Source organism: Mustela nigripes, chromosome 2 (assembly GCF_022355385.1).
Source record: "Mustela nigripes isolate SB6536 chromosome 2, MUSNIG.SB6536, whole genome shotgun sequence".
NCBI lineage: Eukaryota > Metazoa > Chordata > Mammalia > Carnivora > Mustelidae > Mustela > Mustela nigripes.
This window is the reverse complement of record NC_081558.1, coordinates 63,129,531-63,399,811: the sequence shown is the minus strand read 5'-3', so window position 1 is coordinate 63,399,811 and position 270,281 is coordinate 63,129,531. Positions and strand designations below refer to the sequence as shown.

General features: G+C 41.3%; 4 protein-coding genes and 1 long non-coding RNA gene across 16 annotated transcripts in view; 2 read left to right on the top strand and 3 right to left on the bottom strand.

Annotated features, from left to right (window-relative positions):
• The window catches only part of TRANK1 (tetratricopeptide repeat and ankyrin repeat containing 1), a 98,335-nt gene extending 70,571 nt beyond the window's left edge, over nt 1-27,764 (bottom strand). Inside the window, exons 1-4 of one of the 2 annotated variants that reach the window (XM_059390592.1) lie at nt 27,456-27,693; nt 25,786-25,922; nt 7,162-7,293; nt 2,675-2,801 (exon numbers count right to left, since the gene is read on the bottom strand). In XM_059390592.1, the coding sequence (XP_059246575.1) occupies nt 2,675-2,801; nt 7,162-7,293; nt 25,786-25,847 (321 nt within the window). In that variant the 5' untranslated portion in view covers nt 25,848-25,922; nt 27,456-27,693. Of the gene's footprint in view, nt 1-2,674; nt 2,802-7,161; nt 7,294-25,785; nt 25,923-27,455 lie in introns of both variants that reach the window. The other variant, XM_059390593.1, reaches the window with a different exon arrangement.
• Nucleotides 27,765-55,846: 28,082 nt separating this feature from the next.
• On the bottom strand, nt 55,847-69,348 carry EPM2AIP1 (EPM2A interacting protein 1). 3 transcript variants are annotated; one of them, XM_059390591.1, is made up of 3 exons: nt 66,614-69,348; nt 63,265-63,293; nt 55,847-55,861 (listed from the first exon to the last, which is right to left on the bottom strand). In XM_059390591.1, exon 1 carries the CDS (start codon nt 69,195-69,197, stop codon nt 67,371-67,373), a length of 1,827 nt encoding a protein of 608 aa, XP_059246574.1. In that variant the 5' UTR covers nt 69,198-69,348; the 3' UTR covers nt 55,847-55,861; nt 63,265-63,293; nt 66,614-67,370. The 3 variants fall into 3 exon arrangements, with proteins under 3 accessions (XP_059246574.1, XP_059246572.1, XP_059246571.1); XM_059390589.1 differs by lacking the exon at nt 55,847-55,861 and having other exon boundaries at nt 61,472-63,293; XM_059390588.1 differs by lacking the exons at nt 55,847-55,861; nt 63,265-63,293 and adding an exon at nt 65,033-66,060.
• A 303-nt stretch (nt 69,349-69,651) lies between these two features.
• Nucleotides 69,652-118,954, top strand: MLH1 (mutL homolog 1). 3 transcript variants are annotated; one of them, XM_059390577.1, is made up of 19 exons: nt 69,652-69,801; nt 72,532-72,622; nt 74,853-74,951; nt 77,845-77,918; nt 78,895-78,967; nt 80,313-80,404; nt 81,634-81,676; nt 83,523-83,611; nt 85,567-85,679; nt 88,493-88,586; nt 89,490-89,643; nt 97,031-97,407; nt 98,989-99,137; nt 109,955-110,063; nt 111,804-111,867; nt 116,638-116,802; nt 117,367-117,459; nt 117,752-117,865; nt 118,632-118,954. In XM_059390577.1, exons 1-19 carry the CDS (start codon nt 69,686-69,688, stop codon nt 118,797-118,799), a joined length of 2,277 nt encoding a protein of 758 aa, XP_059246560.1. In that variant the 5' UTR covers nt 69,652-69,685; the 3' UTR covers nt 118,800-118,954. The 3 variants fall into 3 exon arrangements, with proteins under 3 accessions (XP_059246560.1, XP_059246561.1, XP_059246562.1); XM_059390578.1 differs by lacking the exon at nt 69,652-69,801 and adding an exon at nt 70,221-70,240 and having other exon boundaries at nt 72,537-72,622; XM_059390579.1 differs by lacking the exons at nt 69,652-69,801; nt 72,532-72,622; nt 74,853-74,951; ... (6 more) ...; nt 88,493-88,586; nt 89,490-89,643 and adding an exon at nt 91,172-91,268.
• Nucleotides 118,955-120,819: 1,865 nt separating this feature from the next.
• Nucleotides 120,820-228,672, bottom strand: LRRFIP2 (LRR binding FLII interacting protein 2). Of its 7 annotated transcripts, XM_059390581.1 has the most exons (29): nt 228,356-228,672; nt 211,373-211,429; nt 207,416-207,559; nt 187,195-187,281; nt 185,908-185,958; nt 180,654-180,710; nt 180,511-180,555; nt 174,776-174,817; nt 173,069-173,134; nt 171,058-171,132; nt 169,707-169,754; nt 169,581-169,625; nt 168,695-168,742; nt 168,175-168,231; nt 165,864-165,932; nt 163,275-163,364; nt 157,202-157,246; nt 155,885-156,001; nt 153,068-153,139; nt 147,011-147,181; nt 139,366-139,458; nt 136,813-136,905; nt 131,819-131,920; nt 131,407-131,539; nt 129,810-129,859; nt 124,814-124,934; nt 122,225-122,304; nt 121,540-121,644; nt 120,820-121,115 (listed from the first exon to the last, which is right to left on the bottom strand). In XM_059390581.1, the coding sequence occupies exons 3-29, from the start codon at nt 207,503-207,505 to the stop codon at nt 121,005-121,007; spliced, it is 2,163 nt and encodes a 720-aa protein (XP_059246564.1). In that variant the 5' UTR covers nt 207,506-207,559; nt 211,373-211,429; nt 228,356-228,672; the 3' UTR covers nt 120,820-121,004. The 7 variants fall into 7 exon arrangements, with proteins under 7 accessions (XP_059246564.1, XP_059246565.1, XP_059246567.1 ...); XM_059390582.1 differs by lacking the exons at nt 163,275-163,364; nt 165,864-165,932; nt 168,175-168,231; ... (7 more) ...; nt 180,654-180,710; nt 185,908-185,958; XM_059390584.1 differs by lacking the exons at nt 136,813-136,905; nt 163,275-163,364; nt 165,864-165,932; ... (8 more) ...; nt 180,654-180,710; nt 185,908-185,958.
• Nucleotides 228,673-228,709: 37 nt separating this feature from the next.
• On the top strand, nt 228,710-238,866 carry LOC132011675 (uncharacterized). Its single transcript, XR_009402431.1, has 3 exons — nt 228,710-228,990; nt 236,745-236,897; nt 238,055-238,866. It is a non-coding gene; the product is annotated as an uncharacterized LOC132011675 (long non-coding RNA).
• Nucleotides 238,867-270,281: the final 31,415 nt, after the last annotated feature.

Below are 270,281 nucleotides of genomic sequence, written 5' to 3'. Positions count from 1 at the left end.
ACATTGTAGGCAATGTACACACCAAAGGCAAACATTTTTTTCTTTCTGGAGAGGAAAATTACAATGAGTAACAGAGGAAAATGGTTTTTTTGCCTCATACAACTGAGTACCTCGAGTAGGAACAAAGTGATACTGCCTTTCCCCTCTTAGATTCTCTAAAGGAATCCACACCAGGACCTACCAAGACCAATTCTAAGATAATGAAAGGTGTTCACCAACCGGCTTCATAAAAAAAAAGCAAACACTTAAAAACCTCACGTGACACCAAATCTCTGATTATTTATCGATTTGCTTTCGCCTTCATTTGAAAGTCTAATACTTAAGATAACAACCAGAGAAAAGAGGTGGGAGTAGGTGGGGCTTTTTTCCCCCAACTGGTAAGCTGGATACAGAATTCCCCACTTCCTTTCCCTCCTCAGATTTAAGTTTCTTTCATCTTTTATTTTGGTGGGGGGATGAAGGGGATCAGAATATGCCATCCCAAAATATGACCCTTCGGCATAAGGGTTATCTTGAGCCCAGGGCATTTGAGATTCAACAGATGTAGAAAGAAGCCTTCCTGGAGCTTCCCTTATCTGACTAAAAGCGGAAGGTCTGAGAAACAAGGATTGCCATAAATCCCCTCTCCCAGGGAATTTTTATGGCTATGAAGAAGATGGAAATTGGCACTGAGAGGGACCAGCACAGCTAAGTGCTGCTAAAATAGCCCTGATCTCCCTCCCATCAGGTTCTCCCATGTATTGTGTTCCCACAGTCCACAGCCCCAGAAGTCTAAGCCCCTTTCCTTTGTCCGACCCAACTCCACAATTTTTTTTTCTCTTTAGTAAAAGAGCTCTAGGAGCACAGCTCTGTCAGTTTTAAGCCCCGACTCTTGATTTCAGCTCAGCTCATTAACTCAGGGTCATGGGATCGAGCCTCTAGTAGGGCTCCGCGGTCAGTGCCAAGTCTGCTTGTCCCTCTCTCTCTGCTCCTCCCCTCCCCCCATCCCTCTCTGTCTCTCTTTACCCCTAAAATAAATAAATAAAATCTTTTTTTTAAATGCATATAAGCTCTCAGGCCTACCTGCTTCTTTTGGGGTCTTTCTAAGACCCCTGTGTCATGTAAAAATTAACAGGAAATAAAATTTTTATGTTTTTCTCTTGTTAATTTTTCTTTTGTCAGTCATATTTGCAGGGTCCCAGCCAACGAACCAAAAGAAGATAGACAGAAAGCACTCTTCCTCCCCTACAGAGGACATCTTGGGGAAGACAGGAGGCAGGAAAGAATGGGAAAAGAAGGAGACACCCAGGAGTAAGAATGGGGGGTGTGTCCTGGTCACTGTGCTGCTGGGGACTGCTGCAGGTCTGGCCCCTCAAGGAAGTCTGTCCACCGCTTGAGGGTATGTGCCCATGCCCCAAATCTTCTCCCCAACCAGTTGGGGGATAGGGAAAATCCTAAAACGCCTCTGGGGAGATTTCCTCAGGAATGCTTTCCCATTTTCAAAGTTACTCAATAATTCCTAAAGTATCCACTCTCCAATAGAAGACACTTAAGGTAAAATAGACAAATCCCTCCCTAGAGGATGTAGAATCCAGAATCTGTAGGTCAAAGCCCCTCACCACTTCCCACTGTTCTGCTTCTAGCAACCACACACAAAATGCAGACCCCTGAGAAAATAATGCAAACTCCTATTTACCGAGTGCCAACAACTTGAACCAAGGTCTCCTAATCCTTGAAGCAACTCTAGGATTCAGGTAGCATCTCCCTCAACAGTTGGGAAAAGGAAGCCTTAAAGAGGGAAAAGGAGCTCCTCCCAGCTGCAGAAACCAGTCCCCAGCAGAGCGCTAGGGAGAAAGGGCTGTGCTCTTCCCACCTTGGGGCCTCACTATAAATGGTCTGTATCACTAATGTGATATTTAGTTGTATGGGCCTCCAGCAGCTTCTGAATGACAACTCTTTTATGGTCTCTAATTCTGCTTTCCGTCCTCTCCCCAACTGGAAAGTGAGTTACTCAAGAACTATGATGGTGTCATCCTGTCCTTTTGTTTGCCTCGAGGTGCGAAGAACGTGGAAGTGCCTTGCAGAGTGGGCAGGGACAGCATTCCTGCCAAACCTCCTAGGTCCCTCCAACGGGACTGATTTCCACGTAAGAAGTTCTTCCTGAAGAATCCAGAAAGCTGTCCCCCCAGCAACAAAGCATTGCTAAAGCGAAACTTGCAAACATCGAAGACCACTTCAGCCTCCCAGCCATGATGTAACTACATCAGAACACCACAAGCTCCCTTGACAAGGGCATTTCCACACGTGGCCACCAGCATTGCTAGTCTTCTCCAGATGGGCTTCCCATGCCCTATGGGCATCTGTCTACAGTGCAAAGAGTTGAATGCAAAGCTCTTCTCACGTTTCCATTTTATTATTTTATTGTTTTTTAAAGATCTTTTTTATTTGTTTGACAGAGACACAGCAAGAGAGGGAACACAGGCAGGAGGGGTGGGAAAGGGAGAAGCAGGCTTCCTGCTGAGCAGGGACCCTGACGCAGGGCTCCATCCGAGGACCTTGGGACCAGAACCTGAGCCAAAGGCAGACACTTAACAACAGAGCCACCCAGGTGCCCCTCACGTTCACATTTGAAAAAGAAGGGAGGAGAGAAGATGGGTGAGAGGAAGATAGGCAGGGCTCCTAGCTGTCACCATACCTTCACGTAGGTTGGATCCCACTGGAGACATTCCTTGGCTGCCACAAAGGCCTCATTCCATTTCCCAAGGCTATAAAATGCATTGGATTTGTTGCAAAGCAGCACAGCCAGCTCCCTGGGGGGAACCCTGTCAGAAAGAACAGACCAGTGGTCAGTAAAGCTACCTTTCCGCAAAGACAGAAAATCACCCTTGAAGGCCACAATGCTGGGCCTGGCTGCCACCATCACCAGTTAATGTCCCAATTTGCACTTATTATGCCTGCTCCCCCAACCCCCTCGAAATCCCAGGGCACTTGCAAAGTGTAAGTCTATCCTTCCTCCCTCCCACATGCTCTGCTCCTTTTCAGGACAAAGGTTCTCTCAGCACCTCGGTTCTACCTCTGCCTGATCTCCACAGATTTTTTTCATTGTTTTAGAGAGTGCTTTGGTGAAGATACCGTGAAAATAGGGACCATCGTAAGGATGGAGAGGATGGGAGTTCCCACAGAGCCTCAGCAGAGTCCGGACATTGACTGGGGCAGTGTGGGGTGAGCTCCTCCACATGCATGTCCACGCTGGATGGATGCAGAGCTTCTCACGGGAAAGGCCTTTCAGAACATGTGACTGCACCGTTCCGCATGGACCTACCATGACAGGTGCAGTATGATCACCATTGTAGTGAAGGGCCAGAGTGCAAAAGGGGATCTTACACCCTGGGGCTAATCTGCACTGTCCAATATGGTAGCCACTGACCATGTGAAGCTATTCATGTTTAATTTAATTTAATTTAATTTAAATGAAATTTAGAATTCAGTCCTTTAGTTGTATTAGCCACATTCCAAGTACTTGATAGTCACATTCTATATTACAGAACATCTTCATCATCAGGGAAGGTCCTATCGGATGGGGCTAGCCCAAGTATTTGAAGGTCATAAACCAAGTTCCCAAAGTGTTCCATAAAATATGTTTTATCTTCCTACTCTACAATAACTGGTTCAAATTTAGAACTGTAGGAAGTGTGTCAGGGCAGAGTGAGCCAGGACCCCTGCCCATTCCTTCTACCTCAGCATTCATCCCGTGCCACAGGAGGCATGATTCCAAGTCATGTCTGCACCCCTGAACTTGGGTCAGCCCTCAGAAGAATGGGCTGCGGGTAGGAGGTCTGTGAAGACCCTGGGAGTAGAGTCCATGGGCAGGAACTCCAGGGTCCTGGTACACATGGAGTGGACCAAAGGGGAGGAAAAGACTCTGGGTGGGTAAAGCCTGTGGTCCCACAGACTCCTGCCTGGGTGGTGGGCGCAGATGGAGGGGATCCACAGGAAAGCCCTCTAAAGCATGTCATGGCAGGTCCCTCTTGCCTGGGTCTAGGAATAATATGATCACGTTGGTGCCAAACCACATCAAAATTTGAAGACAAATGCAAAGTGTACCATGCTGTGTTAAAGCCCAAGTGTCACTGAATTCAAGCCACGTATGTGGAAAAAAAAAAAACTAGGCTTATACTTCTTTTTTATTGACTATTTTAATTGCAAAAGCACTACAAATCACTACAGAAAAGTTAGGTGATGCGGATAAGCATAAATAAAAAGCAAACTAAAAATCAGCTCTACCACTGCCTCATCTTCAGTGTTTTGCATTTTCCGCTTCTGTCAATAGCCATCTTTCCCTCTAGGTGAAGGAACGAGGGCCCATAAACACAAAAAGGAGCAGTGGGGCAGCCAGGGGTGACTGGCAAGGAAACTATCCCTGCAGGTGTCCAGCCCAGAGACCCTGAGGCCCCGACTGCTGTCCCCAGCTGCAGTGAGCACCGTCTGCCACTAGGGACTCCCAGTGCCCTGTTCTCCAGATTTGCCCTCAGCTTAATGGGAGCTGCCCTCTCCCCAGGAAGTTATGCCCCTGCTGTGGACTCAATTGTGCCCCTCCATCCATATGTTGAATCCCTGCCTGCCAGTGTGATGGTATTTAGAAATGGGGCCTTTGGGGAGGTAATTAGGTTTAGCTGAGGTCATGAAGAGGGGCCCTTGTAATAATATTAGTCCCTTATATGACGAGACCCCAGAGAACCTCCTCTCTCCCTCTTTCTCTCTCTCTCTCTCTCCACCCTGTGAGGACACAGTGAGAAGGTAGCCATCTGCAAGCCAGGTAGAGAGCTCTCACCAGACACTCAATTGGCCAGCATCTTGATTTCAGACTTACCAGCCTCCAGAACTTCAAGAAATAACTTCCTGTTGTTGACTCTGCCCAGTCAATGGCATTTTGTTATGGCAGCCTAAGATGACTAATACAACTCCACTCCTTAGGACAACTCCTAAGGGCCAGAGAGCCTACAACAGATGGCGGACTTACATGAGAATCAAAAGGTCAGCTCCCTTGCCCCCAAAGTGGGACCAGCTGTTTAGCACAGTTCATGCTCCAGAATGCTGCAGGGCATCAGGCTGAAGCTGCCCCCAGGTGACACACCATCCCTACCTGGAGCCTTCCCCTGCACCATCCTGCTTCCCTCAGTCCCCTCCTCCTGAGAGCACTTGCACCTAAATCCCTATGTCATCTGTCAGGTGCAGAAAGGCAGACAGCAGCTGTGTCAGGAAGGTCATGAAAGACAATATACAAGGGTCCAGACAGAAGTCCCATTAGTGGCCCCACAGTGTGGGGTCAGTCCACAGCCATAACCACTGCACAGCATATCCTCTTTAAGAAAGGCAGATGCTATTGGCGCCTGGGTGGCTCAATCGGTTAAGCATCTGCCTTTGGCTCAGGTCATGATCCTGGGGTCCCAGAATCGAGCCCCATGTGGGGTTCTCTGCTCAGACAGGAATCTGTTTCTCCCTCCACCCCTCCCCACTTGTGCTCTTTTGCTCATTCTCTCAAATAAATAAATTCTTTAAAAAAAAAAAAAAAAAAGAAAGAAAGAAAGAAAGTCAGATGCCTTACACTCTAGGCCCAGCCTTGACACAGTTCTGATCTGAGCCAGGAGAGGCAGAATTACAGGCCCAAACCAATGACACTCAACTCACATCAGCTAGAGTGTAGACATCAAAGTGATAGAAGGTAAGAAGTAGAAGGAGTGGTTCCATGATTTCATTCAGTGGCATTTCCTAGCACAAGTTCAGGCTGCATGCCCCCCCACAAATGACAACCTCTATTGCAGCTGTTCCCAAAGCATGGTGTGGGAACCTCTGGGGTTTCCTAAGACCATTTCAGGTGGTCCACAGGGTCAAACAAAGACTTTCACCATAGTACAGGCTGAATCATGGTTCCTAAATATTATTATCTTTTATTGGCAAAAACAAAAACAAAAACCCTTTGCAGATGTGATCAATTTCTAGATCTTGGGGGGGACTATCCTGGGTTAGGATTCAATCACAAGGGTCCCTGTAGGAGCGAGACAGGGGGAGACATGATACAGAACAGACGACCATGATACAACACAAAAGCCCACTGGAAGGATGCACTTTGAACATGAAGGAAGGTGCCACAAGCCAAGGCGTACGGACAGCCACCAAAGCAGAAAGAGGCAAGGACATGGATTTTCCTCTGCACAAGACAAGCCCCGCCAACACCTCACTTTCAGCTTTGCGAGACTCATTTCAGATTTTCAACCTCCAAAACTGTAAGATAATAGATACATACTATGTTAAGCCACTACATTGTAGTAATTGGGTACAGTGGTAACAATGAACAAGGACATTATGTGCCTTTTTCACACATTCTCTCACATGTATTCCAGGAATCTTCCAGGGGCTACACCATGTGTGATAACCCAAAGAACTGAACGTGAAGCAGATAGGAGACGTCAGATGTCTTCTATTGAGAAAGAGTTCAGCAAAAAGGAAAAATGCGCCACTCTTCTCACGAAGCTTCTGGTTTTGGAAAATCTACTTATTTTTCATCAAAATACGTGACTGAGTTTGACATCAAATGAGTTTCTTACTGAAATTTTAAGTAGGTGATTGAATAAATATTTTAAACTTATCTCAGTTTTAAGTTCAAATCCAGGCTACACGGATAGCTTCAGCTTACATAAATAAAAGTTCTTAGGGGTCCTTCATAATTGTTAAGCATGTCATGGTACTAAAATGTTTGGGTACAGGTCGACTTGAAGCTGAAGGGCAGGGGAAGAGATGAGCCTGAGCTCCCTGGAGGTATGCAAGGGGGATGGGGGGCAGAGAACCAGGAAAACAAAATAAATGACAGAAGGGGAGGTTGGGACCTTGAATCATCCCAGGAACGCTGATTCCCATCACCAGACAAAAGGCGAAGTTGTGCAACTGCCCCCTGTGTTTCACTTTCTATTTCCCCATTACTTAGTATTCTCCGTGCAGTTTCTGAGCTCCCAGTACGGAGCAGATACATAGGAAGTGGGAGGGGGGAGGGGGGAGAAGAAAACAGAAACTAGGCGGTGTGATAAGAAACGGGAAGAAAACCTAAGTGACAGAGGGAGTTTCCATTTACTGAAAAAACACAAACAAAACCCAGAACCAAAGGTGGGGGTGAATCGCAGCACTTACCCCCACTGGTATAACTGTAGGAGGATCTGGATGGCTTCATCGTACTTTCTGATGGCCAGGGAGAAGTTCCCGTTCTTCAGGACCTGGTTGCCAGACTCTTTCAGCAACTGGGCGTAAGTTGTGGGGTCCATCCTGCGAGGAGACGGAGGTAAGGCGCGTTGCCTGGCCCGGTGGGGCCGTCTCCCTTCACATCTGCATTGCTCTGAGTCGGCAGAGGCCGTCCTTGTGCTCTGGCCCCACCCACCTGCCGGGAGCACATCCTGACAACGCCCCTCACCACCAGGGGACCAGACAGGGCTTCTGATGAGACCATTTCTTCCTCAGTTCTTTTCTGACCTGGGAGGCAGCGGCCAGAGCCGTCCTGTGGACTCTGTGTTAATGATCAGCCAGGCCCTGGGGGAGAGGAGGCTGCCAAGCACCAGACAAGTCACGCCTGGCCAGCAGCGTGCTCCCCAGAAGTGGCAGCTATCCCCCAAGCGGGCACTATTGCTCCTTTCTCATTTACCCATACAGCCAGGAGGAGACTTCGTCCCCGTGGTTCAGATGAGGAAACTGAGGCTCGCGGAACGTCAGTCACTCTGCCCAAGCATCTATCTGCTAATGGCATTCCCCGGTTCTGACCTCCCGTCCAAGTGACACCTGCACCACATCACCCACCAGTACCATAACTTAGTGAGTGGTCCTTCCATTCTCTTGGGAAGGGGGAAAGAGAGGGGAAGGACAGTTCTAAAGACCTCCATATACGAGGGGCTAGGACACAAGGCTAGGACACAATCGCTGTCTCTCCTGTTCTTCCTTCCTAAAACACTATAAAATAAGCCTCAGAGTATTTGTCCCTCAGATTGCTTCTTGCAGGTCATGACTTTTTGTCTTACTCTTTCTGTAGCCCCACAGACTAGCATATAACAGGCATTTAAATATTTGTGGCGTAACAGGGGGGCCTGGGTGGCTCAGTGGATTAAGCCTCTGCCATTGGCTCAGGTCCATGGTCCTGGGATCAAGCCCCACATCAGGCTCTCTGCTCAGCAGGGAGCCTGCTTCTCCCTCTCTATCTGCCTGTCTCTCTGCCTACTTCTGCCTACTTGTGATTTCTCTCTGTGTCAAATAAATAAATAAATAAATAAAATCTTTTAAAAAAAAATTTGTGGCGGTAACAGATGTGAAGGCAGGACCCAGAAGGTTGCCTGTTCCTGATTCTCTCTGGGATGGCCTGGGGAGTTGGAGACAAGTGCCCAGGGCCCTACCTGCCTCTGGAGCCCAGGAGTGTTTGCTGGACAAAGGTAGTAGAAAGGAGGGTATCTGGGGAAGCCTTGAGAAGCAGCGCCAAGCAGAGAAAATCTGGGACTCAGAAGAGATGCCCGTTGGGATCTCCTCCTCCCAGGGTAGGCAGTGGGGAAGGGGAGTCTGAAATATGAATGAGGACAATTCAGGGATTTGCATAGGCCATATACCTGGGAGTGAGGGATCAAACAATCTATAGGGAGGGTATTATTGACTTTAGGTAATGACTCTTTTTATTTTTATCACTTTAAATCTCGGTGAGGGGTTTTGGGACAGGGAAAGCAGATCCAACCTGATGTAAGAGGTGGCCTATTTTAAACCCGTACGAGCTTATCAAGGATGGGGTTTTGGAACGGCATTGCATCCCTCAGCCAGAACTGAATCTGAATGAGGCTCATGGTTCCTAAACAAGTCAGAGTACAAAATTCCACCTATACCTGCCATTAAATAATCTCTCAATTGCATGACTCAAATTTACACAAGATGACTAAGTGTTCAAGAGTTAAAAATATGTTTCTCTTCTGAGTGTTGTCAGCTGTCTGTCCAGTTTTTTACACTGGCCATGACCAAACAACTAGGAAAAAGAAATCACCAGTAAGAACTAACAGATTAGTATGCCTCTTTGGGGCTCCCTGCTCAGCGGGGAGCCTGCTTCTCCCTCTCCCTCTTCCACTCCCCCTTCTTGTGCTCTCTTACTCTTTCCCTCCCTCTCTCTCTCAAATAAATTTATAAATAAAATCTTTTAAAAAAATAATATGCCTCGGGGCGCCCGGGTGGCTCAGTTGGTTAAGTGGCTGCATTCGGCTCGGGTCATGATTCCAGGGTCCTGGAATCGAGCCCCACATTGGGCTCCCTGCTCAGCGGAGAGCCTGCTTCTCTCTCTCTCCCTCTCTCCCCCTCTCCCTTCCGCTCTGCTTACTTGTGCTCTCTCTCTAGCTCTCTGTCAAATAAACAAATAAAATATTAAAATAATAATAATAATATGCCTCTTTTAATTTTTTTATGATGTAAGCTCTATGCTCAAGGTAGAGCTGAAACTCATGAGCCCAAGGTCAAGATTCGCATACTCTACCATCTGAAGCAGCCTAACACCCCAATATGCCTCTTTTAGAAATACCTTTCCACTGCAAGAAAAGGCTGAATTTGTCCTAAATGTGTAAGGCCCTAAACACAAAATCCACACAGAAATACAAGTAATTTCTAAGTATGTGGAGAGTGGATAAGCAGGGTCTGCCTCGCTGGTGAGCCAAGAAATGAAGAATTACAACAGCAACATATCACTGGAAAATACTTCCAAAAACGACCCCTAATTTGGGGGTCTGTTATATGCTGCTTACAGGGGAAATATACCACATTGTGGATAGACTTAGACTCCTGGATGTTTGCCACAGTGAAAAAGTGGAAATAACCCTAAATATCCTATAACTCATAATGGATTTGAATCAGTTATAGAACAGCCATATGGTAGAACACCACAGAGCTATTTCAAAAATCATGTTGTAAAAGAATATTTAATGATTGTCTAAGTTAGTAAATGAAAAGTACATAATTAGGTGTATAATCCCAAATTGAAATTTTTTAAGGATTTTATTTATTTAGTTGAGAGAGCGTGAGAGAGAGAGAGCCCTAGCAGGGGCAGAGGGAGAAGGAAAAGCAGATTCCGCACTGAGCAGGGAGCCCGATGCAGGGCTTGATCCCAGGACCCCCAGATCATGACCTGAGCCAAAGGCAGACACTTAACCAACTGAACCACCCAAGCACCCCCCCAAATTGAATTTTAAACACATATAATATATTGAAAATATGCCAAAATGTTAACTAACAGCCACACCATTGGGATTAGGCAGGTTTTTAATTTTCTTTCTTATGCTTTTCTGAATTTTCAGCTGCTCGACAATGGACAACATTAATAATCAGAACATAAATGTTATTAAAGTGAGGGCTTAATTGAAGATCTCAGTTGAAGAACTCAAATGAAGAACTCTTTAAGGGCTTAATTGAAGAACTCAAACCCAAAACATTTCTACTGTATTTACAAATACATTAAAAACTATCCAAGTCAGAATTTGGGGCTTTTTCATACTCCTCTAGACACCAAGAGTGAGTTCTTAATGTTAGGTGAGCAGACATCAAAGGCATTCCTTCACTTGTTTCTGCTTTTTCTTGGTAAAATCACGTCACAGGAAATAGGGGGATTGCCAACCACCCAGAAGGCTTTTTGTTTCTTAATAGGAATTATTGGCAGTCACATTCTCATTATAGGGAAGAATGCTTTACATCTCTTCCTTAGAACACAGAGGACTCAGTTGTCGAAACTTTTCTTTCTTTAATAACTGGTCCGTCTATTTATAAGATGAAATTGTTGAATACAAGTGGTAATGACAATGTGCTTGACAGCCAATAGGTACTGAGCGCCTACTATGCACTTTATGTCAATCATCCCACTCTATCCTTACAAGAAAGCCCATGAAGTAGTCATGATTGTCCCCTCTTAACATATAGGAAAACTGGGGCTACTTGCCACAGTAACCTAGAAGGCGGTGGAGCTAAAATTCAAACCCAGGTGGTGTGACTTTAAACTATAACCTGGGAGCACTTGGGTGGCTCCCTCTGTTATGCCTCTGCCTTCGGCTTAGGTCATGATCCCAGGGTCCTGGGATGGAGCCCCGTATTTGGCTCTCTGGCTCCCTGCTCAGTGGGAAGCCTGCTTCTCCCTCTCCCAATTCCCCCTGCTTGTGTTGCCTCTCTAGCATTCTCTGTCAAATAAATAAAATCTTTTAAAAAAACAAACAAACAAACTATACTCTGAAAGGCCAAGACAGAGGCTCACAGGTCAGCACCCAGTCAGTCCCCAAGGCACGTGATGATTTGGCTGGTACCCAGCACTCACTTCCAGTTTTGTTGGCGGTATGAAAACTAAGAGTAGACATGGTTTCACAACTGTATTGCTGGCTTTCAGTCACTTTTGCTGTGTCCCTATCAGAATTCGGGGTCTTGTTGGGGGGAGGCCTCATGCCCAAGGAAGTCAGAAACAAGAAAAACACAAATGTACTCATTAGATTTCGAAACAAGAGACACAAACTGAGCAGACTCAGATTGTTCAGTTTCAGATTGTTGTAGCTTTTATTGCTTGTGTATAAACACATGAAATTCTGTAACCGACTTACAGGAAAAGAGCGAAACCTGCAAACAGGGATGGGGTTGAGGCCACTAAAATGGACAAGGGTGGCTTCACCTTCATACATGATCTGAGTGGTACTCGAAATCTTCATAGAAAATTCACTTTCTTTGTTTTGAGGGTTTTTTTCTCCTTTTTTATTAAAATCCTTTCAAAAGACCCCAAAAGCTGTCAATGATCTAAGATGAACTCCGGAATCCTGAGGATAGAGATAGTTCCAAACTGAGACCAGGGAGAACAGTTCTGAGAACTGACTCCTTCTTACTCCCCACAGGGGAGAAGGCAGCCACAGATAGTATGGGATAAAAATCCAAAGTCAGGAGGCACCTGGTGGCTCAATTAAGCACCTGACTCTTGGTTTCAGCTCAGGTCTTGATCTCAGGGTTGTGAGTTCAAGCCCCATGTCAGGTTCTGTGCTGAGCTGAGAGCCTACTTAAAGAAAAAAGAAAAGAAGAGAAGAGAAAAGAAAAGGAAGGAGAAATCCAAAGTCAGAACTCATTCTGGGGACTCCAAATTGTTTTCTTTCCCTTTCTTTTTTCCTGAGGGAATGGGTGTAAACGTGTTAGACGCTCAGAGGTTTTCTTAAGAAACTCACATTTTTTCAAAAGACCTGTGGAAAAGTATGAAGTGTTGGGCCCAAGCTTTTCCTACCTGGGTGTTTTAAATAGAACAAGAAAGATCAGACCATTGTGTTGTCTCCCCTCCCCCAATCTCAGCTGTCTCACCAGCCTGCCCTAACCCACCAAAGCCCAGCTCAGTGACCTGCCATAAACCCTGGGTTGTCCCAAACTAGCCAGTCCCCTTAATCCACCAACTTTAATTATTCCACCTCAATTTATAGCCTCATTTACCCCCAACTACATGTACACCAAAGTCAAGATGGTGATTTGAAAACCAGTTGACTAGTCCAGCTCCAAACTGCCCTTGTAAAATTTATATCCTAAAAGCCATATTCGCAACAAAAAAACTAAACACCATAAGTAACTATCTTCCTAATATGTAGGGTCTCTTGATTGCTTTTAAATCTATGCCCCTTTTGATGAAATTTTCACTTACTCACCCAACATATTTCTGCCTCTCAAGAGGATCTAGAACTTTCAAAATACTCCAACTTTAATAGTGACAGAGAATTTACCCCGTGCTAGGCACTGTCCTGGGCATTGGGGGTTTAATGGTGAAAGGACCACCACTATCCCACCCTCAAGAAGTGTATTGTCTGTGAGGGAGATGGACATTAAATAAATAGCACAAATATTATAGCTGATGGAATTTTCCTCTGGAGCAGAAAAAGTAGAGGGTATAAGAAAGCACATAAAAGGAGCATATAACTTTAGAACATGGGGGCAAACAGGTCTCTCTTGAAAGTGACATTTAAGCCAGGATCCAAAAAATGAGTAGTTGGCATGGTGAAGAGTAGGGCAAGGGGAATGGTATATGCAAAGTCCCTGAGCTTCACAGTTCAAGAAGTGCCACGGGGTAGGGGACAGAAGTAAGGCTCGGGAGGCGGCAATGGCTGCCAAGAGATGGACAACCTGGGACCATGAAGGCCATCCGAGGGCTCTAGAATTCATCTTAAATGCAACTGAGAAAGTGGCACTGTCCATTACAACTTTCTATGATGATGGGAATCTTCTTCTCTGTACTATCCAATACAGTAGCCATTAGCCACATGCGGCTATTACACCTTTGAAATGTGGCTGGTCCAACTGAAGAACTGAATTGTTTATTTAATTTTCACCAACTTTAATGAATACAGCCACAGGTGACCCATGGCTGCCATGCTGCACAGTATAGAGGTAGAGGGTTGTGAGCGGGGGATTAATAAAAACTGCCTTATGCTGGCTGCAGGCAAGATGGAGAGAAACGGGCCACTGTAAGACACAGTCAGGAGGCAGACACACTCCACGGGAGGAAATCACTGGGAACATCAACACCAAAGTTTTAGTCAAACCTGACCTTGCATTACAGAAATAGAAGCTCCAGTTTCAAACATAAATACATGTAATGTTGAATTATCTTCTACACACACACAGTTTAGCCCCTGAGGAGAGCCATTCCGAGGACACCGAATCAGATGGTACCTGCTCTATGAAGCACACAACTTGGGGAAATGCACAAAAGCTTAAAGATGGGTCATCTGTGACAATCAGGGTTGTATCACGTAGAAATATATTCTGTAGGGGGAAAAAAAGAAGTACCTAGAGAAAATTTTCTCTACCACTTTAAAATGTTTTTATTCGGACATCTGAGTGGCTCAGTCGGTTAAGCGTCTGCTTCAGCTCCAGTTAGAATCCCAGAGTCCTGGGATCGAGCCTCGAGTCAGGTTCCCTGCTCAGTGAAGAGACTGCTTCTCCATCTCCTTCTGCCACTCCCCCTGTTTGTGCTCTTTCGCTCCCTTTAATAAATAAATAATTTTTTTTAAATAAATAAAATGTTTTTATAAAACTTACTAATTTTTAAAGGATGGTACTAATGTGAGAGCAGGAAGCCCAGCGGAACAAAACAGAATACCCAGAAATAAATATATACTATGAAAGAATTCCACGTGTGATAAAGATGACTTTTTAATGGATAGGAAAAGAATGAATCGGTTTGGTACAACGGGCTGTATATCTGGAACGTGGTAGGCCAAACAGGAAACATACACACCCCTCGCAAAAATGTCTGTGCCCCAAAGCCCAGAACCTGTGAACGCAAAAGTGGCTCTGTAGATGTAATTAAGATTACGGGCCTTTGGATAAGGATATCATTCTGGATTCCCTGGGAGAACACAGCCTGATCATATGAACACTGAAAAGCAGACAACCTTCTCTGGCTGGAGTCAAGAAGATGCTGGAAGAAGGCAAGAGAGATGCAGCAGAAAATGTGAAACTCGAGAACCTCCAGACTCATCACTGACTGCCTTGACAATGGAGAGGAGGCAATTTCAAGAGGAAGGCAGGTGGACCTGGAACCTGAGAGGCGCCCCTGGGTGACAGTCAATGAGGGCCCAGGGCCCTCAACGCTACTGCTGCAAGGAGCCGGGTGCTGCCAGCAAGGTGAATGAGCCTGGAAGGCATGTCTTCGTACATCCACCCAGTAAGAGCCCGGCCGGCCAACACCTTGACTTCAGCCTTGTGGAACTTGCCAGTTAATCCAGACTTCTGACCTCCCAACTGTGACCCAATTCATTTATGTGGCCACTAAGACTGTGGTCATTTGTTATGGCAGCAACAGAAAACCAATACAGATTGTGTAATAAATGGCACAGCAACATACAGAACCTTAAAAATAGTATGATGAGCAAAAGGAGCCAGACTCCAAAGAATGTCTACTGTGTGGTTCCGCTTGGATGAAGTTCTAGAACTGGCAAATCTCAGAAAGCAGAACAGTGGTTGCCTAGGGAGGAAAGGCTATTGACTGGAAAGGGGAATGATTGCACTTTTGGGGAGAATGAGAATGTTCTGTATTAAAGCTCACTGAACAGTACACTTAAAATCGGTGCCTTTCATTACTTGCAAATATCTCACTTTTTAAAAAAAACATTGAGAGAAGGAAACCATAAAGGCAGTGAGAGAAAATGTAGGTACAAATTTTAGATCATCTGCAACAGCTCTAGGAGGAAATTTGAGAATACTGAACCAAGTGACACATACATACAGCCTCTGACCCAGCAATTCCATTTCTGGAAACCAATCTTACAGACAGATTGCACACACCAGAAATGGAAAATGTACAAGATTATTCACTTGCCAAGTTGTAATTATAAAAACTAGGACCAACATTAATGCCCATTAGCAGGAGATTGGTTTCATAAATTGTAGCATAGCCCCCACAACAAAGTCTTACAAAAGTGAGAAAGAAAAAAAAAAGAACAAAGAATGAAGATACTTTCTACGTACTGATCTGGGATAATCTCCAAAATATATTTGAAAAAAAAAACAAAAACAAATGCAGAATAGCATGTATATCACCTTACCTTTTGTACAAGTTTAAAAAAATAGAGGGAAGAGTTGAATAAGAATTTATATTCGCATTTTCCTACATATGCATAAAGAAGTTCCAGAAGGAAAAAAAGTTCTGGAAGGATCCACCAGAAAAAAAATTATTTATCTTTATTGGGGGATGGGGCAGAGGGCTGAGTAGGGAGACCTACTCTCTCCTTTCCATGGAAACCTTTTATATTTTTGGATTCTTGAATTCGATAAATTAAAAAAAGTTTTAATGCAATGAAAAACACTGTATGTACTCTTCACACTCAAGAAGGCCATTCTAATGATAGCAAAAGCAGAAACCATAGACAAGAATTCATTAAAAATTAAAAGCTCTCAGGCTGGGTGGCTCAGGGGGTCAAAGCCTCTGCTTTCTGCTCAGGTCATGATCCCAAGATCCTAGAATCGAGCCCCGCATCCGGCTCTCTGCTCCGCAGGGAGCCTGTTTCCCTCTCTCTCTCTCTCTCTCTCTCTCTCTGTGCTTCTCTGCCTACTTGTGATCTCTATCTATCAAATAAATAAATAAAATCTTTAAAAACAAATTAAAAGCTCTTGTACATCAAAAAGCCCCCAAAACACCCTGAGTCAGTGAGAAGATGGGCAGAGAGTCACACATAGAGCCGATGGCCAGGTAAAGTGGGGTCGTCTGTCTAGGGGAAAAAATGCACATACTTCCCCACTAGCTAGTTAGCTAAATGGGTGTGTATTCTACAAACATGTTTCTTTCACGTACCTGAGGATATTAACTGCCTTTTCCTTTGTGAAAGCAGAACTGAGATACAGATCCAAAAGTCTGATAAGTGGAGACCTTTATACAAAGAAAGGTATGGCTGACTGCAGACCACTATACAGTTGTTAAAACAATGAAGCTGATCCAAGTAAGAGGAAGCCATGTCAAGATGTGCAACAAATGTGGATAAAGCAACCTGGAGACCAATTTGTAGAGGTACTTGGGGAGCTTAAAGGGTGTGTATGTGTGTGGGTGGGTGGGTGTGTGAGTGTGGGAGTGTGTGTATTTGTGTACACTCTTGACCTACTGAAAGCATTTCTGGAAGGCCTTAAGAAGCAAACGTGAGCGGTGATCTCTGGGGAGCAGGTCTGGGAATGGGGAGAACATTCCCCAACAATGACAGAATGAACTTCTGTTGAGGTAAGTCACCCAGGATGTGGTCATTTGTTCTTGTAGCCCTAGGAAATGAAGGTGACACCTCTCTGAATATGCTCAGGGAACCATATGCATAGAAAGGACTTAATAAATTGAGGCCTTTATTATCAGAAAGACCTCACTTTGTTAAGAACTAAAATTTCTGGAGCAAGGAAGCCAAGGCTCAAAGGTTCAGGGGCCTGACCACGGTCCACCCAAGCTGACTTCCCAGCCTCCACCTTGGCCCCACAGTCCACAGCACTGTTCATGGGCAGGAAAGCAGAAACCAAAAGCCAGGTCTTGCCCCTGGTCTGCAAAGGTTCTGGTTAATGGTACTGGCCGTGTTGACCTCTGTAGGTTATCTGAGTGTAATCCCTGCAACATTTACAGAACCTTTGCTTTGTTTACCCAGCAAAGAGAAAATATTTGGTAAAAAACACAGGCCTAGTATTGGCCTGTTTTGACAGGGGTTCCCTGAAATGAACAGTCAGTTAAACCGCTACAGCTGAGAAAATCTGAGCTTCCAGGCCTTCCTTGGATGAGAAGTGGGAAAGGGTCAGCACTGTAGCATCTGAAAATAACCCCAAGCTTCCCCTACTGTGATGGTTCCTTTGAAAAGGAGGGCCCGCCTCCTGCTTACAGGCCCTCATAAACCCTTATCAGCAGGGCAGTCATCAGGGTGAGCACGCTCTGGGACGGCTGCTCAGCTCTCCACAGAGGTCTGAGGGGAGGTGTGAGGTGCACAGAGGTAGGCCCCAGGGCCCCCCCACATGCTCTCTGTGCCACACCTGCGGGCCAGAGTTTCCTGACCGAATACTTCCCTGGGATTTTTGATTCAGAACTTTGGGAAGAGCCTCCTCTGGTAGTGGCAGCTCACGTGAGAGGCTCCAGAGGGGTACAGCCTTACCCCCCACCCTCAGAAGAAGCCACTCTGGACTGAGAGCATATAATACCTATACCCAGAGAGAGCAGAAGAGGGACTCCCTCCACATTCCCCTGCCTCTGAGGCCCAGCTACTTCTCTATCCCTTCCCTAGTTACTAAAGACATCAGCAACCTTCTAGAACTTTCCTCCTTTTACCTAAACAATTTGAGTTTTTATTTGCATCACTGGAAAGGAGGAAATGAGAGTGGCTTGCCCATTTCATCCTTCTCTGCAGGTTCACATTAGACAAAGGTCTATATCAGGGGTGTCCTGTGCCCACCCCACCCCAGACATCTCCACTCAGAGTATTCCTTCCTGCAGGGCCTGACAAGTCCTCAGAATCCTCCCCCCAGCATTCACTCTAGGTGGCTCACATCCATGCCCTAAATGAATCCTATGTGCCATTCCCAGTTGCACACTGAAGATCTGGGCCAAAAATCAACTTGTCCATCCAAACAAAAACCCCGGAAGTGCAGTAACTAGGAAACAACAGGCTGAAGACCAGGCAACTGGTCCCCACCTCTCCTTCAGCTTCATCATCCCTAAGAAGCACCCAGGCAACAGAACAGCCGTCTCCAAGTCTGATTTGCACACACCCTCTAGAGACAGCTTCCCCATTGGTCTGGGATACTACAGTGTTCACCTTGTGATCTTCCCCCAGCCTCCCCCAGCTCCAGTTCAGCCTCCTCACCAGCACTGGAACTCCCCCAAATCCATCCAGGAACTCCCATCCCACCTCCTCTCGGGCATCTTTCCCATGAAAGTTCCCAAAGGTTTCAGACCCTGTGTGCAGCTTTTATACGGTTTAACACTGTGAGTTATGATCTACTGCTCTCGACATACATCTCCCACACAGCCTTTATGCTTCACACCCAGTGCTAGGTTTTTCTGCTTTCCCCTGCAGACCAGACTCTTCAGGCAGAAACTAAGTCTTACCGAGTCTTATTATGCCTGCAATCAAGGGCTCAACATTGTTAAATGAATAAATGACTTTCTGAGTGTTTCTTTACTCATCAGATTAAGCTGGAGGAATGGGAAAGGAAGAAAGGTTCTGGAGTTTAATTTGAACTAGACAATTTCACTCCTGGTTTCAGATTTCTGACCATTTCCTAGAAAGCCAAGAATGTCAGCTGTTCCCTTGGAGAAGGACACACATTAAATAAAAAGCCAACCACCTAAAGGACAAACAAGAGACAACCAGATAAGTCCAACCAAAATCTGCAAAGTTGTTGGCTTCTTGGGGAAAACAAATTTATAAGCATCTGCTGCAAATTCAACAGACAAAACACAGGGTCGTATATTCCCATGTGAAATTATATTCCTGGAAATTCAGAAATACTGAAAGCAAAGAAATCCTATAGATTGGTGGTTCCTAGGCTTTTACACTGACAAACAAACATTTATGCACACAGAAAAGAAACTGAAGGGTACCAAGGGGCCTGGGTGGCTCAGTCAGTTAAGTCTCCAACTCTTGATTTTGGCTCAGGTCATGATCTTGGGGTCCCGAGATAGGGACCAGCACCAGGCTCTGTGCTCAGTTTGAGATTCAATCTCCCTTTTCCTCTGCCCTTTCTCCCAGCTCACACATACACACAATCTCTCTCTATATATATATATATTAAAAAAAAAAAGAGAGAGAGAGAGAGAGAGAGAAGGAAAGTGAAGAGAACTTAAATAGACTTGCCAACTCTTTATTTTACCAAATAAAAACATTGCTTAAAAGAGAGAGACAGCGAGAGAGAGAACACAAGCCAGGGGAGTGGGAGAGGGAGAAGCAGCTTCCTGCTAAACAGAAGGGATCCCTATGTGGGACTCCATCCCAGGACCCTGGGATCAGAACTTGAGCCCAAGGCAGAAGCTTAACAACTGAGCCACCCAGGGACCGCAAGAACATTTTTTTTTTAAGCGTACCATCAGGAGACTCCTGGCCGGCTCAGTCACTAGAGCATGTGACTCTTGATCTCAGAGTCATGATTTCAAGTCCCAGATTGGGCAGAGTTTATTTTAAATTTTCTTAAAATTTTTGTTATTTATTCATTTGAGAGAAATACAGAGGCCGAGACAGAGAGAGCACAAGCAGGAGAAGAGGCAGAGGGAGAGGAAGAAGCAGACTTCCCGCTGAGCTGGGAGCCTGACATGGGGCCAGATCCCAGGACCTGGAGATCAGGACCTGGCGATCATGACCTGAGCCAAAGGCTGATGCCCAACTACCTGAGCCACCCAGGTGCCCCAATTTAAAAAAAACTTTTAAAAGGTTTACCATCTACTGCCCCCATAATTTCACAAAAGAAGGGATTTTTTAATTGCCCCCCCCCAAAAAAGGAGAAAGAATGTAAACTCAAACTAAAGAATGCCATTCTTGCAAAAGGATGAGCCAAGAGCCTTCCAGTACATTGTAGCTTTGGATGGTGTGCAGATAGAATGAGCTTGGAGAGCAGACATTCCAAATTCCTAAAATCACGTCAGGTTCCTAGAAGGTACTCAAGAAATATTGCTAAGGGCAAAGATGGATCAATTACAACTCCTAGTTCTGAAGTGGGGTCCCAATCACTTGACCTCCCTCCCAGCTGGGAGCCCGTGATGGGCCCGTGATGGACATGACTTCTCCTCAGTGTGTGCACAGACTAGCACCCTTCCATTTTGCTATTTGCATGAGAGTAATCTGAGGCAACCATGTAATAACAGCTGAAACTTACTGAGAACTTATGATGTGCTAGGCCCTGTGCTAAGCCCTTCTTGGGCATTTTCTCATGGGACATCCCTAACAATGCTAGTGAGGGAGGTATGATTTTTACCCCAATAGTATAGGTCAGGAAACTGCTTTCATCAAGGAGAAGGGACTTCTCCAAGCAAGGTACAAATACAAGTCTGATACCAAAGTCTGTGTTCACAACTCTTCAGAGAAGATGGATGTAGAAAGGGTGAGAGTGATTGGAGGAAGGAAAACAGAAAGGATGGCCTTCAAAATTAAAATCAAGTCCAGGGACACCTGGCTGGCTCAGTCAGTACAGCAGGTGACTCCTGATCTCAGTTGCAAGTTCAAGCCCCACATTGTGTATACAGATTACTTAAAAATAAAATCTAAAAAAATAAATAGATAAAGTCTCTACAAAAGCAAATCTGAAGGAAACTGAAAAGTGAGCATTCCACATTCTGCCTCAAGACAGGTGAGGAAGGTAAGCATCAGCCAGCACAGGTCACTCATAAATCCTGACTCAGGGTCCTAAATCCAGGCTCCCCAACAACTGCCACATTTCCCCTCAGTTAGCTTTCTCACTCTCTCTTCGAGCCCCTGGGAGCTAGAGATGGTTGTGAAGTCAAGGGCAGCCCCCAATGAGGACACAGGGCCCTCCTATGACAGCCCTTGGAAAATGGTGCTTTCTCATTCAAAGGAGAACTTGGAGTTTGGTTACAAGAAGCCCTGTCATCTTCTCCTTCAGATCCACCCCCAAGCCTCTCTTTAATCATTTAAATACTAGTTTATGGCCCCCATTCTACCTCCCACCCTCAAAACCACAGTTGTCTGCTTCCCCCTCAGTCTGGAAGACAAGACAAAGCCAGCAGACATTAGAACACCATCCACTGCAGCCTGGGGAAGGGCCCAGAGGTGCCCGGGAGCTCCCCATAAACAAAACAGTCTCCCCTAGGCAGGGACCCTGAAAGGCACACCTGGTGAAGGGAGGTCCCTTAGCAGTGCTAGGAGGACCTGAGTTCTAGTCTCACCTCTAACACCCTTTGACAGATTCCTAAAACACGGGGAACTTGAACTTGGCCTTGAAAAAAGTATGAACTTTGGCCAACTTGAACAATTATTCATCCACAGTCTCAGCCTTCTAAATAAAACAGAGTTATACACACACACACACACACACACACACACTTCATCTTAGCTTTCCAGTATTCTCCAACCCAATATGCCTACCATGTTGTACCCACATAACCCTAAATTCTTCTGGCTCCCTCCCTCTCATATGCATCTGCAGTGCTGAAGCTAATGCCAGAAAGAGAATATAAAGATATGAGTGTGTCCTCCTCGTATGAGAAATGCCAAAAATGTGAGATCGAGTCAAACTTTACCTATTTGAGGCCCAGTACCACATAAGCGTAGGAAAACAGGGACAGCACCACCTCTATGACTGGACTCTCTGTTTCCTCCGTTGGTCAACACTCATGAGCTGCCTAATGCATGCTGTAACGCCGCAGAATGCCTGGGATGCATGGATGAGTGCAACGGACCAAAACACGGCTGCCCAGGGGCGCCTGGGTGGCTCAGTTGGTTGAGCGACTGCCTTCGGCTCAGGTCATGATCCCGGACTTCCAGGATCGAGTCCCGCATCGGGCTCCCGGCTCTTTGGGGAGTCTGCTTCCCCCTCTGACCTTCTCCTCTCTCATGCTCTCTCTCACTCATTCTCTCATGAATAAATAAATTAAAAAAAAAAGCTTTAAAAAAAAAAAAACAAAACACGGCTGCCCAGAAGCTTACATTCCAGTGCAGGGATGTCTGTAAAATGGGGATTGCTCATAGTCCTTCCACAACAATCACCAAAGAGAATATCTAAAACATACCCTATGTAAATCCTGGTTCCAGTTCAATTGTTATTATTATTTATTATTATTATTACTATTATTATATCAATCTTTAGAGTCTAAGCCCTTTTGCTTACTGTTCTTCATGATAAGAAGCTGTTTCTTTTACCTGGACTGTCTCTCTCTCCCTCCTGGCACCCCTCGGTCTGCCCATTGGAAGTTCTCTTCGTCTGCCCAGACATGGTTCAACACTAACCTGCCCTATTTCCTCCTGGGAAGGATTCAGGAGCTGGCAACTGTCATAGAGTGTCTGTCTACATCTCTACGGATGCCTCCTCATGGGTCTGCCTGGCATGAACTCTGTTCTAGTGTCACAAAAAGCACCTCCAGCTTATATCTTTACATCCTCCAGAGGCCAAGGGAGGGCCCTCGGTCTATGAGGAGAACTGACTTGGACAGTGAAGAGCAAAAAGAGGGGAGAATAGGTAAGACCCTGAGGGGAGAAGAAAGGGCCTATCAGAGAGAAAGTCTGAGGGCCAGACTATAAGGACTCTTGGTCCCTGGCCAATAAGTTTAGACTTGAGTGAGCCCTCAAAATTACCAATTTTTGAGCCTCCAGGGAGAGTGGACCCCAAAGGACAGAAGATGAGCTGGCCCAAAGGTGAGGAGCCCTGGAGGCCACAGCTTAATATAAAGCTCATTCCCGTTCAAGGCTGTGAGCCAAGTGTTCCTGTCACAGGGAGTGAAACTGCCCAGTATGACACTAATTCTCTGTATTTTCTGTGTTCATGCTGGCCTGGCTTCCCCCAAAATATCATCGGCATTTTCCAGGGTTAGCAATCTTGTTCCCTTTCTGAATGCTATCCATTGATAAGAGGACAGAGTGCTTCAAAATAAAAACATCTCACATCTCAGTCTAAGTGGTGTTAGAACTTTAACACAGACAAAGCCAAATTTAGACGTGGCCTGCTTCTGAAAGACAGAGAGTCCCATCAGCTTGCCAGGCTCACAAAAGCTCAGGTAAACACGTCATGGTGGGTGAAGGTAGGCACTAATAGTGACCAGACAAAAGATGGAGTCAGTTCAGATAAACTGGGTCCAAGGTACCACAGGTAAGGCTCATTCAGCTTTCCAGATATTCAACAAGAACAAGGAAACAAGGCACTGCTTACATATGAATGTTGAGACCAAGAAAAATGTCTGGTCAGGCAGAATGGACAACCACACTGACCAAAAGAACACTGCTCTTGGTTTGGGCACCTGTGACATTTTGGGGTCCCAAGATGTCTGTTTACTTGGTTCAATCCTTTTAAGTTTAAACCTGAACGTTCCCCCCACCACTGCCACTGTCCCCATCATCAATCTCTGCTTTAACTTGAAGTGTCATCTTGGCTAAGGAAACTGTCCGTTTCCCCAATTTCCTCTTTCTTGTAAAGATTTGTTATAACAAGGATTTGATGGCCATAAAAACTTCAGGCTGCCCCCCAAGGAAACGTGTTACCAAAGCCATCAGCCCAGCTGTCACTGACTGGAAAACCAGAGGCAAGCCAGTGTCAGCTCCACTTCTCCAACTGGAAAGGCAAAGGAGAGCTTAGTCCTCAAGGTCAAATGAAACAATGCCATACTCTCAACAATGGCCGGAGGCCCACACCCCAACCTCCACTCCAGTTCTTAAAAACATCCAGAGGGTCACTTTACCTTCCTCAAAAACAGGGCTTTCAGGCTCCACTTTAGCTACTAAAAAAATCTGCAGTACTGTATGATCTCTCTTATATGTGGAATCTTAAAAAAAAAAAAAAAATCTCACAGATACAGAGATAGATCCGTGGTTGCCAGAGGTGGATAAGGAGATGGAAGAAATGGTTTCTATTTATCAAATAGAAAATTCAAAAAAGAACATAACTGATCTGACTTTGCATACATCACTCTGGAGAAAAGACTTTCATTTATTTTTGTTTTCCATCATCCAATTAACTCTTAACATGCATATGTACAAAATGCTGTTACCCATTCTATGAACAGAAAAGGATTCACAGGTGTCTAAGACATGGTCTCCACCTTCAATACAATTTTAAATCTTATTTGGCAATTCATGAGGCTATACAGGTAGCATATGATAAATGCCAAAATATAAGGAAAGCCCTTAAAATAGTGACTAGGATATGGCAGATGTTCACCAAATGTTTTGACAAAAAAAGTATATGTGTAAAATGATTTTTAGAGCATTTGTCTTTGGTAGCTAGAAAGGATAAAAGGAAGGTGGTACTATAGTCCAGAAAACTCCTCTGTGACATTTTCCTAGTGACAGCTAAGTCTATGAGATGAAAGATGGGGCCATACCTTAAGTGAACCTAAAGTTTAAAAATAAATAAATAAATAAAGTCAGCAGCTATAGACCTGAAGAGAGGGGGAGGGGCAGTGATCCCAAGAAATGGGAAATAAAGGAGGGGGAAACTTGGGGCCCCTGGGTGGCTCAGTCAGTTAAGCTTCAGACTCTTGACCTCAGAGTCGTGAGATCGAGCCCTGTGATAGGCTCAAACTTGGCAGGGAATCAGCTTGAGATTCTCTCTCCCTTGGCCCCTTCCCACTGTGCTCTCTCTCCCAAATAAATAAACAAATCTTTTACAAATAAGTAAAAAAATAAATGAGGGGGGAACCTTATAATTGTCACAATTTACTGCCAGTAAATCATTTCTTGAGCCTAACATATGCAGGGGGAATCTAAGCAAAAAGAAGTGGGGGGCCATCATTCCAAGAAACAAAACTAAAATAATAAGGCAGTATGTGTCATAGAAATGGGTCTTCGGGGATGCCTAGGTGGCTCAGTCAGTTAAGCGTTCTGCCTTGGGCTCAGGTCATGATCTCAGGGTCTGGGATCAAGTCCCACATAGGGCTCTTTGCTCAGCAAGGAGCCTTTTTCTCCCTCTGCCTGGCTCTGCCCCTGCTTGTGCTCTCTCTCTCTGTGTGTCTCTCTTTCTCTGACAAATAAATAAATAAAATCTTTAAAAAAAAAAAAGAAAGAAAGAAAGAAAGAGAAGAAAAAGAAATGGGTCTTTGGCAGCAACCCAGGAAAACAGAACTCATCAGCAAAAAGAAGTTTGAGAATTTAGCAAAGGCAAAGTCTTTGTTTGGTCCCTGAGAGCCATGGGCTGGGAAAGCAAGACAGCGGGTGTCTAATCCCAGAGCTACCTTATTTAGCTGTAATTACTTATGGGTGATGGGCTTCAGTTTCTCCATCTATAGTTATGTTCACGGCCCTGCTCCTAACACTGCGGTTGTGGAACTCTGAGCAGAGACTGTAAGAAACCTCTTTTGAATTCATGAATCCAGAGTTTGTGGCAGCTGGCATTGCTCTCCTTCCTTTTTCCTCCAGCACCCTAAAAAAGGCCTAAGGCCAAGGAGCCATTATGTCCCTATCACTCCAAAACTTCTACAAGGCCCCATTGGCATCCATACCAGGTGGCCAGCTCTGTGTGGACAGACAGATGGACCTAGATTAACTAGAAGCATCCCTTGGTCTGCCTTTGTAGATGCTACTGTGGGGAATCACACAGTCGTTTCCATGGTACTCTCATTACCCAACCATGAATTTCCTTTACCTGGTAGGAATCTCAGCCTCCTTCATCTCTTTTACACCAACTCCCCCCTTCCAAAGTTGCATCCTCAGTGAAATGCTGATGCTTTCCTCAGCTTCTCTTGGGGTGTCCCAAAGAAAGCTTGCAGTTGCCACCTAAAACTGATTACATCACAACATCAAGTTTATGGATTATGACTAGTTTTTTTAAACAACAGAAAATAGAGTAGAATAGAAAATATCATTGTGCTTCATTCTGTAGAGAGAATAAATACTGTAAAGCCCTTGTTGCAATTGTATACTTATGAGAGTAGGTTTGGGTCTCTCTTGTGGGTTTGGTTTAAAAAAGAAGAAGAAGAAGAAAAAGAAGAAGAAGAAGAAAGAAAATATAAATCAAGGAAACCCACATCCTGAGGCAGTGGAATTCTATTCTGGGGGTGAATACCACACACCCCTATCCTACCTCCAGCCCTTGCCGAGGACCAAGAACAGCAAAGGTTACTTAGAACTCAAAAGCCAATCCTATAAGTCTACAAAACAGACCAGCGTGGAAAACAGTTAAAACAAACTTCTGACTCTCCTACAAGGTAGGACTTTCATTACGGCACAAAACAGGATGCTCAACCAAAGACCAAGCCATCCCGGGAAAAGCTTTGCCTCATAAAGGTGCTTGGCACGGGGGAGGCTCAGCACCAGGCAGCGGAAGGGGGGAGGGGGGCGGAGGGAGGAGGAGGGGAGAAACCTGGTCACTGGGAATCCTTCGTTCCCAGCTCTTTCTCCCCGCCTAAGGACTGCGTAAGCCAACAGCAACTGGGCCGAGGACTAGAGACCTCTGGAGCCCCCTTCTCTCCCATCTTATCAAAATTTTTCTCTTTATTTTTCACACTGCATATCTCCCTAGAAATTGTTCCTGGGAAGCACGAAAGCTCGCAGGCTCCCAGAAACGCCCCCAGCTAGGAGCGGAGCTGGCCCGCGCTGTTCAGCGGGGCTGGGGACTCCCAGGGGGCGCGCGGAGAGGTGGGCGGAGTGCGCCGCATGCCTACTCGCTCGGAGCCCACGACTGCAAACGCTTGCAAGCAGAACCCTCCACTTCTCTGCCGCGGGGCCCCGTTGCTACCCCGCCCCTACACTCCTTTAGCAGAGTGTCGAGGACTGGACAGCCCCTTTCTGGCAAGCCCAGCTCGCGGCCGCGCGGGCTGGGGACGAGGCCTGCCCAGGGCTGAAATCGCGAACCTCCTCCTGCCCGGAAGCGGCCAGCGCTGTCCAAGTTCCCGCAAATCCCGCCCCGAGCCCGGACCTGTCAGCCCGAGTGCGTGCCCCGGGGGCGCGTCCTCTGGCCCGCTCATCGCCACCTGCTCGCAGCCCTGGGGTCCCGCGCGGGAGGTGGGAGGTGGGCCCGGGAGCCGCAGCTTCGGTGCAGGGGTGGGGACCGGGCAGGCCGCGCGCCTCCGCAGTCCTGTCGCAGCGCGTGCCCTCGTCCCCCGGGGCCAGGAAGCCGCCCCCCGCGCGCGCCCCCGCGCTACAGGCCCAGATCGGACCTTGGATGACCGCGGGGCCCACGGGGCCCACGGGGACGATCGCTTGGCCTCCGCCTCGGGGGTCGTCAGCCCCCTCGCGCCGCCTCTTCCCGCCGGGAAGAGGCGCGGGGCCCGGCAGGCCAGAGGCGCCCCCCGCGTTTCCCGCGCCGCTACGCACCTAGCTGCCCGCGGGTCCCACATGGCCGGGGCCGCCGCCGCCGCCTCAGGGGCTGCTTCCCCGGGGCAGGGTGCGGCGGGAGGCGCTGAAGCCCGAAAGCTGCGGCCCTGGGCGCTGGAGGCGGGAGATGCGGCCGAGCGGGGCCCCTGCTGGCGGTGGCGCGGCTCCCCGGCAGTGCCGAGCGGGCGGGGGCGCGGGGACCCCGGAGCCCCGGCTGTGTGCAGCCGCAGCCCTATTCCAAGTTTCCACGTAGTTGCGAGAGCCCGAAAACTGTCACGTGCACGTCGCCGCTGGGTGGGAGGGTGTGTTTGTCACCGTGTTCAAAAGAGGCGTTTCGATGTCTCCCATCATGCGTGAGAGTGCTCCAATGGGGTGGCTCCGGCCGCCTTTGAAAAACGAGTGCTTCGTCGAGCCGACTGTCACGACGGACCGAGGGCACACACACGACCCTGCGACACTTTTGGGTCCCTGAGATTTCATAGGCTGGGCCCACCGCGATGGTGGGGAGAACTGAGGTCAGCTGAGGGCCCCGGGCTCACCTCTTCTCTTCCCTCCTGTCCCTCCAACAAAGAAACTAGATCACCTGCGGTGGTCAACCAGTACTGTGCCCCACTCCGTGGTCTCCTCGGGCTGTCACTTCCTGGCTGTCTAGCACTTACTGTGTGCTCCGGCCTCCGTTCTGGGGACACTGGGCATTCAGGTGGAAGAGGCCAGCGAGGCCCCGACGTCTTGACGCTCACAGTTGCGTTCAAGGTGCTCGCAGAGGAGTGAGCCTCTCCCCACGGGTGGAATTCCAGGGTAGCTCCTGGAAGGGCAGTGATGACTGAAAAAGTTGGGGACGGTTAGGAGGACCTCAGGCTGCCATTTCACCTCTGCAGGCTGTGCATCCTCTCATCTACCACTTGGGTTTGGCCCCCAGCTTGTCTGGTACCAGGATCACTTTCCCATACACTGGGGATTTGACCCAATTGGAGAGCAAAGCCCACAGGTCCTCTCATGGGACAAGGCTTTGGCCTAAACTGCCTCCTGGCAACTCTCTCACCCATTGAGAGCCACCACATGGGGCAGTTCCGTGCTGGGGAGGAGAACACCACAGAGCTTTCCGAGAGGGACAGTACAGCTTCCGATGAGGCAGGGAGGAATTGGCGACACATGGACACACAGAATGCCTACAACCCATGTCCTTCTCTGCGCTGCTTACCCTGAGTCAAAAACTAGCCTGTCAGTCTAGCTAGTGGTCTTTCTGCTTCTAGAGTCTCAGTTTTTCCCATTTCTTTTGTCCATTAATCGTCCCCAAATGTCATATTGCATCATTTCCAGCTCAAAATCCTTCAGTGGCACCCCCATTGCCTACTACGGATCAGGCTGGGGAACTGGGCATTTGAGACTCTTCACAATTTTGCCCTACTCTCCCCCTCTTAGCTTCCTTACACACAGACTACTTCAGTGGTTCCCAAACCTGGCTGCACATAGGAATCATATAGGCATCACACAGGGTCTTTTAAAAAGCCTGATGTCTGATTCCTACTCCAAGATAGTCTGATATAATTGATATGGGGTGTGACATGGGTGCTCAGATCTTTGAAAGCTCCTCAGATGATGATAAGATAAAGTAAAGTTCGGGAAATACTTCTAGTTTCCAAATACTTGAAGCCACTTCCCATTTCCCAGACATCATTGGTCCTTTCACTTTGAAACTTGACCCACCCTTTCTCTAATTTTTTTCTCAGTATCTCCCAGTTCTATATTTAGGAAAGGCCCATGCTACCTCTTCTGGCATGGCTCTTCTTTTTATTCAACTTCAAGGAGTTTCTGCTTCCAGAAGATTTCCAGGTCGTTCCATGAAGGAGAGCAAGTCAAGAAGTTGGTGAGGGTGCAGTATGTTAAGAATTTGCCTCTAAACTTTCCACTCTTTGACCAGTGTTCTCAAGCACCTTAGAATCTTTTTGTCCTACTTCTCCCTCTGTATCTTTCATCATGGTTCTCAAAACAATCACATCATCTCAAAACAGTCCTCAAAACAATCACCTTTCTTTTTAAAATCATTTCTTCTCTTTCTGATTTTTCAATATTTTTATCAAAATTATACATTCTCACAATTAAAAGAGCAGTCCCCCCCACACCTGATTTATTCTCCAGAGGCAACCAATTTTACTCCTGCTAGCTAATGATTCTATTGGCTCTGTTCCCACCCTCTAAATAACACTGCTACTTCTTGTTGAGTAGTTCTGCCCCTGCCCCCAGTCTTACGGATCATCAGGTAATTCTTTTTTAGATTGTGCTTGTCTGAAAAAAAATTCATCCTTGATGTAGTTTGGCTGGGTATAAAATTCTAGGTTGGAAATTATTTTTCCTTCAGGATTTTGAAGTTATTACTCTAGTACCACTGTTCAAAATCTGAACATATCCAATTACCCACCTTACATGACCACTTTTAAATTTCTAGCAATCTGAAAAATCTTTTTCTCCCCAGTGCTCTGAAATTACACAATGTTATACTTTGATGTGGGTCTATTCATCTATTCCACTATATACTGGGTGAGATCTTTCATTCTTGACACTCAAGCTATGTAGTTCTGAGAAACGATCTTGAATAATTTTGTTGATTGTTTCTTCTGCTCTATTTTCCCCATTCTCTTTTTTGGAAATCCTGTTATTCAAAAATTGAACTTCCAGGATTGGCTCCTGTGTGTTTCCCTGATGTTCAGATCACTTAGTTGGTTTTCTTTTTCTTTTTTGCTAAAAGATTTCCTCAACTTTGTCTTCTGATTCTTCTTAATGAGTTTTTTTTTTTAAATTTCTGATAGCATACTTTGTTATACTGATATAACATTGTATGTTAACTAACATGGAATTAAAATAAAAACATATATTCCTTGTCTTACAGTTTTGACATTGGAGCCATGTGAATATTTAACATAATTGAAAAGTTACATCTAATTTTTTAAGTAGGCTCCACACCCCATGTGGAACCCAAAGGGGGCTTGAACTCATCACCCGGAGATCAAGACATGAACTGAGATCAAGAGTTGGATGCTTAACTAACTAAGCCACTCAAGTGCCCCAACTTAAATCTGATTTTTTAAAAAAAGTAGTTCTGGGGCGCCTGGGTGGTTCAGTTGGTTAAGTGACTGCCTTCAGCTCAGGTCAGGAGGATCCTGGAGTCCCAGGATCAAGTCCCACATCGGGCTCCCAGCTCCACAGGGAGTCTGCTTCTCCCTCTGACCTTCTCCCCTCTCATGCTCTCTCTCTCTCTCAAATAAATAAATAAAATCTTTTTTTTTTAAGTAGTTCTTAAAATTGAAAACACACTGGAACAACTGAACTTTACTGTATATCAAGTGGGCAGTACAACCACATAAAAATTATTTCAAGTTCCAATATTGATATGTTTTTATAACATTTATCTAAAAATGTTACTGGGTAATATTTTTATTACTCAGGCTGTGTATAAATTAGAATAAGCAAATAATTAATTATGAAATGTTCTCCAGAACCAAGACTTCCAGTGTAAGAGCAAAGAAATACAAATATAAAATCAAAAAAGCTAAGGAAAATTTCTGTGATCTGAGAACTGAACTGGAAATATCACTATGACCTTGTGATTTATTGCCTCACTCTGTTCATTCTATCCATCCTTGATGTGATGCAATATTGCTGGATTGAATAATAGTGTGCCCTCCAGCACCCACAAGGTGATCTCTAAATATCCTTCTTCTCCATAAGGAACAAGGACTCGTTAAAAAAAAATCACTAATTCCATGTTGGGGGTAGAGAAGTACAAGTTGAGACAGGGAAATTGTGTTATTCCAGAAAGCAAAGAAGCTACCAGAGGGTAATGGGGTTATGTCAAACAATCCAGAAACTGACTTCTAGATGGTTCCATTGTTCACACATGGGAAATTTAAACATTTTTTAAATCATTTTTAAAAATCTATCCTTCTTTCTGCATTTATTAGCAAGGAGTTTTTCAGTGTAAAAGAACTTTACAGAATGTCCAAAGGAAAAAAGACAGTCTCTTCAACAAATGGTGTTGGGAAAATTGGACAGCCACATGCAGAAAAATGAAGGTGGACCATTTCCTTACACCACACATGAAAATAGGCTCAAAATGGATGAAAGACCTCAATGTGAGAAAGGAATCCATCAAAATCCTTTAGGAGAACACAGGCAGCAACCTCTTTGACCTCAGCCAGAGCAACTTCTTTCTGGGAACATCACTGAAGGCAAGGGCAAAAATGAGCTATTGGGACTTCATCAAGATCAAAAGCTTCTGCATGGCAAAGGAAACAGTCATCAAAACCAAAAGACAACTGACAGAATGGGAGAAGATATTTGCAAATGACATATCAGATAAAGGCCTAGTATCCAAAATCTATAAAGAACTTACCAAACCCAGGGTGCCTGGGTGGCTCAGTGGGTTAAAGCCTCTGCCTTCGGCTCAGGTCATGATCTGAGGGTCCTGGGATCGAACCCCACTTCAGGCTCTCTGCTCAGTGGTGAGCCTGCTTCCCCCCTCTCACTCTGCCTGCCTATCTACCTACTTGTGATCTTTGTCTGTCAAATAAATAAATAAAATCTTAAAAAAAAAAACTTACTAAACTCAACACCCAAAGAACAAATAATCCAGTCAAGAAATGGGCAGAGGACATGAACAGACATTTCTGCAAAGACGACATCCAAATGGCCAATAGACACATGAAAAAGTGCTCCACATCACTCAGCATCAGGGAAATACAAATCAAAACCACAATAAGATACCACCTCACGTCAGTCAGAATGGCTAAAATTAACAAGTCAGGGAGTAACAGATGCTGGCGAAGATGCGAAGAAAGGGGAACCCTCCTACACTGTTGGTTGCACCACTCTGGAAAACTGCATGGAGGTTCCTCAAAAAGTTGAAAATAGAGCTACTCTATGACCCAGGAATCACACTACTGGATATTTACCCTAAAGATACAAATGTGGTGATCCAAAGGGGCACGTGCACCTGAATGTTTATAGCAGCAATGTCCACAATAGCCAAACTATGGAAAGAACCCAGATGTCCATCAACAGATGAATGGATAAAGAAAATGTGATATATATATATATATATATATATATATATATATATATATATATATAATGCAGCCATCAAAAGAAACAAAATCTTGTCATTTGTGACAACGTGGGTGGAACTAGAGGGTATTATGCTTAGCGAAATAAGTCAATCAGAGAAAGACAATTATCATATGATCTCCCTGATATGAGGAAGTTGAGGGGCAACATGAAGGGGTTGGGGGGTAGGAAAAGAATAAATGAAACAAGATGGAATTGGGAGAGAGACAAACCATAAGAGACTCTTAATCTCACAAAACAAACCGAGGGTTGCCAAGGAGAGGGGGCTAGTGAGAGGGTGCTTTGGTTATGTACATTGGGTAAGGTATGTGCTATGGTGAGTGCTGTGAAGTGTGTAAACCTGGCGATTCACAGAGCTGTACCCCTGAGGCTAATAATACATTATATGTTAATTAAAAATTTTTTTAAAAAAGAACTTTCCATCTATAACCATTTGGTTGCCTTGTAAAACCTTTATATAGAAAAAGCAGAGTAAATGCTTATTCTCCCCCTTCATTGACCAGCTTTCAGAATAAAGAGTTGGTACACTAGTAACTAACACATTTTTTTTCATGAACTCTCATGAATTTCTAAAATGATTTCATGTACTTTAATCATTACAATCATCTTTCTTCTTAAGGCTCTAAGTTCCCATATTTGAACCCATCTACTAGTGATCACCAGTGGTAGTAAAACCACTGGAGAAACGATGAATCTGGCTATTTCTTCTTAACCCCACTTGTCAGTCCTAACACCACTAAAACTAGGACAGCAAGACATTGCCTCCTGCTCTGTTGCAAAAGGAAGAACACAGCAACTCAGAGAAGAATTTTTGCCTCCCAAAATTGAATCTGAGCCTAAGATGGTCTATAAATTAGAAGTGTTAAACCAAGGATCTGTGGGTAAAGTTTGGGTCTGTGAATCTGAAGAAGAACTAAATTATCATCTTGATTTTCTTTAAACTTTAACTGAAACTGAGCATTGTCTTCAATTATGAATATAGGCAAATGCAAACAAAAAATAAAAGTACAATAAAACCAGTACGTAAGGCTTTGTTGACAGTAAAGTCAAAGATTCTTTCCTATCCCATTACCATTGTTGTGTACACCTCAAAATATTGTTTTGTTTATACCTACTTCATAATTTATGCTAATTAGTATACCTGCTGCAAGGTCTTGCTATTTAATGTATTAATCAAGAAGATATTATATCACAAATTAGTTTTGTTCATATTTTGAGAATTATAGTGCAATGTAAATGGTTTTCTTTGTAATCTTATGCACTTGATTTTATATATTTAAAAATATTATCCTGAGAGGGATGCCTGGGTGGCTCAGTTGGTTAAGGATCTGCCTTCGGCTTGGGCCATGACCCTGACTTGGGCTCTCTTCTCAGTGGGGAGTCTGCTTCTCGATCTTCCTCTCCCTCTGCCCATCTCCCCCAGTTCGTGTTTTCTCTCTCTCCCTCTCTCCCCCTCCCTCTTTCTGTCTCTTCTGTCTCAAATAAATAAAATAATCTTTAAAACAATATATTATCCTAAGAGGGGATCGATGGACATTGTCAAATTTCCAAAGGGGTCGTGACCAATAAAAAATAAAGAATCCCTGCTCTGGATCTCTCAACCAGTTAATGGGATGCACAGAGGATAGAGAAACATGTTACAAGGACACATTGAGGATGCAATCAACCAAATCCACCATGTGGAAAATTCTACAGGGAAAATGACTTCTTCTCTTTAACCAAAAATGATGGTATAACAACACAGAGAGAGAATGAGGAAACAGTAATTATAAGAGAGTGTAAGGGACTTAGGGACATATCAACCAAATGCAACATGTTAGCCTGGTTTAAGTCCTGATTCTAACAATCCAATTGAAAAATAATTTTTTGAATCAATCTGGGAAATATGACACAGACTGTGTGTTATGATAACATTAAGGAATTATTTATTGTTAATTTTTCTGAGTATGATAATGATATTGTGGTTGTTTTTTAAATGCCTTTCTCTATTAGATATACACACTAAGTATCTCTCTCTTTTTTTTTTCATTCTCTCTTTTTTAATCAGTAAACTAATATGCTGTCTGGTATTTGGTTTAAAATATTCAAGTAAAACAGTGTTGCCTGGGTGGCTCAGTTGTTAAGCAACTGCTTAATGACTCAGCTCAGGTCATGATCCCAGGGTCCTGGGATTGAGTCCCACATGGAGCTCCCTGCTCAGTGGGAAGCCGGCTTCTTCTTCTCCCACTCCCCCTGTTTGTGTTCCCTCTCTCGCTGTGTCTCTCTCTGTCAAATAAATAAATTAAATCTTTTAAAAATATATTCAAGTAAAACAACAACAACAACAAAAAGAAACTGGAGGTATAGATGAAACAAGATTGGCAAAATATTGATAATTATTGAAGCTGGGTCATGGGTTTTGTGAGAGTTTGTTATGCTATTCTCTCTACTGTTGTGAAGTTGGAAGTTTTTCCATATAGAAGAGTTTAAAAAGAGAGAGAGATGGATTAAAAGCTGATTGGAAATTCAGATCATGGGAGTGTGATTATTAGGTTGCAAGCAGTCAGCGGCGGCCTCTGGGATAAAGAATCTCTGACATCAGGGTCTTTGGGTTTTCCCTCTGGGCCTGGTCATATTATGCAAGCTGGTTTTTAGAAGGTGAAGGTCTGGCTGTCGTGTTATGGGACCTAAGGGATGTATGGGAGTTAGGATCCTCAGTATCCAGTATACACGCGTTGACTGCTTGCAATGTTGTGGTATATTTATCTTCAAATTTGCCTGATGTCCCCCAGACCTGAGACCTGCCTTTCTGCCTCCTCAGGGAGCAAAGCTCCTGTGGTCAGGTGAGGAAGGGGTAATGGGCAGCTATGCTGAGTTGGGGTGGGATCTCGGGATCCTGTACTTCTTAAATAGACATTCAGCCAAACTTCCTTATCCCGTTCATTGGTCCTACTTCCAAAAATACCTGGTGCCAGTAGTTTCTGAGACTTTTGGTGATTCCATTGTGTAAAATGAGCTGCGCCTTGGTTTCCCCTCTGCCAGCTCACCATCATTTCTCTTGTGTCTGCTGTCATTTCCCATTTTTTCTGGTAGATTTCCAGCACCAAGTTTCTACTACTGTTGTATTCTCTCCTCTTCTCTCTCTCCATATGCCCTTTAAAAATCTCTTTACTGTAGTTTTAGTAGGGCTTCAGGAGGCAATAAGACCATATATTTGTGCTTTGTCCACTATTGTCCTCTAATATTCTTTCTTTTTTTTTTTTAAAGATTTTATTTATTTATTTGACAGAGAGATCACAAGTAGGCAGAGAGGCAGGCAGAGAGAGAGGAAGAAGCAGGCTCCCCGCTGAGCAGAGAGCTCGATGTGAGGCTCCATCCCAGGACCCTGAGATTATGACCTGAGCCGAAGGCAGAGGCTTAACCCACTGAGCCACCCAGGTGCCCCCTCTAATATTCTTTCTAAATGGTTGAAAGTTCTGTCTTTTGAAGAATGGGCTGCATAGCACTGTTTCTCCCATCCCACACCCCTGCTCTCAAGCACGGCTGTGCTTTTGCTCCGTGACACTGTATATCCCTTCTTTATGGTCTTAGATTGCAAAGCCAGATCAAAGGGTGAGTCATCTGCACAACTGTTCGTTTCACCTCTAAGGAGCCCCAAAACATTGGAGTCCCAAAGATGGGAAAGGTTATATCTACCCAAACTCTGCAGAGAGTTTTATATGGAATTTTAATGAGTATTTGGAAACACCATTTGGTTTGGGGTTTGGGGGCAGGAAGTGTGGAGAATGACCCCAAGGACAAGTTCATGAACAGTAGATGGTCACTGAACTGTTTTTCCAAGGACGGCAGATCCTGGTATGTGTAGGACTCAGCTTGCACTGAGCCGAGTATGTGATGGGTCAAGTCAGAGATAAATTCTCCAGCCCACAGAGGGAGGCTGACATTCCAGCAGGGTCTTCCTCCTCTGCCTTTGTACGTGCACTCTCCAGTCTGCCCTCTGTGGATAGGTTGAACATGGATTTAAGCTTCATGAACTTGAATGTTCAAATGTCTCCCTTGGTTTGGGAAGTTCTCATTGCCAAATAGATTCAGCCCAAAGAGATCTTCTCCAGACCACTTACAATGAAATGGTTCAAAGTCAGAGAGATAATTTTTAAAGAAGCAAGAGGAAAAAAATTCCTCTTACACTAGGGAACTCCCATAAGGCTATCACTGACAGATTTCTGAGCAGAAACCTGGCAGACCAGGAGAGAGTGGACAATATACTGAATGAAGGTGCTGAAAGAAAAGACTGCAAACCAAGAATACTTTTATCTGGCAAAGCTGTGCTTAGCAACAGAGGAGCGATAAAGACTTTTCCAGGAAAACAAAAACTGAGGGAGTTCACCACCAGTAGACTTGCCTTTTAACAAAGGCTGATAAGAGCTTTTCAAGGATGCTAAATACTAATATGAAAAGAGGGGCACCCAGGTGGCTCAGTTAAGTGTCTGCCATCAGCTCAGGTCATGATCCCGTGGTCCTAGGATCAAGCCCTGCATCAGGTTCCCTGCTCAGTGGGGAGTCTGCTTCTCCCCCTTCCTGCTCATGCTCTATCTCTGACTCTCTCAAATAAATAAATAAAATATTTAAAAATAGTAATATGAAAACATATAAAAATATAAAATAAAGTGGGGCATCTGGGTGGCTCAGTGGGTTGAGTCTCTGCCTTCAGCTCAGGTCGTGATCTCGGGATCCTGGGATCAAGTCCCGCATTGGGCTCTCTGCTCAGCAGGGAGCCTGCTTCCTCCTCTCTCTCACTCTGCTTGCCTCTCTACCTACTTGTGATCTCTGTTTGTCAAATAAATAAATAAAATATTTAAATACACACACACACACACACACACATATATAATAAAGTAAGTATGTAATCAAATCCAGAATACCCTAATGATGTAATATGGTGGTGTCGTAATCATTTAATTCAAGTATAAAGACAAAGGAACAAAGCTATTTAAAATAAATATAGCTTGGGATGCCTGGGTGGCTCAGCCGATCAAGCTCTGTCTTCAGCTCAGGTCATGATCTCAGGGTTCTGGGATTGAGTCCCACATCAGTCTCCTTGCTCAGCGGGGAGCCTGCTTCTCCCTCCCTCTGCCACTACTCCTGTTTGTGCTCACTCCCTCTCTTCTTGTGCTCACTCTGATTTAAAAATAAATAATACATAAATAAATTAATAATAATAAATAATATATATTAATAAATAGATAAATAAAATAGATATAGCTACAATAATTTGTGAAAGGATACATGATATAAAGAGATGTAAATTGTGACATGAAAAACATCAAATGAGATGAGGGGAGTAAAAGGGTTTTGTTTTTGTATGCAATCCAGGTTTAATTGTTATCAGCTCAGACTATCCTGTGTAAGTCTCATGGTAACCACAAAGCAAAAACCCACAGTAGATATACAAAAGATAAAGAGAAGGGAATCAAGATATACCACTATGAAAAATAATGAATTCCCCCCCCAAAAAAACTGTAAGAGAGGAAGATAAGAAAAAGGAAATTCACAGCCAGAAAACATCAAATAAGATGGCAAGTTCTTACCTATCAATAATTATTTTAAATATTAATTGATTAAATTCTCCAAGCAAAATACATAGAGTGGCTGAATGGATTAAAAAACAAGATCCTGCCTCTGAGACACTGCCTAGAGGAGATTCACTTCAGCTTTAAAGACATGCATAGCCTCAAAGTGAAGAGATGGAAAAAGATATTCCTTACAAATGGAAACCGAAAGAGAGTAGGGATAGCTAGCTGTACTTGTATCAGACAAAATAGACTTTAAGCAACTAAATAACAAAAAGCAAATCACCTGATTTAAAAATGGGCACTCCCTAAATAAATAAATCACTAAGGGCACCCCCATGCTCACTGCATTATTCTAGTAGCCAAGATAATAGAAACCTACTGTGAGTCTAATGATGGATGAATGGGTAAGAAAATGCAATATATACCAAGAGACACAGACAATGGACCATTACTCAGGCAGGCATGAGAAAGAAGGAAATTTTGCCATTTGCGACAACATGGGTGAACCAGACGACATTATGCTAAATGAAATAAGCCACACAGAAAAAGATAAAAACTGTATGATCTCACCTATGTGGAACCAAAAAAAGAAAGAAAGAAAGTAAAAGAAAATAGAAAAGAAAAGCTGAACTCATAGAAGGAGAAAATGGAAAGGTGATTACCAGTCTGAGGGTTAGGGAGATGGGGAGATGCTGGTTAAAGAGCACAAGCCTTCAGTTATAAGATGAATATGTTCTGGAGACACACTGGACATGTTACATATGTTACCATAGGTAACAATACTGTATGGCACACTTGAGATTTGCTAAGAAAATAGATCTTAAACATTCTCACACCACACACACACACACACACACACACACGGTAACCATGTAAGGAGATGGATGTATTAATTGTGGTAATCAATTCACAAAGAATATGTACATCATCAAATTATCAACTTGTACCCTTAAATGTATATAATTTTATTTGTCAAGTGTACCTCAATAAACCTGGAGAAATGAAAAGAATATTAACTTGAAAGAGCAGGAAAATGACCTGGCAAGTGTGTCCGTGGGTCTCTCTCCCCCCAGTCTATGGCTTGCCCTTACTCTAATGCCTTGAAGGTCAGACTCTTTTCCCATAGGGCTTTCTGTTTCTCATAGGTGGGCTGGTTGTTAAAAGAATGACAAACTCTTCTCCCTTGAAAGTATCCAAGAACCCCTTCAATGGCCTTAAAGAACTGAAAACTTCAATCTGGGAACTTGGGCCAACCAGAATCATCAATGTCAAAAAACATCAATGTGAACAAATGACTATTGAATCGTTAGTGGCCCCAATGACCATTATATCAAGGGAAGGTATGGACCCAAGCCTATGTGCCCAGAGAGCTAACCATCTAAGAAGGACAAATATTTAGATAAATGATCAGGGACATAGAGTGTATAAGCAAATATCAGCTGAATTTTTTTTTAAAAGGGAAAACTCACCTTATGCCAAATTTTCATTCAACATTTAGGTAGTACTATTTTTTAAAGTATGATAATGCAAGTTGTTCTCAAAAGAGTCCTCTACGAGGGGGATTAATGATCTTCATTTTACAGGAAGAAAAACTAAAGAAAAGAAAGGTCAAGCAGTTTGTTGTACGACTAGTTGGTCAGGGGCTAAGACTAGAAAACACAGATGAGCTTGGACTGGGCTTGGCTGTGCTTCTTAGATGCTGAGCTTGGTCAGCCCTGGATTCTGGTGCTGAAGCAAGACGTCATTGAGATCACTGGGGTCATTACCCATTCACTGCCCATTGTATATGACCAGAGGCAGGCCAGGACTACACAAGAAAAACCACTCAGAAGTAAATTCTGTTTTCCATCTCAATGTCAGCAGAGCTAATTCCCACTCTCTGTAACATTCTGAGAATATCAATCAAGTGTGTCACGTATGACACTAATCTATCCTGGTAACATAGGAGGAGGGCAGTGTGGACTATGGACCATCCAATCTCAAGACAAACAGATATATACACCTGCACTCAGATGCCCACACCCACATAGAGAATTGCACGATCTCACACGCACCAAGAATAAACCAGTGAACATGCTCATTTGAAACACAAACATATGATGCTTTGGTTTCCCACTTATTTTTTAAGAAGGGGAGGGGTAGAGCAAGGAGAGAGGGGCAGAGGGAGAAGGAGAGAGAGAATCTTAAGCAGGCTCCACACCCAGCACAGAGCCCAACCTGGTGCTCGATCTCACCACCCTGAGACATGACCTGAGATGAAAGCAACCAACCGACCGAGCCACCCAGGCGCCCTTTGGTTTCTGCACTTTGATCCAGCACAACTATTCATGTCTGAACCAGTTCCATCCAACCCCCTGCCCACAGCAGGAGCTGCCCTTCTCACCCTCTAAACGAGCCCTGACAAAAGCGGGTATACCAATTACCTATGAGTATCCTTCATACTCACACTGCTGACTACTGACTCTCCAGGCATCAATGAGCTAATCCTGGAGCCTCCCGTTCTCTTGGAACTGTTGTTCTCAACCAGGGGTGATTTTCCTCTCAGGGGACACTTGGCAATATCTGGAGACAGTTCTGATTACCGTAACTTAGTGTAAGTGGGGTAAGGGGGCTGCTGGCACTGACTTGGCAGAGGCCAGAAATGCTGCTGAACATCCTACAAGGCACAGGTCAGTCCCCCACAGCAAAAAATTACTCAGCCCCAAATGCCATTAGTGCCAAGACTGGGAAAGCTCGCCCTGGAGGAAGCAGGGGGCAATTGTCCTGTCCCTAACAGCTTGCTAGTAAACCAACTTGGGCCATTTCTTCTGTGATAACCAGCTATGGTTTGTCTCACAAGACCCAAACCCCAGCCACAGCGACTCAGACCAGGATGGGCAGGTGTTTACCGTCTAACGCAGACTAGCTGGTTTTCACTGAGGCAAGGTGATGAGATAGCTGTTCTAAAAGAGGCTACAGTGATTTTCTGGACCTGAATTTTCCAGACTCAGCAGTTTAAAGTGGAGGTCAGGGATGCCAAGGTGGCTCAGTAGGTTAAGCGTCTGCCTTCGGCTCAGGTCATGATCATAGGGTCCTGGGATAGAGTCCAGCATTGAGCTCCTTGCTCTCAGCAAGTAGTCTGCTTCTCCCTCTGCCTGCTGCTCCCCCTGCTTGTGCTGTCTCTCTCTCCCCCTGACAAATAAATAAACAAAATATTTTAAAAATAAATAAATAAATTGGAGGTCAGAGTCAGAGTGCCTGGTAGCAGAAGGAAAAGATGAAAAATATTGAGGGAGAAGAGCCATCTGGGTCATAAAGGCCAGAGTCCGCCAAAGGCATCAGGCAGAGAAAGAGATGGGCAGAGAGAAAGGGGCTGGATGTCAATGCAGCAGGAGTAGTGGGAACAGATGCACAGACCAGGGTATTTACTTAGATGTTCAGTAAAATCTAGCTAGAGTAAGCGAGAACAAAACTAGCCCAAAGAAACATCCACCTCGTGCCCCAGCTTCAGGAGGCCTGGCTAAAAATTGGTTTCTGCAAACCTGTCTTCCCTTCCTGGTCACCGCCTGTGACACGATGAGAGGTCCTGCTGTGGGTTGAATTATAACACACCCCCCATCCCGACAAATGTTCAAGAGTTCACCCCAGTAGCTCAGAACATGACCTTAGTTGGAAATGGGGCTGTTGCAGATGGAATTGGGTGAAAGGAAGTCACAAGGGAATTAACCTTGATCCAATAGGACTGAGGTCCTTATGAGAAGATGGCCATATGAAGGCACAGAGATGGGGAGAACGCTGTGTGGGGTGGAAGCAGAGATCAGAACGATGGGTGTCAAGCCAAGGACAGGCCAGCTGTCACCAGAAGCTAGAGAGAGACATGGGACAGATTCTCCCTCAGAACCCTCAGAAGAAAGCAATCCTGTTGACACATTGATTTGGTCGGACCTCTAGTCCACAGAACTATACGAGAATAAGTCTCTGTTGTTCTAACTCACCCATCTGGTGGCCCTTTGTTAAGCAGATGCAGCCTATGAATACAGGCTTCATTACCTGAGGTGCCCAGAGTACTTCTCTGACCCTAACACTTCACCCTGGCCAAGGGCTTTAGATGACTCCAGGATTCAGGCTCTCCTCCGACCCTCTTGGGTATGAGGAGCCCACTGGCCCAAAACGACGTGCGCTTCCTTTGAGACCATGATACGGGCCATAATTCCTGACCCAAATTGCTCCAAGCCTGCTTACAGGGTCTGCCCAGGCCTGGTTCTTGAGTCTGTCCTTCCAAGAGTGTACAAAACTTCCAGTGTCCACCCAAGGGGATGGTCAAGGAGTGGCTGTTGGGCAGGAGCATGGAGAGCTGCTGACAGAACTGAGCTTGTGGGCTGGGGTATCCACCCACGTGTGCATTTCATCCCATGGGTCAGAGATGAAAACAGGAGGAGGAAGAGAGCAGGCTCAGGGCTGTGCATCTCTGTTTGTACCATTGCCCTGCTCCCCAAAGTAGCTGGGGTGGACTTACTGCTCTCACATTCCCAGGCCAGGAATACCATCCAAGGAATGGGCACTTTCTTCACCACTCTCTGTTTCTTACATAGGTCCAGGAATGAACTGCCACCTTCTTCCTCCTCCTTTGCTCTGACTCATCTCTCTGCAGAGGGTGCGACCTCTGGGTAACACTCTATATGCAAATATTGGTGGCTGATTCACTCCCGCCCCCATCCCTTACTCCTTTGCCTCACCACCTCAAGGAAGGGGATCTGCACCAGGCTTCCTAAGAACCTTGGCCCACACCTGTAGCAGGGCAGAATGTCAAAGCAGAGGTCCTAAATTTGGCTGCCTACAGAGACCAGGCAAGAATCAAAAGTGAGTGTACCTGGCCAGGTATAAGTACCAAGGGGGGAGGTAAGGTCTGCCACAAACCAGGACAGCCAGCCTCCTTCTACTGAAGTGGCTTCAGCTAGTGGTTGCCATAGAGAAGGTGGGTCTGATGTGAAAAATCTCTTGGATTTGTTTTGTTTTGTTTTGTTTTCTGGTGGATACCAGAAATCATGATTTTATTGTATGAAGAAGTTCCCACCAAATAAAACCCAACCACAGACAAGCCAGATAGGACAACCCAGTTTATTGCCACTAATACAACTCAACACCACACCACAACTAGTTATCAGGCTGAGGCTAGTTGGGAGTTCCCCCACGTGTGGTTTGCCCTGCCCTCCCTGAACTCCGGGTGGTTTGAGGAACTAATGATGCTTTCACATGTTGTTATTTTGGCAGCCCGATCCAGCCGTGGTATCCACCCTCTTCCATCTGGTTAAACCCCCAGAGTCCCTAGATGATTCATCTCTGTCATCACCTCCCATGTGAATGCCTGGACTGACCCATTCCCCCAGCCCAGCCTCTCCATTTGCAGCACTTCCTGCCCCTGCTCCATACTCCTGTCTCAGTTTCAGCCCATACCACTTGGCTTTGTAACTATTTACTTGTCATCTACCGCTAGACCATAAGCGCCTCCAAGTCTACAGTTTTATCTTGTTTATTCTGTGTTCCCAGCACCCTGGCACTTAGCTGACTTGCCTAAAGAGTGAATGAATAAACAATACGTATCAGTAAGGACAGAGATGTTGTGAAGCTGCTGGGTACACAGTTGACCCTTGAACGGCACCATCTGAACTGTGTTGGTCCACTTTTATGTAGATCATTTTTTATAAATACAGTACAGCACTCTAAATATATTTTCTCTTCCTTATGATTTTCTTTTCTGAAAAAAATATTTTATTTATTTATTTGAGAGAGTGAGAGAGCCAAGCAGGGGGATTGGCAGCAGGTGTGGGAGAGGGGAAGGAGAAGCAGACTCCTTGCTGAGCAAGGGGCACAAGGTGTTGGGGGGGTTGGCTGGGAATGGGGTGCCATCCCAAAGTCCTGGGATCACAACCTGAGCCAAAGGCAAACGTTTAACTGACTGAGCCACCCAGGTCCCCTTCTCATGATTTTCTTAACAGTATTTTCTTTTCTCTGCCTTACTTTACCCCAGGAACAGAGGATGTAATCCATATACAAATAAGCGTTAATGGACTGTTGATGTTACCGGTAAGGCCAACAGTAAGCTATTAGTAGTTAAGTTTGGGGGAGCCAAAATTTAAAGGCAGATTTTCAACAGGGAAAAGTGGGTACCCCTAACCCCTGCATTGTTCAAGGGTCGACAGGAGTTCCAAAGTGGTATTTGCGACAATCAGTTCATCACCATCATGAGAGCTTAGGAAAGAGGCAAAATGATGCTCAGCAGAAACTGATTTTCACTGGAGAGGAGGAAGAGAAGGAGCGGGGGGGGGGGGGACCCACAATCCCTGTAATGAAACTAAAGGCTAGAAGGGCAGAAAATCCTGGTGGGCTCTCAAGGTGAGAATGTAGGGGCAGTAAGGTGACAGATGAAATAAAGCAGCTGTGACGGAGGGGTCTTAAAGGGGAGCTGTAGGGTGCGGAGCAAATGAGGCGGTGGGCTATAAGAATTAGAAAGTGCTTGCAGGGGGCGCCTGTATGGCTCAGTGGGTTAAAGCCTCTGCCTTGGGCTCGGGTCAGAATCCCAGTGTCCTGGGATCGAGCCCCACATTGGGCTGTCTGCTCCGCAGAAAGCCAGCTTCCTCCTCTCTCTCTCTGCCTGCCTCTCTACCTACTTGTGATCTCTGTCTGTCAAATAAATAAATAAAATCTTTAAAAAGAAAGAAAGAAAGAAAGATAGAAAGATAGAAAGAAAGAAAGTGCTTGCAGCACCCCTCTGACAGCCACCGTGAGAAGTGCCACACTCAGAAAGGGTTTCCTTTCCTTGGGTGTGAGGCTCCTGGCTTCCTAACTGGAGGGACTAGACAAGCCGGCAGCCCTCCTGTCATTTCGTATGCCGCCCCCGCGCGGCAGGAGCGTGCAATTACAACAACCCGGCGGCGGCTTCACCTCCAGGCGGGCGGAACCCTGCTCAAGCCCGACAGGTTTATAGATCCAGTAACTTCAATAACATTTAAATATCAAACAGATTTCTCTTTACATCCGCTGAGGCCAAGCAAAAGGAAGGCCGCACATACTCATTTTACAATCCATCATGCCCCTTCCTGATGCTTATTCCTTGTCTTGTGTTTGCCTCCCACCCAGTCTGTCCCAAAGGATTTAGGGACAGAGGTTTACCCACCTTTGCTTCCCCACAGAACCTGCAGGTGTTTTAAGGGGGAAAAAAAACTCTCCTTAGTGCATCTATATGCAGATGATATAACGTGTTTGTTTAAAGCTCCAAAAACAAGTGAAATAAGCCAGACACAAAGGGACAAATATTAAATGATTCCACTTAGAGAGGCCCCTGGAATACTCAAATTTGTAAGGACAGAAAGTACAGTACTGGCTGAAAGGAGCTGAGGGGAAAGGGGGAAGGGTAGTTGTTTAATGGGTCTAGAATCTCTGTTTGAAATGATGAAAGAGTTTGTATATTTTATTAATTATTAATACATTATATATTTTGAAATGGCCAAAATAGAAAATTCTGTATTATGTGTAATTTGCCACAATAAAGAAATGAAAGAAATCTCCTCTAGCTCTATCAACATCAAGCGAAACAGAATTTAGATCAAAAAAGCATTAGAGAGGGGCACCTGCTCAGTGGGTTAAAGCCTCTGCCTTCAGCTCAGGTCACAATCTCAGGGTCCTGGGATTGAGCCCCGCATCGGGTTCTCTGCTCAGCAGGGAGCCTGCTTGCCCCTCTCTCTCTGCCTGCCTCTGTCTACTTGTGATCTCTCTCTCTGTCAAATAAATAAATAAAATCTTTATAAAAAAAAAAAGCATTAGAGAAGGCCACTTCACTATGACAAAACGTTCAAGTCATCAGGACAAATTAGCAATATTAAATGTGTATATTAACATTATTAATATTGATATTAATAATATTAATATTGTATATCATGTTAATGTTAATATTATATATTAAATGTGTAAATAACGGCCCTCATATGTGTAAAGCAAGAGGCATCATGTTAATTAATATTAACATGATATATAATTTAACCCACTGAGCCACCCAGGTGCCCCAAACATTGTGTTTTAAAAGCAACTGTTACTTCTATAAAAATCAGAATTGTGGCTGTATCTAAGAGGGAAGGGCAGCACTATAACTGGAAGTGAACATGTGAGTTGGGGATGGAGATGCTAGTGTAGACCTTTAGGATTTTGACAAAATGTCATTGTATGGCCTGGATGGGTATTTACTTTATAGCAATTCATTAAGATATATATTTGTGTTTATGCACCTTTCTGTATATGGATTCTATTTCACAATTTTTAAATTGTTTAATGAATTAGTGAAGCACCCCTTCAAAGTACTGTGGGAAAATAATTTCACACCTAGAAATCTATACCTAGCTCCATTAGCTATCAGTATTGAGAACTAAGGGGGTGCCTGGGTGGCTCAGTGGGTTAAGCCTCTGCCTCCAACTCAAGTCATGATCTCAGGGTCCTGGGATCGAGCCCTGCATCAGGCTCTCTGCCCAGCAGGGAGCCTGCTTCCTCCTCTCTCTCTGCCTGTCTCTCTGCCTACTTGTGCTCTCTGTCAAATAAATAAAATCTTTAAAAAAAAAAAAAAAAAGATTGAGACCAAGGGGCACTTGGGTGGTGCAGTCAGTTCAGCTTCTGACTCTTGGCTTCAGTTCAGGTCATGATCTCAGTGGGGTGAGATCGAGTTCCACATCAGGCTCCACACTCAATGGGGAGTCTGCTTAAGACGCTCTCTCTCTCTGCCCTCTCACCCCACTTGTGCTCTCTCTCAAATAAATAAATAAATCTTTAAAAGAAAGATTGAGAACTAAAACCATTTTTATACCTGCAAACATTCAGAGATAAAATAGTTTGTTTACTATTTAGCCTTTGCAAAGGAGATATTCAAAGATGTTCGTCAAGAAATCAAATGTAAGATGTATGTAGAAAACAAGAAATGACAGAACTAACCTTGCTAATTTAATGAAAATAAATCTTGGGATGATAGCTTGCAGCAGATTTTGAAAGAAGTCTGTCTAAATTAAAATAGGTCAGTCAGTCATCTCCAAAGAGATGTCCTTAAGAAGAATTCTAGAATAGGCCCTGCACAATTTAGAATGAAAAATAAACTATCAGTGGCTGTGATGAAAAAGTCTTTTCCTTCTCCCAGAGAGAGGGAAGGGCAACAAAAAAGTCCAAGAAGATGGGAAAGTTATGATCCATATTTGAAGCAAACTAAAATGTGGTATGAATTTGAGCAACTGGGACTCCATTTGATGATTTTCTAGGAACATTGTCCTTTGAGGAGCCCAGGGTTGTGACATTATGAGGATAAGAGAAAATGTAACTAATATGTCATAGCAATCGATTATTTACTAATTTAAAGCTTGTATCATCACCTAGGGGCCAGGCGTGGGGAATAGTTCTGATTCCTGAACAGAATATAAAATGTCTCAACCTTGACCGTGTAAATACCAAAGTGGGGTTCCCTAATTCTAACCCCAGTCTGGATGGCCAGAGGCACTAGGAGGTAGAGGTGGAAGGAGGGATGGAAGCCCAGATGGGGCAGAGCCAAAAGAAGCTGGTGGAAATTGACAGAAGAAAAACAAATAGTTTTAGAATAGCATATGAATTTGCAAGAGTAACCACTGGAACGAAAACCAATAATACAAGGGGAAAAGTGAGGCAAGAGGAAAGAAAGGAGAAATGGGGTGATACGGATTCTCCACGCCCTTCTTTATCAAAACAGGCAATAAGGAGACAATGTCAACAGCGGAACAGTTGAGTTCATAATATACAGAGATTCATATGAAACCAAAAGATCCAATATAAGAAAAGCCTACAAGTGGTAATTACTAGAGCATCGCAGTGAAGGGGGAGAGAAGCGGCTGGGGGCACCAAAGCTTCTTTTCATGCCTTTTGGCATTTTCTGGTTTGTTCTTAACCATCGCTAGGGCTGAGTATGCAGAGCAAAAGGGAGTATTTGATGAGGAGGTGTTCTCCCTCTCCGCACGCTTGCCACGGACGTGTTCATGCCTGCTGCCCAGCACCGCTCATTAAAGAGGCCCTGTTGCCAGGGAAACCAGCTTTTTACTGATACCAGAGATAATGCGGAAGGTTGCTATTCACCAACCAGCCTTCCTCCTGAGCCACGCCGCCTTCCTGGACTGTCTCTTGCCTCTGTGTGATGCTGTCCAGCTGTCGGAAGCTCACACCTGCTCTCTCTCACTTCCCTCTTTGTGGCCACCCACATTGGCTAGGGGGCTGCACCAGTCAGCATGAACTTGACCAGCTGCCTTTGTTTTGTTACAAGCAAACCTGCTCATTTGGAATGACTAACGGTTGTTTTTTAAATGACATACATTTTACATTATTTTTAAAATGATATACATACAGAGAATAGTGTAAAACCACATTACTTTTTTTTTTCCAGCCGGCTTCACTGACCCCAGGGGCAGAGGGAGAGGGCAGAATGAGAACATTTTTCTGATACTAATTATGCTGAGGTATAAAGAACAGACAGTAATGCATTGATCTTAAGTATACTGTTTTATGAGGGTTTTTAAAAAGATTTCATTTATTTAGTTGAGAGGGAGACAGTGATAAGATGTGTGAGAGGGGAGAAGGTCAGTCAACACACTCCCCATGGAGCTGGGAGCCCACGTGGGACTCGATCCTGGGACTCCGGGATCATGACCTGAGCTCCCAACAGTTGCTTAACCAACTGAGGCACCCAGGTGCCCCTTGAGTTTTGATAAATGCATACACTTGTAGAACCACCACCCCAGTCAAGATATAGGATACTTCCATCAACCTGCTAAGTTCCTTTTTGGACCGTTTTAGTCAATAACACACACACACACACACACACACACACACACACACGCCTCACTTCTACCTCTTACCCTCTCTGCATCCCACTCACCCCCTCAAGGCTCTGATTTCTATCACCATAGTATCACCATCATTTGGATTCATTCTTAACCTTCATATAAGCAATTATGTTTCCTTTAGCATCTGGTATCTTTTGCTCAGAATAGTGTTTTGACATTCATCCATGTTGTTATGCGGATAGGTATTTGTTTCAGGTCAGTATTTCATTGTATGAATAGAACCCAATTTGCTTATCTCTTTCTTATTGATGGACATTTGGTTTATTGCCGGATTTTCATTATTATGACTCAGACTACTATAAATATTCCTTAGCAATTCACATAGTTTTCCTCTCTTGAGTAAATACCTAGGAGTAAAATTGCTGAGTCACGGGATAGGCTTATGTTTATAAAGTAGTAAAACTTGATTCTTTTTTAAAATTGTGGTAGAATCGGGGCACCTGGGTAACTCAGTGGGTTGAGCCTCTGCCTTAGGCTTGGGTCATGGTCTGGGGATCCTGGGACCAAGCCCCGCCTCAGGCTTTATGCTCAGTGGGGAACCCGCTTCCCTCTGTCTCTGCCTGCCTCTCTGCCTACTTGTGATCTCTCTCCTCTCTCTGTCAAATAAATAAATAAAATCTTAAAAAAAAAAAAAAAGAATTTAAAGATAAGGCAAAAGTTACTATCTTAACTGTTTTTTAAGGATACAATTCAGCGGTATTAAGTACGTTCACCTTTTTTTGCGGTCACCACCACTGTCCAACTCCAGAGCTCCTTTCATGTAGCAAAACTGGAACCCTGGACCCATTAAATATCCCCTCAGCCTCTGGCCACCACTTTTCCACTTCCCATCTCCATGATTTTGACACACAAAGTGTCAAAATTTGACACTCTAGTAGAATCGAACATTATCTGCCCTCCTGTGATCAGCTTATTTCACTTAGCATGATGTTCTCAGGGTTCACTGATGCTGGAGCATATGTCCGAATTTCCTTCCTTTTTAAAACTGAATAACATTCCGCTATATGTATATTGCACATTTTGCTTATGCATTCATCCATCATTTCCCCCTTTGGGCTACTGAACTTGAACATACAAATATCTCTCCAAGTCCCAGTTTCTGCTTCTCTGGATTATACACTCAGAAGCAGAATTGCTGGATTCTATCATATTTCTCTTTCTAATTTGCTGAAGGACCGCCATACTATCTTATGTAGGGATTGGACCATTTTACATTCTCACCAAAAGCGTGTAAAGATTCCAGTTTCTCCACATCCTTGCCGACACTTATCTTCTGTTTCTTTTTAGAGTATCCCTCCTAGTAGGTATAAATTGTAATTTATTTTTAAAAATCTTTTTTATTGTGGAATTTTCCAAACATACACAAAGGATGAGAGACCTCGAGGGGCCCACACATAAGTTTTAAGACTTAATGTCATTTAATGGCAGCCACAAAGGGCATACATTCTTGAAAGCCGGTGAGAAAGTAGAGGCAAGTGAAGATCTCTTTGGAACCACCAACTCAGGACAGTGTTTTGCAGGTTGTTGGCCAATAAAGACTAGACTAGTGTTTAGTCTCTCTGTCTGTGTTCAAGAGATGGGTTAAGGGCACCTGGGAGGCTCAGTCGGTTAAGGGACTGCCTTTGGCGCAGGTCATGATCCCAGGGTCCTGGGATTAAGTCCCATGTCAGGCTCCCTGCTCAGCGGGGATTCTGCTTCTCCTTCTCCCTTCCCCTGCTGGTACTCAATGTCTTTCTTTCTCCCCCTCTTTCTCTCAAATAAATAGTTGAAATCTTAAGAAAGAGAGAGAGATGGGATAATAGTCAAGCATATTTCGTAAAGGAGCTGTAGAAAGAGGCTACAATCAAGGGGCCATAATGAAACCCTCACCATCATCCTTCATATTCCAACTAACAAATGGTTTCCTTTTTACAGGAGACGGAGGCTCTGATTTGCCTCAGTGACCCATGTCAGCCACCAGGGAGAGACTAAACAAGATGCTGTAGGTACCTGGCAATCCGACAGTACTAGTCAGTTCATGCCTAGTTGCCTGGAAACTGGAGGAACCCAAGTCAAGCACAAAAGTTGAAACTCCATCAAGCCATTGGTTGGCCCTTGATTGACTGACACATCCATGCTTGAAGAAAGAGCCAGTATCCTTTTGAATAGGAAACTCCTGAAATGAGTCCCTTGAGCATTTGCAAGAAGAAGTTAGCTGTCCCTGAGCTGGGATTTGCCTTTTCCCTGCCAGAAAAGTATGGGATCGGGAATGGCAGTTACCCATCATATTAACTGTATTTTCTCATTTTCCATTTTCCTGATGTTCTGGTGTCTCTGTCATCCCTGACCCAGGAGAGTGCCCCTCTCAGGGCTAGCTAATTCCTAGACTTAGCAAACGACTTCCCTTTGAGCATGTCTGTCCCATGTAAACCAACTAATCCAGAGCCTATACTCTGGACCACCATTTGTTGCTTACACCCCAAGAGGCCATATTCTTCTATCCTAATCATCCCATGGCCAGGGATGTCTCATAACCAGCTGAAACTATTCAAACTAGCCAATCCTAAATGCGCTTACCCTGCCCTGCTTTGTCTTTCCCATGGAAATCACAATAAGGGTTCCTGTGTATGCTTTCCCTTCGTTCTTTATGAATCCTGACCTACCCTGGTGCTTCCCCTGCATGATGTGGAATGCCCCCTCTTCTTGGGAACTGTTGAGTAATAAATTATCTTTTCAGTGGCTTTCATCTCCTGATCTGTTGGTCTCATCATATCTGAACAATAACAAAACTTGCATTTTAAAACATCCCTTCTGGGGCGCCTGGGTGGCTCAGTGGGTTAAGCCGCCACCTTCGGCTCAGGTCATGATCTCAGGGTCCTGGGATCGAGTTCCGCATTGGGCTCTCTGCTCAGCAGGGAGCCTGCTTCCTCCTCTCTCTCTCTGCCTGCCTCTCTGCCTACTTGTGATCTCTCTCTGTCAAATAAATAAATAAAATCTTTAAAATAAATAAATAAAACATCCCTTCTTCACCCCTAACTTCTCACCCAGAAGGCCAACAAACTAGGCAGATACTTTATTTCAAGTTAGCTCCTCCACAGAAAAAAAAAAGTCAGTGAAAAGACCCACACCTAGATATATCACAGAACCTATTGTGAAGTATAGATTTTTAAATGCAGGGTTTAAAAACTAAACTTATAGAAAAAGTTACTTGAAGATTTATCCCAAATGAGAGAATAAACAAAGTAAAGATTTTTTCATTTTTAGTATTTCAACAATATTTTGTAGTTTCCCAAATGTAAGTTTTGCACTACTTTTGTTGTATTTATCCCTAAATATTTTATTCTTTTTTTTAAAGATTTTTATTTATTTATTTGACAGAGAGAGATCACAAGTAGGCAGAGAGGCAGACAACAGAGAGAGAGAGAGGAGGAAGCAGGCTCCCTGCTGAGCAGAGAGCCCAATGCGGAACTCGATCCCAGGACCCTGAGATCATGACTTGAGCTGAAGGCAGAGGCTTTAACCCACTGAGCCACCCAGGCGTCCTATTTTATTCTTTTTGATGCTATTGTAGATGGAATTGTTTTCTTAGTTTCATTTTGGTCTTCTCTAAACTACTGTATAGAAATACAATTAATTTTTGTATAGTGATCTTGTATCCCACCAAGATCACTTGTATCTTGTATCTGTTTATTCGTTGAAATTGTATTTACTGTATTTTCTATATATGAGATTGTGTTATCATAGATTTTTCTATATATGAGATTTTCTATATATGAGATTGTGTTATCCTAGAATTATAGTGTTTTACTTCTTCCTTTCCAGTAACATGACCTGTATTTATTTTTTCTTGCCTAATTGCCCTGGCAGAAACCACCACTATGTTTAATAGAAGTGGTGAGAGTGAGCAACTTTATCTTGTTCCTGATGTTAGGGGGAAGGCATCCAATCTTTCACCACTAAGTGTGATGTTAGCAGCGGATTCTTTCATAGACATCCTTTATCGTGTTGATGAAGTTTGCTGAGTGTTTTTATCATGAAAGCTGTTGGATTTTGTCAAAAGTTTTTTCTGCATTGTGAGGTCTTTATTTTTTATCTTATTAATATGATATATTACGTTAATCGATTTTCAGATGGTAAACAAACCATGTATTCCTGGGACAAATCTCACTGTTCATAATGGATAATTCTTTTCATTTGTTGATGGATTCAGTATAGTTGAGGATTTTTGCATCTATATTCATAATAAATATTTGTAGATTTCTTGTGATGTCTCTAGTTTTGACATCAGGGCAATACTGACCTCACAGAATGAGTTGGAAAGTATTTCCTTTTCGTCTATTTTCTGGAAGAGTTTGTGAAGAATTGGTATTAATTCTTCTTTAAATGTTTGGTAGAATTCAGTAGTGAAGCTATTTGGGCCTGGGCTTTTCTTTTGGGTAATTTTTTGGTTACTAATTCAATCTCCTTGGTTATTATTGGCCTACTCAGATTGTCTATTTCTTCTCAAGTTCTCAATTACCAAATTTTGGTAATTTCTGTCTTTCTAGGAATTTGTCCATTTCATCTAATTTATCTAGGTTATTGACATACAGTTGTAATAGTGTTTCTTTATAATGCCTTTTATTTCTGTAAGTAACGTCCCCTTTTTTCATTTCTTATTTTAGTAATTTGAGTCTTCTCTTATTTACTTCTAGTTAGAAGTTTGTCATAAAAAAAAAAATCAAACTTCCCAGAGGAAAAAAATATGTAAGGAAAAAAAGACACATGAAGTAAATATCTGTAACTCATATCACAAAGGACTAATATCCCTAATATATAAGGATCTCCTAAAAACTGTAAAAGGCCAACAGACCAATAGAAAAATAGGCAGAAGATTTGAACAGATGGTTCACAGAAAAAAAAAATACCAAAAAATACAAATAATCTTTAAATATATATATATTTCTTTATTGTTTTTTTTAAAAGATTTTATGTCTTTACTTATTTGAGAGAGAGAGAGAGAGAAAGTGAGAGAGAGCATGAAGAGGGGAGAAGGTCAAAGAGAGAAGCAGACTCCCCATGGAGCTGGGAGGACTCCAGGATCATGACCTGAGCCGAAGGCAGTCACCCAACCGAGCTACCCAGGTGCCCTATGTATGTGTATGTGTGTGTGTGTATGTATATACATACATGTATGCATACATACATGTGTATACATACATACATACATACATACATACATACATGTATATATATACACATACGTACACACACATTTTTTTAAAGATTTTATTTATTTATTTGACAGAGATCACAAGTAGGCAGGGAGGCAGGCAGAGAGAGAGGAGGAAGCAGGCTCCCTGCCAGGCAGAGAGCCTGATGCGGGGCTCGATCCCAGAACCCTGAGATCATGACCTGAGTTGAAGGCAGAGGCTTAACCCACTGAGCCACCCAGGTGCATATATATATATATATATATATATATATTTTTTTTTTTAAGTTCATTCATTCATAAGTGAAGCTACACAGAAATAGCACCGGGTTGGAAAATATCCACAAGTTTTACAAAATTTTGATTTTGGTAAGACTGGGAGGAAACATATATACATGCATTGTTGGTGAGGGCCCAAAAGGAAGCAACCACAAAGGAGAAAAATATGGTAATATCTAGGAAAATAATTAATGTATTTATGCTTTAACCTATAAGTTCTAGTTCTAGAAATCTATTTCAAAATTTCACTGACAAAACTATGAAATGACTTATGCATAAAGTAAGTCATAAGCACATTATTTGTAAAAACTGGAAGGCCGGAAACAATCTACAGGGGTAGATGAATAAATTAGACACATTCACAAAAAGGAATACTGTGTAGCTTTAAAAAGAATGAGCAAGATCTCTTTGTATCACTTTGACGTCATCTCCAAGATAATGTCTGTATTGTTCATTTTAAAAGTGCCAAAGAAAGTTTATAGAATGTGCTTCATGTGTCTGGTCCCTTTGGGGCTGCCATTCTTTGTACTGGGGGTCAAGATTAAGTCTGTGCCCTCACAGAGCCTAAGTGAGGAATGGGCTCTACTGGGGAAAACCCTTAAGACCAGACTCAGCAGAACAAAGATGTACATGATTACGCAGTCTCTCCATAATCCCATGGACAGGTGCTCCAGGCCAGGGTATTTGCTAGACCCAGTGTGTCTTTAATTCCATCAGAGGATCTCCTCCCTACTGTGAGACAAGTGGTAAAGTGACCTTATCAGAGCAGGAGCGAACAGGCTGTTGATGCCAGGCTGTCTGGGATTGGAGGTGCCAGTTACTCACATGGTTGTCAGGGAAAGCACTTATCCTGTACTTGCGGACCTTGAAACCTGTGGCACTTTGCAAATCCTTTATGCAGGAGGGACTCTACTGATACCATGAGAAGCTGAGCTTAGGTGCTATGTGGTGCTGCGTTAATTATATCTCAACTAAAAAAAACTTTACCTTCTAGACGGTATTATGCTGAGAAAAGACAATTATCAGAGCAAGACAATTATCATATGATCACTCCCATATGAGGAATTTGAGAGGCAGGGGTTTTGGGGGAAAAGGAAGTTAAAAAATGAAACAAGATGGGATCGGGAAGGAGACAAACCATAAGAGACTCTTGAGCTCACAAAACAAACTGAGGGTTGCTGGAGGGTAGGGGATAGGGAGGGGGTGGCTGGGTGATGGACATTGGGAAGGGTATGTGCTATGTGACTGCTGTGAAATGTATAAGCCTGATGATTCACAAACCTGTACTCCTGGGGCAAATAATACATTATATGTTAATAAAAATAAAAAATAAAATAAAATGAAATAAATTTACCTTATCCAAAAAGAGGTCTGGCCTTTGCCTTTCTTAGCTCTGTGTACTGGAAAGACCTAGAAGCAATGACAGCTAATGAACGAGCAATACCAGCATCCTAATGGTGATCTCCAACTACCAACCACTCTCTACTTCAAGGAACGGGGACTCCCACAAGCAAGTATGGATAGGAATATAGGAGTAAGCCTGGAACATCTGATGCAGAAAAGCATGGATGGTACCAAAGACTAATGGGATTGTGGCAAAGGATATAGAAACCAATACATAGAAGCTGCCATGGTCAAAGATGAGGCAACATGAGCATGAAGAACAGTAGTGACGGCAAACCGATTGAAACAATTAAAAAATAAGTCTTCAAGTTTATAAATAAAAGCTTTAATTGAAATGTTAAAAGTCCACAAGTTAAAAAAAAAAAACCCCAAACAAACAAAAATGGAGACACAACTCCTAACCCTGAAAATTAGTAATTAAAGGGAAAGAATTGTGCATTTATTCTCCCTTCAGCAACAGTTTGGTAGAGGCCTACTTGTGCCAGGCACTGGCCTCAGTACTGAAGTTTTGTCAGCTAAACAAAATAAACTGTGACCCCTGTGGATCTTGTCTGTGACTCCTTGGCATGCAACTATATTTCAAGGTAACTAAATAGTCCTGTTATTAAGGAAAAGTTCTACTTTCCAGAACTCAGCTCATAAGTGTAGAAGTGATAGAGTTAGAAAGACAACTATGCTGTAAGTCCTAATGAATGAATGGGGTCCAGGAGACAGTGACTAGTGGACCAAAGCCATTAGCTAACAGACTGGAAGGGAGCCTGACAGAGACAGGATGGAGCCCCAGCCCCAGCCCCACTGACCAGTCCTAGCATTACTAGAAATGGGCAGACCATGGGTTGTGATCGTGTTGTGAGGCAGCAGAAACCTCACACTACCCTATTTCCGCCATTCTAGCCACAGCATTCCAATCTGAATCAAATCAAGCCTTTGGGGCACCAGGGTGGCTCAGTCAGTTAAGCACCTGCCTTCAGCTCAGGTCATGGTCCCAGAGTCCTGTGATGAAGCCCCATGTCAGGCTCCCTTCATATCAGGGAGCCTACTTCTCCCTCTCCCTTTCCCCGCTGATCCCCCTGCTTGTGTATGTGCGCTTTTTGTTAGTAAATAAATAAATAAATAAAATCTTCAAAAAAATTTAGAAAATCAAGCCTTTAGCATGAACTTCAAGACTAAATAAAATATGGGAGATAGAAGAACACATTACAAGAAAGAAGACAGATCAATGCATCCTGTGGGACAGTCTGTACAGCAGCAGACCTGGCTTCTTCAACAAGACAAGGGCATGAGGAAATGCGGAGCAGACAGAGGGACTCCTCTGGATTAAATGAAATTTAAGAGACACAACAACCAAATACAGTGTGTGGACTTTGCTTGAATCCTGAGTTGAGGAAACTGTCTGTAAAAAGTCCATTTTGAGAAAAATTGGGGAAAACTGAATATGGACTAGGCATTAGTTTTTGTCAAAGAATTAATTTGCTATGATGATAGTATTATAATTATATATGACAATGTTCTTTGTTTTCAGAGATGAAATAAGAGCCTCAGTGCTAACTGAGATATTTAGGTGGTGTGGTACAGCAACCATATCAGTCATGATCCTGGAGTCCCGGGATCGAGTCCCGCATTGGGCTCCCTGCTCAGCAAGGGTCTGTTTCTCTCTCTGACTTCCCACTTTCATGCTCACTCTCTCTCATTCTCTCTCTCTCTCAAATAAATAAATAAAATCTCTAAAAAAAAAGAATTCAAGTCGATAAAAGGCATAATAGAGGCCTTAGAAATTGACTTTATATTGATAACAGGTTTGATGTACAATGAAGACGGTTAACTATTAAACAAAGTATAAAAATATTCAACTCAGGGATATGGAAAAAATAATCAAAGGTAGAAAAAGAATAAGAAAATAGGAAGAATGAATTAAAGAAAGTAAAAGCAAAAATCAATGAATTAGAAAATAGAATCATTTTATGGGATACTTAATAGAATAACACTGATAAAACACAAATTCATTGAAATTCATTGAAAAGGATAAGAAAATAAAAATCTGTAATGAGGCTAATTAAGAAAAAGAGAAAGCCCAAAATTTAGGAATGAGACACGGAATATAACAGAAGTACAGAGGAGATAAAGTAAAAATGTTATGAACAATGCAATAGATTTGAAACCCTTAATTTAATGGAAAATTTCCTAAGAAAATCCAAAAAAAAAAAAAACCTGGAAATTAATACAGTATGCAAGAGACATAAGAGGAAATTGAAAAATTGTAAAACAAAAACCCTACCTAAATGGCTACTTACCCAAAGAATACAAAAACCCTCCCTAAGTGGCTACTTACCCTAAGTGGCTACTTACCCAAAGGGGCACATGCACCCACCCCAACATTCATAGCAGCAATGCCCACAACAGCCATACTATGGAAAGAGCCCAGATGTCTATCGATAGATGAATGGATAAAGATGTGGGGCGTGTGTGTGTGTGTGTGTGTGTGTGTGTGTGTGTGTGTGTAAAGGAGTATTACTCAGCCATCAAGAAAACCAAAATCTTGTCATTTGAAATGACATGGATGGAATACTAGGCCCAATAAATCATCCAGAAAAAGAAAAATACTACATGATTTCACTCATAGGTGGAACTTAAGAAACAAAACAGATGAACACAGGGTAAGAGAAGGGAAAGTAAAAAAAGATGAAAATAGAGAGGGTGGCAAACCATAAGAGACACTGACTCTAGGAAATAAACTGAGGGTTGCTGGAGGGGAGGTGGGTGGGGGGATGGGGTAACTGGGTGATGGGCATTAAGGAGGGCACGTGATGTCATATGCATCTGATGAATCACTAAATTCTACCCCTGAAACTAATAATACACTATATGTTAATTGAATTTAAAGCATTTTTAAAAATTACCTAAGGGGCACCAGTACCATTCTTTTCAATTTTTTTCAAACCCTCTAGAAACAAGTATTGTACACTACTTAAACTGTTTCAGAATACTCATCAATATATAAAAATTTTAATAATTTTCATTGTATTTCCAACGTAACAATATCTTAAAGAATTCTAGATTCCCAAAGGATTTCTGTGTAAGTGCCAAGATGATACCCTGTCTCAGCCATTGCTAACCAGAGCCAAAGGCCAAGACTGTGGGGTCCCGCACCTGGCAAACAGACAGTTCCTTGAAAGGAATGGAGGCAAAGAGCCAATGGAGGCAAAGAGCCAATCTGGCAATGGCAGAATGGGAGAATGGGAAAAGCACAGGAACAGGAAATAGACTCCACCATGGACCTGCTGTGTAATTCAGAATAACCTTAGCCACCTCTCTGGGACCCAATTTCTCAACCTGTAAAGGAGCTGAAGGAAATGATCTTTCTATGGACTCTCGAATATTCAGTTCTATAAATTCTCATTCAGAAGAGTCAATGTGCTGATGACAGGAGGTAATAAACTATTGGAATGACTTTAAATATCAGTGGCTGCTAACCACGGAGAGATACAATGGGCAACTTTTGGTGCATCTTGCCAGCCCAAATCCCCTTGTAGAGGCTCCCTCTTCAATCCACCTCAAGTGCAGGACTGGGCCTAGAGCCGCATCTTATAGACCCCTTTAGAGAAAAACATCTCTACAATCACAACAAACATATTCCCCCATTATAAAAATTTATACACACACACACACAGTGGAAGCTGGTGTTGTTTAAAGATAACAAAGCAGGTGTGCAAGGAGGGCATAGACAAGACCCACGGAGGTAGGAAATTTATTTGGTTTAGGAATCTGAGTCTCTGGTGCCCAGATCAGTGCCTGGCACTAGTAGGCTTTCATTTAGTGAGTGTCAAATGACCCCAAATCTGATTCCCCTACTCGGTTTCCATGAGATACTTGTGTATTTCTCTAATCATTCTTTTGTTTCCCAGTAAGCTAATACAAGTTGTTTTCTTATAACCAGAAAGCCCCACCAAATTTATCAAGGGCCCCTCCCCTTCACAGCCACCACTCACTTCACTATGGGTGCACACACCTGGCCTCAGGGAAGACATCACCAGCCTGCACTGTCACAAGTCCTGCCCAAGAATATGGAACTGACATATTAGGAGACTGGGTCAGGGGTCAGTGGCACTGGAGTGGGGTAGTGATAGACAGCCAGGGAGATGCACAAAGGCTGGCTGGCAAAATTGTTAAGACAGCTCAGGCAGTTAAGAGTCTGCCTTCAGCTCAGGTCAGGATCCCAGCATCCTGGGATAGAACCCTGTGTCAGGCTTCCTGCTCAGCAGGGAGCCTGCTTCTCCCTCTCTGCTCCCCCTGCTTGTGCTCCACTCTCTCTCTCTCTCTGCAATGAATAAAAACTTCTAAAAAGTTCAGAGAGAGAAGTTAACGATAGTGGCTCTGAGAGAACCTCATATTCTTTAAAGTCCTTTCTCCCCTCCCCTGCTTAATTACAGTAAATTTCTCCTCCCACTAGTCAAAACCAAACCGCAACCTTTATGGGATGATGAAATGCTCATTATCTTGATTGTGGTGACTTTCATGCATGTGTCTTTAAACTGTGCAGTTTATTGTACTTTAATTACATAAAGTAAAAAACGTGGAAAGAGCTCAAGTCAAATCTTTCCGTTATTTTACAATAATCAGTAATATATCAATAACGGCACAATGTTTAAGGAGACCCTTTGTCACAAGGGTGCTATTTTGGAACGTGCTGAATATCAGCACATTTTTTAAAATATTTTTATTTATTTATTTGACAGACTGAGATCACAAGTAGGCAGAGAGGCAGGCAGAGAGAGAGAGGAGGAAGCAGGCTCCCCACTGAGCGGAGAGCCTAATGCCGGACTCGATCCCAGGACCCTGGGATCATGACCTGAGCTGAAGGCAGAGGCTTTAACCCCCTGAGCCACCTACGCACCCCATATCAGCACTTTATTTATTCCAGGGCCTTCTCACCGCACCCCCAACCAGCTCCCTCTTATCCCTCAAGGAAGTGAACATGTAACAGCAAATAGTAAGTTGTAGGGGGAGTCAGGTTGGTGAACTCTAATTCATAATCAACGGAACTAAAATGCAAGACTTTACACATTATTTTAATTTTTCAGGGAGTCTTTACATTTTAATCTTATTCTCTAAATCCCTTCCAGAGGTTCCAATTTACTTTACACTCTTAAGATTCTTTTTACACTAATCATAGGGCAAATTTGCCTCTTATTCCCTACAGTAATCAATTTAACACAAACCAGTGTTATGGTTTGTTAAAATTACCTATGTAGATAACAACCACTTTAAGGACAAGGTCAAATTATTTATGTTGATACCCCAACTCACCAGCGGGGTCCAGTACAGTGACTAGGGATAGGGAAAGGGACTGAAGGATACGACGGAAGACAAGGTAGGAAGAAAAAGGGTTATGTGGGGGTGTAGCTCGATCACGCAGGGTTTTGTAGATCACGCCGGATTTTATTCTAATTATAACACTAAGCCATTGGAGGATTTTGAGCAGAGGACTGGCATGGTCTGATTTATATTTTTACACTAGGGATCAGTCTGATTGCTGAGTACAGTGAAGGATGGAAGCTGGGTGTATGCCAGAGTTCACTGAGAGAAACGGGTGTACATGTTCACTGACAGATACAGAAATGTTTATAGCAATTTTATTCATAATAACCACAAACTGGAAACAACCAAAATCTCCATCAATGGTAGAATGGATTTATCAGTCGCAGTAGTCGTACAATGGAATACTGCGCAGACATAAAAAATGCTTCTACATGCAACATGGTTGAGTCACACAGTATTGAACAATAGACACAAGAGCACAAAGAATCATCACATTTACATGAAGCTTTAAAAAGACAAAAGTAAGCTCTGGTGTAAGGATCCGAAGAGTGTATCTGTGTGCAGTAAGGACATGAGGGTATCTGCTGGGTGCTAGAAATGCGATCTTGATCTGGGTGATGGATTCCAGGGTGTTTATAAAAATCCACTGAGGCATACATTTAATATTTACACACTTTACTGAATAGGTTACCTCAATAAAAAATATTTTTAAAGAAATCAGGTAAATGGAGAGATATAACCATGTGTTGATCTAGTGTCGTCTTCCAAGTATTCCTGGTTTTCTTCCGAGGCACATGGAAGGATTACAGTCTTCCTGGTACTTTGGTGTGACCATGAGATTTGTTTCGGGCAGTGAAAGTGCTTTACAGGCCTGTAACTGATTTGCTGCATTTTTTTTTTCATTTCCCCAAATGAGCACCCACACCGTACATGGTATCTCATTAACTTGAGTCCCAAAATGGTAACAACTTTAAGCAGGGATGGGTGAGCATTTTCTGTGGGGTCACACAGCAAATTATTTTAGACTCTGTGCGTCATACACACTCTTTCTCACAGCTATTCCATTCTGCCATTATAGAGCAAAAGCAGCCACAGACATAAATTAAGTGGGCAAGGCTATCTTCCAATAAAACTTTATTTATAGAAACAGGCAGCAGGATGGATTTTGCCTGTGGACTGTAGCTTGTTGACCCCTGACCCCTGGCAAGCCAAGTCCCTAGCCAAGTTGCAAGAGAAGAGTTCCCGAGGCATTGAGCTTTTGCTGTTGTTACTGTATGACAACCTCGCCTATCCTGATACAGAAATTGGCTCCATTATTAAAAAATTCAACATACTACACACTGGCTTAGGTGGTAGGCATTCAGGAAATTGCTATTGGAGGATGGAAGAAAGAACTTATGGGGACAACTCATGTTATGGAGCGGTGAAACGATCTCTTGGGAAAGCCTGGAAGGCACAGAATCTATCCTTTACTGAAGTGGGAGTGGGGAAAAGTAAAACAAAACGTCTTATGGTTGCTGTGGCTGCATTTGATGAAATGTGTAAGAAAGAGATGATCTCAGAATTCATCAATTTGCAAGCAGAAAAGAAAGGGGTAGAATTCACAAATTTGAGTACATATTGGACAGGATGAAACCACTTCTCAATTATGAAAAGATAAAAATGAGAACTTCTTTAATCTAGAGGATTAAAGAAACCCATTAAAACCCAGTTTTGCAGCAAGGATCACTGGATGACTATCACACCTGTTAAGATTTCTGGATAAGTTAATGTGCCTCAGACCAAAAGTACAATTTAGTGTAACACTGGTTAATCCCTCAAATTGGAGAAAATGGCTCAAGGAAAAAGACTATGGGTATAGTTCTTCCACAAATCCCAAAAGCTGGTTACCCAGATTAAGTTCAGAGGCACGTGAACAAGCCAGCAAAGAAATACAGCACATCTAGGAAGTACACCTTGACTACATGTCATTTTTGGGTCACCTTCCTTAGAAAAGTGTAAGGACATCATTAGGCAACAAAAGCAAGAGATCTGCGTATCTAGGAATCAGGAAGACAGAGCCATTCCTCTAATATTTTATTAAATTTACTTACTTTTAAATCCCAGAAGAGCCAGAAATCATCTGTAAAGGAAAGTAGCAAGTAAATAGTATGCCATTTTCTTCTAGGATTAATATTTTACAAAAGGAAAATTGAGTATTTTAGATGGCACTTTTTCTGATACTGAGTGTAACTTTTTAATTACAAAAATATTGTTTTAGTCCAATAAACAGTTGACCACTGTTTTTCATCTAGGTTCTTTTGGAAGTCTACCTTTGGAAGTTAGGAGGAAAAAAAAAAAGAAAGAGAAAAAAAACCCACAAAGAAATGAAATTAAGACTTCTAAGTAAAGGAGGTAAAGACTTACTATTCCATAGATTTATGTAAGTATACCTGGGTTTGAATCCTGGCTTTACTACTTATATTTACTAGGGAAAATTGCAATCTAAGTTCGTTTCCGCAACAACATTCACATAATAAATATTTGAGCCACATGCCAAGCACTGAGCTAAATTCTGGGAATACAAGTCCCTAGTCACAAAGAACTTAGTTTCATTTCTTAATTCATAATATGTGAATAACAATTACCCAACAAGCAGGCTAAGGCAGGAAGACCTCGGTGAAGGTCAAATGAGACTATGAATGGGCTTCAAAGATCATAAAACACTACACACATATTTATTCATCCAAACATTTATTGGAATGCCAGGCATTGTGCTAAGCACTACAGACAGAATAACTAACAAGGCACAGTCCCTGCCCTGGTAAAGCGTAATTACAGTCTAGCAGTGATTGGTAAGAAGTAGCAACGAAATGTGCCAAGTGTATGGCTGGGAAAGGAAAAGGGCATTTAGAGAGTGCACAGTGGGGGCAGCTAGTCTAGAGGACATCAGTGAAGATTTCCTAGAGGAAGTGGTATTTAAACTGAGACCTCAAAGATAAACAGAAATTGTATCTTATCCTATGTCGTCATGGTGAAAGCAGTGGAGAGAGATGACCAAGTATGTCTTTTGGAACCATCTGGCTGCAGCATTAAAAAAATGTTCAAAACCAGAGAAAAAGAGACTAACAAGGATGCTGTTGCTACAATTTAGGTTGGCTGATGGTCTGAAATAGAATGGTAGCACTGGAAAAGTGAGAAAAACTTGAGACAGTAGACCTAACACAAAGGTTTTCACAAGTGGATATGATGAAGGTCATGGATAGATTAGTTTTTGGCTTGGGCTATGGCAACTGGTAGCAGCAGTGCTATCTACTGAAAGAGGCAACAGAAGAAGAGCAGGTTTGGCGGCAAGATCAATGACATGCTATGGTGTCCACGAGACAGCAGAGTGACTTAAGTTGGCAGTTAGATAGATACATGTATTAGGAAAGGCCTAGAAAGGAGACAGAATGTGGGGGTCATTTGCATACAGATGGTAAATGAAGCCATGGACAGGGATGAGAGCAGCTAAGACGATGTAGAAAATAGCTCTACAACAGAATTTTGAAATCAAAAGAACACAAACATGTAAGGGAAAGGGGTGCACCTACGAAGCTGACTGAGAAAGCATACCTGCAGAGAGAATCTACCCCTGAAGCCAACATATGTAAGCACTTCAAGGAAGAGCAGTCAGTGGTGTCAAAGAGGGTAAGAATGCTGACAAGGATCTAGCTGGGTAGAGCAATTGGGGTGGCACTGAGAGACTGGGAATACAGACAAATCTTTTAAGAAAACTACTAGGAAAGGGAGATCTAGGGACACAGTGTTTTTAAAAAATAGTACTTATTTTAACTATATTCACTAATACGACAGGACCAGTAACAACTATTTTGTAAAAAAAAAAAAAAAAAAAAATTTAAAGACTGCCATGCAGTTACAGAATTACTTAATACAGAAAACAGTAATATACACACATTTTTCTTTTTTACAAACAAGACTAGTTTATAGCAAATTCTCTATTATTTAGGGTCAGTTTTAAATCCTTAGCTTTTATCTCCTCCCAACTCAGTGACTACATGAGGCAAACTAGTTTTATTACCTTAAGCAAAATATATAGTGGAACTTCACAAAATGTACAAGACTTCAGTATTTTAAGGAACTAGGGTAGGAAAGCAGAAGCAGGTCCTCCAAACATTCTTTCAAAAAAGCACTTGCCATGAAAGAGAAAACACCAATTGTTGGCAAATTACCGGTAGATTGGTAGGGGGGGGGGGGTTGGTTTTCCACTGTTGTTTTTCCAGATATTTAAGCTTACTCCCTGTTCACTGAAAATCTCAACTTGACCATTCTCGATTACTAGCTTGTTAATACTTGCTTTTCTGCACTAATTCCGTTTAACAGAATAGAGTCTTTTCGTCTGGTTTAATACAAGCTACTGACTTAAAATGCTACTGAGCTACCAGAATCTATCAAGGCCTTTACCTCACCTTACCAGCCAAACCTGCAACATTGGAATGAGTCTACCCTATGGAGTAGCGTCAGTCGGCCTGACTTGGCCTTTCTCATTCTGCTTCTACCGGTAATTTGCCCTGTCCCTCGGAATAAAATAATCTACAACAGGGGATCTACTGGCACTTTAGGAAGGCTAATATTCCATTGTGCCCGGCTGTCCTACACACTGCGGGGGGGCGAGGGGAGGCAGGGGAGGGGGAGATGTTCTTCATGCTTAAATGCCAGCAGAATCCCCCAGGTAAATCCAACGACCAAAAATGTCCCGTTTTCTAACAACCTCTGGAAAGAGAGCTTACTGCTTCTGGTCGAGAACCACTGACACCACTATGGTTCCTGAGCTCTCATGGCATCTCTTTTGATTGCTCGGGCATCAGTTCCTTCTAAATTGTTGGTTATATCCTTGTTCCATGAATTTGCTAGATTAGTGACCAAGAATAACGTGTTACAATGTTAAGACAGGACTTTAGCACAAGTTTGCAAACTGTATTTGAGAGGACCTCTAAGTTGGGTCCTGCTTTTAAATCATTTTATATATTTGGCTTTACTGTACGATTTCCTTTCATGGTTAACCTAAGTTTGAAAAAGACTGTTTTTGCACAAAGCTGATGTCTCACTAGAAATACAGAATTACTACAATCTGTTAATAAAGCTGCTTCTTGAGAATTAAATATTTCTACTTGTGCGCTATCTTACATATAGAATGTGTGGGACAGTTTTAAATTCTATAATAAAGCCACTTCCAGCAGCTAACACAATCTGACATCATATCACTTTAAAATAAAGGGATTCCTTTAAACAGAATTTCTTTATAAAGCAGGAACACCCATGCATAAGCTAAAATATCTCACACCTCCTGATCCTGGAGGGCAATAATCTTATTCTGTCATCCTTTTTTTTGAAAGGGTTAAACTTCTGTCTGGAGTAGAATAAAGAATTACTAATGGGAAACCATTAAGATTCTATACTTACCGCAGTCCTTTAATAGGCAATCTGATAAAACAGCACCCAACTGTGAAAAATTCAGGGGAGACCCCCAATAGCTGGATAGTCTGATCTCCAAAATGCAGGAAGCCTCCTAAACCAGCAATTTAAAAATAATTCTTACTCCTTTGACTAAAATTTTGTATGATTATTTTTTTCTACTAGTAATAATATCGCTAGGGCAGGTTGTGGGGGTGTGTGTGAAAGGAGATCTGTCAGTATTGATTTCAGACTCAGAAAAGATTAAAAAAAATAGTCTTCAACATTTTGATAGACAAAATACCTCCACTGTATGTTCTTCCTTCTCAGAAACTTCTGAATTTCCTGAGTTTCTGCAAAATGGCTCAAACATACATTTAAGGAGTTGATAACTTCAGACCATATGTATCAGAATTTAAACACTTTGTTAAAATAAAACCAAAATTTCTTTAAAATATCTGAAAAACAGACTTCTAATTCAACTCACATTATCAGTACTGAACTTCTTTAAAAACAATTATATCATAAAAGCAAAAGACAATGACTGTCATTAAATTAAATTTTAAAAAAGGTGTTTGCATGTCTCAGTCCCATGCTGCCTCTTGAGATGATAAAAACATCTGTCAGAAGAATCTGAATCGTGATCAATTTGGATGAATAAACTTGGTGCTTTGACACAATCCAAATTAGTTAACTTGGAAAATCGGACAAATGTTTGCTTTTAGAATGAGATTTTTTGACTGTCTCGATGTTGTACTACCAAGGCTTATGGATTGGATTCATTTCTTCCTCTCACAAGGTCATCCCAGTGCGGCTCTATTTCAGTTGTGGCAATCCTAAACAGGGCGTGGAGATGCTCATCTGTCAATGGCTGGCTCAAAGTGTGTTGGTTTCGAGTCAAATATGAAAAAGCCTTTTCACAGATTTCGTTACTATCAAACAAGGATGCCACCTTACAGGCAACCCCTTTGATAATTGGGTAAGATTCAGCAGACAATCCAGCATAGAACTGACCCAAGTCTTTGACTCTGTATTCGTTCCAAAGGTTAGTATTCGCCTGAAGTTTTGTTAGCTCCACTCTTACTGAAATAGGCGCATATTCAGGTTTAAAGTTAAAAGGATTTGCGAAAAGTTCTAAGTCCTTTTTAATGAACCTGAGGTCCTTGAAATGTCTCTCAAATTCTTTCTGTAGGCGACAGATCACCACTTGATACCTATCAGGGTCAAATATTTTTTGATCTTCTTTAAGATGCTGTTTAAGCTCATCAACAACTTCTCTGAAGGCAGCAAAGTGTGTTAGATTTTTTTCCTCAATATGTCTCTGCAGTAAATTCAGCTTCACTTCAAAGGTACAGATATGGTCAAAGGCAGCAGCAGCAAAGACTTTACTGACTCTCAATAGTTCACTGAGTTCTCGAAGGTGGTCCATAATATCCACCAAGAAGCCAAAGTCACACAGCCATTGCTTGTCTGTGAAATGGACCGTTGTCGCCCCTATTGAAACTAAGAACGCTTCTATCTCTTTTCGCAGGGAAAATATTAATTTTAAAGTTTTCCCTCTTCTAAGCCAATTGTTCAGACATCGTCCATTAACCCTTTCGCCATGCTCTGATTCAGATTCGGTTAGTAAGGCCTGAAATTCCGGGCGCCTAACGCCTCTGGTCTTAATTAAAACTATCCATTCTGATATAGTATTTATGATCTGATTAACGTCTACATCGTAGGAGCTCAAAAGTTCCAAGTGCAGAAATCCTGAATAATGGATAACATTCCAACAGTTGGGGCTTACAGCCTTTTCCCTCATGTAGGACACTAGCCCTGAGTTCTCACCAATCATCCTCAGAGTGTGGGTCGTGGTTAGGCCAACCATTCGCTGCAAGCTAAGCCCTGCTGTTTGCAGGGCCTCAAGGATTGCCGCCATAAGGGCACCAACACTGAAGTGACGAGTCAGGTTGATAATGGTCAGAAGCTCTTCCTGCACCTCCAAGTCCTGGCCCACGCCGCGGACAAAGACCAGGAGATAGTTCTCATAGGCCACAAAGGCCTGGTCGTCCAAGGCAAGGGAATAGGCTTTAAAGTCCTTGGCTCTGTCAAAGAGCTGACTGCGTAGATTCTTGTTAATGTTCAGGACCCTCTGCCGCGTGACCTCTGGCGATAAATCAATGCCATCCAGAAGGCTTACATGTTCGGGCAGGACATCCCTCAGCATCACCTCCATGCACTGGTACACAAAGTCCCCCTCACCCCAGCCGCGACCCTTCAAGGCCAAGAGGCGGGCGAGCCCGAGGCCTGCACGAGCAGCTCTCTCCTCGGGAGTGAGCGGGACGACCACGGGCAAGTCGCCCTGCCGCAGACGCTCCACTAGGGCCGCGCGCTCACCCTCCGCCACATACCGCTCGTAGTAGTCGTGTTCGGCCTCGTAGTGGCGCCTGACGTCGCGTTCGCGGGTTGCTACGACGAGGCGGCGACAGACCAGGCACAGGGCCCCTTCGCCCTCCGGAGGCTCCACCACCAAGTAACGCTGGGTCCACTCGGTCCGGAAAACCCGAGATTCATCGACTTCCATTTTGCTCCTCTTGGGCGTCATCCACATCCTACTTCAGGCCACAAGAACAGGGCCGACCCCGGGAGGCCGCAGGGAGAGGGGAGGGGAGGAGCAGGAGCAGGAGCAGGAGCAAGCACCTCCTCCGCTCTGCGCCAAATCACCCCAGTAGGGGGACACCAACCTCCGGCTACGCCACCTGCGTTCCTATTGGCTGGAGATTTCGTATTCCCTAGCCCAGGAAAGAGCCAATGAGAAGCGCGGGCAGTGCGCAGGCGCATACCCTACTAACCCGTGGCCTGAAGCCGTGGGCTAGGGAGGGACCAAGAGACCCAGGAACCCGAGGACTTAAGAAACTTGACTGGCATCCAGCTGCCCAATCAATAGCTCCCTGGTTCCGAAGCCGCTACCGCGAGAAGGTGGGACAAGACCGCGTAAACAGAGAGGGTGGAAAGACGTGGGCACGAAGCCCCGAGGTGATTGGCTGAAGGCACTTCCGGTGAGCATCTCGACTCGACTTAGGCTCCTGTGGCGCCAAAATGTCGCTCGTAGCGGGGGTTATTCGGCGGTTGGACGAGACAGTGGTGAACCGTATCGCGGCAGGGGAAGTTATCCAGCGGCCGGCTAACGCCATCAAGGAGATGATTGAGAACTGGTAGGGAGGGAGTGGAGCAGGGCTTCCTTATCTGCCACGATTTAACAGGCCCTTCTTCAGGATGGCGCGCGGACCCCTGCCCCTGGCGGAGGCGTGTACAGCGCATGCCCACGGCGCGGAAGGCCTCGGGGTCCTTTCTGTTCCTTGCCCGAGTACTGCCTGTTTTTGAGCGCTCTCGCGAGACTTTAGTAGGGTTTTTGGAGGGGGGGGCTCCAAGTGGAGGGCTACATTGTATTGTTGAGCAGCGCCATTAGTTAAGGGAACTGCCTTTAGAATTGATGAAGTCCCAGAACCTAAGTCAGGTTCGGTGGGGTGAGGAGGTTCGGAGCCGACGACTAAAGAAAGAATTCTTAAGACGTCATTGGTGCAAAATGGTGGTTTATTAAAGCACGGGGACAGGACCCGTGGGCAGGAAGAGCTGCTGCTCTGGGTTGTGAAGGTGGGCATGTTATATACCCCACGGTTGGGGGGAGGTGGTGAAGGAATGGGAGGTTTCAACAGAGTTCTCACATGCTAGGGAGGGCCTACAAGGTGCGGGGGGAGGGGGGGAGTCTTTGCCCTTCTGGCCTGATCAATGTCCGCTTTAGGTCAGGCATTAACATCAAGATAATTGGGAGATTCTTGGTGGGGCATTATGATCCGGCTATCATTTACATTCCCTTCTACCCCAGTCTCCTCTAATTTATGGTGGGAGGGGGACATTAGGGCTTCAGGAACCAAGAGTTATTTGCCTCTGGAAATTTGTGCTATTGATAAGGTAACCTCCCTGTTTAGGTCTCTAGGACATCTTGTAGGGCAAGGGAGATTCCTGTTCTGCAGGATTGCGATCCCTGCAAGTTAACCATTTATCGTTTTATGGCAGTCAGGGGTGCCTGAGGAATGCCACACATATGGAGGGGAGCGGGAGAAGAGGGGGTGCAAGGCGCCAGCTTTTGCTTTGTCCTCAGCCAGCCTCCTGCTCCCTCATCAGAATTATATGTACAGAATGTACAAAATTTTAAATGCGTAAATATTTTCGGGGGACCGTCTCCATTCATTCTTCAGAGGATGCCGTGTTATGCGTGTTAAGGTATCTTGCATATACCAAAAATAACCCATGCGCATTCAAGAGTACACTTTGATTTTTATTCCAGATTGTCGAGATTTTAGACAGGCCGATGGACTTCGGGTTTAACTTATGATTGCCCTATTGCCAACGTAGGGTTTTCCTCCCCTTTGCCTTTTTTTGGTGGGCGGGGATGTCAGTCACATTGAGGATACCTGATTTCATGAGGGTATCCCGTGGATGCTGAAGTTTAGAAGTGTCACACAGTGTGGAGGGAAGACTTAAAAACCTGGAAAGAAAGGTGGGAGTAAACCGTAAACTTCAGAAAGACATGCTCACTATGTACCTAAGCATTACCTTCAAGTTTAAATCAATTATTGTTCATAAAATAAATTCGCGAAAAGAACAAAATGACCCAGCGAAGAGTGGTGGGTTGGTAGGGAGGCTGATTGTGAAAACATAATAAACAACCACTCAGGGTAATGGGACTGAAGGAACGGTGCAGAAAGGATCGCTGAGGGACAGGAACAGAACTAGGAGAAAAGCAGGAGCTGGGAATCTGGGAAGGGTTTCTCCTTTCCCCCCGTTGTAAAGGCTGGCTTTTGTTTCTACAGTGTTAGAATTCACCAACAGAACAACTTGGGCCTGTTATGGTAATGAGCCAGACTACTGCTCAACCAAACGGAAACATGTTAGCTAAGTGGTTTATAGTAAGTTCTAAGAGCAGGGATTTTGTGAGGAGTCCAGTTATGCTCTTTTTAATATGTAAATCAAGATGTCTAATACAACTTCAAGGGCTTTGAGAAAGGTCTTTAGTATTGGGTAACTTACTGACTTATTTTTGAAGAAAGAATTTTCTGTGTGAGGGGCCGAATACTTTTCTTTTTCATGCAGCCATAGGCAGAATTTGTTTTCTTTAGCCCCTCCCTGCTTTCTGTGATGGTTGGCTACTCTTTGAAAGGACAAAAGGTTTCTTAGCTTCTCAAAGAACTTTCTGTGTTGCCTTTTTGCTTTCTTTCTTTGTTTTCCCCAGCAAAATGTATTTTCTTAAAAGGGAGTAAATAGTAGAAAAACACATAATTTTTTTTGAAACGGCATCTTATTAGGGTCACTTAGGAACCCAAGACTGAATAAAATTGAATAAATGGCAAAATTAGTTGAGAAGAGAGTAAGAAATAGGCATGTAGTAAAAGGATCCTACTTTTAACTTTACTTTCTTTCCCTGAGGAACAGAAATAAAGTGTTGAATGTCTTATTGGAAATGATGATTGCCCCCTCCTGCCTCTCTCTTTCCCCTCTCTCACACAGCATGTGAACTTGTTACAGTGTAGTCACAGAGCCCGTAGAACAGAGGAAAAACACACTAATCAGACAGTCTTGTATTTCTCTGGAATTTGTTCTTATACTTTGGCTCATATTAAAATATGTACATTAGAAGGGCGCCTGGGTGGCTCAGTGGTTTAAGCCTCTGCCTTCAGCTCAGGTCATGATCTCAGGGTCCTGGGATCGAGTCCCGCATCGGGCTCTCCGCTCAGCAGGGAGCCTGCTTCCCCCTCTCTCTCTGCCTGCCTCTCTGCCTACTTGTGATCTCTCTCTATCAAATAAATAAATAAAAATCTTAAAAAAATATATGTACATTAGAATAGTTGCAGAGTAATAAAATTTTTTTCTTTTTAATTTGCCAGTTTAGATGCAAAATCCACCAGTATCCAAGTGGTTGTTAAAGAGGGAGGCCTCAAGTTAATTCAGATCCAAGACAATGGCACTGGGATCAGGGTAAGTAAAACCTCAGAGGAGCAGGCTGTTTGTGTGCTTTGTGGTATATACCTACAGGGAGTGACAGAGCCTTTCCCTGTTTGGGAAACTGAGCATTTGTGGATGGGATTTTTAACTGAAATATTCAATACCAGCGATAAATATATATGGAGTATTATTCTAAGCTGGACACTGGTTCAGGAAAATAAGGTCAAGGAGAGAGTTGCTTAAAGGTGCTTAAAAGATGAAAGTTCTGGGCAGATAGAACATGCAAAGACCATGAAATGGAAGCCCACTTGACTTCTTTAAGGACCAGCAGGGAGCCAGTGTGTCTCTAACAGAGTGAGGGAATAGAAGAATAACAGAAGATGAGTTACGTAGGACCTTATGGGCCATTCTAAAATCTTTGGCTTTTACTCTGAATAGGGTAGGATACTATTAAAGGGTTTTGAGCAAAGAAGTGACATGGTTTGGAGAGGTTTATAGGAACCTATTTGTCTAGAATATGGAAAACGGACTGTAGCAGGACAGGACAGAGGCAGTGAGAGGGCTCTTGGAGCAATCCAGGAGAGGGGTGACCATGCCTTAGACTAGTTTAGTTGCAGTAGAGAAGCAAGAAACAGTGAGATTCTGCATTGATTACAAAAACAGAGCTTTCAGAATTTGCTGATGCGTGGTGTAAGAGAAAGAAGAGTCCAGAATGATTTCAAGGTTTTGGCCTGTGCAAATGGAAGAGTTGCCGCTTAGTGATGGGAAAGCCTATGGAAGAAACACATTTGGGGGCATATCAGAAAATCATTTGGGCATGGTAACCTTGAGACGGCTCTTATTTGAGTTAGCCTGTGAGTCTGGAGGGCAGCATAGAGGTTTGGGCTGGAGATAAAAATTTAGTGTATTGCATTTTGATTGTAGTAAAAACCATGAGACTCCCATGAAAAGTTGCTGAATGTCACAGGTCACTAAGGAAATATGAATAAAAGCAACGACTTACCATTTTGACACCTATTAGGATGGCTGTTACAAAAACAGTAAAATAAAATAACAAGTGTTATAAAGGATACAGAAAAATTAGAACACTTGTGCATTTGCTGTTGGGAATGTAAATTGTATAGCCAATGTGGAAAATAGTATGGTGATTCTTAAAAAAATTAAACCGAATTACCATGCAGTTCAGCAGAACTTGTGAGTATATACTCCAAACAATTGAAAGCAAGGTCTTGAAGACATTTGTCCCCTCATGTTCATAGCAGCATATTTACAGTAGTCAAAAGCTGGAAGCAATCCAGGGTTCCGTAGATGAGTAGATTTTAAAATGTGACGTATACACATAATGGAATATTATTCAGCCTAAAGAGGATTGAAATTCAGACACAGGCTGCAATATGCATGAACCTTGAAGACATTACATTAAGTAAAATACCCATTCGCAAAAAGACAAATACTCTACGAGCCTAGGAGGTTCCCAGAGTAGTCCCATTCATAGAAGGTAGAATGCTGGTTGCAAGGGGTTTGGGGAAGGGGTGGATGAAGAATTATAATTTAATGGGGACCGAGTTTCAGTTTGGAAGGATGAAAGAGTTCTGGAGATGGATAGTGGTGATGTTGCACACCGTGCAAATGTATTTATGGCCACAGAACTGTACATTAAAAGTGGTAAAGTTTGTTATGTACACTTCACTATAATTAAATGCCTCTATAGATTTTTAATAAAGAAGTTTTCTAATAATAATGATTTTTATAAATTCATGGAGAACTAACTCATCAAGAGAGTGAGTGTAGGGGCAACTGGGTGGCTCAGTGAGCTAAAGCTGCTGCCTTCGGCTCAGGTCATGAACTCAGGGTCCTGGGATCAAGCCCCATATCAGGCTCTCTGCTCAGCAGGGAGTCTGCTTCCTCCTCTCTCTCTCTGCCTGCCTCTCTGCCTACTTGTGATCTCTGTCTGTCAAATAAATAAATAAATAAATAAATAAGAGAGTGAGTGTAGACAGTAAAGAGGTCCAAGGCTGGAGTCCTGGGTTGCTCCACTGACAGAGATGAGGCGGAACCAGCAAATGCAAAGAGATGTGACTTGTGAGAGAGAAGGGACACCGGGACAGGTGGCATTTCTGATTCCACGTGAGGAAGTTATTGCTGATTTCAAAACTCCTCTCCTGAAAGGGGTTTCTTCTTGGATTCAGTCAAGAAAAGAGAAATTTTAAAATTGGAAAAAATGAGTAATATAATTATTTACTTATTTTTTGGTATCTTATAGAAGGAAGATCTGGACATTGTGTGTGAGAGGTTCACTACAAGTAAACTGCAGTCCTTTGAGGATTTAGCTAGTGTTTCTACCTATGGCTTTCGGGGTGAGGTAAGCTAAAGATCAAAAAATGTGTAAAATATCCTTCTGTGATGACATTTCTGCCATTTGTCAACTTGTGTTTCTCAACAGAGGTAAATAAGTTCTGATTCTTTTTACTTGTTAAGTATGTGCAAATCAAACAAAATTAAAATTCATTTTCCAAAACCAAGGATTATTCATAAATACTTAATATACTGAAAACTATTTTATTTACAGATACAGTCCCCCTCCCTCCTGTCCAGATGTTAGGTAGGTATTTTCTGATGGAGAATGAAACACCACCCCCAAAGTTTATTTTGTCAAATTATCAAATATGAATCTGATTAATACTTACTACGTGCAAGTGGTGGGAAAATATAGGAGGTGAGGGAGCATGGTAAATAATACAGAGATTAGGAAACTACATGATAAAAGTCTTGTTTGTTTCCTTCAACAAATAAACTGCAAGGAAGAAAAGTGGAGGAGGGAACAAAAACCTGTAGTTTATAAGAAGCGTGGGGCGCCTGAATGGCTCAGTTGGTTAAGTGTCTGACTCTTGATTGCAGTTCAGGTCATGATCTTAAGTTTGTGAGATCGAGTCCCATCTTGGGCTCTGCACTGGGCATGGAGTCTGCTTAAGATTCCTTCTCCATTCTCCTTCTGTCTCCCTCCACCCCACCCCTGTCACACTCTCTCTTGCTCTCTCTCTCTAAAGAAAAAAAAAAGAGGCTTAAAATGCATATGAACCAGCTCCAATGTATACCTCTTACTTGGATCCCGATTTGAGCAGACTGTAAAAAAAAATTTTTGAGACAGGTATTTGAACACATGGGTTACTTCATAGTATTAAGAAGAAATTGTTGGGGGACACCTCGGTAGCTCAGTTGGTTAGGCAGCTACCTTTGGCTCAGGTCATGATCCCAGAGTCCTGGGATTGAGTCCTGCATCAGGCTCCTTGCTCAGCCGGGAGCCTGCTTCTCTCCCTCTGCCTGCTACTCCCCCTGCTTGTGCGCTCTCTCTCTCTCTCTCTCTCAAATATGTCAAATAAATAAATAAAATCTTTTTAAAAAAAAAAAAGGAAATTGTTGGGATGCCTGGGTGGCTCAGTGGGTTAAGCAGCTGCCTTCAGCTCAGGTCACAATCCCCGGGTCCTAGGATCAAGCCCCACAGTGGGCTTTCTGCTGCTTCTCCCTCTACCGCTTGTGTTCTCTCTTGAGCATGCGCTTTCTCAAATAAATAAATAATTAATTAATTAGAAAAAATTTTTTATTTTTATTTTTTTTAAAGATTTTATTTATTTATTTGACAGATAGAGATCACAAGTAGGCAGACAGGCAGGCAGAGAGAGAGGAGGAAGCAAGCTCCCCGCTGAGCAGAGAGCCCGATGCGGGGCTTGATCCCAGAACCCCGAGATCATGACCTGAGCCGAAGGCAGAGGCTTAACCCACTGAACCACCCAGGTGCCCCAATAAATAAATAATTTTTTTTAAAAAATTGTGGATTTTCTTGTATAAAAAATAGTATGATGTTTTTTGGAGGAGTCCTTATCTTTTAAAATATATGTGGGAATATTTGTGAATAAAATTATGTGATGCATGGGAGGAATATACAATATAAAAAGTGGTTAAAAACATTTTAAGACTAAAACAGGATCCTATAATTTTATGACATACGCTGTGGATATCTTTTCATTGGGAAAAAAGATATATATATATATATATTCCTATGTAATTTTTAGTACTTCTATCTTACCCTATCGTATGAATATACTGTGTTTATTTAAATGATTTCCTATTGGGGCACCTGGGTGGCTCAGTGGGTTAAAGCCTCTGCCTTCGGCTCAGGTCATGATCCCAGGATCCTGGGATCGAGTCCCACATCGGGCTCTCAGCTCGGCAGGGAGCCTGGTTCCTCCTCTCTCTCTGCCTAACTCTGCCTACTTGTGATCTCTGTCAAATAAATAAATAAAATCTTTAAATAAATAAATAAATAAATAAATAAATAAATGATTTCCTGTTGAACATTTATGTGTTTTGTCATTTTCTTGGTGAATATGCATATGTTCATATATAGTGTATTTTGTTCAATTACTGTCTCAGGGTCAATTTATAGAAATAACATTCATGGGGAGCCTGGATGGCTCAGTCGGTAAAGTATCCGAGACTCTTCATTTTGGCTTAGGCCACGATCTTGGGGCTCTGGAATTGAGTATGTACTGTATATATTTTATGTCCTTCTTATACAGGTCTCAAAATCATTTTACATTTCTAATTATGAACATTAGGTCGGTCACATAAACTAGGGAAATCCAGCTAGGACCTGGTAATCTTTGAGCCTAGGCCACGTTCCTTATTAATGAACTGAACCTGCCATAGGCAGAGTTCACTATCTTCCGAGATGCATGTGTGCAACATTATGTATTTGAGAAAGTGTGCACACATGTACACATAGGAGCAGAGGAGGAGCAGAGGGAGAGAGATAATCTCGAGCATCTCTTGATCATCAATTGATAATCCCTGCTGAACTCGGAGCCCAATATGAGGTTCACAACCCTTGAGATCATGATCTGAGCCAATTATCAAGAGTGGGACACTTAACTAACTGAGCCACCCAGATACCCCAACTATACTGGATTTAAAATAAATTTTAAAAAATAACTCTGTTGTGTTTCCGTTTGGACTTTTTTTCATATTTATTTTCCCCTTGTTCTGATAATATGCTACAAATTCATTTTTTTTTTTACAAATTCAATTTGATATCCTTTTTTTTTTAAGATGTCATGAAAGTGAGTGAGCGAAATGCCTATTGTTGCCATTTGCTAATACAAAATGGAAGGGGTAATTTAGATCACCTTTCTCTTTAATGAGGTGACAGTGGGTGACAGCAATGTTTATCTTTCATTCCATTTTGTTTTCTTCCTTAGGCTTTGGCCAGCATCAGCCATGTGGCTCATGTTACTATTACGACCAAAACAGCTGATGCAAAGTGCGCGTACAGGTATGGCACAGTCTGCTTTTACTCGTATTCATTCTGAAGCATGCTTTATGCCTGGATCTCAAGTGACCCTATCTAAACACCAATGTCATCTTTTTTGACCAAGTTCTTGGTTAAGTTTTCTTCCCTCTCTACGGACTAGTTGATAATCCACAGGGATGATTATTGGGTAATAATCTTACTCATGGATTCTTAACACATCTTAAGATGTGACATGTAAGTCCTTGCAAGCTCTATTACACAGATGTATTCTAAGTAGGTGGTAGATGCAGGTAATATTCTGGCCCTGTGCCCTTTAGTAGGATGTTACTTTGTCTGATGACAGGGCTGTCTGTGGCTGGATGCTGGAGGCTCAAGTTTCCTTAGCTGGCTCTAGAGCCCCTGGCTCCCTGCCTCACATGCTTATCTAAGCTGGCTTGCCCTTCCACTGGGGGCAGGCAGGGGGCAATGCTGTGCCAGCTTTCTCTTGTGCTGCCACAGTATTCAGAGGCTCCCTAGAGCCTTGTCATCTTTTTTGTGGTGCTTTCACTCCCCTCCCCAGCCCCCAGCTGAAAGTTTGCTTCTCTAGATCACTTAGCACAACGTCCTGCACTTTAGGAAAAAGTGTGTCCCCTAGATTGAGAGCTCTCCAGGGCCTTTCTTTGTTACCAAGGCCTCTGCGGGCCTATCATTTGGTAACCCTTCCATAAATGATTACGTAATTATAAGAAAAAATTTGTTGTCATGGTAGGCAATGGCAAAACTATTGCTTTTAGCTCAAAACTCAGGAACTAAAAAGCAACATTTGCTAGAACAATAGGGATTTTTTTTTTGTATCCAATTGGAATGTTAATGGAATCATAGAAAAAGAGGAAAATGGTAATTAAATCAGTAGAGAGCATGGCTGTACCTTATTGTTTGATATAATTTCTTTTTATACTCTTTGGATTGATATTCCCTGCCTCTTGGATATTAATAGTCTCTTATATTTTCTCTTAAGAGCAAATTACTCAGATGGAAAGCTAAAAGCTCCTCCTAAACCATGTGCAGGCAATCAGGGGACCCAGATCACAGTAAGTATGGCACAAGGAGTATGAATTGTTGAAAAAGAGCTTTGTAGAGGGGCGCCTGGGTGGCTCAGTGGGTTAAGCCACTGCCTTTGGCTCAGGTCATGATCTCAGAGTCCTGGGATCGAGTCCCGCATCGGGCTCTCTGCTGAGCAGAGAGCCTGCTTCCCTCTCTCTCTCTCTGCCTGCCTCTCCATCTACTTGTGATTTCTCTCTGTCAAATAAATAAATAAAATCTTTAAAAAAAAAAAAAAGAGCTTTGTAGAAATTCTGTCATAAAGAATAAAATTGTCTCAAAAAAAATTGTCTCTGAGTTTTCAAAGTAATAATAAAATGAATCTTTGCTCTTTAGTAGAAACAAAGACATTTCTCTCTAAACAAGAGGACTGATTATGGCTTTAATGGCATGGCAGCCTGTGTGCACTCCGTCCATCTTTTTCAAAAGCTGGGAGATTCTTTCACTGGGATGGCAGAAATCAGTGCAAGGTAGTTGGCATTGAAATGACCTTTAAACTTGACTCCAGAAGACGTAAGTTAGAGTCTCAGCCTGGTCACTCAGTGGTTATGTGTCCAGAGGCAAGTTGTTTAGTTTCCCTTTATCTCACTTCTCCCATCTCTCAAATGGAATAAAGAATATCTGCCCACTTAGTGTTTGATAATATGGTTGTATCATTAATCAGAAAAAATCTACTATGCTGCCTTATTTCTATGGTGCCATGTTTGGTCTCCTCCCATTGTGTGATCTGACAAAGCATCCCACTGTCATGATATGCATCACACCTCTCATACCTCCATCTCCAGCTAGAACACTGAAGGCTGTAACCCTTGCCTTGATAAGATGGGATAAGACGGGCAGGAGGCAGAAGTGAACGTTAAGTGCATGTTAAGACAGATCCAGTACACAGGGTGACCAGGGTGTGATTTCCAAGAAGCCCAAATGATCTCAGACATTTTATAATAACTCTTAGTTTGGAAAATATTCTTAGATGCCATGTGATAATATAATTATTGGTAAATTTACATGCTTGCCCCCACTGAATCGCGTAATATCCTGGGTAAGACTGCTTTATTGGTCTTTGTATTCCCAGCACAGAGCAAAGAGCCTGACCTAGAGATAGCCCTCAGTACCTATTTGAGAAATCAGTGAATGAATATGGGAAGCAGGAAAAATATCCTTTATTTCCTTTGTTAAGGCTAACTTATCTCTTGTCCTCTCCCCTAATCAGTGCTTTGAACTGTACTGTTGGTAAGTATAGTTGTATTCTCTGCTAGCCAGCTTTAGGTAGACAGCTTGGGTCTTTATTTCCATGTATTTCTGTGAATTTACAAGAGAAAATCCATTTCATTTCAGGTGGAGGACCTTTTTTACAACATATCCACAAGGAGGAAAGCTTTAAAAAACGCAAGTGAAGAGTATGGGAAAATTTTGGAAGTTGTTGGCAGGTACAGTCCAAAAACTGAGAGTGGTTCTTTGCCATCTCTCACTGAAGGAATGTGTGCCAGTGCTTAATCTGAGAACAGTTGGTTGAGCTAGGTGGAGAACTGCACATTATAAGGCTAAGAGTGGCAAGAAATGTCAGCACCTGCTCCGTGGAGAGGATGAAGACCAGGCTGGCTTTGGGGATTAGATAGTAGCCCTGCTACAGTTGTTTTCATTCTTTACTGACTCTACTCAAGAGTCTGTTTCCTGGGAGAGCGCATTTGATTGGCATGGCTTGGGTCCCCCGTCATGTGCCTCTTTTCTATGGGGAAAAGCACTGATTGGCCGTCTCCGGTAAATCAGGTGGAATTGGGAAGAGGTAGTTTCCCAAAGAAAGACTAGGACCTGTTAAAAGAAGGAGAAAGGATTCAGGGCCAGTGAAAATAACATTATGTCCACTGTTCAGTGGATCCAGCATGGGCTCTCTAAGCCTGCACATCCTGGAGTGGTAGCAGAGATCTATTAACTATTTTTCAGTATTTCTGAAAACTCCAAAATGAATAAAACATTTGCTCCTTATAAAGTGGAACAGACTTCTACATTAAGTTTCTTTGCTTTTTCTTGGAGTTGTATAAAGCAGCATCAGAATATTAATTATCTCTTGAAATAAAGGAGTTCTAGTTGGCTTTTTGGTTCTAGGTATAGTCAAGCGAATTCATAACTGTTAGCTGAATGAATGCATTTTGCTAGACACAATTCTTCAGTTCATGGGGCCCATGAGGGAGGAGTAATAAATAAATAATAGTCAACTGAGAAAAGACGGGGAGATGCTGAAACAGGGCCTGGGGCTAAAAAAGAAGTGGGTAAGGAGGGGGTGTCTTGAGGGGCTCTGAAAGAGAATAGAAGAGTTCAGGAGTTGTAAAGCGTAGGTTCTTGAGATGCAAGCTGCCCCTAGTGGGTTTGTGAAAGTAAAACAGTAGGCAAGGAAGAGATTGTATTGAAATATCATTGAGTCTAGTCAGAACTAAAAAAGCAAACAACTCTGTTTTTGATTCTCCCACATTTAGCATTGGCTATCTCCATTAAGTTTGTGTTGGCTTATTTTCCTGTGGGTAAAATATGATATATGGAGATATTCCTGACTGTCTATCTTTGTTTAAATCATGTCATGTTATTTAACCAATAGGGAGTTCTGTGTTATATTGTGCTTTTGGCCACTCTGCTTACTGTTTTGTTGTCTTTTCTTTGACAGGTATTCAATACACAATTCAGGCATTAGTTTCTCAGTTAAAAAAGTAAGTGGTTGGTTTATAAGTGATGGTCTGTATTTTTAAAAAGGGTTTTTTGTTTGTTTGTTTACCATCTATTGATGATCTTTATTTGAAAGCCAGGGGTATTGAGTTACAGGTATATTTGTCGAGTTGAACAAATACTCATGGATTAACCACTTAAGCTAAAATTGTTCTTTGAATTGTAGGCTCAAAGATAAAAAAAGACAGAGAGACCCTGCCTTCTAAGACCTTTACATTAGTAGCAGGTAAAAAGAGTTGGAAGGAATGAAATTTTGTTGACAACTTGCTATACTGAATCTGTTACTGTAATTTCCTTCTACCTTAGTGTATCTTTGTGTGATAAGTTTTATTCTCCTATTTTATTGATAAATAGTTTAAAATTCAGTAAAGTAAAATAACCTAAGGGCCTATATGATAAATAAGAGCCATAGCTGAGACTTGAAGCTATGTCCACGCCCTGTGCGTTTTTTATAACATGATCCCATAAATACAGAATATGGTGTGAAAACAGAGTAAAAGTGAAATAGAGGAATGACCAAAATGCTAATTATGAGAGCGCATGTTCTCTCTGGCAGCCAGAAAGCTTCACTTAGAAAGTAACATTTGAAACTAGTATCATGTGGAGAAAGATGGTGGTAGAAGTGGCAACAGGGGTAACAAAGATGGATTATTTTAATAGCTAACATTTATTAAGGGTTGAAAATGTGCGGGGCATTACTTTAAGCCCTTTTCATATGTTAACTCATTTATTCTTTATTAAAATGAAATTGGTACCATCATTATCTCCCTCTTACAAATTTGGTAAAAGAGGCAGATAATTAAATTATGTAATGTCATACAGCTGGGACAAGTAGTACTTTGTCAAGTTGAAAAGTCATTTCAGGCATATGAGGAAAGATAAGAAAGACTCAGGAGCATACTTGGAGGGTTTGGAGAATACAGATAGTTAGTAACCCAACACATTTGCTGGGGAGTTAAGTTTCAGGGTTTTCAATCCTGTGTTGAACAGTTTTGGCTTTATCTTGTGATCAGTGGAGAGTCATTGAAGATTTTTAAATAGAGGAGTGATGTGCTTATATCTGTTATGGTCAGATAACTGAGAAGAGGTATGCAGGGTTTGGAATGGGGAAGGTATGAATGTAAGTAGGCTTATTTTACCATCATAATTGGTTTAAAGAAGTTGATGAAGGTCTAAGTTAGAAACAGTAATGATTAAGAGAGGAAAAGTTTGGATATTAAGAGATAAAATAAGTAGAACTTTGAGAGGAAAGGATCGAATTGAAGGAAAAGTAAAAATTACTTTGGTTTCTAATTTAGCAGTCCATATGGGTAATAATGCCATAACCATCAGAAGGAGTAAAGCAAAAGGATGAGACTGGTAGAGAAAAGGCTGATGAGTCTATTGTAAGGCAGACACACTGATTCTGATTTACTTGTAGTTCCTCCATAGCAGTATTCTTTTTTTTTATAAACATATAATATATTTTTATCCCCAGGGGTACAGGTCTGTGAATTGCCAGGTTTACACACTTCACAGCACTCACCAAAGCACATACCCTCCCCAGTGTCCATAATCCCACCCCACTTCTCCCAACCCCCCTCCTGCCAGCAACCCTCAGTTTGTTTTGTGAGATTAAGAGTCATTCATGGTTTGTCTCCCTCCCAATCCCATCTTGTTTCATTTATTCTTCTCCTACCCCCATAATCCCCCATGTTGCATCTCCACTTCCTCATATCAGGGAGATCAGGGATTTTTTTTTTTTTTAATAGTTCACCTGAGGAAATAAGATTAGGATGTTTCATTCACAACTGTAAGACAATAACTTGCATTTTCTGCTCTGTTTATCAGCAAGGTGAGACCGTGGCTGACGTTAGGACACTGCCCAATGCCACAACGGTGGACAATATTCGCTCCATCTTTGGAAATGCTGTTAGCCGGTATGTTGATAATTCATACTTTGAAAAATCTGCATTCCATGTCTCGGTTTACCATTTATCACATTATTTTGGAATCTGTCAAAGTAACACCTGCCTTAAGAGTTTGCCTTAATGAAATAAGCAGGCTTTATTTCCATGCTCCAGATTTGTTCATGGAGTCATGATTTCAGGGAACCCACACTTCTTGGGTGCATGTTATCTCCCAGATGCTCCGGCTATAAATCAGTGTGTTCTCTCTAGCCTCTGTCTTCAAAATAATCACAAGGTTGTAGAATTCTTTCATCTTCCAGTGCTTTGTCTTTTCCTAATACTTCCCATGTCATCAGTTTGAGATTTCACTCATTATGGCTCGACATTTATTAATTGCCTCTCACATTCTAGGCTTTGTGCTGGAAGTTAAGGATGTAAAGACAGAAAAAATACTCCCTATCCTTAAAGACTTACCCGTCTGGTGGCAAGCAGATTTCTAAGTTACCAAATTTTCATTGTCAGGAAAAGCCTCAGAGGGAACCTGTGGTATAGATTGCTCACAGCATTCCTTACAAGGCAAAACCCACCGCTTCCATCAGAGTCCTAGCTAAGTCCCAGGACTCTGCAAAGCCCAAAGTGCCCATGCCGTAATCTGAGGGGAAGAATACTAAGGCCACTTTACCTGCCAGGCATGGCCTGGATGCAGGGCATATGCAGCCCCTGGCTTGCTTTTTTGCAGAAATCCTAGAAGTAGCAGTAGTCCCAGAGCCCAGTTTTTGACTTCAAAGGACAAATTACTCATTTCTTTGAGCAAAACCAAGTTCGTAACTAGGTAACAGTCAATTTGTTTTTAATTACCCTCTTTACTAATTGTTAATGAATTAAGTTTTTTAAACTTAAAGAACACTATTGTACAAGGAAACTTGGAGAGCTTCTTTATTATTTAAGGACTCAGAATTAGTCATTATGAATTTCCTAGGGACTATAAGAGATTAGAAATCACACAGAGCAGCTGTTCCCAAAGGGTGTTTCCAGAAAACCAGCCTCTTGAGACGTTTTTGGGAAGAAAGGGTTTGCTGGTTTATGTGAGAAACACTGCAAGCTGTATTTTCTGCTCAGAGACTCTGTACACATTAACTGCTTAACAGTCTTCCACCACATGTTCAGCAGATGCTTACTGAATGCTTATTCTTTGCCAGGTACTGTGCTGACAAATACAGTAGGACGTAAAGCAGAAGTACTCTTGCCCTCAGAGGATGCCTATTCAGTTGGAAAGACACGTGAAATAATTATGCCACTCATTAGTGGTTGTGCTAGATGTCTCAAAGGAAAAATACAAAGCACAACAGGAGAATCTCTGAGAGTCAGGGGGAGGGATAGTCAGAGAAAGCTCTTTGAAGGAGTAAGTCCAGACCTAGGACGGATAAGGAGAATTAACTAGCTGTCAGTAGGAGCTTTCCAGGCACAGGGACCCACGCTTAGGAAGATCCTCACGCAGAGATGAATGTGGCTTATGTGAGAACCACCTTTCACCCATTAACCTCACCTCCCTGTAAGTACAGCCCTGAGGGCACCACACTGGAGCCCCATTTTGGCACTGTTCAGAGAGTAAGGGATTCAGTAGAAATGAGTCCTTTTGGAATTTCATCTTTGGGTTTGAGTTACTAAGGTACACAAAAGTTTCAGTGAAATAAGGTCTCAGAGCTTGGATTTGTCATTATGTCCCAGCAGTCCGAGCAGTGCTTGGCTTAGAACAGAAGTGCTTGAAAACAGTGATAGGGTGAGTAGGTGGGTAGGTGGAGGAACAGCCAGATGGATGGATGGGTGGGCCCAGAGGACCTCATTAAACCAAGTCTCAGGAGTCCTTATTTGGCAGGATTAGTTTATGAAGGAGCTCTGAGTTTTCCAATTCTGAATCTTTATACTGTTTGAATTTTCCATTATTTTCAAGACCCTCAAAATTTCTCTTTTTTTTTTTCAACCAGAGAACTGATAGAAGTTGGGTGTGAGGATAAAACCCTGGCCTTCAAAATGAATGGCTACATATCCAATGCAAATTACTCGGTGAAGAAGTGCATCTTCTTACTCTTCATCAACCGTAAGTGAGGAAGAACCATGCGGGGAAGTCTGTCCACAGGAAAGTTTATGGGACCCTGGAAAAATTCCGAATCCATAGGTTTGATTCCACACAGGGCACCCTCAGGCTGAAGTGTGGCTTGATTAGGAAGCCTTTATAATTTCTAGGCTAAAAGTCTACTCAGCCCTCTGAAATATGCTCATTGCTGGGGGGCCACTGGCAGAGTGTGGCTATTGTCTCTGGGAGAGGGCATCACCCTTGTGAGCCTGAACAGCTTCCTTTCCTGCTGGCCTCAGCCTTCCAAGCATGCCCCAGGCAGATGTTTCTTCTCATATTAGATCAAGAGTCAGCTGTTTGAATTGCCCAGCAGGACACAGGGAGAGGGTCCCTTGGGTATAGGCAGTGTCATTAGTAAAGAAATGGAATGTTAAGGGTAGAGTTATGGACATTGGGAAGGGTATGTGCTATGGTGAGTGCTGTGAAGTATGTAAATCTGGCGATTCACAGATACATATATAACATATGTTTATAAAAAAATAAATTAACACACATATATAACATATGTTTATTTAAAAATTAATTAAAAATATGTATATTTAAAAAAAAGAAATGGAATGTTAAACCCCTTGGGATTCTTCTTTTTAAAGAAAGTTATTTATAATATAATGAGCAGTACTAGAAATCAGAGAGGAAATTAACTAAAGGAATTTGGATTTTTGTCAGATTCCTCTTTGGTCTTTATCTCTCTGCAGGCATATTGTTTACATGATTACTGCTTGTTGAGTAAATACTATTTTGCCTTCTGTTTCTTTTTACTTAATTGCTTATGGTTTAGAAAGAGTGTGACAGGGAGCCACAATGGGTCTGATTTCATTTTAATTTTTCAGCCAGAAATGCATCATGCATCTTGCCATTTGTCCAGTACTTATATTTTCATTATATAAATTTATTGCCTTTGTTGTTCAAAGCTCTTCGTAATTATTTTACAGTTTTTTGGCTTGCTATTGAAAATGGTAGATTCCCCTGTTGCATTTATAATGATAGCCAGCCAGAAGTGTCCCAGATTATCCTTGTTTTACAGCTGTTTCCAGGCCATATAGAAACAGGGAAAGGGGAGTTAATATTTCATAGACACATCCTGTTAAACTGATGTATATTATATTAGTAAGTTTTTTTTTTAATATATTATTTATTTATTTATTTGACAGACAGAGATCACAAGTAGGCAGAGAAGCAGGCAGAGAGAGAAGGGGGGAAACAGGCTCCCTGCTGAGCAGAGAGCCCGATGCGGGGCTCAATCCCAGGACCCTGAGATCATGACCTGAGCTGAAGGCAGAGGCTTAACCACTGATCCACCCAGGCGCCCCATTAGTAAGGTTTTTTAACTACCTTATTAAGAGGGACTTAAGCCTGATCTCTAGTAACGCTGGCTTTAATCAAGGCACAGAGATGTTTTTCCCTTGTTTTTCTAACCTTGAAGAATACCACTTTGTGACACATGTGTTGGCGATAGAATAAGTGAGCAGAAATCAGTGTAAGTGCCGCATGCGGAGCACATGTGTTTGCTGCTGGCGAGCTCCTTACCCCATCGGTTCAGCATCAGCATTCTCGAGTCTGCTCACCGCACCAAGTTCCCAGCAGCACAGAGGCCAGACACGAGTGTGTCATCTGGTTCTCTCCATGGCTCGAGCTCTTGCTCAGGTGGTGGGAAAAGGAACACTCCTTCGGCGTGTCTCCAGCCCAGAAATCATTGTAAAGGGGCTCTGGCTGTCGCCTTGTCAGGTGCCTACACCTGCTCCAGGCCTGTGTGCTCTGGGCATGTGTCACCAAGCACAGCACCCTTGTTGTGGGGGGCCCACGGAGGAGCTAAAACCATGAGGCATATACCCTTGGCTATACCAGCCAACCCAGGAGAGCAGACCACCGGCAGGTCATCTGTCCAGAGAGAAGGGAAGGCTCAATTTTCTGAAAATAGATTTTCCTCTGATTTTTGTCTTACCTCCCCCAGCTTTGAGTGTTTTCCCACCCCCTTCAGCCCTGTCCCATTCCTAAATTACCTTAAATATGAAGTGCCTGGAAAACTCTTTCCTTTTTTTTTCTTTTTGAAGATTATATCTATTTATCTGACAGAGAGAGAGTGTGTACAAGTATGGGGAGCAGCAGACAGAGGGAGAGGGAGAAGCAGGCTTCCCACCAAGCAGGGAGCCCAATGCAGGACTCGATCCCAGGACCCTAGGATCATGACTTGAGCTGAAGGCAGACACCCAACTGAGCCACCCAGGAGGCTCTGAAAAACTCTTTCTTACTTTCATTGCTCAGTTGGGGTACCCCACTGTTGAACCCCCCCCCACTCTGGGCAGAGTTAGTTGCTCCATCCTCCCACCATTCAGCACACACATCTCTGGGGTGCTTACCAGAACTGGAACTGGAGTGCATGTAGTCACCAGCATATTGTCCCCCAGCCCATGGCATATGTAATAGGCAGCCAGGGTGTATGTGCTGCATGAAAAGTCTAAGCTGACAGCGCCGCTGCCCACCGTGCCCTGCAAGGGCAAAGGTAGTCCTCCCGGGCTGAGGGAAGGGAAGCGGGGAGGCAGAACGTAGTGTCCTCCCGTGTTCCTGTGACTGAGCTAAGAGGAGAGAGCCCGAACCCCAGAGCCAGATGCTCATGGATAGCAACACGTTAAAAAAGAGACCTCTCCTTCCTAGGGTCTGCTATGGATGTTGCTCCAGAAGTGTTTCTGCTAAGTGATTTCCATCATGAAATGAATGTGCGCCTGTTACCTCTCCCTTCAGGACAGTTTTGAGCTGGTTACTTTCCTTTTATTTTCTAGATCGTCTGGTAGAGTCAACTTCTTTAAGAAAAGCCATTGAAACAGTGTATGCTGCATATTTGCCCAAAAACACACACCCATTCCTGTACCTCAGGTAAGGCTGCAGGGCTCCTCAGCTGAGACTCAGAGACTCACAAGAAACGAATTCTGTCCAGTTGTCCTCTTTGAAAGAGATGGACTTGCTCATGGCTCCAGCAGAGTGAATCCCATCACTACTAGCAGGATGGTGAAGGATGCTCTGTCCTTCCTTGCAGGTGAAGGGCACAGTTTCCCTTCACTTACTCACTCATGCAGAAGTCTCCCTGAGGGCCTCCCATGTACCAGTTACCTTGCTGGTGAAACAATGGTGAATAATAGCTCTTGCCCCTGAACCAGCCAGAAGCTGCCCCCTCCCTGTCAGAGAAGCCTCTTGCCCCTCCACGGTCCCTCCAGGGCCCCCTCCTGCCACAGATTCACTGCGTGGTCATGGAGCAGGCAGTGAAGGGGGAATGTGGAGCCGAGGCAGTCAGGTGATGGCTGGTACAGCCTCTAAATTGACATTTACATTACATTTTGATGATAGAACCTTCTCTCACGTGTATTCTTATTTTGATCCTCGTAACACTGAAAGCAGGTAGGGAACAGGTTCATGGTTACAGATGAGAAAACCCATCCAGAGGGGTTAAGTAGCTTACCCCAGGTCACTCACTAAGTAGTTCCACTAGTTCTGGAACGATGGTAACAGCTGACGTGGAATAAACTTGCCAGGTACTCACAGTGTGCTTTGCATGAATTTAAGCCCCACCACATGCTTTATCCACCTTATAGAGGGGGAGACTGAAGCAAAGGAAAATGATGTCACTGACCCCAGGCTGCACAGCTTCAGAATCCAGTTCGCTCAGACTTGACCCTGAAGTTTTGACCACTGTGTCATTTGAACCCCCTCAAGCCTGCTGGTGAGAATTGTTTTCCCCGTTCCCCACCACTCAACATAGTTGTTTGCTTTTCTTCCTGCCAGTTTAGAGATCAGCCCCCAGAATGTGGACGTCAACGTGCACCCCACAAAGCATGAAGTTCACTTCCTACATGAGGACAGCATCCTGGAGCGGGTGCAGCAGCACATTGAGAGTAAGCTCCTGGGCTCCAACTCCTCCAGAATGTACTTCACCCAGGTGAGGGTGCTATCTGTCCAGCTCTGGCTCTGGTGCTTTCACCTTCACCTAAATTGTGGCCCGTCAAATTCAAGAGCCCAGAGTTCTGCTTGTTGCTTTAGGACTGGCTTTCCAAGGATTACCTGAAAGTTTTCCTTTAGTACTATCTCCTTTTTTGAAGCTAACAGTGAAATCAGCCTGTTTTCCTGGGCCTGGAGTCAGGAGGCTCACGGTCTCACTCTGCCTGCATCTAGGACCATAGACTGGCTTCTCAGGAAAACAAGCTGTCTGAAACAGAATAGGACACCTCTTCCATGCATCTGTCTTGCCTAGGGATGTTCAGGAGGAGGCTGAGCCCACATCACAGGGCAGAGGGAGGCAGCGGGACAGTGGGGGGAGCAGGGCCTTACGTGTCAGACAGGCCTGGGTTACCACCACGTGACCCACTTTCCCCGGTCTCCGTGTCTCCCTCAGTGAGGGCTAAAGTGGTCATCCTCACCTCTGAGGGTGGGGACAAGCAGGAGGCAAAAGTGTTTGATGCAGGGCCTGGCACCATCCACCTTATCAGAATTACGCAGGTTCTAAGTGCTTATGATTCTAAGCTACTCCAGCTCTCTGGGGCCTCATGTTGCCCATCTATAAAATAAATGGATGGATAATGCGATCTGCAGTGTCCCAGCCCAGTTCTGACATGACCTGATACTCAGCAGCACATGGTGCAGGTGTCTCAGAAGCACACCAAATCCCAGAACTGTGGAGACGGAAACATCCCCCCTTCCCCACCCTCTTTCCCCCTTGAAAACAAAAGCCGGTGGGGACTGGGGTGGCGTGCAGATGGGTACCTGGGTGGCTCAGTTGGTTAAGCAAGCATCTGACTCTGAATTTCAGCTTAGGTCATGGTCTCAAGGTTGTGGGGTTGAGCCCTGCATCAGGTTCTACACTGGGCCTGAAGCCTGCTTGAGATTCTCTCTCTCTGTCTCCCTCTGCCCCCCCCCCCCCCATTAAAAAAAAAGGAGAAGAAGAAGAAGAAAAGAAATGGAAGCACTGGGTCCTGTAAGCAGAGAGTGGGCTTCTGGGAGCCTACTTTAAAAAGAGAACTTTTTAAGTTCACGAGGCAGTTTATGCTTCCCACAGGAACCTTCACAGAAAGCCCCTTGCTGGGGGTGGCATGGGCATGAAGCAGTGAGAGTGGATGCCCTAGGGGCAGCCCTGCCACCTCTGGAGCCTGGGCAGAGGCTGGGCAGTGAGTGACCATGGGTTGCTGCTGAAGCCACTTGTATGTGGCAGGTGGGCAGAAGGAAGTGCTCGCTGGGAGCCAGCCCTCAGTCTTCTGCTAGGTTTGCTGGGCCCCTGGTGCCATAGGAGGCTCGAGTCAGCAGAGGTGATGGGTGCACATACCTGTGCAGTGCCAGTGGTTAAGATGAGGACACACGTGCTATAGGGCTGGTGGGCCTGGCTCTCAGAGCAGTGTGTGATACCCAGGAAGTGCTCAGTCACTGGGAGTTCAGATCCTATCTGTTGCTGCTTCTCGTCCTCTGCCTCCCCACAGATGTGCAGAGACCCCCACTGTGGGCGAGACCATGTTGAGTGCCTGCCTTCAAGGAAGCGCTCCTTGTCCCCTGGGGAATACATCCCATGAAAGAGAGGTAAAGAGGCACCTGGGGGCATCAGGGGAAGGCTCCTATCCTGGACTTTGGGAAGGGATGCAGAGGCTGGGACCCCAGGGCTGGGTACGAATGAGATGGGCAAAGGGAACAAAGCATGAAAAAAGTGTTTCTGGCAGAGGAAACAGTGAGGAGAAGGCCTGAGGGGTGAGGGGAACAGGAAGTTGTGTGCTTGAGGGTCTGAAAGTTCCATGCTGTGGGTCCAGTGTTTATCCTGGCTGCCCTTAGGATCACCGGGGAAATAGAAAGCACCCTTGCCTTCTCCAAACCAAGAAATCAGTCTCAGGCGGTGGGGGGTGGGGGGTGGCGGCATCAGTAGTTTTAGAGTTTTCCCAGGTGCTTTCATGTGCAGCCCGGGGGAGGCCTGTGTGTGGGCCCCGGGCAGGCTGGCGGTGGGGGTTGGCCCTGGAGAGAGGAGGCTGCAGGGGTCCCAGACCTGATGACACTTCTGTCAGCATGTTAAGGAGTTTACGCTTTGGTGTGACAGGAATCCACAAGATCAATGTGCCCTTTATAAAGAATCCTGTGGTCACATTGGGGCAAGGATGGCCAAGGCATGTGGTGGAGGCCCCCTGGCTATCTGGGAGAACAGGGATGGATCTGGGCAGAGGAGGTAACTCCACTCACAGATGGTTAATGATCTGGAACTGCCCGGACCTGGAAAAGGTGTGGCTGGTGGGGAGCGGGACCAGGGTGGGGTGGGGGGACAGGCTGAAAGTGTGAGGTGAAAATGAGGAGCACATTGTGTGGGCCAGAGTGGATATCCCTTGCTCTGTCCTAACTGAGATCGAAAGAGCTTTGCCGGAGGTCCTGGAGTATGTGCCATACTGGGGAAAGAACTTCTCACCTTCCTCCTTGTCTTATTTTGCATAAGTCAGATTCATTTAGTTAGCTTACATTGTCTTTCCCCATAGAATTCCACATAGTCCTGACCCGTGTGTCTTCAGAAGGAAAGTGGGTTTCTGGATCAGGCGCCCCCCACCCTACCCCCAACACTAGTCGGTGTAGTGGCACAAGCCTTGGAGCATTGCTGTGGGTGGCAGGGTCCAAACTCAGAGCTGTCACCACTCCTCTGGTTGCATCAGAATACCTTTTCTCCCACTCCCCACCTGTGTCTTGCACCACACTGCCTAGGGCCTATGGCATAAGCCCAGGTTTGTGGTGAAGCCATTCAGTATGGAAATCGGGAAGCCCAGGGCCTCCTGGGGTTTGTTGCTACTCCGTCCTGTTGGACAAGGTGTTTCACTTTTCTGGACTTTAAAATGACTATCTGCAAAGTAGTTCTGTTAATTTCTGCTCCTGTGGCTATGACATAGGCAAATGAAGCAAATACAATGTTGACCTTTACATAGTGCAGGGCTTGGGGCACTGACCCTCTGGACAATCAAAAATATGAACTCTACAAAACTTTGACTTCTATTAGCCTACTGTTGATCAGAAGCCTTACCGATAACATAAACAGTTGACTAACATGTATTTTGTGAATGTGTTATATACTGTATTTTTATAATAAAGTATTCTAGGAAAAACTGTTGACTAAGAAAATCATAAAGAAGAGAAAGTACATTTACAGCACTGTATTATTAAAATTCTGCATGTAAGTGGACCCACAGTGTTCAAATCTGCTTTATTCAAGGGTCAACTATATTCACTTCATTTGCCTGTGTACACTGGAAGGATTTCACATTTTCCACAAAAGGAGGTTTCTCCTTTTTGAACAGTTTTGCTACTCTGTTTAACTTTTTATTATTTAGCTCATTATTTTTCTAAGTACACATAAAAGTAGATATTACACCAATAATCCGTGTACCTGTCACCCAGCTTCAACAACCATTATCATTTTGCCATATTTGTTTTCTCTTTCCCTTTCTCACTTGGTGGTAGGGAAAAGAGTGGTGGTTTTTTAGTTTGTTTTTGATTTTACTTTTTTTTTAAGATTTTATTCATTTGTTTGACAGAGAGAGAGAGATCACAAGCAGGCAGAGAGGCAGACAGAGAGAAAGGAGGAAGCAGGCTCCCTGCAGAGCAGAGAGCCTGATGCGGGGCTCGATCCCAGGACCTGAGATCATGACCTGAGCTGAAGGCAGAGGCTTTAACCCACTGAGCCACCCAGGCGCCCCTGTTTTTTACTTTTTAAAAATTTAAGTTCAATTATCCAGCATATGATGCATCATTCATTTTTTGATGTAATAGTCAGTGATTCATTAGTTGCATAGAACACCCAGTGCTCATCACCTCACGTGCCCTCCTTAATGCCATCACCAGTTACCCCATCTTCCCTCCCACTTTCCTTTCTGCAACCCTCGGTTTGTTTCCTGGAGTCCAGAGTCTGTCATGGTTTATCTCCCTTTCTGATTTCTTCCCATTCAGATTTCTTTCCCTTCCCTTGTGGTCCTCTGCACTATTCCTTACAGTCCACATGTGAGTGAAACCATGTGATAATTGCCTTTCTCTGATTGATTCATTTCACTGAGCATAATCTCCAGTTCCATCCATGTTGATGTAAATGGTAGGTACTTATCCTTTCTGCTGTCTGAGTAATACTCAATTGTGCATATGAACCACATCTTCTTTATCCATTCATCTGTTGAAGGGCATCTCAGCTCCTTCCACAGTTTGGTTATTGTAGACATTGCTGCTATGAACATTGGGATGCATGTGCCCCATTTTTTTAATGCATATGTATCTTTGGCATAGATACCCAGTAGTGTAGCTGCTGGATCTTAGGGAAGTTCTCTTTTTAACTTCTTTTTTGTTTGTTTGTTTAAAGAATTGATATTAAGGTCTTTTTTTTTTTTTAAGATTTCATTTATTTATTTGACAGATAGAGATCACAAGTAGACAGAGAGGCAGGCAGAGAGAGAGAGGAGGAAGCAGGCTCCCTGCTGAGCAGAGAACCCGATGTGGGGTTCAATCCTGGAATCATGACCTGAGCCAAAGGCAGAGGCTTTAACCCACTGAGCCACCCAGGCGCCCCTTTTTTTAACTTCTTGAGGAACATCCATACTGGTTTTTAGAGTGGCTGTACCAGTTTGCATTCCCACCAACAGTGTAAGAGGGTTCCCCTTTCTCCACATCCTCGCCAACATTTGTTGTTCCCTGTCTTCATTTTAGCCATTCTGATGGTGTGAAGTGGTATCTCATTGTGGTTTTGATTTGTATTCCCCTGATGGCAAGTGATATGAAGTATGCTTGCTTTCCAAAAGATTTATTTATTTTAGAGAAAGAGTGTGCAGAAACGGGAGCGTGCAGTGAGAGGGAGAGAGAATCTCAAGCAGACTCTGCACTGAGCATGGAGCTGGATGGGGGCTCGATCCCACGACCCTGAGATCATGACCTGAGCTGAAGCCAAGAGTCAGATGCTTAACTGACTCAGCCACCCAGGCACCTGAAGGAAAGAGAATATTTTAAATTGCATTTCAGGCATTTACTATTTTCCCTAGTATTTTATGCATTTTTAAAATATTTTTTCCTTGTATAATTACAATGTCTTTTTTTATACATAACAAAATTAATATTATCATTTAATATGTAGACCATATTCAAATGTCCCAACTGCCCCAAAAAGATCCTTTTATAAAGTAGCTTCATTCAAATATGTATTAGGTTAAGTTCCACTCCCCATATTTAGATGCTGTCTTTTAAATCTCTCTTAAATCTGTATTTTTTGTTGTTCCTGTTGGCTTATTCTGAAGGCTTCCTGTGGAAAAATGCACATTTCTGTTTGGCTTATTGTTTCTTCTTAGTATCATTTAACTTGTTCTAATCCTCCACATTCCTGTAAACTGGGAATTCCTATGAACTGGCATGATTACATTCAGATTTGTGAATGAGATTTCTGTGTGAGAATTTTTTTTTTTAAGTTTTATTTATTTATTTGACAGACAGAGATCACAAGTAGGCAGAGAGGCAGGCAGAGAGAGAGGAGGAGGCAATCTGCCTGCTGAGTGGAGAGCCCAATATGGGGCTTGATCCCAGGACCCTGGGATCATGACCCTAGCCAAAGGCAGAGGCTTTAACCCACTGAGCCACCCAGGCGCCCCTGTGTGAGAATTCTTGATAGATGATGCCATATACTTTCTGTCACACCCCAGCAGGAGGCGCATACTGACTTGTTACGTCATTTTGGTGATAAGGCTCATCTGTGGGTTTAGCTGGTAACAGCCTGTTTCCTTCATTGTTAAGTTCCCCAGGAATATTTAGCTTAATGGTCTCACCATTCATTGACAACCATTACCTGAATCAGTTATTTCACTAAGATTGCAAGATTATGATTTTCTGATTCTGTCATTTTTTTCTGTTAATTCATTATAATTTTTCTGTATACAATAATTTTCTCTCATTTGTTAGAGCTTTTTGGTTATCCTGAAATATAGTTCACACTAGAAAGTAAGGGTAAATGCTGAGTTCTGTCACTTTAATTATCAGTTTGCAAAGGAATGTGTTCATGTCCTAGCGATCTCCAGTGATGTTTATGACTTTGTCCTCTCCGTCTTTCTCTTTCCCTCCCCATCGTTTTCTTTTTCTCTTAATATTTTATAATAGCTGTTAACAAAGCAATATAATTTAGTTAATTACAGTCATTTTTCTCTTGGATCCTCAAATTATCCCATCTTAGACCAATAAACCCCTTCAAACTGGTGCTCTTGTCCTTTTGACTCAATTCCATTAGTCTTTGATGGTTTCCTTGTTTCTGTCAAGAAAAGATGTAGGCTTTCCCAGCCCAGGCACTGGAATTGGCCATTTCTCCAAGGAACTCTGGTTTATTTTAGTTGGGATGGTATTTAGAGACTAAAATCTGGGATCGGAGGGGGGGTCCTTATTCCTGCCGAGTGGTCATTGGCTTTAGGTCTTTCCAATGGTCAGAGTTAGGAAATGTGTATATCTAAAAACAGGCAAAACAGTGGCTGCCACAAGCTGGTGGGGAGGGGAGAATGGTGAGTTACCGTTTCATAGGTACAAAGTTTCAGTTTGAGACATTGAAAAAGTTCTAGAGATAGATAGTAGTGATGGTTGTCTAATGATGTGATGTACTTAATGCCACAGAGCTGTATGCTTGAAAGTGGTTAAGTGATAAATTTCATGTATATTTTACTTCAATAAAAAATGAAATAAATTACTTCAGTAAAAAAATGAAATCCTCTTATGTCAGCAAAAAAAAAAAAAGCAGACAAAAATATGAGAACTTTGCGCTAATATTCCCCATTTCAAAACAATTTTAAAATTATAAGGATTTTTCTGAATTTTTGCATTTTTACTGGTGTATCTTTTAAACTTCAAGTTTTGGTCAGCATTGCTTCTATATTATTATTATTATTATTACGGTAATGATGATTAAACCTGGTTCTAGTTTCTTTCTCAAATGTTACTCCACTTTGCAATCTGGACTTCCCCCCGCCCCCCGCCAATTAAAAATTTTATTTTTTTTAACTATTCTCTACAATCAGTTTGGGGCTCGGACTTAACAACCCCAAGATCGAGAGTCACTTACTCTGCACACTGAGCCAGACAGGCGCCCTGGGACCTGGACTTATTGGTCTCATATTCTGAATTGTCCCACTGCTGCCTTCTTTTTTTCTTCTTCCCAGATAGACTCTACTTTATTGAAACATATAGGAAGGGTTCAGCAAAAACGTAAAGTGAATCATATATCACATAAATGCCATTGAGCTTGAAAAATCACAGTGGCTAGGAATCTTATTTAAAAAATTTTTTTTAACCCATTACCTTCTTTTTTGACATAGACTTTACTACCAGGTCTTGCTGGCCCCTCCGGAGAGGTGGTTAAATCCACAACAGGTGTGACCCCCTCATCTGCTTCTGGAAATGGCGACAAGGTCTATGCCCACCAGATGGTCCGCACAGATTCACGGGAACAGAAGCTTGATGCCTTTCTGCAACCCATGAGCAAGGCTCTGTCCAGTCAGCCTGAGGCCATTGTTCCACAAGACAGGACCGATGCTTCCAGTGGCAGGCCTGGACAGCAAGATGAGGAAATGCTTGAACTCCCAGAGCCTGCTCAAGCGTCTGCCACAAATCAGGGCACAGAGGAAGATGCAACAGAGGGGCCTTCAGAAACATCAGAGAGGAGAGGACCCCCTTCCAGCCTGGGCAACCCCAGGTATGGACTTGGAGGGGAGTGCAGCCTTCCTCTGCTATTCTTTCCTGAAACCACTTCTGGCTTGACTTGGCATGAACCACCTGCTGCTTCTCTCTGCCTGACCTGCCCTGCTTCCTGTGGGACATTTTCTGCCTTATGTGCTATCTGCCTTTGACCATGGCTTGAGAGTCCCCCACTTAGTGGTCTTTGAGAGGTCTTAAAAGTCCATGGTTCCAAGTGCAAGTTAAATACACACCAGAAAAAAAGTAAGATTTATCTTTTATTTTTAGTAGGGGATTTTGATAACGCCTCAATAACAGAGGTGGCTAGAGAGAACCCTAAAATATCCAGAGGATTCTCCATCATCCCACTCAAAGCTGCTTCCACTCCTCTCAGGAACAACATGTTTTCCTGGTTCAACTTATGAAGGCCCTGAGGCCCAGGGACTGGCTGTGAGAGTGGGAGAAGGTGGATGGCAGCAGTGCCTGTCCTTTCTCTGCTTTCCCGTGGACACGCTCCACAGGCTGTCAGGGGCCTGGCACCGAGCCAGGGAGCCCAGGCTGTTGCCCCTTCCCCAGGAGGCTTAGGATGAAGGCGTTCGCCCAAGACTTCGTTTCTGCATGGCAACTGGCCCCCAAAACCCCAGGGCTGAGTGGCCATCAGGGTTTGGACGAGTTACTTGACTCCAGTTTGGTCATTGCCAAGTCAGTCTAGCAAGACGACATGTAGAGTTGTCTCTAGGGAATCCTCAAGGGTGCTGCAACCTGTGGAGCCCAGTCTGTGCCAGATGCTTCACGTATATGATCTCATTTCATGCAGGTCAGGGTTATGTGTCTCTTTGTCACCAGGGGAGGTAACACCACTAGCTCTTCACCATACAGCAGTCAAAAGAAATCTCTGACACCAGAAATGAGATTGTATCACTCCTCAGCTGAAAACCAGTGCTTTCCCTGCACTTGGGTACACCTACTGTGTCCCCCTTTTAGCCCCCCACTTTCCCTCTCCTGTAGGATGCCTCGTCCACACTGCTCTGTGGCTGGCCTGAACTGCCTGAGCTCCCCCATTTTGTTCTCCCTGTGCTCGGGGCCTCGGAAGACTGCCTCACACATCCCCTCTTGCAGAGGACCTCTCACTGCCCCCATCAAGCTGATAACTTGTTTACTTTTCTTCTTAGCATTTTCTGCTGCTTCAAATGATCTGTGGCTTTCTGACTCCCCAGCTGGAAAGTAAGCATGACAGCGGCCGGCACCTTGTCTGTCTGGTGCGTGGTCACGTGCAGCTGGCACTGTAACTGATGGAGGACTGAACAAGCAGGACATGGTGGGCGTATACACGCAGGGCCCTGCAGCTGCACAGGACAGGTCACTCCGGAGTCCTGCTGTGCACAGGAACTGGCTGCTGGGGGCTCAGGGTCATCCGATCTGTGGGGTGCCAGAGAACAGACTGATCTTGCTAGTCTGCTGCATGCACAAGGACCCCACCCCAGATGTGCAGAGCCAACATGAGACGCTGCTCCCCTTTCCAAAATGCAATACACAAAATTTGACTGGATTTAAAACCAGTTTTCAAGGATAGTCATGATCTGCGGCTCCTTCATTGCAGAAAGAGGCCCCGGGAAAGCTCTGATGTGGAAATGGCGGAAGATGATTTCCGAAAGGAAATGACAGCAGCGTGTACCCCTCGGCGGAGGATCATCAACCTCACCAGTGTGCTGAGCCTCCAGGAAGAAATTAACGCACGGGGACATGAGAGTACGTAAGTGCCGACGTCTGTTGGGGCCTGTGGGCCAGAACTGCTAAGGTCAAGTTTTAGCAAATGCAGAGAGTGTTGATGGTAGGGTGGCCCCTCTGGTATGCCAAGCACATCTCGCTTCCCTCACCCATAGCAGCAGCTGCTGAAAGACGATTTTCAACTGGGAGGGAAGGGGAAAAAGGGTTGTCTGGTTTTAATTATAATTGGTCAGTATTCTCACTGAACCCTAACAGCCAGAGTAAAAGTCATCTACATAACCTTGAGTTTCTTTCTTAGTTGAAAGTGCTATGATACAAGATTCTAATCTGTGGCCTGAGTGGGGCATACTCTCTCTAAAGCATGCAGGCTTTGCAGGGCCCCGAGTGGATATCCTGGCACTACCACTTCCACTGTGTGACCTTGGATTTGTGACTTAATGCTGGCTGTGCCTTAATTCTTCCTCATCTCTAAAATGGGTTTAATTTTACCCTTGAAAATGATTGTGCTGATTAGAGGTAAAACATAAAACACTTGTTTACAGAGTAAGGAGGCAATAGATATTTTTATATGCCGAAGACAAAGCCATAAATCAATATCACTTTCCTCAGAAAGAGCTTTTCAGAATACTTGCGTATAGAGAGCTCCACGTTGGTCCCTGTCACTTCAAAACCAGCTAACATGGTTTTAGGAATTAAAGGGAGTTAGCCGTGGCCCCAGCTGAGCAGGGATTGAGGAGTAAGTAGAACAGTAGCTTGGCCCAAAGAGCCATCTGCACCAGAGGAGTCAGACAGTCGTGCTCCAAGTGTACACAGCACAGCTCCAGGATCCAGACAGCAGCTCTGCACTTGAGTCTACACGGTTTAGTCATGGCCTTACCACATTTCAGCTCTAACACATTTCCTGATTAAAATAATTATGTTCCAGCACCGTGTCTTGAAATACAACAACCTAGATCAGCCCATAAAGTCCTGAGCAGCCACGGAGCAGGTTAGCACTTTTCACACTTATCCTCATCCTCCACCTTCTTTTTTTTTTTTTTTTTTTAAGATTTTATTGAGGGAGAGAGAGAGTGTGTGCGCAAGCTGGGAGAGGGGCAATGGTGGAGGGAGAAGACTCCTCCCCACTGAGCAAGGAGCCCAGTGTGGGGCTCTATGTAGGGATCTGTCCCAGGACCCAGAGACTGTGACCTGAGCTGAAGGCAGGTGCTTAACCAACTGTGAGCCTCCCAGGTGCCCTGATCTGTTACGACTCAGTGGCTGGCCCCTTACAGTTTTCTCTCTCCCACTCACCCCTTGTTTGAACGAATTCAGGAAGGCCTCAGTTTGCCTTTCCTTGCTGCTTCTCTCTTTTCTCGGCACTCTGGGCCTTTGTCCACACGTGGGCAAAGCTGTAGGTGTCTCTACACATAGGAGGAGTAAAAGCTTTCTGTAACTGAGGTCTTGCCAGTCATGGAAGTAGCTGCCAATTGGCCTCTGATTTTGGTTTCCACAAAGATTTGGTCCAGTTGGTCTTTACTTCCGTTTATTGGCTTTCAAGCTGGGAGCTTTTTTAAACGATGTAAATGAGGTGGGCTGTTCCTTGATTTATTTAGCAGGCTTGCTCACAGTAGTTTCAGTTGACAGCCTCCCTCAGATTTGGAATTTACTGAGTCTTCCTTTAGGGTTTGTATTCCTTATGTAAAACAGGCTACTTAGAGTTTGGAGAAATTTTTCTCTAGTTGTGCACTATTTCCAGTGCAGTGTCAAGCACACCTGCGTCAAGTTGGATAAGCATGCATTGCTGAGGTCCAGGTGATGACTCTAAATGTTCCCAAACTGTGTGTTTGTACATGTTGTCCCATTTAATTCTAGAATCGCCTGGTTAGGGAGACAGGGCAGCTCTGTTAGCTGTTTTGAAGTTGAGGAGTGGAAGATGGGGAGGACGGGAGAGGACAGATGAGTTGGAACAACCCAGCAATCAGAAACAGGCCCAGGAGACACGTCGCCAAGGGCGGGGCATGACTGGCACTGCTTGCACACGAGGTGGCTGGCCCAGGACTCAGGCTAAACAGACTGGCTGCCTGCATGGGCAGGTGCCCCTTGGGATAGGATCCCCACCCCAAGGCTGGTGTTTTAGGCGTGCCGGTGTCAGGTCTCACAGAAGGCGTAGTGTCTGTGACATGGGAAGAGTGAGCCAGATGGTCTGTGCGGCGCTCCTGCCAACTACCCATTCCCTCCCTAGCGGGACTTTGTTCACTGTTTTGGGGCCTGGCCTGTGGCACAATAGACTGCTGGAGGCTTCACTGAGCCCTCGTAGTGAACATCTGAGAGCGCGTGTGCTTCGGAAGCCCAGGCCTCCATGTCCATGGGCTGGGGCTCCTGCCCACTGCCATGAACCTCATGTCCGTGGCCCCAGGTGGGGGAGGCTGCTTGTCTTCAGAGTGAAGGCTATGCAGGGAGTGCCCTGAAGCCCCGATTTGGTGAGGTAGGCCACTTGCCTTAACAGACCAACAGCCCGGCTGCTCCTCACAGGGGCTTACTGTGCCCCCAGCCCAGGAGAGAAGTAAGGGAAGCTCTTCTGGTACCAAAGTTCCTTGTCGTGCTCGTTTCTGTGACTGTTTGATCAGTGTATTGTCCGTGCAGGGAGCGTTTCTGGCACTGCATCGCCCTCACTGTCCACAGAGGGCCTGGCAGGTGGACTCAGCAGGTATTTGCTGAGGTAGTGTGTACATGACTAAGAGGAGCCACTTGGGAGGTGACTCCCTTTTTTTTTTATTTTATATTTTTGTATTTTTTAATTAACATATACGTATTATTAGCCCCAGGGGTACAGGTCTGTGTACAGGTCGCCACGTTTACACACTTCACAGCACTCACCATAGCACATACCTTCCCCAGTGTCCATAACCCCACCACCCTCTCCCTACCTCCTTCCCCCTGGCAACCCTCAGTTTTTTTGGGGGGGATTAAGAATCTCTTACGGTTTGTCTCCCTCACAATCCCATCTTGTTTCATTTATTCCTTTTTCCTACCCCCCAAACCCCTTATGTTGCCTCTCAACATCCTCATATCAGGGAGATCATATAATTGTCTTTCTCTGATTGACTTATTTCACTAAACATAATACCCTCTAGTTCCATCCACATCATGGCAAATGGCAAGATTTCATTTCTTTTGATGGCTGCGTAATATTCCATTGTGTGTGTGTGTGTGTGTGTGTGTGTGTGTGTGTGTGTACCACTTCTTTTTTATCCATTCATCTGTTGATGGACATCTGGGTTCTTTCCATAGTTTGATTATTCTGGTCATTGCTGCTATGAACATTTGGGTGCATGTGCCCCTTTGGGTCACTATATTTGTATCTCTGGGGTAAACACCCAGTACTGCAATTGCTGGGTCATAGGGTAGCTCTGTTTTCAACTTTTTGAGGAACCTCCATGCTGTTCTCCAGAGTGGTTGCACCAGCTTACATTCCCGCCAACAGAGGTGGAGGGTTTCCCTTTCTCTGCATCCTCACCAGCATCTGTCATTTCCTGAATTATTAATTTTAGCCATTCTAACTGGTGTGAGATGGTATCTCATTGTGGTTTTGATTTGTATTTCCCTGATGCCGAGTGATATGGAGCACTTTTTCATGTGTGTGTTGGCCATCTGGATTTCATTTTTGCAGAAATGTCTGTTCATGTCCTCTCCCCATTTCTTGATTGGATTATTTGTTCTTTGGGTGTTGAGTTTGGTAAGTTCTTTATAGATTTTGGATACTAGCCCTTTATCTGATACATCATTTGCAAATATCTTCTCCCATTCTGCCAGTTGTCTTTTGGTTTTATTAACTGTTTCCTGTGTTGTGCAAAAGCTTTTATTGATGAAGTCCCAATAGTTCATTTTTGCCCTTGCTTCCCTCGCCTTTGGTGATCTTCCTAGGAAGAAGTTGCTGCGGCTGAGGTCAAAGAGGCTGTTGCCTGTGTTCTCCTCAAGGATTTTGATGGATTCCTTTCTCACATTGAGGTCCTTCATCCATTTTGAGTCTATTTTTGTGTGTGGTGTGAGGAAATGGTCCAGTTTCATTTTTCTGCATGTGGCTGTCCAATTTTCCCAACACCATTTGTTGAAGAGACTGTCTTTTTTCCATTGGACATTCTTTCCTGCTTTGTCGAAGATTAGTTGACTGTAGAGTTGAGGGTCTATTTCTGGGCTCTCTTTTCTTTTCCATTGATTTATGTGTCTGTTTTTGTGCCGGTACCATACTCTCTTGATAATGACAACTTTGTAATAGAGTTTGAAGCCTGGAATTGTGATGCCACCAACTTTGGCTTTCTGGCTATTCTGGCTATTCAAGGTCTTTTCTGATTCCATATAAATTTTAGGATTATTTGTTCCATTTCTTTGAAAAAAATGGATGGGATTTTAATAGGGATTGCATTAAATGTGGAGATTGTTTTAGGTAGCATAGACATTTTCACAATATTTGTTCTTCCAATCTGAGAGCATGGAACATTTTTCCATTTCTTTGTGTCTTCCTCAATTTCTTTCATGAGTACTTTATAGTTTTCTGAGTGTGGATTCTTTGCATCTTTGGTTTGGTTTATTCCTAGGTATCTTATGGTTTGGGGTGCAATTGTAAATGGGATTGACTCCTTAATTTCTTTTTCTTATGTGTTGTTGTTGGTGTAAAGAAATGCAGCTGATTTCTGTGCATAGATTTCATATCCTGACACTTTACTGAATTCCTGTACAAGTTCTAGCAGATTTGGAGTGGAGTCTTTTGGGTTTTCCAGATATAGTATCGTATCATCTGCAAAGAGTGATAGTTTGACTTCTTCTTTGCCGATTTGGATGCCTTTAATTTTTTTTGTCATCTGATTGCTGAGGCTAGGATGTCTAGTACTATGCTGAATAGCAGTGGTGATAGTGGATAGCCCTGCCATGTTCCTGACCTTAGTGGAAAAGCTCTCAGTTTTTTACCATTGAGAATGATATTCACAGTGGGTTTTTCATAGATGATTTTGATGATATTGAGGTATGTACCCTCTATCCCTACACTTTGAAGAGTTTTGATCAGGAAAGGATGCTGTATTTTGTCAGGTGCTTTTTCAGCATCTATTGAGAGTATCACGTGGTTCTTGTTCTTTCTCTTTTTTTTTTTTTAAAGATTTTATTTATTTATTTGACAGAGAGAGATTACAAGTAGGCAGAGAGGCAGGCAGAGAGAGAGGAGGAAGCAGGCTCCCTGCTGAGCAGAGAGCCCATTGTTCTTTCTCTTATTAATGTATTGTATCAGATTGATTGATGTGTGGATGTTGAACCAACCTTGCAGCCCTGGAATAAACCCCACTTGGTCATGGAGAGAGGGAGAAGTAGGCTTCCCCTCAGAGCAGGGAGCCCAATATGGGGCTCGATCCCAGGACCCTGGGATTATGGGATTATTTCTCTAATATCTTCCATGCCTTTTTCAACTGAGCCACCCAGGTACCCTGGGTTTTGTTTTTTGATCCATTCTGATACCCTTTGTCTTTTGATTGGGACATTTAGCCCATTTACATTCAGGGTAACTATTGAGAGATATGAATTTAGTGCCATTGTACTGCCTGTAAGGTGACTATTCCTGTATATTGTCTCTGTTCCTTTCTGATCTACTACTTTTAGGCTCTCTCTTTACTTAGAGGGCCCCTTTCAATATTTCCTGTAGAGCTGGTTTGGTGTTTACAAATTCTTTTAGTTATTTTTTGTCCTGGAAGCTTTTTATCTCTCCTTCTATTTTCAATGATAGCCTAGCTGGGTATAGTATTCTTGGCTCATGTTTTTCTCATTCAGTGCTCTGAATATATCATGCCAGTTCTCTATGGCCTGCCAAGTCTCTGTGGATAAGTCTGCTGCCAATCTAATATTTTTACCATTGTACATTACAGACTTCTTGTCCCGGGCTGCTTTCAAGATTTTCTCTTTGTCGCTAAGACTTGTAAATGTTACTATTAGATGACCGGTTGTGGACCTATTCTTATTGATTTTGAGGGGGGCTCTCTGTGCCTCCTGGATTTTGATGCTTGTTCCCTTTGCCATATTAGGGAAATTCTCTACAATAAATCTCTCCAATATACCTTCTGCTCCCCTCTCTTTTCTTCTTCTGGAATCCCAATAATTCTAATGTTGTTTCATCTTATGGTATCACTTATCTCTCGGATTCTCCCTTTGTGGTCCAATAGTTGTCTGCCTCTCTTTTGCTCAGCTTCTTTATTCTCCATCATTTGGTCTTCTATATCACTAATTCTCTCTTCTGCCTCATTTATCCTAGCAGTAAGAGCCTCCATTTTTTATTGCACCTCATTAATAGCTTTTTTTTATTTCAACTTGGTTATATTTTAGTTTATTTCTCCAGAAAGGGCTTTTCTTTCTCCAGACAGGGTTTCTCTAATATCTTCCATGCCTTTTTCAAGCCCAGCTAGCACCTTGAGAATCATCATTCTGAACTCTAGATCTGACATATTACCAATGTTTGTATTGATTAGGTCCCTAGCCTTTGGTACTGCCTCTTGTTCTTTTTTTTTGTGGTGAGTTTTCCCACCTTGTCATTTTATCCAGATAAGAATATATAAAGGAGAAAAAAAAAGAATATATAAAGGAGCAAATAAAATACTAAAAGGGTGGCAAAGACCCCAGGAAAATGTGCTTTGACCAAATCAGAAGAGACCCCAAATCATGGGGGGGAAGAAAGGAGGTAAAAAGAAGTTCAGAAAAAATAAATTTTTTAAATAAAAAAAATATATAAAAATGAAAAAATATATATGAGACTGGTGAATAGAACAGGGTCACCCACTTAATTTTGGGAGTATGTTGGTCCTTAGAAGAAACTAGGGTGGTGACTCCTTCTTCTAAAGGATATCAAAGTCGAACACTCGGTCAGGCAACTCTCTTGAGTCAGCAGCTCTGGTGGATTCACGTTTGGTCAACAAATGAGGGTAATTTTTGTCTAGTATCCACTCAGTTGTTCCACAGAATTGGGCACATCCCAGATTAGTAATGACTGACTTTACTCACAAAATGGCTGAAGTCACTAGCAATGACTTGTGACTCCTATCATTTTGATCTATTAATTAATGAGGACAAGGAATGTTATAATTTTTTTTGCTATCATTTGAATGTGAATGTGTGTAACATTTTACCCACTATTTTATTTTATTTTATTTTATTTGGGGAACAGTCCTGGGTATCAGTGTTCATATTTTTATATGGCTTGTCCCCAGGTCATTGTTTGTTCTGGTGCATGAGATCAGCTTGGCAGACATTTGTCGAGTATGTTCTCTGTACAAAATGCCTGGTGCCAGACCCTGAGGCAGAGGTGGGAGGTGAATGAACCTGGACGCCTGCCGTATAGGATACTGTGGTGGTGTGGGGAGTGTTTAGTAAGTAACTGGTGATAATATCAGGTAAAATGAAAGATATTCTGTAACAGAGGTAGAAGGCCACATCAGCCAAGCATAGGGTGAGACCTGCCGGGGATGGCTTCTGGATCATCTCTGACGACAGCCAGAGGCCGTGCACATGGGGGTTTCTGTAAAGCAGTCCAGCTTGGCACTGAGCTCCTACTCCGCATGAGGCCATGAAGAACTAGAGGATCTGTCGCACTTCCTTGGGTTTAGCTTTACTTGCTCCTGAGTGAGACCCAGGGCCTCCATCGAGAACTCTGCTGCATGGTGTGGCTTTGAAGTACAGAAGGATCTTGTCCCATTCTGTTGCTGGCAAAATGGCAGGGACGTGCCCACAGACTTCTGATGCTGTGGAGATAGAGGACGGGTACAAGAGAGGTCCTGATGAGAAGTCATGAAGAGGTCCAAGTAGCCTCCCGAAGCCCAGGGAAGAAGAGGCCCACCTGCATGAAGGAACGACTGTGGCAGCCCCACTCTGAACCAGCAGCCACTTCCTCCCTCCCCTGCCCAAGCTGGCAGGGCTGCACCTCGGTAGCTAGGCTGCGGCAGAGGGTTCCATGGAAAATCTGTGGAAAAATCTCTGGTCCTTTTTTTAGTGGATTACACTGCTTTCTCTTTCCTCCAGTGCCTCATTACTCATTATTCAAGATTATTCGATGTTCTCCAGCTTTTAAAATAATCATTTTCCGCCTACGCAGTACATCCTGTAGAGACATTGAGTTTCTAGTGGGAACAGAGGGGAACATTTCATTCTATAAATGAAGAAAATAAGCCTCTTTTTATTGGGGGTTGGGGGGACAGAGAGTGTTACAAACTTACATAACAATATGAGAATTCACTTGTGGTGCTTAAGCTAAAAAAGGATAATGAAACTGTGGTATACAGGCTTATTGCTGTCCCCAGACCCTTCCCTGTGGTCTCCAGACCCTCTTCCTCCACCCTCCTTTATGGTGGTAGTATTTTTACTTACAGACACACACACACGCACACACAGAGATATATTGGTAAATTTAAAAATCATATTTATGAAATACATGCATAGGATCTACACAAAAAAACACATGAACACCTGCTTAAGAGATAGAGCATTGTGGGGTTTGTCACCTTTGAAGCTCTTAGATGCTTCTTCCCTAAACTATCCATTTCCCTTCTCCCTTAGAGGCGACCACTATCTTACATTTTATGATTATTATTTCTTTTTAATATAGCTTTATCACCCGTATTTGTAGCCCTAAAAAAATTGTTCAGTTTGCAAATTTTAAATTTTACATAAATGGAATCATACTGTAAGGTGCTTTGTGTGTGTGTGTGTGTGTGTGTATTTATGCATGTAGATATATATGTAAACATATATATTTCTTCATTCATTCTGCTGTTGAAAGACATTTGGACTAATAAGGGCCTCATCCATGCTCTCTTCATATGCCATCTGAGGATGATCTTGGCCCTGAGAGATTCAAGAGCTTGGAACACTGGTTGGGAAGCTTGGCTGTGGGTATATACTCAGCAGAGCTCCTGCTGGGTCATAAGATGATGAATTGTTTTTCAAAGGGGTGATAAATGTAGCCATTGTTGGTCCCTCCAACAGTGTATAGAAGTCGTATTTGTTCGCTTCCTCTCCAACATTTGTGGGACTTTATACCAGTTTGGTGTTTGTGAAATGGTAGCTAATAATGGTTTTATTTGCATCTCCCTGATTACCTAAATTTATTTACTCTTCTGTTAAGTGCCTCTTCTAGTTTTTTGCCCATTTTTCTCTTGGGTTCTTGGTCTTTTTGAATGGATTTGAGGAGTTCTTCATATATTCCAGATAATAATCAGCTACATGAAAACATCCTCCCCCAGTTTAGGACTTACCCATTTTCTTCTTCTTCTTTTTAAACAAATACTTGTTTCATGAACAGAAATTCTTAGATTTAACATAGGCAGATTTTATGAATTGTTCTTTACAGATTGGCTTTTAAAATAACTCTGGGTAATTGAAGACATAGTCTTATATTGTTTCCTAAAATGTTCATACATAAATCCCTAGTGCTCTTGAAATTCATCTTTGGTGCATGGTATTAGATTTGTGGTTTTCATGTGGCTATCAGAGTGTGCCACAGTTCCTTGTTATTGTCAGCATATTTGGATTTAACAAGTATTATTTGCTCATAGTTCTTTCCCTTGGATCGTTCGTGGTCTGCCTGAAGAAGAACCTTTTCTAAGATCTTGAGTGGCCAGCTGAAAAGTGGTTTTTGCTGGGTTTAAAGTTCCAGATTGACAGTTACTTTTTCTTAAGGCATCAGAGGTGTTGTTCTATCATTTTTGCCTTCAGTGTTACTGCTGAAAACCCAGCTATCAGTCTTATATTACTTGATGGGGAATCTCTCTTTTGTCTCTGCATGTTTTTAAGATCTTTCTTTAGCGTCCTGCCATATCTCTGTATGCCAAGTGTGGGTTTTGCTGGGCTTCCTAGAACTGAGGTTTGGTGTCTTCCATCACTTCTGGAATAGTCTCAGATATTTTTGTCTTTGAACTGCTGCTTATTCATTGTTTAATACCTCTTAAGCATACTGAACGTACTTATTTTCCAGTCTCTGAACCTTTGCAGAGATCGTGTGGTTTCTTTTTGATTCTAATTCTTGGTGCATTCTTTGTGTGTTTTGTAATTTTTTGACTGCTGGCTCCTGGTATTTTATCTGTGGGGGATAATTTGAAGCCTGGACTGAAACTGTACTTCTCCACAGAGAATTTGCATTTGATTCTATCAGGGACCTGGAGGAACAGTCAGCCCTGGAATCAGGGTTAAACTAAAATCTCCATAGAAGGTTTTAGGCAGCGCTTAGCCGGAATCCTGGCTGCAAAAGCATGTGAGGACCGGCTCGTGGTTGCAGGTTCTCAGGGCTGTGATTTTTTTTTTTCCCTTACCCCCAACACCCAGGCTGGAGGTGGGTGGGCAGTTCGGCTCCCTTCCCTGGGGATTTCCCCTCTTTTTGCCTGCTGGTACAGCCCCTGGCGTCTCAGCTACACATCCTGGGGAAGCGGTCTCCTATTAGACTCCCCATTTCAAACCATTCTTACATTTTTGTTTTTCATTCTCCATACCCCAGGGGCTGCAAAAACTAGCGTTGGTGATCACTGAGGCTTCTCGATCACTGAGGCTTCTCTGGGCCTTCGCGTGACTCTGACTTCAGGGCTCGCCGTACTTCTTCAGCTTCCTGCTTTGCCTCAGGGTGTGATCTTTGGGCAAAGTTTTCCTTTACCTTTGGGCAATGTTTTTGTGGCATTTTGAAAGATCAGTTGTAATTTAGTCCTCATTTGTGTGTGTTTTCAGCAGGAGGTACACTACATGCATCGTGGCTCATCTGTTGTCTCTAGCTCTGGGGTTCGGTGCTTCGGGCTGTGAAGGGGTGTTGGTGGGGTGCTGTTCCTGACCAGCTCTTTCTCTTCTAGCACTTCGAGAGATGCTGCAGAACCACTCCTTTGTGGGCTGTGTGAATCCGCAGTGGGCCTTGGCACAGCATCAGACCAAGTTATACCTTCTCAACACCACCAAACTGAGGTAAACTAGTGAGTGCCTGACACAGCAGGGTTCCCCAACAATGGTCTGGAGGCATAGCCATGAAAAGCCAGGGACAGGGACCTGAGCTCTTTGGAAAGGTCCCAGGCTTTGGAGACAGAGGTGGTTTCCAATCCAGGCTCAAGCATTTCCCATTTGTATACCGTGGGCAAGGTACTCTCCTGAACTGTGTCTCAGATTTCTCATCTGCAAATTTGGAAATCACTAGTTAACTTGCAGGGTTTTGTGAGGTTATGAAATGACACGAGAAGCTTGATGTTTGGCAAGTCTTAGTCCTCAGTATGTGTTGACCACTGTGGTGGAACCACGGGTCGAGGGCTTAGTGTCGGTAGAGAATTCTAGCACCTGCTGTGTGCAGCGGAGTACTGTGAGAAAGAAGACCTGTAGAGAATGTTGCCAAGGCTTACTCTTACCACCACACAAGCCAGCGGGATTGATAAGCCGTGCCATTTGCCCAGTATGTAGCCAGTGACATATTGGTTGTCTCCAGAGACGTTGGTAGATGAGCTCCTAAGGAGTCTAAAAGCTGTATCAGATGTGTTCTCAGTTAGGTACAGATGGGAGGGTGCTGCCGCCCTGCACCTACTAGACGTTACCTGGCCACTGCGGGGTCCTTTCCCACAAACCCGTGGGCAAGGCAGCTGCCATAGGTTGCTTGTGGGTACACACAAGATAAAAACTAATTTCCTCCCTTACAAAAAAACTGCCCAGCCCAGAGCTGACTATGACACACACACCCTTATGGATATTCAGAACTCACGCCTTTGGGGCTATTTTGGTGCAGCTCTGTTCAAGATCCTTTGTCTTCGCTTTGAGAATCCTTTGACTTGTGCATGGGGTTGTCTTTTATTAATGTGTTGGGAATTCTACTGCCCTTGCTCCTTCTTTTCCATCACGTGTAGTACATTTCCAAGGCTCCAAACACATTGTGTTCAGATTCTTTCATTTTACAAACAGAAAGCCAGGTTAGTCCAAGAATTTCAGATATTAATGAATGTGAATGGTTTCCCAGTGAGAAGGTAAAAGAAACAGATTGAAAACCAGGTTCAGAGTACAGAATCTGAATTCAACACCTTCCTTTTCCACCTTATTAACTCTGATCCGGGACAAGTCAGCTACTCATTTGGGTGCCTCACTTCCCACCCTCGTAACACAGGTGTCGCAGATGCCTTGTCTGCTTTGACTGATAATGAGAAGTCTTTAAACAGACCTATATGGTTCCAACTGCTTAAGAACTCTAAAGGACCATTGATTTGAGCTCCGTGTTGGGTAGGGAGGTCAGTGTGCTGGATACTTCCCAGCTGGCTCTGCAGTGCTGCCAGCCAGTGCATCACCCTACACCAAACACCCGGGTTGTCGGATTCGGCCTTGTCTCCACTTGGGATTATTTAGCAAGTCTCCTGCCGTCCCTATGCACTCCATACCATTTTTAATGGTGAGTTGTTTTAAAAAAAAAAAAAAAAAAAAAGTGATTTACAGGATTCTTTGTAAGTGGAGAAGTAAGCAAAATTTCTTAGCGCTCTCAGCCGCATGTGGACCCCTGACTGGAGCACACAGCGGGTCCGGCTCCTTAGAGGAGGAGGATATCTTATAGATGGTCAGGAAGACTCCACAGCGCCTCCCATCCATGTTGCAGAGGTTCTTTCTCCCATTTGTCCTGACTGCTTAGCTGTCAAGCATGGATTCAGCGTTTCCTTAAAGTCACTTCATTTTTATTTTCAGTGAAGAACTGTTCTACCAGATACTCATTTATGATTTTGCCAATTTTGGTGTTCTCAGGCTCTCGGTAAGTTTACTTCCTGCTTCTCCCTTCTGAAACTTCCAACACCTAGTCATATCTGAAAATAATAGCTCTACCCCAGTATCTAATTTGTAGTATATTGGGTTTTTCTAAATATGCCAAAGATAGTGTCTGTATTGTATGATTTGTATATGGAAGGATCTTTAGTTATAACCCAGTTTTATATGAAGCTGATCAGTTATTTGGTAGACAGCTTAAACAAAGTTTTATAATTATGTTGGTTAATACATACCTACTTAAGAAAGAAGATAAAAAGAGAAATAAACATTTCCTAAAGTCTATGATCCAAATACAACCAACCCCAGCTGACAGAATTAGGTCATTTTTTCCGAGACCTTTTCGTTGCTTAATTTTAATTTAGAATTAAAATCAGACTATTTATGTAGTTTCATATCATCGTTGTACAGCTGATGTAACTCTACAAAAAAGCCAATTGGTATTTTCATTGGGATTGTCTTGAATCTATAGAACAATTGGAGAGGAAATCTTTTGTTAGATTTATCCCTTAACATCCCACATTTTTGATGCTATTATAAATGGCATTTTAAATAATGTCCAGTTGTTTGTTGCTAGTATATAGAAACGAAGTGTTTTGTACATTGATCTTGTACCTTGCAACCTTGACAAACTCATTTAGTAGTGCCGGTAGTTTTCTTACAGATTTCCGTCAGTTTCTGCATGGATAATCACACCCTCTGTGTATAAAGGCAGATTTATTTTTCCTGTCCAATCTGGATGTTTTTTTTTTTCTTGCTTAATTGCACTGGCTAGACCCTTAGTACAATGTTGAATAGAAGTGGTGAGCATGGAAATCCTTCTTTTATTGCTGATCTTATGGGGAAACACATTTAATCTTTCCAAAGTATGTTCTTTGCTGTAGGTGAGATGAGATGTCCTTTATGACGTTGAGGAAGTTTCCTTCTGTTCCTTATTTGCTTACAGTTATTTTTATTCAGGAATGGATACTGAGTTTTTTCAAATGCCTTTTCTGCATCTGTCAAGAGATAATTGCGTGATACTCTTTTTTAAATTTCTTAATATAATGAATTTCATTGATTTTCATTTAAAATCCAATCTTGTACATTCCTGGAATGAACCCTACTTGTACATGATGTATTACTTTTTTTACATATTACTGAAATTGATTTGTCAGTATTTTGTTTATACTTGCTACATTATGTTCGTGAATGATACTGGTTTTTATTTTTCTTTACTGGTTTTTATTTTCTTTGATTTTGGCATCAGCATTAATGCTGGCTTCATAGAGTGAGTTGGGAGCTGTCTATCCTCTCCTTTTCCATCATCTGAAAGAGTTTATATAGAATTGTATAGAATTTATTCTTTAAATGTCTGGTAGAATTCATCAGTGAGTGAAGCCATCTGGGCCTGGAGATTTCCTCATGGGAAGGTTTTTAACTTTAAATTCAGTTTCTTTCATAGATAACTATTCAGATTATCTTTTTTATTCTTGACAGAGCTTTGCTTTTGGTTTCTTTCAAGGAATTTGCCCATTGAAGTTTTTTAATTTATTGGCAGGAAGTTGTTCATAGTATTTTTCATAATCTTTTAATGTCTAGATCCTCTCTCATTCTTAATATTGGCGATGTGCACCCTCTTTTTAACCTGATCAGTCTGGTTAGAAGCTTAACAACTTTTATTGCTCTCAAAGAACTTTTTGTATCATTGATTTTTCTTTTGATTTTCTGTTTTCTAGTCCATTGATAATTTACTTCCTTTCTACTTATTTTGGGTTTAATTTGCTCTCCTCTTTCAAATTTCTTAAGGTAGAAACTGAGGTTACTGATTTGATGTCATTCTTTTCTAATATAGGTGTTAAGTGCTAATAAACTGTTGGGTCCTTTCATTGACTTCTCTATTATGAGAAAATAGGAATAGTGTTCTGTGGGTTTATAACATGTATGTTATAATGTAACATACATGTTATATGTATAACATTATATGTTAAAAATGTATGACCATAGTAACATCAGATGGGGAGACATGGAAGAAAATAAGACATCTTATTTTTAACCGTATATTTCAGTCTTCTTCCTAAACAGATGACTTACCTGAGATGTCACTGAATTGGTTTTCCCCTCCGCTTGCGTTCGTTATCAGCGCATGGGAGGGCAGTGCCTCCACATGGCCTCCCCCTTCCCACCTGTTTGGCAGGCTGGCATATCCTCTCTGCTCAAACGGCCACTAGTGAGGAGAAGGAAAAGGTTTCCTTGTGGATTTTCAAGTGTTTTCTTTGTGGGAGATGGAGAGTGATGTTAGATTTGGGGTTTCTCAGCTGCTTTCATGAACATGGCTTTGTGGTTTTCACACAGGCACATCTCATTTTATTCTGTGCTTCATTGCACGTCACAGACCTTGCATTTCTACAAATTCAAGGTCTGTGGCAACACTACAATGAGCAAGTCTTGGCACCATCTTTCTGACAGCATTTACTCACTTCATGTCTCTGTGTTACATTTTGGCAATTCTGGCAATATTTCAAACTTTTTAAAATTATTATTGTATTTGTATATAATTACAAACTGTGATCAGTGATAATAATTCACTGGAAGCTCAGATGGTTAGCATTTTTTAGCAGTAATTTTTTTTCCAGAAGCACACATTTTCTTTTTTCTTCTTCACTTTTCATATTTAAATTTGATTAATTAACATTAATGTATTGTTTGTTTCAGGGGCACAGGTCTGTGGATTATCAGTCTTATTTAACACCCAGTGCTCATTACAACACGTACCCTCTCCAGTGTCCATCATCCAGTTACCCCATCTCTCCACCCGCCCCCTCCAGCAACCCTCTGTTTCATGTTTCCTACGTTTGTCTCCCTCTCTGATTTCATCTTGTTCCATTTTTTCCTCTCTTCCCCTATGATCCTCTGCCTTAATTCTTAAACTCTGTATATCAGTGAGATCATAATTGTCTTTCTTTGATTGACTTATTTAATTTAGCATAGTCCAGTTCCATCCACGTAGTTGCAAATGGCAAGATTTCAGGTTTTGTTTTTTTTTTTAAAGATTTTATTTGTTTATTTGACAAAGAGAGACAGAGAGGTCACAAGTAGGCAGAGAGAGAGAGGGAGAAGCAGGCTCCCCGCCAAGGAGAGAGCCCGATGTAGGGCTTGATCCCAGGACCCTGGGATCATGACCTGGGCCGAAGGCAGAGGCCTAACCCACTGAGCCACCCAGGTGCCCCAAGATTTCAGGTTTTTTGATGGCTGAGTAATATTCCATTGTATATATATACCACATCTTCTTTAGCCATTCATCTGTCAGTGGACATCTGGGCTTTTTCCATAGTTTGGCTGTTGTGGACCTTGCTGCTATCAACATTGGGGTGCAGGTGCCCCTTTGGACCATTTCATTTGTTATCTTTGGGCTAAATACTGAGCAATGAAATTGCTGGGTCATAGGGTAGCTCTGTTTTCAACTTTTTGAGGAACCTTCATACTGTTTTCCAGAGTGGCTGCACCAGCTTGCATTCTCACCAGCAGTATAGGAGGGCTCCCCTTTCTCTGCATCTTCGCCAGCATCTGTCATTTCCTGACTTGTTAATTTTAGCCATTCTGACTGGTGTGAGGTGGTATCTCATTGTGGTTTTGATTTCTATTTCCCTGATGCTGAGTAATGTGGAACACTTTTTCGTGTGTGTGTTTGACCATCTGGATGTCTTCTTTGCAGAAATGTCTGTTCATGTCCTCTGCCTATTTCTTTTTTTTTTTTTTCCCTAAAGATTTTATTTATTTATTTGACAGAGAAAGACACAGCAAGAGAGGGAATAGACATAGGGGGAGTGGGAGAGGGAGAAGCAGGCTTCCTATGGAGCAGGGAGCCCGATGCGGGGCTCGATCCCAGGACCCTGGGATCATGACCTGAGCCAAAGGCAGATGCTTAACAACTGAGCCACCCAGGTGTCCCCTCTGCCTATTTCTTGATTGGATTATTTGTTCTTTGGGTGTTGAGTTTGGTAAATTCTTTATAGATTTTGGATACTAACCTTTCATCTGTTACATTGTTTGCAAATATCTTCTCCCAGTTCTGCCAGTTGTCTTTTGGTTTTGTTGATAGTTTCCTTTGCTGTGCAAAAGCTTTTTATCTTAATGAAATTCCAAAAGTTCATTTTTGCCTTTGTTTCCGTTGCCTTTGGAGACGGGTCTAGCAAGTAGTTGCCGTGGCGGAGGTTGAAAAGGTTGCCTGTGTTCTCCTTGAGGATTTTGATGGATTCCTGTCTCATATTTAGGTCTTTCATCCATTTGGGTCTATTTTTGTGCGTGGTGTAAGAAGATGGTCCAATTTCATTCTTCTGCATGTGGCTGCCCAATTTTCCCAGCACCATTTATTGAAGAGACTTTTTTTTCCATTGGACATTCTTTCCTGCTTTGTAGATTAGTTGACCATAGAGTTGAGTGTCCATTTCTGGGCTCTCTGTTCTGTTCCATTGGTCTATGTGTCTGTGTATATGCCAGTACCATGCTGTTTTGATGATTGCAGCTGAGAAGTTTTAGTTATGTGCATTGTTTTTTTAGATATAATCTATTTTATATTTCATAAATAGGATATATGTGTGTAAACCTAACTTTTATGTGCACTGGGAAACCAGAAAATTCATTTGACTCACTATACGTGATACTCCTTTACATAGCAGTCTGGAAGCAAACCAGTACCTCCAAGGTGTGCCTGTGGTAGTTTTGTGGGAAGGAATTCAGGCTTCACTTGGAGGGACTGTTAACGTGGTCTTTGTTCTAGGAGCCAGCACCACTGTTTGACCTGGCCATGCTAGCCTTGGATAGTCCTGAGAGTGGCTGGACGGAGGAAGATGGTCCCAAAGAAGGACTTGCCGAGTACATTGTTGAGTTTCTGAAGAAGAAGGCTGAGATGCTCACAGACTATTTCTCTTTGGAAATCGATGAGGTGTGTAACAGCCATTGTATTCCTCTGTTGTATTCCTCATGTAAGAGCCAAGTTCTGTAGTTGGTCCTCAGTCAGGGTGAGAAGGCCACCCACCCTTGTGAGAAGCAGCACGAGACATCTGTTTACATCCTCACCCCCTATTTTCATGTCTAGGTTACACCACCTTTTTCTCATCCAGTCATGCCCATTCCTGTTCCCAGGGTGAAGGACCCCGACAAGAGAGAGCTGAATTCCACAGTCCCTACAGGCCACAGTAAATGAGATGATGCCGGCCACTTGCTTTGTTTCTTCCTCTTATGCTTAAACTTTGGGGCTTTCCATATCTCTGTATTCTTTAATTGGTGAGCATATTGAAAAAAGTAGTTGTTCTGCTTCATGTCAGTACAAAAAGCTTTTTAAGTGCTTTGCTCTCCCACCCCTGGTGCCCAGCTAAGTCAAGCACCTGGTCGCCCGAAGTGTGGGCATGTGGATAAGACCTGGAGGGAGCACTGGGGAAAAGGAACTTGATTAAACTGTAACAGTTTATTTCTTGTCTCCTTCTTGTGGCCTTTTCTTCACAACCAGGAAGGGAACCTGACTGGATTACCCCTGCTGATCGACAACTATGTGCCTCCTTTGGAGGGTCTGCCTATCTTCATTCTTCGACTAGCCACGGAGGCAAGTGGTCAAGCTGTTTTTAATATGGGGGTACCTGCGTGTGGGCTTGGGGGAGAGGGCATGGGGCCACACCTTCACATGGAATGATGGAAAGGGTAACACAGCTTGACGGCCCCCCCTTACCCCACCTACCCCAGCAGTACTCAGCAGTTCCAGTTTATAGATTTAATGCCTAAAATTTTACATGTAAAAAGCTTTAAGTAGTCTGTGACCTTGACTTGGAAATGAAATGTGTTTCATTTTCATTCAGCAAGTACCTATGCTGAGGTATTAAATTCTCTCTTTGGACTAGGTGAACTGGGATGAAGAGAAGGAATGTTTTGAAAGCCTCAGTAAAGAATGTGCTATGTTTTACTCCATTCGGAAGCAGTACGTATCTGAGGAGTCGACCCTCTCGGGCCAGCAGGTACTGTAGTGACGCACAGTAGCACCCGGGAAGGGGCTGGGCTCTCATAACAACGTTTAGGAAATGAAACTTGCTACCTCTGAATTCCTAGGATTTCACTGCACATAAGGTTTAAACATAATGGTCAGCTTTTATTCATGAATTCTGCTTCCTTCTACTGGTTTGGAAGGTCCCTCTAGAATTATCCCAGTACCTGTCAAACGTGAAAGCACAAGCTGTCACAGTGAGAGCTGGGAGGCCGAGCTGGATGACCCAGGGCTAGTGAGCCCTCGTCTCCTGTCGTTAGCCCTCCAGCACATAGCCCCCAGTCTCCCCACGCTTGTTTAGCTTTGGCCCATTTAATCTGACCACTGCTCTGCCAGGAGAACAGGGCAGTACTAAGGTCAGATCCCTAGCTTTTCTTACAGACCTTTCTGTACACAGAAAGGGCTTGGGTGACTGCACTTCCTACTGAACATCCTAGTCCATCATAGTCCGGATCAGATGTTACATTAGATCCTGCTACAATCCACAGTTCCTCCCGAATGGAAACAAAGTTCCATGGGAGAAAGTCTCTGACTTCTCTTCCTGTTGTCACCTCTCAACATTTGGGGCTGTAGGATCCCTGAGAGATTGAGAAGAGGGATGTCTCACCAGCATTAGGAAAACAGCAGATTGTAATGAGCAAGACATCCAGGTCCAGTACAGGTCAGCCGGGAAACCACAAATGCTGGGATGTGAGTGGGCCAAATAGGGATGCTTGTGACCGCTAACACATCTTTTCCAGGGGGAAGTGTCCGGCTCCTCTGCAAACCCCTGGAAGCGGACTGTGGAGCACGTTGTCTATAAAGCCTTACGCTCACACCTTCTGCCTCCTAGACATTTCACAGAAGATGGAAATATCCTACAGCTTGCTAACCTGCCTGATCTGTACAAAGTCTTCGAGAGGTGCTAACCACACTCCCTTGTGGACTCTGGGCTGTGCGGTTCTTGCCTTGTGTCCTGATGAGGGTAGGTCTTACAGTTGACGACTCCCATTTGCCCTCTAACTAGTAGCACTCTTTCACGCTCGGTGGAGTGACCAGAAATAAATTGTCAAATGTGTCCTAACATGATTGATTTAATTTCACTACACTTGAAAGGTTTTCTAGATCCATTTTCACCTACAGTATACCTGATTGTGTTGAAGAATCCAAAAGTCTTTTGAAAGCCCTCTGGGCATCTGAAAAGAATTCTTAAAAGGCCTTGGAGATTTTATAGATCTTGCTCTGGTTTGAGTCTTTGGTATTCTAATTTCTGATATCAGCAGATATGAATTACATTGGTCCATATGCCTCTGGAAAGAGGTGCCGAACATGTAAGAGGCTCTGGTGACACTGAATATGGAGAAAGCTGAATTGATAATCTGTTACTATGTACTTAACCAAAGCTAATTAATTTTTAATGAAAAAAAACTTGCGAGAAGACAGCAGTCCTTACAGAGTTTGTAACTGGTATGCATCTTCAGTGAGCCCCCTTTGTTAATGGATCTGAATCCTACCAGCTTAAGATAAAGTTCTAGTTATTCTTGTCTGAAGGATGACATAAAATTACAAACTTAAGCTGTAGGTGTCATTACAATAAGCTGCCTTAACACTAGCCTGCATTAACAGAAATGTGCATTGAGCACAGGGAGGAAGAACACCCACAGTACTGAGGTACAATCCAGATTACAAGACTCAGTGAAGAATGTTCCATGAGAAAGAACAGGGAACTCTACCTAATGGAAGACATGGAGCCATTCCCTTTGGAAGAGACCAGGACAACAGGAGACAAATTTGTTGTACCACAAAAGGGGCAAGGTCAGGTTCTACCACATAGAACTTCGAAAAAGTCAAAGGGTGGCTCAGTAGTAGGGCTCGGTGAGACCAGTGGGGCACAGGCTGAGCAGCCCCCAGCCTGACTCCAGGACCTCACCCTCTTCCCCTCTCCCCCATTTCCCACATAGGTGATTACTGGTAGGACTATAGGAAATCCCCTCCATTCAGGACAGTGGTTTCGTATTTTAAAATTAAAAGGCTCATTGCTCTGAAGAAGGGGGTAATTTGTAGAGATTTTCTTCACATTCAAGTTAGCTGTAGCATCTAGTTTCAAGTCAGCTTTATTTATCTCATGTGCCTTTAATTCACTAGACTTCTCCCAGCCTTGGTTCTGAAGATACAGCCACCATCTCCATAAACCCACCTTGATTCTGAGGGCAAAAGCGAATCACAAAGCCTGCAGAGTAGCCACATTCGATGATAAAAGCCCCTTGAACTGAATGAATGTGTCAGTAGCCAGCTGTGGTCAGCAAGAGGGTGCGTTTTAATAGAGTCTTCAGGCCGACCTCCCGCCTGCCTGCTCCCCCCACCCTGCCGGGCTTGTCTGAGGTTCCATTCCACAAAGCAGCAGCAGATGAGATACTTTACATGAGATACAGCACAGCTGATGTTGAAGACGAAGGGCCCTGCTCTTACTTAAAGAGTGTTAGGCTTTGGACTTGCCCAGCCACATGCAACAAAGCAAGTTTTATATACACTCCCCATATCTTTTTCTAACATTTTCTTATATAAATTTAAATATTTTACAAAAAAAGGCTTTTTCCTCCAAACATAGAAATTTGAGTGAAACATATATTCCCCACCTGTGAACTTGGTTCTTCACTAAAATATAAATGCTATCTGAAATCAAGGGTAAGTGTCTTTTGACCGCTGGAGATGACTGAAGTCTGAATTGCACCGTGGAGAAGGCACTTGTGTTTTCCGAGGTCTCCAGCCGAGTTATCTCATTGGGCACTCACAGAGTTGCTGTCCTCCGGAACCCGTGCCAAGGCCTCCGAGTGCCCAGTCACTGAGACAGTTGGGGAAAAGTGGTGAGTAAACTTGATTCTAAAATTATGGAAATAAAAAATAAAAACAGCATGGACCAGCTCTTAGTCTAGAATCAAACTACAAACGAAATCCAAAGTGTTCATTCATGAAGATTCAAACCTGTTCCATTCTCTCATAAATTATAAAATACAAAGGTGGCTATTTAAATGACAAAACTCAAACAGTACTGAAGGGGGTCTGTGTCAATGGACAAAAAGTCAGTCCCTCTGGGAGGGGCCCCAGAAGCAGCACCCAGGCCAGAGGGTAGCCTCCTACTGCTGGGCCAGAAGTGCTGTCCTGTTGGCCTTCATCTTCTCCAGCCGCTTGGCCAGGTGGCTGTTGGTCATCTCCATCTCCTCAATCTTGTCCAGTGCTGTTCGTAACTGCAGACAGGGAGAGCTGGGTCACTTCACATGGTCATACGTGAACCCCAGTGCCACCTGAGCACCCTCCACCATGCCCCCCCACCCAAGAACAGAAGTGCTGCCAGCTCGGCCTTGCATGGCACCCCGTGGCCTCAGCTCTCTTCTGCCAGCTGGCAGTGCCCAGCAGGGACACTGAGCCTCAATCCCAGGAAGGGCAGACAGCAGGTGGGGAGACAGACCAGCTCTACAACAGAAGGGAGACCTGTCCTTTCTCTTAGTTTCTAATTGACCAAAGCCTAAAAGTAAATGGCAGTCACTGTGCAGGTCAAAAACCAACACCAAAGAGGAAGAGCCTCCATTGCTATTCCCTTAAGACTTGGACCCAGGATTCAGTTCCTCAGGCAGCAAAGGATCTTTTCTTTAAGCATGCAACAGCAGGTACCTCTCGCTGTAGCTTCCTCTTTTCCGCCTTCAGTTCATCCTCCACTTTCTCAGCATTCTCCGCGGCGGTCTTATACCTCAGCACCTGGCCCTCGAGCCGGCTGATCTGTCAACAAGAGAACGCGAGCCTCTGCTAGTGAGCACCGGGAGCCCCTTTCTCGCAGCCACATGGAAACACAGCATCATTACAAATCCCAAGTCATCCCCTCATGGTGAGTCATAGGGCCTCTCAGAACCCGACGGCTATTTATAGATCAAGAAATGTCCCTGGAGAGGATTACAGCTGGAGAGTCATTACAGAGTCAATTTCCCATGTTAAGTTTATGATGAACATATTATTTAAGTGCCAAATTAACATTGCAGGACAAGATTCACTGAATGGAAAAGCATTTGGACTTTCTGAAAAGTGCAATAAGGGATTTTCAAGCTACAGTCTTCCTAAAGTCTCTTAAAATAATCTGGAAAAAACAATTATACTATAGTCTTGTGCATTTTTACAACTAACAAAAGGCTGAAGTGTCCTGCCAGGTTTTCTCTGCTGGTTTTTCTACTTTGAGAGCTTTTACAGAGACCCCACTACAGAGACAGCCCAAGGAAAGCTGGGTACCCCTGGAATTGGCCACTCAGATGCAGGAAGTTGCAAAGGGAGTGTTAATCACTTGGTAGCATGCTAAACAAGTACTTACACTCTGCTCCAATGTGGTTATATCCTGTTCTGCCTTTGAAAGCTTAAATTTATATTCACTAATTTGTCTATTGGCATCTCCTAGAAGAGAAGAGAACAGTCAATCACCTGTCAGCAGCTGTGACCTCAGGCAGTGACAACCTCTGCAGCCCAGGAGGGGACAGTAAAGTGGAAGGAGACGAACGCAAATGCCCACGGGGTGGCCACAGCACCTCTGCAGCCTGGACTCCAGAATGGCTCTCTTGCCAGAAGCTCTAACACCTGATCCCAGCATCCCTTGGACCAGGGAGTTGGAAGAAAATGTGACTCTTTATGCTATGGTGTGGGGAGGCTGACCACTGAGGAAAGCCCTGTCAGTGCATCAGTGGCCCCCGACAACCTTACGTGCCGCCCTTCCCCCAGGAGCCTCCAGTTTCCCTCACCTTCCTTCCTTCCAGGCTCCCTTCTGCTGCCATACCTCGAGGACCCTTCCTTGCCCACCTCTGACTCATGTCCTCAGCATGCCTCTACTTAGTCTCCTGTAACTTCACCTTCCCTGTCATGTTTTTAATGGCTTTTCTAAGATGATCATGCCTTCTAAACACTGTGTACCTGAGGAGAGGGGCCATGGCTCTGCCATCCTTAGTCTACCTCTATATCTCACCAAGGGCTTTGGGCCTGTGCTTAATAAACATTTGCTCATAGAAATGCTTTTCAGTAACATTGTGATAATGTGATGGGTAGACTTCTAAATCATTAGTTGTACTTCTGACCTAAGAAGTCATTTAAAATAAGTTTGAAAATTCACTCCAGCCAACCAAATTTCACAAAAATCACCTGAAATGATTATAGGGTAGGAATCATAAGGCCTATAGGAGATAAACCAAATCTAAGCCATCTAACTTAAGAACCTTTCTGCTTTTCCACATCATTGAGGTTATAACTACTTATATAATCTTCAGGCAGAGATTCTTCTCACAGGTAGTTAATGTCACCTGGAAAGTAATAGAGCTATAAAACTGTCTCCCTGAAGGCCCCTCTGGCAGTGACAGACAAGAGTTCCTACTGCTGGGCTCTAAAACAGAAGCTTCAGGATCTGGTTTTAATCCTTCATCCCAGACACTTACTATCACAATGTGTTGCTTCCTTCTCGTGGCAAACCTCCCTTTCCTTCCTGTTTTCATGCTTGCCATGAAATTCCATTCGACCACACCATGCTTCCATCCCCGGGCTTCCTTTGCCGGCCAAACCCAGTCTATCAGGTCCCACTGAGCCCACCTCGTTCGACAGTTCACTCTGGGTCCTTCCCAGACACTAGCTCCATAATGCCCACCCGCCCTAGAAGCATTCACACGTCAGGCATGCCCGTTTTCCCTCAGTGTGACTCCTTTTGAATTTGCTGCTTTAGGCCAATCTCTTTCAAATCTACCCCCTGCCCTTCTTTAAAACTGTTGGTAGCCACTGTACTGGTCCAGCTGATCCTCACAGCCTCCCAGCTAGTCAGTCTGCCTTTCCTCATGCCCATCTTCATCTATCCTCCATGCCAAAATATTTCTAGAATATTCAATAAGAGTCACAAGGGTCCCAGCTGATCTCTAATTAAGGACATGATACTAACTTCAAAAGGCAGTATTAACAGTATTAATAAGCTTTAATCCAAGACGCCTTTTCTATTTAGCCTAATGCAAAAATATTTAGATGAAAAGGCCATGGAATAACCGATATTTTAAAATAAGTTATCAGAAAAGCCACAATTAAAATTGAAAAAGTCTCCCCTCTCCACAAATGATACATTATCAAACTATGTAAGAATGGCTGCTGACCTCCCCCCACCATGGAGATTACATTACTGTGGACACAGAAGGCATTTTAAAACAGCATGGGGGGCGCCTGGGTGGCTCAGTGGGTTAAGCCGCTGCCTTTGGCTCAGGTCATGATCTCAGAGTCCTGGGATCGAGTCCAGCATCGGGCTCTCTGCTCAGTGGAGAGCCTCCTTCCCTCTCTCTCTCTCTGCCTGCCTCTCCATCTACTTGTGATTTCTCTCTGTCAAATAAATAAATAAAATCTTTAAAAAAAAAAAAAAACCAGCATGGGGTCAAAAGTAGAAAGGAGAAAAACTGCATGAGGTAAACTGAAGAGGCTTACTCTGGCCTTGTTTTAAATTCTTATCTATAAGGATTCATTTGGTTAATAAGAAAACTTCCAGCAAAGTTCTAAAACTGTTCAACATTAGTATGAGTTAGTTCCAAATATATCCTCCCACTATCCAAGAGAGATTCCACAAGAAAAATATCATTGGGAAAGGTGCTGTATGGGAGCTGACAGTTGACCCAGGTGTGGAAGAGGACAGTGCCAGGAGGACACGATTTCCAAAATGTCTCTAGAAATCACTGCACAGAAGGGTAAGAGCACTAACCCAGTCCTCTCTTACTCCATTCCCTGAAGTGCAGAGGCTGCCAGAAGGCTCTCCCCGGCCAGACCACTGAGATCAGGACTACACTCTGGACTTGCCAAGGATTAAGCCATCTTTGTAACATGGCTCCCCCAGAGATGCACGTGGGAGACGGGCAGCCTCCCCATGGAGTGGCGCTGGCCTGGCCATGGTACCTACTCTGCATCTCGATGAACTGCAGGTCAGAACCATTGTGCAGCCCCGCCATGTCTGCTGCCGAGCCCTCACTCCGAGAGCACTTCTGCCGCTCCTCCTCCAGCTGCAGCTTCAGCCTTCGGATCTGAAGCAGAAAGAGAGGGCCATCACGAGATCCACAGGACACAGTGGGTCCTTGGCCACACAAGTCATCCGCCCAGAACCTGAGTGCCTACCACGGGGCCACGGGGCCAGATGCGCTAGCAACAAACTGGGAACATCCAGAAGGAGTGAGCTCCAGGACCAGGTGTCCCAATCAAAACAGCCCTATTTGATGTTGTGTGTAGGCTGGTGGAACAGCAGATCTTTTCAGCGTTTTTCACTACTTTTATTCAATTCCGTTTTTAATAAAATTCCACAGGCAGTTAGGTGTTTGTGTTTTGTCTTAAAATTGGGGTAAATATCCTAGGCTAAATATTTAGGAAACTTAAATGTTAAACATTGAATTCAATTAAATACTAAAATTAAATTTAATTAAAATATTAAGTATTAAGTATGAACACTTAAATATTAGGTTAAATATTTAGAAAACCTTCTGTATACAGAAACAGTTGGAAACGTATTTTTTAGTTTGGCTTTACAGGTGATCTACCTTATTTTACCCATAATAAAGGATATTTATAGTTTATTCATAACAGCTCCAAACTGGAAATGATCCAAATATCTATCAACAGGAAGCTGAACAAACTATGGCACATCTACCCAGCAAGGGGAAAGCACTACCAATAGGTGCAACACAGCTGAATCTCAAAATAAGTACACTGTGTAGAAGATTCCAGACAAAGGAAGAGGACATACTATGTAATTCCAATTATATAAACCTCACAAAATGGAAACTAATCCACAGTGACAGAAAGCAGAATAGTGGTTGCCTGGACAGGGGGAGAGAGGAAGGCTGAGGAAAGAAGGCTTACCAAGGGACACTGAAACTTTGGAGGGGTTATGAATATTTTCACCATTTTGATTGTGGTCATGGTTTCGTGAGTATTGTTACAGGTTGACTTGTGTCCTTACAAAATTCATATGTTGAGGTTTTAACTCCCAGTACCTCAGGATGTAAACTCATTTGTAAATGGAGTCAGTGAAGATGCATTTAGTTGAGCTGAGATGAAACCATACTAGAATGGGGTGTGCCCCTGATCCAGTATGACTGGTGCCATACAGAGAGATAGGCACGTACAGAGGGACGACGATGTGAAGACACAGAATGCTATCCACAAGCCAAGGAATGCCACAAACTGCCAGCAAAGTGCCAGGAGCCAGAGAGAAGTGTGGGACAGACGGCCCTTCACAGGCCTCAGAAGGCACTGCCACTGCTGTCACCCGACCATGGGCACTTGCTAAATCTCCAAAACTGTGTAGACAGGACACTTCCATTCCTCTAAGCTACCTCTGTGGTACTTTGTAGGGGCCGCCCTCAGAAACGAATACGGTAGGACATTTGTACACCCTAGGTATGAGCAGCTTATTCTATACTAGTTATACCTTAATAAGGCTACAGGGGTTTTTAATTTATAAACTGAAGAAACTGATAATGAATCAAATGCGAAGGGATTCAGTTTTGGGAACAGACAAGGCCCAGTGGAGACAGGAGCCTGCACACACGGAAAACAAGATCAGATGAACAGACACGTAATGATGCTAAGGCCCCCGGTCCGACCTCAATCCCCAGGATCCTGCCAGCAACACTGCTCCGTGGATGCAGAGTCCGGGGAGATGTCTCCCTGTAGAACTGTCTGCCTAGACTAAGGTAAAGACCAACATACCCACATCAAAATTTTCCAACAAAACACCCAGCCACATCAGCCTTACATGTGCTAAAAGCTGCCTATCAGGGTTTTAGTCACCACCGGCCCTGAAACTTAGGGCCAAACAGCATTAGTTAGGAAATAAACTATGCAGATGGAAGGAAACAACAGAGAACAGTGACAAACTGTCAATATCCTCTGAGGTAAGTAAAAATATCTACATCCGGAAAACATAAAGAGAAACATAAAGCCAATGGAAGTTTTCAAAGATGAAGTTGAGAAAATCTTTTTAAAGTAGAGCAAAAGAGATCAAAAGGGATGGACAAACAGGAGAGAAACAAAAAAAGTGCTGATCCCAGAGGTCTACTGCCCCTTCCTTCAGAAATCAGAGCCATTTTTCCCCCAAATGACTACAACTCTTACCAGGAGAGTTTGGGGAGCAAACAGCTCAGAACTACAAGGGGGAACTGCCTCTGTGACCAAGACCAAGCCTCCCCAGGCCACCTTTGCCCTTCATCATCAAGGGTCAAGGGTGAGTGTGATGCTCAGAGTTAAGGGGGCTTCCCTAGCTGGTACCCCATCAACAGTGGTCAAAGGGAAGCCTGGGCACTAGGACTAAGTGGGCCATATCCCCAGTGGGGAAAGGGTGAGCTCTGCACTGGGAGGGAACCCATGCTTCCCAGACACCTCCACCCTTTCAACATCTCCCTTGAGTGAACCAGGACTAGTTCTTCATTATCCCCAGTATCATTATGTCCATCTCAAAAATAGTCATCCTCTTACACTCTTCCCTGAAGGGCTCTGTACAGCTGTCACCCCCATCTGCACCTTCTAACCCTTCCCAATGCCTAAAAATCTGGATTACCATTTCCCCTCATCCTCAGTCTCTTCTCTGAATGGTCCCTTTATCTAGTGTGTTAGCAGAAATCCACTCTCCCCTGAGAAGCCTGTTCACTCTGCAGCCCTCTGACCTTCTGGTGATTTCTCCCAGAGCCCTCCTACCACTGGGCCTGAAAACAGAACACATGACCTGCTTTTTGTGCTGCTGCCCAACTATTCTCCATCAGTGCTCCCTAAAATCCCTACTTCCTGACCTCTTCCCCTCTGATTCCACATACCAACCACCCCTCATCACTGCCATCGCCCTACTCCTTCACCACTTAGCTCCTGATTTATGCTCCCTCAAGTATAGCCGGAGCAATTTAAAGATCCACCTACATAGAGAATTTCTCCTATGACCGATGGCAGTTTCTGGAACACCTCCTCTCCAAGGATCTTGCCATCACTATTCTCCCATAGTCATATACTGGATTCTCCCACTTGATTAAGTGCAGTCCCTGCATGAGTTAGTCCCATTATCTTTTCTCCAACCTCTACTCCTGGTCTTTCCTGCTCCCTCTCTCAGGAACCCAAATCCCAGTCCTTCAATCCCAGTGATATTTCCCATCTTTCCACTGGGCCTTGACATCTTCCTGGATTACCCATTAGCCTCATTACCCACTTCATCTTTGGGGTCATCATTATCAATACTCTGCTCCATATGCCCTCACCTCCTCTGCTTAATTATACTCCTGGGTAAAATCCAACTCCATCCACCCACGCCTGCACCTATGGCCACTAAATGTGGCTAGAGAAACACATACAGTAAGTGCAGTCACACAAACTTCGAACATACCATATAACTTACATATTCATTCCATCTATTATTTATTGTCTGGTTTCCTCCTACTAGAATGTAAGATCTGTCTCCTAGTGCAGGGATTATTTAGCTGAGTAGTTCATGGAAATATGCCAAACGCCTAGAATGGAGCCTGTTAAAGAGTGGCATCTCATTCAACATTCGAATGACTGAACAGGAGTTTCAAAAAGAGATAACAGATTATGGGAAGGGAGAAAAACAGTCAAAAAAGTTTCCCAGGATTGAAGGATAGAAATTCTGAGAATTGACAGGGGCCCAAAACATGCAGACAACTCCAAACCATATCACTGTGAAACCTCCAAACAGGAAGGAGAAAGTATGATAAAAGCCACTAAAGAAAGGAAGAAGTCACATACCAAAGATGAAAAATCAGAATGCCCTTAAAATCTTCAACATGTTGGCTTCCATACTGGAAGCCAGAAGACAATGAAGCAACTTCTTTAAAAAAACAAAAAAAGAAGAAGAAGAAGGAAAAATTCCAAGAATTCTCTAACCAAACTGTAATCAAGTAACGGTAAAATGAAGACATTCTGAGGCCTCCAAAGTTATGAAAAATTTATAGCCTATATATCCTTTTCTCAGGAAGTTACTGGGGGATGTACCAAAAACAGAATGAATGAAAAAGGAGGAAGGCCTACAGCATTGCTAAAAGGGACTCCAACCTCAACCACAGGCAGAGGAAACCCTAGGCGGGGACAAAGGGCAGCCCAGCTGGGCGTGGAGGGAACAGGCCATGAAGTTCCCAGGGGGCCAGGTCTGATGCTCCAAGAACCAGCAAGCAGAACAGAGAGAATACTTGGTGCACCGCAATCTCTAAGAGCAGATTCAACTACTGCTGCAGGCGCAGCAGCGACGCAAGTCATAAATACACAGGAAACCCAGCAGAGTAAAAGAAAAGCCATAGTATTAACTCTGGGGGAGCGGGAGCTGTGATGACGAGGGAAGGCAGCTCTGGAACGCTGCGGGGCTCCATAACAACTGCTTACAAGTCCCAGTGACACGTGCCGACGGGATGCACGCTGTGCCTTTGCTGGGACCAGAGATGGGAAGGGTGTGCATGCTGCTGGGGACAGAAGGCTAGATGGTTCTCTTGCACAGAGAGATGTCAACAGACAGTGCCCAAAACAGAACTATCAAGAAGCAACATGAGCGTGTGGGAGAGAAATACATGAGAACAGTACACATGGAAAGAATCTGCTGAACCAATCAGCATGGTCAGGGTAAAGATGAGGAGGCAGAGCAGGAAACTTCTGTCTTTACAAGAAGCTTTGTAGAGCTATTTAACTCCTTAAACTCCACATCTCATAATTTTTTTAAGAACAGGAAACAACAAAAAGGCAAAATATGAATTTATCTTTTTGTCCTTCAAATCCTGAATTCAATCTTCAAATCTTGAATACTGATGTTTGAAATAAGTGCATCTCTTTCTTGCATACATTTTAATTTGCTTTGCCATGTGATTTATTTAGTCCGTTAAATTAACATTATCTTCCAGTGAGAAGAATGCCTTTACCTGTGATAGTAGCTCTTCCTTTTCTCCAGCAAGTTTTCGTAGCCTGACATCTAAAACAAATGGAAAAGGTTGTAGACTAAATTTGTGAGGATATAGTACAGAAACAATTAAAAATCATTCTTGAAATTCAGAAACAGCAAAAATCTGGTAACTTATAGCTCTCAATATCAAAAGAAATGAAGGCTTAAGTTCAGTGCTAAGGAAAAATACTTAATTATTCAACACATATTTCCATACAAAAAATAGCTATCAAGGCACTAAATATATTTGCTCCCAAGGGCAGTGACTTTCCACTGAAAGACAAACCAAAGTACAAAGATCACTTCCTTGTTTCAAACATGTTTTCACAAGCAGACAGACAACTCGAATGCAGGGTGCTCCAAGGTTTAAGCCTCACAGGAGCAAATAAAATCTGGGAGAGAAGACAGAAGGGGTACAAGAGGGCCTGGGTGGGGAGGCTGGAACAGGGAAAATGGGAGGACAATGCTGAAGGAGCAAAGGCCCTCAGAGACTAGTGAGGGGAAATGGGGAAACTCCGAGTTTCAAGTAGTCATGGGCTAATCTGAGGCATGGTGGCAGGATTGCTAGGGCTCACTCCTGGCCTGGGGGTTGGGCTGCTGCTTCCCAAGCACGCCATTAAAACAAGGCCCTTGGACTGAGAGGGGCCAGAGATGAGTAAAAGCAGCAGTCAGCACTGAGCCAGAGCCTCCTCCAATCAACTAGGGTCACGGCCGAATGTTAAGTGCTGGCTTCCCAGTACCTTCCCAACAAGCAGAGGAAGCCCTGGGCTGCCTCCAGCCACACACTCTGCATTCTCTACAGCGGCTCCCACTGCCCCGCCCACAGCCTCTGTCCTATCAAAGTGATCTGTCTCTGCAATTCTGTGCCTCAGAGAATGTGTTTACTAACTCTGAAAAGGTCCCAGTCCTCTAGAAAACCTACACATTATGAAAACAAAAGGAAAAAAAAAAAACATGAGCTGGTGTTAATGGAGTATCTGTGCCACTTTCCTTCCTCTAGAGCTGAATTCTTAGTAGAGCCAATGGATGAGCATCTGCGTGGTTTCCTGGGAGAGGTGTTATTAAAGTCTCAAAGGCTTAAATTTAAGACACTTAGATGTTAAGAGGCTCAGAAGCCTTGCTCTAGAAAAAAACACTCCTCTGACTTCTTGGTCACCTGTTTCTTGCCTTAAGAAATGCGGTGGCACTGCAACCCTGGGATAAGTAACAAAGCACAAAACTAGACTCTCCAGGAAAAAGAAACTTAAATCACACTTGGGAAGTCCCCTACCAGCCCACAGGTTCCTTGGGATGCATATGCTGGATTATCTCTTCCCGGAAGGTTTGTATTTAAGTAAAAAAGCAATGTGTTTACACCAACAGTGTTTCCATGCAGAGGCCATACAATGACCCAAATGCTGGTTTCCCAAGTTCAAGGATGCCTAAAGACTCTGTGCCCAGATTTCTTCCTGTTAAGAATTTAGATAAACCTCAGATAGACTTTGTGTTGTTTTTGTTTTCCAAGATGGGATATGAGTAAGCCGGAAGTCTAAGAGGACAGTAAATCCAAGCCGACAGAGCAGCAGGCAGTGTCTTACCTAGTGGACCCTCTCCTGCAGACTCCAAGACCTGAGCAGCCTCCTGAGACACCACGGTGATGGCTCCCACCACTGGTTCATGATTGACATCCCCATTGGGAGTGCCATCAGGGATTATAACTAAACCACGTTTCTGTGGAAAAGGAAAAAAGCCACCATCACAAAACATGGCCAACACGGAAGCAGTAGTATGCTCTGTGAGGTGACCCTGCGTCAATATGTCTGCCACAGGCAACACTGGGTTAGAACTAATTACACGGAATATAGGTCCGTAGAAGAAATAACTGAAACCTACCAAATCTGCACTGAAGAGTGAATGCTGGGATGTCTTCAGGCTGGGAAAGATAACAGGATGAAAGGAAGGAAGAATAAAGCATTGAGGGACTTGAACTCCGGGCTAAAGCTAACGTACCTCTCCTGTCTTCACTGTCTCCTTCAGGTCAGCCAGCTCCTCTCTGAGCGTATCGCGCTCATTCCTAAGGCAGGCAATGTATTCTTTCTGTTTCTCTAGGGCCTGGTTTTAGACAGGGTAGCAAGGGAAAGAATGGCACAGAAAAAGAGCAAGTGAAAGAGGCAGCAGAGTGTACCTAATTCAAATAAACAAAGATAAGGCCTTAAAAGACAAGGGAGCGGTAAAGCTTGGAAACCAGCAGTTAGATATGGGCAGAAATACAAAGTCATATGGACACACATCTGCACAGGAGGGTTTCAGCAAAAACTGGTTAGTCGTGCATCAGTTTGCCAAAACATGCTTATCACATCAGGCAGGAGAACTGATCTTTCTTTTCCAGTTGATGGGGAAAAAAAAGAAAAAAAAATAAAAAACAGGAAAAGGAAGATGAAGATAGCAGTCATATTAAAGTTTTCCTTACTGACCTTACTACATTTTCATATGGTGACCAAAACAAATGACTACATTTTATGTTTAACTAAAACTGTTCATCAGGATACAGTGAAATTTTTTTAATTAAGAAAATTAAAAATTTTTTAGTTAAAAAAGTTTTAATGGCCCTAGAAGAAAAAATAACCAATATATACAAGGTATTTTAATTAAATATTGGCTGTAGTGATTGTTCCGCAAACAGTGCAGCAAAATATTCCTCAAATACCACTTAATTCAAAATAGCTAATCTCCAAAGGGATTCTCAAGGACCTGTTTTTTTGTTAATTTAGTTAAATACAATTAAGAATCTGGTTTCTGATACACCTTTCTAAATGGGAAAAAGAAAACACTGACAAAATAAATACAGCCCACCTATGGAGTGCAGCAGAATATGGGTTTGGGGGTCAGGCTTTTGAGTCCCAGCACGTACTAACTTACCTAGGCCTCAGATTTCTCATCTGAAAACAGAAGGGACAACACGTACACAGCATAAGCACTGCTGCCATGCGCGACTCCCAGGAAGCGCTGAGGAAAAGCCCAGCACTTTCTTTCCACTTGGATCACCCCCACCACTGCCTGAATCACAACTGTCAGTGCTGAGGCCAACAGGGCAGAAGCAGGCACACACCCAGGTTATCAGTGACAGAACGAATCTGTTCTATGGAGGCCATAACCCAGAATTCAAAACATACCCCAGGCAAGCAGCCCATGCAGATACCTGACAGCTGGACTATTCTGAAAAAACCTTTCACTACATCAGTGTTCCTGTATTTAATATGTTCTGCCAACAGCCCCAACAGGCCAAGAAGTTAAACTACAGCAGGTACCTTTCCTCTCAGTTTATGGGGTTAGAAATGAGCCAATGGCTTCATTACTGACTGCTGAGTAAGTGGACAGTGTTCTAAATCATTCTGATCTTACGACAAGAGAAGCTGGCAGCCACCAACCATGAGGCTCCAACTGTACAACAGGCACTGCTACAGAGACATGTAATTTTGCCCTAATATATTATTTCTCCCTTCTATATCCTGTACTTGTCTTATCCCCATTTCACAGATCAGAAAATTGAAGCTCAGAAGTTTTATATATATACATTTTTTGGGGGGGGCCCAAAGTCGCAGTAAGTGCCAAAGCCATAAAGTAAATCTAGTTCTTTTTGGTTTCAAAGCCTTTGCATACTTTTTCTCTATCATAGCCCTAAGAAGGCCACAATTCTGTTTCCTTACGGTCATCCCAGATGCGCTGGAAAAGAAGCCTCTAAGTAGCCCTACACCATACTTACCCAAACTGCAACAACAATATCTAATTTCCTTTCAGCAATTTACATTCACACCATATGGCGTGTCTTGAGTCTGCCTTCATATTAATCATTTAGGCATTTACCCTAACACTTCAAGCTACTATTACCACTCCACTGCATTAATAACAAATGTTAAGCTCAGGACAAAAAAGCACAAGCAATACTTTCCCATCTGTTGGCAAACACTTGATCTCCAGGGCTTAGATATTTGTGGGTTATTGGTATCTGCGTGCATAGTTTCGCCATGCATCACCGCATACAACCAGGTCAGTGATCACTGCCACAACATGCTCTACATAACCACCACCACTAGATGCTCTTAGGAACAGACCAATCTTAAACTAGAAATTCTAGCAAATGCTAGTACATGCCATTGGTTCCTCTTCCTACGTATTATAGCAATGGATTTTATCTTTACTTTGGGACTTAACTTTATTTTCCCATAATTATGGATGGGAAAATAAAATACATCCTTTAAGTTCTCCCATTTCACCACAAAGTTCGAGGGCTACTGAAATACCTTCTAATTGGAGCAAATGTACTCTCGCTGATCTGAAATCCTCTGCAGCACCTGAGCATAAAACTGCTACCCTGTGTTTGCATTCAGTAATAGCTCTCACAGTAGACTTTTTCCTCCCACTTAGGATAAAAACTACATGCCTGTGGAGATCTAAATAATTCTTTACCCCTGAACTAACCTCAAATTCTAGTGTCAGGAAGCCTGAAAGATATGTATAACAGGATGAACTCTGGGGACAACAGGTTATTTCTCCATATAATTGCATGGGGCCAGAATATCTTAGAATGGGATGGAGCCTCACACAGGGCTATCCAGATACACCAGTCCCATGTATGTGCTTATTCCATACATAGCCAACTGGCACTTGGAACCGCCTTAGGACTACAAGCATGACCACAAGGATCAATGGAGGAAAACCAAAGAAAACTAAACTCTAACATGAGAATAACGGCCATGTTCCTTTATTAAGTCACTAACTTTAAATCTTGAAAATGAAGCTAGAAACAAGTGATACATGAGGAAGTCACTGACTATACTGAAAATGTATCTTGTGCAAGTCATGGGAGGACCACATTAGGATGGTTATCAGAAAAACCAGAAACAAGTGTTGGTAAGAGAACCCTTGTGCAGTGCTGATAAGAATGGAAAATGGTACGGTTGCTGTGGAAGACAGTCTCACTACTCCTTAAAAAACTTAAACATACCATTACCATATTACACAGGGATTCTACTCCTGGCTATCAACCCAAAGTAAAGAAAGCAGGACCACAAAGAGGTAGCTGCAAACTCATGTGCACAGCAGCATTACCACAAGAGCCAAAAGGGGGAAGCAAACTAAGTGTCCATCACCCAATGAATGGATAAACAAAATGTGGTACACACATACAATGAACTATCATTTGGCCTTAAAAAGGAAGGCCATTCTGACACATGCCCCATCACAGATTTAAAAAAAAAAAAATTTAAGTTTAGTTTTTTAAAAAAGCCAAAGGAACATATTATTATATACCATACAGAAAGAAGATAGCCACTTGCTCATTCAATAATACCATGAATATTTAAAAGTCAAGTAATCTGTCTTAACTATGAGCACATCTTTTTGGTAGAAAATAAATTTTTGTTTTATTTTGAATAGCTATTTTATTGGACTGAGTGGTTTGGAGTTTTCCTATACCTGATCCAAAATAATTGGTTTAAATACTGAGATAATTATATAAAATAGAAATCATGGACCTACAGATCTGTGCTACAAAAAATTATGTGAAGGTCCTAAAAGACCATTCTAGATAGTGACCAGACTAACTAACCTTTATAAATTACCTACTTTGTGCCATACATTTTTTCATATCTCATTTTAAATTCCCCAAGTAAAAATGTAAATAAGTTTAGTAGCTCACAATCAGAATTTCAAAACTCTTAAGTTATATTCCAGAAGGCTCTTCTAGCTTTTAGAATTTTAGAAACTCAGTACTTTAAATATTAAAAACTCTTAAGAAATAATTTTGTTTCCCATGTGTTTATTAATAAGAGAATGGGGGGCAGTGGGCGCCTGGGTGGCTCAGTCAGTTAAACATCTGTCTTCGACTCAGGTCATCATTGGGGGTTCCTGGGATGCAGTGAGTAGGGCTCCCTGCTCAGTGGAGACTGTTTCTCCCTCTCCCTCTAACAAGCCCCACCCAAGCTCGAGCACTCTTGCTCTCTCAAACAAATAAAGAAAATCTTTAATTTAAAAAAAGGTGGGAGGCTATGTCCTTAGATATATGAAAAGAAGTGGATAAAAGAACTCCCCCATCAACAATGAAGGTTATGATCCAGAGGACTGCTCATCCAGGCATGTCTATCATAGGTGTTCTTGGGGATCTTTGCCAACTTTTCCCTACGCCACCTGACCTCAAGCAGAACAAAACTTTCTGTGTTCTCAAGATAAGGGCTTTCTTCCCTCTCTCTGCTCCCTCCACCATAGCCCTTCCCTGACAAGGTAAGCGTCTGGCAGCTATGGCTGTGTGGCACCCCCAGTGCAGAATAGAGTTCACAGCATGAGGTGGGGCACATGTCAAGGGTGACACGGGATGAACTGGTGGGAATTTTTCCAGCCTCCATACGCTTGGAATCTATCTAAAGGGCTTAGCAAAAAACCCCTGAAGACTTTCCTTCTCTGGGCACCGCCCCCCTCCCTGCTTTGGGGAGTCATAGGTTATAATTAGAGATGACGTCATGGTTTGGCAACTGTGGCAAATCTTACATTCCTATCCACTTCCGTAACTAAATTGATGTTAATCTCTTCCTATTTTATTCACCAAGGATTTATGGGATGCTAATTACTTGTCCTCCACCCCCCACTCACTGTTCTCTTGTTTCTCATCCAAAATTCTTGCAATGTAAGGATATCTGATTACCCACAGAGTTTGAATTAAATCCTGTGGTTGCTTCTGGATGAGAATCCTGGGGAAATAAACTTCCCTAGAAAGTTCCTACTTTGTAGGTTTCACAAGCCCAGAGTCCTGCTAGCAAGAAGAGTTCTTTCCAGATATACTATCACGTTTTTCCCTGGAAGTTTTTTTCTGTCTTCTGCCTATTCCCATTTCAGTGTATAAATGCTCAAAAATAACCAAAAGGACAGATTTTTAGGAATCTCTAACTTAAATTATATTGGTCTATTCCTCATCAATGAGCTTCAGACCGAAGCCCAATTTTATTTCATACCCTAATATTTTTATCTTTCCACAGGAGTGTCTCCTGGAGGTCAAACACCTCTTTTGTTACGATGTCTATTTTCTGCTGCATTCGTTGATTCTCCTGCAGAGGAATTGGGGAGAGAAGTAATAAAAGAACAGAAAGAAAAAACGGAGGGGATCAGATGGAGGAAAACAGAACAAAAAGTAAAGCTGATAAAGAAACTTAACAAAGGGAGAAAGAAAGCTGCGCTGAACAGGAAAAGAGCTGCTTGCGAAGGAGATGACATCCAGTGTCTTGGCGACAGGACTTCTGCTGGCTTGCCACAAGGGAAGTGGGAAGAACTACTGGGAGCACAGCCCTGCGGCAGCAAGCCAGTTAGGGCTTCTGTGTACAAGCAACTCCACGTATGTGTTCTTCCTCTGATAACTGCCTTTTTTCCAAACATGGAGCAACTTACATTTCTAGAGAGGGAAATTTTGCTTATCAGAGAGCAAGCTATAGTTATAAACTTTATTTTCTTAAGTAGAACTAAAAAATACAAAACATCTGAACTTAATCATTTCAAATTTGTTAGTAGAACCTACCACAGCAAGAATATCATGAATTTGAAGGAACAGTCGTATTTTTAGTTAAGTTCAGTTTTTTAGAAAAACCAGAATTCAGCATGTATCCATTCTTAAGCAACTATTCTCTTTAGGCAACGAGATTCAATCTATACACTTGAATATTAACAGGTTTTCTTTTAAGAATTATTGGTAAAATGTGCTCGCTTCGGCAGCACATATACTAAGAATTATTGGTAAATTACAATCTCCTACCTTTCCTACATATACATTTCTTAATCTACTTTACCATGAAAGACCAAAAAGCATTATTTTCTCGTATTCAATGTTTTTCAGTTATACATACACAGGGGTATTAACATCTAAGAGATGTTACTTCTAAACATAAAAACTCCTAAAACTAAAGTCTTTAAAGTTCGTACATACAGCACCCTCGGCTTTCTTTAAAGAAACCACAGTGACAAGTTACGGGAATCAAGCATTACAATTTCTCTTAAGCACTATCATCAAATTAAAAGCTAAAACACTTAACCAATTCTAACTTAAGGTACTGAATTTGAGAAGCAGCTGGCAAAGCAGCTTTATTATTCTTCTGAAATCAAAAGTGGGGAAAAGTATATATCTTAATTAGAAAAAAATCACAAGCGGTTGGAATATAGACACAAAAAAAACAAAAGGACAAAAAAGGAGAGGAATTCACATTATTTTTTAATACCAGGTGGACACAAAACTTAGATAATATGCTTCATGCCAAAAATGGAAAAACAAGGACAACTAACTTCACATGTAATCTGATATTTTCAAAGGGTTATCTGTGTCTACATTTAGCATTCACAAACTCAATCTGCCAGGCTACATTGAATTCAATCATTCTCAAGAATGAAGAAAAGTTAACACAAATCTACAAATAGAAAAGTAGTCGTTTCTTTTCCTCTATTAAATGGTTTTTTTTTTTTAAGTTATTTACAGGGTGAGAGATTTAAGTGGGGCAGGTCCATGGGGAGAGGGAGGAGAACCAAGTGGGGATGAGTGGGGGCAGGGAACGTCCTGAGCAACAGGAATGTGGATGAGTGTGGTGCAGGAGACATCTCCCAGGGATCCCAGGGATCCCTAAGAGCTGGCCTTCCGAAAAGCACTCCCCTGTCATCAACATTAAGGTAACATAAGAAACCTTTGAGGGGCACCTGGGTGGCTCAGTGGGTTAAAACCTCTGCCTTCGGCTCAGGTCATGATCCCAGCCTGCTTCCTCCTCTCTCTCTGCCTGCCTCTCCGTTTACTTGTAATCTGTCTGTCAAATAAATAAATAAAATCTTTTAAAAAAAAAGAAACCTTTGATAATCACACCATGCCAGTGGACAGGATCTCTTCCCAGAATACTTAAAAAACACTAGGAAAAACCTCAAAAGCCACATTTAAAGTGAGTTATCTTGTTACTCACAAGATAACAGGAACAAAAGTACAATAAATGCTTTCAAAGATTTCTTGGTGGACACCACTGCTTCACATTCCTCAGGATGCTGCCAACACTGAGGCACTCAGGGTTCCTCCACCAGCACAACCTGCCCACCTCGGGTTTTTCATAGAAGCTGTCTGTCTTGACTAGTGCTTTTCCTTTAGCCACCTCAGAAACAGATCTACCTCAGAGAAAATCAAATGTCTTATTCCCTAAGAATCCTGCCCCAGCAGACAGCATTCACTATATTCCAAAGAATAATGGTACTCATAATTTTTTCCTTTTGCCCATTTCCTAAAATATCTTTAGCAAAGAATGTGCTTAGGAATAAAAGATAATTACAAAAGCTTTTGCTAATACAAGGGGAAATGTTTATAAAGTTGGTAGAATTAATTTTTTAAGCCTGACTTTATGTTTCATGTGTGTGAAATTTTATGGTACAGCTAAGATGAAGAGACAAGGAAACTGTGGCATTGTAACTCCCTTCCCTCCCAACACACACCCCACAGTCCCATTCAATGCATTTTGTTCAAAATTAAGTATTTCCACAGTTCACGCACATACCTCAATGAGCTCATCTCTCTGTCGAAGGCCTTCTTTAAGTTCATCCATCTTATGCTGCAGCACACTACACATATGTTTCTGCCTTTCTAACTCCTGTTAATAAACAAATGATACAGCTTATACAGCTAAAAGCACACAACAAACTGGCACGTCTACAATGCACTAATACCGAGAGGCTAAGACTGACCTCCAGAGAAACACACTTGGACTTCCCATGCATAGTAACTTAGAAAAATTCTGTTTCTATGGAAAGGTTCAGAAAATTAATATTTTTCATCTCCTAGGAGTATATATCTAGAAAACCCAGACTAATTAATGGCAGAATTATTGAGAACAATGAGAAGACTTAATAAAGTAACATGTTATAAAATTAATATATAAAATCCAATAATCTTCATAAATATAAATAAAATATAGAGAAAATACAATAAACACAATATCAAAAAATAAAAATTTAAAAATACATGTATAAACTTATAAGAAATACCCAAAATCAATATGAGGAAAATCATATAAAATATTCCTGAGGGACAGGGAAGTAGGACTAAATAGAAAGGCATATTATCTTGGATAAGAAGACTTAGTATCATAAAAATGTCAGTTCTCCCCCAAATTAATCTATACATTTAATGCTGTCCAAATAAAATACCACTAAGCCTTTTATTCTCATTAGAACTTGAAAAATTGATTATAAAGTTTATTTGGAAGAAAAAACAGCCAGAAAAAAAAATACTGGTAGAGAAGAAAGCTAGCCTTACTAAACATAAGGCCTATATAATTAAAACAATGTTTGTAAGGGCTTATAAATACAGATGAGGGACGCCTGGGTGGCTCAGTTGGTTAAGCGGCTGCCTTCGGCTCAGGTCATGATCCCAGCGTCCTGGGATCGAGTCCCACATCAGGCTCCTTGCTCGGCAGGGAGCCTGCTTCTCCCTCTGCCTCTAGCCTGCCACTCTATCTGCCTGTGCTTGCGCTCTGTATCTCTCTCTCCTCTCTCTCTCTCTAACAAATAAATAAAAATCTTAAAAAAAAAAAAAAAGACTTTATTTTAAATAAATAAATAAATAAATACAGATGAAAGGAGCAGATGAGAAAATCCAGAAATACACCCAGTTACACACCAATTACACATGCAAATATTTTAAGCAAAAACAAAGCAAAATGATCATCTCCAACCAATCAGAAAAAATAAGAGATTTATGTTAGTGAGACTGGAATAACTGGATATCCAAATGGAAAAAGGAAATTGGAAGCACACCTCACAGTATACACCAGGACGAATTTCAAATGGATTGGCAGTGTATGGAAAGAAGGGAGAAAAAAAGAGAAAAGGAAAGAAGGGCACAGTTACTAGAGAAAAAAATGATAACCAAAGAGTAGGAAAAATTGTTACTAAAAAAATGACCTAAAAATCCACCAGCAAGGAAGGGAAATGGGTAATAAGTTAGACTATATAGAAACTTTTGAATGGCAAAAGGCACTCTAAGCAAAGTAAAAACACAAATGATAAGCTACAAGAAATAAACTGCAAGTTGTATCAGAAAAAAAAAGGTTACTGTCTCTCTATATAGAGCCTCTAAAATCAAAAAGAAAAAAATAAAACTATATAGAAAAATAGTCTAAAGAAATGAACAGTTCACAGAAAAAGAAACAGAAATCACTCTAAATATAAAAAGATGATCATAGGGGCACCTGGGTGGGCTCAGGGTTAAGCCTCGGCTCGGGTCATGATCTCAGGGTCCTGGGATTGAGCCCCGCATCAGCTCTCTGCTCAGCAGGGAGTCTGCTTCCTCTCCTCTCTCTTTCCCTACCTCTCTGCCTACCTGTGATCTCTCTGTCAGATAAATAAATAAAATCTTAAAAAAAAAAAAAGATGATCATATTAAAAGAACAATAAATTAAAACTGTAGGTCTCACTTAAACACAAGTCGAAGTCCAAAAACTTGACAATGTATTCAGGAAAATATCGGAAGGAAACACTGGAATATTATTCAGGAAGGAAATTCTGATGCACACTACAACACAATATGAATAAACCTTGAAAGCATTATATGAAGTGCAATAAGACAGTCACAAAAAGTCAAAAACTATATAATTTCACTTCTCTGAGATCCCTAGAGTAGTCAAACTCAGAGAGAGAGAAAGTAGAATGATGTTTGCCAAGAGTTGGGTGGGAGGGCAGGAATTGTTATTTAATGAGTACAGAGTTCTGCAAGATGAGAAAGTTCCCATTGCACAACAATGTGAATATACTTGATATCACTGAACTGTGTGAGCTGTAACACCTTAAAACGGGTAAGATGGTAAACTGTTATACTTTTTACCATAATTAAAAGCAAAAAATAATCTAAAGATAAACATTTTTAAAGTGGGGCGCCTGCGTGGCTCAATTGGTTAAGCAACTGCCTTCGGCTCAGGTCATGATCCCAGAGCCCTGGGTTCAAGCCGTGCATTGGGCCCCCTGCTTAGTGGGGATCCTGCTTCTCCCTCTCCCTCTGCTGCTCTACCTGCTTTTGTCTCTCATTCTTTGTCAAATAAATAAATAAGATCTTTTTTAAAATAAATAAACAAAAAAAATTTAAAGCAATTCCTAAGTATCGAAAATAAAATGCACTGAGTCTAATTATATATCCAGTTAGCAGCACAAGTACACAGAAACTATTTTGAGTAACTTTTAAAAACAATGGTTGGACTATACATAGTATAGCAGCAAAATAACAACCAACCAGAACAAAACAAAAAACTTTTAACTATTTTCAGTAATTATATCATTTGTGGCGACATTGGTATTGCTATTCTGAGCACTGTGGGATAGAGCAAAGAGAACAGAATATAACATAATTACTATCATCCCCAGTGACTTTGAGAACTAGCAGTGGGAAAATGGAGATATACATATGTAAAACAGCATAAGGAAAAATGCCAGAGTCCTGAACGTGAACTAGAACTACCAGAATAAACTCATAATACATTTTGACTTTAAAAACAAAAAAGTACCCCACATAAATATTTCCCTGATACACCCACTAAGAAGGCCTTTATAAACAGCGATGATCTCGGTGGCAAGAGCTCTCCAGCACCCATACCGCCCCACTAAAAGAACCAAGGCTCCTTGGACAAACAGCTCCAGGTTTGGAGCAGGAAATGTACCAGATGAGCCTGGAACACTTTCTTGTGCTAGACAGAATTTATCCAAAAACAAACAAACAAACAAACAAACATGTCAAAATTACTTAGAAATCAACCTGAACACATTCATATTACTTAAAGGTTGAACAATCTGAAAATCAAAAGACTAAAAGCTAGGAGTGCCTGGGTGGCTCAGTCATTAAGCATCTGCCTTCAGCTCAGGTCACCATCTCAGGGTCCTGGGATAGAGCTCCACATGGGGCTCCCTGCTCAGCAGGTAGCCTGCTTCTCCCTCTCCCACTCTCCCTGCTTATGTTCCCTCTCTCACTATATTTCTCTCTGTCAGATAAATAAAATCTTTTAAAAAATAAAATAAAATAAAAATTTTAAAAAATAAAAGCTAACATGAATTCAAATCATCAAATGCTGGTATTCTTGACTTCATAATGATATTTTAAAAAAATTTTTTAAGATAAGGAACCTGTGGCTGGAATATATAAACTCTTGCAACCAATAATAATTTTAAAAATCTAATTTTAAAATAGGCAAAAAAGAGAGCCACCTGGATGGTTCAGTCAGTTAAGTGTCTGCCTTCAGCTCAGAGCATGATCTCAGGTCCTGGGATGGAGTCCCATATCAGGCTCCCTGCTCAGTAGGGAGTCTGCTTCTCCCTTTCCCTCTGTTCCTCCTCCTGCTAGCGCTCTCTCTCTCACTCTCTTTCTCTCAAAAAAATAATAAAATAAAATAAAATCTTTTAAAAATAGTAATAAAAAATAAAATAGGCAAAAGATTTGAATAGCCATTTCTCTAAGGGAGATACATGAAGCATATGAAGATATACCCATAATTATTAGTATTCAGGAAAATGCAAACCAAAACCACAGCTGCTAGGAAGGCTGTAAAAAGAAAAAAAGTCAGACAATAGTGTTGGTGAGGGTGTGGTGAAATCAAAACTCACATACACTGCTGGTGGGAACGTGAAATGGTGCAGCCACTGTGGAAAATGGCCTGGCATTCCTCTAATGGTTCAATATAGTGCTGCCATATGATCCAGCAACTAACTCCCTTCCCAGGTACACACTTAACAGAAAGGACAACATACGTCCACACAAAGATATATACACCAATGTTTACAGACGCATTATTCATCACAGCATGTGCATCAGCACACAAATGAAAAACAAAATGTGGTATACCCACTGAATGGGAGAGTATTGGGCCATAAAAAGTAATGAGGTAGCGACCCACACTACAATACAGATGAACATCCAAAATAGTTAAGCTAAATAAAAGAAGCCAGTCTAAAAAGCCAACCTCCTATTCTGTGACTCCACCGACTGTAAGTTTAGAATGGGGAAATTACTACAGAGAAAGAAAGCAGACGAGTTACTGAGGGCTGAGGGGGCAGGAGACAGAGCAATGACAGTAAAGGATACAGGACCTCTTTCTGACACGACCACAGTACTCTAGAACTAACTGGGATGGCTGCACATAATGTGAATATATAAAAGCCCCTGAATTGTACTTTTAAATGGATGACGTAGATGGTACGTAAATTTTATCTCCAATCCATTTTAAAATAACTCAAGAAATAAAAAACAGTAATGATAAAATTAGTATATCCCATTTTCCAAACCCTGATCAACTAACAAATCAAAGCATCTACCAACAGCACTGTAAAAAGAGTGAGCCTCACATCAAGGCATCCTGCCAGATGATAACCCATAACCCGTGAAGCAGACTTGCCAAAAATGCTGCACCTTTGTTTGGTTAAGCCTCTAAACCTCATTACCTGTTTACAGAAAAGACAGAGGAAAAGGGAACACAATAAAGACACCACAGGGATGAAACAGCAAAATCTCTAAGGCTGTTGGAAACTGTTAAGACAAGCAATCCAGTGTCTTTGACGCACAAATTGCAAGGGAGGGGAAAAAAAAAAGAGAGAGAGAGAGAGAGATGAAGGGAAAGCTATAAACACAAAGAAACTTAAAAGATATGACAACTAATTTCAACTTATGAAACTTACCTGGATCCTCAAGGGTTTTTTCTGTTTTTTTTGGTTTGGTTTGGTTTGGTTTGGTTTTTTGTTGTTGTTTTTGCTTTTAAGTGTAAAAAAGAAAACCACTTAGGACATTTGAGACAACTGAAATTTTAACAATGGTTGGATATGTAGTATGAAGGAATTATTCTTAATTTTTTAGATTTTTTTCTATCGTTTAGAGAGTCTTACCTAAACTCTTTTTAAATATGAGGTACTGAGGGGTGCCTGGGTGGCTCAGTTGGTTAAGCATCTGCCTTCGGCTCAGGTCATGATCCTGGCATCCCAGGATCGAGCCCTACATTGGGCTCACTGCTCAGCAGGAGTCTGCTTCTCCCTCTCCTCTGCTCCTTCCTGGTTTGTGCTCACTCTCTCTCACTCTCTCAAATAAATAAATATCTTCTTTAAAAAATATGAGTTAGTGAGGTCTTACCTCAAAGAATAGGAGTGGAGGAAGTAGATGGACAAAATTGGCCATGGATTGATGACTGGGAATAGATGATGGCTTTAGGAGGCTTCAGAATAGTCTGCTATTTTCCGTATTTTTAAAAAGTCTAGGGGCACCTGGGTGACTCAGTGGGTTAAGCCCTCTACCTTCAGCTCAGGTCATGATCTAGGGGGTTCTGGGATTAAGCCCCGAGTCGGGCTCTCTGCTTAGCAGGGAGCCTGCTTACCCCTCTCTCTCTGCCTGCCTCTCTATCTACTTGTGATCTCTGTCAAATAAATGAAATCTTTAAAATAAATAAATAAATAAATAATAAAATAAAAACTCTAATAAAACATGTCTTTAAAATCTCAGACAAGCTTTTAAAAAATGAAAAGAAAAAGAATCCGCTACTAAAATAAATAGCTATTAAGAAAATACTATACTTGGGGCACCTGGGTGGCTCAGTCGTTAAGCCTCTGCCTTTGGCTCAGGTCATGATCCCAGAGTCCTGGGATCAAGCCCTGTATCAGGCGCCCTGCTCAGCAGGAAGCCTGCTTCTCCCTCTCCAAATCCCCCTGCTTGTGTTCCCTTTCTCGCTGTGTGTCTGTCAAATAAATAAATAAAATCTTTAAAAAAAAGAAAATACTATACTTGAGACATCCCTAATCAGGCATTCATTCGTCCCCAGAGTAGGCATAGAGACAATATTTAAGATGTGGTATTACAATCCCAGCAGGAAGCACTGAAGACATTTTGAAAAATTGTATTAATACCATTGTTGTTATAATTGAATGGTCCTTCTCTACCCTTTCCTTCTGAGCTATAATAAAAAATACCTGAATGCCTGACCTCTCTGTAGGTCTCTGAAAGTGAATATTCTACTGCATGAGGCAGTATCTATAGGGGCACTGGGGGTGGCTCAGCCAGTTGAGCAGCCAAGTCTTGGCTGACTTGTTATGAGTGCTGAGCCCACACTGACATACCATTATTACCCAAAGTCCACAGTTTACATTAAGGATCACGCTTGGGATTATATATTCTATGGGTTTTGACAAAAATAATGTATTCACTCATATAGTATCATTCAGAATACGATCACTGCCCTAAAAACCCTCTATATTCTGTCTATTCATCCTTTCTTCCCTGAAGCCCTTGACAAACACTTCCACTTTTTAAATCTGACCAAAACAGACTGGAATGAGCACTTTCAGTCCTTAAGGAAAAAAATCCCCATTTATTAACACCAGTCCCTTTAAGGTTGTATTAACAGCTTTTCTCCCTTCAGATTACTGATGTTTCTAACAACACACCAATGTACTTCCTAAATTGTTTTCTGGGCTTTTTATTTTTGCAACGTAGTCACAATTCATTTTTTGGCAGTACTACCCTTTTGTCCTCTGCTCAGACTGACATTAACACTTTAAAAAGTCCAAATCCAATAAGAGAACCCAATTTGTTTTCTGCAGTTGTCAAAGGGCAAATCTGAACCTTGCACAGTGCCTTTTATTTTCCATCTGCACATTTTAACAATGTAACTTACAAACCTCTAAAGAAAACATCTGTTGACTTCTGACCTATGTCTCCATCCTGCTGTTTTTAAATAACTGGTTAAAAACTTCTCTCCCATCATTTAGAAAACAGACTATCTTGAAAAATTATAGAAAAGAAAAAAGTGAACCATCTCACTGAAAGTCTTCAGAGCTTTGTGGCATTCCAGCCAGTTAAAACAGGAAGAAATAAATAATTCACTGTAATTATCCCAATTAAGAGATAGCAAATAAAGATAAAACTTGAGTTGTATTCTATCTTCAGAAAATGAAGGAGGCCATAAGATTTTCCTTAAGAGAATTAAGTAGACTTTATAAAAATTTAAAAAGGAAAATATTTTAAGACCTGAAAGCTCATGTTTGTCAACTTCCATGGATCAATCCATTTCAACTGAAGCTTCAGTTCTAGGTATGATGCACTCTTCCATCAAGCCCAGCATCCCCAAAATGGCAGGTTCTAATTTTCTGGCCCAGAGAAAAGGATGATACAACATGCACAATTACCTTTGATTTTTCTTCATTTTCTCTATAAAATTCTGCCATCTGTTCCTCCTGTTCTTCAATAACATCTTTGAGGGTGTCTACCTGGTAGATCAAATTGTTCTTCTCATTGTCTAACTGTGCATTGGAAACCATGGCTTTCTTGTATTTTTCTTCCACTTCGGACAAAGACTCCTAAATGAAAGTCACAGCCATCAGCCTGATATCTAAAATATGTTCATCGTTTATATGCAGTATAACAAGAAATATAGCACTGGCACAAACACATGAAGATGCATTTTTGCAAAATGCAAGCGGCTTGGGGAACACCTGGTTTAGTAACATGCACATGAAACAGAGGATGATAATAAGCCAATTATGCCAGGATAAAAACTTTATATGCTCTCTCCTATCCAAGAAGACAAAATCAAGCAGCAGTGCAGCCTCTGAAAGAAGAAAAGGTATGCAGACCACATATATTTGTGAAGAGTCATTAAATGAAAAAGCATCAGTGTTTTCAGAAATGTTACTCTTGTTTTTAACAACAAGCTGTTTGGTATTTAGAATGCAATGATAGAACAAAATACAACCTCTCTTCACACAAGTAAACTTTATTCTCGTTTGAATTTTGCTACTTTCCAGACATCTGTTTTCAATACTTTCTTGTTCTGTATAATGATGCTAATGTAAAAGCATAAGCATTTTTTCTAACAATTATTCAAATTCTGGTCATTCTTACATAAGCAAGCAATACAAAAATGATTTAAAAAGAGCAATAACAAAACGCCTGAACTTTTATCTAATTCAAACTTTTCTGCTTAAAACAGCTTACAAGTCTATTTTTTTAACAAGCCTATTTTTTAATAACTATCTAATTTGGTTTGATTACTACTATCTAATTTGGTAGATTATTACTACCTACTAACAGTTTTTAAGGCTAAAAAGAAAAAACATTTTGGAGCACGTGGGTGGCTCAGTTGGTGAATATCTGCCTTCGGCTCAGGTCGTGATCCCAGGGTCTTGCGATCCCACATCGGGGTCCCTGCTCAGTGGAGAGCCTGCTTCTCCCTCTCCTTCTTCCCCTACCTCCTGCTTGTGCTCTCTCTCACTCTTGCTCTCTCTCACTCTAACTCAAATAAATAAAATCTTAAAAGAAAAAGCATTTCACATTAAAAAAACTCATTACTTTTAGAAATAAATTTTAAAAATACTAATGTTTATATCAACATGGACGCGACTGGGGGAGATTATGCTGAGTGAATTAAGTCAAGCAGAGAGAGTCAATTATCGTATGGTTTTGCTTATTTGTGGAGCATAAGGAATAACACGGAGAACATGGGGAGATAGGACAAGTGAGTTAGGTGAAATCAGAGGGGGAGGTGAACCATGAGAGACTGTGGACTCTGAGAAACAAACTGAGGGTTTTGGAGTGGGGGCTGGAGCCTGGTGAGCCTGGTGGTGGATATTATGGAGGGCACGTATTGCACAGAACACTGTGTGTGGTGAGTAAACAATGAGTCTGAGAACACTGAAAAAATAAACTTAAAAAAATACTAATGTAAATGTTCAATAAACCAAGATCAAAGATATAGAAAATGACAGTCCAAAACCCTTACATTTGCGATCAACTGACTCTTGACAAGGGTACCCAAACAACTCAATGGGAAAGGAATAGTTTTTCAATAAATGGTGTTGGGACAGCAGGATATCCACATGCAAAAGAATAAAGTTGACTCCTACATCACACTGTACACAAAAATAACCTCAAAATGGATCAGAGACCTAAATGCAGGAGCTAAAATTCTAAAATTCTTCAAAGAAAACATAGCGCTAAATCTTCATGAGCCTGCAGAAGACAGGAGTAGGTTTCCTAGATACAGTACCAAAACTACTATCAATGGAAGACTTCATCAAAATTAAAAACTTTTGTGGCACAAACAGTACCATCAAGAAAGCATTACAAAAAAAAAAAAAAGACAACCCACACAATGGTAGAGAATATTTGTAAATCTTATATCTGATTAGGGACTTGTACCCAAAATATATAAAGAACAAGAATTCAATTTAAAAATGGGTGAGGATCTGAAGAGAAATTTCTCCAAACAGGATATGCAAATGACCACTACATGCACGAAGATGGGCACAACATTGTTAATAATTAAGAAATGCACAAAGATGGGCACAACATTGTTAATAATTAAGAAATGCACATCAGAACCACAATGAGAGGGGTGCCTGGGTGGCTCAGTGGGTTGGGCCTCTGCCTTCAGCTTGGGTTGTGATCTCAGGGTCCTAGGATCAAGTCCCACATCAGGCTCTCTGCTCAGAGGGCAGCCTGTTTCCCTCTCTCTCTGCCTGCCTCTCTGCCTACTTGTGATCTCTGTCAAATAAATAAAATCTTAAAAAATAAAAACCACAACGAGATGCCTTGTCAGACTTACTATGATGGCAATGATTTAAAAAAAAAAAAAAGCAGAAACAATATTAACAAGTGTTGGTGAGGATGTGGAAAAACTAGAAGCCTCATACATTGTTGGGGAGGATGCAAAATACTGCAGCTGCTTTGGAAAACAGTTTGACAATTCTTAAAAATGTTAAATATATTGTTACCCTATGACCCAGTGATTGTCTTCCTAGGTATCTATCTAGGAGAAATGAAAAGGTATGTCCATACAAAAATGTGTACACAAATGTTCACAACAACATTCTTCATAACAGCCAAAAACTGGAAACAGCCTAAAAGTCCATCAACTGCCATATAAGCAAAATGCGGTAAATCCACACATTGCAAATAGTATCCAGTTGTGACAGAGAGATAGAGAGACAGAAAGGAAGGAAGGAAGGAAGGTTGTTACAGCGTGGATGAATCTTGGAAACATTATACCAACTGAAGTGAATCACAAAAGACTACATATTATATGATTCCATTTATATGAAATGTCCAGAATAGACAAATCCACAGAGACAGAAAATAGATTAGTGGTTACCCAGGGCTGGGTGTGGAAGAGGAAGAGGAAGAGTGAGGAATGACTGCTAATTAGGACAGGGTTTCTTTCTAGGGTAATGAAAGCATTCTAAGACAGGGTTGCGGTGATGATTGTACAACACTGTAACTATGCGAAAAACCACTTGAATGGTGTACACTTTAAATGGGTAAATTCTACATGTGAAGTGTCTCTCCATAAGGATACACACACAGTAAGAATGCTTCATAAACCAGGGCTGTATTAATAGGCAACATTTATATCATGACTGGGAACAAATATAACCCAAATAAAAAATAGAAGCAAGTCATTGTATAATGGTTTAAATATAGTGGGATCCTAATATAATAGAGAATTTAGAATGATTCTGATCCCCTGAGAGGGGCTAGTAGCATTAAAAAAAAAAAGTCTTCCTGACAGCTCAGTCCCACAGAAGAGGAGACATAACTACATGAACATCAGAATCTTAAATAGTTTCACAATAGATGCAAAAACACAATATTTAACAATAAATTTGATGTAGCAGTTATGGCACATACCTTCTTTGAACAACAGACCATGGAAGATGGTTTTAAATTTAAGTCAAGATAGTTTTAATTATTTCAATCTAGCTTACATAGTGGTATCTATTAGGAATTAGTTTTACTTAAATGTGTCTAAGGCAGTGATTTTGCAACATAGACTCTATAAACTAGCAGCAACAGCATTAGGGTAAACATGCAAATTTTCAGCCACATCCCAGAACCAATGAATGAGAAAACCCTGGAGTAGGGTCTGGCACCCTGTCATTTAACAAAACCCCGGTGGTTCCGCATGAAGGCTAAAATGAGGAAAAGCACCCCAAAGACTGCCTCATTTAATCAAGAACAATGTCATAAGCCATGACCCATTATCCTTTTTTAATAGGATACATTTACACCATTGCACTTGATCACCGATCAGACCATTTTTTAAGCAATTTTTCTTCCACTTAAAAGTCATTTCAAGGGGCGCCTGAGTGGCTCAGTGGGTTAAAGCCTCTGCCTTCAGCTCAGGTCATGATCCCACGGTCCTAGGATCGAGCCCCATGTTGGGCTCTCTGCTCCGCAGGGAGCCTGCTTCCTCCTCTCTCTCTCTCTGCCTCTCTACCTACTTGTGATTTCTGTCAAATAAATAAAATCTTTAAAAAAAAAAAAAAGTCATTTCAAGGATAAATATAACCTGAAGTCAAGCTCAATTATATGGTGACCAGGAATTATGAAAAGGCGGGGGGTTGGGGGAAAAACGGAGGTATGGGTAGGATGGATGAAACAGACAAGGAGATTAAGAGTACACATATCATGATGAGCACTGGATAATGTAGAAAATTATTCTATCATGTTGTATGCCTAAAACTGATACAGCACTATATGTTATAGTTCAATAAAATAAATAAACATAAAAATAAATAAAATGCGTCTCTTCTAAATGAAAAAAATAAAGCAGGATACACCACTGTATATCACAATGTAATTTTTCCTTTACTCTGGATATGCCTAAAACTTGCACTGAACATGGATATATTTAATGTATTTCCTAAAGTTTTCCTTAGCATGGTATCATTTATGTGAGGAACATTAGGTCTTGCCTTTTTTCTTAAAAAAGGGGGATCTTGTATCTGTTTGGTCTCAAATAAATTTAATCTGTTCTTCTGTATCAAAGAATGTAATAAATAGTTGATCTAAAATAAAAGGAAAAATGTTTTAAATAAAATAAAAAGCAAGTAAAAATAAAATAAAATTAAATTAAATTAAATTAAATTAAAAGCAAGTAAGAATGCCTCTGAATTACTTGCCTGCTTTCCTGATACCTATTTTCAGTATGAGTGTATTTACTTAATATATAGGATTTGTTCCCTTGATCCAAGATATTTCCAAATGTCTTGAAGTTTAGAGACATTAAAACTAACTGAGCACATCTGCATACTACCTCTGTAATTCTACTATGTTTACTGATAGCCTTACACTGCTGTATCAGCAGCATCCACACTACCTTCACAGGCACTCTCCATAGGACTTCCTACCCTTTTTGGTCCTGAGTCTTAACCCTAAGTTCCTTACGGACAATAATCATACACATGAAGCTTCTGACTGCTAACTGGACTACTTCACATCATGCCAGGGAAGCTGATGAAAGCCTTGCCCATTAGGCCTATGCTTCATCCTTTGGGCATATCCTGAATCACCTTCCTGAATGCCTTACTTACGTGATTTTAGAGGCCTGATGTGTATTTTTCTATTTCAGATAGGGACATGAACGTGTTCAGGAAAACTTAGTTTCCTCATATTAGGTTTGAACTTCATAATAAAATATGGGGAAGAGCATGGATAACCCAGGACAACCAAACTGTCTGCCTCACTTGGACACTTAAATATTGAAAACTGGGTAGCTTCCTTGCTTGGAAAAGATTTAGGCCCATTTAAATTTACCCCCAAATTCTTTAAAGCACTAAATCTGTTTAATTCTTTTTGACCTATAGTTTAAAAAGGGAAAAGAAGAAGAAACAAAACAAAAACACAGGCCTCCTACCTCAGGGTCCTTCCTCCAAAAGGAGTATTTATAATAATACACTTGTAGATGTTTTCTTCCTTCTGTTTTTAATACTGACTGAATTTGGTGACAGAAATAGGCAATACTCTCTCATTTAGCATGGAAGAATTTTAAGGTCTAATTTTCAATTTTTAAAAAATGTGTGCATATACACCACACACACACACACACATACACACACACACACACACACACACACACACATTCAGAGTTTTTTAAGAGTTTGCCCAATTGGATTTTGTATGGCTAAGATATAAGGGACATGCAAGAATTTTACAAGGATTAAAAACTCAAAGATATAGTAAATATCTTTTACTGAATATTCCAAAAACCATACTAAACATTTAGACATAAGCAGAGACTGAAAGTTCACCTTTCCTATGCATTGCAGGTTAAGCACATGCTTGAAAGACCAACACTGTTAGTAAAGCTCTGTGCACTGAGGTTAACAGGACTTGTGAAACCAACTTTACCCAACCCTTCTACGTACAGATATAGCATGCTTGGGCTGCAGAATGGGCCCTGATACCTTTAGTTCTTTAAGCCCTTGCATGTATCTCCCTTCTACATCCTGTATCTGGTCCTTAAGGTCATAGATATCCTGCAGGACATAGGAATGAACCATTGCATAAAACCACGCACAAACATATCTCAAGTCTCAAAGATCCAGATGAAAATGTGAACTACTTTTGCATATTCCAGACTAAAAGCAGAGAAATCAAAGTACACAAGCATAACCGTCACTCCAAACCATGGAAGAGGGCCAACAGGTCAGGGTATGTGGGGCTGGAGAAGGTCGGGAGTAATCAGCTAAAGTGTTCAATATTTTCTTGGCATTAACATGTGTTGAAACAGTTTTAGCAAAGGGGGGTATATATGGAAAAAAGATGTATAAATTATAATATTTATAACATGTAATATTAAAAATGTTATAAATCATTCAAATCATTTTTAACATAATGCTTCATCTAGAACTAGTAAAATGCAGTAAATTAATTATAAGCAGGAAATTTTAAAGTTTTTAAAACTGTAATAAATGGATATGACCAAAGTTGCCTTTTAATGACGTGCTTACCAACCACAAATAATTTGGGAGAAAATAAAGGGAAGAAAGTTCAACACCAACATTTTAAACATTATGTCAAATGAGAGAGTCTATGCTGAGGATGCCATTTAAATGATGAGAAAAGAGCACCTGCTCCAAATGTTACCATAATCCTTAAAAATAAAACAGGTCAAATTTTAAATGGAAAATACAGTTTTCCTTATACCTGACTCTGCTACATACAATCTACTCAGATACTTGATTTAAGGAGAAAATAACTTCTGTGGTTATTTTCCCTAAGTACCATTCTGCAGTAGAGATAGGACCAATTCTCCAAGGACAGTGACATACACTTCCCCTGACCCTCTTCATTCCCTCCTTAGTAGGTTTGTCTGTCTTCAACTCATTGATTCATTCAACACACATCAAAGGGCTACAAGGAGCTGAGTGTGAGGATACAACTCTCACTTTCTTTAAGCAAGTCAAGTCATTCTCTTAAAGAAGCAATAAAAGGAAACAGCAAGCATAAGCTAAGCTGTGAGGCTAAAGAGCCTTGTCCTCCTGTGTTCTGTTCCACTGAAGGCAAGAGTTTATTTTACTCAACTCTGCACCCCCAGCACCTATGCCTGGTACTTAGTAAGAGCTTGGTAAATAGTGATACTTGCAAAGTCATGCCATGTCAGCCAGATGTAGCTCTCCTTCCTCCTGACTGCCACTGCTACAATCCTCGCCACCCTCTAACCACTGGCCTGCTTTTATAGGCTGCCCACCTCAAGCCGGACTCCTGTTCCAACCCACCGACAATCTGACTCAGTACCCCAGTCCCCACCTCCTCCCCATTGCATCAGCACCACGGAACCTCCACATTTGGCCCTCCTCCATCTGCACCCTAGGCATTCCTCAGGCACTCTGCTCCTCAGTCACCCTCTCCTTCCTTTGCCTTCTTGTCCTCTCTCTACTGGCTCAAGTCAAGCAATGAAAATAATATTCAAGCCCATCTTTGAAAGAAAACACAACCTCTTAGCCTCCTATCTCTCTCTGCTATTGACCAATCAATTCCAGTATTCTCTTCAGAGCAAGTTTCCTGCATCTTCTTCCATGACAGTTTTGACTTCACTATTCAGCCACAGGGTACTGCTCCCCTCACCTCCAGTGCTTCCTCCAATCTGGGGTCACTCTTTACGAATGCAAATCAGATATTCTCAACTCCCCTTTTTAATATCCCACAGTTGCCAGGGGAAAACCAAATGCATTCTAGGCTCCCATACATGAGGCTTTGTGGACTGAGCCACGACTACTTCCTGGTCTGCCCCTCACCCACCCCTCCTCCTCATTTCTTATCCTACCCTTGGGCAACTGTACTATACCAGAAGGTTCTCTGAAGTTCTGAGAAAGGCTTTGCCCTTCAACTATGCCTGGTTCATTTGTATTCTTCCTTCATACCTTAGCTCAGAGTGTGTCTCCTCTGAAGAGCCTTTGTTATCTTTTTTCCTAGTCCAAAATAGCTGACCCATCTCTGAACTGCCTTAATAGCCCTATTCTGGCTATGACCTAGTATCACACAACTTGGTTTTCCTGGTTTCTATCAGTTTGTCTTCCCTATGAAACAGTGAACTCCTGAAGTTCACAGTGTGTTTCACAGCCTGAATCTCTGGGGCCAAGGGCTCAGTAAATGTTGAGTGAATGAATGAATGAATGAATGAATGCAATTTTTATTACTATACTTCCCCCCTTGCTCAAAAATAGCAGGTTCAGCAAACAGACATTCAAATACATTTTGAAAGTCCTCACTTTTAAAATAAAAAGGTTAATAAGACAGGGACTCAACCCAGGGGACTCAACTCCAGTATTTCTCTTATCCCAAATATCACTATACCGATCATGGAAAATTGAGAGATAACTATATTCAAGCAGCCAAATAATACCATAATGGCTCAAAAGACTAACAATGTCTAGAGTCTGATTCCTTGCATATCCATATTTTCCATCTAAAATATGGCCAACTATTTCTGAGAGAATCACTTTACAGAGGTTAACAAGTTTTTTGGCACCTGTAAATTAGCAGAACTCATTCCAGTATCATCAAATGTTCAGGAAACAGAACAGAAAAATGAATTAACTAATCTCCTTCCTTTCAGACCTGAGTCACATTCTTGAACTGTCTTTAACAATTTTTTTTAAAGAAATCATAGTCCTTTTCTTTTTACTATGTCACATTAAATGTTAAATAGTTCCAGTATACTATACCACAAAGAAGCCAAAAAACAGTTTTGAAAAAGCAAACCGAAGACTGCAGTTTACCCGCAATTCACTTAATGAGGTGTCTGGATCTACTAAGCTGCTGGTGTCTCCACTCCCTCGTCTGGATGAGTTTCCACTTAGAGGGGTTGTTGCTGAGGCAGAATTCCGAGATGAAGGCTGGAGAAAGAGGAAGGGGACACATCTAAGTCTTCTTTCTTTCCAAATACGTTTGTCATAGAAACTAAAAATGGGCTTGGGGTGGGATATGGATGAGAATGTGCAGACAGTGTAGACTGCTGCGGGAAGAAGGTATCCAGAGAAGGGCCCAGGCATACTACGCATAACTTTGTTCACTTCAACACTTTACTGGAATCTAGAATTCATAATAACAAAGGAAATAGTTTGTGTGCAAGTTGTTTTCTAAGTTTATCTTTGCTATATTGTAAACAACACTGGGGGGGTGAGCACATCAGATTAATTTAAAACAGTTCAGGACTTATAACTGGTATGCTGATTAGCAGTCCTACTGAGTTCCTGAAGCTGCTCTTTTAGAATCTTTTCTTTTTCTAATACTTGGATAGAGCTGGAAACAAAATTGGCAGCTCGAGCAAATTGTATATCACTATGAATTTAGACTGCTAGTCCCACAGTTAGTTTAAATGCAAGATTATACTATTGGATTAATAAATGACACAGACCTACGCTGTCCGATACAGCAGCCATTAGCCATGTGAGGCTACTTAGCATCTGACATATGGCTAGTGCAAATTGAGATTTTATTTTTAATTGTAAAATACATAACCAGATTTCAAAGGCTTTGCATGGAAAAAAATAATGTAAAATATCTCATTAATACTTTTACACATAGATTACATTGACATATTTGGGTTAAATAAAATATACTATTTAAATAAATTTTACCTACTTCTTTTAACTGTTTTTTCTTTCTAAAAATACTCTAGAAGTTAGAGACTTTAGCCCAAAACAACTCTTAGAAAAAGGTTATTTTACCTCAAAAAAAAAAAAATTAAGCATGGGGGGGGGACCTTCAGAGTTTGTCACCACCATTCCTAAAGACACTTCATTTTCAGTGTTTAATGGCTTCTTCTCAGGATCGAATTCTAGGGAATGAAAATCAAAAGAGCAGCCAAAAGCTTAAGAAGTGACATTCAAGGAAATAAAATGCAGTGTCTTTTCTCTTCCCAGTGCTTCACATGATTCAACCTCAGAGGAATTTGGGGGGTCAAGGACAGGAAATAGATGAAGAAAGGAAGAGTAGCTCCACCAGTTCAAATGTAGTAAAATAATGAAACAGCAATAGAAATCAAGTTTAATTGACCTTGAGAATCTAATTCCCTTAGGAATTTATGTACTCACCCTTGTGTAATTTTCAGCATACTGTTTGTCAGATTTTTCATCCAACTAGAAAAGAACAGAGATAAAAATCAGTAAAGATGCTTAGCATGCTGGGGGTTTTTGAGGGAAAAAAGAATTGACCTCATTTGAGTTCTCCAAGTTCAACTGATGTTTGGAACCTAAAAGTAAACATATTGAAACTGAAATAAAAGTTGAGACACATAAGACAAAATGTCAAGAACTTTAATTCTTATCCTAAGGATGACATGCGGTAAGCAAGCTGTCCTTATGCAGAAGTTTAGAATTTGCAGATTTTCTTTTCATGGTATTTGAAACATGTTAAAGAAAAACATGTAAACTTGAGCTTTGGCAATGCAAATATTAACACCAAAAAAAAAAACCCCTGTACACATCAAAAGGAAAAGACTGATAAAACCAAAAGCCAAAAACTTTATTATCTAAACATTATTAGGACACAGGACATATAGATTAAGATGAGTACACTTGGCCAAAAAAGTTCAAATTTGATTAAAGCAAGTTAAATATATCATCAAAAAAGATTTCCCCCATAGCTCATAAGGATTCAGTTCTTTGGCTTTTGTTGTTGTTTTACTTTTTTAAGCAATACATTCACATGTGTCAAAAAACAAACAAACAAACAAACAAACAAAAAACAGCACAAAAGGGTATGTGAAGTATAAACCTCTCTCCCTGATATACCACACCCAAACCTTCCAATTCTTCATCCAAGGGCAACCAGCCCCCAAGTCTTTAACAAACGCTAAAGTTATGTCTCAAAATATATTCTATATCTTCTTTTTCTCCAAGTTTCAGAGATTAAAGAAACTACCTCATTTTTCTTCTTGGCATTTATTACTCCCTAATCCCATGATATCTATTCACTTATTTATCATTTGATCTCTTTCTCTTTATTATATGCTCTAAGTCTCTATGATCATTTCTGCATTCCTAACATCAAAAATAGCACCTAGCATACAGAAGGATTCACAATTTGCTGGGCAAATGAGTAAATGAATCATACCCCATCTGTATTTACAGACTGACTTCATTTACTTTAACAACAGCATATTGTCCTATTGTCTGGGCACGTCTGGGAACACCATAAGGGAGTTATCCTATCTTCTGCAGATAGGATTAGTGTTTCTTTCATAAAGAGAGGTACCTTAGAGGTCTAATTCCAAACCCTGACCTTACAGCTGAGGAAAGAGAAATTCAAGAGGTGAAAGATTTTCCTCAAAGTTGAACGACTACTAAATGTCAGGGATGAGTCCAGATCTCAGGTTTGTGAATCTTTAACCCTGCGTTCATATAGTTTACCCGTATATACAGCCCCAATTACCATTAGGGGGAAAAAGTCACAGAGAGATTTAACTAAATGAAAATATATCGAGACTCCAACTCCTACATCAACCCTCCCAGCCCAGTCTAGAAAAAAGATTCAAAAACTTTCCTGTTAATTATTAAAATACAAAATGTCTTTATTTCCGGCTCTATTCAGATCACTTCATTCTAATTTCCTCATATTTGAAAGTTTTTCTGTTCTTTTTCACTGCCCACATTTATCATGTTCATTTTTTCCTCTCAGTATTTATATAAAAGGTGTTTACTTTATTCAGTAATATAAATACTATCTTAGACTTTGATCTTTTTGCTTCTTTTTATTGTAATACTCTTAAAAAAGAATTGATTTTAGTTAACTTTGATTTTTTTTAAAAATCACATATAAAATGTTTTTGGAAACAAACCATTACAGTAGTTTTTAATACTGGCAATTATTGTCGCAAAAAGGAATAAACTTCCATCACATTTGTACTAGTAACATGATGCCTGATACTTAAGAGGGTTATTCTTCAGAATCAAAGAAATACTGTAACTGAATAAAACAGCCATATATTCCTCAGAGTACATCCCACCCCTCTTCTACTAATGAGTTAAACAGAAAAGCAACATTTGAAACACTCTTCTAGGTCTATCTGAAATCCTGGCTCCCAAAAGGACCCCCCAAATCCACCTATTTTTCTTAACAGTCATCTTGAAATGATCTTACGTTTCAGAAGCTGCATCACTGAACTAGTCCATCGCAATGTTGACTCTATTGCTTTCACTGTCTTCTGACAGATCCCAACTGTCACAACCCAAACTGATCATGCGCCAAACCTCAGGAATTGTTAAGGCAGCAAAAAATGCCAAGAGTAGCCATGCCGCAGTCCAGTCATTTGGGCTGCAGTGACTTGGCCAGAGACTCCAGTTCTCACTTCTCAGATTGTGTTATACTATGTGCTGTCTTCCATTTAGACAAAAAGCTACTTGAAACCTGCTGTTCTAAAAGCCCCAGTGCTCTCTCTAGCAGCCCAGAGCTCTGTACAATGGCTCTGAAATGACACACTAGTGTTCATAATGATGACCCAGAGTCTGCCAGATCCTGAAAAGGCTTTTCAATGGAATAACATTTAATCATGCTTAATATATAAAGGTATAAAATAGGGAAGGTTGGTTTTCAGCTATAGGATGAGCAAGAGGATCTAATGCAAAACATGACTACAGCTGATAAAAAAAACTGTGTAAATAACAGTGGAAAATATGAATATGTACTAATATATAAAACATTTCTAAGATTAGTAAGTGAGAAAGCAGAAAACAAAGGCTGCATATACGATATGGTCACAATCCTATAAAACATGCAAATTAAACTGAGATAGAAACAATACTAAAAGTAAATCAAGTAAAAAAAAAAACCCCAAAACAAAAAAACACTAAGCAAAGCTTCCCCTCCTCTGTCCCCCACAAATATGGCCCTTGGGACTTAGTCATTAATGTTAACTATAGCTTACTATTCTCAAAAAGTTTCAAGTAAATATCATGTCATTGTACCCTTAAATAATTAAATAGGTAATTTTCCAATCAAGAAAAGGGCTTCTTTGATAGCTGGAACTTGGAAGTCAGCTAACAAGCTTGCAGTTTCATATTAGTATTAACGTGAAAAGAAGAGGAAGAGAATCTGGGTGGCTCAGCTGGTTAAGTGCTGGACTCTTAATTCCAGCTCATGTCATGATCTCAGGGTCCTGAGATAGAGCCCCATATCCAGCTTTCTGCTTAGTAGGGAGTCTGCTGGAGATGCTATCTCCTTCTCCCCGCCCCCATCCTCCCTGCTGGCAGACACTCCTGCCTCTTGATTTTGGCTCAGGTCATGATCTTGGGATCATGAGATCAAGCCCCAGGTCAGGCTCTACACTGGAAGAGTGTGGAGCCTAAGCGTGGAGCTGGCTTTAATTCTCTTTACCTCCTCCCCTCCCCTTGTGTGTACCCACTCTCTCTCTCAAAAAGAAAACAAGATTTTTTTTGAAAGGGTTGTTTAGAAATAAAGACCTGTATCTTGTTCTCATTATACTTTTTTTCTTAAAAGGAGATTTGAGGGCACCTGGGTGGCTCAGTTGGTTAAGCATCTGCCTTCTGCTCAGGTCATCATCCCAGAGTCCTGGGACTGAGTTCCACATCTGGCTTCCTACTCAGAGGGGAGTCTGCTTCTCCCTCTCCCTCTACCCCTCCCCCCTGTTCATGGTGTGTGTGTGTGTGTGTGTGTGTGTCTATCTCTCGCTCTCTCAAATAAATAAAATCTTTAAAAAATTAAAAAAGAATATCAGAGACCTGATATAATTGAGCTATGCATATCTAATGTATATAACTTATAGCATGCAGCACCCACTCCGCCAACTTTAACAGTAAATCTAATGTAATATATATGATCAGAAGATAAAGGTATTCATACTAAGGCATTTGAATTAACTTAATCAACATATTTATAGTTTCGTTTAATATAGTTATTGGAGTCTAATCCTCCAACTTCTAATGTTATATATAGATGTGATAATATGATCAAAAATTCTGTCTGATGGTTAAAAAAGAAAAACAACCAGAAAAGTGAAGACTGATTCTCTAACCACAGAAGGGAAGGGAGCAATTGATTTTAATAATCTCCTAAAGCAAAAATGGCTGAGGATTCCATTCAGAAATGGTCTATTAATAATCAGTAAAATGAAAGCACATTTACGTCCTTTTCCCCAGCCTGATGGATGGGACAAAGGAACAGTGCAGAAGAAAAGACCAGAGGCTAGAGCAATCATAAAAACTGTATAATGAGTTTTTCCAAGTCTGGGCCTGGCACCCTTTTCAGCACTCCTAGTTCAGAAGTTATAAATGCAGCAGAATGTATACATATGTCTGATCCACAATGGGGAAGCCTAAAAGTGTCTTTTAAAATTTTGAATTCATTGTCAGCATTTTCAAATCACGATATTTCACATAAAAATGCAAATTCCCTAGCTTATCATATCAAAAAGTGTGGGGGTGATCTTACCAAATCAAGTCCACTTTCCATTTATCTACGATGAGCTGCATGGTTACCCTTTTAAAGAAATACTATTAGAAAAAATTCTTGCTCTAGAGAGAGGAACAGCAAATATTTAGGCTTTGCCATAGGGCAAAATTAAGGATATCATATAGGTACTTAGATAACCATGAAAAAAAATATATATATATATAAACCATTAGCTCACAGGCTATAAAATAAGAGGGTGCTGGCCAGATTTGCCAACCACTGCTCTAGAGAGTCTTTTAGCTTATAAGGCGTACAGTGTGATGCTTTGATATAATGATGCATATATATCAAATCATCACATTATACACCTTAAATATATATACTTTTTATTTAAAGATATGTAAATAAACCAAAATAACTATCTGGGTAAAGAAAAGAGTTATATTAAATTAGGAGAAGCAGGAAGACTTTCTTTAAAACTATCAAGCTTCTCACTGCTGTGTAGTTACTAAAATAAATTGCCAAGAAATACATGTAAGGAGGACAGAACCACCATCACAAATTAAAGGCTAACAGAATTCAAAGTATTTAAGAAAAAAGAGATGTATAAAATAAATTAAATTGTTTATATCTACCCAAAAAAAAGGCTGCTAAGCAAATCATTAAAATGAGCAATATTTCAGGGAGCCAATCTTCCAACTCGGCATACAGATTCCCTGATCTGACAGAGAGCAAGACAGGGCTGCTATAGAGCCAGGTTTGAGACCTAACAAATTGGAATACTTAAGGACCACAATTAAAATTATTTTCCAGATTAAAGTCATTCAAAACTAGCTATTTAGATACAACCAGCAATGTGCTAAATATAAATAATATCTCTTCATTCAAAAACTAACTTTTTGGCTAGGAAACATTGTCTCTCACCTGCTTCAAAGTGCTTGAAAATCAGACAGCACTGGTCTATGGGCAAAACAGAACTAATTCCAGCAAAGGATAGGAGGTGTGAAAGAGAAAAAGAGGCTTTTAGATCAGGCAGAGGGGTATCTGCTGGTTGGAGTTCCTTCATTAAGAGAAATGCCTCGAGGCATCTCTACTGGACAATCTTTCCTAAATTTAGTTCCCAATAAACATGAAAGCAATGGACAGAGATTTCTTCAAGATAATGTCATAGTCCAAATGATTAAAATCTATTCAAATTCTTCCCAGTTACCGTAAATTAGTGATACATTACTAAATAGTATTTTCTATTGTTCAACCTTCAAAATCTGTCTAGTACGTTATATACTCACCGAAATAAAAAGGGAAGAAAAATTTTAAGACAGATCTGGAATATCTATATATGGGCTAGGTATTAGGTTTTAAGGAATTATTTTTATTTTTATTAGGTATGATAATGGTAGAGTGAACATGAAAAAGAAATTCTCAATTAGAGATGCATACTGAACTACTGGGAAATACCATGGATCTGCTTTAAAATAATTCAGAGGAAAAGAAAAAGATGAAGCAAAACCGGCAGAACACTGACAGTTGTTGGAGCTGCTGATGCGTAAATTTTCACAGAAAAGTTTTTGTTGTTTTTTTTAATCAGAGCATATCAGTATATACATTCCAAAACAAAACAAATAACTATATTTTAGGTTACTGTATTCCAATAAAAATTAAAGCAGCAAATTGAGATCCTAACTTTCAAATAGCTAATGTATTAGCCATTAGTCAAAAGGCTGAGACACCACAACAACTCCCATGCAAGACACTCACGCTGGTCAAATCGGGGGTACTGACGTCATCCACCTCAGAGACTATACTCCCCCTACGATTGGAGCGACTAAAATAATCGGCAGTAGAAACCTTTCAATCAGAAAAAATGACATGCTTTAAAGGTTAAGAAAAAAGAGAGGAAACGGATAAGAACAATGGCATGCAAGGGAAAAGATACTGTTTTGGTGCTTGATCTAGTATCACGCAATGAGGAAACCACGGCAATGAACCTACTCAAAAAAGCAGAAAAGAAATGTAAAGGGGGTCCTAAAGGAAATCACAGCTCCCTGAAATAAGCCTTTGTGCACCTTTAACTCGAGCTGTATCCCACAGAGATCATGTAATGGCTGAGGGCCGGCCAAGGCTCCCATGTTGAGCACTTGTATCATCCTCACAAAGAGAGTACTGACCTAAAGCCTCTACCATATTTCAAAAATGTATAGTGCATTATAGCTCTCAACTCTATTAAGCAAATATATGCTCAACACAGGGTTCTTTGCAGTTTACTGCACCTTTTGCCCAATTTCTTTTTTTTTTTAACATTCTCAACATTTATTATGTTTTATACTGAACTTTGTTCCTTTCACATGTACTTTTTTTTCTTTTTTTTTTTTTAAGATTTTATTTATTTATCAGAGAGAGAGAGGGAGAGAGCGAGCACAGGCAGACAGAATGGCAGACAGAGGCAGAGGGAGAAGCAGGCTCCCTGCTGAGCAAGGAGTCCGATGTGGGACTCGATCCCAGGACGCTGGGATCATGACCTGAGCCGAAGGCAGCTGCTTAACCAACTGAGCCACCCAGGCGTCCCTCTTTTTCATATTCTTCAAGACCAGGATCTGTGGGGCAAAATAATGGAAGAACTACACTGGCCCCTTTCTGGTTCCCCTAATCAGTCTTTTCCCACCTGAGACTTTGTCATTGGCCTAGAAAGCTCTTCTCCGGCTCTTCAAGCAGCTGGCTCCTCCCATTTCAAGTCCAGCTCAAAGGTCACTTCCCTTGGGGAAGCCTTCTCTGGCCATCCCACATGCATCCCTCAATGTGCCCCGTCCTATCACCTGTTTTTCTCTTCACAATCCCTGGGGTTACTTCACTTTTCTTCCTTTGTTTGTTTATTTTCTATTTCTTTCACTAGGATATACGCTCCATGAAGTCAGAAATCCAGTATGTCTAGCCTACCATATTATTCCCAGCACTTAATACATGCCTCACATGTAACAGGTACTCCATAAACATTTGTCAAATTAATAAGTAAGGAGTATTTTTTACCTCACTCATCAGATTTCCTTACCTCAGCTCTGTCTGATTACCTTATTTAAAAACTTTTCCCTTCCAGGAAGGGAATCTGAAAGTCTATCCCGAGACAAAGAAGGCTTACAAGTGTGAAGTTTTGCTAAGGGCTAGTACAGTCAAGCAACAGTATTTTTATTTATACTAATTATAATACAACTTAGATTTAGATATACTACTATTTTACTGGTTCCTACTGTCTCAAGAATTTTGTAGTTATTCTCCATATAGTAATGCATTTAATGCATATATATTAAGCTTACCTACAAGGACAATTATTAAGATCCCCATTACAAATAAATTGCCACTAACGCAACTAACAGGTTGTAGAAGTGGCTCAAACCCAGGCATCATTACTTTAAAGTACCTGCCTGCCCTTTCCATTCCATCACTCTCCAAAGGGCTTTCAGGTGTTCTGGCTTGTTTTTTCTCCTTCAGCTCTGAGGATGAGCATTAACTGGCTCACCAATGGACCACAACTGCCTTAATTAGATCACTGCATTTTTGGCAACAAGTCTCACAAACACTTGGGTGTTCCCCTTTCCTAGGAAATCTTCAGGTTTACAGTCGTTCACAAAACATGGCTCTTTTCTAGCTCTAAGCTGACATAGTATCCTTATCAATGTAATTTTCAAGTCAATTCTCAAATAGAGCAAAAACATTATCAGCTCTTTGAAAAACTTCCAACATCATCAAAAGAATAATCTGAAATTACATAATTTGTATTTTGGCGTAGCTATTTGTTGCTTCTACAATTATTATGATAGTTGCATTTTTAACCAGAATTTTTTACCAGGATTTCTAAATTTTGCCACCAATGACGCTTAAAAAGTTCTCAGGTCTTAAGACGTATAAACTATAAATAATACATCTCAAATTCACAATGAAGAAAGCAACTCATGGCAACATGATCTGTAATCCATAGTTACAAGTTTTATGCAAAGCGGAGCATTCATTTTGCTGGAGAAACGTTTTTTGTTTCTGGTGAACTGTGCACATAAATACATGCACATAAAACAGCAACAAAGAATAAAAACTGAAAAATCTTTCAAATATACAAAGACCAGCACCTAAGAGGTATAGAGAGGCAAGTTACTGATGAAAGCTTCCATAGCCCACAGAGAATACATATTCACAGGGACACATTTTTGAAGGCAAATTATTCATATAAGCTCAATTTGAGGAAACTGCTCATTTTTGTCAAATGCAAATTTCACTTTCCAGTAGAGTTCATGGGATCACACACAGGGGGGCAACTTAAAAACTTATAAGTGTATGAGTTTGCATACAAACCACGCTCACCACACTGTCCCTTCGCCCACGACTGGTGCGACCAGAAGACGCAATGCTTGCAGTGTCATCATCGGGAAACTACAGATATTAAAAGCAGATAATGAAAAACATGTGATGCCACTACAGGTCTTACCTGGCTGTAAGCACATTGCGCAAGGTTTGTGGAAGCACGCAATTACTCTCCAAGAGCCTATCACTGGCACCAGCTATTGTGCACCGTCAGACAGAAAAGTGGCTTCTAAGTATAATAAACCATCACTGAAAACCAAATGGTATTTCCAAAAAGCACACAGAATAAAATACTACTTTATCTTTTATTTAAGTTACAGAAAAAAGAGGACAGAACTGGAGGGCTAGGGCATAAATAGACCAACAAAAAACAGCTAGGGATTTCATGCTTTTTAACCACTAGACCCTTTGGGAAGCCCATCGGGGGTCAACAAGTATACTTAATGCTTAAGTTTGGGAGAGAAAAATATAAGAATATCTTCAAGTGAAGTATGTCAAACACAGAATTTCCTACCAGCAAGGACTGAAATGATGATTCTTATTTTCCTTTATTAATTCCTATGCAACAGGTGGAGATATTTCTAACATCACCCTAGAGTTTTCTTCCTATTTCATAAGCAGCAGGAGGCTCATCTTCCATGTGTATAGGTTACCTCCATTCTGACATCACTGAGGAACCATTCTGGCATCACCAAGATATAACTTTGAATCCAACTTGCAAATGAAACAATATGTAGCCAGCACACAAGGACAAGGTTCTACACTTGACTGAAAATATATTACCACCATTTTATTGGCAAGGGGCCATAACATTGGTACATTAAAAATGCTACCGGGTCCAAGGATTGCCAAGTGGAATTTTATTACAGAGTGAGATAAAAGTAAACTTCCTACTTTTGTCAAAAAGCCTTTATCTCCTAAACATTCCTGTGTACATTTTCATTAAGGAGTGGAATTTTTGAGAAGTGCCTCTTGGAAATGGAAGGAGAACAGAGCCCAATATGTATGTAAAAGAAAACCCATTTTGGCTCACCTATGCCACTCCACAAAGCAATCTGTATTGACCATTAAGAAACTGCTTTAATAATTTCTCCTATTTTGACACTGTCAAGAACAACAAAGTAGTTCCTAAAGTCAACATTTGCCTTGGAAATGTAAATTAGTATAGTCTTCCTGGTGGGCAATATGGCAATATGCCATCATAATTTAAACATATATACATCATTTATTTATTTTTTTGACCCCCATCACTTACTGATTAGAAATTTACTTTATATGAGATCTATTCATAAGTACACAAAAATATACTTATATACAAAAGTCCACTATGCAAGTGTTTGCTGTAGCAAAAATCTAGCAACCTAAATATCCATCGACAGGGAGTGGGAAATACAAGCTTCCAGTTATATAATGATCAAGTGACAAGGACAAAAGCTACAGCATAGAGAATCTAGTCGATGGCACTGTAATCACATTGTATGGTGACAGATGGAAACTACACTTGTGGGGAGCACAGCATAATACAGAGTTGTCAAATCACTATGTTGTACACCTGAAACTAATGTAACCACCTTGTGTGTCAACTATATACTTCAATTTAAAAACAAAAAATCAAAATAATACCTACCAAAAAATTAATATATCCAAGAAATCCTGAAAAAGAAATGTGCATCCCATACACTAGTGGGATAATATACTGCCCTAAAAAGAATGAGCTGACACAAAACTATCTCCAAAATGCATTCAGTAGAGAAGGAGACATATGGAAAGGGTCAGGAGACTTTTACTTTGGACTTTCCTTAAGCTAATATTACTTTTATAACTTAAAAAAGTGTTCTAATATTCCAGAAAGATTGGGTGATTAGAATTGCCCCAGTTTTGTCTTTTATGTAAACAGTTTTTAAAAGCTGGCTTGTTTTATTACTTCTCCTTTCACTCCATTGACTGAAGTGCTGGCAAGTGAAATGGCTCAATGCAGGAAGTCAAGACGGAAAGGAAAAACATAGGACAATCAACCTGTATAATGAGTTATCACCACTGAAAAGATAAGAAGTTCACATTAAAAAAATACACATTTTTTAAAACTTCTAAAGGCACTGAAATTTCATTTCAGAAATTATGTGCTAAGTCAGATTCACAAAGTAAACACCAATTAGGACAAATTAGTATACTTGAGTTTGAGGTACTTAAGGAAAATGATAATCCATGCCAAGAGAGTGAACACACATTCTTAATATTCCAAATTGTGAGCACAGATTAAGGAAACAACCTGAAGTATCTAAAAAGCATGCAAAGAGACCAGACAGCTCACCACAGGACTGCTTCGGGCCGAACTTGCTCTTGATGAGTAAGAACTGTATTCAGATGGCTATAAAGTTTCCAAGAAGAAAGGTTTTACAATAATGGCCAGCTCCTTTTCCTGCTGGGGGAATACATCTGTGACCCTGGATCTAAGTGGACACTAGCTCCCGGGGAGAAGCTGACTGTTACTCCTAGGTCTGGAATTCTACCTCCCTCCCAACCCTCCAGATCCAGCAGTCCTCGGCTGGAGGGTGAGGAGGGAAAGGGGATGCCCTGAGGAGCACTGCTCCCATCCTCTTCCTCAGGGACTAATGAACCCAAAAAGTTTTGTCACCAATATTCCCTTCATACTGTGAGCCATGATTTCCAGCAGGCAGTTCCTCACAACTTGGGTAAGAGTCACAACTGGTCAGCTCATGGGTCACAGCTTATAGAGCAACTGCAGGTCAGATTAAATGACTTTTTCTTTGTAAGTAAACTGTGCCCACCTACACATGCCCCCCCCATCACCTCCCCCTGTTTGGACTTACAGTTCGAGACCCATAAGGGTTATATAATCCACCATCATACAATGACACCTAAAGAACAGAGGAAATACCACTCATCTATTTATTCAGGCATCAAAGTTGTTTTGGAAAATGTCACAATTTCTTCACAGTACTCAGTTCCAAAAAAGCATTGTAGAATGGTGTGTCAGGTGAGAACACTCACTGATTGCATAAAGTCCTACATCAGTCCCAAAACTTCAAACTCATACTTCATTTAAAAAGCACCATTACAGTATTTCTTTTCATCATCATGTTATGAAACTAGGAGAAGGAACTTTTACAAATTTATTCTCTCAAAAGAGCGAAATGAGCAAAAATGGAAAGTGAGGGACACAAAGCATTTTGCCCATTGGCACAATAAAATGAAACTACAAAGCCTCACATTGCCAGTCTACTCGAACAGGCCACAGCACAACAAAGCAACAGCCTGAAAGCAACCAGCTCACAACTTGCACATTACACAGAGATAACGGCTTTTGCTTTCTAGTCAGCTTGCTTTATTAGACAGAGCCTAGTATTAACATGGCCAAACCACAGCTGTCCCAAAGAAAAATATGACATCTGTGCATGGGCAACCATTTCACAAAGTATAAAGTGTAGTGGGGCCCATGCAAGTTTGTCTTCTCTATGGGAAACCAACTGTAAGCAAGGGCCTATCAATGGGCAGCAGTATCTGGAAAATAAGGCTGGGTTTTTTTCTTACTACCCTAAAGGTTCTCATTTTAAGCACTAGCAGCACATTCTGCTGTGTACACAGCATTAAAGCCATGTGTCCTTGACTATTTTGTAGGAAAGCTGTCAAGCCAGGGTCAGCACCATGACAGTGGCTCCACCAGGAGTACACACATTCCAAGAGAAAAATACAAACCAGACTGGTACTTCTCAGCAGACCAGAATTTGCAGTATAGGAGGCCTATGAAAAAAGCGCATGATTTAACTCAAAGAAAAGCAACTGGTAGCTCTGACGACAACATGCTTCTCATAAAGTACTAACCCTGGTACTCTTTGATGTCGCCAGAGGATCACTACACAGGGAGGAAGACTGTTAAGAAACAAAAAAACAAAACAGAACCAGATAATTCAGCAAAAGGAGACCTGGTCTCTCCATCACAAGAGCAGAAGCTGTTTATTCTGTACTCCATCATAATTCATTAGCATTTCCTGAGTGCTAAATGTAGTTAAGTAACATGTAAGGTGAGGAAAAACTTAGCCATGAGAAATCTTTTTGAATACCCATTTTAAGGGATGAGAGAAACACCCGGAAAAGTTTTCTATAAATGTGTTTTAAGTCCTACTGGGTTTTCAATAATAATGCTAGGAGATAAGGTGGCAACCTCAGAAAACACTCAAGAAAAGAGGGCCATGGCACAGGGAGTATGGAGGTCAGTGGCCACACCCGGGTGGGTCACCAGCAGCTCCTGAGACACGTTTGAGATCTCACAGCAGACTCCTGATGAGCTTGGCCTGGTTGCTGAGGAAGCAGGTAAATTACCTCCAAGTTATCACACAAGTACTCTTTTCCAAACAGATTAGAAACACTGTATTTCAAACAGGCCATAGACAAACTGTCTTAGTTTAATCAGAAAAAAATGTACTTGTCACAATGAATCCAAGGCACTAACAAGGCACAGCATTTTTAAAAATGGACTTAAACCTTTCTTTTTCTGCTGTCATTTGAAAATAATTTTCAACTCTTTTTTCCAAGCCCATCAGACAGGGCAAATAAGAATATCTAGGTTGTGTGGGCAGGTTTTGACAACTGAATTCTTTTCTATGTATTATGTGCCACACATATTTCTGTTTCAAATGTATGATGTGTCAAACATCTTGAAAAAACAAGGATTCTAACATTAAACAAATAATTATAATCTTCCCATCCCAATTATAGTTTAAATTTTTACATATAAGCTTTTATTAAAAGGCCATCCACCATGATGTGTAGTGATGCCTACAACTTACTCTGAAATGCATCCCCCCAAAAAAGATAAATCAATGGATGGATAGATGGAAAGACAATAATATAATAAAGGAAATATAATAAAATATTAATTGTAAAATCTAAGTAGTAGGCACATGGGTGGTTAATATATCATTCTTTGAACATTTCTGTATGTTAAGTATTTTTCATTTAAAAAAACTGGGGAAACTGGTACTAATTTACAAATGTGGTAGTTCAATAATTCACATCATGTAAAGATATACAGACTCTATGAATTCAGTTACCACAAACTAGTGCACACACAGCCACTCACAGATTAGTTCTAACTAGTCAAAATGCAAAAACAGGGGTTAGAAGTGTGTTAAAGTTGGATAAAACACACAAAGCCAAAAAGCTTGAGACAAACCCGAGTATAGTAGGCAGAGGTGGGTTTGCTATGCCTAAGACTGCTATAGCTTCTCAGGTCAAAGTAGAGGCCACTCTGCAAAAAGTAAAATTAAACACATTTTTCTTAGGTTAAACATTGGTGACAAACACAAAGGCAAACTCAGATACTATCTACCCTCTTTCCTCCAAAACAATGACTTTAAAGCATTGACTCGCATTAAGTAAAAGTCAAATAATAATTATCTCAAATCTCCAAAAAAAGACTAATATTAAAAGTTAACTGTATGCAAACCAAGTCATTACTAATTTTTTTACTTTAAAAACATGAGCATATGGGGCGCCTGGGTGGCTCAGGGGGTTAGGCTGCTGCCTTCGGCTCGGGTCATGATCTCAGGGTCCTGGGATCGAGTCCCACATCGGGCTCTCTGCTTGGCGGGGAGCCTGCTTCCTCCTCTCTCTCTCTGCCTGCCTCTATGCCTACTTGTGATCTCTGTCAAATAAATAAATAAAATCTTTAAAAAAAAAATAAATAAAAACATGAGCATAAACCTCTGTCAAAATGGAATGGAAATAGTAAGTGATTTATTCTCATGTCATATTTAGTAACATCCTTGGAAAAGCCAAGACAACTGAGTAATTACCACTTTTATAATCCACTTGGCAATGTCACAGAAAAGAGCGAAGTCTTTTTCTTCAAATTTCTCCTAGTCCCATCATTTGACGAAATAAACTGATTGAATTAAGTTACCAAAGACACAGTACAAGTGTGTCCTAAACAGGTTTAGCCTAAAACATCTATGGCAGGTTCATTTTCAATACATCATAAAAACAAGCCATTATAAAGACTATGGTTACCTGGCAAAGAGAATGTCATCTATAAAACTGCCTTTCTAACCACTTTCTTCACTCAGAGTTAAGGAAATGTAAGCAATTCATGGCTGATAGACTCCTCCTGTACTGCTGACACTGTAATGTGGGTGGGGGGGTCTCTACCACTGACCCCTGCCACTCCCAGCCTGGCCTCCCCACACCACCCCCTCAACAAGGCATTAGGACTAACCTCTCCCCAGAGCTCCCAAGGCTTCACCCTCCAGAGCTTCTCACTAATGTCCTCTCCATTATTTTCCCTCCTACCTGTCAAAGCTTATTGATCCTCTCTCACCCCACCAAAGGTCAGAGCCCCCTCCAGAGGAACCAGTTAACAGGAAGCTTGGAACTGATTCTCACACCAGTGCTGTGGCAGCCTGACAGGAAGAGGTGTTCCTAAATACCCCAAATGGGCATTCTGGACACATTTTTCCCCCACAGAAATGTTTAGCAAGGTGGCTAGAATAGAGCACTATTAGTTCTGCAGTTTAATGGCATTCTAGGTTAAAGAGTTTTCTGCAAGACAACATGAGGAATTCTGCCAACACATACCTCATTCTTTCTACCAGAAAATTCATTCCACAATCCCAAAATTTGACCTACAAACAAACTCAGAATGAAACCTGTCTGTGAGTTTGGCACTGCCTATACTACCACAACTAAATCAAATTTCTAAAATAAGGATACAGATCTCACTAAATCTGGGTGCCTGGGTGGCTCAGTTAGTTAACTGTCTGCCTTTAGCTTGGGCCACGAGACCTGCAACAGGCTCCCTGCTCAGTGGAGAGTCTGCTTCTCCCTCTGCCCCTCCCCCTGCTAGTGTTCTCTCCCTCTCTCTTTCTCAAAAAAAAAAAATAAATAAATCTTTTAAAAAAGAATCTCACTAAACCTATTCTTGAAGTATATTCTAAAGTACAGTTCATAACTGAAAATACATGATTAATGAACTTCTTGTATTAACTTGCTATTAAATCCTGTAAATGAAAACAAAATTAATTTTAAATAGATCCTGATAAATCATGTTTCAGTATGTTATCAAATTACAGTAACACCTAAGGCATACATGAAAGCAATCATAATTCTTACATACCCTAAAAGTAATCAGTGAATTTTACAGCAGCACCAGCACAAGACAGTGGGACATGAGACAGAACACAACTAACCAGTGGGTCTTTATGAGAACCAGAGGACCTCTTCTTCATTCCATAAGAGTGACTGTAAGAATGATTCTGGAAGTAAACATCTGAAGTTAACTTTCACAATCACAGAGTGAAGTTTAAAAAATAACTTAATAAACTTCACCTTAAAATTATACACAGAAAGATGCATACGAGATACAGAGTAATCCCCATGGAATCTATTTCCGGCTGACTACCGAAGATATATAGCACCTCTATACATCTGCAGTCCCCCTGACTCTGCCCCCATGCCACCAAGCTCCATGTATAGACAGCTAAAAACGATGTAGGACTCAGAGCCAAGCAGAGCGTTTGTGAGGATGTTCACCCCACATCTTATTTGAGTCCTTTCCACCTTCTACCTTCCTTATAAAGGTATGCAGGACAATAGGTTCCACCTTCTTCTAGGCCTTTCTTAGCAAAAAGCCAAAAGGTAAACCTTTGGGATCAACCAAAACAAGACTGAGAGAAAGAATATGGCATTGTGGGGCGCCTGGGTGGCTCAGTGGGTTAAGCCGCTGCCTTCGGCTCAGGTCATGATCTCAGGGTCCTGGGATCGAGTCCCGCGTCGGGCTCTCTGCTCAGCAGGGAGCCTGCTTCCCTCTCTCTCTCTCTCTCTCTCTCTGGCTGCCTCTCTGTCTACTTGTGATTTCTCTCTGTCAAATTAATAAATAAAATCTTAAAAAAAAAAAAAAGAATATGGCATTGCTTTGCCCAAGAAAAGCACATGCTGCTCAGGAAGAAAACAGCCCATACAGTATGGATTACTTCTTATAGCAACAGCATTATCAGACAGAGGACCTTACACACAGATCCTCAGAAGACAGCACTGTCTCAGTACATAACTTCTCCCAGCACCACAAAGCCAGGTATAGATGAGGGAATAAAGGACAGAAATACTACTATATAGGTCTTTAGGTAGACAAGAAACCCAATCTAGCTATGTGCTGCTCACCTGATATAAGGAGATATAGCTAGAAATGTCCTACTTATCAGCAGTCTGCTCTAGGCAAATCATTTGACAAATGTGCAGCTAGATCCTAAATCCATCCACTCACTGTTCTTTTTTAAAATATGCATATTTTCCCTTTTACAAATTACCCTGAACATTTTAAGAGATGACTATATTGTCTAGAAACTCGGGCAATCTACCAACATAATATTAACCCAAGGAAAACATGCTATAACTAAACTTTCTTGGCTAAAATGACATACATAAAAAACCAACCAAATCAAGCAAAAATGAGCAGACATAACTGATGTTTCAGGTAACACCTGTCACTGCTGGCTGTTTCCTGTTTAGCAACTTCACATCTGCTGGCTTGTGACACATAACAAGGAACACAGCAGGGCCTATAGTCCACTGGGTATCAAACACTGGCAGAAACATGTCTTCCAGGCAATGCACATGTGTTATTTAAGGAGCTCATCACTTTAAGAAAAGATATTACTACCAATCTTAATCCTGAATAAGGAAGCAAATCATTTTTATCTGATCCTGAAATTCTAAAGGAAAAAATTATTCTAATGTTCAATTATGCCACAAGTGCAAAACAATAGTTTTTGCATTATTGGCCATATGCTTTCCCCAAAACATAACAAACCTGTGAAAGCTAGTAAATCTATGATCAGCATGATTAGGTATTTATAAAGTAAAACTCTACATTTAACACAAAGTCATGCACCACATACTAATGATGAAAGTCTTGACGATCTATCCTTGAGAGCATCATACTGGATTTCAGAAAAAGTTGAGAGTTGATTGCATTCCCAAAATCAGAAATATAAAGAGGAAAAAAGCAACATTTGCAGTTATTAAGACTCCAAACTAACCAGAATTTAAGTAAAAACAATTTTTTTTAAATCCAGCACTACTTTAAAAGTCAAAAATTATTATATACAAAGACCGTTACATTTGATTAAAAGAATCTTCTTCCCCACAACCACACCTTCCTAGTATAAGTGATTACTAAACTCTATGTACATGTAAAGCTGCATGCTCTCTTTCAAACACAGAATTCCTAGTCAATAATGGCGAGATGATTCAATCTCAGTATGCTGTAGCACAAAACACCCACAGGCAGCCTTTACATGCAGGAATAAAGCATTCTGAAATTAAAAGACGTTTTACTTTTTATTATTGTGATTGTTACCATCATCTCCCATTGTTTGAAACATGGCAAAAGCAAGGCATAGATACTGAAGCGAGAGCACATAACTAATACAATCGGGCTTATAAAAAAATAATTGCAGCACCAAAATGTGGAAGTTCCCTTGAATCTGCCTGTGGTCACACAGCTGAAAAACTCCCCTTCTCAAAAACTTTCCCTATTAAAAACACTGATCAAAATTGGTAACTTAGTCTAGGTAAAGTGTGGAATATGCACCATATACATTCAAGTGTGGCATTAAATATCAATCAAAGAAAAACACATAAAATTTATGATAAGATCAGAAAAACCTATTTCATATAGGGTCTTTAAGAAAATAAGCATAATACCACATTTTAAATCAAAGAAACTGAATTAAATTAGTAACTACTTAGATTTGTGATTTCCTAATTTTGTTTCTGAAGCATTCTAGCTTACACCTTTTAAGCAATCTTACCCAGAAGAGGCAAACAATAGTATTATTACATGTGTAACAAAAATCTTATTTATCTAAAATTTTCTAAAATGCCTAAAGTTATGCATTTAGTAAATTACGTGCAATGGTAAAATGTCACTGTATAGTGAGTGACATTTCCCTGAAAGTAAAGTTCCTTCTGTATAGAAATTTCACTTAGGTCTCTTCTCCATTAACAAATTACATTTTTTGTTTAAAAAAAAAATATATATATATATATATTATATTATCACTACAATATGTATTACTCAAGCCACACACATTCTTGCAACTAAACTATTCTGCCCTCCCAACCAGGCAAGTTCACTGAAGAAAACAGCCATGTCTTATGTTTTCTGATCCTCTCTGTAGCTCCAATAGCATTTTTCTTTTTCTTTTTCTTTTTTTTTAACTTTTTTTTTTTTTTTAAGATTTTATTTATTTATTTGTCAGAGAGAAAGCGAGCGAGATCGAGCACAGGCAGACAGAGTGGAAGGCAGAGTCAGAGGGAGAAGCAGGCTCCCTGCGGATTAAGGAGCCCGATGTGGGACTCGATCCCAGGACGCTGGGATCATGACCTAAGCCGAAGGCAGCTGCTCAACCAACTGAGCCACCCAGGCGTCCCCCAATAGCATTTTTCAAAGGCACAGAATTTAACAAGAGAATTGAAATTGATTATTAAATTGATTATTGAAATTATTTCAATTTTCTCTTTCGAAAACATAACGCAGAGTTCAGCTGGTTTTTAAAAAACTGCTGAATGTGATAAGAAATCCATAACTTGGACATCCCAACTGCTACTACAACAACTGGGTAAATATAAAGAATCCCTCCAGTACATACCAATTGGTATCTTTGTTGTTTAAAAACAAATAATTCATCAAAGAAGGGAGAACTGAAAATATTAAGGACTCTTGCTAAAACATTTCTGGTTTAGACAGTCTATGACAGTCTATCAAAAAGAATTTAACTCTCACAGAAAATTACCTGAAAGTCTTCATCTGAAATAAAATTAAAAGCAATGGAGCAACTTTTTGTTTGTAGAAACAAAGTTCAGCAAGTGTCAATTTCCATTAGAATATACCTATTATTCAAGCCCGCAGAAGGCAGAACTCTGAGAGTCAAAGTGCATAATATTAACACTGCACATTTTTCTGAACTACACACCATGATGTCTTTCTTTTTGGGTGTACTGGCTCTGCTCCAGTGTGTCCCAGTTATGGCCTTCGACGGGCTCTTCCATGGAATCAAACAGTGTAGTAGTAAATGACAAAACACAAATTACAAGCATATTAAAATTAAACTCATTAAAATTATACTAAGCGTATTAATAATTTAAGGGGAGCTAATATATACAACAGTAAAAATCTGCACCAGTAAGAAACTGTAGTGTGTTCCTACTGCTCTGGTTCAAGATGGCCTCAATTTCCTAATTTTGGACCTCTACCTTATGGTCCTCTCATATTTCAATATAAAAAGCAGTGACAAAGCATTTGTAAGATGCTTTTTACAGGCAGACTGTTTTTTGAAGAAACAGACTGTTTAAATTCTAAGCTCAGGGCTTTGATTTCATCCTCCTGCCCCCAAACCTTTCATTCACAGTCTTGAACTATCTTTGCTCTTTTTATTTTTTATAGAATGTTTATAGCATGGACACCATTTCCAGCCCAAATACCTTCTGGCAGGCCATCTTTCAAGAAAGTATTAACTGAAGTTAATTGGAGAAAAAAAAGATTGAAGTCCTAAGAATATGGCAGAAAACCTTAAATACATCTGCCTCACATCTAGGTACTACTATGACCATACATCCAATACAAGGTCCAGAAGTGTTAGACTTTTTTAATATATAGTTCATACATTTTAAAAAATAACTGGCAAAGAAATACCAAAACTCCCAAATTATAGAGCAAATCCCAATAGAGTTTAGGTCAGGGTTTTAGGCCATCACATTTATTTTTAAAAGAGAACAAAAGCTGTGTACATAATACAGCTTAATGTATGTGGTAGTTATTTTTTGTTTTATTTTTTGTTCTTTTAAACTCTTATTTAAAGATTTTATTTGTCAGTGAGAGAGAGACAGAGTGAACACAAGCAGGGGGAGCAGGAGGCTGAGGAGAAGCATGCTCTCCACTAAGCAGGGAGCCTGATGCGGGACTCAATCCCAGGACTCAAGAATCATGACCTGAGCTGAAGGCAGACACTTAACCAATTGAGCCATCCAGGCATCTGTGGTAGTTATTTTTTTAAAAAGTTAATAATCTGGGGGCTCCTACCTGGCTCAGTCAGTAGAGCATGCAATTCTTCCAAGCCCAAAACCCACACTGGGTGTAGAGATTACTTAAAATTTTAAAAAGAAAAAGGACATAATCTGATGAAAATTAGAACTCCCAATATTATCTATTTAAAACAACAAAAAAAAAACTTACCTCAATTATACTTTATTTTTAAAGATTTACTTATTTGAGAAAGAGAAGGGAAACAAGGAGCGGGAGGGGAATGGTGGAGAGGCAGAAGAAGCAGACACCCCACTGAGCAGGGAGCCCAATGCCAATCTCTATCACAGGACCCGGGGATCATAACCTGAGCCAAAGGCAGACCCTTAACCAACTGAGCCACCCAGGTGCCCCCCTCAATTATATTTCTTTTAAACAATGTTATTTGTGAGCTTTCAGACTTATTTCCAGGAAATCTAACTATTTAAAATGTGCTGGATATACACTCACACACAATAAGGTACTGGAGTCTCCTCTAGAGTGTAACATTTTTATTAATATTCATGTTCACGCTCAGATTTTTTAAAATACTGGGAGCTTTACTCTTTACCATAGCAGCAAATTTTCACTCTTACCACGGTGAAATAAAATGCTGTGAGAGTTCTACTTTTATCTGAAATGTATTTAATGATAAAATTTCCATAAAAAGAAAATCATCATCATTACTTTATAGACCCTCATGGTAACCAATTCTTCATCAGCTTAATTGCAGGTTTAATTTCTCTTGTGCTTGTTTACAGATTTGTTTTAAATCCTCCTAAATTAGGGGCACCTGGGTAGCTCAGTCAGTTAAGCATCTGCCTTTGTTTCAGGTCATGATCATGGCCAGAATCCCAGGATTGAGCTCTGCGTTGGGCTGCCTGCTCAGTGGGGAGTCTGCTTCTCCCTCTTCCTCTGCTCCCCTCCCCACCACTGCTTGTGCACCTCTCTCTCTCTCTCTCTCCCCCCCCCCCCGAGTGTGCACGCTCTCTCTCGTGCATGAACGCCCTCTCTCTCTCAAATATTTTTTTAAATGATTAAAAAAATAAAGATTCTTAAAATTACGTCAAACTTAGATGGTTTTACTGTTCAGTTAAAATAATATAGCCGGGGGGAGGGGGTTTGGGAGAAGGGGGTGGGATTATGGACATTGGGGAGGGTATGTGATTTGGTGAGTGCTGTGAAGTGTGTAAACCTGGTGATTCACAGACCTGTACCCCTGGGGATAAAAATATATGTTTATAAAAAATAAAAAATTAAAAAAAAAATAATATAGCCAATATACAATCAAGTTTCCCTGACACCACATAGAAAATTATAAATAACCAGCTTGATGATAACTGTGTGAAACCTCACACTATGAACACTATAATGGAAAGCAAAGGAAAAAGCCATCATTTTTTTTTTAAATGGGGAGAGATTGTTTTCAAACTCTCAACACTCAACTTTTAAGCTTTTATTGACTAACTCCCTATAAGATTCTTTTCAAAGTGTTTAAAGAGAAAAAAAATCTCCAGGTAGAAGAAAGATGAATTTATTATCTCAAAAAATGTTTCTCCTGTAAAATCATTCAAGCTGCTGATTAGACTACTGAGACTTGTTAATATTCTTATAAATCTAAACTTTTGCAATTAACTAAAATATGATTCAAAAGCAAGTGTACTAACTTACTGTAAAAAGAGAAAGTAGATTACCTTCACTAATAAGAAATATGACTAGAGAAAAGGACAATTTAAGACTATAAACAAATCTGTAATTGATATACCAGACCACACTTGGTTTATTATAGAGTACTTTTATATATTATACAAGCTAGGAAGAAAACTAGACTTAGGGAAAGTTAGCCAATATAGACCTCAACATGAAAGATCGTTTTACTATGAAAAATCTAGATATATGCTTATCAATATTGTCAATGCACAAATTAAAAGCATTGCTTTAAGGTTTCAAACACAATTCTTTAAAAGAAGATCAGTGTATTGGCACAATATACAAGACTTCAATGAACGAACTCTCATTTACCTTGATTTATAGCAATAAATGCTAAAAAGGTGAGACATACTACAAAATGTTAATCAAAATGTTGAAGTATGGTAATTACTGTAAATATGATAAGCAGGAAATTTTTCAAGTCAGTAGCTCAAATTTTCCATGTAATAAAACTATAATTAGTCAACCAAGAGCCAAAGCTATTACCCATTTAATAAAGTTATTTTTATAAATATGGAAGTGGGAAAATCTGAAAGTCCAACTAAACAATGTCATTCCATAGGAATCAATCTTATTATTTTGTGATAATTTTCCAAAATCAAAGTTCCTTTTCCACAAAAATAGTAATACATATGTTAATAGTTTAAAATATTCATGATTTTAGAATTGATTTATATTGATTATAGCAATGATTTAAGAGAAAGATCACTTTCCAATAAAAGGACTTTGCCAATATTTCCTCTCTTTTTTTTTTAAAGGCAAAGGAATATGAACACTGTCAGATTGTTCAGGCAATAATGCTGCAGAAAGCTCACACATATAAGCTTTGCTATCATGGTGCAAACAACTTAAAATACCAACCCTGTGACTGCCAAGACTTCGAATGGACAATGCATCCTCAACTCCCTGATAAGAACAAAAACAAACATGGCATAAGTTTGCAGGTAACTGCATTAAGTTAATGAGGGGCAAGTATAGGGGCAAGTTCATTGGTTATTACACACCAGATAAGGTTGATGATGACTGGACCGGTGGGAATACCTGGCCCTTTCTGAATCTTCCTGGGAAAGAAGAAAATACATGGAGAATTAATCACTGAACACAGGGCTATCAGAACAACTGTGCAAACAGCAATCGGTTAGGAGCACAGCAGCACCTTCTTTATAGCAAGCAGGTATGGACAACTCAGCTTCTGAAGCTGGGTCTCGGACAGCCACATGCTTCAGGTGGAAAGAAATTAGCAATAATTATAATCTTGTGTATGTGTGCCTGACCACTTCTAAATTGTAATCTATAAATGACCAGGAAAGCTCAATATACCAAAATAAAAATAAGCAAGTATACTTAACAAACAGAAACTGAGTTCAGCATTAAAAGTAAAGCTTTATTTTTTTTTTCACTGTGAATGTGCATTTATGCAAAGTAAGAAGAAATGTTTATTACAAAAACAGTTTCAGGACTTAAAAAAAAATTGGGTCATAATTTTGTGCTCACTACAAAAGAATTTTTTTGTTCTCTTGCACCCCTCTACCTGGAAAATAAAAGAATAACTAAATAAAATACCGGTGCTGTGTTGTTAATATGAAAAACTACTTATAAATAGAACAAACTATGTAAATCATTTAGAGTTGATAAAGTTATTTCAAGAGCTATGCCTCATGAAGACGGTAAAAAAAAGGGGGGGGGGACAAAAACAAAAATCAAATGATGACCACAGCCTAACAGTTGACCATATTAAATGCAACTGTAAACTTTTCCACAGTCAGCTATTAGCAATGGAGCATTAAGTTCTGTCTGTGGGATCCAATGACTAGTTCCTACAATCTAACCAACTGCAACAGTAAGGAACTTCTGATTTTTCAGAATTTCAAAGTCCAAAGTGTTAAAGTAATTTGCACTGACAGAATCTACACCCAACTGTCCAGCTGGGTTCCTAGCTAATCAATGCTGTCTTTTCCAAAAGAAATCAATACCTAAACACCAGGTGGCACTACAGCATGATCACTACACAGGTGGAAGAAACAGATGTGGTCATGTCCAAGCATCCATTTCAAATTACAGAGTAATTCCACAGAAACACTACAACCTAATGCCTTAGTTTTGGTCATGATCTTTTGGCATCCTTCAAAAACACTCCTGGTTGTCATCTGCTGTGTGCACTGATGCATGTGATCAAATGTTCAGAAGTCTGTTTATAAGCACCAATATGATTCAGTGATACAGTATCCAACAGTGTTCTGAACTTTAGGAGTTCATCAGTGATTTACAATTTTGTTATATAACAAACACAGGTAATCTACAAGAAGCCAAGCAAATTTCTTCCTTTTCCCCATCAGGTTATATACCACAAAAGTTTTGAGAGCATGTGCATAAACCTATCCCAGTACATAGGACAGAACTGGTCGTAACCAGTTCTAGGCTAATTAGCTTTACAGAGCCCTGTGCTATTCACACAGCCTAATTCTACACACCCCTTCCCAGTCTTATTTGGGGTACTAGAGCAAGATACATTGTTTAATGTTCAATCTTTCCTATACCCTTTTTTTTTTCATTCCACCTACCACGCAAGGGCACTTGTTAAAAAATCAACCTCTAAAAACCAAAGTTCATTAAAGATGCAGCAAAGACAGATGAATTCATATTTATTTTCAATTACGTTACTTATAAAAATAATTCTTAATAAAAATACCTTAAATAACTTATTTTTTTGCCCCATTTGGAAAAACTGGCCAAAAAAGACCTTAGAAGACTCCATAGAGGCCACTTAATGTGAACTGCAAGAATATAGTTTATTCCAGTTATAAACTACACCTTAAACCAGCACTGTCCACCAGAACTTTCTGAGACAAAGTGAAAATGTTCTGTTTGTGCTGTCTAATAAGGTAACCAATGGCCCCATGTGGCTACTGACCCCCCTGAAATGCTAGAAGTGCAACTGAGGACTTAAATTTTTAATTTTAATCTATTTAAATCTAAACGTAATTACCCACATATGGCTGATGGCTACTATACAAACAGTAAGGCGAGCTCAAAGCAAATGTTCATTATACCAAAAAACCGCAAAGCACATATTTTACTAAGAGGCTGCCATGTTGCACCACTCTTATATAAAAAGGCAGGCATTTAGATACTTGTGAATTACTGTCCCTACCTTGACTACTTCTGCACAGTGACAAACATGAGAGAAAGAGAAGGAAAAAGACCCCAGAACTATTTTTAAGAGCTAGAAAGGTCCCAAGAGATTATACAGTCTGATCCTTTCATTTTAAAGTAAAGAAAATTGCAGCACAAAAAGATTAAGTAGGAATTCACAAAGACATAAAGCTGGGACCAGCATTCAAATCCTCTGACTCCCTAGGCCACCAAACCATAAAGAGACCATCCTACCCAGGCTAAATCTACACTATGACATAACAAGAACATGAAGACAACGGCCAGGTAGTCTGGGTTTTACTCAAAGATTCCTCCTTCTCTGGAAGAACAAGCAACTTCATTTCCCAGGTATTCTAGAGTAGTATTTTAAATGGCCAATTGGCTTTTCCTGAATTAACAGCACCAGGGCCAAGAGAAAGAAAAAAATTCGGCGACCGTGTTTCCAGGTACCAACTACAAGGCTGACTATCCTTCTCTTCCACAGTCTGGGAAACAATCCATTTTCATTGTCCTGGAAGTTAGCAGTAGTATAAAGGATCCAAAGCAGAAAAAAAAAAATCAGAACAATGCCTTAAAAAATGGATGTATAGGGGCGCCTGGGTGGCTCAGTCCGTTAAACATCTGCCTTTGGCTCAGGTCATGATCCCAGGGTCCTGGGATCAAGTCCCACATCGGGCTCCCAGCTCAGTGGGGAGCCTGCTTCTCCTTCTCCCACTTCTCCTGCTTGTGTTCTGTCTGTCAAATAAATAAATAAAATCATTTTTTTTAATGGATGTATATTTATTCAAGGTTTTCTGGAAAATTGTTTTGATACCTCTAAATTCATGGCAATGAAACGTAATCTGCTTTTAAAAATTCACTCCATGTGGAGATGTAGCGATTTCATTGAAATAAAGAAGACCACAGCCCATTGAAGGCACCTGGCCCTGTTCTCTGTCAACAAGTAAGATTTAAGTCAAGGCTGGAGCCATTCTCTCAGTTTCAAATTCAGAAACCTCAGAAATTGCACATTCTCCTCCAGGTCACTAACACGCTGCTGATGGAGACGCTCGGTTTAAAAACAGAAACACTGGCCTCACTAGGACTATCTGGAGGCCTACAAAGACTTGGGCCCTTTCATCTTGGTCCTCTCACCTTCCAACCCTCTAGCAGGTACGGCGGGCTCTCCGACCTTGGAATTTTGGCTCTGCCAATGACTGAGCAAGTTGTTGACTCCATCCATTCTTAATCACCTTATCTGTAAAACGGAGATGGCGGTCCCTATCTTATAAAATGGAGACATATGTAAAAAGCCCTGGCACGGTTCTGGCATATAGACCCTCATTGTTACTTCATTCCTGAGTCTCATGCCATGGCTTTTCCTCTTCACATCCCCCAACATCCCACCTCTACACCCAGAAAGTGTGAAAATTAGGAGAAATTTTTAACATGGGTATATTTTTCCTTCTAATAACTGACAATCCCATTATTTGTATGAGTTATTTTATTATAAATTTACTGTTCTTTATATCTTATATTGTGATTATAACATGCCAACTTCTACTATAGGCTCTTAAAATGCAGCCAGAGAGACAGATAAGCTGAAAAGGAAAAGGAAAAATTAGTTTGAAAAGAGTAAAAGCAAGTGTCGAAGGGGTTAAGTGATAATTATTGCCATCTGAAACTAAACCCCATCCATATTCTCTGTGAGTCGAAGTTATCACTCAGGACTTGAGTTAATACCATCTGCATTCTAAGCCTCCAAACCGAAAATGTTCCCCTTCATGAAAATCTAGTGCATTCACTTCCTGAACTACATATATTTCACAGAGATAAAAACTATGTTTTTATCTTCATGGTCTTGGAATAGAAGAATCAAACATGAGACTTTCAATATAGGCCTTTCTTCTTAGTGTTTTGGTGTGTTCTAAGATAATAAAATCTCAGGCAATTTAATTTTAGAACTACGATACATAATTTTTAAAAATTAAACTAATATTTCCATGGAAACTTTACAAGCAAAAGTGATTTCTTTTATTCACAAAAAATGTTCTTAATGAATCAACAGTAAGATAAACCAGTTTCATGCAGAAGACACTTGAAATAAAACCAATTAGGCTAGCTTTAGTAACAAGAAAGGACAGATTCTACTCTAAAGTAACAAACACATTCATGAGGAATCACTTAATTGTAAGTAACCAAACATTGTCTTTCTCTCCTTTCTAAAATATTACAATGAGAAGTATGATAAAGTTTTAAATCTGTAGGTGAATACAGTCATAAATATTTTTTATAGCCATAAATATTTTAATTCTGGTTGTCCTTCAAAATGCTGCTGTAGAAAGAATTTGGTTATAAAAATTTGTTTAACAACCATTAGTGGTTCCTAGCCCTTTAAGGGATCACAGACTCCCTTGAGAATCTGGTGTTCACTTAAAAATATACATATATTCAAAAGTCTGCATGAGATTTTAGGCTTCCTGCTCCATCTCCCGTGCCTGTTCACATTGATGAAGAAACTCTGTAATAGGAGACAACTGGGGAAATTACCAACGTAGAAAAAAGTTCAAATTTAGGAAGGATTCCCAATAACTAATATTTTACTGGTTCATGATTTGCTCTTGTAGCTAAAAATCTGGTAGTGGTGGTAGAAGATTCAAAAAGGAATTGAGAGAAGTGAAAAAACATAAGAGTAATTTTCACATGAAATTAAAGAATGACTTGGGTCATCTTTCAATGAGGACGTTTCTGCCTAGTTTTTGGTTTTTTTTTTTTTAAGACAGAAAGGAAGAAAGGAGAGGGAAGGAGGGAGGAGGGAGTGAAGGAGAGAAGGAAAGGAGAGGAGGACAAATTTGAGGAAGACAAGAACAAACTCAGAGAAAGAAAACACATCCATTTACTCAATCTTTCTTGGTCAAGAGCAGTCATGACAGAAGCGTGAGGCTGTGGACTACAGCAGAAAATGGACACATTTGGTCCACTACAGACAGAAGAGACACTCTCTGACCTTTAGGTTCAAACATGCCAAACACTCCTACTTGGCAAACTATTAGTCAATGTTTTACTTCAAGATTGCATTACTGCAGCAACTGATCACAACATGCAGGGCAGGCAATCCTGGCCTACCAGCCACTTCTGAATCTGTCCCCATTTCCGATCAAAGGAATAATGAGAGTGCTACAAATGCAAAAGTTTCATCAGCTGAAGTTTCCAACATACTGCATGTCTGAAAAGTCTTAGATTAATCCTATAAATTTGCCCTGAGACCAGTGATCTTTAGCTTAATGTAAGTTGCACATTCAAGAGACAGAAAATTACTAAGCTAAATATGTTCCACAATGAAGAAATATATGGCTCTCTGCAGTTTAAAGGAAATGGAGCTTTTACTTAGCAACAATCTCCTTATAATTTTAGGAGTGTAAGAACTGCATTTAGTATTTGAAACCATATATGATGTCAAAAACAAAAATAGCAACATAGTATAAACTGGTTTTTGGTTTAGTTTTTTAGCTGTGAATAAAATCTATAAACACTTCTCTTTAACCCATTAGCAGAAGTCCACCACCAACATAAAAATAGTGTTTAATTAATATTTTAAATATTAATATTAAATATTTAAAGTTTAAATAATATTAGTAATATCCTGCAGGCTCTCCCCCTTCATGCCAAAATGGCATCAGAAATATTTTTTTTATGTGAATTTTCGGAGTCAGGCTGATGTCAGAAGGAAAGAGTTAAAAAAAAAGATTATTTGTTTCATTTTAAAGCAGCCCAATTTCTATAAACCTATTTTATTTTTTACTCTTCTTTCTGATGATAAAAGTGTACTGAAATTTATGAACTACAGAAAAGCATTAAGAAAGAAACAAAACTAATTAATTCCACCACTGACAAACCAAAACATTGACAGTAATCATTTTTTTCTAAGTAGTTTCTGACCCTATATATGATACTACTTCCTACCAGTCTTCAAATTGTTGAGGTGGTTTTTTTTTTTAAATTTTCTTGCATGAATATCTTCTTCCATTATTAAATATACTTAAAAACTATAAGGCTAAATGACTTCACAGTGCTTTATTATATCATAATATAATTAACCTAAACTCTAAGAGAGTTAGGACTATAGTAAATAAGTTCATCATCTCTAAGCTGACTTTAGCTACTATAAGTAAAGCACCTATCACACCATAACAACTTGCTACCATGTATAGTAAAAGCTGTTTATGTGTTTGCACTATTGCACTTAATTTGCTGACACAGAATGGCTTATTAAAAAATACACATTAGGTTATACTATTCCCAGTTTTTCAAGAGGAATCAGATTTATTTCAGAAGGAAACTAGCCAACTATTAATTTATTTGAGACTAACACAAAATTAGGATCATACCCCCACCCCCACCCCCCCTGATTACCTCTTTTTGTTGTCGCTCCAGTTCTCTCATACGAATATCTCTCGCTTCTGCCCGAGCAGCCCGTTTTGCTGCCAGTCTCGCCTCTGCCTGAAATGCAATGTAAAGATTCAGCTTTATTTACAAACAACAACAACCTGCATACCAGCTGCAAGGGTAAGGAGCAGATGGGACTTAACTGTCCATAGCAGGTGGGAGGACAAGATACCCTCTTGATCAGCTGTGCAACTCCCTCAGTCAGCTCTTGTATACTCCCTTTCTTTGTTCTAGCCCAGCGTCTCTCCTGAAATCTGGGCCTTTATTTTTAACTGCTTGCCTTGATTCCACATGCAAAACATTTCACACAATTCATTATGTCTCTGCAAACTCGCTTCTTCCAAAATGTCTTTCTCTACCAACTCAATCATACAAATTAGAAACTTCAGAACCAGCCTCTATTTCATTTTGGACATTGCCACTATCCAGTCTCAGAGTACTGCCAATTCTCTATGGCTAGGTTTCTCTCACCCCCATGGCCATTATGCTGTTTCTGTTCCAGGAACTCTTCATATCTTTCTCCTTCTAAACTGGTATGCAAATCACATACTACCAAATTCACCACTTATAACTAGACAGTTTGGTGGTTTTCAGCACTATGGTCACAAGGTTACACAACTACCACTACCACCTAATTCCAGGATATGTTCCTCACCCCAAAAAGAAAGCCCATGCCCATTAATAGGCACTCCTCATTCCCCTTCCTCACACCTCCTGGAAACCACTAATCCTAATTTCTGTCTCTACAAATTTGCCCATTCTGGAAATTTCATATCAGTGAAATTATACAATAGGCGCACTTCATCTCTTGCTTGATTGAACACTACTTAAACTGCCTTCAAATCCATCTACCTGCCTCCAGAAGCTGCCCTATAATTCCCTTCTACAAGTTACAGGATTGCCATTCTGCCTTTCAAAACATGTTTCTGATTTTTACCATTAAGTAGTGTAAAACCCTCCATTGGCTCCCCATTACTTGCGGTTAAAGCAAAATTCCAAAGACTAGCACAAAGAGAAGAGAGAAGAAAAGCTCAAACAGAAATAAGGCTCCTCCCAGTCAGATCTCCCCCTGATTTCCCAGGACTTGATCCAGATAAACAGCAGCAGGCCACTTACTACCTCCATCCGGGACTTCACTGTGCTCCGTTAAGCCACTCTTCAACTCAGGTAATGATCTCAGGGTCATGAGATAGAGCCCGGCATCGGGGGTCCACACTCAGCAGAGTCTGCTTAAGATTCTCTCTTTCCCTCTCGCTCTGCCCCTCCCTGTACCCACTAGAGTGCTCACTCTCTCTCTCAAAAAAATATTAAAAATATAAAACAAAACTACACTCTTCTGTCACCTCCACAATGTCCAAGTCTCAATCGATGTCTGCTAAATAAACAAACGAATTTCAGGCCATGGACTAAAGCATCGAGGAAATAAAACAAGGAAACAGCCAGATGTACCACATGAAATTAATGATTTCTTACAGTGGTTTCCTCTGTTCTCGGCCACATCCTAACTCTGATTCAGATCTCCCCCTGATAACTACAACAGCTGGTGTTATATTTATGCCCAAGTCTCATGTTAAGAGACTCAGTCAATGTTTGAAAGGGTCTACTGTGCAGAAGCAATTACATTTGGTGCTGAAAATACAGGGTAAGATGACATCTCTGCCCCAGAGAAGTCCTCAATCTAGTTGAGAGATACAGACCCACAACACTAAGGGAAGGAGCATGCGGGAGAGAGCAATTTGATTTCCCTGGCAAGGTCCCAGCAGGTTTCTAAGAGGAGGCAGCTTAAGGGTTAACACTTATTCAACCACCCCAATTTTGGCACTTTCCCAGTCTGCCTAGCTGGCCTTTTCATAGCAAAAGCCCTAAACATGTATCTGCCAACCTCAATCTCTAAACAATAACATGACCAGAGCAATGAATCTTCTCACATGAATTTTTCACTGGCTTTTATCTTTCAAAAAGCTGTTCATACCTTCTTTCCCCCTCTGACTACAGGTAGACAATGCTTTCTTACTAGAATTCTCATTTTATAGAAAAATACTTCAAGGCTAAGTTCAGCAGATAGCAAACACATTTTTAAATTACAAAGTATCATTTTTCTGGGGAAAATTTTTGAACTTTTTTTTAGTTTCAGCAAAGCTATAGCAACGTGTAGGGCTGTCATTTCCAGGATACTTTTAGCTTTGTACCTGTAGCCTTCTTTAGAAATGTACCGAGAATGCCCATTTCATCCTTCCAAGATAGATGACCAATTCTGTACATTCTATGCTAAAACAGCTCACCAGTTTTCTCTCACCTAACCTAAGTGATGATAATTGAAATCTACTCTCTGATTTCTTTCACAACAAAAGGAAAGGGAACCTGGCTGCTGTGTAACAGAAAGAACATGGGCTTCAGAGCCACAAAAATACCCTTTCCTTTGTTCCTTAGCCAACTTTATCCAAACTCAGATATGCCTTCCTTGGAGATGGTACTGAAGGCCACTAAACAAGCTTAAAAAAGGTAAACAGGATTTAAAAGTAGTTTATCTTAGTATTTTTTCTACATATTGCCAGATATCTGAAGCAGTACTGAGAGCAAGAGAGCAAAAAGCAAAAAATGATTCTAATCCAGCAGACAAAACATGTACTCCATAATTGTACCAATGCATTTTTTTAAAGATTTTCATTTCTTTGACAGAGAGAGACACAGCGAGAGAGGGAACACAAGCAGGGAGAGTGGGAGAGGAAAAAGCAGGCTTTCCTACCCAGCAGGGAGCCCAATGTGGGGCTCGATCCCAGAGCCCTGGGATCATGACCTGAGCCAAAGGCAGACATTTAACAACTGAACCACTCAGGCACCCCTACCAATGCATTTTAAAATAAATAATAGATACACAAAGTATACTTCTAGGTAGTAATACTAGCATTTTCCCCAGACACAACTGCGTGATTTCTACATATTCATTTTACACACACTCACAGATAAAAAATAAATGGTACATAAGAATAAAGGATCGCAAAAAATTAAGTTTAAAACAAAGTTGGCAAAAAAAAAAAAAAAGTTAAACAGAGAATCACCATTTTATCTGATAAGTCCATTTCTGGGTATATACACAAAAGAACTCAAGGTAAAGACTCAAACAGGTATCTGTATGCCAATGTTCAAAGCAGCCTTATCCATAATGGCCAAAAAGTACAAACAACCCAATGTCCATCAATGGATGAATAGATAAACAAAATGTGTTATATCTATACAGTAGAATATAATTCCAGGAGGGAAGGAAATTCTGACACATGTTAAAACATGGATGAATCTTGAAGACATTATGTTATGTGAAACAAGTCAAATGTGGAAGTACAAATATTATATGATTCTATGTATTTGAGGCACCTAGAATAATCAAATGGCATGGGCACAGGAGATTGAACAGTGGTTCCAAGGGGCTGGAGGGAAGGGAGAAATGGGGAATTTTCATCTAATGGATACACGATTTCAGACAGGATGATGATAAAGTTCCGAAGATGAAGAATAGTACCGGCGGCACAACAATGTAAATATACTCAATGCCACTGAATTGTATGCTTAAAGATTATTTAAATGGTAAATTATGTTGTTAAGATTTTATTTATTTATTTGACAGACAAAGATCACAAGCAGGCAGAGAAGCAGGCGGTCGCGGGGAAGCAGGCTCCCTGCCAAGGAGAGAGCCTGATGTGGGGCTCAATCCTAAGACCCTGATACAATGACCTGAGCCGATGCAGAGGCTTAACCCACTGAGCCACTCAGGCACCCCTAAAATGGTAAATTATGTTATGTATTTTCCCATACAAAAAAAGTCAAAGTTCGTATAAGGCATGAAATCAGAATTATTCAGGAGCCTAATTCATTTAAGTACTTGTAGAGTCTTTAAGCTGATATAACTCAAACTTTTGAAATAAAGTTAATAGGAAAATTTAGGAACGGGAAATTCAGGTTCAGAAGTTACCTGTGAAATCAAGTAGGTCAATGGACTTGTTTCTAAAAATTTTTTCTCATCATTATGCTTTCAAATATTAGGCATATTAAGACTGATTAAAGGAAATACACAATCATATAAGAATAGAAATGTATTCTTCTTAGAACAGTGAAAATGATAACACAAAAAGTAAAGGTATAGGGACGCCTGGGTGGCTCAGTTGGTTGGGCAGCTGCCTTCGGCTCAGGTCATGATCCCAGTGTCCTGGGATCGAGTCCCACATCCGGCTCCTTGCGCAGCAGGGAGCCTGCTTCTCCCTCTGTCTCTGCCTGCCATTCTGTCTGCCTATGCTCGCTCTCTCTCCCTCTCTCTCTGACAAATAAATAAAATCTTAAAAAAAAAAAAAAAAAGTACCCAAAGAACAAATAATCCAATCAAGAAATGGGCAGAGGACATTTCTGCAAAGAAGACATCCAGATGGCCAACAGACACATGAAAAAGTGCTCCATATCACTCGGCATCAGGGAAATACAAATCAAAACCACAATGAGATATCACCTCACACCAGTCAGAATAGCTAAAATCAACAAGTCAGGAAATGACAGATGCTGGCGAGGATGCGGAGAAAAGGGAACCCTCCTACACTGTTGGTGGGAATGCAAGCTGGTGCAGCCACTCTGGAAAACAGCATGGAGGTTCCTCAAAATGTTGAAGATAGAACTACCCTATGATCCAGCAATTGCACGTCTGGGTATTTATCCTAAAGATACAAACGTAGTGATCCAAAGGGGCACGTGCACCCAAATGTTTATAGCAGCAATGTCCACAATAGCCAAACTATGGAAAGAACCTAGATGTCCATCAACAGATGAATGGATCAAGAAGATGTGGTATATATACACAATGGAATACTATGCAGCCATCAAAAGAAATGAAATCTTGCCATTTGCGACAACATGGATGGAACTAGAGCGTATCATGCTTAGTGAAATAAGTCAAGCAGAGAAAGACAACTATCATATGATCTCCCTGATATGAGGAAGTGGTGATGCAACATGGGGGCTTAAGTGGGTAGGAGAAGAATCAATGAAACAAGATGGAATTGGGAGGGAGACAAACCATAAGTGACTCTTAATCTCACAAAACAAAACCCCCTCCTGGCGGGAGGGGGGTTGGGAGAAGGGGGTGGGATTATGGACATTGGGGAGGGTATGTGCTTTGATGAGTGCTGTGAAGTGTGTAAACCTGGTGATTCACGGACCTGTACCCCTGGGGATAAAAATATATGTTTATAAAAAATAAAAAATTTAAAAAAAAAGTAAAGATATATTTGAATAGAATTAAATCCATTATGGGGCAAATGGAAAAATAAAATAATAGCAAAAATCATGGGACTTGATCACCCCTGGAACAAACTGCTTTAGGTTATATTAATTCAGAAAACTAAATTTGTAAGCTGTTTGCTTTATAACTAATAATTAGCAATCGTACAATGATCAATAAAAAACAACTTTTAAGGGCACCTGGGTAGCCAGTCAGTTGGGCATTGGACTCTTAGTTTCAGCTAAGGTCATGATCTCAGGGTCCTGGGATTAAGCCCCCACACTGGGCTCCCCACTCACAGTGTAGTCTGCTTGAAAATTCTATCCCTCTATCCCACCCTCCACTTGCATGTTCACCTGTGCACACATACTCTCTCTCTCCCTCTCACTCTCAAATAAATAAATATTAAAAAAAAAATAGAAAAGAAAAGAAAAAGAACTTCGAAGGGAGGGCTGGGTGGCTCAGTTGGTTAAGCATATAACTATAGATTTTTGGCTAAGGTCACGATCTCAGGGTCATGAGATTGAGCCCCGCAACCAGCTTCACACTGAGCTTGGGGCCTGCTTTAGATTTCCTCTTCCTCTCCCTCTGCACCTCCCCTCTTCATGCTTGCACACTCTATCACTCTCTCAAATAAAAAACTTTTTAAATTCTCTAGGAAGAACTTCTGGGAAAGCTGAGAACTAACCACATACTATGGTTTGAATACTTGTACATTAAAGGCTTTTCCTTTATATTGGGATTTTGTGTTATGCTCTTCTGGAATTTAAGAAAACAAAGTGGATTTGTAAGCTAAGATGGCAGTACATGGACCCTATGCTTGCCTATCCCTAGAACACAACTGGGTAACTACCAAATCATTCTAAACACCCATAAAATGGACCTGAGAACTGACAGAACAAACTGCACAACTAGAGGGAGAGAAGAAGCCACATCAAGGAAGCTGTAATTTAAATAAAAACTTGGGGGGAGGGGGCATCTGGGCGGCTCAGTGGGTTAAGCCTCTGCCTTCGGGTCAGATCATGATCTCAGGGTCCTGGGATCAAGCCCCGCATCAGGCTCTCTGCTCAGCAGGGAACGTGCTTCCCCCTCTCTCTCTGCCTGCTGCTCTGCCTACTTGTGCTCTCTCTATATATATTCAATAAACAAATAAAATCTTTAAAAAAAAAAAAAAGCCCTGATGATGACTCTGATACAGGTGGGTGATGGATCAGGTCTTGAAAATAAATACATACATACATACATACATACATACTTGGGGAGACAGAAAAGAGAAAAGGATGAGATGCAATAAAAAATATAAATCACTCCATTTTAAAATGGACAAAGGATTTGAATAGACATCTGTAAAGACGATGTACAAGTGGCCAATAAGCACATAAAAAGATACTCAACATCATTAGCCATTAGGGAAAGGCAAATCAAAACCACAGTGAGATACTTCACACCCATTAAGATGGCTGAAATTTTTTTAAAAAATTTAAACAGAAAATAACTAGTGTTGGCAAAGATGTAGAGAAATCAGAACCCTATCCACTGGGAAGGTAAAATGGTACAGCTACTATTCTCAACAGTTTAGCAGTTCTTTAAAACATCAAACATAGGGGCACCTGGGTGGCTCAGTGGGTTAAAGCCTCTGCCTGCAGCTCAGGTCATGATCCAAGGGTCCTGGAATCAAGCCCTGCATCGGGGCTCTCTGCTCAGCAGGGAGCCTGCTTCCCCCTCTTTCTCTGCCTGCCTCTCTGCCTACTTGTGATCTCTGTCTGTCAAGTAAATAAATAAAATCTTTAAAAAAAAAAATCAAGCATAGATTGCAGGGACCTCTTCTTCCCTATCTTCCGATCTCCAGAAATGGAACTCTTGTCACACTTGTTCAAGATCCAAGGTCTCAGGGACTCCTATTTCCTAACCAAATCTTCCTTTACAATATCTATTAATTTTCCATTTCTAATCACCTTTGATTTCCATTTCAAGAGACACCCCTCTCAGGTTCTTACCACTTCCAGCTAGCATACTTCACTTCCTAATTCTAACTTCACTTTCTCCATTCCCACTCTCCTCCTACCCTTGCTATTGCATGCTACATACTGTTAAATTACTCTGCCTGAAACGCCAAGGAACAAGTAAAACATCCCAAAATAAAATACAATTAGCCATAATGTATTTTGTGGTGTCCAATGCCCAAAAGTATCCTTACACAAATTTGGATTCTGCTACTCTTTTGGTAAAATAAACCTAGGAGGGGCGCCTGGGTGGCTCAGTGGGTTGAGCCGCTGCCTTCGGCTCGGGTCGTGATCTCAGGGTCCTGGGATCGAGTCCCGCATCGGGCTCTCTGCTCGGCAGGGAGCCTGTTTCCTCCTCCTCTCTCTCTCTGCCTGCCTCTCTACCTACTTGTGATCTCTCTCTGTAAAAAAAAAAAAAAAAAAATCTAAAAAAAAAAAAAAAAAAAAAAAAAAAACCTAGGAGAACAAGCTAAAACAAACTCACTGTGGCTCCCAGTGGCATTCCAAATAAGAAACTCAACTGAAACCAATCCTGTTGGGGTGCCTGGGTGGCTCAGTGCGTTGACTGTCTGCCTTTGGCTAAGGTCATCATCCCAGGGTCCTAGGATCGAGCCCTGCATTGGGCACCCCACGCAGTGGGGAGTCTACTTCTCCCTCTCCCTCTGCCCCATCCCCCCAGCTTGTGCTCTCTCTCTTTCAAATAAATTAAAACAAACAAACAAACAAACAAACATGGGTGTCAAGGTGCCAGTCAGTTAAGCATCCAACTCAATCTCAGCTCAGGATTGTAAGTTCAAGTCCCACACTGGGCTGCAAAAAAAGAAAATAAGAGAGGTGCCTAGGTGGCTCAGTCAGTTAAGCCGCTGCCTTCGGCTCAGGTCATGATTCCAGGGTCCTGGGATCAAGTCCTGCATCAGGCTCCTTGCTCGGCAGGGAGCCTGCTTCTCTCTCTGCCTCTGCCTGCCACTCTGCCTGCTTGTACACTCACAGGCTCACGCTCTCTCTCTCTCTCTCTCTCTCTGACGAATAAATAAATAAATAAAATCTTTTTTAAAAAGGTATTTTGAATCCATCATCTTAAGATTCAAAGACAAGAGAATTATAAGACATGCAACTTAAATATAAAACGTATATAAACATATCCCTCCTGAGACACACACATACACATATACACACATACACACATTCCATGCAATGATGTGAAATCCATCTTCCCCAAGGATCTTGCCTCAACTATGTGATTTCTGTTCTCCATCTTTACTCTCTCGTCTATTGGCTTGTTCTTCTCATTATATAGGTTCAAACTCCCTCTCATCATTCAAAAACAAATAAAAACAAACAATCCCATCCTGGTTCTATTCTGCCTAGTCTTCTTTCATAGTCAAATTTTCTTACACCTCTTCCCCACTTCCCACTTTCTCCATGTGACTGCATTCTGGCTTCTGCCCAAATCAATTTACTGAAATTGCTCCTGCAAGTCACTAATGACCTCTAACTACCAAACCCAATAGGATTTTTCTATTCTTATACCTCACTTGTCCCTTCTGGGCTTCCAAAATCCCTAACCACTCAATTGCTTTTTAAAATTTTCATCTCTTGGCTATCTGCAATACTAATTGCCCACTTTTACCCCTGACTCTTCAACCTCTCTTCCTCTGAATTTATCATGAGGTCCAAAGCTCCAAAGTTTCTGGCTTGATCTCGCTTTTCACTCCATGCTCCACCTCCCTCCCCCCACCCTCTGCCTTGATACTGATTATCTGCAAGTCTTTATGTCCAACTCAGACTTCTCTCCCACAGTCCTGATCCAACTGGCTATTTGAGGTCCCACTGGAACCTCAGACTCAATGTATCACAAATTGGATTTATAATCTTTCCCTTCAACTTCCTATTCCTCTTCATATTCCTTGGTAACTATCAAGTTACCCAAAAACTGAGATGAAGAATCATCGTAAGTCTCCTCCTTCTTTTTTACCCTCCCCCAACATTTACTCACCAAACCTCAACTACATAGCTCTCTTCAAGATTCTCTCTTTACTATTCTTGCCACCCAAACTTTCCTCTCCATTCTCACTATTACTGCCTTAATTCAGGCTCTCAGCACTTCTTGCCAAGATGACCACAGCAGCTTCCTAGCTAGTTCTCTGCCTCCTACCAGTCATTCTTCATATGGTAGCTAAAGCAACTGTGCTACAAATCAAATCTGAAAAATCTTGTACTCTTCAATAGCTCCTCCACAGCTTCCAAAATCAGATTTAAACTCCTCAGCACACAAACCCCTTCATGACTGGCCCTACAACCGTCTCTCCAGCATCATCTCCTCCCATTCCCCAACCTCTCTCCAGCCATACTAAACTTATTCTGGCCGCTTCTCACATGGTTCTACTTGTTTCACACCCACATGCCTATTGAGCACTTAGAAAACAATACACAAAAACGCATAAAACACTTTAGGGAGATATGCAGTCGAACTTTTTGAACACAGACAGGAAGGAAATCTTATGATTTTATTATAGTGGTTCACTGTTGGGTAAAGGAGGGTGAAAAGTGAAGCCTAGGAGTAAAAAAAGGGGTCCTAAACTTTGTTTATAATGTTGTCTTTCTCCCTTCTTTATCTTTTTTAACCTGAAGCAATTATCACAAAACACTGATATCAGTTAATGTTGAGTGGGAGACTCTTGGGTAGTTAAACTATTATCAAAACATTCCTGCCTTTAATATTTTCAATGAGAAGTACATGAAAACACACACTCAAATGCCTTTAAAAAAATGGAAACCTCTAGCTTTAAAATTCTGTCCTACTGTGATCTTTTAACACTTTTCAAGAGAGGCAAATTAAAATTTCATAATTTGAGGGGCTCCTGGGTGGCTCAGTAGATTAAGCTGCTAACTCTTGATTTAGGCTCAGGTCATGATCTAAGGGTCCTGGGATCTAGCCCCGTGTCAGCTCCATGCCCAGTGGGAAGTCTGCTTGAGGATTTCTCTTCCTCTCCCTTCCCCCCACCATATGCGTGCTCACTCTCCCTCTAAAATAAATAAATGTTTTTAAAAAATTTTAAGTTTCATAATTTGACAGAAACACACTTAATCAAGCCAAGTACAGAGCTGCCAGCTTGTATGTATAAAACCCATGCAACTGGTCTAAGTAAGAAATACAAAAAATAATCTGTATCTTTACAGACTATGCTTTAATTTCAAGAAATGTGTAATACAAAGTTCTAGAAAGTGAAACATTCAAGGAAAATGACTAATTCAGGTAGCTAAGGCTCAGAGTTTACTGTGTTTAATTTTGTTTATTTTTCCATGACACTCATGCCAAAAGAACCCTGAAACACAAATTAAGAGACATAATATTTATAGTGTTGCTATGGTTTCCAGACTAACAAAGTCATTATTCAACTTCTTAGCAACTTCCCTTTAGTAGAAAATCTCAGGTACCATTTTTCTTAATTAGATCTTACATTATAATTATGGTTAACTACTTTTTAAAAAGCTTCTGGTAGTCATAAGCCAACTATATAAATTTTTTTTAGTACAAACACCTATATGAATTAGATAAAAATCTAGGTATTTTAAGCCATTTTCTTTTTCTTTTTCTTTTTCTTTTTTTTTAAGATTTTATTTATTCATTTGACAGAAAGAGAAGTCACAAGGAGGCACAGAGGCAGGCAGGGAGGGGGAAGCAGGCTTCCGGCCGAGTAGAGAGCCCATTTGTGGTGCTCGATCCCAGGACCTGGAGACCATGACCAGAGCCTAAGGCAGAAGCCCAACCCACTGAGCCACCCACACCCCCATAAGCCATTTTCTTTTGATGTCAAACAACTAAATCTTCCTTTTACTCAGAGACCTTTTGATAGCAAAATACTCTTTTGGAATGAGAGAGGAAATTTAAGATTACAGACTTGAACACAACCTAATAAATACACAGCTCAGAAGAATGGAAATTCTGGATCTGCAGTGACATATCTAACCAAAAGGGAAAATATGAATCATAGTTCCCACAGAAATACTTTGGGGGAACAAAAAGGGTGATGCCAAAAATGTCTTCATATTTAGGTTACTGATGTGCTATTTGAATGTTTTTCTCTAAATTCCTCTAAGTCACAGAAATGGTGAAGACTGTAAGAACTGAATGCTATACCAGTGTTCTTCAATCACACAAAATTCAGTCTTGTTAATTCTGGTTAGAGGAACAAATCAAGGAAAAGCAGGATATTCAGAGTGATGCTGGCCATCACAGAGTCAGGGCTCTAACTTAGTTCTAGGAGTGAATGGGGAAAAAAATGGAGAAAGGTCTGCACACAGTGGGAATTGGCTGAATTCATGCACTAATGCCACTTCAAGGAATTCTAAATGACTAAAAACAACAACTTAAATTTACTCTTTCAAACACTCTGTCTAATTTGTACTTTGAATTTTAACTGGGGAGAAATTAAATAAGTCACTCTTCATAACTCTAAGAAATTGATTTACATTTCATAATTTTTTATAAATTTTTGTGTATCACCACTGAGAACACTCAAAAGTATTTTAAATAAGAGTAATTATGCCTCCTGTGGAGTAGCGTTCCAGACAAGTCCGATTTGCATAGAACAATCTGAACCAAGCACAAAAGGATGACCAAAAAAGTGTCAGAATTAAGAAGGACCCAAGATTTGACCTTGAAATCCTGGAGTACTGTAGGACTCAGCCTGAGGAGTGACTATTTTCAACTCTACACTTCTCCCCTAGGTAAATTTCATCCACACTAATGATTTTAATCACCTTCTTCTACATGCTCACAGGTCTCAATTTTTATTTACAGTCCAGACTTCCTAGAATTCTTTTTTTTTAAATATTTTATTTATTTATTTGACAGAGAGAGAGATCACAAGTAGGCAGAGAGGAAGGCAGAGAGTGAGGAGGAAGCAGGCTTCCCTGCTGAGCAGAGAGCCCGATGCGGGGCTCGATCCCAGGACCCTGGGATCATGACCTGAGCCGAAGGCAGAGGCTTAACCCACTGAGCCACCCAGGTGCCCCAAGACTTCTTAGAATTCTTGATCCATATTCACAAACTGCCTCTTCAGTCTCCACTTAGATGCTTCATAGGCACCTTAAATACAACACATACAACATAAATCCATGGTCCTCCCTCTCCAAGACTCCTGCCCATTCAAATGTTCCCTACCACCACCCAGAGGCACAATCCAAACTTTCCCCTCTCTACTACCCAAACACAGCCACTCATTGAACATTGACTACTTCTCCATCCCAACTATCTCTCACCCTCCCCACTGCCATCCCTCTGGGCCACGCCCCCACTGCCTCTGCAAGTCTCACAACTCATCTCCCCGCATCCACTAATAACCTTTCTGTTATAATCTCTAATCTGCACTAACGTCAGCCTTTTAAGGCACAGATCTGATCATGTCATACCCCTAATAAAAGACTTCAATGTTTTTACATTGTTCTTAGGACACAGACCAAATCCTAAATACAGTCTATAAAAACTGTAACAGGCTTCTCAACTATTGACTATTTGGGCCAGATAATTCTTTGTTGTGGGGGGCTGTCCTGTGCAATGTAAGATACATATGAGCATCCCTGGTCTCTACTCACAAACGCCAGTAGCACACCCTTCCTCCTGTTATGACAGACAAAAATATCTCCACACATTGCCAAATGTCCTGTGGGGGACAAAATCATCCAGGGTTGAGAACCACTGGCTTATATGATCTGCCTCCTGCCTACCTCTCTGGTTTCCCTCCTCCTTGCTGTGCATGTTAGTGTTAACAGTGATCTCACAGGAGGCATAGCAGTTTACAAACAGAAGAGCCTAAACACAAATTTCAGCCTTACCCTTCTAGCTTTGTGACCTTGGGCAAATTACTTTACTTCTCCATGCCTGGCATTCATAATCGATAAAGAACTTAGGACAGTAATTGGTACCTAATATGAGCTCAGTAATCAGTACATGTTAGCTGTTGTTATTATTCCTCAAATTCTCCACACTCATTCAGGCTCAAAACCTTGTCACACATTCTTCCTCTGACTGAAAAGCTCTTTCCCACATCTAACAACTCTTTCCCCTGAATAATTCCATTCACCCTTCAGAACTCAGTTGCCTTCCCAAAAACCCCAAACATGTCAAGTCCCCCATCACACACTTTTTAATAAGATCATTTACTGTCCACTCAAAGCACTTAACACAGTTGTAAATAAATAGATTACTATATTTCCTCAATTCTAAGAATGCCACTGTGAGGTACACTGACAATCGTAGCTTTCAAGACAGAAATTATCATGTTAAATGTAGACATTAATTTTGAAGAAAAAAGGGAACTGAAAACTGAACAACTAGTCCATTCTATAATTCTTTATTTAATGTCTATTTCTCCCTATAGACTCTAAGCTCCATGAGGGCAAGGACTATGATAGACCTGTCCACCACCTATCCCTCACATCTGACACAGCACCTGCAAAGAACAGATGCTCAAAAAACATCTACTGAATGAATGACATTCAAAATTTGTGCAGTTTTTTAAAACTCTATTCCTTTTTTCCTTTCTTTTCTTTTCCTTTTTTTTTTTTTTTTTTAGGGCTCCACACCCCGCATGAGCCCAGTACAGGATTTAAACTCATGACCCTGAGATTAAGACCTTAGCCGAGACCCAACAGTTGAATGCTTAACCAAATGAGCAACCCAGGCACCCTTTTAACCTCTATTCTTTTTTTTCTTAATAGACATATAATGTATTATTAGCCCCAGGGGTACAGGTCTGAGTCGCCAGGTTTACACACTTCACAGCACTCACCATAGCACATACCCTCCCCAATGTCCATAACCCCATTACCCTCTCCCTACCCCGCTCCCCCAGGCCACCCTCAGTTTGTTTTGTGAGATTAAGAGTGTCTTATAGTTTGTCTTCCTCCCGATCCCATCTTGTTTCATTTATTCTTTTCCTACCCCTCAATCCCCCCACACTGCATCTCCACTGCCTCTTATCAGGGAGATCATATGATAGTTGTCTTTCTCCAACTGACTTAATTCGCTAAGCATAATACCCTCTAGTTCCATCCACATCGTTGCAAATTTAACCTCTAGTCTTAAATGAAAGATGGTATTAACACCCATATATATTGTGATTATGGTGATTCTTTGCATTTTAAAAGCTGCTATCTGTACCAAGTTTTTTATCCTTAATTTACCATGCCCTAAAAATGAATAAATAACCAAGTAAAATAGTGAGATAACTATGAAATCATTAGTTATACCAAACTATCATGGTTATCGTCCCACAAAACATTAACACTAGACAGTATCTTTTAAACTAAGCCCAATTCTTGTCTTCGTATCCTTCTGTTCAGGCTGCTGATACATAATCAAAGCCTGCAAAAACTTCTGGTTTTCACTGCTAGATGCCTGGGATGGCTGTTACTTCCACAGACAGCAAAATGAAATCCAACAAAGTATCCATCAACAGATAAATGGATAAACAAAATGTAATATATTCATACAGTGGAAAATTATTCAATCTTAAAAAAGGAAAGAAGTTAAGGTAGGGGAGTGAGGAATCAAGTTCTAAAACATGCTACAACATAGATGAATCTTGCAGTCATTACACTAAGAGAAAAAAGCCAGATACAAAAGGAAAAATACTGTGTAATTCTGCTTGTATGGAATATTCAGAATTAGACAAATTCATAGAGACATAAATCAGATTAAAATTCACCCGGATCTGGCAGAGGGGGATAATGGGAGTTCTTACTTAATGGTTACAGAGTTTCTGTCTGGGGTGATGAAAAGAACAGATTTTCATCACTATTTAGAAACAGACAGTGGTGATGGTTGCACAACATTGTAAATGCAATGAATGCCACTGAACCGTAGTCTGAAAACATAATTTAAATGGCAAATTTTGTTATACATACTATAATCACAACTTTTAAAAAATTAATATTGCAAAATACCAAAAATCCATTGATTTGTATATTTCAATGGATAAAATTTATCTCAATAAAGCTATTTTGAAAAATGAACTCTGGGGGTGCCTGGATGGCTCAGTTAAGTGACTCTTGATTTTGGCTCAGGTCATGATATCCAGTTCCATGATACCAGTCTACTTGAGGATTCTCCTTCTCTCCCTCCACTCTGCCCTCTCCCCAACTCTCTCTCTCTCTTTCTCAATAAATAAATAAATATTTTTAAATGAAATCTGAGGGACACCTGGGTGGCTCAGTTGGTTAAGCAGCTGCCTTCGGCTCAGGTCATGATCCCGGCATCCTGGGATCGAGTCCCACATCAGGCTCCTTGCTCCGCAGGGAGCCTGCTTCTCCCTCTGACTCTGCCTTCCACTCTGTCTGCCTGTGCTCACTCTCGCTCTCTCTTTGACAGATAAATAAATAAAATCTTTAAAAAATAAATAAATAAATAAATAAATAAATAAACAAATGAAATCTGAAAACCCTAGCAGCCACAAATGTCAAAAAGCCACAAAAGCTTCCTTTCTTCTTTATTACTAGTAAGTGTATGTACCTACTATGTCTATGTCTATATGAACATTCTGCTCAACAACAAGTCTCTGAACACTCCATTTGCTAAACTCCAATTCCTATAAAAGATGATCAATTTCTATGCTTTTCATTGATCCTTTAGATTTGAGAGAACTGCACATTATGAACATGAATCTCTTTGGGTCCTGAATCATAAGGGAACTCACCAAATTTTAGAGCTACAAGGACTTTCAGATCATAAGGTCCAAAAATAAGCAACATTCTGATAACTTCCATTTGGAGAGATGTACATTCATATACGCGGCTCTAAAACAAGGAAATCATTAATATTCCAGGCTTGTGTGATGCCTTAAAAAGACTGTTCACTACCCCTTCAAAAGGCTTAATTTCTTTTCCTGGTAACAGTCACCATGATATTTGTTAAACTACCTGTAGTAAGGCGGCTTAAACAGCTTCCATGCTACCCTCATCTTTCTCCTTTGGAAAGCTAGATGCCTAAAGGTTCCCAATTTGAAACACTTTGTGCTTTCAGGTAAGTTTCACTTAAAGTCAACTCTCTAATTGCATTTCCCCCAAACCTGTGGAACAATCAAAGCCAAACAAGCAAGAAGGAAAAAAAGGCATGCAGATTGGTCCTCTGACATCCGAGAAGACTTGCTGGTGATCCCTTCTGACACAGCTCCTCTGAACTCTTCCAAGAGCTATGATAGCCCATGCTCCCCCAACAGAGAGCAACATGCCCATTACAGACAGGACAGGGCTTCTAAATCCATCCACATTCCTGACTTCACAGAGCAGTCTTCAAACACCCAAACATCTTTTATAAATGTACACAGGTCATCAAAAATGAAGACTTCTGTAAATGGGTGGTGATAATGGTTGCACAACAATATGAATGCACTTAAGGCCACAGAATCCCACACTTGTAAACATGGGTAAGGTAAGTTTTATGTTATGTATGTTTTACCATACATAACTCAGTTCCGTATTTTAGTACTTTTTTTTTTACGTACTCAGTTCCTTATTTTAGCCTGTAAATTATCCAATTTGCAGAATATATCTATGACTTCTGTTTCTTTTCCTTCTCATTCCCTCTAGTTCCCTGACTGGGGGCCAACTGAGGAGCAAAGAAACCTGAGCAAATAGTAAGCAGGAGGAAAAAGAGGTTATTTTTATTTATGGTATTCCCTGTCTACCTCAAAAAAAAAAAAAAAAAAAAACAATTTGAAGTGAGAAAGACAAACTAAGCTGTTGAGATTTAAAATTAAAGGGGGGATTAAGATATTTGTCCTCTTTAATCACTATGGGGGTTCTATTCTGTTTGGTTTCTTCCTCTTCAGGGATGTTTTTTTGTGAAAGGGATGATCATATGGGAGAAAATAAAGTCTAGGGGTGATGTGCAAATGTCAACCATGTAATGTATGAATGAACAATTGAGAATTGTTATGAAAACTTTCAAGAAAAAAAGAATCACAAGAAATATATGAAGGAATTATTTTAAAACTGCTAACTCTATTTCCTCTAAAGTTTTCAAACTTTAGTTTTGAAACTACTACATCACACAAATAAATAATTTGAACCTTAATAAAAATTGGCCCTTTCATATTGAAGGTTAGGCTGAGCCTTTTGACCAGGTTATGAAGAGCTGGCATATTCATATTCAGAGCTCTGAAAATAAAAATAAAAACTAAAAATACTCTCCTTTTAAATCCTTTTATAATAATTTTTATTATTATACTATAAATTGTGATTTAATAACTGTATTAATCTAAGTTATTTCATAGCAAAATAATAATTTACAGAAAGGAAAACAACCTGTAGGTATAAAAAGCTGACTATCCAGGATAAGATCTCTTCTGTATTTTGTTTCTGTTTTGTTTTTGTTGTTGTTGTTGTGTTGTTGTTTTTTCTTCTCTGCATTTGTTTCATGGTTCCCAAATCTGACTGGCCATGAAGATCCCCCAGGAAGAAAACTGCTTGTGTGTCTGTGTGTCAGTGTGCATGCACAATCGCACATGCGCTTAAATACAGGTTTCTGAGCTCAACTCCCACAGATTCTGATTTAGCAAGTACAAGAAACGCCAGGGACTGTGCACACTGAAAAAGTTCCCTGAGGGAGTCTGGTGATCAACCATGTTTTAGAACACCTATCTTAATAAATATCTTTTTAAATTTCTAGTATCACTTTCAATTCCAACTTATTACTAGGCAACAAAATAGCCCACTGCAAACCTAACACTAGGATAAAGGTTTACATGCTTTGTGTCCTTTAATCATCACAACAGCCATATAGTACATGAAGACAATATTATTCCCATTTTACAAATGAGGAAACTGGAGTCCATAAGAATTACTTAACAAAATTACTCAACAAGAAACTAGTTGAGGCAGGATTCAAAGCCACACTTAAAACTCTCCAAAGCCAGCCTCTTCTGGAAACAGTATGGGACAGTAGAATAAACAATGGTTTTAAGTAGCTGAATTAGAACCCCAGCTCTGATATCTTTTAGACTTTTATCTCTCAGCTTTGTCTGTTTCCTCATCTGTAAATAAGGCTAATAGTAATACATATCCTTCCTAACTCACAAGGTTATTGTGAGAATCAAAACGGGCAAGTGCTTTCAAAGTCATGAATAGTTACCAAAAAACAAACTATTAATGGGGGAGTTGGAGAATACTGAGAAACAGCACAGCAAGCAGTTAAATGCTAAGACCTTGGAGCTAAACTTCACGTGATCGAAACCAAGCTCTGCTATTTTCTGGCTGTGTGACCTTAGGAAAGATGCTTAACTTTTCTGTGCAATGGTTTCTTTGTTAAAATGGAGATAATAAAACCAATCTCGGAATTTTGTGAAGATTAAATGAATTAATGCAGCTTAAATGCGTAGAAGCATTTGTCGCACAGAAAGCACTCAAGTGTTAAATGTTTAGAATACACCCACTTTTGCAAACAAAGCATCATAAATCCAAAAAGAGTTCAAATACTTAGTACAAAAAAGCCGAGAAGGTACCAACATTTTCTATCTTTATAGAAATCTGGGTAAATCCCTCTAATTTGGGAAGTGAACACTTTGAGTAGTTTCACTTTTCAAATAAAACTATGTTTCCAAACATAGGCTTCCAAAATGCTTCATTTGTGCAAATATTTAAGATCCTTGTATCTCATTTTCACTTCATTTTAAAGTATCTTTTAGGGGCCTCTGGGTGACTCAGTGGGTTAAAGCCTCTGCCTTCGGCTCAGGTCATGATCCCAAGGTCCTGGGATAGAGCCCCATGTTGGGCTCTCTGCTCCACAGGGAGCCTGCTTCCTCCTCTCTCTCTCTCCACCTGCCTCTCTACCTACTTGTGATCTCTGCCAAATAAATAAATAAAATCTTTAAAAAAAAAAAAAAAGTATCTTTTACCCTCTTATCTGAAAATATCTCAACTTGATTTTTTAAAAGTGATTTTGTTAAAGTATCATAAGCTTGTCAATAGTTGTTAGACAACTTTTCTTTGCTTCAAACATCCCTCTACAGAATTTGACATCCAATTCAAAAGCTAACTGAGTAGCTTACCAGAGGAAAAATGTAACAATGAGCTAGATCAAAAAAAGACTGTATAATATGTCAAAAAAGGAAATAGCACCAGTCCTAAATGAGCTATTTACTAAGAATAACAAAGAGGAAGTGGTGAGGGACTAATCTTCACAAAAAGAATATAATTTAATAATGCTCTAACCAATTCTTGTACCAGATTAATTTATGGTCAGGTCTGCAGCTGCAGATAGAGTCAGAGTCTGAAACAAAGTTGGCACCTCACTAAGAAATCACAGCTGGGAGTTATCTTAAATTTCCAATATGCAACAGGAAATGTTGCCAATGATTCAACAGGTGACAACCCTCTCCATTTTCTTCCTTCTTCTGAGTTGTCAACAAACCAAAACAAAAATGCTCCAGAAGCTCTGGTGCTAGCTGAAAGTTAAACATAAAAATTCCACTGCAGTATTTCAAAAAACAGCTAAAATAACTGAATCTGGGCAGACACCAAGTAAGGCCTCTTTCTATCAACATTTATACAGTGCCTCCTTGAATATGCTAACCGTATAGCCCATGAGTGTTTCAATAATACAGTTATCATATTTTCTACATTCTAATTACCATAGAAATTTTAATACTAAAGATTCATTATAAATTTCAAAACATTACAGGTACCTCAAAGTGATCCACAAAAAATAAAATGAAAAGTTAATTTTTCAGTAAGAGGAACAGATATCCAAATAACTATATTCTATTCTAATACAGTATTTAGAGGTCAGATTCAACATCTTATTCACAAGTAAGCATTCTAAAATCTGCTCAGTAAATGAAAGCCTATATATACCTCCTCCCCCTAGCACTTTTACGTTTCCAACTGTGCAACTCAATGTTGAGAGGGGGTTTTCCAGACACACCTCTCTGGCAATGTTACTCAAAGCTTCATCTTCTGCAGAAAATCGGTCTTTTATAGGCGTCCTTTTCCTTCCAGAACCAGGAGTCCCCATAATGTCTTCTTAATAGTGTTTTAACTGTGAAATGTGATTTCACCGTGTTTGGCCCTGAAATAAACAGAATAAACAGAAACAGAATTTACTTAGGATGTTTCTCTTTGTACCATTTTATTTATTTGTTTGTTTTTTAAAGACTTTATTTATCTCTTCAACAGAGATCACAAGTAGACAGAGGGGCAGGCAGAGAAAGAAAGGGAAACAGGCTCCCTGCTCAACAGAGAGCCCGATGTGGGGCTCGATCCCAGGACCCTGAGATCATGACATGATCCGAAGGCAGAGGCTTAACCCACTGAGCCACCCACGCGCCCCTCTTTGTACTATTTTAAAGCTCCTTTACATATTCACTTTTAGAAAAATTATATTTGTGTATTTACATATAAATTAGTCAACAAATACATTTTCCTATCAAATTATTCCAACAAATTTTAGAATATTTAAATTTATACTAATCATTAAACCTCCCAATTCTTTCTTTCTCTTTTTTTTTAAGATTTTATTTATTTATTTGACAGAGATCACAAGTAGGCAGACAGGCAGGCAGAGAGAGAGGAGGAAGCAGGCTCTCTGCTGAGCAGAGAGCCCGATGCGAGGCTTGATCCCAGGACCCAGGACCCCGGGATCATGACCCTGAGCCGAAGGCAGAGGCTTTAACCCACTGATCCACCCAGGCGCCCCTCTCCCAATTCTTTCTTATCATGTTATACCCACAGACAGCAATCTATAAGAATGTGTTGTAGGGGCACCTTGGGGTTCGGTCAGTTGAGGACAGAATCTTGATTTCAGCTCAGGATTGTGAGATTGAGCCCGGCCTCAGGCTACAAGCTTGGTGAGGAATCTGCTGGAGATCCCTTCCCTCTGCTTACCCTCCCCACCCCTGCTCCCATGCTCACACGGACACACTATCTATAAAATAAATAAGTCTAAAAAAAAAAAGAATGTGTTATAACATTAGCCTCAGAAAAACTGCAGTCAGCAATAATTCTACTTAACAGTTTAAAATTACTATAGCTATTTCTAAAACTTATTTCCAACACAGAGCAAAAAAGAGTTCAGCAAAGTCATTCATTCTAAAGCTTTGAAACAACATATTCAAGAAATTTTAACACGGAACCTTAAACTTGCAAAGATAAATTGGCTTTTTAGTGTAACTTTATTTTTTTTTAATTTTATTTATTTATTAGACAGAGAGAGATCACAAGTAGGCAGAGAGGCAGGCAGAGAGAGAGGAAGGGAAGCAGGCTCCCCACTGACAGAGAGCCCAATGTGGGACTCGATCCCAGGACCCCGAGATCATGACCTGAGCTGAAGGCAGCGGCTTAACCCACTGAGCCACCCAGGCGCCCTTTAGTGTAACTTTAAAAACAATTCCAATTAAACTATTACCACATAAAATAACAAATGATTAATTATTCTGCAATTAACAATTACCAACACTGTCCATGCAACAATAACTGCGTGCCTGCTACTACCAGGTACTGTGGAAAGTGCCAAAGATACGATGACAAACACAAAACTGATGTAGGCCATCGATTAAGAATGTATCTATGGATCTATTATTGTTGCTGTTATTATGAAATAGACCCGTTTTTACAAAAAAAGGAGGGGGGAGAAAAATTCATCTGCCAGGATTAAATAATAAGGGTAGTAAAGATGATCTGGCCTTCCAAACACATGGTATTTAAAATTAAAGATTCCCATAAGAAAATCCATCCCAGGGGTACCTCGGTGGCTAAGCGGGTTGAGCCTCTGCCTTCGGCTCAGGTCGTGATCTCAGGGTCCAGGGATCAAGCCCCGCATCGGGCTCTCTGCTCAGCGGGGAGCCTGCTTCCTCTCTCTGTGCCTGCCTCTCTGCCTATTTGTGATCTCTGTCTGTCAAATAAACAAATAAATAAAAATCTTTAAAAAAAAAAAAAAAAGTTTTAAAAAAAAGAAAATCCATATATGTTCATATATGAAGAATTTCATATTCAATAACATCTTATATTTCTGCATAGCACTTCACAGTTTCAATTACAAATTCCTGAGAAGTACAGTTCATTTAGCAAAATACCCATTAATTTAAAACTTTTTTTTCCTAGCTTTAACAAAATAAACGTGAGTCACAAAGGAATTCTCAAGTTAAGTTCTTCCCAGTAGAATGAACTATATCAAAACTCCAAGTGACTTTAATGTGTTGGAATTTATTTATTCCAGGCAAAATAAAACAGAAGCACTTCATCAATTCACTCTTCCAAAAAAAGTCTTCAACGAAAATTCAGGCCATTCCCCTCTTATCTGACACCACTTCTTATTCCCACATAGCTAGCATGCTATGTTTGTCAATCAGAATGAAGACTGATGATAGTTCCTCACTCTGCCATAGAAAATCTATCTGGATATGATAAGAAAGGACTCCTTCAAATGGAAATGAAGAGAAGGAATGTTATGTCTGAAAGCAGCAGCTGAGAAGTCCCAGCCACAAATCAGGACAATTTCTGAAAAGCTCAGTGTTGTTTTTTCAGAAGTCTTCCCTCATCCTCACCCTCAGCACCATTTTAAAGATCATACACTTAATAGTAACAATGTACAATCTAAGTATTAGTCACCTACTGAGAAAAAAAGCAGCATGCAGTACTTTTCAAAGTGACAATTTAACTGATGCACAGTAATATCACCCAATATTCATCCTTCAGCCAGCCTTCCAAGGACACATTCAAAGATATTCCACAGAAATAGGAAACAAAAAAAGGTATTTTCTAATGTCAGGAACATAAGAATAATTATAGAAGAAGAAGTAAAGATTTTATCAAAAGTTTAAGAGTGGTTTCGTTAGGAGGAAAGGATTATGGCTGCACTTTTAACATTCCAATAACACTGGGGAAAGAGAGATGCATAAACCAGATCCAAGGCTCAAAGAATAAAGTGGCCCCAAAATGAATCACACCCAAATTAGGCGGCTGAGACACTATCTGAAGCCACTGCTGGTGACCCTCTTTCTAATGGATTTCTGTCTCCTCTTTTTCCATAATCCATTTCCATCTTCCTCAAGGAACACTGCCTTAAACCCCAGATCTGCCAGGATACTTCTAGTACACAGACTTACAAAGAATTATCTTTTCTTAAAAATGCCTCAAAACAAAACTGTTTTGGGGCTCCTGGGTGGCTCAGTCAGTACCTGCCTTCGGTTTGGGTTGTGATCTCAGTGTCCCAGGATGGAGCCCCACATGGGGCTCTCTGCTCAGCAGAGAATCTACTTCTCCTTCTCTCTCTGACTCTCCTCCCTGCTTGTTCTCTCTCTCTCAAAAACAACAAAACTGTTTCAACAGGCTCCAGGCTAGCCAGTCCTGAGAGAAAGATGACAGGAAAAGAGACAGAGGCACAGGATAAGCAGGAAATGGGGAAAACTTCTGTCTTCCTTGTCCTTCTTGTCCTATCTACAGAGAATATCAAGAGGTTTACATGAGTCATTGGCCAGGTCCCATCACCTTTCTCAGGAGCACACGAGCCAAATCAACAATTACCTATGTCAAAAAACAATCTAATGTTTTTGAAAGAATTACATGATTTGTACTCTGTAGGCAGACATCCTTACTAATATTAGAAAAAGTAAAAGGTTTTTGGCTCCTATGCAGTCTATCTTCAAAATGACAAAAATAAGGCTATAGACTCAAAAGTTGATCTGAAACAGATTATTTCCAGTTTCTGATCCTAAAGGACTTTCAGTGAGTTGCTATCACAAGGAGGATTCCTCATGAATACTTTTCTTCAGGAGCTGGGTTCATCTCTTAGAGCTTTTCCTTGGTGATATTGGCCAAACTAAGAGCTAAAACTTTACATCCACTGACAAAAACAAAACTGCCCACATTTTGTCAGGCCCATTACCTGAACGATGTCAAGATGATTTTCTCCAGAAGATTTTGTCAATAAGGATCTGTCTACCTAAGGGAAAGAAGGGAAGTAGCTTGAAGGATGTTGTGAAACAGAAACCTTCCACAATAGATATACCAACAAGGCTTTCTTTTCTCCAATTAGTTTCTCACTTAATATATTTCTGAAAAATAGGCATTTTGCCACATTAAGTGGCACTTCAATCATGATATTGTTCACTTTTGTGAAAATAGAATGGGTAAGTAGCATCAGTAAGTCACATTCTAAATATAGCACACTTGCAAAGTTCTGTCTGGATCCCAATAATTGCAGTTCTCTATATCTGAGTATTTCATCATAGGGAACTCAAAATATTGGTATAAGCCTCTGCATCAGTCATCACTACAGTTAACATTAGTCTACACAATAAAACATTTGGTCTTTATTCATCAGCAAATCGCACTATCTGGAATGGCACTTGAACTAAAGACCAAGTGGGACTGCAGCTGTTCCCACTGGACCAAAGTTAAAGTGAGAGGATCTGAGTTCAACTGCTGCATTGCCATTTCCCCTACCTGAGGCTTGGTTTCTTCACTTACAGAGCAGACACAATTGTCCAACATGGTTAATAGGAGCTCAAGTGAGTTCAGGTACTTAGAAAGCATTCCATAAATGTTTGAAGTGTCTTGAATTAACTACCTCTTTTACATATTCAGTTTATGAAGTAGACAAAAGGGCAATCGTGGCTTTCTTTAAATTCTTGCACTTTTAACTAAACAAAAACATCCTCAAGTTACTTCCTGCAGTATGCATTATGTGATATCATTAGCAATGCTAACAATATTTGCAGAAGCATGGAAAAATCTAGAAAAAAAATAAAAATACCTTTAACTATAATCGTCACACTATGTAGCACATTTATATAATAAAAAATTAAAAAGAAATTTTTAAGGTACTTTCTGGCATTCAAAGTCCATTTTTGAAATTCCAAATGAACACACAAGTTTTAGAAGTGTGGCCTTATAATGGGAGTTAGTTCTCTCATGAGAACACAACTGACTTAGAAGAGAGAAATCATTAAAGATCTGTGCATATCTTTTTATCATTGATTCTTTTTTTTTTTCCTCGACAGACAGATAGCACAAGCAAGCAGAGGGAGCAGCAAGCTGAGGAGAACCAGATTCCCCAATGTGCAAGGAGCCTGACGTAGGATTAGATGCCAGAATCCTGGGATCATGACCTGAGCCGAGGCAGACACTTAACCAACTGAGCTACCCAGGCACCCCAAACGCAGTAAAATATTAACAGTGGACTCCAAGTAGTAAGTACATGAATGTTTATAGTAGAACTCTTTTCAACTTCTCTATAAGTTGCAAAATGTGTATAATAAAGTGTTGGGAAAAAATAACTAGTTGAGAAAGGCAGATGAATAAGTGAACGAAAGGCATGGGAACTGGTAATTTCAATTTAAAAAAGTCTTGATTTGAGGGGCGGTTGGGTGGCTCAGTGGGTTAAGCCTCTGCCTTCAGCTCAGGTCATGATCTCAGGGTCGGGGATTGAGTCCTGTATCTGGCTCTCTGCTCAGCAGGGAGCCTGCTTCCCCCACCTCTCTCTCTCTGCTTGCCTCTGCCTACTTGTGATCTCTCTCTGTCAAATAAATAAATAAAATCTTTAAAATATATATATATATATTGATTTGAAACCAGAAAGGAAGTAGGGGTAATCACAGTATAGAAGAATACCAATAGTTATGTAGACATTAGAAAGACTATGGGCAAAGGAGAGAATGCTTCAATTGCTGACTAGAAGAGAAAAAAATGAAGGGGGAAGGACAGGGGCAAGAGCAAAGCGGTAGCAGAGGGAAGGAGAGAGGGCAGGCCTGCAGGAGGAAAGACTGAACACTTAAAGACATCAATTCCTGCAAATAGCTAAATGAGGACATTATGCAAAATGAATAAATCATTAATAGAACCTACAGAAAGAATAAAAGGCACATCTAGAAATTAAGGCAAAGTACAAAATGAAAATATGTGTATATGAGGCAAAACTGGAAGACCTGGTGGAACATGAAAGGTAGATACTAAACACAAATTATATCTCAGTAGAATATGAGAACCTCATATTAAATTCATATTTTACAAAACAAATTAAACTCAAATTCTAATGGTTAAATTAAACTCGTATTTTTACAAAATAAAACGCCTATAAAGGGTCAGTGAGAAACTGTATAATCCCTTCTCCAACTTCCACATTCGGTAGTCCTAAGAATCACAAAAAGTTTCTTTTAAAGTCTCATATTTTGAATGCATATTATTCTCATACACTCAAAACAACTGATAATTTTTCCATTTCCTCCTTTCATAAAATGATATGCCAGTGGTTGCACTTACTTCCTTGCTAACTATGTTTAAATAAATGAACGCTAATGGGCGTGTGTTCCACATGATTAACAATACTATTTTCCTCAACGGTGCAGAACCCAAATTAGGAAGATGTGCTCTTACCCAACAACTTCATTCTCAGTATGCCCTGAGAAGTAAACCATTTTCTAGTACTATTCAAATTCCCTCCTTTCCCTATGCTTTTTAAAAACATCTCAGTTTCTACTCAAAAACAAAGAGAGAAAGAAAGAAAGAACAAAAGAACCTCAAAAATGAGTGTATGGACATACATTCAAAGGATGAAAGGAAGGGAGAGAGAAAATTACATATGCTAAGGACAGGTCAGACTTAAAAGTGTGCAATAGAGCAAACAACAGGAAAAGAACAGAGGTACCAAGGAGAACAACAGAAGCTCAGGCAGCAAAGAACAAAGATAAAATCAAAGACAAGGTAGAAATAAGGAAGCATCCAATAAAGTTGCGATTTTTTTAAATGTAATTACTATGAAGGTTCTAAAATTAGAAAACTGTTATAAAATAAAATACATATTTTTAAATTTTCTCTTTCCAATAAATATGTACTTTGAATTTGCAAAGCACTACGTACATAATAATCATTGCCTTATGAGTGGACAAAAGAGTAAATGGGAAAACTAAAATGGCAAAGAAAAGGGGAAAAGTAGTTACACTATTTCTACATATACTTTCTGAATGGTGATCTCTGAAGCACGAAAGCTTTTATTGTGAGGGAGTCAATTTACCTATTTTTTCTTTTGTTGTTTCATTTGATGTCATTTTGTTTTAAAGATTTATTTGCTTATTCTTTAAAAAGAAAAAGAGAAAGAGGGCAGAAGTGGGAGGGACAGAGGGAGACGCAGAATGAATTCCAAGCAGATTCCACGCCTGAGCACAGAGCCCAACACAGGGCTCAATCCCACAACCTTGAGATCAGAGCTAAGTGGAAACCGAGAGTCCAATACAACTAACTATGCCACCTAGGCACTCCCATTTGATGTAATTTCTAAGAAAGCATCGCCTACCCCAAAACCTCAAGAATTTATTATGCTTTCTTCTTAGAATTTTACAATTTTAGCTCTTACTATCAAGTCTGTAATCCAGTTTGAGTTAATTTTTATATATGGTATGAGGCAGAGTACCAACATCATTCTTTTGTCAGTGGATATCCACTTGCTCCAGTACCATTTGTTGAAAAGACTATTCTTTCCACAACTAAATGACCTTGGCAGCCTAGTCAAAAACCAATCAACCATAAAAATAAGGGTTTATTCTATTCCATTGACCTCAATTCTATTCCACTGATCTATCTATATAACTCTATAAATAGATACAGAAATCCTTCTGTCAGTATCACCCTGTCTTGATTACTACTCTAACTTTGCAGCAAGTTTTAAAATTGGGGAGAGTGTGTCTTTCAACTTCGTTCTTTTTAAGATTTTACTGGCTTTTCTAAGTCCTTTATACTTCCATATAAATTTTAGGATTGGCATGTCAATTAAAAAAAAGAGGCAGCTGGAATTTTGATAGAGATTACACTGAATCTATAGATAATTTTCGATAATACAGCCATCTTAACAATATTGATTCCAATTCATTAACATAGGATGTCTTTCCATTTATTCAGATCTTTAAATTCATTCCACTATGTTTTGTGGCTTTCAATGAATTCTTACACTTCTTTTAGTAAATTTTTTCCTGGGTCAAGTGGATATAAAAGTTTCTATAGGGAAGCCTGGGTAGCTCACTCGGTTAAGCATCTGCCTTCTGCTCAGGTCATGATCCCAGGTCCTCAGGTCCTGGAATTGAGTTCCTCTTCTCCCTCTGCCTGCCACTCCCCCTGCTTTTGCGCACTTGTGCTCTCTCTCTCTGACAAATAAATAAAATCTTAAAAAAAAAAAAAAAGTGTAAAATGCTATGGAAATGTACTGTTAATTATCACCAACACCAAAAAACAAAACATCTAAAATCACAGTAAGCAAAAGAGAAGGCAGTAAAGTAAAATTCAGAAGCAAATCCCATGGTTAAGATTAATCTTAGTTGAGCCATGGGTGGGCATGGGAATTGCATATTTTCAAACACAAATATAATCCAATACCACACCTATATACTTAGTGGGAAGGCATTTTTCACTATTTCCAATTTACTAGGTATGTAGCAACAATAAACGGAACTGGAAGTCCTTTTACTGAATTATACAAGGGTGTGTTTTCCACCTGGGGTATACAGAATTATTACTGAAACACTTCTTCCACTGAAAGAAATGAAAAATCAAAACTAACATGATAGAAGCAAGTAACTAACCTCTGTTACTAACAATAAAATAGATGGAACCAGAATTAAGTGCCAAAGGAAAAAATAAATTAGCCTTAAACATTAGGCTCTCCTTCTGATTAAAATGAACTCTACTGGCAATATTTATATTAACTATATTCTAATAACAAAAATAAAATAGAATATAATGCAACAAGAGGGAAAATTATATTAATAAATATTATCATTTTAGCTTTTTGTTAGTCTATAGTAAAACCAAAGATAAAACTTTAAATGACCCAAATTGACAACAACAGCTTTAAGTCAAGGCCAGTCAACATGATATAATAAATTGTGGCAGGAAAAAAGTCATAGGAAGGAAACAAAGACAAGGACACATTTGATATGCCTATAATGTACAAAAAGATAACAAAATGCCATGTAAAGTATGACTGCAAATATGTAAAACTTCATAGATACAAATAAAGAACAAAGACAATCTGTATAAAAAGAATTTTCCTTTTTCTTAAGCTTTATATATTATTGATAATCACTTTATCAAAAAAATTATTTAAGCTAAAATCTACAATTATGGGTTACTTCATAGTATGAAAACACAAACTTAACAAGAAAAACCAACTTTGAAACAATATTAACGAACTGACAAAGGGGAAAGATTCATTTAGTCTGTCAGGGCAATTGCAAAGTAGGACTACAAAAATTCATATTGGTCATCTCTGGTAAAACTATAATTTCCTAACAGATTTCATAGTGACCATCACTTTTACAGTCATAATGACATTTTAAGTAAGTGAAAAACATATTGCTAATTTTAAATAGAATGAGCACCCCTGGATTAACTTTTAAAATTAAAAATCTAACTTGAATCAACAGGCAGGTCAAAATTAAAACAAAGAAGCAAGCATTAACATCCTCTAAATTCCTGGGGGAAAACAACAATTTTTAAGTCTATAGCTTTTTATAATCAAGGCGAAATCCTTTCAAATTATCAGCTTTCCTTGAAGACCTCTATTCTATGAATCCTTCCACTCACTGGAAAATAAAATAGTGCCATGAGATACTTTTATAGCATAAAGGGAGAGGCCAACATTTCCCCTCTCTTGAGCCATGTTAGCCAGGTAAGACAGCTTACACCTGTCTTAGAAAGGGCAAAGTAATACTCTGAAATGGTAGGCAAGATACCAGTCAGGCCCATAAAAGGAAGTCAACAAGATATAATGCAATGCAAGTACAATGTTCACAAGGGAATAGTTCGAGAGGAGCAACTAACAGCACAGCTCTGAGAGTAGCTAATCCAAGTGCCAACCAATCTAAAGCTACATGCAATGGGCTCCACTTTAGACACATGACTTCTGCTCATAAAAGACCTAACATCAATATTTAGGTGGCTCCTTTTTGTACAAATAAAGACAAACTGACCATCCTTCCTCCCAAACCTGCTCATCCACCACAGCCTACTGCACGCACGCACGCACTTGCACGCGCACACACACACACACACACACACACACATAGGCACACAGAGAACAATATCAGTAATTACTTTCCAGAAGTTAAAGACTTAAGTTTCTCCAGACTCAAAGGGCCCACAGAATGCTCAACATAAGTCCTGAGTCCACACCGAAGTATTTCATAGTGAATTACCACAGTGAATTTCAAACACTGAAGACAAAGATGACTTTACACACTTCCATGGGTGAGAAAATAAGGTTACATAGAAAGAATTAACAAATAGAATGGTTTTAAACTTTTAAAAGTAATTCTCGTAATGAGGCACCTGGGTGGCTCAGTCAGCTGAGTGACCAACTCTTGAGTTCGGCTTAAGGTTATGATCTCAGGGTGGTGGGCTGGAGTCCCACATAGGGCACCCCATTCAGCACAGCGTCTGCTTGAGATACTCTCTCTCTCTCTTTCCCTCTCCCTCTGCCCCTTCTCCCATCCTGTTCTTTCTCTCTCAAACAAATAAAATCTTTTTTTAAAAAGGTAATTCTGGAAAAAGGACAATCACTGTATAGTTGCCTTCAAACTTCTAAAGGAAAACTAAAGACGATCTATAAACAGCCTATGCCCAGTCAAAACATTCTATTTCTCATACTTGATGATTAAAGCATTTTTAGACATTTGAGGCCTCAAAAATTTACCTTTTATGCCCTTTGTCAATAAGCTACTAGAGGATAAGCTACTAGAGGATATGCTTCATATGCCTCCTTTTATCCGAAATAAAAAAAAAATCAAAGTAGTTTGTTGCAGAGTCATCCAGGGACACAGGCTCCTTTCATCTGGTGACTACTCCTTTACCACAGAGATGTGAGACATACCCCTGAACTGTGTTAAACCACTGAAACTTGAGGGTAGTTTGTTGAAGTAGGTAAGTCTATCCTAACTAATAAATGCAAAAAGGTGGAAGAACTATTCCACTTTTCAAAATTGAACCACATATTGATTAGAAATACATGTACGGAGAGTGAAACAGCACAGTTGGGCAAGGAATGGTCCCAAGAGAGTGATTAACATGTAAAATGGCATTGATTGCCTGAAGAGGAAGAGGTACATTAAAGAGTATGTGTAGGAACTTCTAGGATAATTGTAGTGTTCATTTCTTGACCTAGGAAGTGAGACATAGATGCTCATTTTATTGTTCTTCAAACTGTATTTTTGTTTATATGTTTCACAAATAAACTAAATAAATTAGACAAATAGGATGAAGGACTTAAAAAAAATGTTGGGAGCATTTGGTTTCAAAAAATAAGGTGAAGAGAAAACTAAGCAAAGAACGGAAACCCCCTAGCAGCCCCCCTGGAAAAACTGAGTTAAACAAGAAAGAAAATAATCATGGCACAATACCTGGCTGAGCAGTAAATAATATTTATTTAGTTATAATGAAAATACCAACTATTGATTTAAAATTGCAAAACTAGAATGTTGCAGAGAGGAGAAGGGGGAATAATGAAGAAACAGAAAATTAACAATAAAAACCCTGAATAATACATAGTTAACTGCACATACATGTTTTTCAAAGAGAAACAGGCTTATAAAGTATGTGCTATTTTGTAAGATAAACTTCTTTTAACTGCACATATATTTTTTTTAAGAAAAAATAGGTTTATAAAGTATGTGCTATTTTGTAATCAGCTATGGAAGACAGACTCTAAGGTTTCGTTATCCGCACCCCCTCTGTTCCTACCTTTGTGTAAACACCTCCCAAAGAATGTGGCCAGGACTTGTGACTTGCTTCTAACCAACAGAATATGACAAAGGTTATGAGATGTCATTCCCATGATTATGTTACGTTATATAAGACTAGCCAGCCAGCAAACTTGCTCTAGACTCTCCTTAATGATTTGACCAAAGGGCCATATCAGGAAATACCACAAGGCCAAGAAATTCAGGTTGCCTCCAAGAGCTGAGAGCAGCCTTTAGGAATTTGAAGACAGTCTTTACATAACCTTTAGTTATCGTAAAGCAACATTCAGTGAGCAAGAAGCTTTAGTCCTAAAACCACAAATAAACTAATGTTGTCAAAAATCTCAGTGAGCAGGGAGATGGATTTTTATCATATAAGTCTCCAAAAGAGAATTCCACCCAGCTATACACACCTTGATTACAGCCTCATGAGACCCGATGCAGAGGACCCAGCTCAGCCATACTCTGACTCCTGCCCCACAGAAATTGCAGGAAAATAAATGTGTTATTTTAAATGTGTGTTATTTAAACTCTAAATTTGTGTAACCTGTTACACAACACAGAAGACAAATGCAACAGTTTTTAAAAGTTTGTATAAAAAAAGTTTTGGATGAATAAATTCAGCAAAGGTACAGGGATAAAAAAATCAACACACATACACACACACCAGCTGCATTTCTATATACTAACTATGAATAACCCAAAAAGGAAATTAAGAAAACAATTCCATGTATAAGGATCAAAAATAAAATACTTAGGAAAAAACTAAGGAAACTACAAAACATTGCTGAAGGAATTAAAGGAGATATAAATAAACGGAGAGTCACCCCCTGTTCAAGGATTGGAAGACTTAACACTGTTAAAATGTCAATACTACCCAAAGCCATTTACAGATTCAATACACTCTCTATCAAATCCCAATGACATTTTTTTGTAGAAAGAGAAATACCTATTTGTAAACCTATTCTATTTGTAGAAATAGAAAAACCCTTCCCTAAAATAAAATCCATATGGAATCTCAAGGGATCATGAACAGCCAAAACGATCTTGAAAAAGAAGAACAAGTTGGAGGACTCACACTTCCTGATTTCAAATCTGAACCAGAAAGCTAGTTACTCTAACCAAAACAGTGCCTTACTGGCATACACCACAAACAAAAATAACTCTCAGGGTAGATCAAAGAAATACATGTAAGCTAAAACTACAAAACTTTTTGAAGAAAACACACACAAAAAGCTTTATGACTTTGGATTTCTTGAATATAATGCCAAAGCCCAGACAACAATAACAACAAGAAAAGTAGATAAATTGGACTTCATCAAAATAAAAACTTTGTGCATCAAAGGACCATATCAAGAGAAAAAAAAGTGACCCACAGGATGGGAGAAAATATTTACAAATTATACATCTAATAAGGGATTAATCTCTGCAATAGATAGAGAACCCCTAAAAACTCAATAACAACAATAAAAAATAACCCAGTTCAAATATAGACAAAGGACTTGAACAGTTTTCTCCAAAGACATATAAATGGCCAATGAGCACATGAAAAGATGCTCCACATCACTAGTTATTAGGGAAATACACATCAAAACCACAATGAGACACCACCCCACACTCATTAGAATGCCTACTACGTTAAAAAGAATAACAAGTGTGTCAAAGATGCAGAGAAACTGGAACCCCTGTACACTGCCAGTAAGACTGTAAAATACTCAGCCACTATGGAAAATGCGTATGGCAATTCCTCAAAAAATTAAACACAGAATTACTATATAATCTAACAATTCTACTTAAGGGTATATGCCCAAAAGAAACAAAAGCAGGGACTCAAAACAAATATTTATACACTTGTGTTCACAGGTAGCAGCATTATTCACAATTTGGTAAAAGCTAATCCAGTGTCCATCAACAGACAAAGGGATAAACAGAACATGAAATATACATATAATGGAATATTATTCAGCCTTTAAAAAGGACTTAAATTCTCATGCATGTGGGCACCTGGGTGGCTCAGTCAGTTAGCTGTCTACCTTCAGCTCTGGTGATGATCCTGGCATCCTGGGAAGGGTCCGCATCGGGCTCCCTGCTCAGCAGGGATTCTGCTTCTTCCTTTCCCTCTGCCCCTCCTCCATATATATATATTTTCTCATGCATGCTACAACTTGAATAAGCCTTGAGGACACTGTGTTCAGTGAAATAAGCCAGGCACAAAACAGAAATATATGATTCTACTTATATGAAGTACTTAGAGTAATCAAATTCACTGAGACCGAAAGTAGAGTGGTGGCTGCCAGGCACTGTGGGGAACTAGGAGTTATTTTTTTAATGGGCACAGAGTTTCAGTTTGAGATGATGAGAAAGTTCTGGAGATGGATGATGGTGAAGGTTGTGCAACAGTGTGAATGTATTTAACACCACTGAATTGTAGGGATGCCTGGGTGGCTCAGTCACTAGAATCTGCCTTCGGTTCAGGTCATGATCCCAGGGTCCTGGGATCAAGCCTCATGTTGGGGACCCCTGCTCAGCAGGAAGTCTGCTTCTCCCTCTCCCATACCTCCTGCCTGTGTTCCCACTCTGTGTCTCTGTCACATGAATAAATAAATTTTTTTTTAAAGTGAATTGTACACTTAAAGATAATTAAAATGGTAAACTTCATACTATTTATATTCTAACACAATTTTTTTAAAAACCCCACTTGAATGGGTAACAAAGGGTGAATTGGGTACGACAGGCAACGATTGTCTAATTTCTTTGACTAACCACTTAGATATGGCAATATACATGGCAGGGAAAAAGATAGCTATCTAAAACTGAATTTTTTTTTTCTATCTTTAATCCTATAATCCTTGGGTCACTTTACTGAAATCCTTTTTTTTTTTTTAATAGCAACATGTATGCTTACTAATTGTATTGTTTATTGTTATAAATTACTTAAACCATTTAACAGGGAAATAAATATTTTAACATCTTAATCATCTGCATACAGTATATGCTATTTTACTTAGAAAACAGACAGCCAAAAGAGTGCTGCTGGCTCTTAAAATGTTTCAATTTAGGAAAGTGGGGGATATAGAAAGAATAGCAAAGTGATCAAAACAAGTAACTTTAAAATTAGTTTCCTAAAACAGTAAAGCTACATTATACCAAAACTGGCTTTAAAAAAAAAAAAAAACTAGCTAAGATTTTGGTGTTCAGGAAGCCTGGGTGGCTCAGTCCATTGAGCATCTGCCTTGGGCTCAGGTCATGATCCCAGAGTGCTGGGATCCAGTGCCACAGGGAACCCACTTCTCCCTCTGCCTCTGCCTCTCTCTCTCTCTCTGTCTGTCTCTCATGAATAGATACATAATATCTTAAAAATAAAAAAAAGATTTTGGTGTTCATAATGAAAAACCAACTAGCACATACAAGGTTCAAAGTGAAAACAATGAAAAAGATGAACTACAATTTTTTAAGAAGAGTTTTAATAGTTCACGTTTCTGAACAAATACGACCCAATACACATTTGTACTTCAACACTTTTCCCAACCTCTTTTCCACTCTCTGCTCTGCACTATCTTCACCTTTTTTTTTCTTGGTAGAGGAAGGCTGAGACCTGAAGCAGGGAGGTGATAACAGGAATAAACCAGATAATAGGAATGGGGGGGGATAAAAATACTCCAGTTTACATTTTCTGCTCACACTCAATACAGTACTAAATACATCGTTGTTATCAAATGCAAAGAATCCAAATAACTGAGGGCAAGGAAAAATTAAATTTCTTGACGTTACAACCTAATGTAAAGCAAGAGAAAGGAAACTATCTGCAGGCTTTGCATCTGTAAATTAAGTTTGCCCTGAGTGCAGAATTCTTCAAACAACCTTGACTGTAATTACAAGGCTGCAGTTTATTTTTTTTTTTTAAGATTTTATTTATTTAACAGAGAGAGATGACAAGTATGCACAGAGAGAGAGAGAGAAAGACAGAGAGAGAGAGGAGGAAGCAGGCTCCTGCCGAGCAGAGAGCCCGATGTGGGACTCGATCCCAGAACTCTGAGATCATGACCTGAGCAGAAGGCAGAGGCTTAACCCACTGAGCCACCCAGGCGCCCAAGGCTGCAGTTTAATATGGTGACAGGAACCTTGAATAAATGGGTGGATTTCTAAAGCCCTTTGAACAGTTTTCTAGCCTAACTAGTGAAATCAGTTAAAGAACTTTTAAACTCAAGTGCCTCATTCACTAAGTATATAAAAAACACCAAGGTTTTGAGAAATCATGAGAAAGCACATGATACACAGAGGCAGCTGCCCTGGGAGATAGCATCTGGTAACAGCCTAGAGTTATTTTTAAAGAGATAACTTCATGATAATGTACAGACTGTAGCAGTCCTATGGGAAGAAGAGAGCGAGAATTTGGGAAGAAGCTAAGTTCTCTGTACAAACTCAAAATAATCCTATAAAACAGCCCATCATTCCCAGTGTCCTTTTGATCCAAAGACATGTACAAGTCTCTGAACTGGACAAGTTCAACTAGGGCCATGGCCTTCCTATGCCAGTTCAGTAATGGTTTTTCCTTGCTGTAAAACATTTGACTAATCACTCTTAGGCCCAGAACATAACATCAATACTGGTACAATCCTGTGCTCCTCCTTCTGCACATTCTTCTGAAATACTTTTCTCATTAGTTTTCCTTAATCATTCTCTTTTCTTAAAAAAGAAAGACAAAAAGAAAAAAAAAATGATCCTAGGATATGCACACTAAGCAGATTTTCACCCCAAAACTTAGCCTTAATCTTCTGGAGGCAAATGTCCTTTATAAGCTCACTCTTCTATGGTTGCCGCTTTTCCTAAACCGCAGGCCTTCCTGACTGGCAGTAGGGCCAGGGCAGATTACAGTTATGTGGTAGGTTCTGTTGGACAAGCTCTGACAAGGCCTCAAAATAGACCCTGGGCACCAGCCAGAGACTCTGCCACTCACAAGTTCCAACTTCATCATCACACATTAGCCCCTCAGTACTTTTTATTTTTCTCTAGAATCTCTCATTTTCAAAGGTAAAATGTTCCTGAACCCCCTCCTCCTGGTCATGAGAGCGCTGTATAATACAGAAATTAAACTTTTAAACTCTTAATTTGCTCACAAATACTTTGCAGAATAAAAACTGAAGCTGTACCTACCCCCTGTCTTGGGAAATTAATCCATCCATAGCACTCTGGGTTGCAAAAGGTGTTTTGAATCTCAAACTCTACAGAGGTTTCTTTTATTATGAATAGACTAGTATGTGGAAGGTAAAGGAAGGCAGAAGGTGGACTATTTTCTGTGACTAATAATATAGTAGCAGACTTCATCAGGGCAAGATGTTAAACTACATACAATATTTTTAATTGATATTGGTCATAAAATCCTAAAACAATCAACCGACTACAAAAGTATTCATTTAACTATTACCCAATATAAGTGAAGTAATTTGTGTATAACACTAGTCTTCAAGCAACAGTATTTTCACCCTTACCAGTATAAACAAAATTAACCACCCGTCACTCTAAAATGTTTAAGATCGCCTCATAAACTGCATTTTAATCTTTTTTTTTTAAGTGGAGAAGATAGAATACAAAGTAAGAGAGTAAGAGTTCCTTTCTCCTACAAGGTTAAGAAAGAAGTTAACTTCTATTATAAAATAAATCCAATGTAAGGTTGAAACAAATTTATAAACCTTCACAACTTAAGGTCCAACTTTGCAATCACTCTTTCAGAAATATATTCTATACACATACTTATGGACTAGTGCAAAGATTTATATACTAATTGTTCACTATAGCAACATTTGTAGAAAACTAAAAACAACCTAAATGTCTCTTAATAGGGAATGGAAAAATAAATCATGGAAAATGAATAAATTATGGTTCATCTAAACTAGGCAAGACATCCGGTCTTTTTTAAAAATCAGATGGACACGTGCTAAAACAGAAAAATCTCTAAGATATATCAAGGATAAGAATGCAAGACAGAAGAAAGTTCTCCTAAATACAGGAGATTACATATGCAATAGAAATTTAGAGAACATACAGGAAACTATTCAAAGTGGTTGCTTGGATTAGGGAGTGGGGGAGTGAGAGAAGGCTAGAAGTCTGTTGTGGAGAGGAGGCTTCCTTTACACCATGTAACATTTTTTTTAAAACGTTTTATCAATTTTTAGAAGTCCTACAAACATCTACTGTACCCATGAAGTGGGCATTCTCTTTCCCTGTATGTATGCCAGGTCTTCTCAACAATTTTTACTCTTATATACTGCTTCTCCGTACCAAGAGACCAAAACAAAAGCAGACACTTTTAGCAAATCTCAGAGTTTCCCCAAGAAATAGAATTCTTTCTCCCTCCCCTGACCAGAAGAAAGAAGTAATAGAATAAATGAAAAAGTTTAACTTAAACTAAACCCAGTTTTTAGCCCAATGTTTGATTCCTTGTAGGGCAAAAAGTTTTAAAAATAAAGTGCAATATGCAACACACACACACATACACAAAATCATTACCAAAGGTATAGTCTAGCTAGTATCTTAAAAGGAGAAATGGAGAAAAAGGTAAAGTTATTTTACTCACAGGGCAAATTCTGCTCAATTCCTTCCCTCTGAAGTTTTAAAAGTTGAGTTTTGAACAACAGTCCTAAAGTCTATTGTTTGCAAACTGGATAAAGTGGTACATCTTCCTGGTTAAAAGTCCATCTCTCCCAGAGTCTCCAGAAAGAAGTAACTACTTAAAAGGAAAAGGCTATGAAATGGCCTCTATTTTGTACGTGCACCTACGGTGAAGACAAGAACTGTATTTCCTCTTAAATGATCCTCATCAACATTCCCAGCACTCTGCCAGGAGAATTTTTTTTTTTTTTTCTAAACATCTTCAATTCTGTTCCTTTTCATACTAGGAGCACAGTAAAACAATTCACAAAGGGTTTAGCAAGACATAGCTCTCATTTCTAGTAAAATGTGTTTTTGGTTTTGTTTTGAGAGAAAAACAATCTACTTGACAAATATACCCTCCTATCACTTTTTTTCCTTCATTATGGAGATGCTTAAATCGTGACATAAGAAGGCTTCTCTTACATATTTACCTTATCAAGACTGTTAGTTATGGTGGTTTCCACAAGGGATTTTCCAAAAGGGAATCTCTGTTTACCGGGAACTGAAACTCTTAATTAAGTCACTATTTGCTGGACAAAAATCAAAAGCAACAGTAAGGAACACTCTATATATATGAATGAATATCCAAGAAAATAAGATGCCAAAATTTACTCAACTAATTAAAGGAACCTGATAAGCAAGACTAACTTACCATTACTTTATAGTTGGTAACTAACTATAAAGTTCCATAAAATTGAAAATCAAGGTAAAATAAGATGAATTCCAAAAAAGTAAAAGAAAACAGGGCTAAGAATATCAAGTACCTACCCTGTGATTCAAGGTTATTTTGCTTAACAATATTTTTAAAGCCAAAATGATCAAATTACATTTCAGCAATAAAAAGTTATTTCGAGTTTACAATGAATTCATTCCAATAATAAATCACAATTTCCATACAGACTTTCCTCTATAACAGAACTTACATAAGAACTCATTCCACACTTTTAAGGATTCACAAAATAGGTGAGGCCTTTCACTGAAAGGACTATTTTGTATACTGTAGATTCTTCAGTAAACTTTTTTATACCTTTCACTGACATTTACTTTGTCCCTAGGCCCCTGCATTTATCTTCCCACATCTGGCAAAAAAAAAAAAAAAAAAAAGGTGGGGGAAGGGTATAATTACGACAATCCACTTAGAAACTATTCTAAAGCCAGATATTCTGCAAGAGTTCCATTTTTATTTCCTTACCATACTTCATGATAATAAGTATCCAGCAACAAACCTAACAAAGCATAACAACGCTCCATATACAATGACTGAAGGCATCTAACGAGGCAATAACAAACTTCTTGCTTCCCTCTATTCCAATTTTAAGATCCATATCAATGACTCACAAAGTGAGTGACCTAACTTTCTAAATGAATCACACTTTCTGAAATTCTTACTCTAACATGAATATTACACTAGGTCATCATCTCTATATTTGTTAAACAGAGCATGATGATGGTTAAACAGGGTTAATTCTGCAAGACTTCCAAACCACAGCCAACCTCAAGTCTCTGCCAACTAACTCTTATCTGCAATACTGAATTCTCCAACAATTGAACCTTTATGTATAGATTCATCGCTATATAAAACGCTATCTTGGAAAAAAAAAAAACGTTATTTTAAATACTATGAACTCGCCCACCCATACCTGTTCACCATCTCTCTGGTTCCATTTACTGCATCCACGTTCTCTTCCCATTGTGATAACATAAAAAATTAAAGGCTACTCAGTTATTCCTACATAGTATCTTTTAGTCAACTAACCTAGTCTGCAGTTTTTCTGTTTACGGCAGAAATGCTGAGTCATTAAATGGAAACTCATAGAAAATGAGTTTAACGCTTAAAGTTTAGGACACAGCATTTCCCTAGCCGTGTCTCAGCAGCCTAATATTTGTATCTCCCACAGTGGAAAAGTAGAGCAAACACTTGAACTTTTTTCCCTCTAAGAAAGAAAAAGAGGTGCGTTTCCTTAGGTCCGCGGCTTCCTGCTGGATATCCACAGGCAAGAGAAGCAGGCCCGACCGCAGCTGTGTAACTTAACAATCTGGGTGTGAATAACACCCCGTACTAGTCAAGCATTAACCCCGGCACTCCTAGCCCGCGCTTCAGTTAGGATCAAGGAGGAAGAAAAAAAAAAAAAAAATCCCATAAAAATGCTACGCCCTCCACCGGCCTGACACCGTTCGCAGGGGTGCCGGTCCGGGGACAGAAGCGAGGGAGTGCCGCGCCGGGGAAGAGAAGGAGCCTCGAGCACCCGACGCAAAGGGACAGCGGCCCGATGCAATTTCTCCCACAATGGGAGTAACCGCATCTCCTCGCACAGACCGAGGGCGCGCGTTAGAAATCAGGCGTGCTGCCGGAGAACGCGGTAGGCGGGGGGCGACCCCGACCTGAGAGCCCGCAGGGAAACCGGGCCCCCAGCAGGGGTCAGCGGCGGCGCGGGTCGCAGGGGCTATAGAGGCCGGGAAGGGGCCCCCGGAACGGCGGAAGGGACGGACCTTACCTGTCCTGGGCGCGGGCTGTGACTACGGCGCCGCCCGGGAAGGGCCGGGGCGCGGGTCGGCCGCCGGGAGCCGGCCGGGCGAAAAGCGAGGAGCGGAGGGCGAGGGACGCGGACGGCTAACTGGGTCCCAGGCTCCCGGCCAGGCGGGCCGGGCTAGACGCGGCGGCTCCCGGCGCCCGCGGGCGGTGGGTCAGTCACGCCGGTGGCCCCGTGGCGCGGCGGCTAAGATAGAGACAGCGGGAACCAGCCCCCGGGAGGAGCCGCAGCCCGAGCGGCTGGCGGAGGAGGCGAAGGAGGGGAGGGGCCACAGGGTCGGTGACCCGCTTACCCGGAAGCAGTTGCGACCGCGGCGGCGCGCGCTGCGGGACGGGCAGGATCCCGGCGTGGCGGAGGACCGTCGGCTCTTCTGCTGCCGGTTGCGCGCAGCCCCGGGAGCGGTGCTTCCGCTGCCGTGCGCGGCCACAGTTAGCTGCAGGCGCCGCCCTGGAGGGAGGGTGGCGGCGTGGGACTCCGGTGGGCGGAGGTGGCCTCTCGGATTCCGCGGAGGACCGGAGGTTGGGTGAATAGAGGCAGGCGCCCGCTCGAGGCTGCACCTGCCCGGGTCGCCCCTAAACAGTCCGGCCTAGTGGGTTTGGGTAAGTGGGCCTGGGCAGCGGTTCCGACTGTAGAGAACGAGTGTGCGAGAGTGAGTGGGTGTGATGGCAAGGCGAAAAGCCTTATTTCCAAAATGAAAACGCGTGATTTTAAGATGGTTTCGGGAGAAGGATGCGGCGGTGCTGGGGGCGGGAAAGGAGGCGGATGGAGGGATGTAGAGGCCTTTAAATATCTGCTAGACACGGACGTGTCATTCGTTCCAGAAGTGTCTCTCGAGACTCAGCAGGTTCAAGGCGCTGGAGAAAGGCCAGGGCCCAGCCCTTTGGGAAGCCTACCTTCGGGGGCGGGGGGGCGGGGGGTTAGAGCGATTTAATCAGACAAACAAGGTAATGACAGATTGTGGTAAGACTGCGCAGGAAATACTTAAGGATGATGTGAGAGATTGTGTGGGCGAGACCCCTTTTTCAGGATAGGATGGCTAGAGAACCATCCTCAAGAGGGACGTGACAGTTGAGCATCTTCCTGGGGAAAAGGCACGAAATACGCTTAGACACAATTTTACAGACAGGGAAGGCAGGTTCGAAACCTTCTGAGTACGCCCCCGGATTCCATGTGAAGAACCTGTGTCTAAAGCCTTCTAAGGCCTGTCTCGGTGCTGTCCACTCTTGCAATTTCACAAGGCTTGCTCACCCTTTCGAGTAGATGGAGCCTGGGAATATGGCACTCTTAGCGGAGGTTCAAGGCATGAGTTAGGGAACATTAGTCCCCAGGCATACCTCAACAGGCGCTTCATCATAGAGAGAATTACACTATCAGCCTTGAAAGAGAAATTCTTTAACCTTGTACCATTTTTTCTTCCATGTCACTTTTTCTCAGACCCATGAGTAAACACTAAAACTATGATTTTTACCTGGGATCAAGAGGAGTTTGGGGCACCTGGGTGGCTCAGTCAGTTCGGTGTTTGCCGTAGAGTCGGGTCATGATCCTGGGGTACTGGGATCAATCTCCACTTGCCCCCCCAACCTCCCCACCCCGCCAAGGCTCCCTGTTCAACCAGGAATCTCCTCCTATCTCTCCCTCTACCCTTCCAGCCCGCTTGTGCTCTCTTTGTCGTTCGCTCTCTCAAATAAATAAAATCTTTAAAAATTAAAAAAAGAGGAGCTTAATCTTCCCAAAAGATCATACTCATAATTAATGGCCTATTTTGCTAAACCGGTTAAAATCAAAATAAAAAGCCAACTTGAAAAAGAGAAGACCTATTCATGTATTACCTAAATAATACCAATAAATCCAATAATGTTTATTAAATATTAGTTTATATAACTGCATAATTAATAGAATAATTGTCTGGATAATAGTAGGATTAGATTCCCTTGTCCTGTTTATTTACCCCTTAGCCATTTGCTTTGACATTTACGAAACTGGCAGAGAAAGAAATATTTTGTTGCATCTTCTGGGGAAACTGGGAAGGACCTCACACTTACTGCTACCTACTGTCTGCACAGCATTGTGCTAGGCACTTAAATATAGCATTCCTTGCAGTTCTAGGACCAATCTTGAGATACGGGGAGTATTATATTCATTTTAGTAACAAATACATTGAGATTCAGAGACTCTGACTAGTCTAAGGTAACAAAACTAGTTGCTTAGGGCACCTGGGTGGCTCAGTGGGTTAAGCCACTGCTTTCGGCTCAGGTCGTGATCTCAGGGTCCTGGGATCGAGTCCCGCATCCGGCTCTCTGCTCGGCGGGGAGCCTGCTTCCCTCTCTCTCTCTCTCTCTCTGCCTGCCTCTCCATCTACTTGTGATTTCTCTCTGTCAAATAAATAAATAAAATCTTTAAAAAAATAAAAAAAACTAGTTGCTGAAAGAGTCAGAATTTTAACTCGGGTCTTTCTAGCCCTAATTCCCCTTCTACTATGCACTGTGTTGCTAAACTCTAGTATTTAAGAAGGGAATATAAATGAAGTGTCTAGCCAAGCAGATTTCTATGTTGCTTTAATAAGCTTGAGATGAGGCAATTTTAGAGCTTCTCTGTGTTTTTACTTCTCCCATTATAGGATATTTGCCATCTCTCTGGCATCAAGAAAGCTACTCATAAAAGTTCATAATGCCGTGTGTCTTTAGAATGCACCCAAGAATGTGATCAATTATGACACTGACATTTTGTCATTGCAAGGGAGTCCTGCCTAAATGTGTCACTCTGAATTCTTTTGCAAGCAGCCTTTCCTTGCAGATTAAGTGATTTCTTTCTGCCGAAAATATGTGTTCCCAGATTTTTATGGAATATTGTGACGTGTGAATGCCCCCAGGTCTGTGTAGCCTGGCTGCTCTAGGGACATTTAATGGATGAAGGAAAATCTTACAAATGTTTATACAGTTTTGAGGAATGAAGTGGTAGGATTTGTACATTTTTTTCCTTTCATATCAGATCTTTCACGTTTTTCTTTGATGATGTAAAGAAATACAGGTTTTCCTTTCTCAAGAGCAAACACTCAATTTTGTGGTTTTTGCAAAATTTGTTGGTTTTTTATGCAAACAGTACTATGTTTCACTCTCCCTTTGGCTCTGGAAAATATCATTAGTTCAAACATTAAAATTAGGATGCCACTTTTCAGAGCCTAATATTTTTGTTAGTCATGTGTGTGCCTGTCTGTCTGTCTTGGAAGCATTTTAAAAAATTTTGGTTAACTCCTTACAAACCTATGGAAATCTGGCAAACAAGTCTTCAACTATGTATATTTAAATTCTTTTTCTAAAAATTCATTTTTCCCTTTACTATTTTTCCTAGGGTCTTCTTTTTTTATTTTTTAACTTATTTATTTCACTTTTTATTTGGAAATAATTATAGACTCACAGGGAAATTGCAAAAATAATACAGAGAGGTTCTGTGTAGCCTTTACCCACTGGTAGCATCCCCTCACTGGTAGTATCTTGCATACCTATAATACATTATTAAAACTAGAAAATTAACATCTTACTAAAATTAATGTCTTTAGGTTTTTAGTTTCTTCCTACGTTTCATGATATCCCAAAATTGCCATTTTGTAAATTCATTTTTATTGTAGTTGGTTGGGCTTTTCTCCCTTTTCTCTAAATTAACAAATGACAAAGTCAATAAGCTTACCAAAGGGCTTATCTGGAATTACAGGTTTACTAAAAACTTCTGTTTCAGTGCACTTGAAATCATTTGTAAGATTTTTGCTTTTTTTCTTCTTTTCTGTTCCATGTCATTCTTCCCTAATAAACTTGTAAATGTATATAACCTGTGTATGTGTGTTTTAATATATCCTCTGATCACTGAAATGTTTTCAAAGAGATTGCTGTTAAAATTCAAAGAAAAATAGGGGCATCTGGGTGGCTCAGTTGTTTGGGTGTCTGACTCGATTACAGCTCTGGTCATGATTGCAGGGTCATGGGATGAAGCCTCACATGAGGCTCAGTAGAGTCTGCTTAGAATTCTCTCTCTCGGGACGCCTGGGTGGCTCAGGTCGTTAAGTGTCTGCCTTTGGTTCAGGTCATGATCTGTAGGTCCTGGGTTTGAGCCCCACATCGGGCTCACTGCTTGGTGGGAAGCCTGATTCTCCCTTTCCCACTCCCCCTATTTGTGTTCCTTCCCTCACTGTGTCTCTCTCTGTCAGATGAATAAATAAAATCTTTTAAAAATAAATAAAGTCTTTAAAAAGATTTTTTTAAAAATGCAAAGCTTTTCATTTGGGGAAAAAAAGTTTCCAAGGGCACCTGGGTGGCTCAATCAGTTAAGCATCTGCCTTTGGCTCAGGTCAGGATCCCAGGGTCATGGGATTGAGCCCCGAGCATCTTGTCAGGCTCTCTGCTCAGCGGGGAGTCTGCTTGTCCCTCTACCTCTGCCTCTGCCTTTTATCCCACCCCATCTCTCTAAATAATAAATAAAATATTTTACAAAGTTTCAGGGCACCTGGGTGGCTCAGTTGGTTAAGTGTCTGCCTTTGGCTCAGGTCATGATCCTGGAGTCCTGGGATTGAGTTCTGTGTCTGGCTCGCTACTCAGTGGGAAGTCTGCATCTCACTCTCCCTCTGCCCCTCCACCTGCTTGTGTTCTGTCTCTTTCTCTCTCTCTCAAAGTCTTTTTTTAAAAATAAATAAGTAAAATAAAAACTAAAAAGTTTCTAAACATCTTAACTATCCAAGTGAGAATGCCATGGTCTTTTGGTTCAGAAGCCAAATCTCACTTATGGCTAATTCTGACTCTGTGGATTTTCCTGGTCAGATAGCTCACCCTTTACTCCACTAGAGAGTAAACAAAGGAAAGAAAAGAAGTGTAACTTACTTTCTTCAGTCTTACTGGTGAGGAAAAGTTGATAAAAGGAGAGAATTTGGAATTGGTGTAGGTATCAATTATGTATGAGTGCCTGATCACAGATAATCAAGTGATGGCTCTTCTGCATTATATATTTACTGTAAATGAGTAGTCAAACATCTTTCATACTATGGTTGTTTAGCAAAGGTAGTCACCTACTGTGTACCAGGTACCCAGTTAGACACTAGTAACAGGGACACAACAGGATCGATTTTTTTAAAGGAGTATTAAGCTATTACTATGTGCCAGATACTTCACAGATTATAGGGATTGAAAGGGAAGAAAAAAGAAAGCTGTGTTTTCTTACGAAAATTACTGTCTGAATAGTGAGACAAATTATCACACAAAAGGAACTTTATAATCCAAATAAGTATTACTAAGGGTAGGGGGTTGGTGCATGAGGGCATTGAAGTGCAGCTCAACCTACTGTGGGGTGTCCAAAATGGCTTCGAGCAAGAGATGCTTTGAACCAAGATTGAAAACTACCTCAGGATGTGGCGCCTGGCCTGGGTGGCTCAGTTGGTTGAGAGTCTGACTCTTGATTTCACCTCAGATCATGATCTCAGGGTCCTGGGATCGAGCCTAGCAACAGAGTCTGTGCTCAGCTTTGAGTCAGCTTGCGATTCTCTCTCCCTCTCTCCCTGTGCACCTCCCCCCACACCCTGGCTTGTATACTCTCTCTCTAAAATAAATACATAAAATCTTTAAAAAAACAAAAATGGCTCAGAGTGTACTTGATACAGAAGTATCATAGAGGGAAAACATAAAGACTTCATAATGAAACCAGCATAGTCCCAGGGCCTGAAAATAAATGAGGGAGATAATGTGAGATAAGTCTAGAGAATTAAAGATCGGGATCAGGATTAAAGATCAAAGATCAGGCAGGATCTTAACAGGCCTGGTAAAGATTCTTGTCTTTGTTTCAAAAGTGATACAAACCAATTTAAGAATTTTTAGTGGGAGTGATGTCAAATTTGTGTTTCCAAAAGATCACTCCGGTTTCAATGTGAAGAATTCATTCTTTAAATATGTCCTGGGTGCCAACTATAGGCCAAGTTCCATTCTGCACACTGAGTACACAGCACTGAACAAAACAGCAAGATCCCCTATCTTTGAGGATCTTCTAGACAATACGCAATGATAGTACCTAAGATGGTAAGAAGCTCTTATAAAAAATACTGGAAGTCAGGCAAGAATAAAAGGATAGGTTGGTGGTGCTGTTTTATTAGCTTGAACCATATGAAATTCCTGGTCATTTTTACATTCTTTTTAAATTCAGAACAATATTAGGTTCATGTGATTCAACATGGTTGAATGACATTAAATTGTTCAACCTAATACTTGGAAGAGTCAGAGAAGACCTCCGACGAAGTCATGCAAAGAAAGAGGCAAGTCATTCGAATACCTAGGAGAAGAGCATCCCAAGCAAAGGGAAAGCAAATGCAAAGACCTTAAGGAAAGAATGTGCTTGCCCCATTTGAGTAGCAATAAGGAGACCAGTGTGGCTGAAGTATGATAGACAACATGGAAGAATGGAATTAGGGACCAGATCAAACAAAGTCTCGAAGACTATGGTAAGAAATTGCCTTTTCCTTTTTGAATGAGGTAAGCTATCAGAGAGTTTTGGACAGAGGAGCTACACAATATGTCACCTTAAGCAGGACTGTTCTGCTAATTGTAGAATCTAGATATACAGATGGAGCAATGTAAAATGTTTTCATCCTTGCTGTATGTTTGAAAATTTACCTAATAAACATTATGAGACTGTTTTGGCTGCTATATTAGGAAAGACTTTAGGGAGGCAATGATGAGATCGAGAAGACCAGTTAGGCTATTGCAGTAATTCAGGCAGCAATAGCGGTATTAAGAAGTGGTTAGATTCTGAATACGTTTTGAAGATAGAGACTAAGATTTGCTGATGGAATGGATTCAAGATGCAAGAGAAAGAGAGAAGTGGGGGCCCCTGGTTGGCCCAGTCAGGTGTCCAACTTCAGCTCAGGTCATGATCTCAGGATCCTAGGATCAAGCCCCATGTGGGCTCCGAGCTCAACCGAGACTCTGCTTCTCCCTTTCCATCTGCCCCTCCCCAACTCATGTGTCCTCTCTCTCTTTCTCTCTCAGAAAAATAAATAAGATCTCTAGAAAGAGAAAAGTAAAAGACAACCCATAAGCTTTTATTTATTTATTTATTTATTTTAAAAGATTTTATTTATTTATTTGACAGAGATCACAAGCAGGCAGAGAGGCAGGCAGAGAGAGAGGAAGGGAAGCAGGCTCCCTGCTGAGCAGAGGGCCAGACTCGGGGCTTGATCCCAGGACCCTGGGATCATGACCTGAGCTGAAGGCAGAGGCCTTAACCCACTGAGCCACCCAGGCACCCCAACCCATAAGCTTTTAGACCTGAACAACTGTCAGGTTGGGCTTGCCATCTGAGATTTGGAAAACAGAGTGCCTGGGTGGCTCAGTCTTTAAGCATCTGCCTTTGCCTCAGGTCATGATCCCAGGGTCCTGGAAATCTAGCCAGACATTGGGCTTCCTGCTCAGTGGGAAGCATGCTTCTCCCTCTACCACTCCCCCTACTTGTGTTCCCTCTCTCATCATCTCTCTCTCTCTCTCTCTCTCTCTGTCAGGTGTGTGTGTATATATATATATATATATATATATATATATATATATATATATATCATATATATTATGTATTATATAATATATATATATTTATTTTTTAAGATTATATAAAATCTTAAAAAGGAAATTTGGAAAACCATCTAGATCAAGCTTCCACCAAGTTTGGAGGAAGATTTTTTGGACAAGGTAAGTTTGAGATGCCTATTGGACATCAAAGTGTAGATATCAAACAGGCAATTAAATATGCAAGTAAGTAATTCAGAGGAAACATTCAGATAGGAAATTCAAATGTATGAATCTACCTGAAGATTAAGGATATGAGGACCAGTGCCTTGAGAATTAAATGGAAATACTCAGAGTTTAGCCTAAACCCTTTTACCTATGCTTTTGTTGTAGGCTGGTTTAGTTTCTAGCTATCACTTTCTATTGCCATGCAGAATATTTGTATGAATACTGTTTGCAATTCATTTGTGTTCTAAAGGGTTTTGTTTTTAATGTTCATACCTTTCCAAGCAGTTTATACATTTCCTGAGAAAAGACGTATTTTATTTTATACACTCCACAATGCCATATCCTTAGAACTATGATGCTTATATAATAAACTATGCCAATACAGAGTTTTTCATTTCTTTTGTTGTCAGAAAGCATCAACTTTCTTAAAAATAATTTAGACCCTTATACCTGTCTTGTGAAAATAAAGGTAAAGTTAGAACTTTCAACTTACTGCCACTCATGCCCATTTCAAATCAGATCAGAAACAGCCTTCTGAAAAACCAAAAAAGCAACAATAAGAAAGCCTCAGCTCTCCTCCTTATTGCCTTTATAATCAGGCTTTATGTGGTAGCAAGACGGTTCCCAACAATTTCAAGTCTACGTCTATCCTGGGCCAAGTCCAGCAAGAAAAAGAGCCTTCCCAGAAGTTCCTGGATTCACTAATTAAGTCAACACAGATTATCTGCCTGTCCCTTAAAAAATTACTGCAGGTAAGAAAATTTTATGTTATAATTGTCCAAATGTGAGTCACTGTTTCACTGGTGTTTCATCCAAAGAACATGAACTGTAGGAGAAGAGTGGTTCCCCAGAAGAAGAAATGGGGTGCTGTCACCCAAATAAGGAAACAGATACTGATGGTCAGAAAATCATACATACTATAACCAAATAACAAAGACCTAGAGCATTCTTCCTTAAGCTTTTTTATTAATTAAGTTATTTGTTTGTTTGTTTGTTTTTTGAGAAAGAAGGGCGGGGAGCCTGACATGGGACTGGATCTTAGTTGGAATCATGACCAGAGCCGAATACAGATGTTTAACTGACTGAGCCACCCAGATAACCCCTTCCTTAAGCTTTTAAAAGAATACCATGGGGGCGCCGGGTTGGCTCAGTCAGAACAGCACATGACTTGATCTCAGTGGCACAAGTTCAAATCCACCTTGGGTATAGAGATTACTTAAAAAAAAAAAAAAAAAAAGTAAAGAAGAAATACCATGGCACTCATTTTACATCTCTCCCAATTCTCTACATAATACTGTATTATTTCCCCTGTATCATTAGGCTGTCAAAAATTCACTTGTCATTGATGAATGAATGTCACAAAAAATAAATAAATGCATGAGTATAAAAGTAAACCAGCTGGAAGGGTCAGTTTTTCAGCACATCACTTTCCAGGATACTCCTACCTAAGTACTGCAGGTAGTTTCTTGTTCTACAATTCTTTCCTATTGTCAGTCTGCCTGAAAAATATTTACTAGCCCTCAGTACCCTGCGGGCAGGGTGGCTGCTAGCTAAGAGACCCGAGAAACCACTACGGAAGCAGTGACTGCGAATCAGCTTGCTTACATGTATCTTCTTGGAGGACATTTACGGTGTAGAATCTTGAAAGAAAAATGCTATCAACGGGGTTGTTTTCAGCTTCTTTTTTGTTTTACCACTTCCATTCCTTTCTACACTAATAGGTCACTTTCCCCACAAGATGTTTAACCTAACCTCTATGGCATTTTTATCCTTTTAGTTCAAATTTTGCTGTGGAAAATGGATAAATGGGTATAAAGAGAATATTGGCTCTTTCTATTATTCTGGAATTTGGGATGTTTCTCTAGTTTGCTGCTTCCCTGGACACCAAACATAACATTCTCTGTTCTAGGACCTGCTTCAAGTTGGTCATAAGACTGGCAGAAAGTCAAACCAAACGTAGTTGTTGGAGTTAACCTCACAGCCTGGAGCTGTATGGGCCATGGAATCGCCTGCTGTTATTAACAAGCACAGTTCTGATCAAAATCACTGCTCTGTGGTCCTGTTCATCAGAATCTCATGTTTGGAAACCGAATTTGGGTCTGGGTACTTTAAAAATAGATATGATCATGGAATATAGCCATTAAAATTTCTATTGTAGGAGAAGGTAACATAGGGTAGTATTAATCATGTATTTAAATGTAGAAGTAGATTCCTGAACAATATGTTCAAGGTGATTCATATATTGTTTAATATTATACACCCAAATATATAGACACCCAAATATTAATTTTACGGAATGGAACCACCAGTGATTTGATTTGATTTGTTTACTGTTCAGGATATTCCCCGATAAAATGTACTACATCCATACTCAAAGTAAGTTATAAAGAAATATATGTATCCCACCAGTACCCCAGAGTCAAAATACGCAAAAGGTACAACTAAAAAATTGATCTAATTATGATTCTCACTGCTCAAAACTATTGTCAATTTTTCTCTTGCCTTGCATACATCATTTTTTCCTTCCATTTTTAAAAATCAGATACTGGGGGCACCTGGGTGGCTCAGTGGGTTAATGCCTCTGCCTTGGGCTCAGGTCATGATCCCAGGGTCTTGGGATCAAGCCCCACATTAGGCTCTCTCTCTCTCTCTCTCTCTGCCTGCCCCTGCCTACTTGTGATCTCTGTCTGTCAAATAAATAAAATCTTTTTTTAAAAATCATGTACTGGTTGCTAAGAGTAAATGAACCATACAGGTGTGGCTTCTGCCCTCTCAGAACTAATTGACTGGGGGCAGCATAACAAGTCAGCTGACAAACAATCCAGCCTGTCATAGTCCATAACAGAGTTTTGAGCATACTCTGTTAAAACATGCAACCCTCCTTTCACCCATCAGATTCTGGCTGTGGTATGTCCATGGACAAGCACGTTGAGCTCACACACCGGCACTCACTCTTAGTCAACGCTTCCATTTGAGTTGTGTCCCCACTGTCCACACGCTCATGCTCAATTACCAGGTCCTGGCCAATTATTTGGGTATTAATTTGCTCTTATTTTATAACAATGAAATTGCAAATACTAGTTATAGGAAATGTAGGTCTTATCAATGGACTCTGAATGCTATAAAGATGTAAATCATTAGGCGTGCCAGAAACTGAATCTCTGGCATCAGATACTCAGACATTCATGATATGAAGTCCAGTAAACTGAGTGAAAGTAAAGAAGAAAATCAGAGACCAAGTATAAGACCATGGGAATATTATCCATTGTTAAATATTGTGACTTAAAGTTTAGGTATGCTTGGAGATTTTGATCTTAATTTTTAGTTTTGTAAGAAAGGATTCCTCCTGAATCTGTAAGTTTACTGTTTGATTTTTAGATATCTGGTCAGGTACGCTTTATGTTTGAAAGCTGGGCAGTTCACCATTGCCTACCAAATGGACTTTATTTATTTATTTGTAAAGATTTTATTTATTTAAGAGAGAGAGCACAAGCCCAGGGGGTGCAGAGGGAGAGGGAGAAGCAGGCTCTCTGCTGAGCAGAGAGCCCGATGCAGGGCTCCCGGGACCCTGGACCAGGACCTGAGCTTAACCCACAGAGCCACCCAGGCACCCCTACAGGATATACTTTAAATCATTTATCACATCAATGATGTTAAAATCCACAAGTTTATAATGGCAATAGGAAAAGAAAATACCGCTCACCCAGAGGTTGCTGTAGTAAGTTGCTAAGTTACATGGTAATGACAGTTGGTAAATAAAGGAGAAGGATCAAACATTCTGGTTCTCCTATACAAATTGTATTTTAGGGTGACCAGAGTTGTTAAGAAAAAGCCTCGCTGTATAAATATTTCCAGTTGGTTAAGCGCCCAACTCTCGATTTTGGTTCATATCATGATCTCACTCAGGGTCATGAGATCAAGCCCCTGTTGGGCTCTGCGCTCAGCACAGAGTCTGCTTGAAATTCTCCCTCTCCCTCTCCCCACCTCCAAGTATGTGCACACACTCTCTCTCTCAAAATAAATAAATCTTAAAAAAAAAATTTTCCAGCTGATAAGTATAAAAGAAATGATAAAAGATCACTTTGTAATCTTTTAATAAAATAGACTTAAATAGCAATCATCAATGGATGCTAAAACATTAAAGATTGATGGGTCGAGTGAAAACACCTGGAGCCACTGATCAAATTTCTTTTTTTTTTCCACATCGATGAGAGTCGAACGACCATAAATCATATGCATCTGATGTGGTGCATTTGAAACATATTGAACCACCTATGAAGTATTTTTTGTTACCTCCAAAATATTTTTAGTTTAAATCCAATTAAGCCTCTAAATGTAACAGTTTATGAGGAAGAAGGGAGTATGAACAGTATAGGAAAGTGTCGAAACAACACCAGAGGAGATCCAACCCAGAATGTGGAAAGTTCTACAGGATAAATGACAAGATTTCCTTAACAAATAAATTACCTTAATAAATTTAAAAAGATTTAAGAGACCTAACAACCCAATACGGTATGACAAACAAGTTATAAACAGATACTTTTGAGAAAATTGGGAAATTTGACTATAAACTGGATATTAGATGATGTTAAGGAATTATTAACTAAGGGTTGGCAATTTTGTCCTTGTCATAATGATACTGCAGTGGGTTTTTTGAAAATAGTCTACTAGAGGGGCACCTGGGTGGCTCAGTCAGTAAAGCATCTGTCTTGAGCTCAGGTCATGATCCTGGGGTTCTGGGATCGAGCCCCACGTCTGGCTCCCTGCTCAGCGGGAAGCCTGTTTCTCCCTCTCCCACTTACCCTGCTTGTGTTCCCTCTCTCACTGTCTCTCTGTCTGTCAAATAAATCAATAAAATCTTTGCAAAAAAATTTTTTTTAAAGAAAAGAAAATAGTCTACTAGAGTCATATACTGAATAAGGACGGAATTCTATGATCAACAGGATTTCCTTCAAAATATTCCAGAGGGAAGGGGGGAAGTGGCAAAAGAGTTGAAAACAAGATGAAGCTCGAATTGATAAGTGTTAAAAGTGGGTACGAGGGACAAATGGGTTTTAATACCACATTCTCTATTTTTTGTGTGTTTTAAATTTTCTATAACTGGAAATTAAATTTAAATCCATACATACATACATGCTTAACATACAAACATACATGAAGGCTTTAGGGCTGCTTACTCCTATACCCCACTTGTGCCCTGGGGAAGTGACTGAGTGAATGGATCCAAAGTACTGTAATATTAGGATCCCTGAGCCAGCTGGTGTGGAAGCACTGTCTAGAAGTATGTTCCTGAGGAAAGGAACATCTCTCTCTTTTGTGGAACCACTGAAGGGAAGAGTGCATGTATGTATGCCTGTGTATTCACAGGCCATCGGAGTAATGGTAGCAAAGGGTCTTGGTGACACGGGAGTTTGGGACTGACTTGGAGTGTAATTATCTCAAACTGGGGCTTCAGTCGTTACAAGGATACTATGTTCAAGTCCTGTGGGTGGCAGTGGAAGTTGACAAGGACATTGCTTTCCAAGGGCATCGCTTTGGAAAGCTGTAGAGTCAGCAATGACACTAGGCTCACAGCAGCTATAGCAGCTTGGGTAACACCTTCCAGAACAATCAGCCATGATTGTGAATACTGCGATTCCTAGATGTACAAGAGAAAGGCGTGGAGCAAGGAGAAGAGCGGAGGCCTGGATTTCCCACTGATCTAGACATGGGAGGTTTGCACTGACAAACCAAAGGCAGCCCCATGTTGAATCACCAGGTATTCGTCAGTTGGTGGAGCAGGATTTATTCATTACCCAGCTCTTGAATTGCACGATTGTATCATTACATTTGATGGAAATTAGTCTGACTATGACTCAGAGGTATGACTAGAAAATTCCTCCCACTCCCTTGCCCCTTGTGTAATCTTGGGCAGGTGGCTCTTCTTGAAATTAGGATAATAATACCTTGCCTCTCTACCTCCAGGGTTGTTTTTGAGGATCTGAAGAGATGATATGTGGAACTATAATTTTTGTAAACTATCAAATGCTGTACAAATATAAGGCATCATGATTACTATAACTGACTAGGTGATTTATATCTTAAAGCCCCTTATTTTCTTTGATTCTGTGTTAACAATGAATGTTTAATTAGTACATTATAAAATTAGATAGTCAAGAAATAACTACAAGGAAGTTTAGCATATAGTATGATCTTTCTGTTTACTTCTATGTTACATAGGAATTCCTGGGAATACGAAGATCTTATCTACCTATATCCTTTATAGATATACATCTCCATCTTTTTTCTAGCTATATCTTTGAATGTGTGCTTATCAATTTAGGAGACAAACAAGTTGCTCTATATCCCATAAATAATGCATATTACTTTATAATCCCATATTTCATAAGTCAATATTTCTCCTGTCCAATAATGTATCACAATTGGGAGAAAGAAAAGAAGTTCATGCAACAGATATAATTACCACTATTTTTGTATGGCTTGCAAACTAAGAATTGTTTTGACATTTTGAATTTTTTTTAATCAAAAGAAGAATATTTTATGACACGTGAAGTTCAAGTGTCAGTGTCCACTTATTGGAACACAGACACGCTCATTCATTTATGAGAGAGACTATATGGCTCACCAGTACTATCTGGCCCTTTGCAGAAACGTTTCCTCATCCTTAGAATAGAGGAGTCAAAAGAATAAAAATTTAAAAATAAAATATCTAACTTGCTAGCTTCTGGGGATAAATAAACTGGAATATATGGATTTAAATTATACATATGTGGTAAGAGAAATTCAAAGTTATGGTTTCACTATGCAATGACCATTTTCAGTCAACTAGGAAGAAGTTAAAAATGTAATAAAATATAAATAGAATACAATTAAATCCTTAGAAGTATGAAAAAAAAAAATCCTTAGAAGTATGTTCCCATTGTGCTCCATGTTGGTGGCAAAAATAAAGAGAATAGGGGGTATATCTATTTTCTGATTAATACACAGTAGAAACTGACTCTAGCTAAGGGAAAAAGGTAGTTCACTGGAAAGAGGATTCTTGAACAGTTCCAGAGTTGGTGGGAGAGCTAGAGATCATAACCTTTGGAAGGACAGGAGTCTGGAGACCTCCAGTTCCTCAACAGCAAGAGACCCCATGCCCACTCTCAGGACACTTCCACAAGACTTCGGGAGCCTTCCACTTGAATTTTGGGGAGAAATAAACTGATGGGCTTAGTGTAAGACCCTGGAGAGAGTAACGTGGTTGGGAGTCCTTTTGGAATTACGTGGTTGGAATGCAGAAATAAAGAGGAAGTAAGAAAGGGGTAGGGATTCCAGGCAGACAAAAATGAACAGATGCACTCACAGGAGGCTTGTCAGGAAATGGGCTTTAATCCCAACTTCAGCACCGAAAGGGTGAATGGGAGAATAATTCATCCCATTGAGCTTATTTGTACAAAAGGAGGGGTACAGATAGAACTACCTGCCATAAAAATATTCATTGGCCGCCATACATAACATTCTTACCCTCAGAAAAATATACATATTTTAAAGATTTATTTATTTGTTTAAGAGAGGAGGGGGCACAAGCATGAGGAGCAGAGGGAGAAAGAGAGAGAATCCCAAATAGACTCTGCATGGAGTGTGGAGCCAATGTGGGGCTTGATTCCCCAACCCCGAGATCATGACCTGAGTGGGAACCAAGAGTCAGACACTTAACTGACTGTGCCACCCAGGCAACTTTATTTTTTAAAGTTAACGAACAATATCTTCTGGGGTGCCTGGTTAGCTTAGTCAATTGCACATCTGACTCCTGGTTTTGGCTCAGGTCATGATCTCATGGTCTCAAGATCAAGCCCCACATTGGTCCCACGCTCCACAGGAAGTCTGCTTAAGATTCCTTCCTTCTCCCTTTGTCCCTCCCTACCTCCTGCTTATGCTCTCCTTCTCTCTCTCTCTCAAATAAATGAACAAAGAAAATATTTTTAGAAACAAACAATATCTTCCATAGGATCAAATTAAAAGATAATTGTATGACTCTGTCCCTACTTTTATTCACCATTGAACTAGAGTTTTCAGCCAGTGCAATAAGACAAGAAAATGAAATAATAAACATACAGTTTGCAAAGAAAAAAATTGATCATTTTTACAGAAGATGATTGTATACATATAATATCCAAAAATATTATAAATTATTATAATTAATAAGTAAATTCAGTTATGTCACTGGATGAGGGTCAACTTACAAAATTTCATTTTTTTCTACACCAGAACACAATAACAACAAAAATAAAATAAAAAAATTTAAATGGTATTATTTACAATAGCATGAAAATGCATTAAATATGTAGGAATAAATGTAATGAAAGATGTGCAGTTGATTTCCTCAAATTAGCTATAGGCTAATGCAATCCCAATGAAAATCCCAGAAGGCTTTCTTTCTTTCTTCCTTTCCTTCTTTACTTCTTTCTTTCTTTTTTTGTGAAAATTGGCAAGCTGATTCTAAAAATTTTAAAGAAATGCAATGAGTGAAGAATAGCTCAGGCTATTTTGAAGAAGAAAAACAAAAAAGGATCTATGCCACCAGATATCAGAACTTAGGAGGGTAACCCACCATTCTAGTTTGTCAGAGACTGAGGGGTTGTCTCAGATGCAACACTTTCAGTTTCAGATCGCAGAAATTTTCATAATCAAATCATTATGTTCTATACCTTAAACAAACACGCAATTATATGTCAATAATATCTCAAATGGAAAGGGAAGGTTGTGTACAGAATGTTCATGGAAAATCAGGACAGTCCGTCACTGTAAGACTTAGTATAGCAATTTATATAGCTATTAAGATAGTGTGATATTGGCACAAATATAAACAAATAAACCAATGAAAGCAAACAGAGAGACCAAAAGTAGATTCATACATGTTTTATCATCTGATTCTGACAAAGATGGCACAATAATAGTCTATTTGGAAAGGATGGTCTTTTCCATAAATGGTGCCAAGTAATTGACTATCTATACAGGGGTTGGGAACTCAACTCCTAACTCTTAACAGAGGAAATAAATTCTAGATAAATTATATTTCTAAATGTGAAAAGTAGAGTGGTAAAACTTTTAGGGAAAAAATAGATTATCTATATGACCACAATATGGACAAGTATTTCCTAAATAGGAAACATAAAATGCTAAACATTAAGGAAAAAAGTGATAAATTGGACTAAATTAAATTTAAATGCTTGTTTTCTTTTTTAAGATTTTATTTTTAAGGGGTTCCTGGGTGGCTCAGTGGGTTAAAGCCTCTGCCTTTGGCTCAGGTCATGATCCCAGGGCCCTGGGATGGAGCCCCGCATCGGGCTCTCTGCTCCTTGGGGAGCCTGCTTCCTCCTCTCTCTCTGCCTGCTTCTCCACCTACTTGTGATCTCTGTCCGTCAAATAAATAAATAAATAAATAAATAAATAAATAAATAAATAAAATCTTAAAAAAAAAAAAAGATTTTACTTATTTTTTTTTTTTAAAGATTTTATTTATTTATTTGACAGAGAGAGATCACAAGTAGGCCGAGAGGCAGGCAGAGAGAGAGAGAAGGGGAAGCAGACTCCCTGCTGAGCAGAGAGCCCGATGTGGGACTCGATCCCAGGACCCTGAGATCATGACCTGAGCTGAAGGCAGCGGCTTAACCCACTGAGCCACCCAGGCGCCCAAAAGATTTTATTTTTAAGTAATCTCTACACCCAATGTGAGGCTTGAACTCAACAACCCTGAAATCCAGAGTCACATGGTCCACCAACTGAGCCAGCCAGAGACCACAATTTCTTGTTTTCATTATAAAAATATTTAAGAGGGGCTCCTGACTGGCTCAGTTGGTGGAATGCGGGACTCTGGATCTTGGGGTTGTGAGTTTGAGCCCCCTATTGGATGTAGAGATTATTGAAAAACAAAATCTTGGGGCACCTGTGTGGCTCAGTCAGTTAAGTGTCTGCCTTTGGCTCAGTCATGATCCTGGGGGTCATGATCCTGGGTCCTGGGATGGAGCCCTGCTTCCAGCTCAGCAGGGAGTCTGCTTTTCCCTCTGCCTGCCACTCTTCTTGCTTGTGTTCTCTCTCTCTCTCAAATAAGTAAATAAAACCTTTTCTGGGTAGGTGGAGAGGTGGGGGTGGGGAGGGAGACAGAAAGAAGCCTTAGGCAGACTCCCTGCTGAGCCTGGAGCCCTACCCTGGACTCCATCCCAAAACCCCCGAGATCATGAACTGGGCTGAAACCAAGAGTCAGATGCTCAACTGACTGAGCCACCCTAGTGCCCCAAAAATAAGATCTTTAAAAAAAATTATTTAAGAATATACTTAAAAAGCAAGGCAGACACAGAGTGATTTTTATATATATTATATATGTAACAATATATTATAAATAAATAAATATTTAATATGTATTTCAAATAAATATTTTAATATAAATATGTTAATATTTACTTTTAAATATAAAGTCATGTATAATAAATATATTTTTACATACAAATTACGTATATCTTCTCCCACTCTATATATGTCTATGCGCATATATGTGTCTATATCTCTATCTATACATATCTCTATATATTGTTTGTTATATTTCTGATAAAGGACTCATATACAAAATATATAAAGCATTCCCATGAACAATTAAAAAAGGACATATGAAATGGTGCTTAATATTATTAGTCATCTGAGAGATGTAGATTACTATCACTATGAGATAAGACAAACAGTACAAAGTGCTGGTAAGGTGTAGGGCAATTAGAACTTTCATACACTATAAAAAGCAGTACCAAATCATACAACCATTTTGGGAAACTCTTTGGCAATGTCGACTAAAGCTCAACACATTTATACCCTATGACTTACAGACTCGACTTCTAGGTTCATACCTAGCTCCTAACAGAAACCCTCCTTAATGGGTTTAGGCATGGGATCATACATTCAAAAGCATACAGAGAGATCAGGCAATAACATCAACTGTAACAGTCAATACAGAGTATCAGGAACTGTGGTAAAGTGTCTCCACTCCCTACTGTCTATCATATTGACACAACTTGGCTAGCTTATCTCCATTTACATTGGAATTGACCACCCCAAGCCTAAAGCCATTAAGGAAGACTACGTTAGGTACCTGAGAAGCAAACACTCTCCTTCCTGAAAAAGAAACGCAGCTGGCTACAGCTCTGCACGCCCTCCAGAAGGACATTTTCAGTGGGAGTGATATATGCTCTACACCATTTGGCACAGCTGCCCTTCATTCCTCCATTCAAACACCTTCAGAAATAGCCCCTGCTGCCATGTCTAGATCTCAAGTTTTGCAACCCCACCCCCCACCCCCGGCTGATTGTTCTTGGGTGGACAGCCGACCCAAGTATCGGGCATGGATACAGTTGATGCTCTGTCTAGACCCCAGATCCCCTCGCGAGGGCCATGCACCAACCCCCAAATGCTGTGAACATTGGCTGCTAGGGGCTCACAGTTTCTCTTGAATAGCCTTGACAAAAATGCTGGAGAATCTATGCCCTCAGCCAATAACTGATGGACATGGGATACAAAAGGCACACTTCTTTGTTTCAAAATGGGATAACTCTGCAGATACCATCTTCTTTTTTTTCTTTTTTTTTAAAGATTTTATTTATTTATTTTACAGACAGAGATCATAAGTAGGCAGAGAGGCAGGCAGAGAGAGAGGAAGGGAAGCAGGCTCCCTGATGAGCAGAGAGCCCGATGTGGGGCTCGATCCCAGAACCCTGGGATCATGACCTGAGCTGAAAGCAGAGGCTTTAACCCACTGAGCCACCCAGATACCACCACCTCCTTTATCCCAGATCAACTTTCCTTTGATTTCATAAAAGCCCCTTTCTGTTAATTCCCTTTTTTGGTTTAGGTCAGCCAAAGTCCATTTTTCTACCCTGACACCAGTATCACCTTAACTAGTATGATGGATAATCTGGTGACCTAACATGGCCTTGGAGATCTGACCCAATTCTTCGTGGGATCACATCAGTCGGAATCCTGAGAGAAAAAATAATTGATTACCCTACCTATTTCCTTGGCATCAGTAGCTAGAAATGCTGCTGGGCACGCTCCCCATCCTGTAATCCTCCAGGAATTTGCCTTGCTAAGGAGCTAATTTGTTACCCAGGACTATGCTTCCCTGAGACCTTCTGGATTCCCTGGAGGCAGGAAAAGATAAATTCCTTCCACTGGACATCATCCTCTCGCATCTTTGTTTCTAATCCTATGCAGGAGGCTCTAGCCTCCTTCTGAGACTTTCCCTCCAATGTACTTTTCTACATCCTCATTCTCTGTGTGTATGCGTATGTACGTGGCACTTATAGGCAGGGTGTTTGTAAACACGTTAGGAAAGGGAAGGAAAAGAAAGTGGGGGGGGAGTCACAGACGGGTAGTCCGAGTTCAGATCACTAAACTGTGGGTTGTAAAGAAAGGGTGACACAACGCAAGCCTGATTAGTTCCACTCAGAGTGGTTCACTGATTCATCAGAAAATTGATCCTTCTGACCCAGACTCCCCGCTCTCAATAATCAAAGGCAGCTTTTGTTGGAGCCAATATTTTTGCCTTTACAGCAATTTTCCGTAGTTTAGCCCAAGACAATTTGCTACCAGAGCCAAACGTGGATCTAGCAGGATGATAGTTTAAGATATTAATGTACATTCTATTTTCCAGTGAGCACATCCTCCTCTCCCCTCTCAGCCCTCCCACCCATTTCCATTGAGGCACCCAGTCCTGTGGTCTCAGGGGGGAATTGGTGTAGAGTGACAAGTGGAAAGTTGATGAGACTTTCTAGCATGCTCCTAGTGACAGGTAGATGCCATAAATGGATGGTCCACTGGTCTTAGAGTGTCTACAGAGAAGGTTCTTTTGGTCCATACAGTACTTTTTCTTTTTCTTTTCTTTTCTTTTTAGATTTTATTTATTTATTTGACAGAGAGAAAGAGAGACAGCAAGAGGGGAATACAAACAGGTGGTGGTGGGAGAGGGAGAAGCAGGCTTGCTCCTGAGCAGGGAGCCCAAGGCAGAGCTCAGTCCCAGGACCTTGGGATCATGACTAGAGCTGAAGGCAGACACTTAATGACTGAATCACCCAGGCGGCCCACACACAGTACTTTTTCATAGTCTGATTTTGGTCCCAGAGGGCTCAGCTCCACAGTTTGCCACAGTCCCCAGCACTCCCTATTGTCTATCACATTACATGCCTGGCTTATTTCTGTGTCCATATAAATCTGCAACCCTAAGTTTAAATCCATTAAGGAGGATTGCGTTCTGTGCCCAAGAAGTGAGCATTGTCTTCTGGGAGGAAGGAACAGGAAGATTAGGAGAGGGAAGGTTTCCATCAGAAGAGGAAAAGCCCCGGGTTATAAGCCTCTTAGAACCATGGAAAGTGAAAAGAAACAGAGTCCACAGTTCAATTCTGGACCCTCAGGCCTGGACCCTGCGTGGGTCCAAATGTCTGAGGAGGTGGGGGAGTTACAGAAAGTACTACTTTGAAGGAGCAGTAGTCCCAAGGCTGGAAAGAGGGAAAGAGGTGTGTGTAAGGGCCTGAGGTCACAGTGAGGAAATTTTTCCTCACAAACACCCTTTTTGTTTTTCCCATATGATTCATCCACTGAAGAGATATTTATTAAACATTCACTGGGTGTCAGGCATTGTTGTAGGGGTTGTGGATATGCCACTGAGTAAACTTTTGTGGAACATTTTTTTTTTCTTAAGGTTTTATTTATATATTTGACAGAGAGAGAGATCAAGTAGGCAGAAAGGCAGGTAGAGTGGGGGGGGGAGCAGGCTCCCTGCTGAGCAGAGAGCCCGATGGGGGCTCAGTCCCAGGACTCTGAGATCATGACCTGACCCGAAGGCAGAGGCTTAACCCACGGAGCCACCCAGGCGCCCAACTTTTGTGGAACTTTCATTATTTAGTCTCTCTATGTCTTTGTTTCTGCTTTTCCCTGTCTTTTCTTTTTTAAAAAGATTTTATTTATTTATTTATTTGAAAGAAAGAGAAATAGAGAGATCATGAGCAAGGGAGAAGGGTGGAGGGAGAAGCAGACTCCCCACTGAGCAGGGAGCCCAATGTGGGACTTGATAACAGGACCCAGGATCATGACCTGAGCTGAGGGTAGATGCTTAACCAACTGAACCACCCAGGTGCCCCTTTCTCCATCTTTTCATCCAGATTCAGAAACACCACCACCACATTTTACCTCTTGGGGTAATTTGAATATCCCTTTGCCTTGAACAAGATGTAGAAAATTGTCTGCTCTTCATAGAATTCTAGAATGATAGCTCTGAAAAAGCCAAGAGAGCTGATGAAAGCCCCCCACCTCCAGGAAATGGAGACCCAGATATGTGGATATAAGCTCTAGTAGGGTAGGAAGTTGGTCTCTTTGATCACTACATCATCCACTGCAGTGCCTTGAACAGTGCCTGGCACATAGTAGGTTCTGAACACCTATTTTGTTGAATGAATGAATGGACAACCAGCTAAGCAGTTAAGGGCATTCTACATTGTGTTAGGGGCAGAGGGGGCCCTAGATGCACATAGCCTCAATCTTTCTCCAGTCTCTTTTCCAAATTGCAGTTTAGCAAAAGGGAAGTCATTGGTTCTTGTAAAGGCTTTAAATGAAAGACTAAGTGAGAAAAAAACAGCATAAAAGGAGATTCAATGAAGGGAGCATTTCAGAAGCATATCTAACCATGGCAGACGTCTAGAGGAGACTGATCTGGGGGGAAGCTGTCTTGAACTGCACATGATTTATGGAAATATCCCTAGAACTTCTTGAGCTAGTTGCTCTTATCTGGGAATAGGTACGTTTTGGGGTAAAAGTGCTCCTCCAGGGAAGCTTCCTATTTACCTAGAGCCCCTTACCTGCTTGGTGTCCTGTCCTTCGACCCAACATGCAGCAGATCCCCCAGCAGTTGCCTGACCAATGACGGGACTCTGAGAGAACAAATGGAATTAGGAGCCATAGCTCTTGGCTCCAAGGGGTTTCTAGGCTTTGGAGGTTTATAGCCCCCTCATCCATCTGCTTGGCAACCCTACACCCACATGGCCCACATATGTGCTTCTGACGCAAGAACAATGATGACACTAATGGTGATTTTGCTGCACATAATTTAAATGACAACTGTAGGTAAGACAGGCATAAGAGAAGACATCATAAGAGAAGACAGCAATGCGGATCTAAGGCTCAAGAGAAGGAAGAAAGGGCTGTGGGCCTCATGTCTGGCCTATCTGGCCTCTCTTCCCCTTCTTCTGATTGAAGCACTTTGGTCACCCCCCTTCGCCCCCAAAACTGCCCCCGACCCATTGCACACAGTCTTGATGGGATTGTCAATTAAAGTGCTGTGACCAAGGGGTATATGTGACCAAATGACCTACCAGATCATTCATGCTCTTTCTTCCCAGAATTTGAGTCTCGAGGGCAGGAACATAGGGTGGAAGATCTATCCTGAAGCTCCCTAAAAAGACCACCTCTTAACTCCTGCTACCTGGGCTCCTCGGGTACATGAATTCCTCTCTTTTCAGGGGTCTGCCAGGTTAGATTCTGTATATTCTGTGAGCTTTCCAATACCATCCTAATAAGGTCATCTCGGGCCATCAGTTTCTGTTGGAGATACATGAGAACCCTGCCTTGTACAAAAAGTTTCCTAGAAAACGTGGGATGTGAGCTAACACGTACAGCTGGAAAGGACATGGGACTATTCCAGGTGAGGAGGACAGTATCAGCAAAGCCTCCCAAGAACTGTGCTCCGCCTGGTTCAAGGGCAGACTCCAGGGGAGGAAGTATGAGAAATCAGGTGGGAGATGTGCAGTGGAGCTAGTGTGGGAAAGCCCTTTCCTCCTCATCTTTCTCCTGCAGCAGAGGTTGCCCCGATGCTATTGGACACGCTGCTGGGCCATAATCAGTGAGAGCTGCTGATGGAGGGAGAGCCAGGCAGCAGAGCTGGACTGCACATATTAGAAACTGGGGATGGGCCAGGGAAGAAGATCATGCTGGGCAATATCACCTGGCTGGAAAGTTGAGGCAGCAAAAAATTGGGAACCTCTATAAAGAGAAATAAGACCTATGGAGTAGGGGAGGATTGTCAAAGGATAGAAGGGACTCCTGAGTCAGTCCACCTGGGTCTAAATCCCGGCTCCGTCACTGACTGTGTGGGAGTGAATGCCTTACCCTGAAATAGTTCCTACTTCAGTTAATGTAATGGCTGGCCAATAACAAGCACTCAGTAAATGATGGTTATTATTATTATTATTGTCAATAAAATTTGATTATATGCATCCAAATTGTTAATTATCAATTATCATTATCACGAATTAAACCTCAGATTCGAAGCCCCAGACCATCCTCCATGCACAGCCACCCACACACAAAAGACAATTATATTTCCAAAATGGCCCTGGGGCCTAGCCTGACATTACAGACTAATAAACCGGAGACAAAGCCAGTAAGATATCATAAAAGAAAAGGTCCAACAGGCAGAGACTTCTACCATTGTGTTAAGTGGGAAATGGTGGTGCGACACATAGAATTATGGCATAGACAAGAAGCCAGGAAACTGGCAGATTTGGGACAAAACCTAAAATACTTCCTGTTCTAATAACGATCCTTGGAAACTAGATAACAGATACAGCCCATACCACTTCAACAGGAGAATGATGGTCCGGGAAGTGCCCAGTGAGCCCAAGGAACTGGACTTGAAAATGTAATTGCATTACTACAATAATTTCAAGAAGATGGAACAGAGAAAGTGCTGACCTGGGAGTAAGAAGGCCTAGATTTCACAGACAGTCTGTTAGGATTTGTTCCATATCAGTAGCCCCTGACCATGACATGCATGTCCCTCCACCACCTATAGGGACTTGTGACCATGACCCACACTGCCTGGAGCCTAATCTCATTCCTAAGTGAATGGGTATCAGGATAGGAAATAAAGCAGAGAGAGTCCGTAAATGAAGTGCTGGGAAATGTCTGCTGCCTTTCAAAGTTAGCAGGCTATTTTACTTACCTAGAATGGTGAGGAGAGCAGCCAGAGTATAGAGAGGAAAATGTTTGAAAAGGGAGCATATATAGCCAGGGAAGCTGGCATTTAGGGTGTTGTATTAGTTATCTATTGTTACATAATAAATTACTCTAAAACTTAGTAGCTTAAAACAACAATAAACATTGTCTCAAAGCTTCTGTGGGTCAGGAACCCAGGAACAGCATAGCTGGGTAGTTCAGTCACTCAAGAGGGTGGAGTTAAGGTCTTGGCCAGGGTTGTGGTCACCTGACAGCTTATCTAAATCTAGAGGACCTGTTTCCAAGATGGCTCCCTCATTTGGACGGCAAGTCAGCTGGCTGTTGTCAGGAGGCCTCAGTTCTTCCCCACAAAGAACTCTCCCTAGTGTTGCTTGAATGTTCTAACAATAGAGCATCTGATTTCCTCTGGAGGGAGTGATCCCAAAAGAGTATGGTAGATCTGCAACATCTTTCACCATCTCACCTCAGAAGACATACACCATCATTTCTGTTGGTATCCTATTGGTTACACAGACCAGCCATAATTCAGTGTGGATGGGAACGGTACAAGGGCATGGATACCAAGAGGAAAAAATCACTAGGGGGCCAGCTTGAAGGCTGGCTACCACGGATGGAGTCCAGACATGGAGGGCTGTGGGGCCCAGTGAGATTAATTGGCTTTAGGGTTGCAAACAGAACTCAACATGGACTCACAGGTATATTTCGGTTCCCCAGTAGAGTTATGTCAGGCCCTCAGCACCAGTACCTCTTCCTGCAGACTTTGAGGTGGATGCAGGAAGAGGCCTAGCAGTGTGCAGAATTTTTTCTGTGAGGACCATGGCTTAGGACAGGCTGAGACCTGCTGCGTAGCCCCATTGTTGAGCCTATTTCAAACACAGACCTCTGGAAGATACACAATGACTGGACCTAGAAACCTGTGTGACAAGATAGAAGTAGCATCCTTATCAGAATGTAAGGGATGTGCTTACCCTGATTCAGTGGAACCTTAGGTTAGGGTTTATCTCTTTGGACCTCTGAGATTTTGTTTTTCCCAATAGTAAACTATGCAATTTGAGGGAAATGTTTTTACTTTTCAATTTTGTGTGTCATAAATCTATAAGGGCTTAAGATGGCATATTCAATGTCTGAAGATCTGAATTGGATTTGTGGAAAACAACTAGAATTTTTTGGTTAATCATCTTTTGAGAAATTCTCCGCTGCTGCCATCTTGTGGGCACTTAGAATAATAACAACTAGAATGTTGACTTGGGTCTTGGGAATCACCCTCCAGACAAGGTCCAGAGATCCTCCAACGACATCCATCCAGTGGTCTTCTGGATTCTGAATGAACATTTCCTATGCAGGTTGCCAATTTGCAAGGCTGTCTATACCAACTTTGTAAATACTTAAGTATTAGAAATTTCTTTCTGGGGGCGCCTGGGTGGCTCAGTGAATTGAGCTGCTGCCTTTCGCTCCGGTCATGGTCTCAGGGTCCTGGGATCGAGTCCCGCATCAGGCTCTCTGCTCAGCAGGGGGCCTGCTTCCCTCTCTCTCTCTCTGCTGCCTCTCTACTTGTGATCTCTTTGTCAAATAAATAAAATCTTTAAAAAAAAAAAAGAAAGAAATTTCTTTCTGATACTGAGCTAAATTCTGCCTTGGTCTCATTTCCATCCAATCAGTCCTTTTTAAATTATCTATGTTTTGTTTTGTTTTGTTTTCATATTTGAAGGCAGTTGCTTCTCATATTTCCACATTTTTTATTCCTAGACTAAGTATTTCAGCTCCCTTGTCCCTCCTTACATGATACGATTTCCAGAGGCCTTATTATTCTGTGCTTCTCTCTCAGGTCAGGTTCCCTAGAAGAAAAATCTGAGACAGGGTTTCTAGTGGAAGTGATTTACTGGATGCGAGCCCTCGGAGTACACCTGTAGGGACATGTGGGATGCCAGATGGGGCAGGGGACAGAGCTGAGCAAGAATGTGGACTCAGCTGAAGACGAGCCTGTGGATGATCCCCAGGGGAGCTCTGGAGCACGAATAGTACCCCAGAGATCTCAACATGAGACATGTGGTTTCAGCCTTTTGTATTCTATGTCACTCAGTCATTAGCTCTGGGAGTGTGGGGAGTTAGGAGCAACCTTCCTGAGTAAAGTGATTCTTGTTCCCATTGTAAGGGGTTCTCAGGAGCAGGATAGAGCTGTTAGTGCCTAGGAAAAGGGATCTGTCTACCTTCTGCTAAGGTCCTGTCTCAGTCGTAACACCCAGACCAAGACCACATACTCCAGATGTGGTCTGTCCTGTAGAATTCGAGGGGGCCATCAAATCCCATTCTTCTTAGCCCAGGATCCATAGTCTAGGCTCACACTGGGGCTGTGCTAGTCTAAGCCCTAAGATGTTTTTCACATAGAATTGTTCCCAAGCCAAGTGTCTTCTATCAGTGTGAAGGCACAGGGATACCAGAAGTGAAAGCACTTGTGTTACTTTAAAAATCATGTTGATGTTTTAAGGTCACATTCTAGCTGAGTTCTTTTTGAACCTAGATTTTGTCACCTAGCCCAGCCCTGGTGCTGTTACCACAGATATGATAAGTTTATCTCTTTGGTGACTTTCAACTTTCTTGTCCACTCTTGACATTTAATGGTTGGTCATCTCTCAGTATCTGGCTTTTCTGAGGTCTGGCTCATTGCCCCTGCCTGGCCATTCCTGTTCTGTTGCTGTAGCCCATTTAACATCCCCTTTTAACTTTGGTTAAAAATGGATAGGAGCAGGCCTGAAGCCAGGGCTCAAGAGAGTCTTTCAAGGTCTAATAGAAACCTGCATTTGAGATAAGCAAACGGCCAGGAACCCAGCTAGGTTTCCAGGCCATACTGAGTGACAACACTGAAAGCTTAGGGATACCAACACAGTAGCCCTGAGCCTTTGGGTAGCTTGACAGGAGGTGGAGTGGTGTCTGAGAATAACATAGGGAATATATTCAACTAATATTAAACTTACTTAAATGCATTGCAGAGCGGTGTATGATTGCCTTGAATTTTATGATGTGGAGAATTACCCTTGATAATTGACCTCCTTCATTGTCTAGGATAATGTTTTCCACGTATCCAACTGTAACATCACATTCAGTGTCAGATCCACAGAACGTAGGCAGCAAGATGCTTTCTCCTTCCCTCTAGCCATGAGCTGGGATGGGGAGGTCACCCTCCTCTGTGACCCTGATTGAGGTGTGGGTCACAGACTCTTCCCCAGGCCTCCATCAGTAGAAGGAACACAGGCTGTCAGAGGTCCTGCTACCATATTTATCTCTGCTAGCCTTGTCCAGAACTAGTAAATCCTTTCCCCCCAGAAGGCACATATGAAATGAGTCACCATGACTCTGATCAGTTAGAAAAGGGCAGGGACCACCTAAATTCACATCCTGTATCCTAGGGATATGTGTGTCCCATTCACCCTATGGGAAACACTGACTTGCAGCATATATTCTAAAGACTCATCTAACTATTTCCTGGTAATTCTATCCTCCAGGCCCTGAGTCACTTCCAGACCAAAGACCTAAAAACTTTGAGGATAACGAGACACAGTGGAAACCACAGTAGAAACTTACTGTACTAATTACCTTTGAATTGTGAAATGCCTTTTTCCCCTTCCCTGGTTAGAGCCACGGAGCTTTAAGCATAACAAATCCTCTCTTATTTGCTACTCTGTTCACCAAATTCAGTAGGTCTTTACATACTTGGGCTATCTTTACAAAGCAACTTAAATTGTGGTTTTCACAGCAAGCAGAGATTCCAGGAATGTGGAATATACTCCTCCAAATGCAGACACAAGGCAAATTCCATACTGGGATGATTCAATGCAGGCCCTTGATTTTAGAGTCACTATGTCTGTCTACATTTAAAACAGGTGATTATTTTTAACTAGGCAAAAGCATTCAAGTTAGAAAGGGTCACAGTGAAGACTAAGTTCCCTTCTCATTCCTTCCCTTGGTTCCAGTTCTGTTCTCCAGATGTAAATGTTATTGCCAGTTTCTCATGCATCTTTAATCGGGACTATCCTTCTAAGTATATGTTCATTGTGCTGTATGCATCGTATATTCATTATTCTTTGAAATAATATTCCAGTAGTATCTTAAGAAACCCGTGTTTCATGTCACCTGTCTTAAATGGGGTTTCCTCAAAAGCAGAGACTGAAGCAAGGAAGGACTTGAGCACTGAAGTAGGGTGGTGGTCAATTACAGCATGAAGGAGTAAAGACAATAAATAAGGGAGAAGAACTAAGATAGGAACATCTGCAGTGAAGGTAGAATCAAGAATTTTATTTTGGAAGGGCACCTTGATGGCTCAGTCAGTTGACCTGCCTTTGGCTCAGGTCATGAATCTCAGGGTGCTGGAATCGAGCACCACATCACGCGCTCCTGCTCAGCGGGCAACCTTCTTTTCTCCCTCTGTCTCTCCCTCTGCTGCTCCTCACCTTCCCCTGCTCATGCTCTCTCCCTGTCTTTCTCATACAAATAAATAAAATCCTTAAAAAGGAATTTTATTTTAGATATATTAAATTTTGAAATGATTTTTAGGCATCCGATGAAAAATTTAAGCAGAAAGAGTCAAATTATTCGCATGGAGCTGATTATTGTCTAGCTGCTCTAGCAATAGGTCCCTCCTCCGACATAATCTCCGTCACTCCCCAGGCTTTCTTTCCCTGGGATTGATGTCAGTTAACTCGAGACTGAGCATTGTACCAGACTCCATTTAGCGCTGTCGAGAACATAAACAGGCTTTACTGTTGGTGGCAGCTGCTCTCCAGATGCCAGAATCACCCGCGAGACCTTTTATTGAGTTAAAAAAAAAAAAAAAAAAAAAGGTCCCAGATGCCGCTTTCCACAAACTTCATACTTACATCTTCTTTTTTCAGTACATTAGCTCATAAAGTGGAAGCCATCGCCACACTCATTTATTTTTCATGAAGTGTTGCAGCAGGAACCAGGGATTCAGCAAGTGAAGCGAAAAGTCATATTAATAATGCATGCTAAGTACCACCGAGAGGCACTCTTGTCATGGTAACATCACTGAGACTGTCAGACCAAAGAGCCGCCCATGCACACGGTCCTGTGCTGCCTCCTTTCTGCAGGGAGACTGGTAGTGAAGGGGCCGGAGGGGAGTCTGTAGCTTTCGGCTTCAGGTAGCGGTTTCTTCAGCATTAACGAGCACAAAAGCCGTCCGAGGGTGACTCTAATTCTTTCCCGGTTGCCTTTCCTGACGACCGAGCCCTAGAGTCTGCGTTTATCAAGCCCTCTCATTGATTTTCATGTAGGTGGTTCACAGCACGTCCTGGGAGAAGCTGGCCTGAAGAAACCTATAACCGATGCTGTGGTCATCTGGCTACTGTCCGTTTTATCAGGCTCCCCGCTCTGACACGGATAAGCTAAGCTGTCCATGGTAGGCACCCTTCTCTGCTCAGCCACGTGCTCCGGGAGAGGCGGGCCGTCCACCCAGAGAGCGGGCCTGATTGGTCTATGGCAATCACGGTCCCCCCCCTTTTCAGGGATTGGTTTAGATATGGCCATGTGATGCAGTTCTGACCAATGAAGCTGAGGAGAAGGCTGCAGGAGGCTTCTGGGAAAGATTTTTCTGGCGATTAAAAGACAGCGCAGAGGGGCGCTTGGGTGGCTCAGTGGGTTAAGCCTCTACTTTGGACTCAGGTCATGGTCTGAGGGTCCTGGGATCAAGCCCTCTGCTTAGCAGGGAGTCTGTTTCCCCTCTCTGCCTGCCTCTCTGCCTACTTGTGATCTCTGTCTGTCAAGTGAATAAATAAAATCTTAAAAAAAAAAAAAAAGACAGCTCAGGAAAATCCCCCCTCCCCACCCCGCCGGACTTGGCTGTGTCTGGGTGTGGAGGCTGGCACCGGGATAGCCGCCTTGTGACAATGAGATGGGGACCAGTGCAAAGGTGAAGCCTGCTCACCAAGATGGCACAGTGGCAAGATGGCATGGAGTCATAGAATTATTCTGCAGGTGTCCTATCCTTGGACTTCCAGGTATTTCCTTGTTTAGCCGAGGAGTTTGAGATTCTTTTATATTTTATGCTAAAAACATTCTTACTGGTTCTGAATTCATATGTGCACTTTTTTTTTCTTTTTTAAGATTTTATTTATGTATCTGAGAGAGACAGAAATACCAAGAGAGAGAGCAGGAGTTGGGAGGAGAGGAAGAAGCAGGCTCCAGGCTGAGCAGGTACCCCATTGCAGGGCTCAACCCAAGGACCCTGGGATCATGCCCTGGACCAAAAGCAGAGGCTTAACTAACTGAGCAACCCAGGCACCCCTATGGGCGCCTTCAATTCAGGGTTTAAGCTTTCTGTAACCTACTATTGAATAATTTAACATAACAACTCTGTGAGCTCCCTAGAAGCAGATTCTGAGATAAGAGTTCGAGTGTACCTGATTTATTGAGGTTGTGATCTCCGGACAACCCAGTAAAGGAGGAGGGAGTGAGAGAGGGTAGGGAAAGGGAAGACACAAGAAGTCTCAGGCAAAGTCTATCCTTGGCCTGATCCATGGCAGGTTCTGGATCTGCGCAGTCTTACATGGTAACTACCACCTACATGTAGCTATTTACATTTACATTCATTAAAAGGAATTAAAACTTAAAATTCAGTTCCTATCTAAAATTCAATTCTATCAAGCACTCAGTAGCCACAGGGGAGCCAGTGGCTCCCGCATCAAACAGAGCAAACAGAAGCATTACCATCATCACAGAAAATTCTACTGGACACACGGTTACCCCACCTTGATGCTTTTGCACTGCAGTGTTGCTCAGTCATTGCTACCCTGCAGGGTGACATAACCCCTCCAGGGAGATCCTAGGAGGTGGCTCCTGTAAGCCAGGGGCAATTCCCCGGGCAGAGCACAGAAGGTCACAGCACCTGCAGCAGCAGCACCCACAGCATCTCCCGACTGGACATTAGGTAAAGGGACCTAAGTGAAGTACCAACAATGACGACCACAATGGTGTCAAGTAGGCATGAGCTGGGATGCAACACTTGTGGCAGAGTGATTAGGCAACTTCACTTCCCAGCTAATCCAGAATCTGGGAATTCACCATCTCTTGGGATTACTACTAGGGAGCACCTTTGGTCCTTATCCACCCCTGGTTCAGATGTATACCAACTCCAGATTTTAGGGGCGGGGCTCAATGCGGCTCAATGGAGGCTCAGAGAGCAGCCTCAAGGGAGAAAGGCACATGGCGCAGCAAATAAGAACTGTGCCCTGCTAGAAAGAACGTGAGAGTATAAATTATTATTACTCATTTTCCTATGTGTTACCTCTGTCTACTCCTTGTTTACTTCTTCCTCTGACACCATTTTTTTGTAGTGCCATCTTCTATAAAGAGAATAACAGATACTCCAGTCTTTATCTTGCATGGTTTATCAAAATGTTTTATTATTGCTGCTTTAGAAACATTTCTTCTAGCCCCGCAGTTTGTTAGGGAAAGTGACACATTTTTACCTTCTCCTAGGTTCCTTGATTAGGAGTTAATTCTTCCCTAGAGGAAAGTCCTCAGATAACACAAGCCTGTGACTTCACTCTTTCCTTAACCTCCCGATAGGTGCTGCCAGAATGGACAGTCTAGCTCAGCTTAGGTCTTCACTGCCCTGAGGACCTGTTCCATCACTGGTTGGGTCCATGAAGGCAGGAGAAGGTGGGGGAGCAGGAGGAGGTGGCATGAACCTAAGTAATAATATTCACCCCCTGAGCAGGAAGCAGAGGAGTTTCTCATTCCAGATTCTCCTCCTTGGGTCAAAGAGACTAAGTGACCGTAGCAGTGTTCTATTCACATTCCCTCAGTGCATACCTGCCCAACTTCCAACTGTGGGCACCTGCAACATTGTCTGAGGGCTGTACTCTGGCCACTGAAGGCCATTTTGCTCACCTGAGTGGTGTCCAGGAATGGCTGCCCCTCCCCTCACCTGACCCTCACTTCCCGCTAGTCTTCAACCAATGATTAATAGAAATTAGTGTATAAATACCAAAGCTCCTCATCCCTTGAATAGGATACTTCAGCGTGAATCTACACAGGCTCCAAATACCCCATCATGAGTGAGCTCCAGTCATCCTCATGGTAATTGGCTCGATAAAGTCTGAGCTCTCTTTATTTGACTGATTTTCCCATCCTGTCTCACTTCCCGTCTTACTGGTGTTTGTTTGTTTGTTTGTTTTTTAAATATTATTTACTTATTTGAAAGAGAGAGAGAATGAGAGGGAGCACAAGCAGGTAGAAGAGCAGAGGAAGAGGGAGAAGCAGACTCCCTGCTGAGCAGGGAGCCCAACGTGGGGCTCGATCCCAAGACCCTGGGGTCATGACCTGAGCCAAAGGCAGACGCTTAACCCACTGAGCCACCCAGGCGTCCCTGTTTTGTTTTGGTTTTTAGCTCCTAAATGAACTACTTGCCCTTGAGTCATTGTCTCAGCATCTGTTTCCGGGGGAGTCCAACGAAGATCCTAGGTAAGGTCTACCAGGCCAGTTGTCATTGAGGACTGCTGTCCAACCTGAGCCCTAGGACCATCATCGGGGCCCAGGGGCTGGACTGAAATGCTTTGTCTCCATCTCTGTGGAATAGTTCATTTTATTTTTTTAAATTTTTTATTTATTTTTATATATATATATATGTATATATATATACACTTTTTGAAGTTTTATTATGGAGTGAAGATTACTATCAAATGTATACACTTGTATACTTACACAGTAAGTGAGGCATACAACATGCCAGTTTCTCCATATCACTCCCCCCCCCATCACTCTATTACTTAAAAAACTGACACTTTGTTCTCTCCAACTCCTACTGTTTTATTTCTCAGTTGGCTCAGAACTTGAAAGGAGAGCAGGAGGTTATTAATTGAGTCTCCTGAAACTGTTGCAATGAGCATGATAGAAAGGTAGCAATTCAGGAGCAAAATCCAGGTAGATGGGCCAGAGGGGGACTAGATGCCGGCCACTGGCCAGAGGGGAGGAGTGAATCTACAGTCCACAGAGGAGGAGGCTGACTGAGGTACTAGGTGGCATACCAGAATAAGAATTCAGAATCAGAAATAAGGCAAAAGCCAAAAAACCAGAGCACTTGGGGATGCTGGGGATGTGATCCTGTTGATGAGACCAGAGCTCATTTACTGGAACTGGATCACTGCAGCCAGAGTGGAGTAATATCAACCGTGCTGACGCATAGCTTATGGGACCCAAGCTAATCACATGCTTCCTGTATCAGGCTTTGATTAGGCCTGGGGGCAGGAGGCTGGGCTACAGCTGTGGGCAGAAGAGAAACAACAAGTATGGAAGCAGGCTGGTACTGATCCATTCTGCAACTGGATATTTAAAAGACTAGCGGGACGCCTGGGTGGCTCAGTGGGTTAAGCCTCTGCCTTCGGCTCAGGTCATGGTCTCAGGGTCCTGGGATCCAGCCCCGCATCAGGGTCTCTGCTCAGCGGGGAGCCTGCTTCTCCCTCTCTTTCTGCCTGCCTCTCTGCCTACTTGTGATCTCTCTTTCTGTCAAATAGATAAATAAAATCTTAAAAATAAATAAATAAAAGGCTAGCTCGGTTCTATCCTTCTTGTCTGTAAAGGGGCCGTTAAGCTCAGAGAGGAAAATGCCATTCTTTAGGCTCTTTTCTCAGATATTGCAGACATTGACTTTAGAAAGCTCTCTTGCTTTTCTTGTATCTTTCATCTTCTCTGTCAAGGTTCATGAATCATGAGGGCACCTCAGCTGCTCTAAATGACCTCAAATCAGTCCTGTTCCAGACAAGTTAGAGAGCAGATATCCAGGTCAAGGCTCTGTCATTTACAAGGGATGGAACCTAGGGTCTCATGAAATGAAATTGTGGACTCGTTGCCAGTAGGACTCTCTCTCCATTCAGTTCTCAACACCCCTTGTCCCACTTTTCTTTGTACGTTCATCTTATTCTCTCCACAGGCAGGTATTTATGACACTTTTAATCCCCAGCACCTTTAATCCCCAAGTTTACCAAGTCAGTGGAAAGAGGTCCGTATTCCTGGAAAGGAGACTGATAGGCCCTGCCTCGACCTTATGCCCATTTCATGGCCCAGCATATAACAGGCAATCAGTAAATATTCTTGAATGGACAAATAAGGTTATCATGGCCCATGTGGCAGATATAGCCCCATTGTTATATATTAATAAATTGTAGTTAATGTTTCTATCTCGAGATACTGGTTCATGTGCATGCACTTGCTTCCCAGAGATGTCTGTTCTTGATGTATTGAGGAAACAGTATCTGAGCCTGCAAGACTGAAAGTTTTGCCTAATTCAGCATGATAAGTAAATGCCACCCTGGGAAGTCTCCTGGACCACAGTCTGCTCTACTTTCTCAGATGTCAGCCTAGACTATGCTTTTGATGGAATTTATGCCTTTCGCTGTTTGCATCTCTACATTGAGAAATTAACTATGAAACATAGTTTTCAAACTTACCTTCACAACATCATTGTGAAGTCATTGTCAGATAAGGTCTTGTGGTCTCTATTCAATAACTAGGAAATTCAAGCATATAGCCAGCAGGTCAGTGTTTTCCAGGATTTCTTTTCCAGAATGTGAGCTCCTTGAGTGTCCCATGAAAAGGGGTTCCATAGTAAATTTTGATCAGGAAAACTTTGATTGATTCACAATGCATGCTACTATATTAAAGGTTCTGAAAGTACCGTTATGAAACCTATATGAACTGAGCTTTTTTTTAACGTTGAGCAAAAGGATTTTGCAAAACTGTTGATACTAAACCTTCTGTTTTGCATCCATCTTCTCTTGTTGCCTCCTGTTTTCCCAGATGGTCTCTTTCCACCTAAAATTCGTCCCTTCACCTATGCCCAGCATCTTATCTCCTTCCTTCCCCATCCTCCAGAATCTTTTTTTCTTTTTTTGCTGCAAGAAAACTTGTATTGTTTCCATTTAATCCAGGGCTTGGGAGGGTTCCAGTGTGGTTAAAAAGCTTCTTTACAGCTTCAGGGAGAAGCTTGGGCAGAAGCCCTGACACCAGGGGGAATACCAAAGGGGCCACTGAGCCCCCAGGGCACATAGTTATGCTTGGAGGTGAGCCTTATGGAAGGGATACTCACCCACCCAGCGTGGGGGTAGGCCAGCCTATGGAGGTGTGTCAAACGGCTGACCATTTTCTTGATGAGTTTCACCTCCTCATCTAGGAAGTGGTACTCTAGGAAGTTACAGAGATGAGGATCTGCATGGCCAGAACCCATCACATGCAGATCCAAAAGGGCCTGGTTCAGGTTCTCCTCCTGGATCATCGCAGCTTCCTTGGTGTCCAGGCTTTTACCCTAATTATCCTGGGATGACTTCTGCATGTCACAGAAGAGGGCATGCCCCTGCTCTTGTGGTGCTCCTTGACCAACTCCAGGAATAAATGGCTTTCATTCTCCAGAGCCACATCATGGAGTCGAAATAGAAGCCCAGAGAGAGAGGTAGGGATGGGAGGCCCACAGATGCATGTTGATAGGTGGTTGACAGTGGCCTCTACCTTGGTGAAATAATTCTGACAAATCTGGGAGTTCATGGTTGGTTGGCAATAAAAAGCTGTGTGTACACACACACACACACACAACTGTGTTCACTGATCCCAGAGGCAGAGGATGGCTGAGACGATGGCACAACTGGAAGAGAGGTTGGACTTTTCTTGGAGGCTGAAAGAAAGCATGTCCCCGGGTCCCATCCAAACACCTGAAGCACGAGATAGATCTGGGGGACTGCCAGGATGCATACCCTTATCTTTTTCTGGATCAACACCTTCCTCTCCTGGATCTTTGCAATCAACATTTACACAAACTCAAGAGCCTAAATCTTTGCTTTCAATGTGGTCAATGAACCAGGATCCTTGACATCACCTAGGAGCCTGCTCCAAAAGCAGAATCTCAAGCTCCAGCCCAGCTTGCTAATTGTGTTAATTAACACAATCTCCAGGAGATCTGTATGCGCATGAATGTGCTCTAAACCACAACCATGATTTTCTGGTAAAAATGCCAATCAGATCTTATCAGAACATCTTGTTCTCCCAGATTCTTTCCCATCCTCCATCCCTTCCATAACTGCTAGTTTCCTAAAATGAGTTTTCCAAGGACCCTCTTTGGCAAACGCTGAGCAGTCACTGGTCCCAGCTTTGTGACAGCACCTGACTCCCTTGCCCTTGAGGATTCTGAGCTCTGATTTGCTGCAGAAATGACATTCTCAGAGTTAGTCATTTTCAAGTTTGTTCTCAGGTCTACTTTCCACTCTTATATTGCAAGGGGCTGACCCTACAACTGTCTTTCCAGGCTCCCTTGCCAGCTTCCACCAGTGCAAGATTGAGGGTGGGAGGAGAGGAGGGTCTCCATGGAGGCAGCACCACTTTTGTGGTTCTGGCCTTTTGACACTGCCTCCTGCCCTTGGTCCTCCAAACTCAGGGATTGTAAGAGCTCCCTGCTCTTGCTAATCTCTCTGTGGTGTCACCATCCTCTGTCTGGCTTTTTGGTTTTCCCAGTACTTATATAGCTAGTCCCCGACATCTGAGATGGGTTATGCTTTTCAAAGTGAATACTCTGACTGACTGATACATGGAGTATCAGAAAATGGAGGTTGGGGGAGGGAGAACATTTGAGGAATAGGCAAATTCTCTCTCTCTCTTTTTTAAAAAAGTTTTTATTTATTTGAGAGAGTGTGTGCGAGAGAGAGGAGGGGCAGAGAGAGAGAGAGAGAGAGAGAATCCCAAGCCCAGACACTGGCCAAGTGTGAAGCCCAATGCAGGGCTTGATCCCATGACCCCAAAGCCCATTACCTGAGCTGAAATCAAGAGTTGGACACTCAACCAGTTGAGCCACTCAGGGCTCCTAGAGAAATAGGCAGTTCTTCTTGACTCAATAGACAACCTTGAAGTCCAGGCCCATGTAATGGGGCCCAGGAGGCAATGTCAGTGTGTTTGTGTCATGAGTTCTTACCTGCCATCATTCCAATAGCACTTTCCTTTGAAAGCTAATGTCTTGCACTGGGGGGGTTGTGGGAAAGTTTTACGGATAAGGAAAAAGGCATTTAGAGAGGACAATCAATCTCCCTACATGTGAGTGACTCTGTCTGGTTGTAAGTCACAAATAAATCAGTGTTGTTGTGTAGTTGTCTGGGGTAGGGTCAGAGGAGTTGTCCAACAGAAACCTCTTCATCTGACAGGTTGGGGACAACTTCTTCCAGCTGCATGCATAACCGGTCTGGGTTGGACCTGCTGCTGAGTTGTACTAGTTGGTGGTTGGAGCCTATTGTCAAATGTCAATATTTTCACAGTCATCCCACATTGCCAAGCTACAGCTCACCCTGGCATCTGTCCCTTGGCCCTGGGAGGACAGGCAATTCTTTCATACATAATGGGAAAAGATACAAGAGAGACTGTCTTTTTCTCTCAAAGACTGTTCAAGCAGAACGCCAGTGCACTCTGAATAATGCCCTTTCACATGGAAAAAGAATAGAATTCTAGAATCACATACTCTGGGAACAGTTAGAGATGGTAGTTTACTGAGTATGGTTTTTTTAAGAAGATTCTGTAATGAAATGTAAGCCTCAAAGTCAGAGATATACAGCCTATTTCCTCAGAACATTGCACGTTAGTATGTCTATGTATAAGTGTGTTATCATCCTTCAAGTGTCCTATGATTAAGATGATAATTATACTCTGCCTGGAAATATGGACAGAGCTAAGGTTGAGAGTGCAGGGCAGGTAGGAACTCAGGGATTGGGACGCTCACCAACCAAGGTGTTTCTCCATTCCTTTTCCTCTGGAGGTTAAACCAGGAACTGCCAGTCCTTGGGCACTCCCCTTGGGGAGCTGCTGAGCAGGTGTTTGGGGCGTGGTCTAAGGTGACAGCACTCTCTGGGAAGGAATGCTTCTTTACCTTTCACAAGCTGAAGACACAGTTTGACCTGGAGTTGAGGCAGTAGAGATTTTGGCTGAGACTAGAGGCCCCAACTATCTGCCACTCTCCTGGCTGCCACAGAACCATGGAGGGAAGCTGGGGGTCAATACCCCTGGTAGAAGGTACCTCTAAAAGTCTAAAAGATGCAGCCACGAGGACCCCAGCCCCTCATAAATATGTGACACTGGTCCTTTCGTCCCTGAGTTGAAAAAGCAGGCCTAATTATTTTATGCTATTATTATTATTTTTTAAAGATTTTATTTATTTATTTTTCAGAGAGAGAGAGAGAGAGAGAGTACACACAGTAGGCAGAGAGGCAGGCAGAGACAGCCAGAGAAGCAGGCTCCCTGCCAAGCAAGGAGCCAGATGTGGGACTCGATCCCAGGACCCTGGGATCATGACCTGAGCCAAAGGCAGTGGCTTAATCAGCTGAGCCACCCAGGCATCCCAAGGCCTAATTATTTTAATAATGCCTCATTGACTTTGATTTTATTCATCTCTTCCTATAGGAGCCTCATTCCTGCAAACCCTGGCTGAGATACAGATCCTTAGCTTTTATATTGAAAACAAATTTCCATGGTTAGGAAAATGTCACTTAAAAAGTCTGTATTTTTTTAGCTTTTTTCTTCTTTTTTTCCCCAAAGCTCTGATTGGCTTTATTAAGTAATTCATGAATCAGGCAACACCCCCGTCTAAGCAATAGAGAGAGGCTCCCTGGCTCTGATTATCTTAAATTACAAGTGGGATCCTTTGAAAATTGATGACAGGAAAAGCCATATTGTTTACAATTCCCTTCCTTCTTCTGCCTATAAGGAGGCAGTCCCTAGTAACCAGAAGTTCTACTGTTTGCTAAGTGCAAAATCAACTTCCCTATAACAATTGCCTCTCCTGCCCATGAGGTTAAGTGATAGACGTGGGAATGCAAGATTAGAGAGGTGGGGCAGAGGAGGCTCTACTTCAGGAATGAAACAGAAGAGGCTGGAAGCCCAGGCAGGGGAAGGCAAACAGGGATGACATTTGTGGGGGTTGGGGGAGTGGATTAAGACATCCATCCAGTTTGGGGAGAAAAGATCTATTTAGTAAAATGATTCAGAGTAAAAAATACTGTGCACTAGTATATGCAAACCATAGCCTGTGTTCACCTTAGAATATCTAGATTCTGGAAATTCTATATTCTGCAGTGAAATATCCAGATTTGCTATTGCATAGAGAGGAGTCTTTTCCTTTGGAGAGTCAGTTGAAGTAGTATCTTGTTCTGAGATGCAGGCAGGAAGGGGGCAGTGCACGCCTCTGGGGCTCACCCCCATGGTTATATAAAAATATTATATATATCTTAAATGTTCAAAACATACCAAAACATACAAAGTAAAAGTGAAATTTTCACTCCCCCTGTTTTGATTAATTATACTGTTCAGTGTTAACCCATCCACAACTAAGAGTTTGGTATGTATCCTTCAATATTTCCCCCAAGCATTTGTGGATACATAAATGATTGATTAATTATTTGGTTCAAAAAGAATTTGAGGTTGAAAACAATTTCCCTTTAAAATTGTGAGGGTAGTGTTCCATTGCCAACCTCTTTTTGAACATGTTAAAAATAATTTTTGAATGGTTAATACATGCTTTGGGATCTGAGTTCAAATGGTAGAAAAGCATGTGGAAGTAAACATCCTCACCATTGATACTTCCTGCTGCTTAGTTTCCTTCGCTGGTAATAACCACCATCCTTTTTTTTTGTGTATCTTTAAGGACGTATCTTTTGATATCTATGGCTTCATAAATATATGTACCAGCATATAAGTAGAAACATACGAAATTACCACTTTTGAAGTTAAAAAATCAACAATTCCATGAGATTCAACATAATATATATTTATATATGAATACAATTTTTTGGGAACATTTTATCTATTTACTAGAGTGGGAGAGGGAGTGTGTGGGAGGGAGAGGGAAAGGCAGACTCCCCACTGAGCATGGAGCCTGAGGGGGGCTCGACGCAAGGACCCAGAGACCATGACCGGAGTTGAGTCAGATGCTTAAGTGACTTAGCGATCCAGGCACCCCACGAATACAACTTTTAATGGCACTAAAAGCATGCTGTATACAGTGTAGTGCACTTTGATACCTCAAACAAAAAATCTTGAGATCTTCCCATATTTGTATGCATAGAGCTGATTCATTCTTTTTAAACTTTTGTGTCTATTATTTTCATGGTAAACTATTATTATTTTAAAACTTATATACAGTAAAATAGGATTTTACTTTTGGTACACAGTTCTCTGAGTTTTAACATATGTGTAGATCTGTATATGTACCACCACCCTCAGGAAACAAATATTTCAAGCATATCCGTGTAATTGCTCCCAACAGCAAAGACAAAGTGCCACCCTCAAGTACACCAGGATCTTCCCTTAATCTCCTCTCCTCATTGCTGTGCCTTTTCTACACCCCAAGACAATATTTTCTTTGACTTCCAGTGCCATAGATTAGTTTTGCCTGCATGAAATCACATAGTATATATTCTTTTGTTTGCCTACTTTTGCTCAACATTATATAAAATCCATTAATATTGTGATTACTAGAGAGCAATGCATTCATTGCACAATATTTTGTTATATTATGGCATTTTTTGACATGCAGAATTGAGAAAAAAATTTATATAGTTTGATAAATTCAACTTTGTTCATTGTAATGGTTTCTGGGTTTGTGTTATATTTAGGCCTTCACCAATCTGAGATTATAGAATAAAACATCCCATGTTTTCTTCTAGTGCTTTAATAATTTTGTTTTGTAGGTGAGGAATGAATCCAACTTTTTTTTTTTTTCCTTCAAGGTACTGATTTATTATCCAGCTATTTCCTTAATCCTTATGGGAAATTTATGATGGATATAATTGTGTGTCTTTATGTTGCAGATGGAAAAACTGAAACAGGGGCACCTGGGTGACTCAGTGGGTTAAGCATCTGCCTTTGACTCAGGTCATGATCTCAGGGTCCTGAGATGGAGCCCCACATAGGGTTCCCTGTTCAGCGGGAAGACTGCTTCTTCCTCACCCTCTGCCCCACCCCCAATCATGCTCTCCCTCCCTATCTCTCTCTCTCTCTCAAATACATAAATAAAATCTTAAATACGAGAAAGAAAGAAAGAAAGAAAGAAAGAAAGAAAGAAAGAAAGAAAGAAAGAA

Bases quoted from the DNA above. Each gene is read 5' to 3' on its own strand.
- EPM2AIP1 (XM_059390591.1), bottom strand. From the start codon at position 69,197: ATGTGGATGACGCCCAAGAGGAGCAAAATGGAAGTCGATGAATCTCGG.
- MLH1 (XM_059390577.1), top strand. From the start codon at position 69,686: ATGTCGCTCGTAGCGGGGGTTATTCGGCGGTTGGACGAGACAGTGGTG. The intron at 99,138-109,954 runs GTACGTAAGTGC...TTTCTCTTCTAG, and splicing joins TAACGCACGGGGACATGAGA to CACTTCGAGAGATGCTGCAG. The intron at 110,064-111,803 runs GTAAACTAGTGA...TTTTATTTTCAG, and splicing joins CTCAACACCACCAAACTGAG to TGAAGAACTGTTCTACCAGA.
- LRRFIP2 (XM_059390581.1), bottom strand. From the start codon at position 207,505: ATGGGGACTCCTGGTTCTGGAAGGAAAAGGACGCCTATAAAAGACCGA. The intron at 173,135-174,775 runs GTATGTGGTGCA...GTTTACTTCCAG, and splicing joins CGTCAAGACTTTCATCATTA to AATCATTCTTACAGTCACTC. The intron at 131,921-136,812 runs GTATGAAATAAA...GTCTAAAACCAG, and splicing joins GGAAAGATAAAAATATTAGG to GCCCTAGAGAAACAGAAAGA.